The sequence below is a fragment of the Podarcis tiliguerta genome (genome assembly GCF_965153285.1).
Source record: "Podarcis tiliguerta genome assembly, chromosome: 8".
Taxonomy (NCBI): domain Eukaryota; kingdom Metazoa; phylum Chordata; class Lepidosauria; order Squamata; family Lacertidae; genus Podarcis; species Podarcis tiliguerta.
In genome coordinates, this window is record NC_139541.1 from 69,227,518 (window position 1) to 69,514,540 (window position 287,023).

The 287,023-nt window shown below is 45.5% G+C and overlaps 8 protein-coding genes and 2 long non-coding RNA genes across 18 annotated transcripts; 3 read left to right on the forward strand and 7 right to left on the reverse strand.

Moving 5' to 3' along the window:
• Window positions 1-2,767: 2,767 nt before the first annotated feature.
• Window positions 2,768-39,971, forward strand: LOC310683543 (IgGFc-binding protein-like; the record flags this gene model as incomplete). Its single annotated transcript, XM_083453475.1, has 22 exons — window positions 2,768-2,779; window positions 7,584-7,632; window positions 8,744-8,797; window positions 11,330-12,556; window positions 13,859-14,208; window positions 14,788-15,361; window positions 15,787-16,388; window positions 16,671-17,232; window positions 18,217-18,815; window positions 20,713-21,292; window positions 21,381-21,580; window positions 23,511-23,652; window positions 25,206-25,534; window positions 26,434-27,007; window positions 29,787-30,382; window positions 31,417-31,981; window positions 32,828-33,420; window positions 34,971-35,541; window positions 36,427-36,626; window positions 37,458-37,838; window positions 37,984-38,270; window positions 39,766-39,971. The coding sequence occupies 22 exons, from the start codon at window positions 2,768-2,770 to the stop codon at window positions 39,773-39,775; spliced, it is 9,057 nt and encodes a 3,018-aa protein (XP_083309601.1). The 3' UTR covers window positions 39,776-39,971.
• Window positions 39,972-40,816: 845 nt separating this feature from the next.
• Window positions 40,817-156,218, reverse strand: LOC310684163 (IgGFc-binding protein-like). Of its 2 annotated transcripts, none has more exons than XM_083454665.1 (21): window positions 154,445-154,495; window positions 152,426-153,652; window positions 151,264-151,607; window positions 149,471-150,044; window positions 148,352-148,953; window positions 146,451-147,018; window positions 144,872-145,461; window positions 143,085-143,664; window positions 142,281-142,480; window positions 139,983-140,124; window positions 139,010-139,338; window positions 137,536-138,109; window positions 136,164-136,762; window positions 135,030-135,594; window positions 133,267-133,844; window positions 88,283-88,853; window positions 87,789-87,988; window positions 45,523-45,903; window positions 43,869-44,155; window positions 41,956-41,991; window positions 40,817-41,325 (listed from the first exon to the last, which is right to left on the reverse strand). In XM_083454665.1, exons 1-20 carry the CDS (start codon window positions 154,491-154,493, stop codon window positions 41,985-41,987), a joined length of 8,967 nt encoding a protein of 2,988 aa, XP_083310791.1. In that variant the 5' UTR covers window positions 154,494-154,495; the 3' UTR covers window positions 40,817-41,325; window positions 41,956-41,984. The 2 variants fall into 2 exon arrangements, with proteins under 2 accessions (XP_083310791.1, XP_083310790.1); XM_083454664.1 differs by lacking the exons at window positions 40,817-41,325; window positions 41,956-41,991; window positions 43,869-44,155; ... (1 more) ...; window positions 87,789-87,988; window positions 88,283-88,853 and adding exons at window positions 125,276-125,477; window positions 126,898-127,184; window positions 129,072-129,452; ... (1 more) ...; window positions 131,567-132,137; window positions 156,184-156,218.
• Window positions 61,447-68,808, reverse strand: LOC310684583 (IgGFc-binding protein-like). 4 transcript variants are annotated; one of them, XR_014514757.1, is made up of 4 exons: window positions 68,669-68,808; window positions 67,679-67,729; window positions 63,242-64,904; window positions 62,935-63,053 (listed from the first exon to the last, which is right to left on the reverse strand). XR_014514757.1 is itself a non-coding variant. In XM_083455936.1 (3 exons), the coding sequence occupies exons 1-3, from the start codon at window positions 68,679-68,681 to the stop codon at window positions 64,084-64,086; spliced, it is 885 nt and encodes a 294-aa protein (XP_083312062.1). In that variant the 5' UTR covers window positions 68,682-68,808; the 3' UTR covers window positions 62,941-64,083. The 4 variants fall into 4 exon arrangements, 2 of the variants coding, with proteins under 2 accessions (XP_083312062.1, XP_083312063.1); XR_014514756.1 differs by lacking the exons at window positions 62,935-63,053; window positions 67,679-67,729 and adding an exon at window positions 61,447-62,926; XM_083455936.1 differs by having other exon boundaries at window positions 62,941-64,904.
• Window positions 103,821-111,154, reverse strand: LOC310684420 (IgGFc-binding protein-like). The gene is made up of 3 exons (XM_083455548.1): window positions 111,079-111,154; window positions 108,898-108,948; window positions 103,821-106,067 (listed from the first exon to the last, which is right to left on the reverse strand). The coding sequence occupies exons 1-3, from the start codon at window positions 111,086-111,088 to the stop codon at window positions 104,680-104,682; spliced, it is 1,449 nt and encodes a 482-aa protein (XP_083311674.1). The 5' UTR covers window positions 111,089-111,154; the 3' UTR covers window positions 103,821-104,679.
• A 9,757-nt stretch (window positions 156,219-165,975) lies between the features above and the next one.
• On the reverse strand, window positions 165,976-227,254 carry LOC310683544 (IgGFc-binding protein-like). The gene is made up of 19 exons (XM_083453476.1): window positions 226,979-227,254; window positions 224,869-224,922; window positions 220,706-221,944; window positions 218,598-219,211; window positions 217,348-217,909; window positions 215,519-216,114; window positions 214,252-214,839; window positions 196,663-196,753; window positions 194,708-194,758; window positions 192,937-194,163; window positions 191,686-191,898; window positions 190,777-190,977; window positions 188,521-189,134; window positions 178,879-179,440; window positions 176,867-177,474; window positions 172,357-172,927; window positions 171,327-171,529; window positions 169,830-170,216; window positions 165,976-166,585 (listed from the first exon to the last, which is right to left on the reverse strand). The coding sequence occupies exons 2-19, from the start codon at window positions 224,918-224,920 to the stop codon at window positions 166,304-166,306; spliced, it is 8,661 nt and encodes a 2,886-aa protein (XP_083309602.1). The 5' UTR covers window positions 224,921-224,922; window positions 226,979-227,254; the 3' UTR covers window positions 165,976-166,303.
• On the reverse strand, window positions 207,811-213,557 carry LOC310684819. The gene is made up of 3 exons (XR_014514824.1): window positions 213,151-213,557; window positions 211,892-212,178; window positions 207,811-209,811 (listed from the first exon to the last, which is right to left on the reverse strand). It is a non-coding gene; the product is annotated as an uncharacterized lncRNA (long non-coding RNA).
• A 16,994-nt stretch (window positions 227,255-244,248) lies between the features above and the next one.
• Window positions 244,249-253,817, forward strand: LOC310684618 (sushi, nidogen and EGF-like domain-containing protein 1). Its single transcript, XM_083456020.1, has 7 exons — window positions 244,249-244,401; window positions 246,399-246,434; window positions 246,979-247,109; window positions 247,656-247,937; window positions 248,526-248,663; window positions 252,441-252,610; window positions 253,664-253,817. The coding sequence occupies exons 1-7, from the start codon at window positions 244,365-244,367 to the stop codon at window positions 253,665-253,667; spliced, it is 798 nt and encodes a 265-aa protein (XP_083312146.1). The 5' UTR covers window positions 244,249-244,364; the 3' UTR covers window positions 253,668-253,817.
• A 4,099-nt stretch (window positions 253,818-257,916) lies between these two features.
• On the reverse strand, window positions 257,917-267,893 carry LOC310684732 (membrane-spanning 4-domains subfamily A member 4A-like). 5 transcript variants are annotated; one of them, XM_083456225.1, is made up of 8 exons: window positions 267,508-267,893; window positions 264,921-265,013; window positions 264,465-264,616; window positions 261,528-261,647; window positions 260,279-260,335; window positions 259,615-259,716; window positions 258,417-258,536; window positions 257,917-258,162 (listed from the first exon to the last, which is right to left on the reverse strand). In XM_083456225.1, the coding sequence occupies exons 3-8, from the start codon at window positions 264,579-264,581 to the stop codon at window positions 258,082-258,084; spliced, it is 597 nt and encodes a 198-aa protein (XP_083312351.1). In that variant the 5' UTR covers window positions 264,582-264,616; window positions 264,921-265,013; window positions 267,508-267,893; the 3' UTR covers window positions 257,917-258,081. The 5 variants fall into 5 exon arrangements, with proteins under 5 accessions (XP_083312351.1, XP_083312350.1, XP_083312353.1 ...); XM_083456224.1 differs by having other exon boundaries at window positions 264,465-264,636; window positions 267,508-267,883; XM_083456227.1 differs by having other exon boundaries at window positions 264,465-264,636; window positions 266,635-267,883.
• Window positions 264,918-266,699, forward strand: LOC310684900. The gene is made up of 3 exons (XR_014514946.1): window positions 264,918-265,032; window positions 266,180-266,262; window positions 266,570-266,699. It is a non-coding gene; the product is annotated as an uncharacterized lncRNA (long non-coding RNA).
• A 4,044-nt stretch (window positions 267,894-271,937) lies between the features above and the next one.
• LOC310684680 (membrane-spanning 4-domains subfamily A member 4A-like) lies at window positions 271,938-286,881 on the reverse strand. Its single transcript, XM_083456143.1, has 8 exons — window positions 286,377-286,881; window positions 282,433-282,545; window positions 281,166-281,321; window positions 277,544-277,660; window positions 276,600-276,656; window positions 274,864-275,043; window positions 273,399-273,518; window positions 271,938-272,493 (listed from the first exon to the last, which is right to left on the reverse strand). Exons 3-8 carry the CDS (start codon window positions 281,274-281,276, stop codon window positions 272,413-272,415), a joined length of 666 nt encoding a protein of 221 aa, XP_083312269.1. The 5' UTR covers window positions 281,277-281,321; window positions 282,433-282,545; window positions 286,377-286,881; the 3' UTR covers window positions 271,938-272,412.
• Window positions 286,882-287,023: the final 142 nt, after the last annotated feature.

Genomic DNA, 287,023 nt, shown 5'->3' on the forward strand with positions numbered 1-287,023 from the left:
TAAAATGCAATGATATAAAGGTTGATTTTGAAAGCCATAAGGCAGGAGGGAAGGAAGTCGATGGGCTCTAAAGAGCCAGAGAGGTAAAGTGGATAACAATGATATGATTGTATATTATTAATTGGACAACTAATAAAATTATATACAAAAAAAGAATAACACTTGTAGTTTAATGGTAAATTTTGGACACAATGGAGATGTAAAAGATTTGGATTATCATAAAAGATGCAGGAGGAAATGATTAACAATAGGACCCACAAAGGGGAGGAGGGAAGTCCAGGAGATTCTTTGGAATCTTGTTTTATGTTTGTCAGGGAACTGCCATCGGAGCGGGAGGCAGAGACGAGGTTCCAGGACGATGGTGGAGAGGGTCCCAGTAGGGGGAGAGGTAGCCCATCTGCTGGGGAAGGAAATCAGTGGAGAAGGGGGGCAGATGGGGGAATCGGAGAGTTGGCTCCAGGACTCTTCGCAGGAGACCAGCGGAGAGGGCACGAGTACTCCGCTGCCCACACCCACTTTGCGCAGAAAACTTCCGCGCAGGCAAAGGGGGAGGAGACTGGGTGTCAAACAGCTTTTATGCTGGAAGAGGTTTAAGAAACGCCCACTGACGGATTCTGCCAGCGACTGAGGCAGCCACGGAACTTGAGGCTGTCCAGACAGCAAGGGTTCAACCTAGCCAGGAGTAACGGCAACTTATGCACGAGCAACCCCTAGAACCATTACAATGTTGTATGTTGGATATGTGTTTGTAAAATTTTAATCTGAAAAACCAAATAAATTAATTTTAAAAAAATGAACTGGAGTATTGTGAAGGAAGGTGTGCCTGAATGACTAGTGAACAGGGCTTTGTTTTTAGATGGAGATGCAATTATTTAAATCAGATTTTTTTTTGCAGTACGCCCACATGAAAATTGCAACCAATATCCTCTTGGGTTCCAAGAGGGGAGAAAGGGATGGTTTGCTTTGGTCCTTGGGTCTGGGCGGCTTGAGGTGTACGTCTTCAGGCTTCAGTGGGAATCTCATATACGTGAGTAGAATGTCAGGTGTTTTATTTGTCTAACACCTTCAGCTAACACAGGAGAGGTTTCTGTTTAACTCCATCCTCTGGCAATGTAAACTTACACAGTGATTTACAAGCAATGCATATTCCCCAGGGAGAGCTTTGGCTGAGAGCCACAAACCACAGAATAATAGGCTCTCTGAGACTTCGTAGTGAGCGGTTAAATTCCAGTCAAAAACTGATCTTCCGGGACAAGTCCCTAGGTCAGGAAATTAAATATATTTCCTTCATCATTCTGCACATTCAGGAGGTGTTGTTTATTTGTTTGTTGCATGGGCATGGAACAAAATTGGGCATTTATGCTATGAACCACCAATGTGCAAGCAAAGGTTCTTTGTGCTTGTAGAGCAAGTGATCTGCTCCCAGGAACCGGGGGAACTGCAGAATCAGACCATCTGGCCCATCTAGTGCAGCATTGTTTACACCAGGGGTGGGGAAGCTGTGGCTCACCATTTGCCAGATTTGGCCCAGCAGGAGTCCTAATTTGGCCCATGAGGCTGTTTTTCACAAACCACACCCACCTGCCCCACACCTGAAGCCATCTAGGATGTCAAGTGTGGGGAACGTACTGACTTGGCTACAAAGGGACAATCTGGAACTTAAAGTTAGCTCCTGGTTGTTCCTTTTTTCTTATGCTTTAGCAGTGATTTCAATGCAACCCACTTCATGCTAGCGATTCCTGCAGCTGGCAGACTTGACTTTGGCGCCCATCACCTGATGGTCACTGAGCTGATGAGCAGCTTTGCAAATGCCAAGTGCAGGGCTGAGAAAGCCCCTTGTGCTGTGGTTCCCAAGCACTCGACAACCAGCAGGGGTGGAGATACATACCTTGTCTACACTGACTAGCAGTGGTTCTCCAGAGTTTCAGATGAGGGTCTCGCCGAGCGTTATTAAGAGTTTCTGGGGATCGAACCTGAGACCTTCTGCATGCAAGGCAGATGATCCACCACAGACATTGGATTTCAAGTACTATGCTTTTCCTTTGTGGGTTCTTTATAAGGATGGGGGAGAAATCCGATTCAGTTCACATTGAAAGGCAAATCTCATGTGAACTTTCTGAAACAATATGTCAACCGAAACACAGTCATCCTACAAAATTCACACTTCTCCAAATTTTGTAATGTGGTTCTCAGAGTCCCTGTCGGGTTGGGGGGAGCAGAAAGTGAGGTCCCAGGGAAGGCATGGGTGGTGGGCTCTTGCAGGACTCAGGCATTTCCCCGGGGATAAACAACAAAGATCCCCTGTGTTGCAAACAGAACAATCTAACGATCCCAAAGCAACACGGTAGGCTAATAATATGATGACAGTGGTACCTCGGGTTAAGAACTTAATTTGTTCTGGAGGTCCATTTTTAACCTGAAACTGTTCTTAACCTGAAGCACCACTTTAGCTAATGGGGCCTCCCACTGCCGCTGTGCCGTGGCTCAATTTCTGTTCTCATCCTGAAGCAAAGTTCTTAACCTGAGGTACTATTTCTGGGTTAGTGTAGTCTGTAACCTGAAGCATCTGTAACCTGAAGTGTATGTAACCTAAGGTACCACTGTACAACACTTCTATATCACTACTGAATTGTATCTTAATTTACAATCAGATAGCCTACAATATATGCATGGTGACACCAACTAATATAAGTTAAGAAAATGTCCCAAAGTAAAGGATTGTTTGGCTAGTATAACATCACAAAGAATCACTCAAGCTTGAGGCAACATGCCTTCCAAGGTAAGTGTAAAGTCAGCCAAAGCACAACTTATGCAGTGTTTTGCAGGGAATAAGTTGAAGGGTGTTGGTGCTCCAAAAACAGCAGCAGGACAATCCTTCCAGGATAACCAACTGTTTCAAATGTTCTTCCTCAGCTGATAATAATACCAAATAAAACCAATTACATTCATATACAATAAATGAGATGATATACCTGAACTTTCTACAAATGGTCATTACATAATAAGAGATACATTACAAAGTAAAATGTCCAAAAGGGTACACAGGATACAAATGATTCAGCTTTCACTAATCAGTGTAATTGGCTGACACTGTTAGCTAAAACATGGTTGCATCCCCAGGGATGTCAGGTGCTCATGCCAGACTCTTAATCTCTGGGTCGTGGGCTTGAGCTCCATGTTGAGCAAAAGATTACTACATTGGAGGGGCTTGGGCAAAATGACCCTTGTGATTCCTTCCAACTCTATGATTCTCTGTCTCTATGTCATGCGCTTGAGGGTTAGGGAAGGGGAACATGTAGCATGAGAGGCAGCAGAAGCAGGCAGTTGATGTGAGTGTCTCTGGGTCTTCATGAGAGCTCAGTTATCTGAGGTTTGGACAAGGGGAGTCCGGTTCCTAAAGAGAGCCGTGAGTCAACAGGGGACATTTTTGCTATACCCCCCACCATGAGATGTTTCCTGCAGCAACGGAGCTTTGTGGCGACCATATGAATCAGGAAAGAACAGGAAGCAGTTTGTGCTGATTGTGCGGCTGCAATTGCTTTGGATCAAATTCATCTTCAGGATCAAATTTCAGGGTTAAAGGGCTCCAGGGGGAGTGTTATGTCCTGAAGCCATAGAAACACCTCAAATGGTGACCTGGCGGGTTTCACCTCATTATGACTTGTGTTGTGAGGGGCTTCCTTATCAGTAGGATCAACTATGATGGATTATCATCCAGAAGGCTCATTGGCTAATTCAGGATACATAGCCAATGCCTGCTTACATCTGTAATCAATAAAGTTGTGGCCATGTTCAATTCAAAAATGCTGCTGGGCCATTCTTGCTGTTCTTACACATCCACAATCCTTACAACACCGTGGGGCAACCCCTGGCCTGCTGTGCTGTGGTTCACAATAGCACCAGATCATAAATGTGCTAAGTGGGACCCCTAAGGCAAATTGCTTTTCATATTACCCAGCTGTAAGCAGGAAACACCAAGCATAAAATGAATTCCCCTCCAATTTGAGTCATTTCAGATATATTGCAGCAGCAGTTTCCTGAATACACAGGGGTGAGAAGCAAGCTTGGCTTCCACATTCATTCTCTTGTATTGCTCAATCCAGCAAAATCTGCAACTCATGCTGGGTATGTGGGACCATGAACTAATCTGTTTGTCTCAGTTTCTCATTTTTTTCCAGTCTGAGATTCAGCTTGCTACATTCCTGCACCAGTAGTTCTTTTTAAAAGTCTAATATACATGATCCCCCCCCCAACATTCCCCCAAGTGCACATACTTTTGTATGCAGTTTTGCTTATCTTACAATATCCTATGCTTCAGCCAGAAAGTATGGATTAAACAAAAGAAAACAAAATAAAAACTCCACTTACTGGAAAGGAGTAGTTTTGGATGAACTAGGGCTGTTGAGCTTTTTTGGCATAATCGCAAAAAAGACGTTTTTGAGCTATGTTTTTTTTTAATCGCCAAAAACGACACTGTTGACATGGGTTACCAGTACAGTGGTGCCTCGCAAGATGAAAAGAATCCGTTCCGCGAGTCTCTTCATCTAGCGGTTTTTTCGTCTTGCGAAGCAACCCTATTAGCGGATTAGCGCTATTAGCGGTTTAGCAGCTATTAGCAGCTATTAAAGGCTTAAGGGATTAGCGGATTAGCTGCTAAAAGGCTATTAGCAGCTTAGTGGCTTAGAAAAAGGGGGTGGGGAGCGAAAAAAATCGCAAGAATCGCAAGACATTTTCGTCTTGCGAAGCAAGCCCATACAGAAATTTGTTTTGCGAAGCACCTCCAAAACGGAAAACCCTTTCGTCTAGCGGGTTTTCCGTCTTGCGAGGCATTCGTCTTGCGGGGCACCACTGTATTCTGGCTATGTCCGGGAAATTCCAAATGTATGGCAACCTTAGGATGAGCCTGTCAATTACACATTTTAAAAATACTAAAGTCAGTTTGTGCATTCCCACATTAGCTCCCTTTTTAAAAAAATAAAATAAAATAGTCCTTTTGAAAGTTGTCAGCATCTACGTGTACATTTCTCCCAGTGTAGATGTTTTTGCAAACAGTTTCCTTTGACATCATGTCATCTTTTTCATCTGTGGTATCTGACTTCACTGGAGAAAAAGTTGATGCAGAGATAAGGTTTCATTCAGCAGCTCTGTTTTTGTACCGGGTGCATAATCCAGGATCTTGAGTTTGTTGTTTGCTCACAAGTAAAGAGTGATGCCTGTCATCCTGAGCATTTCGTGATGTCACAGCCCACAATAGTCACTTTAAACCCTCAAGTTTGTGCTCTGCACAGATGGTCACAGCAAAGTTCTGGTGGATTCTTGCATCTACTGCAGCAAAACGGTCACATTCTGTGTGCTCCATTTGTCCTCAAGCGCTATGTGAAACTAATGGAATCTCATGGGAAATGGCCCAGTAGTCTGTAAGTGCTAGGTTGGCTCGCAGAATTATGAAGGTGGCCTCTATGTCCCCACAAATGCCATTGGTTGGAAGGCTGAGTTGGCCACCCCTGGCCAAGGCCTTCATTGTAACATGCAACACAAGGCATCAAATAACAGAAAACATTTGTAGTGGGCGAGTTCCAGTGGGTGGCATGAGCTCTTAATCCTCTTGACTGACATGATTTAAGTCAACAGAAGGTTAAGCAGCCATGACTGCCGAGATCCATTCCCATCCCCTCCCATGTGAAAGGAGGCAACAAATATTGACCAAAGGGCTCAGCAAACTCTTTTAAGGAGGGGGTTCCAAGAAATGTTAGAGTAAGAGGTGCGGTAGCGTTGAGTAGTGAAGACAGGGGTGCTAGAGGAGGAATGGGGCTTGCGGTGTGAGAGCAAGATACAAAGGCTGGAGACGTTAATAAAGGAAGATCCTTTAAGCTAAGCTAAGAGGTAGGCATGCTGGGCAAATCCTCACCTTGATCAACCTATGTCCCCACTGCAGAAGGATGTGCGGATCCAGAATTGTCCTCCATAGTCACCTACAGTCACGCTTGTTAAAAAAAATAAAATTTTATCAAACATTTCTTAATTTACAAAAATACATGCATTATCTCTTTTTCCAAGCTGTGTTTTCTATAGATCAGTTTCATTTGATGTGAGACATTAGTGTTATATACAATGTTAGGTTAGGAAGAAGAGGGGGAGGGGGAATGGTGAGTGGGGTGGGGTCGGGTGGCAATGCTTCAGTTCTTCTACTTAGTGTATGTGTGGAGTTTTGTGTCAGCGTCAGTTGAGTGGGTTCTCTTACTATTCGCTTGTTGTATTTCTTTGGGGGTGGCCTCGGGTTTGGTTGGTTGTCTTTGGTTGGTTGTAGTGAGGTGTGTGTGTGTGTGTGTGTGTGTGTGTGTGTGTGTGTGTATTTGCCAGATTGATTCATCTGCTGTTGGCGGGTTCTTGTTGTTGTCTTGTTGGGATGTGTATGTGATAAAGGGTAATCATACCAGGGTAAAAGCATCTTCTTCTATTTGTCCCCTGTCAGTTTCAGTTTGTTGGTACCTACAGACACACTGTCAAGACCATATTCATGGAAGACAATCTAACTCAGCTACAAGTGATAGTAGAAGAAGAAGAAGAAGAAGAAGAAGAAGAAGAAGAAGAAGAAGAAGAAGAAGAAATAGTAGTGGTGGAAACAGGAAGTTTTACCCCTTAGACTGGTAGCATGTAAGGCAGGCAGGAGGGGGCTGGCTAAGGACACACTGTGGTGGTCATTATCATTAAATCCATTTATTATCTACCCTTCACCAGCAGCTCCCAGGGCAGGTAACAACAATTTAAAGGTGGAACTACCAAGAGGGGCTCCTCTGTTGATCTTAATAGACCCAGAGAGGATCTGTAGGAAAGGAGGTGGTCTTTCAGATTTTTGGGGCCAAAATAATGTAGGGCTTTGAAGAGTAGCAATAGCACCTTGAATTGGGCTTGGAAGCAAAGCGCCAGCTAGTTCTTAGTACAGTGGTACCTCAGGTTAAAGATGCTTCAGGTTAAAGACGCTTCAGGTTACAGACTCTGCTAACCCAGAGATAGTACTTTGGTTTAAGAACTTTGCTTCAGGATGAGAACAGAAATTGTACGGTGGTGGCGCAGCGGCAGCAGCGGGAGGCCCCATTGGCTAAAGTGGTGCTTCAGGTTAAGAACAGTTTCAGGTTAAGAACGAACCTCTGGTACGAATTAAGTTCTTAACCTGAGGTACCACTGTATAAGAGGTTGGTTGGGCAGTGGTGAGGCATTTGTCCTAATCAATCAGCTTCCACTGGTGGGGATTACTTCTGAGTAAACCTCTACAGGATGCATCTGCAAAAGAGGATGCACTACATGCCCTTTTAGTACTGTTGGGCTGACATTCGAGATTTTCTCCAGAAAGCCTCTCTTGGGCCCTAAGCACACTGCGCTGAGTAAACCACACTGCCCCAAGCACTCCAACTCATGGTCCTTTAAGTAATCCAAACTTAAACACGTAAACACTTTCGTGGTAAGGAGAATTGCATGTGCATTGACCCAAATCTGTGCTTACTGTCCCTCCTCCAGGAAGCAATGACTCAACCTATCACACACCTCCGTATATGCTACCTTAATGTGCTGGGGACTCCCTCCAGTATAAATGTGGCAAACTTGTCACCGAGAGAATTAGGAGCTTCCCAGCAGGTAAGTGGGCTTTTCTCTTTAGACACCTGTGAAATGAACCTGGGAGGAGTGTGAGGAAATGGATAAGTCCACTGAGCTTTCTTTGATTATGTGCTATCCAGTTTCAGAAGTCCGTATGCAGGCTATATTCAAAATTATATCTTAATAGATTTGCAAATGAAGTAAATGGGGGAAACATACTTTGTTTTTAGAGGAAAAATATAATTCATAGCAAGCATCATCTTAGAAGAAGCACTCTGTGCTTTGCAAGAGTGAATTGGGAATGCCTGCTTAATACCATTCTTGTTATTTTTAATGATATAGTAATTTTTAAAATAAAATAAAGTGATTCATCCATCAAAGACTTTTTATTCCATTTGTTCCTAACCGTTTAATCCTATAAAATGAGACAGCCTTAATAGATAGATGCAGTATTTCTTAAAGGAGGGTTTGACATATTTATTCATTCAGAAAGATTTGCAGACCACTTAATCACAAAACTCTCAAAGCAAAAATTATCAGTAAAATTGTCAACAGAGCACAGCTAAGATTCACAAAACCTAAAAAAAAAACCCCCACCTGAGTATACACAAAAAAGAGAAAACACAGATGAAATCAGTCAACAAAAGCAAAAATTGGTACAGAAATAAGCTTTTCGTAGGCATCTAAAACAGTACAGTGGTACCTCGAGTTAAGAACTTAATTCGTTCTGGAGGTCCATTTTTAACCTGAAACTGTTCTTAACCTGAGGTACCACTTTAGCTAATGGGGCCTCCCGCTGCCACCATGCGATTTCTGTTCTCATCCTGAAGCAAAGTTCTCAACCCGAGGTACTATTTCTGGGTTAGCGGAGTCTGTAACCTGAAGCGTCTATAAACCGAGGTACCACTGTATAGCAAAGGTACCTGCATAATGTTAATAGGGAGCTCCAAAGCAGAAATGATGCCATGTTGAAAGGCTGACTCCTTGCAGATGCAGAATGAATATCATACTGTATGCCAGTAAAGAAAAAGAAATAATACATTCACATATTTACCATTGGCTCTAGTTGGGTCCTTACTCTTTGATGCACTTGCTTCATAAGGTTGATCACCAAAGTGCCATTCCTCTTTCTTCTCTTCTTGTTTTGCAGCCATGGGGATGAGGATGCTGCTGCCAATCGCTGTGGGGCTCACCCTCCTCGGTGGTGAGTAGAGACTTGGGTGGTGTGACTAGGAAATTGTCCAAGGACAAAGGTCTGCAAATAGGAGGACTGAATGGGCAACCTGCAATTCAGCCATGTGACCAGATAACAATTGGTAGCAGATAAGAGTCACATAGTTGGGGAGATCTATAGGCAATGTATCCATGCCTCTGATGAGGTTTGCCACAAATTAAGTGAATTGTCAGGAGTACAGGCTTTAGATATGGGATGGTTGTGGGCTTAGTGATTGCAAAAATCTAGGCAGATCCTCAAATCATGTACTAGGATGAACATCCTTCAGGTGATAGCCAGTGAATTCTACTTGTTTTGTGAGCCCACCTGGAGTAGGAATCACCACTTAAACGGATCACAGGGCTAAGAGTGTCTTAACCCCTACCCTGCCTGAGACATTTGTGGGCTTCTGCAAGAAAGAGTAGATGATAAGTCTAGACGGGCCAAGACACTTCAGTGTGTAGCGATGTGTGTACCTGTGTGCAGGGCCAGATTTAGGTTTGATGAAGCCCTAAGCTACTGGAGGTAATGAGGCCCTTTATATGTTCAGCTGTCCTTTGTCACCAACAAATGGTCACTGTTTTTTGTGTTGAATATATGCTACATGGTAATTTATGGACCTAGTAAAGTCATTTGCACATGTTGCCATGCAACCAGTCCATGCAGAATGTAGGCACCCTATATATAGAAATGAGCAAACCAGTGATATTTTAGGGAGCAGGCTAGCAGGCGGGCCCCATTACTTACATCATAGGAGCCTACACAACACAAAAGACTGTTGCTGTATTTAGGTTTTATTTTATTTGTTTTGTATCTTATATTTTGGAAATGTACATCCAGTTTTTCCCCTTTAAATTTTTTGGGGGTCCCCAAGAGAGTGAGGCCCCAAGCTACAGCTTGTTTAGCTTATATGTAAATCCAGCACCGCCTGTGTGCATGCAAGGACGCTGAATATGAGGGTGTGAACAAACAGAGTCAGAATCGAATGTACTATTTCTTCATCCTGAGCAAAATCTGGGATCCTGAGAATTTGATTATTCCTCCCTGCTACTCTTTCCTTTTTAAAAAAGAGCAAGTTCCTAGCCAGTGGAAAGTATGAGATATTATTACAGAAGATAGTATCAGTTTGAAGCTTCAGAAAGCAGAGGATATGTCTACACAGGATTCCAGGTAGGCCCTCCTTGACAGAGACCGGTCCCTTTACTGAAGGAACGGCCTAGAGGGAAGCCCTCCCTTTGAAAGAGTCCCCTATTTGAAGGGATGACTAGTGTGATAGGACTCAGCTACACAGCTGCAAATAAAACGTTTTAAGTGTGTTGTAAAGCGCATTATACAATGGTGGCACTAGATGGCAATGGTGAGTTATGGCAAATTCAATATATTTTTCAAAACATTTTTAAAGCATTTTCACATTATTTATATGTGTGTAGATTCTACCTCAGCCTCATTTAAAGTTAAAGAAATGCCTGAAGTAGCAGTAGCAGCAGTAGATAATACATGAAATCCAGCAAGCAGGTTGTTAGGGGGCAGCGAAGCAAGTCTGGATTCAGTCTCCCTTTCCCCTGCAAAACAGCTGATGGCCAGAATGAAGCCTTTTGAAAAAGAGCTAACTGCACATGTATGAGAAGCCCAGATATTCTGCATGAGCCAGGGGATCATGGGTCTGCCAGTATCTTCTCCGGCACACATAACCTCTGTCTATGCCACCTCAAATATCCACAATGCATGAGAGAAGTGTTTGCTTTTCTCAATCAGTTCCTGTTTGCTCTGGCTTAGCCTCTCCTGCTTTGAACACAACCCCTTAGGCATGCCCACATTTTGTTGGGTGTGAGGATTGGACACTCGCCATCTTTTCCCTGCTGAACAGAGGGAAGCGGCAAAGAATGTCTCTCTGTGGGGCTGATGTCACTGCCTCCCCCTCCAATCTTTTGTGGTCCTGTCTCTTTTTCTGCTCTTCTAGATTCATTTTCTGCTATGCCACCCTTTTGACATCCATTTTGTGAGGGACGCCCATGGCACTTTCTCAAATTTCCAAAAATGCCTATTGCACTGGGAAGTTGGAAACGTCTGACATGGGGGTACTCTGTTAGATAATGTAATAAGTATTATTTCTGGGGTGTGTAAAGAAATGTTTTGATGGGCTAACCCTTTGGTAGGGCACATTGTCAAGACTTGCAGGCATTACTTGGGTATTTGGATTCTTTTACTGCCTTCCCATAAAGTCCTTGTTCAATTAAAGGAAAAACAAAATATTTATTTCCCACTGTCAGATATTTTGGTGAGGGGATTTTATAGACCCTGTCATAATACCCAGACATCATATTGTCCAACCTTTGGAGATCCAAACCCAGAGGTATGTCTTCTGGGATGTGCTCTTGGGCAAGTCAGGTGACCCACTCCTAGCTCCCCAAATCTCATGAGGTGCCTAAAAACACACGAGATTGCAGCCCCCCCCCCCAAGTGCTTTCTGGGTTGCAGAAGGACAGTGGAAGAGCATGCTTACTTTTCTTTCTTTTCTTCCAGGCTTCCATGCTGTAATGCCCACTGGCCGGGAGTTCATCACAGCCTTCCTGCAAAACCATAAGCTGGACTACTCTGAAGCTCAGTTCCAGCTCTACATTTCCGGCTACTCACCTTCTACCACCGTCACCATCTCAGTCTACAAATCTAAGTTCCGCAGCCAATTCCCCCTTGCCCGGGGTCAGACCGCAAAGGTGAAGATACCAGCTTATGCGGAGATGGCCGGCACAGCTAAATTCTGCTACACCGTCGTGGTGAAAGCTAACCAAGACATCTCTGTGTTGGCTCTCAACTCCAAGAAGAATACAGCCGACACCACTGTGATCTACCCAGTCCACAGCCTGGGCACTGAATACTACATCCTCACACCTCCTGGAGAGCTGTCCAATTCATACAAGGAGTTCTCCATCATTGCATGGCAGGACCTCACTGCAGTGGAGCTCTATCTCAAGGGCAGCGTGAGATTCCAGGGGCGCATCTACCCAGCAGGCAGCAAGCTGAATGTCGTCCTTTCTCCCTACGAAGCCATCCAGCTCCAGAGCCGCCAAGACCTCTCTGGCACCCTTGTAAGATCAGCACGGCCAGTGGCAGTGCTGAGTGGGCACACCTGCGCCAATATGAACACCAATTGCAACCATGTGGTGGAGCAGCTTCTGCCAGTGTCTAGCTGGGGCCGGGCCTTCTTTCTCCTCCCACTCTCTTTCCAGACAAAGTACGACCTTGCGTACATAGTGGCGTCCCAGCCCACCACAGTCACCTGTGTCTCTGGGGGGATCCATACGAACTACAACCTTGTGGCCGGGCAGGTGCTTCAGCTGAAAGTCTCACGTTCGGGTCCCATTTACATCACAGCCAACGTGGGCATCCAGGTCTTCTTCTTTTGCACCGGTGGTACCCATTCTGGCCTGACCTTCGACCCCTTCCTCCTTAGTATCCCTGACATGTTCAGCTACTGCACATCTTACACCCTCGGGGGCCTGGAGAACTTTGACAATTCTGCGTTCATCGTTGCTAAGACCGCTGCTGCTTCTGGGATCACCATGGATGGTCGTGCATTGAGTGGCACCTCTTGGAGACAGATTCCAGGAACAGAATACTCCTGGAGCGAGTACAGTCTGGGGAAGAAAGAAAGCACCCATTCCATGACACATCCCAGCATCCCCTTTGCCCTGCTAAGTTTTGGCATTGCCAGCAGGAATGCCTATGGTGCATTGGCACTCTGCCATCGTGGTGAGTTGTGGGGCTTGTTAAGGTGGGAGATCAAGGTGCTGAATTTCCATTGAGCAAAGGATGATCAGCATTGCAGGGTCCGAATCCCTGCTCAGCAATGGAACTCAATGCATGATCTTGGGCCAATCTCTCTCTTTCCGTGTAACCAACCTCATAGGGCTCTTGAGGAAATAAATTGGGCTTCCCTCCTTGTGCATAGTTTCTTGGAGAAAGGGTTGGATACAAAGATAGTCTCCAGTTCATGGGAACATAGGAATATAGGACCTGCCTTAGAATCATAGATTTGTAGAGCTGGAAGTATCACCTAGTCCAACCCCCTGCAATGCAGGAATCTCAACTATGGCATGCGTGACAGATGGCCATACAACCTCTGTTTGAAAACCTTGCATGTAGGAGAGGTCACCACCTTCCAAAGCAGTCTGTTCCTTATACTGAGTCAGACCACTGGTCTACCTAGCTCAGTACTGTCAACACTGATGGTCAGTGGATCATCTGCCATAGCAGTTTCTCCTTCCCCTCCCCCCACCCCAGTCTTAAGTAGTCTTCCTGGATTGCCCACATGACAAGAAGAGAGAGTGTGCAATCAGGACTGAGTAGCTGACAGTCTTAGTAATATACAACTCTCTCATGGCTTTTCTGCCTGGAAACACATGGGAGGGACCTCTTGCCATAGCAACACATTTGGACTGCAGAGCACTGGCCAGATAAGAGAAGATGGACAGAAATGTCACCAGGAGCGTCTCTAAATTCAAATGTTAGTAGAAAATGTGTGCAAGGCAAGAAAGCGTGTGTAGCTTTGAGATTTTTTTTTTGGGGGGGGGGAATCTTTTTTTTTCAAATTCCTTGAAATTCTCCTTGGGAGGTCTTTGCCCTATAGCCCCAAGTGCAAGAGCCTTTGCTGTGTGCAGTGCCTATATAGCTGTGCATGCCTAGGTAGGCAGCCCCTTGCAGATGTTGCCTTGAGCATGTGCACATCTAGAGGATTTAGCTAGCAGCATGCATGATGTTGAGGGCCTGAAACATTGGCATGGACCCACCAACCTTCATCTCCAAGTGTGTGTATATGGAGAAGGTCAGACAATGGGAGGACAGCTTAAGTATTGCTATCAGAACTTTATCATTTAACTTGTTGGATGTGTTGGGCTATACAGGGGAAAACGTTGGCTTCCTCCATCCCTCAATCTATTGCTCTGATTGTGTCAAAGGCCACCCATTCGACCTCTCCCCTCTCTCTCTCTCCTTGTGCCCATTCTCTTTCTCTCTTCCCCACTGTTATACTAACCCCTCCTCTTTTCTTCCCAGCCTCTCAGCCTGTCCCCCAACCATCCTGCAGTTCCACCAAGTGCCGGAAGAAGGAGACTTGCCAGATCAGGAATGGACAGCCTGCATGTGTGGCGCAGTCTACTGCCACCTGCTGGTCTCTGGGTGACCCCCATTACCGTACTTTTGACAAGCAGAAATACAACTTCATGGGCACCTGCACCTACACGCTGGCCAAGACCTGCGGATCAGACACAACACTCCCTGCTTTCCACATCACAGCCAAAAATGAGAACCAAGGCAGACGGAGCGTGTCCTTCATAGGGTTTGTGACGGTCCAGGTCCATGGATACCACATAAGCATGGCCAGAAAGGAGTATGGCATAGTCAGGGTAAGAACAATAGCATTCCACTGTCTTAACTGTATGAACCAGGGCCCATATCAGGCTAGGGATGAATGGGTCACTCAACTTCCATTCTGTGTCACTTTTGCATGTGCTAATAGAAAGAAGATTCCACCTAAACATTAGGAAGAACTTCCTGACAGTAAGAGCTGTTTGACAGTGGAATTTGCTGCCAAGGAGTGTGGTGGAGTCTCCTTCTTTGGAGGTCTTTAAGGAGAGGCTAGATAATCATATGTCAGGAGTGCTCTGATGGTGTTTCCTGCTTGGCAGGGGGCTGGACTCGATGGCCCTTGTGGTCTCTTCCAACTCTATGATTCTATGAATTACACTGAGGGCTGATCATCCTATTAGGACTATCCCTCCTGATATTTCTGAATGGGCATGTGTAGTTCTATTTTAAATAGCTTATTGTGGCACACCTTGACTTGGATTGCATAGGTTGGGTGCCACACTGGGTATGGCTAGTCCTGTTTCACAGGAGGTAGTTGGAACAACTCCCAACACTATCCTTACCCTACACTAGGGGCTTCCGTAATGCATATCTAACAGTAACATATTCTGTGCCAGGTGAATAACCAACGCTCCCGGCTGCCCATCTCCCTGCAAGAGGGGAAGCTGCGTCTATACCAGAGCGGGACCTCTGTCTCCATCGAGACCGACTTCTCACTGAAGGTTTCCTATGACTGGAACAACCGCCTCTGGGTGAAGATTCCCAGCAGCTTCTTTGAGAACGTTTGCGGCTTGTGCGGTAACTACAATGGTGACCCTACTGATGACTTCAAGACCTCGGCTGGGTCCTTGGCCCCCAACCCTGCGGAGTTTGGGAAGAGCTGGAAAGTGGAAGATGGCAACAAGCTCTGCTGGGATGACTGCCATGGAGAATGCAAGAAGGTCACCTTGGAGGTGCTCATCAAATACAAAGTGGAGACTTTCTGTGGCTGGATCAGCAAACGGGAGGGTGGCCCATTCAGCCAGTGCCACTCTGTCGTTGACCCTGAAATCTTTGTGGAAAACTGTGCCTATGACCTCTATATCTACGAAGGCCACCGAGAGACTTTGTGCCAAGCACTGCAGAGCTATGCCGATGCCTGCCAGAGGGAAGGCGTAACCCTGTTGGACTGGAGAAGACTCACGGGCTGCTGTGAGTAGAATTAATTGCTTATGACCGGGGTCCCCAAGCTCCTTTGGGCCCAGGATCACATTTGGAAATATAAGAAACTGTTGTGGGCACTGCAAATTGCCTGTTTCCCAGAAGAAAAAATGGTGATTCTCATAATGCTTTCCTTCCCAAAAATTCAAAACACTTATACATTGCTCAAAACAAATAAAACACAGGAGGCAACTGAATTAAATAACACTGTAAATTAAATAACAAACAATTTGCCTCTATTTCACAACACCCAGCCTCAGCAGCTTAGGGCATCCATCTCAATCTACCTAAAGGCTGTCTTACCATTGGTGCTGGCAGTAATGGGTGTGCAATCTCTCTGATAATAAATCCCAATGAAAAAGAAAGGGATTGTGGATAATTGTGCCCTTATTCTTCTCTGTCTCTCTCTTTTGCAGTGCTCTCCTGCCCTGAGAACAGCCAGTACAAGCTCTGCGGCTCAGCCTGCCCGGCCACTTGCAATGACCAAGCTCTTCCTTCCAACTGCTCTTCATCACGCTGCGTGGAAGCTTGTCAGTGCAACGAGGGTTTTGTGCTGGAAGCTGGGAAGTGTATCCCCAAGGCAGCTTGCGGTTGTGCCTTCGAAGGGAAGCTCTTTTCCCCCGGCGAGCAGTTCTGGGGAGACAGCACATGCACAAAGCGCTGCGTCTGTGACCCGCAGAGCAAGCAGATGAAATGCCATCCTGCCAGCTGCAAGGCTGGGGAGCAGTGCAGGGTGGAGAATGGCCTCCAGAACTGCTACCCAACTGGCTATGCCACCTGCTCTGCAGCCGGTTACTCTCATTACCATGGTTTTGACGGTCAGAGTTTTAACTTCCAGGGCACCTGCCTCTACACATTTGCAGGACTCAGCCAGAAGCGCAACGACTTGGTGGATTTCCAAGTCTTAGTCCAGAACTCGGGCCAGGGCAGCTGGTCTGCATCCCTCAACAAACTGGTCAAGGTTCAAGTCTATGGCCTGGAGATAACAGTCAGCTGGGCTCATCGTGGAAGAGTTCTGGTGAGTCTAAATGAGGCCTCCTTTGGTGAGCGAGTCTGTTAAAAGCCTGCACACATCTATGGAGCACATATGCGTGTGCCCCGTCCCCATTCCACCCTCCATTCCACCCTCGTTCTGCCTTCTTCTGGGTCCAAAAGAACCCACATGTCGGCAATCGCACGTAAATTTTACGCACCAAAAATGTCTTTGCTAAGCCATCGTTTGGCATAGCTCAAAGCCATAGCACCAGATTTTGAGCATGATCTTCCCCACTCACCCTTCCCACTTTATCTCTCCTCCCAGGTGAATGGTTTGCTGACCAACCTGCCCTACAGGATGGGCCTGGACCAAGTCCTCATCTATCAGAAGGGCTGGGATGTTATGATCCAAACAGATTTCGGCCTCACCGTCAACTCTGACTGGCAAAGCCGCCTCGTGGTCACTGTGCCAAAGTCCTACGAAGGGGCCCTCGGCGGTCTCTGTGGCAACTTCAACAGCAACAAACAAGATGACTTGCCATCCAGTGATGCAGCCTCAGGTTTGACAGCCTTGGGACAGCGCTGGAAGGTGGCTGAGTCCCTGGGATGCAGAGAAGTGAGCCCCAGGGTGTGTCCGGACTTGGAAAACATTGCCCAGCGCCAGCGAGGCGTCAGTGCAGAATGTGGGCTCCTAGTGGACAAGAGTGGCCCGTTTAGGGAGTGCCATGGCAGAATTGACCCTGAGGTGTTTTTCCTGGACTGTGTTTATGACTACTGCACCTTTAATGGTCAGAAGGCTGTGCTGGGCCATGTCATTGCTGCTTACACTGCAGCCTGCCAAGCCATACAGGTGACCATATATATCTGGAGGATCCACATATTCTGGAGTAAGTATGATCCAGTTTGCTCCAGTTGTGAAGAGGGTGGAGCTCCCTAGGGCAGTTTTTTTAAAAAAGCTTGGGCCCCTCAATATTGCTGGATTGTGTAGAATAGGGTTAGTTTAGAAGGTGCAAGGCAAGTTATATGGCATAAGGATAGGAGTTATATGGCATAAGGATAGGAGCGATAAAGATTTGATCCAGTTCTCGCCTGAAGGCGAAATTACACAATTCACGCTTTCCAAAGCAATGGGTGAACCAAAAGGCAGCCACCCCTCAAAATCTACACTTTTCCAAATTCCACAATGCATTTCTCCAGCCAAGTAATGTGATCCAAAAATGCATATATTAGGTAGGGTAAAGGATAACAAATGAATATATCAATGACAATAACACAGTGGGAAAAGACGCTATAAAAGGGGAAGTTGTGTTAACATACATAAGGAGAAAGTTGTTCAAAAATGCTGAAGAATGTTTGTGGGAACATTTGGGCATTGTTTTTTAATGGGGGGAGGGGGGTGCAAACTGATGTGGAAATATGGAGAACTGGGTTTAACACTGCAATAATGAGAAACCAGAACTAGCAGATTTCCTTGTCCCTACACATTGCTCTTTCCTCCCGTGTCTCGTTCCTCTCCACCTCCCAGCTTCTGCCTGCTGAGGTAGCCCTCAGCCATGGCTCCAACCCTTTCATTCCCTCTTTACTATCCCACAGTTTTCCACATCCACAACAGGCAGCCAATAATCTGTGGCCCCCTGAGTTTGCTCTGTTTCTATTGGTTCTCCTGAGCCTGTTGACATCTCCCTTTCCTTTATGGGTGGATGATGCAGCTTTGGCTACATAAGCAACAGCACACGCATCCCGAACATTGGAAACAGGGGAAACAACGCTGCCACAACAACCTGGGTTTATGTTAGTCTCCGGTGTAGTAATGGAAATAGAAGAGTTCGTGATATTGATGGGAAATGCATTTCCTAACCCTCCCATTCCAGAACCGGTCTGTCCCCGAAACAGCCACTATGAGCTCTGTGCCAAGAGCTGCCAACAGACCTGCAGCAGCCTCTACTCTCCTCTGCCTTGCTCAGCACACTGTGCAGAAGGATGTGTCTGTGATGAAGGCTTTGTGCTCAGCGGCGACCGTTGCGTCCCCATGTCTCAGTGTGGCTGCGTCTACCAGGAACGGTACTATACAGCTGGGCAAACCTTCTACCCAACCAGCAAGTGCAACGTGGAGTGTGTGTGCCAGGCTGGTGGAGCGGTTGCCTGCAAGGAAACCTCTTGTGGCCCTGGCGAGGAGTGTAGGGCAGTGGACGGCGTCCATAAATGCCACCCCATTGGCTCAGCCACTTGCTCAGTCTCTGGCGATCCCCATTACATCTCCTTCGATGGAGTACGCTTCAACTTCCAGGGCACCTGCACCTATGTCCTTGCTAAGGCTGCCATCACAGACAAGAAGAACTTGAAGGCTTTCACCATCACTGAAGAAAATGAGGCCTGGGGGAGCAGAAAAACCTCGGTCACCAAGATGGTTTCTGTGGAAGTCTATGGCACAACACTTACTTTGATCCAGAACAAGAAGGGACAGATCAAGGTAGGGGTCTGCATGCTGCCCATGATCTTATCCAAGGAGCTCCAGGCAGTGCACATACTTCTCCATTTTAACTCCAAGGGTCTTCTTCTTTTTTATTCTTTGGTGATCATTCGTAACTGAGTAAGGTTGTCTTCCATAAACACGGTATTAACAATGAGTCTATAAGTGGCTGTGGAGGCCAATTCTGGTTCCACACATCCTTCCACAGTTGGGACATAGGTTTCCGGGCAGGAGGTGATCCCAGCGAGGGTTTGCCAACTGTGCCTTCCTCTTAGCACATTTCTCCCTTTCATCCTGAGTTCGAGCGTCTTCAAAGTCCATGACACCTTTGGTAAAGGCTGTTCTCCAATTGGAGCACTTGCAGGCCAGTGTTTCCCAGGTGTTGGTGTTTATACTACATTTGTTTAGATTTGCCAAACTCCAAGGGTGGGGATGCCTAATTAGGCAGACCAGGCTGTTTCGGCCAAGTCACATCCATCTGCTCGTTACATTCACCCAGGGCTTTATTCCTGCCAGAACTCACTGGAACTCAGTTCTGGCACCTCTCAGGTGGGCACCATTGCTATTATAAGAGAACAAGGGAGATATTCATAGCGAGTTCCGGCACCTCTTTCTCTAGAAAAATAGCACTGCCTACACCTGATGTTGTATATGCATTTGGGGTATTTCTGAGCCAAGAATTGCATCGCCAAATTCAGAGATGTGTGAGAGCTGACAGATAACTGTTCTGATCCAGGTATTTGTCCAGACAGTGCACATTGGATGGAGTTTGCCATCTACAGTTCATTTTATACAGCTAATTATAAGGAATTATATCTAACACTCACTCACACACATGTGTATGTTTAAAATTAGGGTCACAACTATCCTCTCTGAATTTTTAATTGTGTCATTTTCGGTTTCACTTGGCAATTTTATCTCCTCGGTGGTGCTAACATATATTTGCACTTTTGTACACAAAGTACAATGGCCAGGAGCTCATGCAAACATAGCTAGCTGTATATATTATCTCCTGAACATCTTAAGTCAATTAAACATTAATAAAGCTATTGCTTAAACCAATGAAAAGTTACAGCCCTATCATTTCAATGAAAAATTCAGCTGCTACGTTTGAACATGAGATCTACTTCACTGAATAAATCCAGACTTGGGAGAGAAAGACCAGTGCTTTAATCATGGCTCTAGTTCTACATTAGTATATCCCAAGAAGACCACAGATGCATTTGACCTTGGTTAGGGCAAAGGAAGTTGCCTTATACTGTGTAAAACTTTTGGTCCATCCAGTTCAGTATTATTTGCTCTGCAATGACATGGAACAGCTATCCAGCATTTCAGACAGGTAGTTTCTTCCTGCTCTACCTGGAGATGCTGGGGAATGAACCTGGGACCTTTTGCATGCAAATCATGGACACTACCACTAAGCTGTGGTCCTGTAGTTTTTGTGCTGAAGGGGTCGCACTACTCAAAAATAACCAGTGATGAGTGTCTTAAGCACAAGAGCAACCAATTCAGCAACTTTGAGATGGGGCTGCTATAATACAATATGTCTTCCTTAGCGTCCAGGAAGTATGACCTTCTGCCAAGTTCCAATAATACAATTTGCACACTAGATTTGCATGTGAATGGATCCTTGTGAGTGGATATGTTTACATATGTCTATACACAAGAATCTGCTTTCCAACAGATCTTAAAGATAACTTTGCTCATGAGCTTGTTACACGTTGTACCATTCACAAGGTGCCCCTGTGCATGCAAATCCTCTGAAAATGTCAACTTGGGTGGAGTTCAACAATACTTGTGAGAGAAGGGCCTATTGCTGGAGGGTCAAAGATCCCTGAGACCAGTTTTGTGTCCTTTGAACATCTGCCCTTAGAGACAACATGTCCCCTTCTTCCAGGTGAACGGAGTGTTTCATTCCCTACCCGTTGAATTTCCTGGTGGCCGTCTCAGAGCTTATCAGCATGGCACTAAAGTCCTGATAGAAACCGACTTTGGTCTCATTGTGAGCTATGACCTGGTTTACCGTGTGACAATCACCGTCCCAGGAAGCTACCGGAACCAAATGCAAGGCCTGTGTGGGAACTACAACGGGAAGAAGGAAGACGACTTCCTGCTCCCTGATGGCAAGACAACCTCTGATGTAGCTAAATTTGGTGCTGCCTGGAAGGTTCCAGTCCCTGGGGCAGTTGGACCTTGCTCAGATGGATGCTCTGGGAGCAGCTGCCCAGTCTGCGAGGAAAAGAAGGAGGAGGTTTTCAAGCAGCGCCATTACTGTGGGATCCTCACTGCATCGGATGGCCCCTTCAGTGCTTGCCATGCAAAGGTGGACCCCAGTGTGTACTTCAGCGACTGCATTTACGATGTGTGCCTGGGCAATGGGGACAGCGAGGCCTTGTGTCAGAATATCCAGAGCTACACGTCTGCCTGCCAAGAAGCCGGGATCCCCGTCCAGACCTGGAGGAGTCCATCCTTTTGTCGTGAGTACTGAAAACTACAGGTAGTATTATAATAATAATACATGAAATATGTCATGTACCTTTTTCTTCAAACCTCTCTCTGTTGCAGCTCTCAGCTGCCCTCCAAACAGCCAGTATTCACTCTGTGCTGATCTCTGCTCCACTCACTGTGCTGGGATCACCGACTCCAGAATATGCCCTGGGACGTGCGCAGAGGGCTGCCAGTGTGATGACGGGTTCTTCTTTGACGGCCTCGGCTGCGTCACAGTGGAGACCTGTGGGTGCAATGACAATGGAACATATTATAAGGTGCTTTCCCCTAAAGGAGATAGTGTTGCATTGCTTTGAACAAGTGCAAGGTCGGAAGTTCCCTCTTCAGCTATTTAAAGGGCTATTAAACCAGGAGTGGGGAACCTTAGCACTAGGGGCTAAGTGTGGCCCTCCAGGCTTCTCTATCTGCCCCTCAGGACACTCCCCTCTCCCCAGGCCACACCCCTTCACTGGCCCTGCATCACACCTTCGTTGAGTGTTTTTACCTGGCTAGAATGTGTCCTTGAACTCATAATGCCTCTTGCTTGTCTGGATGGAGGATAGAGAGGAATGTGTGAGCGTGTGTGGGAACTAGACTACTGTAGGAAGGTGAAATTAGTTTATATTTAAATTCCACCCACTTTTACCCTGGCCCTGCCCACCTCTGGCATCTGACCCTCAGAACATTGCCCAGAAGGGAATGTGGCCCTGATGAGCCACATTTATTTTCTGTTGCTCCGGAGGGCTGAACACAAACCAATAGGCTCAAATTCCGAGGAAATAATTATGTAACCTAAACATTTGGAAGAACATGATGATGGCACGAGGGTGGTGGTTGCTCCTTCATTAGAGGTTTTTAAGCAGAGTCTGGATGGCCACCTATCAGGGATGCTGTAGCAATGAATTTCCTGCCTTGGCAGTGAGTTGAAGTAGGTGACCTGTGAGGTACCTTCCAGTTGTATGACTGAGCCTATTCCAGTTTTGTATTCTTCATGCAGTGGCTATCCAAGGTCTTAGAATCATAGAATCATAGAGTTGGAAGAGACCACAAGGGCCATCGAGTCCAACCCCCTGCCAAGCAGGAAACACCATCAGAGCACTCCTGACATATGGTTGTCAAGCCTCTGCTTAAAGACCTCCAAAGAAGGAGACTCCACCACACTCCTTGGCAGCAAATTCCACTGTCGAACAGCTCTTACTCTCAGGAAGTTCTTCCTAATGTTTAGGTGTTTAGATCTTGCATCACACAAGCACCAGGCATTAGCAAACAGTAAACAGAACTCAGTAGTAGTAGTAGTAGTAGTAGTAGTAGTAGTAGTAATAATAATAATAATAATAATAATAATAATAATAATAGTTTGTTTATACCCCACCCATCTGGCTGGGTTTCTCCAGCCACTCTGGGCGGCTCATAACAGAATATTAAAAATACGACAAAACATTAAAACATTAAACATCAAACATTAAAAACTTCCCAATACAAGGCTGCCTTCAGATGTGTTCTAAAAGCTAGATAGTTGTTTATTTCCTTGACATCTGATGGGAGGGTGTTCCACAGGGCAGGTGCCACTACCAAGGAGGCCCTCTGCCTGGTTCCCTGTAACATCACTTCTTGCAGTGAGGGAACCACCAGAAGGCCCTTGGAGCTGGACCTCGGTGTCTGAGCTGAATGATGAGGATGGAGATGCTCCTTCAGGTATACTGGGCCGTGGCCATTTAGTAGTTGGCCAGATATTCTCTTATCTTCCAGAAGAAGGCAGACTCTAAGCTGCAAATGGCTACATTGGCACTGAGATTGGGGAAATAGCACTCCTTTAGGACTGCTACTATTTTCTTGCAGGTTCCACTCATGGGTGGTTCATTTCTCCTCCACCACCATTGAATCTCTATGGCCCAAAGTCACCCAGTGAGCTTATGACCAAGTGGAGGTTTGAACCCTGGTCTCCCAGGTCCTGGTCAAACACTCTAACCACTACACCACACTAGCAGATTTTACCCATGATATAAATATATGGGAGCCTAGATTCTTGAGTTCACTTTCTAGAATGATCTGGAAGAGGGGGAAGTGATATCGCAGGTAGAGCACATATGGTTTGGGAACCTGTTCCTCAGTCTGGCCTTCACATAACTGAAATATGTGCTTACCAGTAAATGCTATGGTGGTTGGTCATTTAATGGTTTGCTTTCCCTTTGGCAAATGCCTCGGCAGCCCCATGAGAAGGTCCTGCTGAATGAATGCCAACAAATCTGCAGCTGCATCCCAGGCCGGGGAGTCACCTGCGAGTCACACAGCTGCACCAGCGATGAGGCCTGCGAGGTCCAGGATGGGGTCATGAGCTGTGTCAATAAAGGTGAGAGGCTGGATGCATTTTCAGAAGGACAATTTGAGGACCTGGCTGACCTAGGTCTCAACTAGGGATGGGGTGGGGAGTGTCAATTTACTTTGCATTCCAAGATGAAACTACTTAATCCACACATCCTGAAACAATATGCAAACTGAAACAACGCCATCCTTTCGTGTCCAGTCTTCTCTGAATTTTGCAATGCAGTCCTCCAGGGAAGCCATTGTCAGCTTAGAAGTATGCCGCTTTTCCACAATTGTGCCCAAAGTGGTCCAAAATGAACAACACTAAATATAACCATTAAAAATAAGCATATCAAGAAGCACAGAGAATGAGTGAATAATAATATAAATTATGTGCAATGGAAAGAAGTTATCCTAGATTTACAGCTTGAATCTAGAAATGTGTACGGAATGCATACAAATAGGTAAAAAGTATGTAAAATGCATGTATAGTAGTGCAGAAATATTACACGGCATGCAAAAATAGTAGGGGAAATGATTTGCAAAATTGTGCATATTAAGCAAACTTGCATAAATAGGTATATACTGGGGAAAATATACACTAGCATGCTGGTTTCATGAGGGCTTCTTAAGAAAAATCATAAACTGTTGTGGAAAACAATTTAAGATTGGAAATATGAGAAACTGAGAAAAACTGAAATAGATAGATCTGCCCCTCCCTAACCTCAGCTCCCACCAGGACTGCTGCATGCAGAGTAATAAATGTAGAACTTGGCATGATGAAGGCTGTGGTGATGCACACACTGAGCATCCATTGGGGAGTTGCCATTGAATGCATACCTTAATGTGTTATGGGATCGTGTGTCTGTCTTTCACATGTTTATGCCCATAGGGCACTCTTGTACATGGGTTGCCTTTCAGAACATCTGGCTCTGATCATAGAAATTCTGGTTAACTTCTGGAGCAGTCCCAAAACACAACCATCTGTACACATAGACTCACAAGTCATTGAAATGGACCTGGGCTGTCACCATAGGGCTGTTGGCTTTTGGCCCCCTCGGGAAAGGCTGACTCCTCTTCCCAGGCGCTGGGGCCTGATGATCTGCCCCTGGCTGGTCTTCAGTCAGTCCAGGGAGATCGGTAATTAGCGACACCTCCCTTTTGAGAGATGCACACTCCCTTTCCCCTTGCATCTCAGCAGAAGAAAGTAACACAGTCCGAAAGTAGTCTAATTCATTCTACTTTTATTCCTGGACTGTACACTGTACACGAGCTTGCACAAAGCATGTCTGCTCTCTCAGAACTCTCCGTACAACTGACTCACTCCCCCTTTACAGCAACAACAGGAAGGTCTCAAGTTACACTGAGAACACAACTTTGAGAAGAACGTTGAACATCCTGTCTCACGCTCAGTCACATCATAAGAATCACATGATATAAACAATGAGCTGCTAGTTCGCAGCTGCTGAGCACTCATATTACAAGGGCGTCATATGTTCAATGACCATGCGGTGATGTACACCTCTTTTGCCAAAGGCTTCCCATGTGGGACCTCTGCTTCTGCATCGAGCCCACAACGGTCCTTTTCTTTCATTTTAGATCCTTGCAAAGCCTTAAAGTGCCGGAACAAGGAGACGTGCAAGCTGGAGGATGGCAAAGCAACATGCGTCCCAAATTACAACGAGACCTGCTGGGGCTGGGGAGACCCGCACTACCACACTTTTGACGGGAAGGACTTTGACTTCCAGGGCACCTGCACCTACACAATTGCCAAGTATTGCAGCAATGACACCACCTTGGTGCCGTTCACGGTGGAGGCAAAGAATGATCACCGGGGGAGCCAGACCATGTCCTACGTGAGACAGGCCAATATCTATGTGTACGGGCACAGCATCTCCATCCGCAGGAAGGAAGCGGGCAGAATCCGGGTGAGTCTTTGCAGTGGTGTCTTCGAATTACAGAACTGTGGAGTTGAGAAGGATCCCAAGGGGAATCTACATACATCAGGACATGCTACAGAGGAGAAAAGCCCTCTGGGGTGTTCCTGTTGGTGAACCTGAGAGACAGATGTGATCCTGCAAGCCTATCCATGGGCAATCGGGACTCTCCCCAGAACATACACTTTCCTGGCAACACTTCCTTTTGCTTAGGCACACACACTCGTGTGGAAATTTGGGGGAATAAAATTATGCTGGGAAAATGAGATTCGGAGAGAAACAAAAACCAACATATTTGCCCAACCCTAGCGTGGAAAAATAAATGCTATATTCACTGAATTTTATATGGATGTATGAACGAATAAATTTTAATTCTTAAAGTCATAGGACATCATAATTTAGATACAGCAAACAATCATTTTGACATATTAAATAAACAAATATAAATGCAAAAAAACCTCTGATTATTATTCAGTGCTTTGTTTTCTGGGCTACTCAAGGGTATGCAGTACCGGCAGCTTTTTCTCCTCCCAAATGTTAAAATGTACTTACTGTAACAACTATATGGTAAGTACCGACAACTTAAAAACAAACAAACAAACAAACCGTTGTTGTTGGTGGTGGTGGTGTTGTTGTTACCTTTATTTAGTTATTGCATTTATTTCCCTGGTCTCCCAGGTGACTGTATTTTGCCTACACATGGTACATATCTGGTCCAGGAGGGGTGTTTTTGGCAGGGACTGGAGTACAGTTAAGGGATGTGTGCCAAGGATGCTCATGTAACGGGCGGTTTTGCAGGCAGCGGGAGACAGTGTCAAGGTCCTAAGCTGGCAATCGAGGGCGCTATTTGAGAAACTAGTGTACTGACGACTTTCTCTCCCCTGCAACAGTTGAATGGTATAATCACAAGCCTGCCTGTAACTTTGGAAGACGGGAAGCTGTGGCTCTTCCAGAGTGGCTTAAACGCTGTGCTGCAAACCAACTTTGGCCTGGTGGTGACTTTCGACTGGAGCATGATCCTGGAGGTCACTTTGCCCAGCAGCTACTACGGCACCATCTGCGGCCTCTGCGGGAATTTCAACCAAAACCCAGATGATGAGATGGTGACGCCCGCAGGCCACAAGCCTGCTTCTGAGGTGGAGTGGGCTAAGAGCTGGAAGGTGAACGACCGCGACCCTTTCTGCTGGGACGTCTGCGATGGGAACTGCCCAACATGTGAAGAGAGCCAACGGCAGCTCTTTGGAAGCGAGGAGTTCTGCGGGCTTCTCACCCAGCTGGGAGAGGGACCCTTCCGCGAATGCCATGACAAGTTGAGCCCCAACAACTTCTTTGACAACTGCCTCTATGACGTCTGCCTCAACCACGGGGCCAAAAACATCCTGTGCAAAGCTCTGGAAGCTTATGCTACTGACTGTCGCAAGGAAGGCGTGGTCATCCACGAATGGAGAGCACGGAGCGGCTGTGGTGAGGATGAGTCAGGGAGGGAAGCAGCTCCCCTGCATTGTGCTCCCAGTCCTCAAATGCTGATCCCCAACAAAGTTTCATTGGTCCGGTTTGCAAAGCTAAACCATGGCTAAGCATGAAAGAACAAAAGTGCAGGCTTGCAGAGTGTGTGTTGGGGGGGGGGGGATCATGGCTGCTATGTTCCCCGCACAGCCCTGCAGCTGCTGCCATGCTACCCAAGGCTCAGCCATGGTTTGGTTTAGTGCTAAGTCTGAATAATAATAATAATAATAATAATAATAATAATAATAATAATAATAATATATTATTATTATTTATACCCCACCCATCTGGCTGGGTTTCCCCAGCCACTCTGGGTGGGTTCCAACAGACTATTAAAATACAATAGTCTATTAAACATTAAAAGCTTCCCTGAACAGGGCTGCCTTCAGATGTCTTCTAAAAGTCTGGTAGTTGTTTTTCTCTTTGACATCTGGTGGGAGGACGTTCCACAGGGCAGGTGCCTCTACTGAGAAGGCCCTCTGCCTGGTTCCCTGTAACTTGGCTTCTCGCAGCGAGGGAACCGCCAGAAGGCCTTTGGCTCTGGACCTCAGTGTCCAGGCAGAACGATGGGGTGGAGATGCTCCTTCAGGTATACTGAATCTCTGCTCATGCTTTGTCTCATGCGACTCACAGTTTCCTCGAGTGAGAGGTAGGGGCTGTACAAATTTCATATTGAAATACATTTTTAAACATATGTTTCATTACAAAATACATATTGAAATGCATATATTCTCAACATATGCATTCTAATTGTATTCTAATATATCTGTATTTTAAAACAAATTATGTTAATTTTTTTGAGCCGAAAACTAACTCAAAATTTGAAGATTGAAATCTGAAGGGTCGTTTTGTTCTGCTCTGCATGTAGTTATGGCAGGAGTGGACCAGGTCAGTTTCCAAAGAAGTCGCAGAAATTGAATCTCTGGAGCATCACTGCTTGCCCCATGATGTAACTTATATGTGTTAATTACAATGTGATTAATTACAATCATTCATATACTGCCTTTCTAAAGGCAAATCCTTCTAAGATGGCTTACAGGCAACATTAACTTTAAAAAGGTATATATTCAGAAACGCAAACAATATCAACATATTAAAAAGTCACCAGGATCCTTTCCAAAGGATAGTGGCTGGCAGATGGCCCTACAGTGGGTGGCAGAAAGGGCAGTCTAGCCAGAAGTCATATGTACCTTCCCTTTTCTTGCTCCTGAAATTCTTCCCACAGGACCTAGAGTGAATGCCATGGTGGGGCAGTGGCACTTCCTTGACCTCCGGTTGGTTGCATCAATGCTGCTTACTAGGAGGATGAGGGCAAGAATGGAGGTGGTGAGGTCAGTGCAGTGCAAAACTAAAATATAATTGCACCACGGTGATTTCACTCCCCAGCCTCAACATCCCAGGAAACAGCAGTGATGAAACTGACCAGAGGTCAGGCGTGAACCACAGCCACCATACCATCCACTACTGCAGAAGACAGCTTGCCCTCTGGAGTGGAAGAGGTAGAGCAAGAGCTGAGGTAGCCTTTGCTTGCTTCCCTCTCCTCCAGTCCTTCCAACAGAGCAGTTTATGACAGGTGGCTTTGTGGAAGTGTGTGGGGGGGGCGGAGGGGATAGTCTACCTGGAGCAGGCCCTGGGGTGGTCTTTGCCTGCCTCCTTGTCTCATGTAATCCTTCCCACTTGATTGTGGATGACAGATCCTGTGCAGGTAGGGAGAGGATAGACTTGCTATAGACCCTGAGGTGGTCTTTCTCCTCTCTCTCCTGTGATCCTATCCCTAGTGTCAGGCTTCGGAGAAACGGCTTCCTCCCCGCCACCCTTTGGCTGTGCATCGGCAGAAGAAAGCAATTAGAGTCCCTTACCAGTTTAAGGGGATGTGGGTGGTGCTGTGGTCTAAACCACAGAGCCTAGGGCTTGCCAATCAGAAGGTCGGCTGTTCAAATCCCTCCGACGGGTTGAGCTCCCGTTGCTCGGTCCCTGCTCCTGCCAACCTATCAGTTCAAAAGCACGTCAAAGTGCAAGTAGATAAATAGGTACCACTCTGGCAGGAAGGTAAACGGCGTTTTGGTGCGCTGCTCTGGTTCGCCAGAAGCGGCTTAGTCATGTTGGCCACATGACCTGGAAGCTGTACGCCGGCTCCCTCGGCCAATAAAGCAAGATGAGCGTAGCAAACCCAAAGTCGGCCATGACTGGACCTAATGGTCAGGGGTCCCTTTACCTTTACCAGTTTAAAATTGTTTTAATGGTCACAGCAAAAGAACAACGCAGCCATTCTCAGAGTAAAGGTGCTCCCAATTAAGCTTCCCTCCTACTTCCCCCCCAAGTTATCTTCATCGCTTCCCCTTCTGGCAACCTGATCTCGCAACCACTGAGCCTTCTGCATAGCAACCTTATCAGCTCTCCTTGCCCTTGGAGATAAAAGCTGGACACTTTCTAGCGAAGGGAAGTCAGTTATCCCACTCTCCTAGCTGTGCCCCACTCAGCTCTGCCCAGCTGTTGTTCTCCGAACTATGTCCCTCTGCAAACCAATTCTCTAAATCTATACTGCTCCACTGTTCCTGGAGAGCTTCTGTCAGGAGCAGCAAGAGGGGGAGGTTCCCACCATTCTTCATCAGAGCTGTAATCCTCAGTCTGGTCTCTGACACCTAGATTAGTCAGTGGTAGATGGCCATGAGGTGGCAGTGCTGGTACTTGATCTCTCCTTTTGTTGCAAAGTCTTTGTTGCTTTGCCCTCTTTCAGCTTTGTCATGCCCTGAGAATAGCCACTATGAGGCCTGTGGAAATGCCTGCCCAGCCAGCTGCTCTGACCGATCTGCTCCTTCGACGTGCGATAAGCCCTGCGTGGAAACCTGCCAGTGTGACCAAGGCTACGTGCTCAGCACTGACAAGTGCGTCCCCGTGAAGAGCTGTGGCTGCACTCACAATGGCCTCTACTACAAGCCGGAGGAGGAGTTCTGGGCCGATGAAACCTGTGGCTCTCGCTGCAGGTGTGATCCCAGCCTGGGCATGGTGGTGTGCAGTCCAGCCAGCTGCAAGGCTAGCGAAAGGTGCATGACGGTGGATGGCATCCGGGGCTGCCACCCCATCAGCTATGCCACTTGCACAGCAACTGGGGACCATCACTACACCACCTTCGATGGGAAGAGATATGACTTTTCGGGCACTTGTGTCTATCAACTGGTTGGGCTCTGCTCCAAGGACCCAACTCTCACTCCGTTCACCATCTCGATCCAGAACAGCCAAGGCAGTAAGACGATGCCTTACTCTTCTGTGGTTACCTTGGACATTTACAACAGAACTGTTACGATCAGCCAGGAGCATCCTCACACAATCAAGGTATTGGGGACATAGGGAGAAGAAATGGTATGGGATAGTGCAGGCATGGGGACCCTGTGGCCCTCCAGATGCCACTGGGCTGCAATTCCTTTAGGAATTGATTTAGGCACTAGGAGAAGATATATTGTTTAGCTACTATCTTTCCCTGCTCACGAGAGTGTGAGATCAGCAGTGCACTATCCTTTGCAGTTTAAACTTGGAAGCAAAGACAAGGTTGGTTTAACCTCCTCGAAACAATGATCCAGGATGCTTTAAGGCAGACTGGATTTTCCCTGGTATTACCCCTTTTCTCCCCCTAGCTGCACATAGACATTGTTTTTGTGAAAAAGCAAAAGTAGTATTTACTTACATACGTAATCCAGGTCTTAAAGCAGCAGCTACAGTAGCAAAGTAAAGGCAGCAATAAACAAACGAAATTGCCTCAAATTAAGTCAGATCAATTGATCCATCTAGCTCAGTACTGTTGATACTGACTGGCATGAGTGGCCTAGGTTTTCAGAAAAGTTTTCACACTCACCCTGCAAGTTACATGGAGGTGGCAGGGATTGAACCTAGGATCATCTGCACGCAAGACAGATGTTCCACAAAACAACTAAGGCCCTTCCCCCAAAGCATAGGCTCTGACATATTTGGTTCATTTAGAAGCACAAAATTGTAAAGCAGGAAGAGACCTCAAGGATCATGTAGTCCAAACATCTTGCAATGCAGGAATCTTTTACCCAATGTGGGGCTCAAACCCACAACCCTGAGATTAAGAGTCACATTATCTACTGACTGAGCTATCCCTCGTGGACAATATTCCTGTATCTAAACCTTAACAACCCTCACAACTCCACACAATTATTCTCCAGTCAACATAAGCAATGGTTGTGGTAGTGAGAAGTGAAGCTCAACAACATCTGAAGTGCCATAGGTTCCTCCTTCCCAGCAATAGATCTTTTGGTCAAGTTCTTAATCCACCCTCCTCTATTGCCTTCTTTGGGTTGGCAAGCTATGTTTTGGCACCTTGACAACATTTTCTCTGTCTCCTCTAGGTGGATGGAGTATTTGTGGATTTGCCCTTCTACCATGAAGATAAGGTGAAGGCCTACATCAGCGGAGCCCATGTCCTTGTAATAACCAACTTTGATCTGACTCTGACCTTCGGCTGGAACAGATTGGTCCACGTCACTGTTCCCAAGAGTTACCGCAACGCGCTTTGTGGCCTCTGTGGCAATGACAACCAGGACTCCAGTGATGATCTGATTATGAAGGGCGGAAGCCCAGCTGCCAATGTCAACCAGTTTGCAGAGAGCTGGAAGATAGGCGAGATCCCTGGTTGTGGGAATGGATGCACCAGCAACTGCCCTGTGTGTGAAGAAGCACAGAAACAAACCTACAAGGAGGACCGGTACTGCGGGATCCTCATCAGAAAGGACGGGCCATTCAAGCAGTGCCACAAAGCTATAGATGCAACAGCCTACTTCGAGGATTGTGTTGTTGATGTCTGCCGATACAAAGGCCACCACGAGACTCTCTGCAGTGCCATCAGTGCTTACGTGACAGCCTGCCAAGCTCAAGGCATCCAGATCGGTCAATGGCGATCAGCCTCCTTCTGCAGTAAGTATTGGATCTGCTTCAACAGGGTAGCACTTGTCTAAATTGGGCTACAGTGATTTTTAAAATTGCTGCTAGCATGCAGAGTTTGCGCTGTGGTGCTTTGATTGTTCTCAAGCTAACTTTTTAGACTATCATGGAGTGTGGTTGTATTTAATGGGGAATTGTGCTTGGAGTAGACCCATTGAAATCAATGGGCTTGTCATATTCAGAGTAGACCCATTAGAATTGATGGGCTTATATAACTAGTTGAGTGGGTTGTATCTAACATACTCAGAGTAAATCCATTGTAAATAATGGATCTGACTTAGTCAGGTTTGGGTTTATTCAAAGTAGAACTGGCATTGGGTACAACCCATTGATATTATTGAGTTTATTCTGAGTATGACTTAGTTCGAGAGCACCTATTATTCTGAAATAGCCTTTAGATGGGTTATTTACATTATTCTAAAGAACGTTTTCTAAAAATGCAGTTTATACATTTACTAAACTTAAATTTGTGGGTGAAACAACCAGCCAAACCATGGTTCCCAACAACACAAGGGGTCAGTAATAGATGGGGCGAACATAGAATCATAGAATTCTGTGAAGGAACCCCAAGGTTCATCTATTCCAAGCCCCTGCAATGCAGGAATAATACACTGCACATATATTTTAGCCTAAAATCAGGCTGGCAAAGTTGGGAAGGGGATTATTAAAATTAAACTAATTCAGATGATTTTGTGTGTGTGCATGACAGAACAGAAAGTCCTGGCTGATTCCACCTGGTTAAGATAACACCTAGCATTGATATCCCCCACCCCATCTTTTCCTCCTCAGCTATTCATGGTCTCTGATGTTTCCTTCCAGGTCCTTCCTGCCCCCGTAACTCCCGCTATGATCTCTGTGGCAATGGCTGCCCTGTCACCTGCCATGGCCTCTCGGCTCCAGATGGGTGTCAAATGTCCTGCAAAGAGGGATGCTATTGCGATGCTGGGTTTGTCCTGAGCGGAGACCAGTGTGTCCCTGTCGGGGACTGTGGCTGTGTGTACCAAGGCAGGTACTACAAGAAGGGAGACAGTTTTGTCCCCAGCGCCTCCTGCCACGAAAGATGCCGCTGCGGAGACAACGGAGCTGTGGAGTGTCAGAAGGTCTCCTGTGGGGCCCAAGAGGAGTGCAGGGTGGAGAACGGCATCCAAGGTTGCCACTCCATCAGCTGCGGCAAATGCAGCATGGCTGGAGGAACCCAGTACCTTACCTTTGATGGACAGACCTTCAACTTCTTCGGCTCCTGCACCTACACCTTGGCCAAAGTTTGCAGCAAGAATCCAGAGCTTGCACACTTTTCAGTGGTGGTGGAGAACGAGGAGTCAGGCGACAGTGAAGTTGTGCCAAAGACGGTTGTTGTCACTGTGCATGGTTACGCCATCAGTCTTGTGAAAGGAATGACCTGGAAGGTTCTGGTAGGTATCTTGTTCTGTTCATCTGCTAGAAGTTGTCTCCTTCCTGTCCACATATGAACATCACATAGAGACACTAGGTGAAAGTCTCCCACTTCCTTGCGGCGCTGTTACCTTTCCACTGGCCACTGCTAATCTTCTATCATTAATTTCTCCCAGGTCTGAAAGGTCTGTAGCCAAGTCCAAGAAATAGTGGACATAGGGAGCTGTTTTACACTGAGTCAGACCATTGGTCTATTTAGTTCATTATTGTCTACACCAGGCATAGGCAAACTTGGTCCTCCAGATGTTTTGGGACTACAACTCCCATCATCCCTAGCTAACAGGACCCCTAGTGGTCAGGCATGATGGGAACTGTAGTCTCAAAACATCTGGAGGTCCAAGTTTGCCTATGCCTGGTCTACACTGATGGCCGGCAGGTCTCAGTCCTACCTCGAGATTGAACCTGGGACCTTTTGCATGCAAAGTAGATGCTCTGCCACTGAACTAATATGGAGAACTTGTATGGAATATCCACCAGGCTGGGCTGTCTCCAGGTTTGAAGGGGGCCTTGAACAAAGTTCCTTCTGGTTGGTCCCCTCCCCTATAGGAAGGAGAAGCAACAGACAGTAACATCCCAAGCACCATCTGGTGTCTGGTTTTAGCTGCCATTTAGATTTCCCACAATGCTTCGAAGTGACGCTAAGATGGCAGTTCACACACGCAACTGCTCAGCACTGACTGGTGCACAGGAATGCTTTAAAAAGGTGTCCCAAGGCATGCACCAGTAGATCTCATGACCCCAACATCTGCCCGATATCTCAGAGTGCTGATGCTGGTCCTGTCACCAATGTGAAAGTTCAGCGTATGGTTCTTAACTATTTCTCCATCCAGCATTGCAGGTTACAGCAGGATAAGAGGAAGTGTGAGTGAATCAGGCTTCCCATTTCTGTATTTGTGGTGTATTTTATTTATTTATTTAACAATATACCACTTAATCAACTAAAACTTCTAAGCGGCTTACGTAACGCAATATAAAATACCGATTCAAATCAAACATTAGAGACAAATGGGCATAAAATGTGTCAACCTATAAATAAAATCAGCAATTTGAAAACAGATGTACATTTTAAAAAATGCATGTTTTAAAAATTCCATTTTTAAGCTGTTTGGCTAAGCTGTTGATTTATTTAACATGATTTGTGTACTGCTCAGTTATCAGAGCAGTCTACATCAAACAATGCAAAGCATTCATTGAGACAAAATCAAATGAAATCTAATGTCGATATCAAATTTATCAAGGTATAAATAGAACCAGCAATTTAAAAACAATTACACATTTACAAAACGACAAGCTGCGATGTACAAAGTGGTAGCTACTGCTCATGCATCTCCTTATTAGATGTTCCAATTTGTACAAGGGGCAGGAAGTTCCCATACTTCGACTGACTCGCTTGTGCTTCCCTCCGTGCTGTATCCTAGACACACATGAACTTGCACCATTGTCTGTCTTCATTCTAATACAACGGCCCATGTACTTTTCTTTTCTTTTCTCTTCTGTCTGATCTGCATAGGTGGATGGAGAGATGCACGCCCTGCCGCTGGTGATAGGCAGGAGAGACGTTTGGGTAAATCAGGAGGGGAAGAATATTGTCCTGCAGACAGATTTTGGCCTAAAGGTCCTCTTTGATTCCTCCCGCTACGTTCTGGTATCTGTTCCCAGCGTGTACCAAGGTCAGATGTGTGGCCTTTGTGGCAACTTCAACAGTGACAGGAGCGACGAATTCCAACTGCCCGATGATAAGAGCACTGGGAACGTGACAGAGTTTGGGGCATCCTGGAAAGTAGAGCTCAATAATGCCGGCTGCTCAGATGGCTGCGGGAAGAAATGTCCCTTGTGCGGTGCTGCAGAGACAAAGGCGTACCAAGTCGAGAGCTCTTGTGGGCTGATCCAAGCCACGTCAGGCCCCTTCAGCGAATGCCACTCCTTGGTAAAGCCGACTGAGTACTATAACCGTTGCCTCCATGGCATGTGTGCTGCCCATGGGGCAAAGGACATCCTCTGCCAGAGCCTCCAGGCCTACGTTGCTGTGTGCCAAGCAGCTGGAGCAAACATCAAGGCGTGGAGGACAGCCTCCTTCTGCCGTAAGTTTATATGTGGATCTTCTTCTCCGTTGGTGGTCAGTATATACTACAAGCCTGCAGCGTTTTATGGTTCCTCAGCTTTTTCTGCAGTTCTGGACCCAAATGCAGGTCCCCTCTCTGTTCACGCTCTCTGGGTTTTCCACCTCCCTCCTTCCTGACAGGCAGTGCGGTGCAGTGGTTAGAGCATAGAACTAGGGCTGGAGAGGCGCAGGCTCATATCCTAATTCAGCAAAACAAACAAACAAAACTCATTGAACAGCATTGGGCTAATCACTTTATTTAACCCTCCAGCCCCACACACTGCCCTTAGGCTTGTTTCCTGCCCTGTCTCTCTCTAGTGGAGGAGACATTCAATTCAGTTTGCATTTAAAGGCAAACCTAACTACTTCAGACTTTCCATTAACAGTGCACAAACTGAAACAAACTTTGCTCTCCTCTGAATTTTGCTATGCAGTTCTCCAGCCAAGTAATGCGGACAAAAATACACATACTGTGGTTGGGCATGCATTTAAAACTGAATAAATGCATATGTTGGTGAAAAAAGCATCTTTAAATGCACAGTACTACAGTGGTACCTCGAGTTACAAATGCCTCAGGTTACAAACTCTGCTAACCTAGAAGAGTTACCTCAAGTTGAGAACTTTGCCCCAGGATGAGAATGGAAATCGTGTGCCAGCTGCGCAGTGGCAGCAAGAGGCCCCATTAGCGAAAGCACGCTTCTAGTTAAGAACAGTTCAGGTTAAGAACGGACCTCCGGAACGAATTAAGTTCGTAACTAGAGGTACCACTGTACAAACGCAATTCATTCCGGAGGTTCTTAACTTGAAACTCTTGGCAATCATATCACTTGGCAATCGTATCACTGTGTTTCCCTTCTCTCTCCAGCCCTTGCTTGCCCTGCCAACAGCCAATATGAGCTGTGCACCAGGTCTTGTGACCTTACATGTGCAGGCCTTTCTGCTCCCACACTGTGTACCAAGAAATGCTTTGAAGGCTGCCAGTGCATTGCTGGCTTCGTGTCTGATGGGGAAACCTGCGTGCCAATGGAAAGGTGTGGATGTGTGCATGATGGATACTACATCAAGGTGTGTCCAATATATTCCTCTTTCCTTTTTATTTAATAAATTTATTTATTTGGTTTTTCAGATTAAAACTTTACAGTCAGATGTCTCCAATGGGCTGGCTCTTCCCCGGACTCCAACTCTCGGGCCCCGGACTCTTGGCCTGGTGCCCCTGAGAGCCTGGCGCCCGGGTGCCCCGCACCCCTGGCATCTATGGTTAAGATGGCCCTGTGTCCAACATGAAAACAAGATTCCAAGGAATCTCTTGGCCTCCCCTCTTCCCCTTTCTGGGTCCTCTCGTTAATCATTTCCTCCTGCATCTTTTATAATAATCAAAAAGTTTATCTCTCCATTGTATCCAAAAACTCACCATTGAACTACAAGTGATATTCCAATCCTAGTAATGATTTTAACTGTTTAGAATCTACATGACAAAAGCTAGAGCTGTTCAGAAAATCTCTCTCTCTTATCCAACTTTCGCAAAACCATTTCCCCCTGTGAAAATATTCAGGGAAGGAGGATTTTCATCTGTTTTGGAGGGAGAGGAAGAAATATCAGGGCATGTCAGAGGGTTGGCTTACCTTTGCTTGTTTTTAGACAAGTGGACCAAAGGGATACCCTCCAAAACTTTGAAGCCCAAATCTGGGATGCCATCTTCCCAGACACTGTCTTCCCAATTTTTATCTTGACAGCATGGTGGCCATTTTGGTTCTTTTCACTTTGAGCCATTACCAAATAGAGCTAGGCCAAAAATATCAGCCCAGCTCTACCTTATCTTTTCCTAACAGTTCAAAAGCTGCTATTGATCAGACCAGTGCAAATAATCAACTTGCATGTCTGGGGATTCCCCTGTAGGCTGAAGAAAGCATCGTCTCCAAGGATTGCTCTGAAAAATGCACCTGCCATGCCTCAGGCCGGCTCACCTGTGAAGAATTCACCTGCAAGAAAGGAGAGGCATGTGCCCTCAGGAACGGCGTGCGGGCCTGTGTGAAGCAGGAAGGCCAGTGTACCCTCACCTCAGGAGCCCAGCTCACCACCTTTGATGGTGCCTCGGGGGAAATACTCTACAGCGGTGCCTATGAAGTGGCTTCTCTCTGCGACATCCATGCCCATGCCTGGTTCCGAGTGGTGGTGGATGTCAAGGAGTGCAGTGATGGGGAGGTGATGGCTGGGGCTGCAGTCTATGTCTTTTTCCGAGATGCCTTCATTGCCATCAACAAGAACAAGGAGGCTTGGGTAAGAAGCCCTGACTTCATCCTTCTGGTCATGTGGGTTGGTGCCTCTGCCCACAATCCGGTTTGGAGTTCTGACTCCCAACTCAAAGACTCATGAGCTAAATGACCTTGATATGTGCCATGTTCTCTTCCTCTGTGTGCTCCAGGTGAATGGACAGCCAGTGAAACTCCCAGTGACTGTCTCTGAAGTTGTGTCTGTGAGCTTCTCCCAGGATGTGGTTGCAATCAGCCATGGGGCTGGTCTTCAGGTTCTCTATGGACTCAGAGGGGAAGTGACAGTGAAGGTCAAAGACAGCCTGGCAGGCAAGCTTTGTGCATCCTGCGGAAACTTCAATGGTGACAGCTCTGATGACCTGATACTACCCAATGGGAAGGTTGTGATGAACATCGCTGAGGTTATTGATTCTTGGAAAGCCAGAGACTTTATTGGCTGGTGAGTCACTTCACAGTTGTTCCAGTGCTCTGTTTCCTAACCTAGACATTTGCTTGGAAATGGCAGACCTGTCATCTAATTGAGAAAGAATTTTGAAGGCACAGCTCTTTCCTTCCAACCCCTAACCCCCTTTTCGGGCACAACAGTAACCATGAAAACTAATATTAACATCCAGTTTAAATGCCATGTCTTCTTGTCCCAAATCATCCTTGGGAATGGTAATTTTGTGAGGGAGCTCAGTACTCTTTGTTAGATTTCTGGAAGTGGGACTCGCACTGGGTAATTGGCTAATTAATGATGGCTGAATAGAACTCAAAGTGCCTTTAATGCATGGAGTAGGCTTGCGCTTAGGACAGCCTTCCCTAACCTGGTGCGTCCCAGACATTTTAAACTACAACTCCCATCAGCCCTAGCTAGCATCGCCAATAGTCAGAGAATTTGAAAGTTGTAGTCCAACCATCTCTAGAGGTTGGAGAAGGGCTGCCTTGGGAGCTTGAGAGGCAGGTTCCAAACACTGTCTTTGGCTGACCCACTCCTTGGAATAGCCAACAATGACTAGCCAAATTATGTTTGAAATGGCTAAAACTAGAACAAAAATGCTCTCTCAACCTGCAGTTTTCCAGGCACTGCCATGTGAGCTTAACTGCACCTGGAAACATTCACCCAGGTGTGTTCCTGGTTTTAGACTTGACTGTCAGATCTTGGCTACTAAAGGCTAAACCACGTATGACATGGGAGATCTACAAATGGGTCTCCCACCATTTTTTAAATTTGCTTTTTTTTACTTTAAAAAAGCCTCTGGTTTTTTTGACACACCCATTTATTTCCTAGTTGGGGCAATCACCTATGCTGCTATTCCTATTCCTAGTTGGGGCAATCATCTATGCTGCTTTTAGGCCTGTGGTGAAAAATATATAGGTGCTTTCATGATGTCTGCAGTGTGGGGCAGGCGTAGTGATTTAGATTTGGATTAAACAGTTTAGGAATAAAGAGCTCCCCATCCTCCCCAGTAGCATTGCCCTAGTCAGAAAATAAATAAAAATTCAACCTTTTTTTAATTTAAAAAAATGTCTAGACAAAGGTCTTTCATACCACCTGCTATCTGATCCTTATAACTGAGGTTGCCAAGGATTGAACCTGAGACCTTCTTGTATGCAAAGCTAGTGCTCTGTCACTAAGCCATGGGTGGGGAATAGATGACTATCCAAATGTTATTGAACTCCAACTCCCATCAGCCCCAAACAGCATGGCTAATGGCCAAGGATAATGGAAGCTGATGTCCCGTAACAACTGAAGATCCGCAGTTTCCAAACTCATCCACTAAACCATGGTCCTTCTGTATTGCCTGCTGAGTACCTCTGATTTTTGGATCACAAAGACCAGCTAATAGTACAATCCTAGTCATGTCTGCTCAGACGCAAGTCTCAATGGGGCTTAATTTCGGGTAAGTGGTTAAAGGACTACAGCCTAATTTTTTTTTGTCTCTCTGTTGCAGTGAGCAATAGTTGGAAGTGACCATCAAGACTGGCACCTGCCTGCTGCACCAGTGATAGTTGCCTGCAGCTGCTTTTTACAATGTTGCTTTGGAGCATGGCTACATGTCAAGCCTGAGTAAGCTGCAAAAAGACATGAAGGATGTTACGAAATAAAAGTGCATGGTGAATGTCAATAAAGATATCTGCAGATTTGTCTCTAGAAAAATAATTCTGACCATATGTAACAAGCCTTTGTAGATTCTCAATTGGGAGGCTGGGCTGATGGGGGAGAGATGATTGGGGGAGAGATGATTGATAGGTGCAGTAGACTCAGTGGTTTACCAGATCCTTTAAGACGACCTCAGGGAAACAGCATTTCCTTTAGATTCCCTTCCAGCCAGTGCTTCTTACATCACACAGCCCAGTAATAATAACAGCTGATTGGAGCAGATCATGTGTGTAATGATGGCATGAAAATGACCTTCTACATGTCTTTGGCTAACACGTGGGGGAAACTTGATTGGAATGAACTTTTACACTTTTCTGAATTTTCCAATATGCTTTTTTTGGCTCCAAAACTTGCTAAAATATGTAAGCACATTTATTTTAAGGTCAAATGCATTTGGAAATGCATGCATTGAGGGAAAACATCTGTATTTCGTTGTAAAAGACATATTTATATATAGCTACAAATGTTCACACACTTTTTAATTTTTTTGAAAAATCACACATTTCTGTGGGAATGTGATGGATGGGATTGACTCATGAATAAACAGAAGACAATGCTAGTCCAACTCAGAGTAGACCCTTAAATGCTCACACATGACTAAGCTATGGCCATTAATTTCAATGGGTCTACTCCAAGTATAACTTAGTTGGAGACCCATGAACTGTAAATAGACTCATCCATATTTTCCTGCTTCTAATCATCTCAGATTGTGCAGATGACATTTCATAGCAGGCCCACCTTAATGGTCCAAGCTAAATCAGACCGGAGAGGCATTTCATAGCATATGCATCCATCCTGGGTGTGCAAGAAAATGAGTTTGTACAAACAACAGAAGGTTGTCAAAGGGTTTACGTCTTTATAGATAAGGACATGAATTTATAGCGCTTGGTTAGAGTGCAATAAGTTTACACATTTTCATCTCTGAACATCTTGCGATTCACAAGCCACCAAAGGATCAGATGCTGAACTCTCATCAAACGTCCGGAAACATTTGGACAGGCTGAAGATAAAGGACTTCATATTTCTAGAACAGGTCAAAGGTCCATCTACTTGAGCACATTTGAGTCCCACAGTTGCCAGGCAGATCTTCATGGAAAGCTGACAAGCAGAACAAGAAGCTGAGAGCTACTCTCCCTAATAGTTTGTCTTCAGAATGTGGTACACAGAGCTACTGCCTCTGTACATGAAGGCTCCATTCTCAGTTATTGTAGATAATCACATTCCGTTTATTAACTGGTTGCTCCACTCGTGCAGGATCTTTTGGATGTTTCTTTTTTTTAACCAAATACAGCATTGTTCTAAGGTGCTTGTGCATCCAGTGCATGCTTCCAGATTGGGATTTTAGATATATCTAGAGAGGAAAAGGCATAAGAAGAGTTGTGTTATGCAGAGGCCATGGGCTGAGCCTGTTTTCGTAGATGCTCTAGTTGTACAGTAACACAGGCGCCGAGTTGCACTTAGCATTGAGGGGACCCAATGCATGCAGAGGAGGCTGACCATCAGGAAGGTATGCTGGCAATCCATCTGAGATTGTCAAAGGGACATGCAGGGCTAAGGTGTCCCTTTGATGATCTGGAAGTTGTGCCGGCTATCTCAAATCGGCACTGGTCATTTGGTTTTCTGCCAGCTATGCTTCCCAGAAAGCTTTGGGAACAACACGACGTGGCATTGCTCTCAAAGGCAAGTGGGATGTGTCTAGTAGTGGGATGCTAGTGGGACACATTAAAGAAAGAAAGAAATTGGGGTTAGGATCAGAAAAAAGGTTGGCCTTCTCATAAGTTGAAGGAATGGAAATAGCAACTTCCCCTCCCAAAGATGGTTGCTTTGCTTCTCCCCTCCCAACTCCTGGTACTGTGCTTCTGCAAGCCAAGCGATGGTTTGGCTTAGTGTGATGTGCAGACTTCCACTCTTCATTTATCTTACTCTAAACAAACCATGGAGTGGGCCCTTAGAAACAACAGCAGTCTGGAGAGTCACTTACCTGTCTAAGGAGTTTCCCATGTGCAGGTGTCAGTAACTGTGGAAGCAAGCAGAGGAGAGAGAATTGTGAGACTGGCCCTCAAGGTGTGCCATCTGGCAACCCAATGTTTCTTCTTGTTACATTGCTTCTAACACTGAATGTATGTATCCCTCTGCATAGCATGTGCGTGTTTTGGTTGGGGGCTGAGGAGTGGGGAATAAAAAGTCCTTGTACAGTGGTACCTCAGGTTACAGACGCTTCAGGTTACAGATGCTTCAGGTTACAGACTCCGCTAACCCAGAAACAGTACCTCAGGTTAAGAACTTTGCTTCAGGATGAGAACAGAAATTGTGTGGTGGGAAGCCCTATTAGCTAAAGTGGTACCTCAGGTTAAGAACAGTTTCAGGCTAAGAACGGACCTCTGGAACAAATTAAGTTCTTAACCTGAGGTACCACTGTAGCTGCTTAACACTTGCAGGAAGTGCTTGCAACCCAGTTCAACCCAACAAGGACGAAACCCCATCTGTACTACACATTTGCAGCAGTATCATACCACTTTAAGCAGTCTTGGCTCCCCCCTCAAAATCCTGGGAGCTGTGGTTGGTTAAGGATGCTGAGAGTTGCCAGGAGACCCAAATTTATCTTAGAGAGCTACAGTTCCCAGATAACAACTGATCTTTCTCAGTGAACCCTAGAAATTGTAGCTTTGTGAAAGGAAAAGGGGTGGCCCAAAAACTTTCAGCATCTTTAACAAATTACAGTTCCTAGGATCCTTTTTTAGGGACGCATGACTGTTTAAAGTGGCATGATGTTGCTTGCTATGCATAGTGCAGATGGGGCCTCAGAAAGGGAAGGGGGGCAGCAGTGTTAGGAAGTGGGGAGTTAGACCTGGTGTGAAATATATGGGGGTGAAAATTTGAAGAGAAGCCAATGGTTGGGGAGGCAGAGAGCCGCCTTTATGCAGGGATGATGATGATGATGATGTTGATTGATTATTATTTATACCCCGTCCATCTGGCTGGGTTTCCCCAGCCACTCTGGGTGGCTCCCAACAGAATTAATGATAATAATAATAATAATAATAATAATAATAATAATGAAGCGATAAAACATCAGACATTAAAAACATCCCTGAACAGGGCTGCCTTCAGATGTCTTCTAAAAGTCAGATAGTTGTTTATTTCCTTGACATCTGATGGGAGGGCATTCCACAGGGCCGGCGCCACTACCGAGAAGGCCCTCTGCCTGGTTCCCTGTAACCTCAACTTCTCACAGTGAGGGAACTGCCAGAAGGCCCTGGGAGCTGGACTTCAATGTCTGGGCTGAATGATGGGAGTGGAGACCCTCCTTCATGTATACTGGGCCAAGGCCGTTTAGGGCTTTAAAGGTCAGCACCAACACTTTGAATTGTGCTCGGAAATGTACTGGGAGCCAATGTAGGTCTTTCAGGACCGATGTTATATGGTCTCGGCAGCCACTCCCAGTCACCAGTCTAGCTGCTACATTCTGGATTAGTTGTAGCACCACGGATGGCCCTGGAGAGAAGTGCAAGGTAGAGCATATTCTTCACATGCAGAAGGTCCCAGGTTGAATCCTGGGACCTGCATTTAAAAATCTACCTCCCTGCCTGAGAACCTGGGAAGCTGCTGCCAGTCTGAGTAGGCAGTGCTGTGCTAGATGAACCCTCTGACCTGAGAGACGGCAACTTCCCCTATGTTCCTATGAGTGTAGGCTAGTTCTGTAGCCTAAAGCTACTCCTGGCTTCCCCAACCTCGTGCCCTCCAGACGATTTGGACTACAACTCCCATCATCCCTAGCCATGGGAAGCAACTGTTGAGAGTTGGAGCCTGATACGTCTAGAGGGCACGGAGGTGGGGGAGGAGGCTGTTTTACCTTATCACAAAGAGTCAAAAGCCACAGTTGGACCTACTCACCACTCTAAGAAGTCCCTAGCCTTCCAGGCATCAACAACCTCAGCAATGTCTCCTGCAATCTGACCACTGGGCAGCCGCAGGTCATCTGAGACTTGATTGTTGAAGTTCCCGCAAGGGGCACACAACTTCCCTGCCAGGCTCTCCGTGACTCTCACGGTCACTTTGCCGTTGGAACCGAAGAGAACTTGCATCTGGGAGCTTTGGTCAATGACAGTGGCGTCCTGAGATTCAGTGATAGACACGGCGTTGGAGACATTCAGTGGAGGTTGCACCAAGAGTCCGTTGACCTGAAAGGCAAAGAGGACAGGCTGAGGCAGAGTCATGCTGAGAGTCATTGGGGGTGAATGGGGTTTGTTTCCCAATTCCAGAAGGAGAAGAAAAAGAGGGGCAGATCAAAGCAGAAACAGGACATACATAACAAACTTTTGAATTATTATTATTATTATTATTATTATTATTATTATACTTTGCCTTTCTTCCTGGCTCAAGACAACTTACAGATAAAAATAAGAACTGCTAAAAACATAGAAAATACAATCATTAAAACATTGATGGAATTAAAATTATATGCTTATATGAATTCTATTAAAACCATATCAATAATTACATTAAAAACAGCATGGCACCAGCCCTTTCATTAAACGATTGGTACAAACTAGAGATAAGGGACGCGGGTGGCGTTGTGGGCTAAAGCCTCAGTGCCTAGGGCTTGCCAATCGAAAGGTCGGCGGTTCGAATCCCCGCAGCGGGGTGCGCTCCCGCTGCTCGGTCCCAGCGCCTGCCAACCTAGCAGTTCGAAAGCACTCTTGGGTGCAAGTAGATAAATAGGGACTGCTTACTAGCGGGAAGGTAAACGGTGTTTCCGTATGCGGCTCTGGCTCTCCAGAGCAGCGATGTCACGCTGGCCACGTGACCCGGAAGTGTCTTCGGACAGCACTGGCCCTCAGCCTCTTTGAGTGAGATGGGCGCACAACCCTAGAGTCTGTCAAGACTGGCCCGTACGGGCAGGGGTACCTTTACCTTTACCTTTACAAACTAGAGATAGGTCCATCCCTAACCCAGCATCCTGCTTTACAAAGTGTCCAGCTAATTGCTTCCAGGAAGCCCAGAAGCAAGGCTCTTCTATGCTTTATCTCCCAGCAACTGATATTTAGAGTAGGGATGGGTGAATCCGTCAATTTTGGGTTCACCCAGTTTCTCATTTTTCCAGTCTATAGTTGAGTTCTCCACATTTTTGGATCATTTTGCAACTCTCTTTAAGTCCTTGTGAAAATTCACCAGCATTTTCGTATGAATTTCTCATCATATACATGTGTTTCTATGCAGATTTGCCTCATATACACATATTTGCAGAGCCATTTCCCCTAATACAATGCATTTTTATGCTCTTTCAACTTATATGCATTTTATGCACTCTTTACATGCATTTGTGCACACATTTCTTTGTACTGCATTTGTACATTGTACATTGCATTTGTACTGCAAAATTCAGAGAGCTGCAGGTGTCAAAGGATGGCTGTACTTAAGTTCTTACATTATTATTATTATTATTATTATTAGTGAAGTAGGTGGGTTTTGCCTTTGGATGTGAACTGACACTCATAACATTTGGGCTGCAGGTTCCACGGAACTATTGTAGCCGACAGTGGCTTACCCAAGTCTCCTTGTAGTTGGTCACTGAGATGAACGCTTCTCGGAAGAAGACATAGACGGCTGTCCCAGCTGGCACAGTGTCTTCATTGCATTCACTGACATCCACCAGCACCTTGAACCAGGATGGTGACTGCTCATCACAGTAGGAGGCAATCTTGTAGATGCCACTAGCGAGCAGTTTCCCTTTGGCTCCATCAAAGGAGGTGAACAAGGCTCCTGGGCTGATTGTGCAGTGCCCTTCCTGCCTTACACAGCTGCGGACCTTGTCTGTGAGCACACAGGTCTCCCCTGCAGCACAGCTGGTTTCCGCACAGGTGAGCTGACCTGAGGGACGACAGGTGCATTTTTCTGAGCAGTTATTGGAGATGATGGTCTCTCCTGCCTGGAAAGAAATTCCGGAAAGATGATAAGACTTCCTGTTGAAAATCAACTTTTAGATATCAAAACCAATACCGTAAATCCAGGAGGGAAGGATGGGTTGAAGGAAAGGATAGGAAGCGGAATCAAAATTATTTTATTTGTTTTTTAAATTTCTTTCCCACTCTTCTAAACAAAGAAAAAAAATGTACTTGAAACATTTTAAAAAATTAAGAAGATTGAAGAACATTATTAAAAATTAAGAACTTCTCATCTTGCTTTTCAGGCCGAGGGAGACAGTGTTTTTCCACAGACAGCTTTCCGGGTCATGTGCCCAGCATGACTAAACTGCTTCTGGCACACCGTGACAGAAACCAGAGTGCATGGAAACTCCATTTACCTTCCAGCCACAGTGGCACCTATTTATCTACTCACACTGGCATGCTTTCAAACTGCTAGGTTGGCAGAAGCTGGGATAAAGCAATGGGATCTCACCTCATCATGGGGATACGAACGGCTGACCTTCTGATTAGCAAGCCCAAGAGCCTCAGTGGATTAGACCACAGTGCCACCTGCTCCCCTACTTAAGAACATTTAAAAACCAACCACATATCCCTGCAGCTGATTATTTCCATGTTGCTGAGAACAGTATCTTTCAGCCATGAAATGAGCATAAACATGGTGGGTTTTTTTGCTTTGTGTTTTAAAAAAGGCAGATGACATCTCCAGGGAAGGCATTTCACAGGCAAGGAACTCCCACCAAGAAGGCCCTGCCATGTGTCCAATGATGGTTATATAAATCCATGGTGATCAAACTTTGATACAAAATAGGCAGCTGCTGCAATGGAAGCAAAGACTGAGAAACAAGAGGCCCTCTCCTCTTTTATACAACAGCCACCATAACATCAGCACATACACCATAATCTGGCCATTGGAGCAAGACAGACAGACAGACAGACAGACAGACAGACAGACACATAGATATACGTGTGTGTGTGTGTGTGTGAGAGAGAGAGAGAGAGAGAGAGAGAGAGAGAGAGAGAGACATGCGAAAGGTTCCTCTAAACTGTATCACAATCACTGCATTGCTGAGGAACCTTCTGCTTCATAAACCATCACCAACCTTGATGTAGCGCCCATCATAAGCACAGCCACACTTGTCCATGGACACACAATCTTCCCCATCAAACACGTAGCCGGTGTCACACTGGCAGCCTTCAAAGCAATCTCCAGTGCACTGAGATGGAGCAGATAAGGCAGCACATGTGAAATCACAGGATCGGGTGCACAACTCATAATGGCTGTTAGCTGGGCAAGGCAGAGCTGAAAGGAAGAAAGGAAGGTGTACAGAATGAGATGATCTGTACTCAAGGGTTACCTACAGCTATCCTTCACCTATGCTAGAGCTGTGTTATCTATCAGCTCTTCGTAGCTCTCTGACTGTATTTGCCTTGGAGGGCTGATGGGAGTTTGAATCCAACAACATCTGTAGACTTGGCTCCCATGATGTATGCCAGTGTTCTTCAATGTAGTGTTCTCAAATGTTATTGGACTACAACTCACCATTCCTGATCATTGACTTTGCTGATGGGAGTTGAGTCCAACAATAGCTTGAGAGCCAAGGCTGATGAGCACTGATGCATGCCATGCTGAACTTCTTGGAGGAAAGGAGGAATGGAAATGAAATTCAGCAAATAGAATTATGCCCAGAACAGTTGTTTCTTCTTCTTCTCTCTCTAGTACTCTAAAAATATGTCAAGAGCTAAATATGTAAAGCAACACGATGTATCTGATAAGAGAGACCCATGTTAGGCTCCCCTATCTCCCCTCAGACACAAAATATACTGTGTGGACTTGGGAAAATTAAGTAATGGTCTTTCAGATCTTCCTAATGTGATTTCCCCCCAGCTACTTGTGCCCTTAGATGTACAGTATAAGGGAGATCAAATCACTATAAGATGTGTCTTCATAGAGTTGGAACCATCAAGCAAAGGTCTGCAGCACATACTTTTGTGACCCAGCTTCACTGAGATTTACAAATTATCTCTCACCATTTGGACATTAGACATGTTCTCAGTCAATGGTGCCAACAGGAGACCTTTCTCTCATGCAAAACAAGAGCAAAACAGCTTTAGAGGAGTGATATTCCTCAGGGATAGAACGTGTGAGGAAAGGGTTAAAATTTGCTGACTCACAACAGAAGGAGTTCGTTCTCCATGCTCCAATCTTGACTCCAGCCAGTTGGCATGCAGCTGCATAGGCCTGAAGGCTTCGGCAGAGAGTCTCTGCAGCTCCACCGGCCACACACATGTCATGCAGGCACTGCCTCAAGTACTCAGCAGGGTTCACCAAAGAGTGACAGTCTTTGAATGGACCTGTCTTGGACTGGATCATTCCACAGGAGCTCTTGGCCTCGTATGGTGCTGTCTGCTCTGTAGCACAGGTGGGACATTCCACACCACAGCCATCAGAGCAAATGGCACCATCCACAGGGACCTTCCAGGAGGCTCCAAACTCATCCACACTTTGGGTGACTTGTCCATTAGGTAACATGAAATCATCACTCGTGTCACCATTGAAATTGCCCCCAAGTCCACACATATGTCCCTGGTAGGTACTAGGAAGAGACACATGGACGAACGAGGAGGTATCATAAAGGACTGTGAGGCCAAAGGATGAATGGACAATGATATTGTTCCCCTCCTGGGTGATCCAGAGTTTCCCATCCACTGTATTCATTGGCAAAGTGTAGAGCTCTCCATCCACCTGTGCAAACAAGAAATCATATTAGCTGGGTGGAGGTCTGGTTTTAAATTCAAACACAAGTGGTCATCACTAGGAAGTACATACCATAGCTTTCCACTTCATCCCCCTTTCAAGGACAATAGAGTGTCCGTGAACAGAGATCGCAACTGTCCTTGTAATAGGAGAACGTCCATAGTCAAGCATGCCGTTCTCCACCAACACGGAGAACTTCACTAGGTTAGGGTCCTGGCTGCAGACTTGGGCTAAGGTGTAAGTACAGGAGCCATGGAAATCAAAACTTAGTCCATCAAAGGAAATATAATGGGGGTCACCAGATGCTATGGTTGTGCCGTACCCCACAGGGTGGCAGCCTTGGATGCCATTCTCCACCCTGCACTCCTCATGTGCTCCACAGGAGAACTGCCTACATGTGGTGGCTCCATTGTCCAGACAGCGGCACTTCTCCTGGCAGGAGCTACCAGGATAAAACTCCTCTCCCTTCTTGTAGTATCTGCCCTGGAACAAGCAGCCACACTCTTCTGGAGGGACACACTGATCTCCACTAAGGATGAAGCCAGTATCACAAAAGCACCCTTCTGTGCATGGAGCATCACACACTTCCGGAGCTGAGAGGCTGTTGCAGGTGGCAGGGCAGCCACTTCCACAGAGCTCATAGTGGGAATGGCGTGGACAGGGAGTGCCTGGAAAGAGAAGAAAGGAAACCATTGCAGATTAACAGTGAGGATGCATCCAACCTACATTTCAAACAAAGGTTATTTTAATGGAAATTCTAGTGGTCTTGAATAGTGGGGAGGGAACACTCATCCAGGAAGAGAGATGTGTTCATTGGGATTCCTAATGTTTTCTGGAAGGATAACAGGACTGAGTGACTGGAACAGAACAAATGGCCTACATGAGGACTGTATTGTGTAAGTATCATTTCGAGCTATAGTGCAATAGGACTTCCCAGAGTACACTGTAATTAGAGGCAAGCTGTTCTGGGACGCATTTCCAGTAAAGAGAAAAGGGAAGGATGATACTGCCGAAGGGTCGCTTATGGGAATATCCCAGGAGGAGACTATTAAGCTAGTAGACAGCTGTTTTTCAACAGAAGATTTTGTGTTCTGTTGTCATAGCCCAACTGAACAACAAATGATTAATGTAATGCATAGCCAATAGGGCTATGCATCCTGGGCCTAATCCAGCATTTTGGATTGCATACCCTCCAATGTTTCTCCAATGAAAATAGGGATGTCCCATTCCATAATGATAATTTTACTATTTATACCCCACACATTTTACAGGGTTGCTCCAGGCACTCTGGGCAGCTTCCAACATATTTAAAAAAACCCATAATAAAACATTAAGCATTTCTTAAAACTTCCCTATACAGGGTTGCCTTCAGACGGCTTGGAGGTTAGATACTCCATACCCTCCAACATTTATCCAATGAAAATAGGGACATCCTAAGAAAAAGTGAGACATTCTGGGATCAAATCAGAAACTGCTTATCTAAATCAGTTTCTGGAAAAGAGGGACACTTGGAGTGTCTGGGATTGGGCTAAGGCTGGCCCAGATCTGGGTCCTAAATTGATTAAGAAGCCAGCATTCATGTTTAATTAGAGCTTCACACCTTATGGTGGCCTCCAAATGATGTTGGACTCCCATGAGTCCTGGCCAGTATGAACAATGGTCAGTGATGAGGGGGCAGCAAATTCTAGAGGGCAACATGTCAGCTACCCCAATGTACTACATGAGTTCCCACCCAAACATTGCTTGCTAAGTGTTATTGCTAATTGCAGATGTTGACTTTTCTTGGGGCATTTCAGTCCCAATGAGGTTCAGAAGTCTGCAATCTGCTTCCAAAAGATGTCGTCATGAACTGGTCATTGAACTGATCAATATTGTCACCAACCTTTCCTTCTCGCCTTAAAACAGAAACAGAAGGAATCCCAAACAAGGTTTCTCAGATCAATTCTGAGGCTAAATTGGCGTTGAGGGTGAATTTTGATGGCCTGTGTGCAATTGTTTAGATTATCAAAAGTCAAATACAGTATTTATTTCAACTCAAAAAGTATAGGAAATATTGGGGCGGGGACATGCCACTCTACGTAGTCTAATGCAATTTTTATTCCTGAGAATCTTTAATTAGTATTATTTTTAAATAGCATAAATTTGGAAGGTCACAGAAGTGATGCCCTCTCTTCAAACCACGTTTTCAATGAGGGGCAAGACATCTGCCCTCCACTTACGGGGTGGGGAGCATGATACCCTTCGGGGGGGCTGGCTTGAAACACTTTGGCACCTGAAACAAACCACAGAATGGCACCATCCCTCCCTGCCAGGGAAGAAGAAGTGAGTGAAGATCTATATCAGGAACAAGGTGGAGAATAAAGATCTACATAAGGAGCAGCTGGCCCTGTGGATCCTGCTGCCTGAGGCGGTTGTCTCACCTTGGCTCATGGCTGGACCAGCCATGTCTTCAACAGTCACTTAACTAAAACTCCCATTATCGCTGACTGACTGGGGCTGATGGGAGGTGGAGTCCAGGAACATTTGGAGACCCTCAGATTCCCCACTCCTGATACATGAGGCAAAATCATGATTTTGTACCTTGGACTGGTGCATATATTTTTATCATTCAGTGGATATTTGACACATGCTCATGCAAAGACACATGAGCACATGATGCGCAGATGCAGGAGAGCCCAAACTTACTGCAGAAAGAGGCTGATCTCCATTTCCCAACCTTGACGTCCAGTGCTTGGCAGGCTGTCACATAGGCACTGATGGCACTGCAGAGAGTGTCATGATGACCCTTGTATTGACATGTGTCAAAAACGCAGTCCTCAAAGTAGGATGTTGGGTCAACGGCCTCATGGCACTGTCTGAGCGGTCCATCCTTCCTCTTGAGGATCCCACAGAACTGGTCCCCCTTGTAGGTCTGCTTCTCTGCCTCACTGCATATTGGGCAGTCACTGCATCCTGCAGAGCATCCTGGGACCTCCTTCAACTTCCAGCTGTCTGCAAATTGGATTTCATCTGTCGTCTGAGTTCCATCCTTCATGACAAAATCATCACTGGGATCCTGATTGGCATTGCCACACAGACCACACACAGCATTGGCGTAAGTGTTGGGAATAATGACCCTGGCATAACTGTACCAGTCAAAGCTGACTCTCAGATCAAAGTCTGTTTTGATGAAGCCATGGACTCCACTGATGTAGACCTTCAGTTTATTTTCGTAGGAGAAAGGCAGGTCCACAAAGACTCCATTCACCTGGAAAACATTGAAGTGACCACCCATAGGGTTTCAGTGAGACATCTTCAGGTAGGGCTCCCTGTCTGAAACTCTGGAGAGATGCTACTACTCACTATTGACAATACTAAGCTGGTTGGACCAAAGGTCAGTATCAGTATAAGGTAGCTTCTTATCCTCTTATGCTCAGAAGGCATTCTATTGAGAACACTTCTGAGATTTTTCTTTCCCACACTACTAGAACGCTGTAGAATTTTCTCTGAATATTCTCCATCATCTGTGTGTCAGCCAGCCACTATTTCTCCTGATGCCTACAATGCCTTAGAATGACACTAGATCTGGGGTATTGCAAAAGTTGAAAAATAATGTCCAAGTTGTTACCACAGATGCTGCTATTGTCATTTTAAGCAGCAGCAATAAACAAACAAACAAACAAACAGAAAACCCTTGGGAGGGGGAAAATGTGCTAATGGTAAGTCCAACCCCCTGAGGTTCCCTAATTTAAAGCTTCCTCACACTTTCCCATCCTCCAGCATTCTTTTTCCCTTTGGTACCTTAATCTTGCGTGGATGCTCTTGGCTCAGACTGATGGTCATGCCATAGACCTCCAGAGTCACCACTTTGGTAAAGGACACTGCCTTACTCCCTCGGTTGTTGTTCTCCACTGTGACCAAAAATGGGGTGAGGGTGGGGTCCCCGGAGCAGACCGCTGCCATCTGATAAACGCAGGTGCCTTGGAAGTCATACTTCCTCCCATCAAAGGTGGTATAGTGAGGGTCGCCAGTTCCTATGCAGGTGGAATATGTCGTCCCCTTGCAGCGGCGCACGCCATTCACCAGGGCACATTTCTCGTTGCCTTTGCAAGCGGCCTTCCGGCATCTCACTTGGCCCAGGCTTGGATCACACTTGCAGCGTGACTGGCAGTTCTCATCGGCCCAGAACTCCTCCCCAGCCTTGTAGCGGAGGCTGTTATGCATGCAACTGCAGTTCTCAACAGGGACACACTTGCCACCATTGAGGACGTACCCATCATTGCACTGGCAGGTTTTCACACAAGGATCTTTGCAAGCAGAGGGGGCTGAGGGTTCAGAACAGGTTGCCGGGCAGGCATTTCCGCAGGCCTCATAGTGACTGTTTTCAGGGCAGGCATCAGCTGCTGGGTGGCGGGGAAGAATGGATTAGATTTGATAAAATATTACTTTTACATATCAATTAGACAAGTAGCATGTGGGTCTCACAGTCAGTTTTAGGAACTATAAAATAGTCTACAGTGCCCTCCCTGGACCACACACTCTCTTCATATGGCCATCAATGGCCCTGCTTTGCACTCTGGGCATTTCTGCCTGACTGTAATGTATACTTTGATCATTCTTCTTGCTAGTCTGGTTGGAGGGTACAGAGGGGTGTGCTGCTGTGCTGCTTCACCCACTTTTGCCTCTGGCCCTGCCCACCAGTTTCATGTGGCCCTTTGAAGCTTGCCTAGAAAGGAATATGGCCCTCAGGATGAAGAAGGTTCCTCACTCCTGGCATAAAGATAACCTGCTGATGGACCAAATCCTACTTGGACCAAATCTGTTGATAGAATTGTAGAGTTGGAAGAGACCATGAGGGTCATCTAATCCAACCTCCTGCAATGCAGGGATCTTTCACCTAACGTGGGGTTCAAATCCACAACCTTGAGATTAAGAGTCTCATGCTCTACCAACTGAGGTATCCCAGCAGTTCAATAATTATTGTCTAGATCCATAATGGGGGGAGCAGTTGCAGGTAATCATTGCACACCCTGGGACATGAGCCTAAAGAACTGTTGCTGGCCCCTCTCCATTTTCCCAGTGGCCCTGGTTGTTTCAAGAGCATCCACAGAGACTGTACATTTTCATGGGGCGGAGCAATGAAGGAAGAGAAAGCCACAGGATTAGCTGAGGGTTGCTTTACTCTGTAGAGCAGGCATGGGGAACCCCTGGCCCTCCATATATTGCTTGAACTGCAGCTCCCCTCACCCCTCAACATTGGCCATGGTGGTTGAGGCTGTTGAGAGTTGGATCCCAAAATCTGGAGAGCCACAGGGTCCCTTAAGTCCTGCTCTAAGGGAGCTCTTCCTGTAACTCCTTGCCTCTGCTCCCTTGAACCCCAGCCCTAAGCTAGTTTTGCAACCACCTCTCATTTCGTACATGCAGTGCTGCTGTGGATGGGTTCACCAGCTGAATGATGGACATTTTCTTGGGGAGTGATTTCTTCAGCATACGTCTCATTTGTCTGTTGGTCAGGCTGGGCTCGTCCGCAACCAGATGTCACCTTCCATTCATCAATGGCAATGCCCTCTTCTTTGCAGGCGGTGGCATATGTCTCCACTATTTGGCACAACACATCTTTGTCCCCTCCTTTTAAGCACATCCCACTGACACAATCATTAAAGTAGCTGGTGGGGCTGACGGTGGGGTGGCATGCTCCAAACGGGCCTCCTGAAACTTGGCTGATGACCCCACAATACCTTTTGCTGCCAAACAGTTCCTCCTGTCTATCACTGCAGGTCAAGCAATCTCCTTGGCAGGAATCTGAACAGGCAGGGTCCTGATCATCGCTCTTCCAGCTCCTGGCCCAGTCCACCACGGAGGAGGTAAAGGTACCATTCAGATAAGTCGTGTCATCATGGGGTTCGGTGTTGAAGTTCCCACAAAGCCCACAGGTGGCTCCATAGTAGCTGCTGGGGAGAGTTACCACTACAACCCCATCAGTGTCATACATCACACGGAGGCCAAAATCTGTTTCAATGATGGGCAATCCATTGCTCTCAAAGACCTTTAGTTTTCCACCCTCCAGAGTCGCAGGGATGCTGGCTGCCACACCGTTCACCTAAGAAGAAAAAAGAAGGGGTTGCAGGGTAAGGGAGAGACACACTTTATAGTCCTCTCCAGCAAACTTTGTCCCCTGGACTGTGTGCCATTGGTTAATATCCTTAAAAATAGGTTCCAAGGCTGTCTGGGACGTATGCCCTCCATGTAACAAAACAACCCTTTCCTCTTTTGGTGCCTGGGTCACCACGGGGCACTGAGAAGTAGGCTTCTTCCGGATGAGGAGGCTCAATTTTTCCAATTGACCCCTTCTCCCTCTAGGTACTCCATGAATGTGTCAATATTTTTTCATGAACACAGCTAGGCTTGTGGCTATCTCCTCAGCCTGTAGCTTCCAACCTTACTATGGATACATTTGCACCATACATTTAAAGCACTTTTACATCATTTTAAACATGCATGGCTTTCCCCCAAAGAATCCTGGGAACTGTAGTTTGTTGAGAGTTGTTAGGAGACCACTATTCCCCTCACAGAGCTACAGTTTCCGTAGTTCTTCAGTAAGCAAGGTTTATTGTTAAACCACTCTGAGAGTTAACACATTTTGAGGTGCCCTTGAGGTTGTCCTGATTCCTATTAGTGCTGGTACTGAAAAGAGTCACTGGGACAAAACACTTGTGGTCTCTGACTCTCCTTAAGCCCCACTTTTAGCACTTAAAAGATCACAAGATCTTTGGAGCTATTTGCTGGCTCATTTAACAGATTATATGGGGGTTGTGGCAGGGATGATTACCGATTCACTGAGATCCCTCGAGTTTTTTCACTATCGTTACGGCAGCTCATTATGCACTTCTGACACCATGTAACAATTCTGGGTCTGCAGAGAGATATGAGGAATTCCTTGGAAGCACCTGGGTCATGGGACTCAGGTACCCAAATTACCAGCTTCTTAATAATAAGGGAATATATGCAAATTACAAACTCTAACATGGTCTCTCTCACCACCCCCAATATAGTTATGAATGGAAATGACCCAACCAAAGAACCTGGATTCTTACCATGAGTTGGACACTTTCTCCCTTGTGAATGGTGACCGTGTGACCATACACTTTGAGATGGCTCTGCTGCATCTTGGCAGCGTCCTGACTGTTCACGTTGCTGCTCTTCTCCTCCAATGAGAAAAAGACCAGTGTGGAGTCACTGCCACAGTACTTTGCAATGGTGTAGGTGCAGGAGTCTTGAATGTCCACCAACAGACCATCAAACGTCTGGAAATCCTGGGCAGCGGAGCCCTGGCAGGTCCCCATGTACTCATGGACACATCTCGCTTGACCATTCTGCATCACACATGTTTCCTTTGTCCTGCACTGGAGATTTTTGCAGGGATCTGTGAGAGGAAAAAGTAACCAAGTCATTTTAAGTAGGTTCAGGTAGATAATGGCTTGAACATTAAGATAAAGTAATAAGACAAATTCACTTAGACCATGGAAGTCTAACATGAAAAGTTATGAGTAGGAGTAGAAACCATTTGGAAGTTTGGGGAATGCAAAATAAAGAGCATGGGGAGGAGTGTTATTCCTCTCCTTTCCTATAATCTTTAATATGATCAAAGTATTTCAAAGTATAATACTTTTAAATTTAGGTGCTCAGAAAAAAATTGCATAGAAATTGATCAATAAGAGTAATTTAAATGATGTACTGGATAAGTTATAGTGTTTGTAAAATTTTATAAGAGAAAATGAGGAAATATGTGCTATCTTTCCTAGTTTTGAAAAGTTCTTATGTCTATTTATTATAATTTATGATATATGAGAATAGTGCTTTTTAAAGCATGTGGGGGCCCAGTTTTCAACACTGCGTTGCTATATTTTCTATAAAAGTGTCGTGTGTGTGTGTGTCTGACCGTAATAGAGCTGAGCATCATTGAATCACATGGCAGTTGTTTCAGTTTGCATATTGGTTTTAGAAGTGCAAAGTAGGTCATTTCTCATTAGCATGCAAGCAAGACTGAATTTCTCTTCCAACCCTAGCCCCAGACAACATGGTCAATGGTTTGGGATGATGAGAAGATCTAGAGGGCACTAACATTGCCTATCCCTGAGTTGAAGGATGAAAGGAGACGAGAGGGAAGAAGAGGTGGGGAGAAGGAGGGGAAAGGAATCCCATTTTACCATTTGCACAAATAGCTGGAGAGCCATAAGCCTTCTCATTTCCAATTCCAACACTCAGCAGCCCAAAGGGGGAAGAGGCATGTTCTATTGTGTGGACTGTATATCCCTGGCCCAAGCTGTGTGATGCCCAGGAGTATTCAGTGCCAGACACCAGCTTCCACTGAAGACCACTCAGTGGTCTCTTATCCAAGGTGATCCCAGAAGTCTCCGAAGATTTTGCAACGATAAGGGCATAGTTTTCAAAATGGTCGTGCCCATAGATGTGATAGGCCTGACAATAGCTGGAGATGTCAGGGATTGCCATGAAGAAAGGGTCATATTGGAGGTTCCCATAGCTTCCGCCATCACTGAAGAACATCACCTGGACGCCAGAACTAGCTGTGAGGGACATGGCAGTTGTCCCTTGAATGCCATACATTGTCGCCCGGGCAGCAGGCAAATTCCGGCTTCTCTTGCTCTGTCCCATCTGAGTATTGGCATGAGTCTTTTGGGAAGTGGAAACAAACACCATGTCATACTCCATGTTAAAGGGCAAAGAGGGAATGATGAAGTTGGTGCCCCAGCTGGAAACAGGCAAAAGCTGCTCAAAAACATGGTCACAAGAATGGACCTGCCTGGAGACGCATGTGTGTCCGCTGTAGACGGCTACCGGCTTCTGGGAGACTATTCTAGTGCCTGAGAGGTCCACTTGGCTTTGTAGCTGAGCAGCTTGATAAGGTTGGAGTGAGATGGGGAGCATGGTCCCCCGGGGATAGACTCTTCCTTGGAATGTAATAGCCCCTTTCAGGTAGACCTCAACTGCTGTAGGTTCTTCCCAAGCTATGATGGCTACCTCTCTGTAGCGATCTGTGCCCACGTTTGGGGTAACGACGTAGTACTCAGTACCTAAGCTCGCTACGGGATAGACAATGGCGGTGTCGGCTGTCTGGGGTTTGTAGTTCAGAGAGAGAATGGATATGTCCTTGTCAGCCCGGACAATGAGTGTGTTTTCAAAGACACTGCTTCCAACCATCTCTGCCTCTGGTGGGATTTTCACTGACAGTGTTTGGCCAGCATTCACCTCGGTCTGTACTCTTAAGGCAGGCCTCTTCATGGAGATAGTAATGGATGTGGCAGGAGCATACCCTGTGATGAGCAGCTTAAAATCTCCCTGGAACATCCGTGGCAAGCCGTTCTGCAGGAAAGCTGTGATGAACTCTCTTCCTAAGGGGCTAGAGGAGACTGTGACAGGGAGCATGTTGAACATCATCCAGGAAGGGCCACTTGAAATACCTAAATGGGGGGGGGGCGAAGTTTGAGAAAGTCAGTGAAACTTTTCATTGGGGCCTAAAAACTATTAAAGTAGGGCTCCTTGAGGAATTCATTAACTGCAAATTGCTAAATGAATTCAGAAGAGCCCTGTTGAATGTCTAGTTCAGTATCCTGTTCTCACAGTGGCCAATCAGATGTCTGTGGCAAACCCCAAAGCAGGAGTTGGGTGTGACACTCCAATCCTGATTGCAAAACCCCAGTAAATGGCATTTAGAGGCAAAATGCAAGAAAAAGGCAGCATGCATTGCACTTCAGTTGCAAAACCGGGAGCTTCACATCTCAGTTAAAGAGTATGCTGTGAGTTCTGCTTTTGCATAACAGTCTTCACCAAGCTGACTTGAGGCAGAACTCTGGACCAAAGGATGCTTGCTCTGGCACAAGTCAGGTGGCTCGTGCTAGAGCGTTTGAGACAAAAAAAAGAGAGCGTCCCAATTTTGGTCCCAAAAGTTTTGGAGGGTATGACACTGAATGGGAAGTGAAAGAGAGCTGCATGAACTGGGAAGAGTTGGAAGGATGTTTGATGTCAGCACGGTAGATAAGTCGTTGGTAAACAGGTCAGGGAATCCAATCTCATTCACAAAGGAGAAGATTTGGGAAAGGGGGAGGCAGAAGAAAGCACAGCAAGTGTTTCATTCTCTGGATTAGAGCCAATAATATTGAACAGACTCCAAAGTTTTGCTGATTTGTGCTGCGTTCATGTGGAAAGATTCCTATATGTCTACAGCCAGGATTTTGGGGGTTTGCTGCCAGCTTTGGGAGAAACGAAAGGATCTTGCTTGTATTCACAAGGGGCAGAGGTGTTAAGACTTTTGTCTAGTTACCCTCCCTCTTTGACACCCTACAAGGAGACCAATGAGCATCAGTTATGCAACAGAGTACTCACCCCATAGTAAACAGAACCTGGTCCAGAGATTGATCATCCCCATGCTTGACAACGCACTAACAGCAGCTGCAAAATACATTTTGAGATTAGACTGGAACACTTGGTCCTTCCAAGACAATAGCCACCCACCCAACATTTGCCAGATGAAAATAGCTGGAGGTTTTCGCAACGCAAGTTGTCAGCACAAACTGTGTTTGTGAGAAAGTGAGTCAAGTTCAACTGGGGTCTGCGTGATGCAGAAGCTGCAGCTCTTCATATACTGGTGAGTAAATCCCAGTAAGACCAATGGGCTTTCCCCACACAGGTATGTGGATGAATGTAGCCATACTTCCCTGAAATCTGGAGAGGTGGTTTGTTTGTTTGTTTGTTTGTTTGTTTGTTTGGCACATTGCAAATCTACAGAACTTACGTTACACATAGTCTCACTCCAAAGAGCCTCTCCTCTCCTCTTTTAGTTAGCACATTTTAATATTTTTTTGTACATAGTCATGGCTACTAGCCAGAATGGCCATGTTCCACTGCCACTATAAGAGGCAGCCTGTCTCTGAATATCATCTGGTGGCAACTGCAGGTGGGCAGAGCGCTGTTGGGTTCAGGTCCTGTTTGCGGGTTTCCCACAGGCATCTGGTTGGCCACTGTGAAAACAGAATGCTGGACTAGATGGGATATTGGCCTGATGCAGCAGGCTCCTCTTATGTTCTTACACATGCTTCAAGTTTATCAGAGGGGGGGGTAAGGATATCATACCAGTGGTGGACATTGGGGCCTCAAATTTCATTGGCACCCTGTGTGATGCAAAATTAGCCCCCCACCCTGACTTTTAAGGTTCCACTCCAAATCATAGTTGCATCGTCCTCTGCGGCACCTCCAAGGTTCTGTGCTGTAGCTCAGTAGGAGAACATTAGGGTTTCATGCAAAAAGTTCCAGGTTCAAGTCCTAGCATCTTCAGGTAAGGACTGGAGAGACCCTTGTCTGAAACCCTGGAGAGACATATACAGCCCTGCACTAGATGCATCAATGTCTGACTCAGTATAAGGTAGCTTCCTATGTTCCTAGGTGTTTTCAAGTATGGCCAATACTGAAAGCAGGATTCTGAATTAAGTGGACCCTATTGGTTTGATGAAACAGGTCTTCTCTGGGCTGCAACTCAGAGCACTGTCCTAGTCTGCATCATACATCTGCAAAACACCCTCCTCCTTCAGTTTTGTTAGGCTGGTGGGGAGATAGCAACCCAGAATTACAGGAAGTATTTTGACCTTGCCCTCTTATGTCAAAACAGAACATAGGCATGGTTCAGAATTAAATGGACTGTCTTGTAGGAGTGGGGAAATTGTGATCCTCCAGATACTCTTGGACTACAGCACCTCTCTTACATTTTTTTATCAGTTTCCAATTGCAGTCCAATAGTAGCCTCATTATAACAATACCAATTTATAATACAATTATTAATATCAATCATTCAAATACTACATTATGTAATTTAGATAAAGTGCCCCCCCCTCCATGCTAGATTTGATGGTTTGATTATTTTCTTTATTTCTGTGTTACAAAATCTTATTAATTTCAATTGCATTCCGGTCATAATAACAATCCCTTATACAACAACTGCAATATTAATAACTTCTACTTGACACATTAAATGATTTCTGAAACTATAAGGGAGGAACTCAGACTGTACCCTTGTTCTTCCTGTGTGTGGCTGTCTACATGAGTCAAGGAGAAGAGTGTGACCAGGGGTGGTGAGAGAGGCGGGAGGCTGAACGCGGGGAACCCCCCCTCCACAAAGCAGGGAAGGATTTGGTGTCATGAGAGAGAGTGTATTCCCAACACACACACCCCAACCTGTCCTTTATTTTGCCCTACCAAAGGTGGCAACCTTAGTGGCCTGCTATCAAATCTGCTGTTTCTATATGGGAACGGGAATTTCCCCTCTCACCAGATTTAAGAACAGTTTTTGCTGGAGTTATTCATATGGAGTTATTCATAAAGGAAACCCACTGTTTCTTACCTTCAGTTTGCTTGTGTTTCTGATGCACTCGAATCGAGAACAGAGGGAGTTGCTGCTGCTGGATACCTTCCTCTGTTTTCTCCCTCTTCCATAGTTTCCCTTTATATAGGGAACAAATGCCAGTTCTGGGAACTCCCCAATGGGACTTGAGGGTTGATGGATTCTTTTTTCTTTTTTTACCAGAATAGATTTAAATTAAAATGGGCTGTGAAGATAACAACCAACTTGGGACCTGAGATTCCTGGACTAGCCCTTTTCCTGATGAGACTGCAGCAGTCATGTCTTTGGTTGTGAAATGTTTTGGCCATGGGAAAGCCACTGGTGATTAATAGGAAGAAATGATAACATATTCTGGCATCCCCCAAACCAACCTGCTCATAATTGACCATGTCTAAGCCAACGACAGAAGATAAATTATTTATTAGGTGTCAGGGCAGTGACATAGTTAGCAAATCTGGTGCAATGAGCAAGACCCCAAAGGGTTACCAGAAACCGCAGGACATAGGTCTGAAGTCTGAACATTCCACTCCAAACCAGCAGATTCCAGTGAGCTGGTTGCCAAGTTAAACAAACAAATGGGGAAGCCAAATTTCATGTGTTTGTGTAAAAGGAGGTTCAGGATCGCCCTGGACTGTGCCCAGATTAGGAGTCTGAAGCCTGCGTGGACCATTAGAGCCTGAAAAGCCAACATTCGCTCATCATTGTTTGCAAGAAGGGGAGTGGAAGCAGATGGTGCCCTGAGGGAACAGGATAGCTGGCAAATAATGATCTCCTTTTATCGTAACAAAACAAGTTGTGAGGAAATTAAAGGAAACTATGAGCACAGGGGAAGAAATGGATGAAGGCGACGAAGGGTATTCGGGGGATTTACAGATGGATCCTCTGTTTTATTAATACACAAGCATTTTGATATAGCAATACGTATTGTTGTATGTCTCTGCATATGTGCTGGTTACTTTGGGAAAGCCAGAGTGTATATACCTATATGTATATTTTTATGCTGCTTTTTTATATTCTTTATTGCTTTATGCAATAAAGCATTGTTTGGTGGGGCCCACCTCTCTTGCTAACTTTACACTGTCCTCTTCCATTTGGAACAGCTTTACTCATTTAATAATTGCAATGGTTCTATCTATTTTTACAGCTCTATATTCTATTTTTGTAACCCGACCCGGGACCTTATGGTGGACGCCGGCAAAGAAATCTTATAAACAAGCAAACAATATGCTTACAAGTTTTTTTGTCAGGGAAGTGGTATGCAAATCTCATCAAATAACAAGGAAATTATTGATTTGTTTGTTTGCTTTTTTGTTTAGAACAATGTTTCTGCACCACCAACTCACACACACAAAAATCATGGTGGCATGCAATAAAACAATCAGAACACCATACATTTATAGAATCATAAAATTCGCAACAAATGTTCAGCTCTGAATCCTAGATCAACAGAGCTAAGATAATGACCAAAGAGAATTGTACATTTCATAGCCTAGGGTGCATAGTGAGGGTCCCCGGCTGCTGAGCAAGTAGCGGTGCTTACAGGTTGACAGCCCCGGACCCCACTGACCACAGTACATCGTTCACTGACTGCAGTTAGCTTGTTTGCAAACCACTCTGCCCAGGGTGGAATCGCATGTGCAGCAGGAACCACAGGTCTCATCAGCCCAGAATTCTTCTCCAGGTTTGTAGTAGAGCCCATTGAAGGTGCAACCACAGCTCCCAACAGGCACACACTTGTCGACTCTGAGGACGTAGCCATCATTGCACTGGCAGGTTTCCACACATGGCTGTTTGCAGGCAGAGGGAGCCTTGTGGTCGGTGCAGCTGGCAGGGCAGGCATTGCCACAGAACTCATAGTGGCTATTCTGAGGGCACAGCAAGGCTGTAAGGAGGAGAAGAATAGCAAGAATTTAACAACAGATAAAATGGCCTTCAGTTACTGCCCAGAAGCGGCCACTTTGTTTGACAATGGGCGATGCTACAGTAATGTTAAAAGCTGGCGTGCAGTGCTGGAAGGCAAAAAGGTGGAAATATTGGGAGTGGGAGAAGCCACAGGATATAGGGATATTTAAATAAGATGTAGCTTACTTTAACCATACTTTAACCTTTAGTAGCACAGAAGACTAATAATAATAATAAATTTTATTTATACGCCGCCCTCCCTGGCCATATATTATGCACAGATTGGGATACTTACCACAGGAGCAAAGGGCTGTGGAACCAATGCCAATGAAAGGTGAGACTCCAAAGACCAAGAGTCCAAAAGGAGTACTGGGATGCTCTACAGAGACAGCAGTAGCATTTCTGCCCAAAGTAAGCTGAGCAAAAGAATATTCTGTTCCAGGAATTGGCCTCCACTCAGTGTTTGTAAAGACTTTCTTCTCTAATCTGATCCCACTGGAAACCGAGGTTTTGGCTATGACCACAGCAAAATTTGCAAACCGTCTTATCCCACCAGTGCGATATGATGTGGAATAGCTGGTGGAATATTGATGAGGAATGATTCATGCATGACGTTTTGGTTTTTGGCACCAGTGTAGAAGAAAAGGACCTGGATTCCTGCATTGGCAGAGAGGTGAAGTGGCTGAGAGGGTTGCATTTTGAACTGGACGACTTGCCCAGCCTTTGCCTGACGGGAACCCTGAGTGGTTCCAGAATGGTATTTGTGTTGAGAAATTAGCCCCCTCGGGAGAGGCTGGCCCCTCTCCCAGGCTCCCGGGGCTTGTTTGCCGGTGATCTACCCTGGCTGGCATCCCAGCAGTTCAGGAAGGTCTTGATATAGGCGACACCTCCCTGCATGAAAGCTGCACACCCCCTTCTTCCTTGCATACCAGCAGGAGAAAGAAGATAGTCAGAAAGTCTATTTCATCTATCGTTTATTTCTGACTGTACAACTGTACAAAAACATGTCTGCTCGCTCAGTCTTCTCCGAGCAACTCACTGAAACTTCCTTCACAAAAGCAACAGGAAGGTCTCATATTACACAAAGAACAAATTCCTGAGAAATCCCTGAAACTTCCTGTCCCACGGTCAGGGCCATCATGTGATGTATACATCGAACTGCTTGTTCTCAGCTGCGTAGTAGTCATATCCCAACAATTTGATCAAGGTATTTTGGGAAGCAATGACATACACAATGTCAATTTTGGTTTGGAAGGCGAGGGGGGTGGGAACTAGGAAGTTGGTACCCCAGCTGGAAACAGGCAAGAGCTGCTCAACAACATGGTCGCAAGTTGTGAATTGCATGGCGCAGCCGTGCCCACTCAAAACAGCCACGGACGCAACTGATTCAACCTTGGTGCCTGATAAATCAACTGAGCTTTGCAGCTGGATTGCTTGGAAGGCTTTGAGGTCAACAACAAGCTTGCTTCCTGCAGGATAACCCTTCCCTTTGAATGCCACAGCCCCTTTCAGGTGAATAGTAACTCGAGTGGGAGATTTATGGGCTACAACTGCAAATTCTTTGAAATTGTGTGGCGTGTGATTGCCCGCTGGGGTTACCACATAATACAATGTGCCCAGCTGTTGGACTGGGTGCACAACTGTGGCAGCACTTGTGACAGCCTTGTAATTGATGGAAATGACAGAGACGTCTTTGTCAGCTTGAATCCACACAGTCTGATCAAAAACGTTGCTCCCCCTCATCTCTGAGGAGGCCGGGACCACAACGGACACGGTCTCTTTCTCATTGACAGAAACCATTTTCTGGAATGTAGACTTGTTCACTGTGACTGTGACGGTGGTGGCAGGTTGATATCCAGTGATAAGCAGCTCAAATGAAACATTGTGCTGGCTTGGCAAGTAGCTCTTCAGGAAGGCTGTGACAAATTCTTTCCCACAGGTACTTGCTCCACAATATCCTGAAAGGCAGATTGAAAGGGATAATCAGTCAAGTGCAAACATCTTAAAGCTGTGCTCTAAGAAGTTTTGTTTGTGGTCTTGAGAGGCCTGAAGAGAAACTTCACTTCCTAGTCCCTCTTGTTCTAAGCACGCTGAATTGAAAGAGCATCTGGTAAACGTGTTCCTTCCTTTCACTATAAACCTCTGCCATTTTCCCTTATCATGTGTAAACCTAAAAGTAAACAGAAGAGCATCTGACAATTCCTAGAAATAATCCACCAAGATATGATTATCTATATGCCACTCCTTTCTATACCACCCAATCCCCATAATTACCCTCAATATATCTTATAGCTCTACAATTCTATGATTCTAAGTTTCAATTGGGGACGTGGGTGGCGCTGTGGGTTAAACTACAGAGCCTAGGACTTGCCGATCAGAAGGTCGGCGGTTCGAATCCCCACACGGGGTGAGCTCCCGTTGCTCGGTCCCTGCTCCTGCCAACCTAGCAGTTCGAAAGCACGTCAAAGTGCAAGTAGATAAATAGGTACCGCTCCGGCGGGAAGGTAAACGGTGTTTCCGTGCACTGCTCTGGTTCGCCAGAAGCGGCTTAGTCATGCTGGCCACATGACCCGGAAGCTGTACGCCGGCTCCCTCAGCCAATAAAGCAAGATGAGCGCCGCAACCCCAGAGTCGGCCACGACTGGACCTAATGGTCAGGGGTCCCTTTACCTTTACCTAAGTTTCAATTGTCTGACACTCGTGCCAGCAGAATTCAAAATAATCTCTTTCCCCCATTGCACTTGGACAACAGAAAGACTTGGACTTCCGGAAGCTATTTCACAGAAGAAGAAAATGACAAACTTTTTGTGGCTGGCACCATTTAAAAACTTTGAACACTCATTCACTGTCAGGAAGGCAGTATTTATAGTTTTTGTTTCTATGTTAATTTTAAAGCCAAACTTAGCCATAAGATATGATGCTCTCTCCTTCCTAGTTAGGCATCTTTTGGATACCAAACAAGCCTCATCTTTCACATCTAGACATTTTATAATAAACAGCAGTTCATATAACTTTATGTCATACATTGGAAATAACGAGAGTGACATGAATTGGAAACATGGCTGATTAATATTTGACAAAGAGACTATTGTTTTATTGAAAAAATGAGGTTATAAAATATGTTGTTGTTTAGTCATTTAGTCATGTCGAACTCTTTGTGACCCCATGGATCAGAGCACGCCAGGCACTCCTGTCTTCCACTGCCTCCCGCAGTTTGGTCAAACTCATGCTGGTAGCTTCGAGAACACTGTCCAACCATCTCATCCTCTGCCGTCCCCTTCTCCTTGTGCCCTCCATCTTTCCCAGCATCAAGGTCTTTTCCAGGGAGTCTTCTCTTCTCATGAGGTAGCCAAAGTATTGGAGCCTCAGCTTCACAAATGCAGAGGTTGGATCTTCTTGCAGTCCATGGGACTCTCAAGAGTCTCCTCCATCACCATAATTCAAAAGCATCAATTTTTCAGTGATCAGCCTTCTTTATGGTCCAACTCTCACTTCCATACATCACTACTGGGAAAACCATAGCTTTAACTATATGGACCTTTGTCGGCAAGGCAATGTCTCTGCTTTTTAAGATGCTGTCTAGGTTTGTCATTGCTTTTCTCCCAAGAAGCAGGCGTCTTTTAATTTGGTGACTGCTGTCACCAAAGCATTCTGGGGCAGAGGGTGTACTTAATTTGCTGGGAACTTCTTAACTTTAACTAGCAAGCCTGTGTTTAAAGAGCAGGTTGATATTTACTAAATAACAAAATGTAAGGAAGTTGTCATGCTGCTGTTTGTGCAGCTACCCACAGGTGGTGCTACAAACTGCAGCATGATGATGGGACAGCAGTGTTGGAGGAGGAGGGAGACAGGGCAAGGAGGCAGGCAGGAGCTCAGTGAGTGAACAAGTGCCCCAGACAGGCAGGTGAGCAAGGTGCCCCAGGTAAGCTGCAGAGCAACAGCCAGACCAGGGCAGCTCCCCAGGAACTGAAGCTGCTGCTGTTCACCTCATACCTGTTTCAGAGGCCAGGGAAAATTCAGAGGCCAGGGAAAACAGAAACAGATGTGACAATTTGCCCGAGATGAGCCACAGGCTGTGCAATGTCAGCACATGCGGCATGTGCATATGACATCAGCACGCCCCATGGCAGATGTGCATGACATCAGCATGCCCTGCCGCATGCTTGTCCTGTGTCACATGCCATAGTGCATGCTGATGTTACGGAGCATGCTGATGTTTGGTGCGGATACATGGAACTTTGAGGGGTCTCAGGCCCTTCGCTGAATTTGGGGGGGGGCACTCCTCTTGGCCCCCTTTACTTGGCACTGTTGTCCCTGACCATTGGCAGTGCTGGCTGGAAGTGATGGGAGTTGGAGTCCAACAACATTGGACATAGGTTCCCCACCATGGTAGGGACTGGGCATGTGTTAACACGGCCAACAGTCTAAGGTTACCAGACGTCCCCATTTCCCAGGGACTGTCCCCAGATTTACAAATCAGTCCCCATATAAAATCCATTGAAGTTGAAAAGTGTCCCCGGATTCATTGAAAAAAAAAACTGGTAACCTTCCACTAGGCTCTGTGCCAGATAGCCACAGTCATGGAGTAGATTTTCAGTCAATGAAAAATGTACCAGGCTGTGAGTAAGTCCCTGTTCTGTCAGCATCTGCAACTGCCCCACAGAGACAAGAGTACAAGAAAAATCTCCCTTGTAGGGTCAACTTGCCAGTTGCTGGTTTGTACCAAACTCACCATATAGGAGCACTAGCCAGTTCCAAAGCAGCAGCAGCCTCTTTGCCATGACTACAAAACAGCAGAAAAAAGTGGTTCAGGTAATCTGCAGATTCAATATAAGTTCCTCCTTCACCCAGCACTCTGATCATTTGCTCCTTGAACATCTACAACATACCTTCTAGAGCCTGCAAGACGACATACGAATTCTGGCTCCCACAGCTCCTTTTACCTAGCTCAACAAATTGTAATCATTCTAACTCCATTTCTTTCAAACAGCTACAACTACGGCTATACAAAAAGCTCTTTTGGCTAGTTCAAGATGTTTGACAAGGAATTAATTCCACTTTTTGCTCATCGCTTTACAAAACAAAGTTGATCAGTTCCCATTGAGTTGACAGTTCAGCTCAGGTTCCTTCAAATGATTGTCGTCAAAAAGATATCAGCATTCAGAATGCTAGAAGCTGCTCTGCTAAATTATAAGATATGCTTAAGAAGACTAGTAAAACATCAACATACACAGTGGAAGGTGAACTGATTAATTTATTTTGCTCAACAATTCTGTTTTTTAAACTTAAAGGCCAAAAAAAGCCTAAAGCTAAAAGAAAAGAAATAGCAGATGTAAGAGAATGAAGGTGCAGACATTTGCCCTTAATTTGTCATGTTGTGCTATAGAACTCCAAAAGTTGATCACACCTTAACTCATTCTTTGCCAACATGGTGTCCTCTAGATGCTTTGAACTACAGCTGCCATCAGTCCCAGCTGTGGTTGTAGTCCAAAACATCTGGAGGGCACCTGGTTGGCAAAGCTCTCCAGTCACTTCCACCGGCTGTATAGTTCTGAGGTTTGAACTTTTATCTTCCTACCAAGTGGCATGTAAATCTTACAAAATAAATCCCATTCCAAATGGCTCTTCTGCGGGCCAAGGAGCACCAGGCATGAAGGTTGTTTACCTCTCCCAACATCAAAGCAACACTAACTCAGCAAAGAAAGGAAGTGATCTCACTCACCTACTGAACGCATCTGACTAGTTCAGCATTCACAGGAGCTGGGCTTCTATAGTAGCTTGTCCTTTAATGGCTCAGCCAGTGTCCTAAGACGTTATACCTGATAGTTCTAAACAGGAAATCCTGCTAACTGACAGCTCTAGTATGACACTGTGCAAAATCTATAATCCAGCCAATGTAAATAATGTAATGTAATGCAATGTAAATACTATCTGCTTTCTCCTAGAACTTAGTAAATAAGGAACTACTTTCTTTCTCCAGAACTTCACAAGCGTTCAAATTGCCACATAGAACTTTTCAGCTTGCATAGCTATGACGTACAAAATTTGTTTTTTATTAGGCAATTTTGAAAAAGGCAAAATTATTAGTAGCAATGGAAAGAGAGCATTTTGTGGTGTAGGTATGACTCCAAGTAAGAGTTAGTGATAAGCATAATCCTGCAGTAGCAGGAGAGGTTTATTGGCCAATCTCACATAAGCCCTGTTTGAAAACAGCTGGGCTGGTTGGCTGTTCATTTCCAGGCCCAATTCAAGGTGCTCACATTCGTGTTTAAGGCTTTAGAAGACTCAGGGCCCAAATACCTAAAAGGCCACCTCATTCCCTACAGGTGGAGCACACAGGTGCTAAGGTGAGCAGATGGGGCCCTCTGGATTGTCCCACTGCCCTCAGAAGCTTAGGGTATGGTGACCCAGGAGAGGGCCTTCTCTGGGGCAGCTGCTAAGTTGTGGAACTCCCTTCCCTCAGAAGTGCATCAGGCACCTTCATTATACAGCTCCTGGCAAATACTAAAGACATACCTCCTTACCTCTTTACCCCAACTTTTGATACTTGAGTCTGCAAGGACCGCCTCTTTCCATATGAGCCTACCTGCAGGGGCGTAGGAAGGGAGACAGGGGGGTGGTCCTCCCTGGTTGTCATCCCAGAGAGGGGTGACAAAATCCACCCTGGGTGGATCGCCATGCACCAATCACACCCTGGGCAGATTGCCCCGCCCCCTGGTTGAATCGTACCGCCCCTGAGTGCCGCTCTGGGTGCCTGAGCAGCTAGCTCCACCACTGCCTTCCCGGACCCTGAGATCATCTTCTGAGACCTTCTTTGTATGCCTCCTCCTCGAGAGGTCTGGAGAACACAAGAACAGGCCTTCTCTGCAGTGGCTCCCCATTTGTGGAATGCTCTCCCCAGGGAAGTTCACCTGGCGCCTTCATTATACACCTTTAGGTGCCAGGTAAAATTTTTCATTTTTAACCAGGCCTTTGGTTTATCTGATTTACATCCTATTCCCTTTTTTTAAAAAAATGGGGGGGCGGGGGGCTATTGAGTTGTTTTTGTTTTTATTATGTATTTTGTGGTTTTATATCTTGATTTTATTCTGTGAACTGCCCTGAGACCCCCAGGTATAGGGCCTGTATATAAATTCAATAAATAGTAATAATAATATTTTAAGAATCCACCTTATTTCTGTAATTCAAAGTTGTTTAAAACTGTTTTTGATGTTGTGCTTTAATTGTTGTAAACCACCCTGGGTGTTTTGAACCCATGGGTGAAGTCAGAGCTGTAATAGATAAGTGAGCCATTTTGTGTTATGCCATGAACCACAGAGCAGCCATATTGTGACTTCCATCAAGAGCACTAAGGACAGATTCCAGTCAAAACACTCAAGAAGAACATACCCTCTGACATGGAAAGGTGTGAATCAATGCTGGGGAGGGGTGTGGCTTGGGGAGAGCCCCCATGCCAGATAGAGAGGCCTGCAGGGTGACACCCCCGTAATGCTTGAAGATCCCAACTCTGGTTTAGAGAAACTGTGAAAGTACAAGAGGTAGTGAAATATTCTGCATGCCCCTTGTGGCCACTGCAGTTCCCCATTGTCTGTGGCATTATCCCATGTGAAGGTGTTTAAAGCTCTGGCCTTAAGTTCCAATCGTATAACCATTGATTTTCCATGGAATGCCAAGCCTTGGGGCAGAGCATTTTGGCATCGCCATAAGGCAGATCGAGAAAGTGTTAGGAAGAGGGCTTACAAGATGTCAGTCATTTAGGCTGACCCGTTTCTTGGACCTTGCTCACCTGAGCCCTGGGATTGCAGAGCTTCTTGTCAAATCTCAGGGGCTTGACCAGATTTCCTTGCAGATCCCCAAAGCCTTAAAAATTACCTGTCCAAGTCTTGGGGGTAAGGATGTGGAGGCTGGTTGAAAATCATGGGGTGATATGGGGTGGTGTGGGGGGAGATACCTGGCCTGTTTCTGAGCATTCTGCAGGGAAGCATGCAATTGGCTAATCAGATTCCAAATTGAATCAAAAGCTAGCTTGCCCATCAAGTGTCAACTCCAGTGCATTGTGTTCTTTTCGGAGCAGTTACTCATTTCACAGCCTAACTATTGCAATACTATATGAGGAAGGCCCATGGCAGAATGCAGGTGGTCTCAGGTTCCATCTTCAGCAACTCCAGGTGAGATTGGGAGCATCCACTGACTGAAACTGTGGAGAACTGTTGCTAGTCAGTGCAGACAATAGCGAGCCAGATGGAACAACAGTTTTATTTGGTATAAGGCACCTTCCTATGTCCTCATGCCCCAGGGGCCTGGTGCAGTTTTAGGGACTGTACATTTCTTTGGAATGAGATGTTGAAACTTGAGACATTGTGGTCCAATTTGCAGAAATTGTGGTATTCATTGGAAGGGCCTGCTGAAATGCATTATTAGACCAGACACCCACAGCCAAGAGTTGGATGTTTTGTTCAAATCAGCAAGTGAAATTCAAATGATTTCCCCTCTCCCTCCCCTTTCATTGGAGAGATGCTGGAGGTTATGGAGTTATCCGACCCCCGAGCCAACTGTAGGCAATCCTGTATAGGGAAGGGGTTTTTTTTGTTTGTTTTTTAAAGTTTAATGTTTTGTTATGCTTTTATATGTGTTGGAAGCAGCCCAGAGTGTCTGGGGCAACCCAGTCAGATGAACAGGGTATAAACAGTAAAAATTATCATTGTGGAATGGGACGTCCCTGTTTTCATCACAGAAATGTTGGAGGGTATGGCATAGGCCTCTGCCCACTGAGGAGATGACTGGTGCCCAGTCCGATTCTAAGCCAGCATGGCCACCCCCTCCATTGCCTGGGGCATGGAAATGCCAGTCTCAGCATGAACTCAACCCCAACCCCCATGTGGGTTTTCATTTGCTTGCTCAATCCAAAGCTGCCTCCCTGCTAAAGCCCCATTTGCCCCACTCATTTCTAACAGGAATGCAGGGGGCATGTCAGCTGGGGGATCAGTGCCTCTACTCTCATAGCCATGTTCTGCACCTGCTGCACCAGTGCTCCTTGCTTGGTCTGTGCATCCCATGGATATGAGGGATATTACTGGCTAGCAGAGGGTTGGACTAGATGACCCTTGGTGTCTCTTCCAACTCTACAGCTCTACAATTCTGTAAGGTTTTTATTAGAAAATGAGATCCGGATCCGAGTCCTTTGTCCATCAAGAGCCAGGAAAATTGAAATGAACTAATAGGGATTTCTGCAGTCGAATAGGTTTTCCAATACCCGGGTTAACCCTAGGTCATTGCGCTTAAAATAGCATTTCCATTTTAATGAGAAACTACTTATTTCAGCACAGAGCCTCTGCAATTGTTGTTTCTTTTTTTTCTCTTTTAAATGTTTGATACCATTTTAGGGAATAGCCAAAGCAGATGAGGCAGGTTTAAAAAGAATTCATCCAGGATGTGGTAATGATTTCAGAAAACTGCTGTTAGATTAAGAAACTGCAATTTATCATGAAGAGATTAAAGACCAGCAGCCAGGGATTTGGGCGGTTCCTTTAAATTCAGACAAACCTCAGGTGGGGTGGGGGGTGGGGCAGAAGAACAGATGCCAGTGATTTTTGCTTCCCCCCCACCTCTGCCCAGCCAGGTGATACCAGAAAGGGATGGAGCTCAGAGTCTGAGAATGGGAAGCAGGTCCAACTCATCTCAGTCATACTTCTAGTTGTCTTGAGCGAGGATCCCCCACGTTGCTGCCCCTGAAGGCCCAAGCTGTGGTTTAGACTTCCATCAAGCTGATACCCTCAAGATGTTGCAGAATTACAAGCCCTTTACAAGCTTGTAGTTGGAAGCAGTACGAAAAAAGCTCAACAACTTTTGTGTCCGGAATTTCACTTTTTGAACTTGTTTCACCCTTGCCATTGGTCATGCTTTGCTAGGGCTGATGGCTGTAGGAACTGAGCTCTTGAAATTTTAGAATTCGTTGGCTTTCGAAATCACCTTGTGCAAAATGGGCTTGCTAAATCGTTCAGTTTGCCAAATACCTTACAACCAAACCCCAACTAGTTTATTGTGAAATTACTGCAATGGACCTTGACCTTTATGCATCCCCAAAATTCCTTTCATGATTGAAAGTGCAACTTAATTTTGACTAATGTTATTCATTCATTCTTGGCTGCCAACTCCATAGGTGGTATTTCTCTGCACCCAGTGTCTTGCGTTGTCATTGTTCTCAGAAAAACAACGTTCTCACCTTACACTTCCCCTGGGATTCACACCTTCCTGCCATCTTTCTCCTCCTCCTCTAAAGACTGATTGCTCCACTCAACTTGAAAGGACCACACATTCTTGGTGTCTTTTGATAGCTACAATGTTCTGGGATATTCTTTTCTGTTATTGTTACTGTTATTTTTTTAAAAAAAAGAATTGGGATGTGTCTGTTGTGTTGTTCACATTGTTAAATGATCTTTTATACTTTTGTCCTACCTATTGTCTTCCTTAGTTATGTTGTTTTGCCTTCCCATTTGTTTATTACTTTCATGTCTCATTTTACTCACCAACCATATCATCACTGACCCCAGCTCACCCTACCAGTCCCTGCCTGCCGTCCCCAAAATTTTACGCTGAGGCCACAGACTACCTCGCATCATTCTTACGGCTTGGTTTCTCCCACAAACGCAAGGCGACTCTGGCTGTTAATTATTTCAGATTTATTGCTAAAACAACAAACTAAGACGGAGCTCCTCTACTCATCGTCCTCCCCAGAAGATGGAGTTGCCCAGACTGAGCTCCTCCCCCTTCCCCAGAACGGAAGCCCCCACCTTCTCTTCCAGTATCTTTCACACATCTCTGCCACTTTTGAAATCCTGTGAGATTTGGCATTTCCTGCATTCCAACATCTTGCCCACTATTGTAGTAGTTCTAACACATCTGTCTGTCCCTTTGGTCAGAGCTCAGATTACAGCTGCTCTCCCCCTCCTCTCTGCTTTCTGCTGTTAATTGTCCTCTCCCTGTGCCTGCTTCTTCTCCTCCTGTCAGCACCTGAGCTTTGCTGATACTGTCCCATTGTTCCCAACCAGCATGCTCAGTAGGCAGAGATGTTTGCAATTGTAACTGAGCAGTTCAGAGTGTTAAACTGGCTGGTCTAGGCCAATATTCCATCATTAACAATGGACCACTCCGTAGCTAGTTGCAAAACATCTGCAAATCATTTGGAGGAGGAAATCGCTCAGATTAATGCTGATTTTGATGCCACAGTTGAATCAGGCTGGGTGGAGCTTCCTGAAGCAATATTGGCATCAGTTTCAGCATACCCTCCAACACTTTGAAGCCAAAATCCTGGCTGCCACCTTCCTGTTTTTTATTGTGAGAGCTCAACAAACATTTTGGTGGCCGCAATTTTGTGCCACAGGACCCCCCCCCCTCCTTTTTGGGCACGGTGCCTAAAAATGTGTTTGGGTGTGCCGGAATTTCATGGTATTAGATAGATGGTAATGTTCATAACTGCACATGCATAGATCAACACAGGAAGACCAACCTGGAACCATTTTGATTCCTAAACTGACCAAATCCTTTCTCTGTGGAAAAGCCTCCCCATTGTCTTTCCTCACAAATCTTGTCTCAAGGATATGTCTGTTTGAATAAGGTGTGACCTGGCCCAGGAAATAAGTATTTTTAACACCACAAAAGAATGGCCAAGCACCCCAGGCAATCTAATCAAGTAACTTGCTAGACTGGAGATAAACTGTGACAAGGAGAAAAACAACATTTAAATTTGTGATGTAGGTGGGATCTGAGGGGTGGTCTTAGGTTACACCCCTTCTGTGATGCATGCATAATGTTTCTGGGGGTGGTCCTGATCTACAGAATGGGATTTTCAAAAGTCTTTATAAGCTCTGGCACAGCAATTCTGGGGGGTCCTCTTCCTCTCCTGCGTGTGAGGGGAGTACCCTGTTGCAACAGATCAATAAAGATCAAGCTTACTAGCTGCTTTGCTTCTCAATATTCTCTGGTTGGCCTCTGTTATTTTCTCCTACCAATAGGGAACCTATGTAAGGACTCTATATGGGCTCTTGGATACCCCATAAGGGAAAAGGGCATATTTTTATTTACAACAGATGGCGACCACGAAGGGACTTTTGGTTACCCGGATTCTGGAAGCGAGGAAGGAATGGTTATCCAGCGCGCACCAGGCAGTTTGCCAGGAGGAATAACCAGTCCTCCATCGATCCCAGGGTCTGGAAATAACTGGAGGTTCAGCAGAGCTAACCAGAGGAAGCAACGCTTGATCAGGCCGGCCTTAAACAACCAGTCAAGAGATCCCAGAATCACCAGGACAGCGCCTGCGAAGTGAGTATGAGTAGGAAAAATGGGTAGTAGGGTGGGATTCTGCAAACCACAGCAAACCTATACTTCTCAAATCCTTATTCTTTCCTCACTTTAACTCTTGAAAAAAATTGCCTTCTCCTTTCTGTCCTCTCAATCTCAACACCAGCCCTAGCCCTTCGGAGTTTGCCCAGGCACAAGGTTGTGTGTGATTTCTTCCACTTAATTCTATATGCCAACCTATTCCTTCGGAGTTTTGCCCAGAAAGGTTGTGCAATTTCTTCTGCACTGAAAAACTATAATTCCCAGCGCAGCCGCACCTCTGCTATGGCGATCTTTGTTAGAAATGACCTGTGAACAGAGAACGCAAGGGCACTGAATTCCTTTCCATCTTTTCATATTCCAGAGTCTCAATCTGGCATTGCAAGTGTGCAAGCGTTCAGTAGGGACTCTGAGTTAGATTGTAAGAGGCAAGGAGGTTGCTGTGGGTTGTAGAATAGAGATTAAGTGAGGTATCCCCAGGTTTTATCCCCAGGTTTTTTCCCCTCGGAGATTGTCCAGGTATCCCCAGGTTTTATCCCCAGGTTTTTTTCCCTCGGAGATTGTCCAGGTATCCCCAGGTTTTTATCCCCAGGTTTTTTTCCCTCGGAGATTGTCCAGGTATCCCCAGGTTTTTATCCCCAGGTTTTTTCCCTCGGAGAATTGTCCATGTATCCCCAGGTTTTTAGGTATCCCCAGGATCCCCAGGTTTTTCCCCCTCGGAGCTTTGTCCAGTTTTCGGAGTTTTGCCCAGGTCCAAACCCCTTTAAAATTGAAAATGGGTGCACCTCAATCAAAAGAAAAATAGTCCCCAGACCCCTGGCATGAAAGAAGCCCAATTGGTGCTTACTTCCTGCCTGGACTCTGACAGTCCCCTTCAATTTGTGTTTAAGAAACGTTTTTCCTGTGTTTAAATTGTACTTAGGTAACATCCAGCAGCTGCTTATCCTAATTGTGCCATCTAAAATAAAAATGCAAGCTTGCTCCAAAATTTTAAATCTAAGAAAGCCATGTTGGGCTTTATCAATCTTAAAGAAGACAAAAATGAGAATGAAGTGTGCAAATGTTTGTTATTTGAGAGAGGCTCTAAAAGAGAGTTTTCCTCCCAAGTGGTAAAATCCTGTATATGTGCTACTTGTGTTCTGAAAGGAGGATTACCCCACCTCCTTCCTCTAGTTTAAGTGAGGAGGGTGATTTTAAGTCTAATGGTAAATGGTGTTTTGTTGTAACTTTTGAGTTTGTGAGTACACCTGTGTTCCAGTCTATTTTGGAATGTGAAGTTAACCTAATGTTTCTGCTGCAAAAGCCTAGTTGAGCACAATTGCTCTCTCAAGCTAAAATGCAGTGTATTTCATTAAGCATATTCCTATGAAAGTATGGTGTTCCTTCTAAGAAAAATATCTGAGTCCAGTTTTAACTTTGATTTGGTTGGACAGAAGAATTATTGTAAGGCTCCTGATATCAGTCTCTATAAGACTTCCTGGTCTCTCTTCTTAGAAAATGCCCCCCCTTGTCTCATTCTGTCTCTTTCAGTTTTTTCCCCCTTTCCTTCTTACTTCTGTGCCAGGTAAATTTACTCCCAAGTAAGCTTCCTTTAAAGGAAACTGCAAAGGGGGGGGGGCATAGATTAGGCTTACTATTCCTCTGCAAGTTCAGGAAGAATTGTTAACTTTTGTATTCCTTTTAAATCAAATCTATGGCTGTTTTAACTATGCTTTATAAGAGATCCCTATCTTAGGGAAAATGTTCACTTCAATCTTTCTTTAAAGATCATTTTTCTAGGAACTTGCACTCTTTAGTCTAAGGAATTAAACTCTCACTCAAACTAGCTTCAAGATCTGCTAAAAGGGTTCTGTATAAAGTTGGGTACTTTTATTTTCCTCTTCCTTAGTACATGGTAGGAGCATAGATGTTTCCTTTCCCAGTTGTAAATCTGTACTTAAAATGTGTGTGTCTCTTTGGTAGTACAAATCTTGCTGTGAAATCTTGCTATGAACCCTGTATTTTGGGGTTGGGCTAGATGACCGCAGGGTCCCTTTCAAGTTTCCCAATTTGTGGCTGTGTGGAGGGCCATGTGTCTGCAAGCATGTGATGAGTTGAAAATCAGCCCAACTTTGCTCTTTGTTTTTTTTAAAAAATGTGAGAGGTGAAAGCCATGATGTTTTGAAGCAGAACTGGTGAGGTCAGGCATTTAAGTGATTACAGTGTTAATCATTTTGTCTATTATTTAAAAAAATCAGACTTAAAAGTTTATTCAAAGTTTAAGCACATAAAAAGTTCATATAGTATAAAGTTGAGTAGCCTTCACCATCCTGTAAATAAAGGGCAGGAAAAATTTTGTCTGCAAATGGTAAGGCTGAAAATGACTGAGAATGTTAAAAATCTTATGAATTCTGACTCTCTGGCCATTTTTTCCCATATATAAGGGCGTGGCATTGTTCTGCGAATGGCCAGAGGGGTATTAGCCCTTTCCTGTACATAAAGGAAGCAGTCGTTTTGCTTGGGCTGAAATTGCTAGCTTTGGTGAATACTTGAATTGCTGAGTTTCTCTTTTTTGTTTTTAAAATCTAACCTTATTTATAAAATCTACTCCTTACCCTTCCCTTCCCTTATTCAAATGGAAATTTAGCCAAAAGATGCAACAATTTCAATAGTAGAAAAGGTTTGCTGAGACATGAACTCTGCACATGCACAGAGGCTAGATCAGCTTAAAAAAGAGAGAGAGAAAGGAGGGGGGAGAGGAGGTTTGGAGAGCTGTGCTGCAAGGAGAAACCTATCCAAATTCCCTTATGTAAAACTTGGAACCATTGAGGGAAATCACCCTTAATGTGTCTTTTGCTCCAAGGGCTACTTAAGACAAAAGGGCTAAGTACTGGACCATCAAAAGTCAAGAGGTTGCCAAGTTTCAAAATCTTAACATGCCAAATTCTTTTCACAGGTAAATATCAAAGCACTCCTACTGTGAGTTCCTCTCTTGAGTAGTTTATAACAGTTTTTTGTTGTTGTTTTTTGGTATGTGTGTGTATATGCCTATACATTTTAGGAACAGCATTTCCTGACAGACCTCTCACATGAAATAATTTTCCCTTTTAACAGGATATGTGAACCCCACTAACAAAGTGTTTGTCCCTTCCTTTCTCCCACAGCACAAATGATAATGAGGGGATGCAAACAGTGATTTAAATACTGTATAAAAAGTAATTGCATTTGTATTTCTTATGTCTTTCTTCCCTTAAAGCCAAACAGTCACTTTCTTTCTGTTCAGCAAAACAAGTCTGAATCCCTGCTAGTTGATTTCCCTCTATCTCTTTGTGGCTTTGACACTTTTTTTTTAGGTTACAAATAATCTGTTTTTCATTTATTAATCAGTTTTTCATTGGGTTGTTAGAATGCTAAAACAGGTTACTTCAGGTTGTTTTTTTTTTAAAAAATTGTGTGTCTTAACATTTATTTATTTTTGGTTCCTCATAGGTAATTTTGTGTGTGTGTATTACTTTTGGGACATGTCCATCACATGTTGAAAGTCATTTTCATCAAGTTCTACTTATCAGATAGCACATGCTGAATTTTAAGCCTTTTTCCATTGTTTTGCCATTTTTTAGTCCATTAGTAATCTGTGTGGTTTTGATAATCTCTTTGTATTATTTAAAAATAATTCTTTTCTAAATCTGATGTCTTTGTGTCAAGTCTGTTTAGATCTGACTGGTAATCTAATTCTTTGCTTTTTTATTTTTTAACCTTTGTTGTATTTTTTTCAGTTCTCTTTCTATGCATGTGGAGTAATTTTTTATTAAATGATATGGAAAAAAACAAACAAAAACTAAGTGAAGGGAAGCAAACAAACTTAGCAGATAATAACAGTAATTATATGAAAATGTGATAATAATATTAAAATGAGTAAAAGGCTTAACGTGCTAAGATAACTCAAGGAGATTGGGGGGGGGCTTTTGCCCCTTCTTTTTCTAACTCTGTCTTTTAAGTTCCCCAAAACCCCTGCCCCCTTACAGGACAGATGTGCAATGATGAAAAAGCAGCAACAACCCCTCAACTCAGTTCTTCACCATCACAAGACCTGCAACAACAGACACCAGTTTTCAAAATGCCCACAGCTATCTCTTTCAAAGGATATAGACTGAGGGGGGAGGGGAGCTGACAAAGGGGGGAGGAGTTGAATTCTAAGGACATTGTCTCACTTTTGAACCTTAAGACTGTGCTCCAGGATTGAGAAGATCACAATTGTCTCAAGATATGCAACTGATATTTAATTAGTTTGTTTTGTATTAGGTGTTATTATATAGGAATGTTGAAATGTGCCTTGACAGTGTGATTTCCACAAAGGGGGGGGGGCAATTTTTGTGTGTAATTGTTTTTATGTTTAATGTCTTATTCCTTACAAACCAATAGAGAACTATCATACATTTTATGCGTTCTAATAGACCAGGCTATTGTGTAGTCCAATGTTTAGATCAATTTATAACCACATTTCATAGTTCCACCTAACACTCTGCCAGCTTTCCCTATCCATTTTAAAATGTGCTAAAACTCGCTTTACCAAGGAGAAGCTTCTAAGATACATGAAGGTGGATATGCTTTGGTTTAGCAGGAATGATCCCTTATAGAGTTAAATTGACTTATTTGGACAAGTGCCCTTTTAAGAATGGTTTTCTTTTAACAGATTGGTTTGAAAAGTTGAGAACCATGGGGCAAGATAAATTCAAATTGGACTCAGTTTGAATTGGGCAAGTGTATCCAGGCTGCAACCAGCTTTTTGGTCCTTTAAGTGCAAGTGAGCAACTTCCCATGAGTGCAAGACCAGAGCCTGCTATAATAAAATCCCATAGGAAGGCAAGGCAAAGACAGCTCTCTCATGAGATGTCCAAGTTGTGCCGGCTATGGTGAATGCCAGGCGACAAGGTTAAATGAAAGCCCCAAGGGGATTCAACAGGATGTGTTGCTGTAGCACTATGCCAGTGTGAGACCACAGAAGAGCTAGCTTGACACCTGAGAAACACACAAAAATGGCGAAGGACAAAACACCAGCTGCATTTTTCAGTCAGTAGTGGACCTTCCTGCTAAATGTAAAGCATAGCCACTATTGAGAAAATGTTTCTCACAAGAGCTAGAATGCCACAAGTACTTTAGTAACAAAATGCAACATATGTTATTTTTATATGATATATTTACAGAAAAGGCATCCATTTACAATATATGATGTTATTATTTGTGGGGCAAAAATTTTTAAGAAAAATTCTAGCCCCAGAGGGGGGAAATAATGTGATAGGAATTTCATGGTATTAGATAGATGGTAATGTTCATAACTGCACATGCATAGATCAACACAGGAAGACCAACCTGGAACCATTTTGATTCCTAAACTGACCAAATCCTTTCTCTGTGGAAAAGCCTCCCCATTGTCTTTCCTCACAAATCTTGTCTCAAGGATATGTCTGTTTGAATAAGGTGTGACTTGGCCCAGGAAATAAGTATTTTTAACACCACAAAAGAATGGCCAAGCACCCCAGGCAATCCAATCAAGTAACTTGCTAGACTGGAGATAAACTGTGACAAGGAGAAAAACAACATTTAAATTTGTGATGTAGGTGGGATCTGAGGGGTGGTCTTAGGTTACACCCCTTCTGTGATGCATGCATAATGTTTCTGGGGGTGGTCCTGATCTACAGAATGGGATTTTCAAAAGTCTTTATAAGCTCTGGCACAGCAATTCTGGGGGGTTCTCTTCCTCTCCTGCGTGGGAGGGGAGTACCCTGTTGCAACAGATCAATAAAGATCAAGCTTACTAGCTGCTTTGCTTCTCAATATTCTCTGGTTGGCCTCTGTTATTTTCTCCTACCAATAGGGAACCTATGTAAGGACTCTATATGGGCTCTTGGATACCCCATAAGGGAAAAGGGCATATTTTTATTTACAACAGTGTGCCATGCAAGATCGCGGCTCCAAAAAACCCTGCATTTTTTAAATGACCTTTTTTAATGATTAATGACCTTGATCAAGATTAATGATCCTTATCACTGCTGCTGGGTAAGCCCACCGGTGCCCACCCATGGAGGATGGAAACCCACTAGAGTGTGGTTGGGCCAGATTGTTGCTTTATAGCCAGGCCAGTACATGCCACACACCTGACAACCCATATGTCATCAAGTGTGGGGCAGGTGAGCATGGTTTGTGAGAAAGGGACTCATGGGCCAAACTGGGACTCCTGCTAGGCCAAATTTGGTGCATTGGCCAGAGGTTACCCATCCCTGGAGTAGACAATACTGATTTAGATGGACCAGATGGTCCGATTCAGTATAATGCAGCTTTGCTGCAGGACAAACAAAGTAAAGGAAATATATTTAATTTACTCAGAGGAGGATGGATTGACATAGGAACTCATCTTGGACTATCAGTCTAACTGGAACCTAATCTTGGCACCCGGCTCCGGAATTTACACTGCTGTTAAGACACTAGGTAAGTTTACATTGCAATTATTTACATTACATTAAGCAGGAACTTATCCTGTGTTAGGTGATTGTGTTAGACAAAATATTTGTCTGTCTACACATATATTTATTTTTTTTAATAAGAGAAAATAAACATTTAACAAATCCATCATTTGCTGTATACCCTAGGGACTTTTCTTTTGTTGTCTGATATCGTTGTATGTCTTCCTTCCTCCCATTTCTGATGCTGATCTACATGCCCCTCATTTCCATATTTCCCAAGTGAAGATCAGCATCAGGAAGAAGGGAGGAGTGAGGATCAGCATCTGGGTTGGGGGCACGTGATGAGCCTCAACAGTATGCCTATAAGCACCCTTAACAAACTACAATTGGGGTGGTGTGCCATAATGTCTGGAGCCGGCCCTGAGGACCTCTAATATCAGATGGCAGCCCAGCCAACCCAGGACGATGACAAAGTGTCTCCTAATGCCAGTTGTCTTGCTCCTGTTCGCTACTTCTGTGGAATAAATCAAAGAAGAGCGCTTTGAAATCTGGCTGTGTTACACATAATATGAACCTTGATTTATATAATCCTCACAAATCTATGATGTAAACGTGCTTCTGAATACCAGAAGAACTAGTAGAAGAAAGCTACTGCCCTCACGATCATCTACTTAGCAATTGTAAGAACAGAATGCAGACTAGAGGACTTTGGTCTGATCCAACAGAGCTCTTCTTAGGTGAGGATGAGTACCAAGTCCATACCTTTAGTACTCTGATGCACAATTTGGAGTCTAGAAGGAAATTCAGCATTCTTTGCCCCCTGATAGTCTTGAGTAGCAACACCCGCCATCCTCAGTTAGCTTAACTAATGGTCAGGGATGATGCAAACTGTGATCCAACAACATCTGGGGACCCATCATCTGGATACCACTCTAGACCATATTGTTTCCTTGACTTCTTGCTTGAATATAACCATTATTAGAGCTTCCCGCACCCCACAGGTTTTTGTTGTTGTTTGGTTTTGCATATCCACAGAGCTAAAACCATGCTGAACAAAGTAATGTCAGTCCTGACAAGTTCCCACACCCAAAGGATTTATTGATTCTTAGGGGAAAGTGTCATCATCTTTTTTGTAATCAGAGTCATATTGATAGAGGTTTGAGCAATATGAAAATGTTTTGCAGGTGGGATGTTATGCACAGAAGAATGTTGCTCAAGAACATGCATGTGAATAGTTGCCACTGATGGTTGAGCAGAAAAGGGAGGGTTCCACTTTGGCTCAGACAGCTTTTAGACATCCCTGTAAAATAAGATTGTGAAGAATGTAGTGTGAGCTTGTTTATGACTCTGTGAGAATCTTCACAAGACTTCCCGCCCCACTGTAGATATTTTTTTAACACTAGCAGAAAGTGCCTGGCATTGCTCAGGAATCCTAAGAAACCAAAAAAATACAGAGCTATAGAAATGGATAGTGTAATTTGTTCATTTTGAGGGCTGTGCCTGCCCTCCTTCCCCAACTCAACCCTGAACGACTCATGGAATGCCCACCCATGAACAATTTGAGGGATGGGGCTAATGCAATTTATAGTTTTTTGAACCCTATATGATTGGGAAAGGGGCAGGGAAAGAAAGTGCTGTGTCGTTGTCCCGCAACCACACTGCAGAAAACAGAAAATCTCAGTCCTGCTGTATGTTGCAAGAATGTTCTCTACACAGAGCATGACGGTAAAGCAGATTCTTGCAGCCAGCAGTGTTGCACCATTGGTGGGCTGCTCCTGCACTGCCATAGCATGTGCTTGACCGCCATGACATGCCTGCTAACCATACCCTCTTTCCCCTTCCTCCTCCTGCATCATTGCCCCCAACGTATCTCAGCTCATTGGAGTACAGGGTCCAGCCACCCTTGCCACTGACAACAATGTCCCACTCCAGGCTGATCTCACTTGCTGCAACCACTGCCACCTGTATTTATGGAGAGAAGTTGCCTGAGCCAGCCCTACCTCACTCACTATCACCTCCCAAATTGACTCCTCCATCAGCCATCAGCATCACTGTGGAAACCATAACTGCTGGCAGTGAGAAACCATCCAACCACCAGTGCTGGCACACCACAGGGGCAGTAGCCAGTATCTCTCTCCTCCTCTCTACCCCACTAGTCACAGGGCTAACTCTCTTCTTCCTACCTTGGGACCTCTGCAGTGCTGGCAACCCCTCTTTCAATACTACTGGGGTAAGCTTCCCCAGTGTAGTGCCTGCGGGTAACATGTTTGTGAAGCAGTCCTGGGCAGCCAACAGGATTTCATCCTCTGCTCACCAGCCGGTAAGTGGAGAATTCAGTCCTGTATAATTTGACTGTGTGATTGTGTTCCCCTGCTAGGAATAGGTATGTGCAGCCCAAGTGCAATGCAGGGCTGTTTGAAAGCCCTTTTGCAAACAGCCCTATTTTGCTCTTTGCAGAGGCTGCCTGGCTGTCCTTTTTCCTTCCCAGTGCCCCAGCCTAATTTGGTCAAGGCCGTGTTCTGATCTGGAAAATTGTTTGCTGGTTCCCTGATTCCAACACCAAGAGGAGTATGCTGTAATGTGCCTGTTTTACCCCATGTCGTCTTTAGGCAAAGACCTTTCCCAGAATTGCTCACCTGCCAGAGAAGTCCTCAGCTTTCCAGGCATCAATGACCTCAGCCATATTTCCTGCTATCTTCCCATTGGGCAACTTCAGATCATCAGCACCATTTCCATTGAAGTTCCCGCATGAGGCACAGACCTTTCCTTCCAGGCTTTTGCTGATTTGCACTTTCATTTCCCCATTGGGTTCAAGGAGAACTTTTACTACAGAGGCTAATTTAATCACAATCACATCCTGAGAGAGGCTTATAGAGACATCTTCAGAAAACTTCACCGGGAGTGTCCTTTGGCGCCCATTTACCTGAAATGCAGAAAAGAGGGTGAAAGGTGCTGAGCTAGAATAGGCGTCCCCCTACTCAGGGGTTACCTTCTAGGGCTCAGTGCACATAAGTGAAATCACACAAAATGAGGAGCAACCTTAAACTGATCAGGACTGCAATACTTCAAGGGCCACCTCTCTCCATATGATCATCCTCTGAGCCCCTTCTTCATGTGCCTCCTCTACAAGAGGTCCAGGGGGTGGCGACATGAGAATGGGCCTTTTCTGCAGTGGCTCCCCATTTGTGGAATGCTCTCTCCAGCGAGGCTCACCTGGTGCCTTCCTTACACACCTTTAGACACCAAGAGAAAACGTTCCTCTTAAACCAAGACTTCGGCTGATTGACATCCGATGCCCTTTTAAATGTGTTGTGGAATGGAGAGGGGGTTATTACTGGTTTGTTTCTGTTCTTATTTCTATTGTGTGTTTTGCCTTTTTTATATTGCAATTTTATGTTGTGAAGCACCCTGAAATCTACGGAAGTAGGACAGTGTATAGAAATTTAATAAATAAATAAAATAAAAATAAATAAACACCCTTTCAATGCCCTCTCTGCCGTTCTCTCTCCAATCCAAACCAAAATAGCTGTATCCAGAAATATGCACAACTAGTGTTGAAGCTCTGGGGCCAGCAGGAGGCTGGAGGACATGTGGGAAAGTGCGCTGCCTCACATGTCAGATGTTAGGCAGGGAGGCTGAACAGCCTAAACAAAGCCCTGTTATGCCTTCGGTCTCTTTGGGGCTTCCTTAGCCCTCACTGAAGTCCTCTTTGGGCTCCGGGGATGGTCTCCTCACAAGTTGCAAGGACTCTCCAACTCTCTCCGGCATTTCCGGGTTTGAACTGAGTCACAAAAGTCAGGCTTCTAAACACATAGGACTCTCATCCATCCAGGCAACCAGGAGGTATTTTCACACCTCAAGGGGTATGGCCTGGGAAGGGGGAGGTCCAGGGGAGAGTCCTGAGAGTCAGACAGAAAGGCTCAGAGGACCACATTGGCTCTTGGGCTCAGGTTCCCTACCTGTAGATCAGGGGTAGCCAACCTGGTAATCTCTGAATGTACCTGAGCAACAATTCCCAACAGCACTGACTATTGGCCTGGATAGCTAGTTGCTTTTTAAAAATGGGGAAGCCCTTTTGCCCTGTGGGTGAGAGCTTGGCAAGCTATTGCATTGGTCCAGCATACAAATGCGGAAAATAAACAAACAGATAAATAAGAGGTTGTGTCCAACTCATGTCTACACAGAGCAGACGTCTTGAAATTAACGGAGATAGTTTAATCATTATGCAAATATGCCATTGGATGAAATCTGAGAACCTGCCCGAGGATCTTACCCGTGTCTCCTTGTTCATTTTTACAGTGATAAAATACATCCCTTTGAAAAATGCATGTATTGTTGTTGCAGCTGGCAAATTTGAACCGTCGTGTTCCTGGACAACTGCTACGATCCTAAACCAAAAGGGGTCGTTGTCGTTGCAGAGGGATGTAACCTCATAGGCTCCTAGGTTGGGAATCTCCCCTGAGGCTCCATCAAAGGAGGTCAGCTGTGCTCCAGGGGTGAGGATGCACTCGCCATTTTCCCTTATGCAGCCACGCACACCGTTGTGGAGGGCACAAATCTCTCCTTCCTGACAACTGTTTTCTGCACAAACCAGTCGGCCGGATGGGCTACAGGTACATTTTTTCAAGCAGTCTTCTAAGACAATATTCTCTCCAGCCTGGTTGATTTACAGCCCACAAAGGGAGGGAGGGAGAGAGAGAGAAGAGTAGAAAAAGTTAAAATTTAAATGCAAACTTTAATTCTTTTTAATAAGGTAAAAAAGAAATCATATAGAAACAGACATTCAACATATACAACTGTGTACTTAGAAATTCCTCTATACAACTATATTCTAGTCCACCAGTGCTACATAGCTGATAAATCAATAGTAAAATAGGTCACATTTTATACTTTAATATATTCATTCATACTATATTAGTATGACATTTATTCCAAGCTCTTTTTTTATATATATATTGCACCACTGGCTTCCACCTGTGTCATTTTTCTTTATAATTTCCATATTTCTATAACACTGTCAGGTTGATAAATGCCACCTTTTCCCATAATCTCCTAGCTAATTCATTCTTATTCAGTTTATAGCTATCCTTCCAAGCCTTTGAAAATGTTTCTTAATTGTCAGCGAGGTTTATAGCTTCCATGAACATACCCTGCTATGTCTAAAGCATGGATAGCCAACATGGAGCCCTCAAGATGTAGTTGGACCCTCCCCCCAAACGCCCATCACCACCAGCCAGCATGGTCAACAGTCAGAAATGATGGGAATTGTAGTCCAACGATATCTGGAGAGCATCATATTGCTACTCCTAAACTAAAGGAATAAAAGGAAGGGGGATTGAATATGCCAGTACATGTATCAACATATGAAGGTTTGTTTTGTTTTGTTAAACTATTAATTCACAAAGATATAAAATGAGAGCAAGATCCTGAATGTAATTATATGATAGTATAGAAGCAATGGCCTTTCTGTCATCCATGAATTTTGTGTGGGCAAAACAGTAAAATGTGCATGAAGGACATATTTAAATATTTTGTGCCAATACAAATAAACAAAATTGGGGGTTAATGCAGTAAGGGCACGGGATAGAATTATGAATTATGAATCGATGCATGTGAAACAGAGCCAAAAATAGACTAATATAACCAACCCTGATACCAACACTAACATCAGCAGCAGTATACCACTTCCAATAAACTTTTCAGATCTTTCTGGCTTTCAGAGTCCAAAACAGAGTAAAAAAACCCACTAACCCCACCTCTACAAATGTTGTTTGCAGGTCTGGACTCAGTCTAAAACCATCCTATTGCTAATTCACTTGTTCCCAAAGGGAAACTCTGTTCATTGGTGGACAAGTGACTTTCATGAGTCATCATCCAGTAGAGGATGGCAATATGAGAAGGGTATTTTTCTGTGATGGCTCTTTCCTTGTGGAATCTTTTTTTCTCTTGATGATGCATTGCTTCCTCTGGGGTCCATTCATGAAAAACATGAGGCCTTGCAGGCTGACTTACAAGAGGCACAAGTGAATGTGCAAACATCGCTGTTTTCACAGCTGTTGCAGTTACCTTGATGTAGCGTCCGTCATGCACGCAGCCACAGTTCCCCATTGCCACACATCTGTCACCGTCAAACAGGTAGCCGCCGTCACACTGGCAGCCTTCGAAGCAATTCTGGGTGCACCGGGGCAGAGTGGATAAGCTGGTGCAGGTGGAATCACAGGTCCTTGTACACAACTTGTAATGGCTATTGGGTGGGCAAGTGAGAGCTGAAAATGAGAGTGAAGATCAGTGATTGAAGGAGTCAAAAGCAGTCCAGGCAGGGATGGTGTATTGGCTAACTATTTTTAATTATAGAAGGGGTTAGGAAAGCATTTCATCCATATTCATTTGGATGCACAGTACGGGGGGAAATTATAATAAAAGTTAATTAAAGGCCTATTCCATGTTTTTAACTGGCATAAACTATTAATATTATTATTAATGATTCTATTGATTAGGTCCTGGAAGGAGCAGCAGAAGATTAGAAGACGTAACTGTGGGTTCCTGCTGTGCAAACTTACGGCAGAAGCTGTTTGTTCTCCAGGCTCCAATTGTAACTCCTGCAGCCTGACATGCAGCTACGTAGGCCTGGATGCTCCTACAGAGAGTTTCTCCTGCACCATTGGCTGCACACATGTCATACAGACAGTGGTTGAAGTATTCAGCAGGGTCCACCAAGGAGTGACAGCTCCTGAAGGGGCCGGATTGGGCTTGGATCATTCCGCAGGAACTCTCTGGTCGGTACGGCGCTGTCTTGGCTGCATCACAGACAGGGCATTTATCTCCACAACCATCAGAGCATCTGGCACCATCAATGGGAACCTTCCAAGAGGCCCCAAACTCGATTACATTCTGGGTGCTTTTTCTGGTAGGCAGAATAAAGTCATCAGTCTTGTCCTTATTGAAATTGCCACATAGGCCATTGACAAGTCCTTGGTAGTTACTGGGGACAGACACCAGGACATAAGAGGAGGTGTCAAAAAGGACTTGGAGACCAAAGTCAGACTGGACAATGATATTGTTTCCTTCCTGGTTGGCCCAGAGTTTCCCATCCTTTGTCTTCATGGGCAGCGTATAGAGCTCTCCATCCACCTGCATTAACCACAGAGAAGGTGACAGGTTTAAATGATAATAATTATTAATGTTTCTTTAATGGTGTTTTGGACTCCATTTCAGGTGGAAATTCATCCCAAAGCAGGTTACAGATGAAAGATGCCTCTAAATTGCTCCTGTTTTGTGGGAGGAATTCATGCACATACCAGAAATGCAGGTTTATGCAATCGAACAGGATTAAACCACCCTGTCTCCCCAGGGTGACACATCTACTTAAAAACAACCAAAATTCTAACTTCTCCAAAACTGCATTGCAGTTTTCCAACCCCCAAAGTGGACAAAAATGCATATATTTATAGATGTACATTGAAATCCACATGTTGGTGAAAATGACAAATAAAAATGCATTATATTAGAGAAAATTGCTTTCAAAAATATTTGTTTGTTTGTTTGTTTATAGCTTTTATAAACTGCTTAATGTTTTAGCAAATCTTTAAGCGGTAAAAAAGGGGGAGGGTTGTTAGGAGAAAATTGCACTTAAAAGCAGGAGGGTTAAGGAAAAAAACAATTGCGAATTGCCACAGAAATCTGGAGAGCTGAATTCAGTACTGGAAAAATGTGAAATTGAGAGAAACAAAAATTGTCAGATTCGTCCATTCCCAGTGATGGAGCACAAGGGACAGTGGGAGATGAAATACTCCCAAGGACTCCTGCAGTTTTAGGAATTGTGGGTGAACTATGGTGGCATTTCTGCTTCAGAGAGACATACCTTGAGCTTCCAGTTTGTTGCCTTCTCAATGACAGCGGTGTATCCATGAAAAGAGACTACAATCATCTTAGTCAGTGACCTTTCATTTTCCACTGACACGGCAAAGTTTGCCAGCTGAGCATCCTCTCCTTGGACTTTAGCTAAAGTATAAGTGCAGGTTCCTTGGAAGTCGTAGGCCCGTCCATCAAAAGTTAAGTAGTGGGAGCCTGCGGACAAACTGCAAGTACCAGACCCTACAGGATGACAGCCTTGGAGACCGTCCTTCACCCTGCATTCCTCATGGGGCCCACAAGAGATTTCCTGGCATTTGACAACTCCATTGTCTGTACATTGGCATTGTTCCTGGCAGGATGAACCAGGGTAGAACAACTCTCCCTTCTTGTAGTAGTTGCCCCCGTGCTCACAGCCACAATTCCCAATAGGGACACACTGGTCCCCACTGAAGACGAACCCTGGATTGCAATAGCATCCTTCTTTGCAGGTCATTTCACACCCATCAGGAGCCGAGAGACCACGGCAAGTGGCAGGGCAGCCATTTCCACAGAGCTCGTAGTGAGAGTTGAGTGGGCAGGCAGGGCCTGGAAGAAAGGACAAAATCAGAAAGTGGTGAATTTCAAGCTAGTATAGAAGTTCTTTCAGAGGACGGCTGGTTCTTTGGTCACCTGGTGTAGAATAGGTCTGCTGTGCTCTGTTATAAAGTATGTCTATGGAGTGACATCTGCTGGTTACAGCAGATGTTAGCAAAGGTTACCATTAGATTAAATTGTATTTCCATATACCATAAGCCCGCAACATATGGCATGCATATCCTTGGGGCAGAACATTGTAAGGGAAGAGGATTGGCTCACTGGTAAACAGCACGTTTTTCGTACAAAAGGTCCCAGGCTTAATCCCTGGCATCTCCAAGTATGTCTTGGATAATGTCGATAACTGAGAGTCTGGAGAGCCAATGTCAATGTCAGTGTCAATGTCAATGTCAACAGTAGATGATCTGAACAGGTGTCAAGTTACTGCTTATGTTCCTCTGCTAACACAGCTTCAAGAGGCAATACTTACTGCAGAAAGACTCTGATCTCCATTCTTCAAGCTCAATGTCCAGATCCTGACAGGCTGCCCCGTAAAAGCCGATGGCATTGCACAGAATGTTGTGCAGGCCATGATACTGGCAGACATCAAAGATGCAATCATTGAAGTAGGGCGTTGGGTCGATGATCTCATGGCAGTGCCTGAAAGGCCCATCCCTCTTGATGAGGATGCCACAGTATTGGTTGCTCTTATAAGCTTGTTTCTGTGCCTCTCCACATGGCGGGCAATCGGTGGTGCAACCCTGTGAACAACCTGGGACTTCTGCCACCTTCCAGCTCTCTGCAAAATGGAATATGCTAGGTGCTTGTCTCCCATCCTTCATGGTCAAGTCATCACTGGGGTTCAAGTTGTTGTTGCCACAGAGGCCACAAACAGCATTGGCATATGTACTGGGTACAATGACTTTGACATAGCTGTTCCAGTCAAAGGTTACTGTCAGGTCAAAGTCAGTCTTGATGAAGACCTCACTCCCACTAATATAAGCCTTTATCTTGTCTTCGTGGTAGAAAGGCAGGTTCACATAGACTTCATTAACCTAGAATGTAATGCAGTAGGAATTGTTACCACTGCTCTTGCCAAGTGGTTGTGTCCAATATTAGTTTTAGAGAGATAGACCCATTGAAATTAATGAACAAGAAGCATATAACACAAAAACTATAAGGTTTCTCCTGATTCACATGTTCTGGGAAAATAGTGCATAGTATCATCAACAAACAGATGACACCTTGCCCCCAAACTCCTAATGATCTCTCTCAGTGGCTTTAGATAAATATTAAATAGCACTGGAGATAAAATAGTGCCCTGCAGCATCCCATAACATAGTTACTGGAGGGCCAAAAAGCACTGTCCCAATTTAGTCCTGGAGGTAAAATTGGCACCACTGTAACACAGAACCCCCCCATTCCCATTCCTTGGAGGCCATGTACTTTTGAGTTGGCCCAACAGCAGCCTCCACATGGATATTGAAATCACCTAGGATTATTCTCCTGGGGTCCTCCACAGAAATGACCCTGGCCAGCCTGATCGGTGGTATTGCTGGGCAACAGGGTTGTTGGTAGACAGTACTATCCCCAATCTGGGAAGACCAGCTCATTCCCTACAGACCCTCTCAGATGTTAAGATTGGCAAAGAGGGCCCCTCTTGGTAGTTTGTGGGTGGATGGGATCTGGGAGCTGGAATTCTCTGTGGTAGCCCTTAAGCTGTGAAATTCCCTCCCTGCTGAGCTTCATTTGACACATTCGTAAGTTCGATTTTGTCATGTGCTGAAAACACATATCTTAACCATATATATACAGAGAGAGAGAAAGCGCGCGATGGATGTGTATTTTAAAGATTCGATTTTTTCATCGGACTATAAATTGTTTTAACTCTTTTTAATATTGTAGTTTATGTTGTTGTAACCCAACTTATGAGAAAAGGGCCAGTGAAAAATCTAATCATTGTCCTATGCTCCCATAATAGTTTCTGGATTAGATAAACTCATTGTTCTAGGCAGCTGGGGGCTCTGCCCTCACTGCTCACAAACCATACTTGTCCCATACTTAGGAGCTGGATCTGACAACTCTTGTTGCCGTCAACAGCACATATCTAAGGCCGAATTTTGCAGCACATCGAGCTTACCTCATCTATACTTTGCATGTCAACAGACCCTGTAGTTCAAATTACAATGTCCAATGGGGTATAGTGCCATTTGTCACAGATAAACCATCCCCTATGTCTAATGCAGGAACTGCTTCAATGCTTACTTAGAAAACTAGCAAGGTAGCCTGCCCAAGAGCCACCCTCTGAAACAGCCCTGTAATGGCACAAAGGGGAAAAACAACCATACATTCACCAATTGTCTATACCTGGATCCTGCGTGGATACTCCTGGCTAAGTGTGATTACGACATTATAGACCTCCAATGTCACCACCTTGGTGTAGGACACATTTTCGTTGCCTCGGTTGTTGTTCTCCACATTGACAGTGAAAGGCCTGAGAGTCGGGTCCTTAGAGCACAGCCCAGCCAGCTGGTAGACACAGGTGCCCATGAAGTCATATTTCTTCCCATCAAAAGTGGTATAGTGAGGGTCCCCGGATGCTGAGCAAGTAGCAGTGCTTATGGGATGACAACCTCGGACCCCATTGACCACAATGCACTGCTCACTGGCTTTGCAGCCAGCTGGTTTGCACACTGCGATCCCCAGGGTGGCATCACATGTGCAGCGGGAACCACAGGTCTCATCAGCCCAGAATTCTTCTCTGGGTTTGTAGTAGAGCCCATTGTAGGTGCAGCCACAGCTCCCGACAGGCACACACTTGTCGACGCTGAGGACGTAGCCATCGTTGCACTGGCAGGTTTCCACACATGGCTGTTTGCAGGCAGAGGGAGCCTTGCGGTCGGCGCAGCTGGCGGGGCAGGCATTGCCACAGAACTCATAGTGGCTATTCTGAGGGCACGGCAAGGCTGTAAGGAGGAAAAGAACAGCGGGAGTCTGATAGAATGTGCTAAAGCTTAAGTTGGCAAGAGCTGATGCTGCTAATATTGTACATGTCATATACAGTGTGTGTGTGTGTGTGTGTGTGTGTGTGTGTGTGTGTGTGTGTGTGTTTAAGAATGAATTCTTGGGTCACAAGATCTAAGTTGGGAGCAAGTATTCTTTGGTGAGAGAACCCTAGCAGAGATTTAAAATCACAAAACATGCAGCAACGCCAAATGTGAAAATATAGGCTATAAACACTTTTAAATGTGCTCCTCCAAGTGAGTTCCAACCCCCACCCCCAAGTTTATTTCCCTCTTCCACCAGCATAGGAAAAAGACCCCACATTTGAGAAGTTTTAAAAAGAGTTTACTTGCAAAGCTCAGAGTCATGTGAAAGTTGCACAGGCAGTAAAACTTGGCTTAGTTCCAAAATGGGGAAGAGCACTCACCACAGCCAGAGGCTGTCCTCCAATCATATATGGTGGCACCCTCTTTCCTACAGGTCTTAGCATAGGCCTCCAAGGCCTGGCAAAGCATGTTCTTGGCTCCTCCATTGAGACACACGTCATAAATGCAGCTGTCAAAGAAGTCATCTGGATTCACTGTGGAATGGCATTCTCTGAAGGGGCCCCCCGAGGTTTTGCTGATCAGCCCACAGTAGTCTTCCTTTCCATACAGTGCCCTCTTGCCCTCATCACATGTTGGGCATTTCCCTCGGCAGTAATCCCAGCAAAAGGGGTCCCGGTCCTTGACTTTCCAGCTGCTGGCCCAGCTTATGATGGAGGCAGCCTTGGTGCCATTGAGAAAGACCATGTCGTCTGCAGGGTTTTGATTGAAGTTTCCACACAGCCCGCATGTGGCTCCATAGTAGCTACTGGGGAGAGTGATCACCAAGTGCCATTGCCAGTCGTACGTCACTTGGAGGCCGAAATCTGTTTGTAGGACAGCATTGGTGCCGCTCTGGTACAGCTTGATCTTGCCATCTTCAAGAGTCAGTGGCAGGCTGGTAATAGCATCATTTAGCTAGAGACAGAATGTCAACACACATATAGGAATTATTGTTTTATTTTTCCTTTGTTTCCATGCAGCCATGTGTCTAAGAAACAGGCTGAAATTCTAACCCCACTTACAAGGGAGTAAGCTTCAATGAATTCTTTAGACAAAGGCTGGGGAATCAGCAGGGATTTTAGCCATGACCACAAACCCAGTGACAGGGAATCTTTGGGCCATCCATTTATTGTTGGACTACAATCCCCATTAGTGCTAGCCAGCATGGTCAATGGTCAAGGGTGACAGAAGTTGTAAACCATTCCCAGCCCCTTCCCTAAACTATTACTGCAGGTGTTCTCAAGGAATTTACACTTTCACCACCTACCTCTGTCCATGGTACTGTTTCACATGAGCAAGCATCACTTTAGATAGGTTAAGTTTTTTAGTGGTCCTGGGGAATATTAGTTGGCAGCATAGACAAATCTGTTGGGCTTAGGTGGCCCAAGTGATCACTTCTGTTTGGGCAGTGCAGTCACATAGGAGGGTCAAAGTCAGCTATAAGGTGTAACCAAGCCAAATCCAGTTGCACTAGCAGCTGCTCATACTCTGGTTTCAAACCATGAGCCCAAGAAAGGGACCCAGATTGTGTTTAGCTGTACACCATTCGGTTGCCAACTTGCAGTATTTACAGAATCTTTTTTAAACGCAAACATCACAAAACAAGCTCCTCATTGGATCCTTATTGGGTAGATCTAGAGCATACATTTGCCATGCTGAAGAATCAAGATCATTAGATCCTGCTACGGTTTCTTGTGAACAGATTTGAAAATCAATATTATGCCAAATAGGATTGCAGCTTCATCACATCACATTCCCCAGTTCCCTATATTCTGCCAGCCACAAAGGAGAAAGAGATCGGATGTCTGAATAATGAGGGTCTTTTAATCATGCGAAGTGGCATGAAGGTCAATAACCTCCATCATTCGGAGTGGTATAGAGGTTCAATAATTTCTTGAGAGTGACCTGCAAGCACTAGTATTTCTTCCTCCTCCTGATATAGCTATTTCTTTCATGCTACCTTAGACTAATACTGTATTGGACTCTCAAAGTGGCTATATATTGGAATGAATTCCAGTACATTCATGGAGGTTATCCCATCCCCTGGCAATCTAACATACCCGGATTCTTCCAGCTTCCTGTTTGTGGATGGAGATCTTGTACCCATAGACGTAGATGTTGGTCAGACGCACATAGGACACAGCCTGGTTGCCCCTGTTGTCATTCTTCTCATCGATAGTGAAAGGCACCAGCGTAGCATCGTTCCCACAGTACTTGGCAATAGTGTAAGAGCAGGTGCCCATGAAATCAAACTTCAAGGTGTCAAAGGTGTGATAGTGTGGGTCCCCCCAGGCCCAGCAGGTTCCTGTGAACTGTGGTTTGCATATGGCTTGGCCATTCTCCATCTTGCATGTCTCCTTTTCTCGGCACTTCAGGGCTTTGCATGGATCTAAAATGAAAGGCAGGAAACGTGAGCAAGAGCTAGAAGTCATTCAGTAAAAAACTAAAGGTGCAGAGGTGGAGGGAAGTTTTCTGCATTAGCAAAAGGTAGGGAACATGGTGCCCTCTAGAAGTTGTTGGAGTCCAATTCGCATCAGCTTCGGCCTGCATGGTCAAAAGTGATAGGAGCAAGAAGATCTGGAGGGTAACATAATTGAAATACTTTATTGTCACTTGTACAACTTGTATACAGTGAGATTACACGAGCACCCCCCCACTCAGCTCTCTTAGTCTTAATTCCCCTCATTTACTGACACACATACACCAAACCCGAAAGTCAGTTGCCCTGTTGTTATCTTTTCATTCAGCAGCCTAACAGCCCACCGATAGAAGCTGTTCTTTACCCTGTTGGTGCAACTAATCGTGCTTCTATATCTTGTGCCTGAGGGCAGGAGATCAAGAAAGTGCCAGCCAGGGTGTGAATCATCCCTGAGAATTTTCCTTACTCTCCTGAGGCAACGTTCTTCCGCTATTTCATCCAGCGGATTCACAAGACAGGCCATAATATCTTGTGCTGTATTTACCACCCTCTGCAGGCACTTCCTATCAGATGATGTCAAACCAGCATACCACACCGTGATGCAGTATGAAAGGACACTTTCTATTGTTGGCCGGTCGAAGGAGATAATCAAATGTTGATTGACATCGTTCTTCTGCAATATTCTGAGGAGATGGAGTCTCTGTTAGGCTTTCTTAACCACCTGGGTTGTATTTATTTTCCAAGTAAGGTCTTCACTGAGATAAACTCCTAGGAATTTAAAGGAAGAGACTCTCTCCACACAGCCCTCCCCGATGTACAGTGGGGGAAGCAACACACAGCCCTGTCTCATATTTATTAGGTTGGAATGTGCCCCTGATCTTTGATATTGCTTCTTGCTTGTTGGAATGGAAGACAGAGAAGTGCAGGTAAGTTTGTGCAAAATCTGCCTGCTGTACAAAGGAAAAATGTACAATTGTAGCTCTGGCTACTTCTGCCTCTTGAACCACCCAGAGGTGGCATGTGGCTCCAGAAGTTTGCCCAGAAGAGAATGCTGCCCTAGAGCTTTAAAAAACATACCTTGCCCATTATTTATAGACTCACATACTACATTCCTCACAGAAGGTGCTATAATTTCCCAGCATATCTGTGCCAAGACCAAGAATTGTAGACCAGCAACATTTGAAGGGCCACAGGGTCCCCACCCTTCACTTGATTGACTCTCTTCTTACCCTTATTAATGCAGCTCATGATTCCATCTTGGACTTTGCAGTTCTCATCGGCAGCACATTTGTGGGCCTCACAAATTACTCCCTGGCCTGGGATGCAAAGGCAGCTCTCCTGGCACACGTTCAGCAGAACCTTCTCATTGGGCTGTTGGGAGATTTGTGAAACAATAAAATAGAGCAGCAACAGTAATCCCTTCAGTGCTTTTCTGAGGTATTGAGCTTGAATGGGAAGGGACTGAGCATTGGAGGAGGAGTGAGATTCCTTTTAACAGAAAGGGCTGTTAAGCAAAAATGGGGAAATGGGTGCATGAATGAATCGCCACCAGCTGCACACCACAGGGTCCCCCCCCCCCATCTCAGCTCCCAATGCCACAACTCCTCAAGCCTTTCAGTTGAGATAATTTGCCCATTCCTCAGCAAGCAGTCAGGTCAAACGATTTGCATGCATGTACAGATGACTCTCAGCTTATGTTGGGTTTATGTTCCTTGAGGTTGCATGTAAAGGCAAAATCACACACAATCAAGATGACCCCTGGAATTGCCCCCACGGTCCAAGATCTCACAGGTTTTTGGATGGCCAGTGATATCTTGTGGGAACCTCCCAGAGGCCTTGTACATCTTTCTCAGAGCCTGGTAAACAAAGCAGAGGATTAAAAGCTCTTCTTTGAAGAGTTTTCCTGCCCTGCACCTTGCTTACTGGGTTCTGAGATGGTCACATGAGTCTTCTTGAGGCTCCTGCATGATCTCATGATAGCCTCCAGTGCCCAGTAAGCCAGGTTATCCCACCCCTTTCTATTTATTTTTCGGTGATCTGTGCAAAGGAGTAAGTAAAATCAGATTAAGTCGACTGCATAAACAAGCTGTTAGTAGATCTGTCCTATCATTACACTTAAGTTGCACAATTCTGCCATCTGATGCACCTCCTCCTACCAATGACAGTTCATTTTATTTATTCCATATTTCAAAAGAAAGCCATTAAAACATTTCATGACCTGAGAAATTCTGGAGATGATCACAACAGCTTGTAATCTGGGGTTCAAAGAATGTGAAACTGGGAAAGCATGCTTTGGGGAAAAAAAGGTTCAGAAGATCAGCTACCTTGTAGTAGCGTCCATTCTTTAAGCACCCACAGTCTTTTGCAGCGACACAGCCAAGGCCGTCGAAGAAGAAGCCATCATTACATTGGCAACCCTCAGCACAGGTCTCTGGACAGGCCACAGAGTCAGTGATCTTGGTACAGGAGGTGGAGCAGAGGTTGCTGCAAATCTCATAGTGACTGTTGGCTGGGCAGCGCAGAGCTAAATGAGGAAAGAAAGAAAAAAACATCCATGTTAGGTGAAAGGCTCCCTGGTACTATTTGGGATGGCTGGGAAGCTGGCAAGTGAAATGCAGAGAGAGTGACTGGTAAAGAGCAGAAAATGTCTTTGACAGCTGTTTTTGCAAAAACAAAACAAAACAGAAAGCTGATGCTAGAATGAATTTATGTTCCTTAACCCCACTGTTTTGATCATTTTTTCACTTATCTCATATATTGTTGCTCCAGCCATTGAAAACTTGCCCATTCAAGACAATGGAGGGGGGCTTTTTATATAAAAAATGCTTAGGTTTCCAAAGGGAGAGGAAGCAATGAGGGTAGTAAAATGCTTCTGAGATCTTGTAAAAGCAATTTGAGCAGTGGGACAAACCCAATCTCCGAGCAATGTGAGATTCCAGGGGTGCCAGGAGTTTACCCAGGGTTTGATTTCCCTGGAATGAGGGTCAGCAGTGACTGTGATGTGTTTATGATATATGGTTTATTTGCACATACAGTTGTACCTTGGTTCTCAAAAAGAATGTGTTCCAGGAGTCCATTTGACTTCTGGAACTGTTCATAAACCAAGACATGGCTCCCAATTGGCTGCAGGAACAGCTGCGAAAGCCACGTCAGATGTTCAGCTTCCGAAAATTGTTTGAAAACTGGAACACTCACTTCCAGTTTTTGATCGTTCAGGAGCCAAAACGTATGAGTTCCAAGGCATTCAGAAACCAAGGCACGACTGTACCCTAGCCTATGATGGGGCTCGCAGCATTAACATCCCAAAATTCTTACTTATTCCAGAGCCACAGTCCTGGATTCAAGCAGAAATCAAGAGTGCCTCTCTTTCTCCAGCTTCTGCCTGCAGCTTGCTTTCTCTCTCTCTTACACCTCTGGCCCTTGTCCGTCTCACCAACAGCCTGGGGAGAGGCAGGGACCACCTATGTGCCTTCTGGCACAAAGCAACTTCCTTTGTTTGTTTGCTGTGTATTCTGAGAAGTGTCTTGGTCTACAAGGCTGCTGACTCTGCTCAGGCTCCTTTGACTGCATTTCATCACTCAGAAACAGACTGAGCTCTCAGAGTAACTGTCCTTGCATATCTGCTTGATTTCCTGCTTTCCAGCAGACCTTGGTTCAAGGATGGTGAACCTCGGGACCAGGTCCAAATATGGCCCTGTCTATGGCCCCAGAAGGTTGCCAAGAAGGGATCACAACCCTTGTGCTGAACAAGGTCCCCACCCTACCAACTTACACTGCTGGTTCTGGCAGGAACTCATTGAAAACAATTGTCTATATACCTCTGTGATTTGAGCTCATCAGTAGGTTGCGGAGCATATAGTCAAGAGGGTGGTGACACCCAATTGGAAAGGTCATAGAGCATCTAAGTGTGAGCTCAGTCTCTGCACAGCTTGAGACAGTTAGAGCCTTTCAAATAAACACACACCTCTAGATGTGTGCCAAAGTGACAGGGGGTCAGTTCAGTTTCTACTCCCATTTCTCTTCTCCCCCTGAATTTTTGGTCCCCAGTACTTACGACAGAAGGAAGGGCTCCTCCAGGGCTTGACAGAGATCCCAGCCTCTTGGCAGACAGAAACGTAGCTCTGGATGCTGTTGCACAAGACCTGGCTGTCCCCGTTGCCCAGGCATACATCGTAGATGCAGTTGCTGAAGTACACACCGGGATCCACCTTTCCGTGGCAAGCACTGAGGGGGCCATCAGGCGCAGTGAGGATCCCACAGTAGTTGCGCTGTTTGAAAACGTCCTTCTTCCTTTCCTCGCAGACCGGGCAGCTGTTCCCAGAGCATCCATCTGAGCAAGATCTATCTGCCCCAGAGACCCGGACCTTCCAGGAAGCACCAAATTTAGCTATGTCAGAGGTTATTATGCCATTGGGTAGCAGGAAGTCATCATCCTTCTTCCCATTGTAGTTCCCACAGAGGCCTTGCATCTGGCCCCGGTAAGTGCTTGGGACGGTGACCGTCACGTGGTAAACCAGGTCGTAACTCACAATGAGACCAAAGTCAGTTTCTATCAGGACTTTTGTGCCATGTTGATAGGCTCTGATCCGCCCAGCAGAAAAGGATATAGGGACGGTGTAGATCAAGCCATTCACCTGGAAGAAGAAAACAGAACATTCACTGGTTGAGTAGGATTGGCCTAAGGGTTGTTTCTTATGTTGCAAACTTATACTCCAAGGATTGGCAGCTGGGGGACAAAAAAAAACACCTATATTAGGAGACATTTGCAATAAAATGCTAACAAGTTTTCATCATAATTCTTGGGAGAAATGCCAGCTGATACAGAAATGTGGAGAACTGGACTTAGGACAGGAAATATGAGAGAAAGAAGCTGATGGACTTGTTCATCCTTAATTGAATGAATGAGCCAAGACAATGTCTTAATGTAAAAAAAAGAAGATGAATGGCTAAAGATCTAATGATTTGCCTCTTCTTTCCGCATGGACTCACCTTCACTTGACCTTGCTTGCTCTGCAGTAATGTGAGTGTAATGCCATAGACAGTGACTGAGACCATCTTGGTGACAGCAACTTTCCTATTTCCCCAGGGCTCGTTTTCCACGTTGACAGTAAAGGCTCTCAAGACCCGGTTGTTTGTCCTGACCTTAGCCAAGGTATAAGTGCAGGTGCCTTGGAAATCAAAGGCCAGTCCATCGAATGAAAGATAGTGAGGGTCACCTGAAGCAGAGCAGGTGGCACGGCTGGTGGGGTAGCAGTTCTGGATGCCCTTCTCTACCTTGCACTGCTCCCCATTCTTGCAGCTGGCGGACTGGCATTTTATTTGCTTGCTCTGTGCATCACAGATGCAGCGTCTCGTGCACGTCTTGTCTCCCCAGAACTGCTCACCGGGTGAGAAGGACCTCCCCTCAAACACGCACCCACAGGCAGCCTTGGAGATGCATTTCCCAGCATCCAACACAAAGCCCTCATTACATTGGCACGTCTCTACGCAGGGCATTGAGGAACAGTCTTGGGGCTCAGCTTGGTTGTTGCAGGTTGCAGGGCAAGGAGATCCACAGGCCTCATAATGGCTGTTCTCGGGACAGGATTTGGCTGTCAAAAGAGACAAGATGATTGTCAACAAGGCACGATTAGAAGACACAGGGAATCTGAGAGTTAAGCTATATTTTGCTAATGTGGGACGAGGGAAAGTGTACTGAACCATGTTTTTATTTTGATTATGTATTTTGTGGTTTTTATATTTTGATTTTATCCTGAGACCTATGGGTATAGGGTGGTAAATAAATTTAATTAACAACAACAGCAATGACCAAGATGCCCTTAGCCTAGCCTGCCTCTCAGAGTATTGTGCGAATCAAATGGATGCACCATCCTAAGCTGCCAGGAAGATGTAATCAGTACAGATGTAACATTAAGCTAAGGTTTGCAGAGCGGGCCCTCTTGGTAGTTCTGCTACCCTTGGAAGTTTGGGGTTGTGGTGGCCTGGAGTGGCCATTCTCTGTGGCAGCTGCCAAACTCTGGCATTCCCTTCCCATAGAGGAACATCTGGCAATTTCATTGTACAGTGGTACCTCGGGTTACAGACTTTTCAGGTTACAGACGCTTCAGGTTACAGACTCCGCTAACCCAGAAATAGTACCTCGGGTTAAGAACTTTGCTTCAGGATGAGAACAGAAATCACGTGGCAGCGGGAGGCCCCATTAGCTAAAGTGGTGCTTCAGGTTAAGAACAGTTTCAGGTTAAGAACGGACCTCCAGAACAAATTAAGTTATTAACCCGAGGTACCACTGTATAGCTTTCATCATATGCTAGAGACTCCTTTCTTTACCCTGGCCTTTGAGACCCAGTCTATTCTGGGTCTGGAAACCAAGCTTTATGAGGAACGGTTGAAGGAGCTGGGTATGTTCAACCTGGAAAAGAGGAGCCTGAAAGAAGGTATCATAGACATCTTCAAATATCTCAAGAGCTGTCACATGGAAGATAGAGCAAGCTTGTTTTCTCCTGCTCAAGAAGATAGGACTCGAAGCAGTGGCTTCAAATTACAAGAAGGGAGATTCTGACACTCACAGCAACCGATGGGGGTTCTCCAGTCCAATACAGCAACTTGCTTTTCCCGACAAGCTACTGCATAGTTATTCAGTGCCTCACAAAGAAGCTCCTTCAGCCCATCATTCATGCAGAGGTCATAGACACAGTTTTCCAGAAAAGGGTTGGGGTCAATGACAGCATGACATTTGCTGAATGGGCCATCCTTTCCGTTGCTGAGCCAGCCACAGAATGGCTCGCCTTCATACTTCTTGACCATCTCTGGGGAGCAGCTTTTGCATTCCCCATGGCAGTCATCCCAGCAGAACCTGTCGCCATCGTCCACCTTCCAGCTCTTTCCAAACTCAATGGGGTTGGGAGCCAAGGCCCCATCGGGGGTGCTGAAGTCATCAGCGGGGTCTCCATTGTAGTTGCCACAAAGACCGCATACATTTTCAGAAAAGCTGCTGGAGATCTTCACCACCAGGTAAAAGTTCCAGTCGTAGGAAACCCTCAGAGAGAAATCTGTCTCAATGATGACAGAGCCCCCACTCTGGTAGAGACGGAGTTTCCCTTCATTCAGGGAGATGGGCAGGCGGAAACGCTGGTCATTCACCTGAAGAGAGAAATCAGATTCAACCAACAGTGGAACAACACAGTGGATTGTATTCAATGTCAGTCAAACTCAGAGTAGACCTGTTGAAATTAATGCGCATACATTGGGTCTACTCAGACTAAAACTTCGATACAACCGACTCTTTTTGTTATTTATTCTACTCAACAAGATGGGCATAAAATGATGATGATTGTAAAAAGACCAACACACACATGCAATAATAAAGGTAGATTGATTCAACAGGAATGTGCAGAATTTGCAGAGTCCATACTTCAATGGTGGACCATATGTTTTGCAGCACATGGAGTGCATCTCAGTAGCAGAGCACACGCTTTGCAAAAGGTTCCAGGTTTAATCTCTGGCAGCTCCAGTAAGGGCTGTGAAAGCTTCCTGCCTGAAATCTTTGAGACCCACAGCCAGTCTGTAAAGACAATATTGAGCTGGAATGGACCAATGGTCTAAGCATAAAGCATCTTTCTATGTTCTTATCTTCCTGAAGAGTTTTGATAAATCTCACCAAAACTTCTCTTGCTTTCTTTTAAAATACCTTTGAAGTTTTTCACAAACAGTAATACCGAAACTCCTTAAAAAATAAAAATTCTCACTGCCAGTCGTATTTAGGGAGAACTCGTTTAAATTAAAAATGGTGAGAAGCACCCAAAGCCTCAGCTATTTGGGCAGTGCTATCGCTCCCAGTGCCCAATGGCAGGCGGATACAGCCAACTCCAAAGTCGGTATGGCATAAAATGAAAACAGCTCCTCCTCAAACATTAAATAAGTGGGGCACAGGCTGGCAGGGGGAAGGGCAGGAGGAGGGAGCAGGGGTGGTGGCCAGAGATCAGTCCACGTTAGCAAGCGGGGGGCAGGGAAACTTTGCCAGATCTTCTGTTTCACATGCCTACATTACAGCATGCAAGCAAGACAAGAAGCAAGCAGAGTAGATTGTGATGTACTCTTGGGGAAAAATAGGTTGCTTTTTTTAAGCCAGAGAGAAATAGAAATATGGTCATCTTTCGTTCTCACCCTCACAAAGCCTTGCTCATTTCTGACCACCTTGATGATGGTGTTATAGACTGTGACTGTCACAGAGCCAACATACGAAACACGAGTATTTCCTCCCCTGTTCTCATTCTTGGCTTCAACACTGAAGGAAGGAAGAGTGGCATCTGAGCCGCAAGTCTTGGCAATAGTGTAGGTACAGGTGCCCATGAAGTCAAAATTCTTCCCATCGAAGGTGTGATAATGAGGATCTCCCTGGGCCCAACAGCTGGATTCAGACTCTGGCACACACACTGGATCACCTCCTATGATTTCACACTTCTCCTTCTTTCTGCACTGGATCAAGCTGCATGGAGACACTGGTTTGTCTGGAATGGAACAATGGTAGTGTCATTGCAAAAGCAAGCATTGATAGTAACTTGTGGGTGATGTGGCAGATAGACAAAACAAGGCAAGGAAAACAAACAGGCTTCTGAATAGCCACTTAATCTGGTTGCCTCATGGACATTCCGATTGCTCAGGGAATAAGGCAATCAAGATGGTGGGAAGCTGAATTTCACATACTGATTTGAACCAGTCAGGCTGTTACTGCAGTCTAGAACTTTGTAGGTCTCATGTCATGTCCCCTTCCCTCTGGAAAATGGGAAACTTGGGTCTCAATAAGATTTTCGGAACTTGGTACAAAAAGTAAAAATTCATCAAATCAGACCATTTTACAGTTCTTTAACCTATATCATGATAAGTATTCCAGGCAGAATGGAATAGTGAAAACTAGGAGATGATTTTAGACCCTAAAATAGTGGCAGCTAAAGTTCCATTCCCATGTCCATTTTGACTGTGGTCCTCCAGTTATCACTCATAAGGGGTCACTTTCTTTGACATTCTACAAATGAGCACACAGTAATGATAAACACAGCATCCAGTGCTGGAAAGCAAAAAGATGAAAAAACCACTGGGTACTCAATAGGATGTAGCCAACTTTAATTATATATTCAAAACCCTCATTTGTAGCATAAAAACCTAAGTATATGCACAGATTCAGATACTTACTGCAAGAGCAAAGGGCCACAGAGCCATAGCCATCAGCATTTACAACTCCAAGGATGAAGAGCCCAAAAGGAGTGCTGGGATGCTCTAAAGAGAGGGCACTGGCTTCTTTGCCCAAGCTAAGTTGACTGAAAGAATACTCTGTTCCAGGGATGCGTGTCCACTTGGCATCTGTAATAGCTCTCTTCTCTAATGTGATCCCATTTGAACCTAAGGTTTTTGCTACAATGACAGCAAAATTATCAAACGCCTTAATCCCATCAATGTGATATGATGTGCAATAGCTTTTTAAAGCAGGAACATTGATGAGGAAAGGGTCGTAGTTCTTGCTGTTACCAGCAAAGAAGAAAAGGACCTGGATTCCTGCATTGGCAGAGAAGAAATAGGACTGAGATGGCTGCATTTGAAACTGGATGACTTCCCCAGCCACCGCGCGGCGGGAGCTTGGAGTGGCCCCAGACTGGTATTGGATCAAAGTGTTATCTTGGGAAGCGACAACATACACAATGTCAGTCTGAGTTTGGAAGGGCACTGGGGGAACTATGAAGGTGGTGCCCCAGCTGGAAACAGGCAAGAGCTGCTCAGCAACATGGTCACAAGATGAGAACTGCTTGGCACAGCTGTGCCCACTCAAAACAGCCACGGGCGCAACTGATTCAACCTTGGTGCCAGACAAATCAGCTGAGCTTTGCAGCTGGATTGCTTGGAAAGATTTCAGGTCAACAACAAGCCTGCTCCCTGCAGCATAAACCTTCCCTTGGAATGTCACGGCCCCTTTCAGGTGAATAGTGACTTGAGTGGGAAACTGATAGGCTACAACTGCAAATTCCTTGAAAGTGCTTGCCATATCCCCCACTGGTGTTACCACATAATATGATGTGCCCAGCTGCTGAACTGGGTACACAACTGTGGCAGCACTTGTGGAAAGCTTGTCGTTGTAAGAAAACACCGATATATCTTTGTCAGCTTGGATCCGCACAGTCTGATCAAAAATGTCGGTCCCCTTCATCTCTGAAGAGGCTGGGACCACAACTGACACGGTCTCCTTCTCATTGACAGAAACCGTTTTCCGAAATGTAGATTTGTTCACTGTGACTGTGATGGTGGTTGCAGGATGATATCCAGTGATAAGCAGATCAAGTTTAGGAGTGCCCTGACTTTTGAATGAGTTCTCCAGGAAGGCTGTGATAAATTCCGTCCCTCGGGAACTTGCTCCACAATACCCTGCAAGGCAGAAGGAATGGATAATTAGTCAACTGCAAGTATCTCAGTGCTGGGCTTTAATCTCTTGATGTGGCAACGGTTAGAGTTTTTGTATAATGATCTGATCAGTTTATCTTACAGCAGTAAGAAAATGATTACTCAAAGGAACCTATTAATATTCCTGTTTGGTTGTATTAAGGAAGTGGTCTCTGAGGAACAAATGATTATTCATCTGTTAATACATTATGAACCCTCCCTTAAAAATATCCAGCTTTTCCTATGATAGCCTGCATCCCAGAAGGAAGTTTTGATTGTAGCCTGGAGAGGCTTCTAGTGAGACTCTGTTACCCAGGCTGTCATATTCCAAGCAGTTAAGAGGTTGGTAGCTGTGTTGGTCTGCCATAAAAGGTAAAGGTAAAGGTACCCCTGCCCGTACGGGCCAGTCTTGACAGACTCTAGGGTTGTGCGCCCATCTCACTCAAGAGGCCGGGGGCCAGCGCTGTCCGGAGACACTTCCGGGTCAAGTGGCCAGCGTGACATCGCTGTTCTGGTGAGCCAGAGCCGCACACGGAAACACCGTTTACCTTCCCGCTAGTAAGCGGTCCCTATTTATCTACTTGCACTTTAGGGGTGCTTTCGAACTGCTAGGTTGGCAGGCGCTGGGACCGAACAACGGGAGCGCACCCCGCCGCAGGGATTCGAACCGCCGACCTTTCGATTGGCAAGCCCTAGGTGCTGAGGCTTTTACCCACAGCGCCACCCGCATCCCTGCCATAGTCTGCCATAGTCGAAACAAAATAAAAAAATTCCTTCCAGTAGCACCTTAGAGACCAACTAAGTTTGTTATTGGTATTAGCTAAGTTTGTTATTGGTATTAGCTTTCGTGTGCATGCTCCAAGTAAACACTGTTGAAAGAGCACCTGGTAATTTTTCTCTCTCTTTGTTCAACTCCTCCTAGAAGTATTGAACCAAGATATGGTCATCTACATGCCACACCTTCCTTTCCCATTGCCTCACAGTTACTGATCAGCATTTTGCAGCTTGATAACAGAACCACTGGCAGAGGAACAGGGGTGTGAGGGAAGCGCACCGCTCCTGGCGGCACAATCCTGGTAGGGTGCCATCGCAGCTGGGGGGCCCCCCACACTGGGCATCATGACCCTGGGATGTGCACCACACCCCCGGGATGCATGCCAGCCATGCCCCCACCTGCTCTCAGACCCTCCCCCTCCCTGCCAGAGCTTGAAGCTCCACCACTGAACAGAACAAGAGTGTTGGAGTGCAGATGCAGGAATGCAGGTGGTCCAAGTGAATGAGTGGGTGGCCTAGGAAGATGGTTGCGTGTGTGCATGGCTGAAGCTGACAGTGGGGAGCCCAAGCAAACAGAAATGGAGGCAGAGCAGGCAGTCCAGGCAAAACTGCAGAGGAACAATGAGGACAGACTGAGACAGCTCCTTGTGACTGTCTTGCCCACTTCAGCCTCAGCAGCTTCAGAAGCCAAGGAGGAGGGAAATGGATGTGGGAATGAGGAACAGGCAGGGCTGGGCTGGCAGCTCACCAGCAACAGTCCTGCTCTTCCACTGCTGCCCATGGCTTCCCTCGTCCTCACCCTCTGCAGTTAAGTATGAAATGGCCCTGGCAGCTGGGTGGGATGTCGAATGGGAGGGGACATAGTTCAGGTGAGCTCTGAGTGGAAGAAGGCACTGTGTTTGGGCAAGCTATAAGGGGCAGTAGCAAGGTCAGTGAGAGTGCAGAGTTAGAAAGGTGGTGGAGTTGTAAAAGCAGGAGGAGAAGGGCTTGATAAGGTGTATAGGGAGGAGGAAAGGGAATGGCTGGGTGTAAAGGAAAGGGAGTTTGACCAGGTGTTAAGGAATGGAATTGGTGAGGGGGTGGGGGATCTGTTAGGGTGAATGAGCAACAGGACAGCCCCTACCCCTACCCTAGCTATATCGGCAAATTTGACTTATGTACTATATGAACAGATCTCTCTTTTTTTCAAAAAAAGAAAAGAATAAATAAAAGTTTGAATTAATGAATCAAAGGTATTTTTCAGCTACCCCGTAACAAAAGTTCTCTAGGTACCTTACCAAATAATAGTTTAAAATACGATGATTAAATACACAACAACATAAGGTGCAACACAGCAAACAGGGTATGTAAGCAATAGGGTTAAATACAAACATGCCATCAAAACTTTTCAAGCCCCAAAGTCATTAAAAGCCAGATGGAATTTTAGAAAGATGAAGGTGCTGCTGGCTCTGGAAAGAATACAAGGCAGGGGCCAGGCAGGACTCTCTGGGGAAGGTGCTACCGTAGACTGGGGTGCAGTCACAGAGAACAGCAGCTGAATCTATGAATAAAGGCGTCAGTGTTTGAGGTCTGAACAGTGTGGAGAGAATGGAGAGAAAGAAGAACTGCTCCTTTGTTCATATATTAAGATTTTAGGTTGTTAGCAGAGTGTTAGCTGAGCTGAGACAGGCTCGCCTTTTGTAAGTTGCATTTTGTAAATCTTTGACTTTAGACATTCAGAATCAGTGCCCTCCAGATCCCATCATCGCTGACCATGATCTTTGATAGCTGGGGATGATGGGAGATGGAGTCCGACAACATCGGCCATAGGTTCCACACAATGGTAGGGACTGGGCATGTGTTAACTCAGCCAACGATACATTGGGCTGGGTGCCAGATAGCCATAGATGCAAACTGGAATTCTGGGTCAAGGAAAGTTTTGCCAGGCTGTGAGCAAGTGCCTGTTCTGTCAGCATCTGCATTTGCCCCACAGTGACAAATGTGCAAGTAGTGTCTCGCTTGTAGGGCCAACCTGCAGGTTACCAATTAGGACCAAACTCACCGAATAGGAGCGCCAGCCAGATCCAAGGCAGCAGCAGTCTCGTTGCCATGGCTAAAAAAAAAAAAAAATACAGCAGAAGAAAGTAGTTCAAGTAATCTGCAGATTCAAGGTAAATTCCCATCCTCCAATCTGATCATTTGTCTCTTGAACATCTACAACATGCCTTCTAGAACCTGCATGGCACCATATATGAATTCTGGCTCCCACAGCCCCTTTTACCTGGCTCAGCAAATTGTAACCATCTCTCTCCATTTCTTTCAAACAGCTACAACTATGGTTGCATGAGAAGTCTGAGAAATTTTGCATTTGTCTCATAACTTTTCCCTGAGAAAACCCATTGTTTAACGCTAAATTGGAACATATGTCAATCTGCAAAATACCGGATTGCTGTTGGCTCTGATTCAGTGCTAAACCACAGGTTTTCCCTCAGGGAAAGTGGATGGGTGGCTGAGCCTACAGATGATAATCAGAAATGACTGAAATCCTTTTTTTTTATTAAAAATAATAATGGATAAAGTCTTGCTGGCATAAAAGGATATTCAAGACACATCTGAAAACTAACACCAAGGATCCCAGACAAATGTCTGCTGCAAGAGAATTCCACAGCATGGGAATAAATGTCCAACTTCTAACTGAAGCCAGTCGGGCTTCTGATACATGGGGGCATCTAACAGTACTTGACAGTACTTACTGGAACATGTCCAGAGGAGGGCAACCAAAATGGTCAAAGGCCTGGAAACTATGCCTTATGAGGAACGGCTAAGGGAGCTGGGCATGTTTAGCCTGGAGAAGAAGAGGTTAAGGGGTGATATGATAGCCATGTTCAAATATATAAAAGGATGTCACATAGAGGAGGGAGAAAGGTTGTTTTCTGCTGCTCTAGAGAAGCGGACACGGAGCAATGGATCCAAACTACAAGAAAGAAGATTCCACCTAAACATTAGGAAGAACTTCCTGACAGTAGGAGCTGTTCGACAGTGGAATTTGCCGCCAAGGAGTGTGGTAGAGTCTCCTTCTTTGGAGGTCTTTAAGCAGAGGCTTGACAACCATATGTCAGGAGTGCTCTGATGGTGTTTCCTGCTTGGCCGGGGGTTGGACTCGATGGCCCTTGTGGTCTCTTCCAACTCTATGATTCTATTCTATGATTCTATGACAGACCAACATGATACCGATATCAATAAGGAATAGAAATGTTCTGTTACAGATCTTTAACTCATAGTCTGTAAATTCTAACAATTCTGTTTCTAGATCCTGATTTTTTTATTTATTTATTTTCATTTGGTGCATATATCCCTACTAGAATTATTTTTTTCTCCTTCAACTTTAATTTGTACCATTAATTTTCTCCCTTTCTCATCCTTTTGAATTAGTTGTGGTTCAAGTGCAGGTTTAATGTACAAAACAATTCCACGTTTTTTGGAAACATCTGAAGCAATGAAATGGCTCCCTAACCTCTTATTACTTAAAATTTTCTCATGTTTTCTTGCAACATGGGTCTCCTGTAAGCAAATTACATTCAAATTCCGTTTTAAAACTTCATGCCACACCCTGTTCCTTTTTATATTGTTGTTAAGGCCATTAACATTCCAGGTTAATAATTTAAGATTTGCCATTATCTGATTCATTTAAAAAATATTTGCTTTTTTGCCCTGCTCTTTCACTCTTTTCCAATTCATCTCTTTGCATTTCATAAGGGGTTCTAGAAGCTCTCCCCGAGCTTTGAAACTCTGGGTATATACCAAGTTTTCCCAAAAATTCCTGTACCTGACTCTGAGACTAATCTAAATCTCTTTCTCCTGTAAGTGAAGGAAACTCCCTACTCGTCATTTGCCCACCTGGTGTCCTCCAGGTGCTTTGTTCTACAGCTTCCCCCAGGTGTGCTTACAGTCCAGAACATCTGAAAGGCATCCACAAGCTGTATAGTTGGACTGCTTATATTCCAAATGGCTTTTCTGCAGACCATAGGAAGCTGCCTTATACAGAGTCAGACCACTGGTTCGTCTTGCTCAGTATTGTCTTCACTGACTGACAGCAGTTCTCCAGGGTTCCAGGAAGGAGTCTCTCCCAACCCTACCTGGAGATGCTGGGGATTGAAGCTGTGGCCTTCTACTTGCAAGGTAAAAGGCTCCATCACTGAGCTACGGCCCTCACGAAGGAGATCCCAGCATGCAGGTTACTTACCTGTCCACATATCAAAGCATCACCAACTCAACAAAGGCAGGCAATGACCATGCGTACTTTCTGAAGGCATCTGGTTAGTTCAGCACTCAAAGTAGCTGTGGTTATATAGGAGCTTACTCTTTAGTAGTCCAGCCAATGCTTTAAGGGGGCAGGGAAAAGGGCAACATTACTCTCTAAGCAGGAAATACTGATAACACAGTCACATAATCATCAGACCTAGTATGTGAATATGCAAAATCTATATTCTATAGCCCTCATTGTGGTTATAAGCAGGAAATTTGGAGGAAATTTGGCCCTTTGTCTGATCCAGCTGGTGCTTATCTTCAGCAGGCTCTTATCTAAGTTATGCTGTCTGGTCAATATTTGGTTTCTCCTAGAACTTAATATTCAAATTGCCACACAAAACTTAGTAGCTTACATAGCTAGGATATGCAAAATAGGTTTTATTGTTTGGCATTTTCTGAAAGGTCAAAAATGATTGGTAGCAATATTAGAATCATAGAACCATAGAGTTGGAATAGACCACAAGGGCCATCGAGTCCAACCCCTTGCCAAGCAGGAAACACCATCAGAGCACTCCTGACATATGGTTGTCAAGCCTCTGCTTAAAGACCTCCAAAGAAGGAGACTCCACCACAAAGATTCCCTTTGAGGGACCAAATTTGCAGTATAAGTGTGACCCTGAGCTCAGAGTTAGAGACAATCATAATCCTAAGGGCTATACTTGTGGTGGTGTTTCAGTGTATGTGAAACTAGGTGAAATAGTTGCAGGAATAAACAGGGAGATTAGCAGGCTTTTAATCTCTGATTAATCTGCTCTTACTGTATTTAGTATTTGGTGTGAATTACTCTGAATATTATTTATTTGTATGTATAGCCAAAGTCATTACAAAAGATAAAATACATAATAATAAAAACAGGATAAAATACATTACACAGGTAAAATAATGATTAAAACCAGATGATCTATCAGGTAAGAGTTTGCTCCTCTGAAGAATTTGTCTTATCATGCTCACCGGGGCTCGCTCTTTCTTTCTTTCTTTCTTTCTTTCTTTCTTTCTTTCTTTCTTTCTTTTTTTAAGATTTTATATTATTTATTGAATTTTGAAGATACAAAAAATAGAAAAGAAGAAATAAATAGACAAACAAAAAATAAACTGCTATTTACACAAAGATCATACCCGCCCCCATGACTACCCACCACCACACCCATGACTTCCCTCTACCCCATCTCGACTTCCGTATAAATTCAATACAAAACACTGCAATCAATGTTTTTATTCTCTTTATAATATAATTTGTTAGTGAGTTCTATTTCACTTTACTCCTTTAATCTAAGCATATCAGCATGTTCTTTTTGGAGCAGTGTTTATCCATATATTCTCCGAAACATTGCCATTCCTGTCTAAGTTTTTGATTTGACTGCATTCTTATAAATGCAGTTAGCTTTGCCATTTTCATAAATTTGCTTAATTTATATAGCCAGTCAGCTTTTGTAGGTAATATCTGGAAGGTGCCATTTTTGGTTCACTTTAGGTGCCAAATGTCTTGGGCCAGTGCTGGGGAGAAGACAGCCTTTCGAGAATTTCCCCACCAACTCCCAGGCCTAGCAGCTCTCTGTTCCATGGGTAGGCAAACTAAGGCCCAGGGACTGGATCTGGCCCAATCGCCTTCTCAATCCGGCCTGTGGACAGTCCAGGAATCAGCGTGTTTTTACATGAGTAGAATGTGCCCTTTTATTTAAAATGCATCTCTGGGTTATTTGTGGGGCATAGGAATTCGTTCATTTCCCTCCAAAAAATATAGTCCGGCCCCCCACAAGGTCTGAGGGACAGTGAACCGGCCCTCTGCTGAAAAACTGTGCTGACCCCTGCTCTATTCCCAGCCCCTTTCAGCAAATACCATTTTAGCTGATCTGGCACAGACTCAAATACATAGTCAAAAACAGAAATCTTTGTTTGGATTGCTGGGTGCGGGGAAAGGGAAAGTAAGGTTTATCAGCCTCACAAAAGGCAGCAATGCTTTCCCAGGAACCAGCAATCAACCAGCTGTTAAACGCTTAACGGCACATCCTTCACTGACTCTGAAATAAAAGGTCACACAATGATTTCATTGGAAGGAATTCATTTTAAGGAAATGGGCTTCTGCAGAATTACATGTGGACAGTGTGCATATGCAGGATGCTTTATGGGTGGTCACAAGTTACGGAGCTCTCCTGTCAAGGGACTGAGCTATAGCCTTGGGGTGGATGGCGAAAATCAATAAAAGGCATTCTGCACCTTCATCAGAGGGAGCAAGTGGGAGAGATACAGAGAGCTGCTATTACCAGAGACCAGGGAGGAAGCAGGGAAGGGGGAGGGAAGGAGGAGGTGTGGAATGGGCTTTTGGGCACTATTATCGTAAAAGAGTAGGGAGTAGGCTCTCAAACCCTATAGTTGATAGGAGAGGTCTTCTTGATAATGCCACCACTAGGGTCTGCCTGATTGGCATTGACTTGTGACGGGGCCTTTTCTGTGGTGGTTCCCCATCTGCTCTCTGATGAGCTGATCCTTTATCCGTCATTACTGAGTTTCAGGAGGAATTTCACCCCATTCTCCTCACCACCATACTGCTCCTCCTTTTGAAGTCCACCCCCCCCCCATTTTGACCTAGATGGACTTGTGTACCTCAACCCAATTTGACAGAATACCAAATCAACTCAAATCAGTCCCAATTAGTGAGATAACATTTTCTCTGAGTGGCTGTGTAGCCCTGAGGGAACTTTCATGTGAGTATTAAGTTGAATCTACCTTGGCTGTGTACAAGACCTGTCCTAAAAGAGAAATCCTTTCTGTTCCTTTCTCCTCGAATTATATATTTTGTCCAGTTTGTTCAGTAAGGTGTTACCAGGGTTTATCTCTGGACTCTGTCTGCTTTATGTAAGTGGCTGAGCCAACATATGGAACAAAATACTGAGAAGATCCCTAAGGGCTTCCTCTGGGTCTGTTTCCCACCCCTTGTCAAGTGGAACAAAAGGCACAGCACTTTTATCCTTTTGACATGTATGGAAGAGAGCTGGACCGTAAAGAAGGCTGATCACTGAAGAATTGATGCTTTTGAATTATGGTGCTGGAGGAGACTCTTGAGAGTCCCATGGACTGCAAAAAGATCCAAACTATCCATTCTGAAGGAAGTCAGCCCTGAGTGCTCACTGGAAGGACAGATCCTGAAGCTGAGACTCCAATACTTTGGCCACCTCATGAGAAGAGAAGACTCCCTGGAAAAGACCCTAATGTTGGGAAATATTGAAGGCACAAGGAGAAGGGGACAACAGAAAACGAGATGGTTGGACAGTGTTCTTGAAGCTACCAGCATGAGTTTGACCAAACTGTGGGAGGCAGTGGAAGACAGGAGTGCCTAGCGTGCTCTGGTTCATGGGGTCACAAAGAGTCGGACACGACTAAACAACTAAACAACAACAACAAGGTACAGACAAAATATCTAGGATGATAGTGGTCAGTCCTGCTCCCCTGTAGGAGAAGAATAGACTCTGAAGGTTAAATCATAGTCTGAGAGCTAGTAGTTCCTTGTATTTTTCTCTCAGAGAGCCAGTGTGGTGTAGTGGTTAAGAGTGGTAGACTCCTAATCTGGTGAACCGGGTTCACGTCTCCGCTCCTCCAGGTGCAGCTGCTGGGTGACCTTGAGCTAGTCACACTTCTTTGAAATCTCTCAGCCCCACTCACTTCACAGAGTGTTTGTTGTGGGGGAGGAAGGGAAAGGGGAATGTTAGCCGCTTTGAGACTCCTTCGGGTAGTGATAAAGCAGGACATCAAATCCAAACTCTTCTTCTTCTTCAGTTAAACGGCAATAACAAGGGAATAAGAGTTATTACCAACTTGATTACTGAAACAGATATTTTGAGACTCCACCCCTACGCCCAGCCCAGGATTCATTCTTCAACCATCATGCAAATATTTATACAAGTATTTGTGCAAATAAATTATGTCTATATGGAAGGCACTTTGTTTTATGGTGGGTTTTTTTTTTTTTTTTTTTTTTTTTTTTTTTTGGTTTTAAATACTTTATTTTTTTCATTGCAAAATCATGACAAAAATTACGAACTTTGAATCCAAAAAAATACTATACAAACAAACAAAACGGAACATACAAAAAAAAACCAGAAAAAAGGGGAACAAAACAAAACCAAACAAAAACGAAAAAGCACACATTTACAAGAAAAAAACAAAAACATATCATTACATACATTTACACATATTGACTTCCTTTCTTTGTTCTAAAACCTCAGTAAATTTACTCTTACTGTATTGTTGTGTCTGGTTAAATTACTGTCATCTTTATACTATACATATACATATACATATATATATATATATATGTATGCAGGTTTTGGTGTCCTCGGGTGTCTTCCCGTGTAAAAGTTGGGGTGTCTAGGCGACGTTTCGACGAGGTCTCACTCGTCATCTTCAGGCTGGTGCTTTCGGCTTCTTGTTACTGGAACCAGTAACAAGAAGCCGAAAGCACCAGCCTGAAGATGACGAGTGAGACCTCGTCGAAACGTCGCCTAGACACCCCAACTTTTACACGGGAAGACACCCGAGGACACCAAAACCTGCATTCCTGTACCCGTGAAAATCTACGAAAGCATATATATGTATATATATACACCATTTTTTTTTCCCTTTAACCCTGTAAAGCATCATTCATTACATACCAATACACTTACTCCAGAACAATGTTTTTTCATATACTCTTTTGCACAACCCCATTCTTTTAATAATTTCTGGTCCGATTGTCCCCTTATAAATGCTGTGAGTCTTGCCAGATTTATGTATTCACAAAATTTAATTTGCCAATCTTTCACTGATGGAATTTTCCTCCCTTTCCAGTTTTTTGCTATAAGCATCCTGGCAGCTGTTGTTGCATAAAGGAATACTTTCCTTTGATTTTCGGGAATATCGTTTGTAATTAATCCTAAAAGGAATGCCTCTGGTTTTTTACTGAAAGATATTTTAAACATCTTTTTGAGTTCTTCGTAAATTTCGTTCCAGAATTGTTTAATAGGTCGGCATTCCCACCACATGTGAAACATTGTTCCTGTTTCGTTTTTGCATCTCCAACAGGTATTCGAATTTAGTTTATAAATTTTAGCCAGTTTTACCGGAGTTAAGTACCATTGGTACACCATTTTCATAAAGTTTTCTCTTATTGTGTAACATGCTGTGAACTTAATATCATATTTCCATAATTTCTCCCACTGTTCTAGCCGAATCGCATATCCTATATCACATGCCCATTTGATCATAACTTCTTTTACTTCTTCATCCTTTAATTCCCATTCTAATAAAAAATTATACATTTTGGATATATTTTTTTGGAGTTTTGTAATAATACTTTTTGTAAATTTGATTCATCTTTCTCAAATCCTATTATTTTATCCTGATTGAATATTTGTGCAATTTGGTGATATTGAAACCATGTAGTACAGTATTGGGTCACCTCTTCATATGGTCTTAATTTTATTTGACCCTGTTCTTCCTTTAGGAGTTGCTGGTATGTCGCCATTTTCCCTATAGTATTTTTCTTTTTAACAGATGTTACTTCTAATGGTGAGACCCACCATGGGGTTTTCGGTTCTAACAACCTTTTATATCTCACCCAGACCTTGTACAATGCATTTCTAATTACGTGGTTTAGGAAATCTTTATGTACTGCCACTTTGTTATAAATTAGATATGCATGCCAACCATATCTATTGTTCCATCCCTCCAAATCCAAAATGTCACTGTTATCCAATTTGATCCAATCCTTGATCCAAGTAAAGCATGCCGCATCGTGATATAGTCTCAGGTCTGGGAGTCCAAAACCTCCCCTATCTTTTATGTCGGTTAGTAATTTGTATTTGATCCGTGGCTTTTTGCCTTGCCATATAAACTTTGTTAGGTCCGTTTTCCATTTTTTGAAACAATCATCTTTACCTATTATGGGAATCATTTGAAAAAGGAACAAGAACTTTGGTAAAATATTCATTTTAATAGCCGAAATTCTACCCCAGAGTGTTAAATTCAATCTTGTCCAAGTTTCCATTTCTCTTTTTGTTTCTTCCCAGTTTTTTTTATAATTATCTTCAAACAAATTTATATTTTTCATTGTTATTTGTATCCCTAGATATTTCACTTTTTTTACAATTTGTAATCCAAATTTTTCTACCAGTTCCTTTTTCTCTTGATCTCCCATGTTTTTTACCATTAGTTTCGTTTTTTCTTTATTCAAAGCAAAACCTGAGACCCTTCCAAAGTTTCCCATTTTTTCTAGAGCCTTTGCTATGCTTTCCTTTGGGTTTTCCACCATTAAGACTAAATCATCTGCAAATGCCCTTATTTTGTATATTTTCTCTCCTAGGGATATTCCATTTATTTCTTGATCCAGTCTGATTTCTTGATTTAATATTTCCAAAACCAAAATGAATAATAACGGTGAGAGTGGGCACCCTTGTCTGGTGCCCTTCTGTATTTTAAAATAATCAGTTGTGTCATTATTTATTATTATATTTGCTTCTTGTTGTTCATAAATTGCTTTTAGCCCTCTTGTAATTTGGTCCCCCATGTCCATCTGGTCTAATAATATTTTTAGAAATTTCCATGATACTTTATCAAACGCCTTTTCCGCGTCCACAAAGACAAAGGCTACCTTCTTACTCGGTTTCATGTCTAAATACTCGATCATATCAATCACTGTTCTTATATTATCACTCATTTTCCTGCCTGGCAAGAACCCTGCCTGCTCTTTATTTATGCAATCCTGCAAAACTGTCTTTAATCTTGTTGCCAATATTTGTGCATAGATCTTATAATCATTATTTAGTAATGATATTGGTCTATAATTGGTTATAAACTCTTTATTTCGTCCTTGTTTTGGGATTACTACTATGTGAGCCTGTTTCCAGGTGTTGGGAATCTTCCCGTCTTCTAGTATTCTATTTAAGAGTGTCTTCATAGGTGATAATAATGGTTCCTCTAGTTTTTTGTAATGTATTGCGGTAAGACCATCTGGACCTGGGGATTTTCCCAGTTTCATCTTAATTATCGCTTGATGAAGCTCTGTCGTGGTTATTGGGGAGTTTAGATCTTGAATCTTTTCTTTCTTAATTTTAGGTATATCCTTTCCATATAAATACTCTTTTATTTCATCCTCTGTCTCATTTCCTGCTTTATATAGCTTGTTATAATATTTTATAAAGCACTTTTTGACTTCTTCAGGATTATCTAAAGTTCTCCCTTCTTCCACTATTTTATCAATCAGTTTTTCCTTTTGTCTTTTTTTCAATTGCCAGGCTAGCATCTTTCCGGGTTTATTTGCAAATTCGAACGACCTTTGTTTCATCCAATTAATATTATCCTCAATTTCACTATTTAATATTGCTGAAGCCTGGGTTTGTAATATTTTTAGTTTTTGGTTTATTAGTTCATTTTTTGGTTGTTTTGTTAATAATTTTTCATTTATTCCTATTTCTTTCCTTATTTGTTCTAGTTTTTGCTCTCTGATTCTTTTCCTTATTGCACTTTGTTGTATGTAAAAGCCTCTTATGAAAGCTTTACTTGCATCCCATATTGTCCTGATGTCTGTATCCTGTTCTTTATTTAATTCAAAAAATTCTTTCATTAGTTCTTGCGCTTTTTTCACAATCTTTTCATCATTTAATATTCTTTCATTAAGTCTCCATCTTTTATTAGTTTTCTTGTATTCCTTTAATTCTAATGTGACTGGGTTGTGGTCTGTAATAATTTTGGTCTGTATTTCTGCTTTTTTAATTTTAGTTGTTAAATTATTTGATACCCATATGCTGTCAATTCTGCCGGCTGATTTTTTAACTTCCGAGAAATGTGTATACTGTCTTTCTCCTGGGTTTTTATATCTCCATGTGTCAATCAAATTTAAGTTTTCTACCATCTGAAAGAAGGTATCTGGGAGTCTGCCTTTTTTTGATTTTCTTTCCCTCTCTGTCCTATCTAATTCTATTGATGTGACACCATTTAGGTCTCCCATCAGAATAATTTCCTCTTCTATAAATTCCAGTAAATTAGCTTCTACTTTCCTGAAGAATTCTGTTTTGTTACCATTCGGTGCATAAACTCCTACTATAATTAAATGTTCTTTACCTTTTGTTATTTTTACCCCTAATAATCTACCTTCATCATCCTTAAAGATTTTTTTTGCGTCTAGTTTAGGGTTCACATAGATCACAATTCCCCTTTTCTTTTTCACATCTGAGGATATAAATTCTTGACCCAATCTCTTGTTTTCTAAAACCCTTCTGTGATTTCTAGTCACATGGGTCTCCTGCAAGCATATGATATCCCATTGTTCTTTCCTCAATACATGTCCTATTTTATTTCTCTTCCTCTTATCATTTAAACCGTTAACATTCCAAGATATAATTTTTAGGTTCATTAATCTTTATTATCTACAAAGGTTTCATTGAGTAAATAAAAGAAAAGAAAAGAAAAAGAAAAAGACTCACAAATTTTTAGAATTTTGATATTATGTTTCTTCCAATCTCTCTCCCCCCCCCCCCCGATATCCGCTTGACTCTCTATGCTTCTTATGGTGTCTGCGTTGCCTCCTCTCGGTCCAATGTCGGATCTCCAGTTAGTTCTTTTTTATACTTCCTCCAGAATTTTCCCAGCTCGTCTACTGATCTAAAAGTTTTTCTTCTGTCCTTGTATGTGAAGGTGATGCCCTCAGGGAATTCCCACCGGAATCTAATCGAATTCTTCTTGAGTGCTTCTGTTACTGTCTTATAATTCTGCCTTTTCTTCAAAATTCTTTTTGGAATTTCTTTGAATATTTTGATAGGCCTATCTTCTATTATTAACTTTGCTTGTCCTTTTTGATGTAATATTTTGTCCTTTAAAAGTCTTGAGTTGAAAAAGATTAAGCAATCTCCTGGCCCTTTATAAGTGTCCGATCTTTCTGATTTGATCCTGAAAATTTTATCAATATCCAATAGCATCTCTTCTACTTCTACTCCCAACCAGTTTGCAATCTCCTGTGATAGTTTCTCTTGAATTTGTTCATCGTAAGTTTGTGGTACGCCTCGGAAGCGGAGGACCATCTCCTTCTGGCGCATCTCCATCAATGATAAATCATCTAACAGCTCTTCATGAGCTCTCTTTAAGTCGTTAATTTCTTCCTTCGTTGATTCTTGTGACTTTTTAATGTCCTTATTTTCAATTTGCAATTTCTTCGTCATTTCCTCTTGTTTGGTGGATTTACTCTTAAGTTCTTGTACAGATTTATCCAGTTCTTTATTTTTAAGTGAGAGGTCACTTATTTGTGTTGTTAAGTCTATTATTAGCTTTGAGTTTTGTTGGATGTTACCAGCTAATATGTCCAGCTTATCATTCAGGCTTTTTTCCATCCCCATTATAAGATCTTTTATGTCAGCATTGGGGTCTGTTTCAGCTGTTGATTGTCTTCTCACTTGTAGACCCGACCCAGATGTCAGTATAGTTTGGTATTTTTTAGAAGCCATAATTGTCTTCTTCCTTTTGGCTCTGGTCTAGATGTCTTTATTTCAGTCAAGAATATATATATTCCTAAAACTTTGAAAATGCTCTGTTTATAGTCTATGATTTGGTCCTTTTATTCCATCTGTTGGGATTGAAAGTCAGTTAAGATTCCAGTGGTTTCCACTATATCATTGCCAGTTCATCTCAAATATTTAAAAAAAAATCAAAAAAAAAAATATCAAAGTTTTAATATAAATTTAGTTAAATATTTTGTTTTATTTTAATTATTTTGGCAGTTGTCAGAGAAAAATTCCTTCACAGTACTTAACATCCGTCTTAGGCACTTATTTTCTAGAAGCTGAACTTGGTATTTCAGGTATCCTTTCATGTATAGCTAATTTTCTTTATGGTTATGCTTCAAGCCTGTGTCTTAGCAGCGTTTTTTTAAATTGTGGGAGTAATTTTATTTTCCGCCACTAGGTGGCGCGATTTTCCAATTTACTTGTGAGGTGGTCCTTCTTGTTTTGTTTCTCTGTCCTCTCTTTGTTGCAGTGACTGTTTCCGCCACTATTCTTCTTCCGGCTTTTTCCCTTCTGAGGGCAATGACTCACTCTTCCCCCCCCAGCGCCATTTTTGCCAACTGCTTTCTTCCTTATTACCGTCTTTCCCCTTCTTTTTCCTCCTTCTTTCTCTCCCTTCCTATATCTCTTCTTCTTCCCTTTCACTTCCTTATCTTAATCCTTATCTTCCCACCTCTGCCTGGTCTTCAAATCTTTTCCATTCCTTCTCTTTTCCACTGTCTCCTCCACGTTCCTCCCCCTCCTTTTTCTTTTCCACTCACCCTTTGTTTAACGCTGATCACCTCTTAATGGCCACTGCTTTGTTGTCACTGCTGCTGCTGCTTGTTATTTCAGCTCCTTGTACCTTTCAACAGAACGTCCCCCTGCAGAAGCAGGTACTCAGTATGTCTCAGTTTATATTTTCTGCCTCTTTGCAGGGCTTATTTTCCACAACTTGGTAAGTCTCAGAACGCTGAAGCTCCTCTCTCCATTAGCTTTGCTGTCCTTTATAGTATAAAGTTAGTCTGTGCTCCTTTTATTTTAATTTAAGCCAGCGTTTTTGCCTTCCTGCTTCAGGAGTACTCTTAATTTTACAGTTTTTAGTTTGGAGCAGCCTGGTGCCTTCTCAATCGGGTCTAAAGGGCGTTTCACGGTCGGGCGTGCGATCTTTGTGCGCTGAGTTCTTCCGCCTTCCTCCACTTTTTGTGCCGGAACGGCAGAAAACCCCTTTATGCGCTGCTTGGATCTGTTTTCTTCAGTCTGGAACCTCCTCTCAGACCTCTTCAGGGTTTGCGTCGCCCTCGCTTCCCCGTCTTTTTAGCCCCGTAACCGTGATTGGGAGCGCTCTTACTGCAGCAAAGCGCTTTCCCTGACCCGACGCTGAGTGCACCACACCAGGAAGTCGTTTTATGGTGGGTTTTTAAGGGATGTTGACAGTAGCCTTGTAAAATAGGGCAGAACTCGTTTTGCAGAAACGGAAATCGATTCAGATATGAAAAATTACAAATCCAGAGCAACTTGGGTGATGTTGTTCAGAAGGCAGAGCCTAAAGCAGACTTCCTCAGACTCAACACTCCAGATGTTTTTGGCCTGCAACTCCCATGATATCTAGCTAGCAGGGCCAGTGGTCAGGGATGATAGGAATCGTAGTCTCTAAACATCTGGAGGGCCGAGTCCGAAGAAGCCTGGCCTAAAGGCTATCCCAAACTTGCATTTGCCACCAAGTCTGCCCATGAAGCTCTGCAAATCCTACATATCAGAGAGAAGAAGAAGAAGAAGAAGAAGAAGAAGAAGAAGAAGAAGAAGAAGAAGAAGAGTTTGGACTTGATATCCCGCCTTCCACCTGCCTTGCCCCACCCCCTGGTCCTGGGATTCTTCATAAGGAAGCTGTGCCTGGAGGAAGAACTGTGAGGGGGGAGACTCCATCAGGCAAGGCCTCCTTCCACCTGCCTCGCCCCACCCCCTGGTCCTGGGTCTTCTCATAAGGAAGCTGTACCTGGAGGAAGAACTGTGAGGGGGGAGACTCCATCAGGCAAGGCCTCCTTCCACCTGCCTTGCCCCACCCCCTGGTCCTGGGTCTTCTCATAAGGAAGCTGTGCCTGGAGGAAGAACTGTGAGGGGGAGACTCCATCAGGCAAGGCCTCCTTCCACCTGCCTTGCCCCACCCTCCAGTCTCTGCTTCTTATTTTGTATTGTATTATGTTGTGCACTGTGGTTTGCTGTTGTTTTATTGATTGGAGTTTAGAAATTACTTATTGTAATTGTTGAGTGGATTTCTGTTTAATTTTGAAATGCTGATATTTAATATTATTTAATATTACCGTATTTTTCGCTCTATAAGACGCACCAGACCATAAGACGCAACTCGTTTTTGGAGGAGGAAAACAAGAAAAAAAAATATTCTGAAACTCAGAAGCCAGAACAGCAAGAGGGATCACTGCGCAGTGAAAGCAGCAATCCCTCTTGCTGTTCTGGCTTCTGGGATAGCTGCGCAGCCTGCATTCGCTCCATAAGACGCACACACATTTCCCCTTACTTTTTAGGAGGGAAAAAGTGAGTCTTATAGAGCAAAAAATACGGTATTTTACTGAATGTTGAATGTTATTTTATTTGCATATTGTATATTGTATTATGCATATTGTCTTATTTATATGATGTTAGCCGCTCTGAGCCTGGCTTTGGCTGGGGAGAGCGGGATGCAAATAAATTTTATTATTATTATTATTATTATTATTATTATTATTATTATTGGAGTCTCAAAGCGGCTAACATTCTCCTTTCCCTTCCTCCCCCACAACAGACACCCTGTGAGGTGAGTGGGGCTGAGAAACTTCAAAGAAGTGTGACTGGCCCAAGGTCACCCAGCAGCTGCATGTGGAGGAGAGGAGACGCGAACCCGGTTCCCCAGGATACGAGACTACCACTCTTAACCACTACACCACACTGGCTCTCAGAGAGGGATGAGTGACTCTCCCTTTCTATTTCTCCCCCTTTCTCATGTTTGCGAACTATCTTCAGCTCTCTGCATTCCATCGTTAGTTTGCATTTTTTTTTATCATGAAAGTCCATCGCCATTTCAGTGTGAATTTCTCCTAATATACACATTTTATAAGCAATATATGCTTTTTGGCAAGCATATGCATTTTAATGCACACTGATATGCCATTTTGTACATTTTACTTGTTTTGAGAACTGCCCTGCAAAATTTGGAGAAGTGGAAATTTTAGGATGTTTTAGCTTGCATTTTGATTCAGGATGATTGAGTTAGGTAGATTCACCTTTAAATGTGAACTGAATTTAACACACACACACACACACACACACACACACTGCCCTTTGTCCCCCACCCCACTGGAGGTATAGGGTTGGGAGGGGTTTCCCCTCCAGCAGATATCATGCACATGCAGCCCACTACCAAAATCACCACAATCACTTTTGTGACTTTTGTGATTTGTCCCCACAAAACACTTCATCACACTTTCTTCCCATCAATTCAAAGGGCCTCTGCTGCACAATATCAAATGTAACAATTCACTGATAAATGTATCTATGTACTGGCTCACTGGGAAAAGTTCAGAAATTCATATAGACATGTGAGCTCAGCTACTCAGCAGCCCTTCTGCCTGAGTGATAATTCCTGGCATCCTGATACCTGAGTGCCAGACAGGTAGCCATTCCAGAAATAACAAACCCAGATGGAGACAAAAGGGTGTGATTAACTTGGCCGGGAAACAGGGAAATGTAAATATCTCCTTTGTTACACTTGATGGGTGTTTGGTGGAGGGCAAGGAGAACCATGGGGCAGGGTCCAGGATGCTCAGATTACTGCCACCAGACCTCCGCTTTCATGATGTAACCATGATGTACAGTGGTACCTCTGGTTACGTACTTAATTCGTTCCGGAGGTCCATTCTTAACCTGAAACTCTTCTTAACCTGAAGCACTACTTTAGCTAATGGGGCCTCCCACTGCCGCCACACGATTTCTGTTCTCATCCTGAAGCAAAGCTCTTAACCCGAGGTACTATTTCTGGGTTAGTGGAGTCTGTAACCTGAAACGTATGTAACCTGAAGTGTATGTAACCCGAGGTACCACTGTATTAGTGATGTAGTTGGGGGGTGTAACATGGGGATTACCAGCTAATAAAAGTTTGGGTTCTCCTTTGTTTGGGGCTTCCATCTTGTTCCACCTTGTGGCAGGTGGGAGTCCTGTCGCGACAGTCTTCAATAAAGACCAAGCCTACTGGCTGCTGTTTTGCTCTGGTATTCCTGGCTGGTGTCCTTGTTTTTTGTCCAAAGGAGCCCTCGGATTTCTCCGTTAACACCTAGCCACTCCCATAGGATTACGAGGGACTGAGCACTGACTGGAGTCTAGTTTAAAATTCAACACTCTTTGCCTCTTGAACATTGTTTGTCTAGGTTCCCAGATGTTGTTGGACTATAACTCCCATCGTCCGCAGCCCTCTTAGCCATTGGTCAGGGATGATGAGAATTGTTGTCAAACATCTGGAGGCTGAAGAAGATGGCTTCCTTGCCTCCTTGCTTGAACATAGCCATCAGAGTTTCCCACCACCCATCCTATTTATTTGCACATCTACAGAAATAAAATCATGCTGACAAAGTGAAGTCAGTGTAGAAAAGCTTTCCAAAAAAAATGATTTATTGATTCTCAGGAAAAAGTGTCATCATTTTGTTTGGCAATCAGATAGCAGGTTGAAATGTGAAGCCATGGAACACTCTATGCAGAACAGTTTTGCTCCAAGCTCAGGTGCAAATAGTTGACGCCAACAGTTAAGCAGCAGAGGGAGTCGCTCGCTTTGGATCAGACATCACTGGAATAGAAAATTTTGAAGAAGTCAATATGATCTTGTTTATGTATCAGGGAGAAACTGCCCAATACTTCCCAATGCAACTGTAGAATTTTATTGAATAGTAATGGCTCAGTTTATGGGTATTTTGCTCTCTGAATGTAACTCGACCTTCTGGTTTTACAAGCTGCTGAATGCTGCCAGATGCTAGCTGCTGTCTATAGGGAACAACTGACTGCCAGCCAGCCAGCTGTCTGAAGGAAGAACTCTGTGGCATGAACTGCCTTGTCCTCCTGGCCTGGGCATTGTTTTACATTTTTTTCCCCTTTAAAAATAATAATCCTAGTAGCTTGAAACACCTAGCAAGCACAGTAACTAATGTGTGTCTGTGAATAGGGTAGGGCAACTTCCCCTTGGGAAGTGCATCATGACCGACCAATGACATCCTGCCCCAAGGGACTTCGTATTGGTTGTGGTGGTGGTGAGATGGCTTCCCCCATGTGCTGATGGAGCACACAGATCCCTCCCCCATATCATGCGCAGATTTCCCCACAGCTCTGACGCTGCTGACTTTTCATCAGTCGGTGAAGATGCAACTCTTCAGCCTGGCCTCTGGGAGGGAGCTGAGAACTCAAAACTGTCACAAGCCACTCAGATAGAAGTTGTTTCTCTGTTGCTAGTTGATCTTAAATTTTAAGGGTGTTTTCATATATATGAGTATTGCTTAAACAGTTTGCTGTTGTTTTATTGCTGTATTTCTGCCCTGGGACCCGTTAGTGAAACATTGGGTTGTAGCCAACTAAATTCTAGCCAGAGTAGAATTATTAGAATTAATGGCCGTAAGATAATAATAATAATTAATAATAATAATAATAATAATAATAATAATAATAATAATAATAATAATAATATATTATTTATACCCCACCCATCTGGCTGGGTTTCCCCAGCAACTCTGGGTGGCTCCCAAGAGAATATTTAAAACACAATAAAACATCAAACATTAAAAACTTCCCAAAACAGGGCTGCCTTCAGATGTCTTCTAAAAGTCAGGTAGTTGTTTATTTCCTTGACACAGGGTGGGCGCCACTACTGAGAAGGCCCTCTGCCTGGTTCTCTCACAGTGAAGGAACTGCCAGAAGGCCCTCAAAGCTGGATGGAGTAATGTCCGTTAATTTCAGTGAGTCTGCTTTGGAAATGTTTAATGTTAGATGCAACTCGGAACAAAGAGACAAGTAGCAGACCACTTCAGGAGATTTGTGTGGGAGACAGGTTCCAGGGCAGGCCATGTTCCAACCTGCAATATGGGTTGGGGGCTTCAGAGCAGACTATGTTTAGTCCATGATGTGGACTCCTTGAACCACTCCTCAGTCCCTAAGAGGATCAAACAACAAAGTACTTCTTTTATCCTCTTTAGGCAAAAACCTCCCCCAGAGCCACTCACCAGCTAGTGAAGTCCTTGGCCTTCCAGGAATCAATGACCTCAGCAATATTTCCTGCTATGTTCCCATTGGGCAGCTTCAGGTCATCAATACCATTTCCATTGAAGTTGCCACAGGAGGCACAGACTTTTCCTTTCAAGCTTTCGCTGATTTCCACTGTCATTTCCCCGCAGGCTCTGAGGAGAACTTTTACATCGGAGGCCAAATTAATCACGACGCCATCCTGAGAGAGGCTTATGGAGACACCTGCAGATACCATTGCTGGGAGTGTCACTTGGTGCCCATTGACCTGAAATTCAGAAAAGGAGGGTGAAAGGTGTTGTGTTAATGGTTAGAGTAAGGAAGGAACCCTTTTTCAGTTCGAGGGCTGCATTCCCTGATGGACAACTTTCTTGGGTCCGCATATCACTGGTGGGTGAGACCAGAAGCCAAAGTGGATGGAGTAATGGGTGGACTGTTACTGTTGTACGGTAGGCGACCTTCCAGCCTCACAAAACCCAAAGGTTTCTGCACAGGCATGGACAAACAGCATTCCACCCTCCCTCCATCCAGGCAAGCAAAAACATTATCACAGTTCAATAAAACATCCCAGTCAGGCAAAAGCATGTGACGAGATATGGAGCAGGACTGGTAAGAGGTGTGCCCTAGGGAAAGTCCCAAGGGCCAAAGGGAGAGGCCTGGAGGACTGCATTTGGCTCCTGGACTTGAGGTTCCCCACCCTTGGTCAAGAGGAATGAGTATGCAGAGACAGTTTGCATATTACTACTGATTCATCATCTCCAAAATTACTCCAAATTCAGTAGCTGTGTAACTGATTATCACACACTGAGCACAAACAACATGAAAGGCAAGCCTGTGTGTGCTGTGTGTGTGTGTGTGTGGCGAACTAGAGCACCAATCCAAGAGCACAGCCTATTTTCTTATCTGGTCATTTTTCTTTCCTGCAACAGATTAAAGTCTGACCAATTTGGGAATTTGGTGTGAGCCTCCATACTTGAACCCCCCGGGACAATTTTCCTCCACAGAACACAGTACAGTGGTAGCTCGGGTTACATACACTTCAGGTTATAGATGCTTCAGGTTAAAGACTCCGCTAACCCAGGAATAGTTAAGAACTTTGCTTCAGGATAAGAACAAAAATCGTGCAGCAGCAGCGCAGCGACAGCGGGAGGCCCCATTAGCTAAAGTGGTGCTTCAGGTTAAGAGCAGTTTCAGGTTAAGAACAGACCTCCAGAACGAATTAAGTACTTAACCCGAGGTATCACTGTACCCTATTCAGTCTTTGCTTTTACTGCTGTACAACTTTGGTTTGTTCTGCCACCGTCTACTTCTCAATAGCTGGGCCGTGAACCACCACCCCCTCTTTCTGTCCTCATATATTGTCCATTATTCATAATCCTTTAGAGCGAGGAATGCTTTTCTAGCGCCATTTTCTTTCATGGCAGCATTCTGGGAGCTACATGGCAGCCAGTGCCATAGGAATGAAGTGGGCAGATCAATGCATGCAATTCTTACCTTTGGATGGTAGGATACATAGCAGCCACACAAAAGTAAGTATTTTAAACATGCAAACATTTCTACCATTCGCCCAGGTGAGCAAGAGGTAGAATCACAGCTCAGAGGCACATTCCAACCAAGCAAAAGCACTAATGGGAATGGAATGGAGCAGACCAGTGAGGGGTGTAGTCTGGCTATGGGAGTAGCCTGGAGAGAGTACTAAGGGCCATACCACGAGGCCTGGATGACATCTTGTCTCCGGGCCCCAAATTTTCCACTTCCGTTTTAGACCAGAGCCAGAGGCATACCTATTGTAGGCTCCCTTGCACTCTTGAAAAGGAGCTGTATTGCCACCTCCAAAGCCAGGAGAGACCATGGGTGAGATAATTACAATGGAAGGTGATTTAAGCTTACTTTTGGTTTTTTGCTATCTTACGTAGTTATTGGTGTTATGTTTTCTTTTTTACTTTTAATTGCTTTCTTTACCTCTATATTGTAAGCTACCTAGATAATTTTCACTACATAAATGCAGAAAACGCACAAACAATTAAATAATGGATTGTCTCCAACTAGCATCTTCTCTGAGCAGACCCACTGAAATCAATGGGCCGAAGTCAGTAATGTTTATTATGTATGACCTACACAGGAGATGACCCCAGATCCTGCCTTCGAAACTTACCCATGCCTCCTTGTTTGTTTTTACAGTGATAAGCATCCTTTGGAAAAATACGTGTATTATCGACACTGATGGCAAATCCATTTCGTTGCATTTCTTGACCACTGCTATGATCCTGAACCAAAAGAGGTCATTTTCATTGCAAAGGGAAGCCACCTCGTAAGCTCCTTCATAAAGGATTCCCCCAGAGACGCCATCAAAGGAGGTCAACCGTGCTCCAGGGACGATGATGCACTCGCCTTCCTGCCCCCTGCAACCACGCACACCATTGTGGAGGCGACAAATCTCTCCTAACTGGCAGCTAGTTCCCTCACAGACCAGTTGGCCTGTTGGGCGACAAGTGCAGCTGGTTGAACAACCTTCAAAAACAATAGTCTCGCCAGCCTGGAAGATTTATAACGCACAAAAGGGAGAGGGAGATAAGAAAAGTGTAGTTAAATTAAAAATTTAAATGCACAATTATATATGATTGATACTAGAATTCCATTTGCAAGCAAACATTCAAAATGTATATTTACAGAACCAAAGTATTTAAAACATGCAGCTATACAACTAATCCACCTTGCTGACAAAGATCTGTATAGTTAAAGCTATGGTTTTCCCAGTAGTGAGGTATGGAAGTGAGAGCTGGACCATAAAGAAGGCTGATCACCAAAGAATGGATGCTTTTGAATTATGGTGCTGGAGGAGACTCTTGAGAGCCCCATGGACTGCAAGAAGATCAAGCCTATCCATTCTGAAGGAAATCAGCCCTGAGTGCTCACTGGAAGGACAGATCCTGAAGCTGAGGCTCCAATACTTTGGCCACCTCATGAGAAGAGAAGACTCCCTGGAAAAGACCCTGATGTTGGGAAAGATGGAGGGCACAAGGAGAAGGGGACGACAGAAGACAAGATGGTTGGACAGTGTTCTCGAAGCTACCAGCATGAGTTTGACCAAACTGCGGGAGGCAGTGGAAGACAGGACTGCCTGGTGTGCTCTGGTCCATGGGGTCACGAAGAGTTGGACACAACCAAACGACTAAACAACAACATACAACTATATAACTATATCCATAAGGGTATGCCAATGCTACACAAATTATAAACTGATAATAAAATAGACACTAAAAGAGGTCACATTTACTTGCATTAGCATTAAATCAATTTCAACCCCGACTGTGCTATGTTCTCTCTTCATATATTGCACTTGCTTCCCTATGTCCCTTCCTCCTCTGCTCCATCAGCTTTGCTGGTCCAGAGGTTCTCCCCAACTTGTCTCACTCTCTCTCCGTCACTCTGCAGCCTTGGCCTTTCTCAGCAACCCTTTCTCCTCGTCTACTCTATGTGACCCTAGGGTGAGCATGAGAAGGTGCCACAGACATGTCTTCTTTTTCTGGTGGCCAATGCATGAGCGGCCGTCCTAAGGAGGTTAGACAGACTAGCTCTTTGGGTTTGCTTAGAGTGTTATTCATGGACACCGCCACTTTCACTGTACTTACCTTTATGTAGCGCCCATCATGCGAACAGCCACAGTTCCCCACTGCCACACACCTGTCGCCGTCAAACAGGTAGCCATAATCACACTGGCAACCTTCAAAGCATTGTTTTGTGCATTGGCCTGGAGTGGATAAGCTGGTGCAAGTGAAATCACAGGTCTTTGTACACAACTCGTAGTGGCTGTTGGATGGGCAAGTGAGAGCTGAAAAGGAAGGGAGAGGAGACAAGTAATGAAAGGAGACAGTGATGGTCCAGACCACATACGGAGCATTAGCTGAGCATTCTTAAGTTAGGGGGCAGGGGAGAGATCGCCTATATTCATTAGGGTGTATGATAAAGGCAAAGGAAAATAGAAATTCAATAAAACACCTACTCCATTTTTAAAATTTGTGGAAACCTGCCCACCCATCCCTGCGGAAGCCCCACCTATGCCTGCCCCACACCTGATTTTGTATATCAAGGGTAGGCAAAGGTGGCTTGACCAAAATGGCCTCACGGGCCAAATGGGAAGGGTGTTGTGGACCTAATTTGACCTGCAGGCTGGAGGTTCTCCACCCTGATCTAAATGCTGAAGGTGAAACCATTTTCTATAGGCAATGCATCTTCACAAACAGAGGCTGAAGAAGTTCGCTTTTTATTTATTTAATTTTAAAGAAATAGCTTATTTTCTATGGGATCCAAATACAGATACCATTGAAGTATCTGTTGGCCAATATAACAGGATGGATGGATGAGAGAGAGAGAGAGAGAGATCAAGTCATTATAACCTGGAGCATTAACATAAGGAGTGCTTGGTGGGCAAAGAAGATTAGAAAATGTAGGCCTTTGACTAATTAAATAAACAGTGGCCTTTTAAACTGTGGGGGCAGTATTGTCATTATTGGTTACTATGTTACATATTCTTGTGTTTTTATATTGTAAACCACCCTGTGATTTACATAGAAATTTAATAAATAACATAGAAATTTAATAAATAATAATAAATAACAATAACGGCAGGTTGCTGTTTTGCAAACTTACGGCAGAAGTTGTTTGTTCTCCAGGCTCCAATTGTAGCTCCTGCAGCCTGACATGCAGCTACGTAGGCCTGGATGCTCCTACAGAGAGTTTCTCCTGCACCATTGGCTGCACACATGTCATACAGACAGTGGTTGAAGTATTCAGCAGGGTCCACCAAGGAGTGACAGTGCCTGAAGGGGCCAGATTGGGCTTGGATCATTCCGCAGGAACTCTCCGGTCGGTACGGTGCTGTCTTGGCTGCATCACAGACGGGGCATTTATCTCCACAACCATCAAAGCATCTGATACCATCAATGGGAACCTTCCAAGAGGCCCCAAACTCGATCACATTCTGGGTTCTTTCCCCCGTGGGTAGAGTAAAGTCATCAGTCTTGTCCTTATTGAAATTGCCACATAGGCCATTGACAAGTCCCTGATAGTTACTGGGGACAGACACCAGGACATACGAGGAGGTGTCAAAAAGGACTTGGAGACCCAGGTTGGACTGGAGAATTATATTGTTTCCTTCCTGGTTGGCCCAGAGTTTCCCATCATTTGTCTTCATAGGCAGTGTATAGAGCTCTCCATTCACCTGCATTAACCACAGAGAAGGTGACCATGGACACAGTTTAAAATTGTCAGAATTTAATGGATTTATATACCACTTTTCAGGCAAAGAATGTATTTTGTAGTTTTATATTATGATTTTATTCTGTGAACAGCCCTGAGACCTGTGCGTATAGGGTGGTATATTGATAATAATAATAATAATAATAATAATAATAATAATAATAGAATGCCTCCAGAAGCAGTTTACAAATTAAGGGTTCCTCTAGACTCCCACTATTCTGGAAGGATTCAAACACACAGCAGAAATTTAGGTTTGTGCCATTCAAGTGGATTCAATCACCCTGTCTCCCTAGGGCAACAAATCCACAGGCTTTTTTTGCAGAGTAGATAGAAATGTATTAGGATATACACTGTAAGATATAATATTAAAACCATTTTAAATATAAATTTCCTTCAAAAAGACAAAAGCAAGCATAAAATGTACAATAAATACCAGCACAACTAATACCTCAGAGCCAGACCACACAATACCATTACTACAGGGCAAATCATAATTTGTTAGTCACTAAAGACCTAAAGACCACAGTCAAAAGGGATCAAGGGTTTGCAACAGAACAGCCCTGCAGTGTTGCCAGTGGCTCTTACTCTCTGGTAGTTGCTGTGCAGTTGGGAAGGGACATGGGATGCCCCAAAATGAATGCTTCAAAAGGATTCTAAGCCGGTACCTAGCACTCATCAGTTCAACCTAAACACGAGTGGGTGGAGAAATCAAGGCTAGCTTCCTAGTCTAAGATCCAAGCAGCTTGCTTGTTTCTCTAGTAGACCTCCCTAAACTCCGTAAAACCCTAAAAAATGAAATCAACACACCCTACATTTCCTATACAGTTCCCTTATCACTTGCATGTTTTTATTTCAAAATCATGTTTTATTGTTTAAAGAATTTATATAACAGGCTGCTGCAGGAAAAAAATGGAGAATTGAATTTAATATTGGAAAAAATGAGAAACTGAGACAAACCCAGATTGTAAGATAGGATGCAGTGGACATTGGGAGACAACGTTCTCCCAGGGACCTCCTGCAATTGTAGAAATTGCTAGTGAACTTTGCTGGCATTTCTACTTCAAAGAGGCTAAACCCAGAACAGAACTTACCTTGACTTTCCACTTTATTGCCCTCTCTATGACAACGGTATATCCATGACAAGAGACCACAATCATCTTGGTAAAAGACTTTTCATTCTCCACCACCACTGAGAAGTTTGCCAGCTGAGAACCCACACCGACAACTTTAGCTAACGTATAAGTGCAGGTTCCTTGGAAGTCATAGGCCCGTCCATCAAAAGTTAGGTAGTGGGAGCCTGCGGCCAAACTGCATGTACCAGAGCCTACAGGATGACAGCCGTGGACACCATCCTTTACCCTACATTCCTCATGGGGCCCACAGGAGAAGTCCAGGCATTGGACGACTCCATTGTCTGCACATTGGCATCGTTTCTGGCAAGAGGAACCGGGGTAGAAAACTTCTCCCTTCTTGTAGTAGTTGCCCTGGTGCTCACAGCCACAATCGCCAATGGAGACACATTGGTCCCCACTCAAGATAAACCCTGGATTGCAATAGCATCCTTCTTTGCAGGACATCTCACAGCAATCAGGAGCCGAGAGACCATGACAAGTGGCAGGGCAGCCGTTTCCGCAGAGCTCGTAGTAAGAGTTGTGTGGGCAGGCAGGGCCTGGAAGAAAGGACAAAATCAGAAAGTGGTAAATTTCAAGCTAGTATAGAAGTTCTTTCGGAGACATGGTCAGGAAGAGGTCTGCCGGACTGTTTTGCCTATTCTGTTTATGCAGTGCCATCTACTGGTTAGTTTTTAGTGAAGGCTGTCATCTGAATTCATATTTAAATCCATTAATGGAATAGTTTGAGAATATAGAAGTATCTCATTGATCATCATCATATCGCTTTGCCCTGCAGCACTTGAAATTGCTGAAGAAATTCAAAACGAAGCCTGTTAAGAGATGTTACAGCATTTTAAATGCCTGGGTGGTTCAGGCTAAGAATGATACTGCTTCCTTGGCCCTCTCCAGGATCAACATTTAAAATTGGATAGATGTGAAACCCCGCTACTTGAATTATCAAGGTTGAAATGAATTTGACACTTAAATGTTCAATCTGAATGTGGAGATCAGTAAATGCAAAATGCTTCACATCTAATGTCAAAATTGCTATATGCAGATTGGATTCCGACTGAATTTTTCAGGGGAATCTTAGCTCTGATGTGACCTGTATGTATCAAGTCATGGATGTTGCTGACAAGTCAAGAGGCTTAAACAAAAAGATTCCAACTGGTCTTTCAAAATCCAAGGGTATTTAAAAAAATAATAATCTTATGCATTATGGGCTGTATCCAATTAAGTTTTACTCATTATAGAGCCATTGAAATTAATAAAGCTAAGGTAGTCATGTTCATTCATTTCAACTGGTGTACTCTGAACATGACTAACATTGAATAACAGACCATAAGAGTTAAGACCTTGTCTCTGCTGAGGAAGAGAGAGGATCCTGTTACTATTTGCCTTTATACAATGATCTGGTACCTATTCAAATACTCTGATGAATGCTGAAATACATTTAGGGAGAAAAGAATCTAATTGCAAGCCTCACATTTCAAAATTTGATGAATGTCAAGTTTATGCAGCACTTCTCTTCAACTCATGCACATCCCTAAAGTTGAACTAGGGGAGGGAGTGCAGCTCAGTGGTGGATCATGTGCTTTTCATGCAAATAACAGCTGGTTCAACCCCCAGCAGCCCCAGGTATGACTGGGGAAAATCCCTGGCTGAGATCCTGGAGAACCAATGCCAGTCAGTGTCAACCATAGATGACGTGAGTTATGGAAGCTTCGAGAGGCAACACTTACTGCAGAAGGAGTTTGATCTCCATTCTTCAATCTCGACATCCAGAGCCTGACATGCTGCCACGTAGACGCTGATGGCATCACACATAATTTTATGCTGACCATGATACTGGCAGGTGTCAAAGACACAATCTGTGAAGTAGGGTGTTGGGTCAAGGACATCATGGCATCGCCAGAATGGCCCATCCTTTTTGATGAGGATGCCACAGTACTGGTCGCCTTTGTAGGTTTCTTTCTGAGCATCTCCACATGGCGGGCAATCGGTGGTGCAACCCGGTGTGCACCCAGGGGCCTCTCCGACTTTCCAGCTTTCTGCAAATTGGGAGATGCTGGATGCATGACTCCCATCCTTCATGGTCAAGTCATCATTGGGGTTCAAGTTGTTGTTGCCACAGAGGCCACAAACAGCATTGGCGTACGTACTGGGTACAGTGACTTTGGCATTGGTGTTCCAGTCAAAGGCTACTGTCAGGCCAAAATCAGTCTTGATGATGCCCTCATTCCCACTGATGTAAGCTTTTATCTTGTCTTCATGGTAGAAAGGCAGGTTCACAAAGATGCCATTGACCTGGAATGTAATGCAACAGAAAATGTTACCGTAAAGACATATCTAATGGAAGGCTACATTCACACCATGCATTTCAAGCAGTACGATAGCACATTAAACAATTGTGGCTTCTCCAATAGGATCCTGGAAGCCAGAGTTTGCAAAGTGTGCTGAAAGTTATCAGGGAACCCCTATACTCAGAGTTCTCTGTGAATAGGGGTGGACTGTTAAAGCACTCTTTCAGAGTAAAAGCAGGTTAACTCACTGTTGCTAAGCAGCTGGGGATCCTGCTCTCACTGACTACAAACCACCTTTGCCTAGTTCCATCTTCAGGAGCTGCAATTGACAGCCCTCAGTGGGCCATCAGTAATCCACAATGAATTATGATTGTAACTGTGCAACATCTCTATGTGACGTAGCCTATACTCTGCATAAGAAGAGCCCAGGTAGTTAAAGCTACAATGTCCAAAGATACAGAAACTATTCCAAGAGCCTCACCCACCCTCCCTAGGGGTCCTGAAAGGACGCAAAGAACCTCCACATACATACATACATAAATACATACATACATCAATTTCCTGTGTCAATACCTGGATCCTGCGTGGATGCTCCTGGCTCATAATCACGGTTACATCATAGACCTTCAATGTCACCACTTTGGTGTAAGACACCTTTGGGTTGCCTCGGTTGTTGTTCTCCACATTGACAGTGAAAGGCCTGAGAGTCGGGTCCTTAGAGCAGAGCCCAACCAGCTGGTAGACACAGGTGCCCATGAAGTCATATTTCTTCCCATCAAAGGTTGTGTAGTGAGGGTCCCCAGTTGCTGAGCAAGTAGCAGTGCTTACGGGATAACAGCCCCGGACTCCATTGACCACAGTGCACTGCTCACTAGCTTTGCAGCCAGCTGGTTTGCACACTGCAAAGCCCAGGGTGGGATCACATGTGCAGCGGAAACCACAGGTCTCATCAGCCCAGAACTCCTCTCCGGGTTTGTAGTAGAGCCCATTGTAGGTGCAGCCACAGCTCCCGACAGGCACACACTTGTCGACGCTGAGGACGTAGCCATCATTGCACTGGCATGCTTCCACGCATGGCTGCGTGCAGAAAGAGGGAGCATTGCGGTCGGAGCAGCTGGCGGGGCAGGCATTGCCACAGAACTCATAGTGGCTATTCTGAGGGCACGGCAAGGCTGTAAGAAGAACATCAGGAATTTAAGAACTGATAAAACGTGCTGAAGTCTCAACTTCGCAAGAGCTCTTATCGATGATATTGTATGTGGAAGCAGGAACACTGGGAGTTTAAAAGTGCACTTACATGAAATATACTATCCTTTTCCCAGGATAACATAAGGTCCAGCAGCCACATGGTCAGATGGATTAAACAATAATAGAATTAAACAAATTCATGGTGAATAGGTTGCTATGTTCTACCTTCACTGTGGGAATGCCTCTGAATACCCTTTGCTGGGACTCTGAAGTAGGGAGAGTGCTGTTGCACTCATGGGTTGCTCGTGAATTTTCTATGGGCATCTGATTGGCTGCGGCGAAAGCAGGATGCTAGACCTTGTGTTCTTATGACTCAGGTAGCAAAATGTCTTGGTCCAGCCATGCTTCTATTCATTCCAATAGCCAAAGAGATTCACGAAGCTCTGCTGCTAGAGGAGTGATGTAATTCATGGATTTGTTTGCTTCAGATACAGCTATTCTCAACCACAAACTGATTTACAAAGCAAACAGGGTATCTCATTTGAGGTTTTCCTCTTGTTTATGCTTTTAGCAATGAAAAAGCATGCGCCTAGTGGGCTATCTTGTGCACTGTGGCTTTCTTTACCTGCCTCTTTGTGTGGCGTCAGATATTTGTGGAGGGTTGGAAGTTGAAGCCCTATGGACTATTAATGATCACTGCTGCTCTAAGCCATAGGTGTCATTACATACATTGTTTGTATAAAGGAAAAGTACTCACCACAGCCAGAGGCTGTCCTCCAATCATATATGGTGGCACCCTCTTTCCTACAGGTCTTAGCATAGGCCTCCAAGGCCTGGCAAAGGATGTTCTTGGCTCCTCCATTGAGACACACGTCATAAATGCAGCTGTCAAAGAAGTCATCTGGATTCACTATGGAATGGCATTCTCTGAAGGGGCCCCCCGAGGTTTTGCTGATCAGCCCACAATACTCTTCCTTTCCATACAGCGCCCTCTTGCTCTCATCACATGTTGGGCAATTCCCTCGGCAGTAATCCCAGCAAAAGGGGTCCCGGTCCTTGACTTTCCAGCTGCTGGCCCAGCTTATGATGGAGGCAGCCTTGGTGCCATTGGGAAAGACCATGTCATCTGCAGGGTTTTGGTTGAAGTTTCCACACAGCCCACAGATGGTCCCATAGTAGCTGCTGGGGAGAGTGATCACCAGGTGCCATTTCCAATCGTACGTCACTTGGAGGCCGAAATCTGTTTGCAGGACAGCATTGGTGCCACTTTGGTACAGCTTGATCTTGCCATATTCAAGAGTCAGTGGCAGGCTGACAATGTTGTCATTCAGCTAGAGGCAGAAATGCAAGACAACACACATACAGGAATGATTCCTTTGGTTTTCTTTGACTTTTTGGAGATTGTGCCACACAATCCCATGTAGTCACAACTTCAGGAAACAGTTACAGCCAAGTTTATCCTAGCCTTATAACCTCACTTACTTGGCAGCAAGTCCCACTGGATTCAATCGTACTTGTATCTCAGCAGACATGGTTAGGAATTGTGTTGTTACCACCTAAGGAGTCTTGGCTCCCATCACCATCATTGTTATGGCTTTTCAAAAGGGGGAGAGGCAAGGCAGCAGTGAGGATGTAGCGAGGCAAACACACCAGCAGAGCCAATTCTGCAGATGCATTTGCACTGAACCAACCCTGCCACTGTCTCGCCCCTCGCCACAGTGACACAAGCTCAGGAAAATGAGATAGGACATCCTGGCAGCATCAAGATAAATTCAACTGTGTAAATAGGTTTTGTTGGATGCAATAATGGAATACTGAATGGTATAGTTTTTTGTAAAGTATGCAGGGATTTATGATATGTAAAATGAACCGTGGAAAGAGAAGAAGGGAAGTCAGTGATATCTTAAGGATGTAAAATGAGTATTTTAATTTGTAAAACAGAAAATATAACAAAAATTATATACAAAAAAAAAAGTAAAATGAGATAGGACTCCTTGATAATGAGGGCCTTTTAGTTATGTAATAGCATGATGGTCATTACCTCAGTTATTGAGAGTGGTATAGCAATCTGATCTGCAATCATTTGTTTCTCTTCTCCATCCTGACATTAGTATATACTCTTTCCCCCCCTTACTCTCTAATGCTACTTTAAACTTTTGGGCTCTGGCTATATATCAGAATGAATTCCATTACACTCAGTGGGGTCATCCCACCCTGACTATTTGACATACCCGGATTCTTCCAGTTTCCTGTTTGTGGATGGAGATCTTGTACCCATAGACGTAGATGTTGGTCAGACGCACGTAGGACACAGCCTGGTTGCCCCTGTTGTCGTTCTTCTCATCGATAGTGAAAGGCACCAGCGTAGCATCATTTCCACAGTACTTGGCAATAGTGTAAGAGCAGGTGCCCTGGAAATCAAACTTCTTTTTGTCAAAGGTTTGGTAGTGTGGGTCCCCCCAGGCCCAGCAAATTCCTGAGAAGTTAGGGATGCATTTGGCCTGGCCGTTCACAATCCTGCATGTTTCTTTTTCTCGGCACTTCAGGGATTTACACTGATCTGGAATGAAAGGGGCGAAATGTGAGTGATTGCTAGATGCAATTCAGGGTGAATATCTAATTGCGTGTAGCCAGTACGGTGCCTTCCAGATGCTGTTGCCCTCCAGTTCCCATCAGCCTCTGCCAATATGGCAGATGGTCAGGACTGATGGGAGCTGTAGTCCAAGAACACTTGGATAGTACCATGATGGCCTCACGGCAATAGGGGGAAGCAAAAAAGGCAAGAGTAACACATAACCCTCACTTCCTGTCCTAGTTTTATTGGGCTAGAATATGTCCCTGAACTCTGAAAATGCTTCTTGAGAGTATGGGTAGAGGATAGCGATGTGTGTGTGGATAAGTCATAGAATCATAGAGTTGGAAGAGACCGTAATGATCATCTAGTCCAACCCCCTGCAATGCAGGAATATGCAGCTGCCCCATACGGGGATAGAACCTGCAACTTTGGCATCATAAACACCATGCTCTAACCAACTGAGCTATCCATGTCTTTCAAAAGCCACTACCTGGGCAGCAGGACCATATTAAAGACAAAGGGAATCATATTACAAGCACCTCCGTGCCCTAGTCAATGGTCAGAGACAATGACGTCACCTTGAAGGGTCACAGTTTCCTCATCTCATCCTTTAATTAATCTCTCCTTACCCTTATTAATGCAACCCATGACTCCATCTTGGATCTTGCACATCTCATCGGCAGCACAGCTGTGGGCCTCACAAATCACTCCCAGGCCTGGGATGCAGTGGCAGATCTCCTGGCATGCATTCAGCACAACCTTCTCATTGGGCTGGTGGGAAATTTGGAAAACAATATAATATAGCAACAACAGAATTAGGGCAGAATCAGATCTGCTCTAGAGGTGTAGGTGAAGGTGGCAAATAGCACCCAGCCAAGAGTTCTGAATATGGTTCTCTGTTGCAACTGGACCTGAAGTCAATAACATTATTTACGAATACATGTCAGCTTCTAAATGCTCTGAAGCAACAAATGATGGCATGAAAACATTAACAGGTATCACATTTCAAGGAGAAAGCCATTAATTGGTCGGGTCACCAGGGCTGGTAGAAGATATTATCCCATCACTGGTGTTGAATTACAATTGACACACAAGTCCGGTTGCCTTCTGTATGTGGAATGGGAAGGGGTGCCATATTGACCTTTCCCTCCAGTAGCAAAATATTCTGGGTCAGTTGTGCAGGTGACAGCACACATACAAATAACAAGGTGAGATGTAGCCAGTTCCTTCAAAGCTTTGCATCCTACTGAATCAGGTAACTGGTCCACCTAGTTCAGTATTGTGTACACTGACTAGCAAAGACTCTCCAGGGTTTTAGACAAAGAGTCTCTCCCTACCTAGAGATGCCAGCCAGGATTAGACCCAAGCCCTTCTTCACGCAAGGCAGATGCTGTGCCACTGAGCTGCAGCCCATTTCTAATTGCGAATGGAATGAACATCAGAGGAGCTGGACTCCATTTTAGAGAAAAGGCTTAGTGTTTTTCACACAGAAAGCTTCTTATTCTCATTTGCTTGTTTTTATGGATTTCTTTTTTTTTTCTTAAAAGGAAATAATAATAATAATCATTTATTTATACCCCGCCCTCCCCAGCCAAGGCGGGCTCAGAGCGGCTTACAAGCAATAATAAAAACAAGATGAATGATTACAACTTAAAAACAAAAATAAAATACAACATTAAAATAATGGAACATTAAAATATTAAAATGTAGCCTCATCGCAGGAGGAGAAGGAAAAGAAAAAAGAAAGAGAGGGAGGGAGGGAATCAAATTGGCTCCAAGCCCAAGGCCAGGTGGAACAACTCTGTCTTACAGGCCCTGCGGAAAGAAATCAGATCCTGCAAGGCCCTGGACAGTGATGGCTAGAAACTACTGACAGCTTTATCCTTCATGAACAGAATGACATTGGCCTTTGCAGAGTTGAGTGCTGAGATAAACAAGGTCCTGTAACTTACTGAATTAATAATAATAATAATACAGTGGAACCTCGGTTTAAGAACAGTCCGATTTAAGAACGATTTGGTTTACAAACTCTGCAAAATTGGAAATAGTGTCTTGGTTTGAGAACTTTACCTCAGTCTAAGAATGGAAGCTGAACAGTGGAAGGGCATCGGCGGCGGGGAGGCTGAATTAGGGAAAGCGAGCTTCAGTTTAAGAACGGTATTGGTTTAAGAATGGATTTCCAGAACAGATTAAGTTCGTAAACCAAGGTACTACAATAATAATAATAATAATAATAATAATAATAATAATAATAATAATAATAATATGTTATTATTTATACCCTGCCCATCTGACTGGGTTTCCTCAGCCACTCTGCAATAAGGAAGAGGGCTATTGAACTCATGCCCTGATTTCAGGCACCCCATAAACTATGTGTGTTGGAAGCTGCTCAGAGTGGCTAGGGCAATCCAGCCAGATGGGTGGGGTATAAATAATAACATTATTATTATTGTTGTTGTTGTTGTTGTTGTTATTATTATTATTATTATTAGCCTTTGTACTGAGAACAGAATGCTGGATTAGATAGGCTTTAGGTCTGGGCTCTTCTGTTTCATATATAAACTTGGCGTTAGTAATTCTGTCATATCCTTACATTTAAAAATTCATTATTCTGCCATTTGCTGCACCTCCTCATAACAAGGACAGTTCATTTGTTAGGACTTTGTTACTTCCAGATTACAAAAGAAAACCACACCTCAAGACACACAACTTGACTCAATTATTCAAAGGCTGTGAAATTCCCTAAGTCCTAGAAATTATCACAACAGCTTGTGACTTGTGATTCGAAAGAATGTGAAACTGAGCAAGCACAGAGGTAAAAGCAGATAAGAACAACTTGATCCATAATGATTGGGGACAGTAAAAATAAAAAATGTAGTTTAATTTTAAAAGGAAGAGAGGAAAATCAGGTTCAGAAGACCATCTACCTTGTAGTAGCGTCCATTCTTTATGCATCCACAGTCTTTTGCGGGGACACAGCCAACACCATCAAAGAAGAAACCATCATTACACTGGCAGCCCTCAGCACAAGTCTTTGGACAGGGTGCAGTGTCTGTGATCTTGGCACAGGAGGTGGGGCAGAGCTGGGCACAGATCTCATAGTGACTGTTGGCAGGGCAGCGCATAGCTAAATTGGAAAAGAAAAAAAAGATATTAGACCAAAAGAACCCCGGTGCTTCTTAAAATGGTTGTGAAAGACAGCATGTGAAATCCAAAAGAGGGAGTAGTTCTTTTTCCTGGCTAGAATGTATCTTTGAACTCTGATCATGCTTCTTAATTTCCTGGATAGAGGATAGAGAGGGGTATAAAAGATTGGGGGTAGATACTGGCCCACTGTACAAAGATAACAAATAACATCAATTGCTCCACCCATTTTTGCTCTGGCTATGCTCACTATTGGCATATGGACCCAAAAAGGTTACCAAGAAGGAAACATGGTCCCAGGACTGAAAAATGTTCCCCCACCTCTACCTTAGACTTCTGGCTCTGGCAGGAACTCATTGGAAACAATTTCGTAGCTGGTGTGTCAGAAATAGTCAAGAGGGTGATCGCATGTGATTGGAAAAGTCAAATGAATCCGGCCTTTGCAGAGCCTGAGACATTTTAGGGTTTTACAAATGAGCACACCCCTCTAGTTTAGCCCGAAAGTGACATGGAACCAGTTCAGATTCTGCTCCCATTTCTCTTCTCCCATTTCACGTCTCCATGAATGTTCAATCCCCAGTACTTACGACAGAAGCAAGGGCTCCTCCAAGGCTCGACAGAGACCCCAGTCGCTTGGCAGGCAGATACGTAGCTCTGGATGCTGTTGCACAAGACCTGGCTGTCTCCATTGCCCATGCACAGGTCATAGATGCAGTCGCTGAAGTATACGTTGGCATCGACCTTTCCATGGCAAGCACGGAAGGGGCCATCAGACGCAGTGAGGATCCCACAGTAGTGGCGCTGTTTGAAGATCTCCTTCTTCCTTTCATCGCAGACTGGGCAGCTGTTTCCAGAACATCCATCTGAGCAAGATCCAGCTGCCCCATGGACTGGAACCTTCCAGGAAGCACCAAAGTCACCTGCATTGGAAGTTGTGCTCCCATCGGGTAGCAGGAAGTCGTCATCCTTCTGCCCGTTGTAGTTCCCACAGAGGCCTCGCATCTCACTCTGGTAAGTACTTGGGACTGTGACTGTCACACGGTAAACCAGGTCGTAGCTCACAATGAGACCAAAGTCAGTTTCTATCAGGATTTTTGTGCCGTGTTGATAGGCTCTGATCCGCCCAGCAGACAAGGATATAGGGACGGTATAGATCAAGCCATTCACCTGCAAGAAGGATTTCCTGTTTGAGAAGGGTTGGTTTTTTGAGGTCGCAGTGGAAAGATAACAATAAAGCTCCTAGGAGGAACATATTTTATCCTAGCCCTCTCAGTGATGATAACCTGAAACAGGTGTGCTGAAAAGGGCATGTGAGGAAGAGTGTGTGTGCTGGAGGATGCTAGCTCTGCCCTCACCCCACCCTCATTGCTGTCACCCTTCTCAACCTCCAGATAGGAATGGGGGAGAAATTTGATTTGGTTTGCATTTAAAAGGGAATTTACATTTTCTGAAACCACATGAGAACCAAAACACCACTATCCTTGGAATTTTCTGAATTTTGCAATACAGTTCTCTGGCCATGTAACATGTACGAAAATTGCATATACAGTAGCAAAGTAATGTTTGTATAAAAATGCATATATTAGTGAAAATGACATATAGCAGGGGTAGGCAACCTGAGGCCCATGGGCCACAAGCGACCCACAGGGGTCATTTAACCGGCCCACAAGCCGCCCCCAAACCGAGCTGCCTGCTTGCGAGTCCCCGCGTGTTGCACTAAACCAGTGCAGCGCGGTGACTCACTTCCGAGGCACCGGAAATCACGTCTGTGCATGCTCAGATGGTGGAAATCGCATCTGCACAGACGCAGACACCCGAAATCATGTCTCCACAGAAGCAGATGCTGGAAATCGTGGCCATGCACGCTCATGGGCGCATGCTCCATCCCACAGAGGGATCTCTGCTGGAGTGAACCGGCCCAGGCAAGGTAAAGCTTGCCGCGCCGACATATAAGAATGCACTGATGTAGGAAATATTACTTGCCACAGTGTGTATATTAGGCAGAACTGCATGCAAAACTCAGTAGATTAGGATAAATTTGCAATAACAATTGCACTAAAATGTAGACAAATTTTCAGGACTCTCTTTTTTTATAAAAAAAAAAATGTGGAAATATGGGAAAACTAAAATTAGGGCTGGAAGAAAGAGAAACCAAACAAAAATTATCAGATTCATTTAGGACAAATTGAATGACTGAGCAAAGACAATGTCTTGATGAGAGAGAGAAAAGATGAATGGCTAAAAATCATAGAATCACAGAATTTTAGAGTTGCAAGGGGTCATCTAGTCCAACCCCCTGCAATGCAGGAATCTTAACTAAAGCATCCATGACAGATGGCCATCTAATTGCCCTTTCCTTATAGCTTGGACTCACCATCACTTGACCTTGCTTGTTCTGCAGTAATGTAAGTGTAATGCCGTAAACTGAGACAGAAACCATCTTGGTAACGGACACCTTCCCATTCCCCCAGGCCTCGTTTTCCACGTTGACAGTAAAGGATCTCAAAAGCCGATTGCCTGTGTTAACTGTAGCCAAGGTATAGGTGCAGGTGCCTTGGAAGTCAAAGGCCCGTCCATCGAAGGAGAGATAGTGAGGGTCGCCTGAACCAGAACAGGTAGCATTGCCCACAGGGTAGCATTTCCGGACACCATCTGACAACCGGCATTCCTGATTGGGGCCACAGGAGAATGAGACACAGCCAATACTCCCCCCAGCATGGCACACGCAACGCTCCTGACAGGTTGGATAGAAAGTCTCTCCTGCCGGGTAGTAGTGGCCTTGGTAGTGACAGCCACACCGGGACGTGGGCACGCATTGATCGCCGCTCAGCAAAAAGCCCTCGTCGCACACACAGTCTTCGTGGCACGTAGCTGAACAAGGGACTGTAGCGTAAAAGCTGCCGCAGGTCTGAGCACAACCTCTTGCACAGAGCTCGTAGTGGCTATTCGGAGCGCAGGAGAGACCTGTCAATCGGAACCAGTACAAAGAAACATTGAGAGGGAGGAAAGGGCCAGGATGTTCTAGGATGGCAGGCTGAAAGGGGTTGTTATAAGCATAAGGAAAGTTCTACTGGATCGCATGAAAGGCCTATCTAGCCCAGCATTCTGCTCTCAACCAGATACCTACATAAAGTCCACAAGCAGGACATGAACACAACAGCACTCTTCCACTCCTGATTCCCAAATATGACATGGACAGCTTTCCAACCGAGAGCTGGTCTTTGACCTATTCCTACACCTGTTTGGAATCCCCACTTTTCAATGGTAGCCTGGTGTCTGTCTGTGTGTGTGTGTGTGTTTACACTGCATGCACACACACACCACCTGATTTACAGAAGTCCCATCTTTCTTTGCCTCTGATCATACAAGAACTGAATGCCTAGACTGGGAGAAAATAGGGATGTGGGAGAAATACAATTTGGCTCTCATTTAAAGGTGAAACTGCTTAATTCATAATTTCCAAAATCGCAATGCAATTCTAGTATTTCCAAAAAGAATGACTATATTTGGTGGGAAACGGCCATTAAAAGGAACATTTTAGTGAAAATAGCATACCAAAGCTAAGGGGAAATTACTTGCAAAAATGTGTTTGTTTGTAGAAATTGGTACTAAAATGCTGACCAGTTTTAATGGGGATTTTTCCCCCTATCGAAAATTGCAGATTGCTGCTGAAATGTGGACAGCTGAATTTCAAATTTGAAAAACTAAGAAATTGAGAGAGTGGGCAGGTCTGTCCTTCAGTTGGGTGAGGGGACAATGAGACTTTCTCAGCTGGGAAAAGTTTTACATGAAGTTTTACCTGAAATGGTACAGAGACAAAATTTGAATATATATTTTAAGAAGAAAAATAAGCATTGATATATTTGCATGTCATTTTAGATTGATTACCGTGTACTCTGTAACTCTGAAAATCTGAGGAATTTCAGAAAACAGCTCAGGGCATTAGCACTTACTACAGAAGTTGTCCGATCTCCAAGGATAGATGGTCACCCCAGCTTCCTGGCACGCTGCAGCATAGCTGGCAATGACCTGGCAGATCACAGCTTGTTGGCCATCAAAGAAGCAATAATCATACACACAATCTTGGAAGTATCCTTCTGGATCCACTTTGCTGTGACATTCTCTGAAGGGGCCGCTCTTGGCTAGGATGAGTCCACACTCCTTGTTGAGGTTCCGTTGATTCTTCTCAATGGCTGACAGAGCAGGGCATTCTTCCGTGCCCCCTTTGCTGCAGCCTGGCACCTCCCGCACTTTCCAGCTCTGACCAAAGTCCGACGGGTGTGGAGCCACTGTGCCATCTTTCATGGTCAGATCGTCCTGCTTGTTGCCATTGAAATTCCCACAGAGACCACACAAGGCACCACGGTAGCTGCTGGGCACAGACACAGTGACCCGGCTGATCCCATCAAAGATGACAGTCAGTTGGAAGTCTGTCTGGACCACTGCCCCTTGCCCTCTCCTGAATACGGAGATTCTGTTGATGTCGATGCTGTAGGGCAGGTTGGTCAGCAAGCCGTTCACCTAGAGACCATTAAAAAAGGGGGGCATTTCAGAAGTGCCTTTGTAATCCATGATGTTTATCCAACCTGATGCTCTCCAGGTACTTAGGACTACTACTCCCATCATCCCTGTCCCTTGGCTGGGCTGGCCAGGACTGATGGGAGTTGGGAGACCAGTAACCCTTGGGATGCATAAGACTAAGCAAGGCTGTTCCAGAGCAGGGATCAGCAGCAAAACTTACCATTTGCAGGGAGGAGGGGAAGTTTAACTCTTTTAAAATTCTCTGTTAGGTATCAAGTACCACAAAGAATTCACTTGCTGATCTTAGCTTTCTGTTAGGGGTGAAACTTCTGGTAACACACAATCTGGGAAATTTGCCCCTGCCTGTTTTGTTCCTCTCACCTCTACATCCAAAAAAATGATAACCCTCTGTACTAGATTAGTGAAGTAAAGTTTCCCTAATAATAATAATAATAATAATAATAATAATAATAATAATGGAAAATAGATTTCATATGATCACAGAATGGTCTCTTTTCAAAAACTATGGAAAATGGGCAAAAGGCTGCCCACTTCATCTTTCTTCTGGCCACTAGCCATGGAGAGGAAAGGAACCATGCCAGGTACCTTCATTATCAGAATAATCCCCTCCCCAATTCTCATTAGTTTCCAACTGTGATGTTCCAGATGAGGAGTGGGGAACTTTTTTCAGGCTGAGAGCCACATTCCCTTCCGGGCAACTTTCTAGGGGCCACATGCCACAGGTGAGAGGGGTCAGAAGCAAAAGTGGGCAGAGCAATGAATGCTAATTTTACCTATGTACAGTAGGCTAGTTTCACACGTACTCGTATATGCCTCTCTATCTATCTTCCAGGCAAGCATGATCAGGGTTCAAAGGACACGTTCAAGTCATGCAAAAGTGCTCAAGGAGGCCAGTGTAGCAAGGAGATGCCTTGGGTAGAAGTATAGCAGGGCAGGGGGTGCAGTGTTGGGAGAGTCCTGAGGGCCAGGAAGATTTGGAGGGCTGCATTTGGTCAGCGGTGGGGAAGCCACTTGGGTGCCTGGGACAGCATGTCCAGGGGCAGGGCGAGCTGCCCATAGGGGTGGCGTGCACCACGGGGCCTCTGGAGTCTGCCTGCCTCCTCCCACTCAGCCACCCTACAGCTGGGGGGGAGGCAGCGGGCAGTCCGTTCCCAGGAGAGAAACATGGCTCAGGTACGCTGCAGGCCCCATGATGAGTGCCGCCCAGCATTTTGTCACCCCTCTCAGTGGTGACACCTGGGGTGGTCTGCACCCACCGCACCCCCCTTCTTCCATCCCTGCATTTGGTTCCCCACCTCCATGATAAACTCACCATGACTTTTGCAGGGTTCCCTCTGCTCATCACAATGGATGCCCCATAAACTTTCACCTCTACAGTCCGGGTATAGGACACAGACTGGCCGCCTCGCTGGTCATTTTCGACGAGGACCTGGAAATCGACCAGGTCTTCCCTCTTCTCACACAGCCCAGTGAACTGATACACACAGGTGCCCTGGAAATCAAACTTCCGGCCATCAAAGCTAATGTAGTGCGGGTCGCCAGAGGCAGAGCAGTTGCCAAAATCGGTTGGGTAGCAGTTCTGGATGCCACCCTCGACCCTACACTCCGTTCCCTTTCCGCAGCTCACTGCCTGACAGCTCACTTGTCTTGTTTGTGGGTCACAGGAACACCTTCTTGTACATGTCTTGTCTCCCCAGAAGTGCTCACCAGGAAGCAAGTGCTTCCCCTCAAACACGCACCCACAGGCAGACTTGGGGATGCATTTCCCAGCATCCAACACAAAGCCCTCATTACATTGGCAGCCTTCCACGCAACACATCGAGGAGCAATTCTTGGGCCCAGCTTGGTCATTGCAGGTGGCAGGACATGGAGACCCACAGAGCTCATAATGGCTGTTCTCGGGGCAGGATACACCTGTCAAAAGAGACAAGATCCTTATCAAGAGCACAAGATATAAAGCTTAGAAGACAGTGTGGGCCAGAAGCAAGGTGTTCTAGATTCTGCTAGCCTAAAATCCCTGCTAGAGCACTGCAGAAATAAAACAGGATAACCTCATATGCAATTCTCGCCTTGAAGTGTTCAATACAGGTGAAATAATACATCCACTATTTGCCTTCCTAGCCCATCCCTATTCAGCTGTTACATGGAACTGATTTTTAAATAAAAAAAACCTATAGAGATTCTGCCTCTGCTGTCATACTCTATTCCTAGAGTCCCTTCAAATCATCTCTCTCTGTCACACTGAGGACAAGAATCTTCCTTAATAGTGAATGCTAGGCTCAGTGAAAAAGTCTTCGTGCAGAGATGTGCAGATCATGAAATGCCCTGGCTTGACATTATGTACCTCATGACAAAAGGGAGAACATACTTTTTAAGCCAAATAATGAAAATAAAATCTGCTGTGCTCTCCTAAGCACCCAGAGACACTTACCGCAACCAGTGCGGGTCCTCCATTCAGATATAGCAACTCCCTTTTCCTGGCAAGCAACTGCGTAGGTATTCAGCGCATCACAAAGAAGCTCCTTCAGCCCATCATTCAAGCAGAGATCATAGACGCAGTTCCCCAGATAGGGGTTGGGATCGATCACAGAATGACACTTGCTGAATGGGCCATCCTCTCCTTTGATGAGCCAGCCACAGAATGGTTCACCTTCATACTTCTTGGCCATTTCTGGGGAGCAGGTTTTGCATTCCCCATGGCAGTCATCCCAACACAACCTGTCGCCATCGTCTACTTTCCAGCTCTTTCCAAACTCATTGGGGTTGGGAGCCAAGGCCCCATCAGGGGTTCTGAAGTCATCAGCGGGGTCTCCATTGTAGTTGCCACAAAGTCCGCAGACATTTTCATAAAAGCTGCTGGAGAGCTTTACCACCAGGTAGGTGTTCCAGTCATAGGAGACCTTCAGGGAGAAATCTGTCTCAATGAAGACAGAGCTCCCACTCTGGTAGAGACGGAGTTTTCCTTCATGGAGGGAGATGGGCAGGCGGAGCCGCAGGTTGTCCACCTACAAGAGAAAACTCAGATGCAACCAACAGCAGAACAAGACTGTAGATTGTATCCAATGTCAGTCAAACTCAGAGGAGCCTGTTGAAATCAATGCACTAACTTGTGTCCATTAAGTTCAGTGGGTGTGCCCAGAGTAGAACTTGGTTGGATACAACCTATTGGGTTTGTTACATTATATAGCCTGCTGAATGAGATGGATGTAAAATAGGAACATATGTGAAAAAGACCAACACACACACTTTCCTTGGGGAAACCCACATTTTAATACCGAATCAGAGCAAATGAAAAGCAAGTTTTCTGTCAATTGCTGTTTGATTCAGTGGTAAAACACAGGTTTTCACAGGGGAAGTTCCATGGCAAAAAAGAAAAGAAAAAATAACACTTGGACACAGAGCTTTTAACTGCAGACCTGTGCCTGGAAAGTACAGTGCAAGAAGGAATAATTGAAAATGCAGTGCTAAGGATACCATTACAGCAGAGTTGGGGGACCTCTGTGGTCCTACAGATGTCGTTGGACTCTTCATTGGCCATGCTGGTTGGGCCTGATAAGGGCTGGGGTTTAGCAACATCTGGAGGGCCACAGGTTTTCCATCAGTGCTGTCACTAGAGTGGATTGCCAGGCAAATATCTGGAACCCTGTAGTCCAGATCCCTCCCCCCTCCCCTGCAAAAAAAGATCTCATGGGCTAAGTGACAGAACAGGACCAAGCAGAGGTAGATGCTGCTCCTGGGCACTCACTGGATCATTGATCCCAAAGATGGCATCTCACCAAATCAGATTACTGAGCCATCTAGGCTTGTAGCTAATTCTGTCTCACTACTGCTCTTATTTTGGGAGACTTGTTTAAATTAAAAATGATGAGAAGCCCCCGAAGCCTCAGCTATTTGGGCAGTGCTGTCGTTCCCAGTGCCCAATGGCAGGCGGATACAGCCAACCGCAAAGTAGGTATGGCATAAAATGAAAACAGCTGCCCCTCAAACACTAAAAAAGTGGGGCACTGGCTGGTGGGGGGAGGGGAAGAAGGAGGGAGCGGAGGGGTGGCCAGAGAACAGTCCAGGTTAGCAAACAGGGGCAGGGAAACTTTGCCAGATCCTCTGTTCCACATGCCTGCATTACAAGACAAGACAAGAAGCAAGCAGAGTAGATTCTGATGGACTCTTGGGGAAAATAGGTTGCTTTTTTAAAGAAATAGAAATATGGTCATCTTTCGTTCTCACCCTCACAAAGCCTTTCTCATTTCTGACCACCTTGATGATGGTGTTATAGACTGTGACTGTCACAGAGCCAATGTACGAAACACGAGTATTTCCTCCCCTGTTCTCATTCTTGGCTTCAACACTGAAGGAAGGAAGAGTCGCATCTGAGCCACAAGTCTTGGCAATGGTGTAGGTACAGGTGCCCATGAAGTCAAATTTCTTCCCGTCGAAGGTGTGATAATGAGGATCTCCTTGGGCCCAGCAGTTGGATTCGGACTCTGGCACACACACTGGATTACCTCCTATGATCTCACATTTCTCCTTCTTTCTGCACTGGATCAAGCTGCATGGAGACACTGGTTTGTCTGGAACGGAACAATGGTAGTGTCATTGCAAAAGCAAGCATTGATAGTAACTAGTGGAGGATGTGGCAGATAGACAAAATAAGGCAAGGAAAACAGGCTTCTGAATAGCCACTTATCTGGTTGCCTCATGGACATTCCGATTGCTCAGGCAATAAGGCAATCAATATGGTTTAAATTTGTCTTCTCAGGGAGAAAGGAAAGCTGTGAGTTCACTGGAATTAAGATCCAAGTGGAGAGTAGGCTTCTCAGAGAGCCTGAAGGGCAGAAGGAGACCCTGGGAGACAGTGAAACATGAGGAGCAGGGAAATACAAGATGGTTGCAGGGATGGTACAGATTAGGTAATGGAGTTAGAAAGAGGAGACAAATGAGGAAGAAGCTGGAGGACACAGGCAAGGAGATGGAACCTGAGACAAAAGGGGGCAGATTTGAGAGTGGGAGGCAGAAAATCAAAATTCATCAAATTAGACCATTTTACAGTCTTTTATTCTATATATGGAAAGTATAGTAGAAAGTAGGACACTAAAATAGTGGCAGCTAAAGGTCCATTCCCAGGTCCATTGAGATCTACTGTGGTCCTCCAGTTACCGCCCATAAGGGGGCACTTTCTTTGACAATCTACAAATGAGCAGGCAGTAATGTTAAAACACAGCATCCAATGCTGGAAGGCAAAAAGATGAAAATATTGGAAGTGGAAGAAACCACAAACAAGGACGGGGATATTCAGTAAGATGTAGCAAACTTTAATTATATAGTCAAACTTCTCATTTGTAGCAGAAAAAACAAACCTTAAACCATATGCACAGATCTGGATACTTACCACAAGAGCAAATGGCCACGGAGCCATAACCATTGCTTTTGGCACCTCCAAGAATGAAGAGCCCAAAAGGAGTGGTGGGATGTTCTACAGAGATGGCACTGGCTTCTTTGCCCAAGCTGAGTAGAGCAAAAGAATATTCTGTTCCAGGGACTGGTGCCCATTCAACACTGGTAATGGCTTTTTTCTCCAATGTGATCCCACCAGAAACTGAGGTTTTAGCCATGATGACAGCAAAATTATCAAAGTCCCTAATCCCATCAATGTGATATGATGTGCAATAGCTTGTTAAGGCTGGAACATTGATGAGGAATGGATCGTACTGGCAATTTCCATTATTGGTACCAGTGTAGAAAAAAAGGACCTGGATTCCTACATCAGCAGAGATGGAAAGGACCTGAGAGGGCTGCTTCTCAAACCGCATGATTTCTCCAGCCACCGCACGACGGGAGCCTTGGTTGACCCCAGACTGGTATTGGATCAAAGTATTTTGGGAAGCGATGACATACACAATGTCTATTCTAGGTTGAAAAGACAGTGGAGGAACTATGAAGGTGGTGCCCCAGCTGGAAACAGGCAAGAGCTGCTCAACGACATGGTCACATTCTGAGAACTGTATGGCGCAGCTGTGCCCACTCAAAACAGCCACAGGCGAATCTGATTCAACCTTGCTGCCAGACAAATCAACTGAGCTTTGCAGCTGAATTGCTTGGAAGGCTTTGAGGTCCACAACAAGCCTGCTCCCTGCAGCATAAACTTTCCCTTGGAATGTCACGGCCCCTTTCAGGTGAATAGTGACTTGAGTGGGAAACTGATAGGCTACAACGGCAAATTCCTTGAAAGTGTTTGAGAGATGCCCTTCTGGGGTTACCACATAATATTGTGTGCCCAGCTGATGAACTGGGTACACGACTGTGGCAGCACTTGACGTAAGCTTGTAGTTGTAGGAAAAGACTAAGATATCTTTGTCAGCTTGGATCCTGACAACCCCATCAAATATATTGTTCCCCGTCAACTCCGAAGAGGCCGGGACCACAACAGACACTGTCTCTTTCTCATAGACTAGAACCGTTTTCTGAAATGAAGATTTGTTCACTGTGACTTTGACGGTGGTTGCGGGATGATATCCGGTGATAAGCAGCTCAAGCCTAGGACTTTGTTGGCTTGCCAAGTAGTTCTGCAGGTAGCATGTTACAAATTCCTTCCCACGGTAATCTGCTCCACAGAACCCTGAAAGGCAGAAGGAACAGATAATTAATAAAGTGCAAGTATCTCGATGCTGTGCCCTAATCACATGATGTGGCAGCAATTAGAGTTTTGTGTACTTTATTATCCTATCTTGCAACAGAGAGAAAATTAAAGGAAGCCATTCTATTTGGTTATATCAAGGAGATGGCATCTGAGAAAGCTCAATAAATGATTATTCATCTATTGACATGCTATTAAGCATCCCTAAGAATATCCAGCTTTTCCTGTGATAGCCTGCACCCCAGAAGGAAGTTTTTCAATGCAGGCATCTCAATGCTGTGCTATAATCGCTTGGTGTGATAGCTTTTGGAACACTCTATACTGATCTGACTTTTGCAACTTTCAAAAAAAATAATCTATCTCAATAATTGACAGAAAATTATCAGAGGGACTTTTTAAGAACTCTATTTGGTTATATCAAGGAAAATGTATCTCAGGAAGATCAGGAATATTCATCTGTGCGAGAGGCTCACATGAGTTTGCCAAATACAGGGGAAAATGAGAACCACCTAAATCAGAAATCTGACTGATTAAAGTTTAGGATATAGTACAGGTGGTGATGACCTGTGGCCTGTGTTAGCGCAGACTCAGCCAACAATGCATTGGGCTGTGTGTCTGATAGCCACAGTGTGGGATTTTTGGTCAAAGAGAAATTTGCCAGGCTCTGAGTGAGTCCCTGTTCTGTCAGCATCTTTAGTTGCTCCATAGAGACAAAATTCAAGAAGTGTCTCCCTTGTGGTACCAACCTGCAGGTTAAGTAAGTACCAAACTCACCAGATAGGAGCGCCAGCCCGGTCAAAAGCAGCAGCAGCCTCTTGGCCATGGCTACAAAACAGTAAAAGAAAGAAGTTCAGGTCATCTGCACTCATCTGTGTGAGTGTGTGCATGAGTTTTCTTTTCTTTTCTTTAACTTTTCTGCTCTGATCATTTGTCTCACCTGGGTAGGGATGGGGAGAAAATTGATTTTGTTTGCATTTCCACAAGGAACTGTGGAAGTCACACAATTCGAACCAATACAGTTATTCTTCAAAATTCACACTTCTCCAGATCTTGCAAGGTAGCAACCCAACAATGCGTTCATTAGGTGAAAGTGTGTGAAACAATGGGAAAATTTGTGAAAACAACACACCAAAAACATTGTGTTTGCAAAAATGTGCAAATTATTGAAAACATGGCTTTTTTTTCAGCCGGAACTCACTGGAATTGAGTTCTGGCACCTCTTTGGTGCATTCCTGCTGCTCAACGGAGTCAGAAGGGGTGCTCTCCCTAAAAAAAAGTCAACAAGCTCTGACACCTCTTTTTCTAGAAAAAAGATATATACTGTCAGGATACTGCCATCAGAACAGGGTAGGGAAGCAGAAGGGCTGTTGAGTTACAGGGAACCTACAAAAAGCTTGCGAAGCAGTTCCTCTTCCTGTGGTGGGGAAAGCCACACCTCCAGTGGGGAAGAGGGGAAGGGACCAGAGGATGCTCCTGGGAGCCTCAGCACTGCTCCTGGCCAAGCCGGCCAGGAGGGAAGCACAGCTCTTCCATTGCCCACCCTGTGCAGAGGTGTAAAACAAAAAGAAGGAAGGAAAAGGCCGGGGGTGACCAAGCTCTTATGTTGGGGGAGGACCTGGAAATGACCACTCCCGGATTGAGGCAGACATGAACTTGTGGCTCTGCACTGTAAATAGTTTTGCACCAAAATAAAACCTGTAAAAGAAAGGTTGGAGTCTTGACTGGTTACTCACGAGCAACCACCATTGCCATCTGACATATACTATTGCAGGAAGCTGGTGGAAGCAACCCAGTGCAAGTTAAGCCAAGATAAAGTTGCACCAGATCCAAACCCTGTCCAAACCACAAAAACAACAGTTTTAAGGGGGGTGTAGGTGTGTAAAAGCAATAAAAATATTCATTAAAAAATGGCAGGCTCACCTTAAGACAATTTGAACTGAATAGAGGGTCCTGTTGGCAAGAAAAGGTCTTCAAGAAATATATGAAAACTAACAGCAAGGAAGCTTGCCGAATCTCTGCTGAAAGAGTTCTGCATTCTATAGCATGGAACTAGTGCCACTAAATGCCTGATTTCTGGCTGAAAGCAGCTGGACTTCTGAAACACAAAGGCTACCTAACAGCATTTGATAAGACCAGCATTGGATCAGGAACAGAATTTTCATGCTAAAAAAACTCTAAAAGGTGCACAAGCCTTTCTGCAGCCATTACATACCCTCCAACATTTCTCTGATGAAAATAAGGAAAAGTGGGACATCCCAGGATCAAATTAGAAATGGGGACGCCTTCTATAAATCCAGGACTGTCCCTGGAAAATAGGGACTTACTGGAGTGTCTGCCATTGCTAACCAGGTGTGCTTCCCAGCCACACACAAGGGCTATATGGTTAAGCTTGCTTTCATTCCCAATGGCTTTTCTGCAAGCCTGGGCATTTCTGCTGACATACAGGTTACTTATATCTCCCCATATAAAAGCATTGCTCACTTGACAAAGAATAGAAAAAGCATCTTGCTTACCTGCTGAAGGCACCTGACTAGTTCAGCTCACCAAATAGCTGGGCTTATATAAGCAGCTTACTCTCTAGTGGCCCAGCCTGTGCCCTAAAAGTGGGCAGGGGAAAGGACAGCATTTTGCCTGATCTTTCTTGGCAGCAGGCACTGATAACAATATTTATCAAAGAACTGACAGCCCTGGTATGATGATAACTAAAAGCTATAATATATAACCCACATTGTGGAAGTGGAATGAGGGCAGAGGTCAGGGAGGAGGGAGGAGGGAAGCTTTAAGAAACCAGGCAAGTCTGAGGTTTTGGTGGGTTTTTGGTGAAAATGTGTCAATTTCTACTTCTCTCTTAAATCTTAAATGCAGTTAGTCCCATTTTGAAATTTTAGGGTTTTTCTTTTCAAGAACAAACAAACCACCTGCATGGTAATTCTTATTCATTGTCATGCACACCTCTCATAACATATGCAATTTTCAAAACAGAATTTTGCCTAATATATGCATTTCTGCAAGTTCCTTTCTCTAACGTGTTGCGTTTTTGTGCGTTGTTTTCCTGAATATATGCACATGTGTGTGTTTGGGTAGTGAATTACATCTCAAATCCTGGTAAAACTTTTGATACTATCCTCCTGCTTTGCTTTGGGAGAGGAGAGATGCTGGACCACCCCTGAAGGACCCTGGACCCACCCACCACTGATTTGCCATCTAGTGGAAAGATAAATTCCCAGGCAGGTATGCCTCTGCTCTGCACCCCCACCAGCTGCAGGAGAGGAGCAGTAATAATAATAATAATAATAATAATAATAATAATAATAATAATAATAATAATAATTTATACCCCACCCATCTGGCTGGGTTTCCCCAGCCACTCTGGGCAGCTTCCAACAGAATATTAAAATACAGTAATGCATCAAACATTAAAAGCTTCCCTAAACAGGGCTGCCTTCAGATGTCTTCTAAAAGTCTGGTAGTTGTTTTTCTCTTTGACATCTGGTGAGAGGGCGTTCTACAGGTCGGGTGCCACTACTGAGAAGGCCCTCTGCCTTTTTTTCTTTTTTTTTTACTGTAAGTCACTTGGAGACCTTCGAGTGACAAGCGGCAGATAAGTCTAATAAATGAAATGAAAACCAAGAGAAAGGTAAATGTCTAAGCTGTGTTTCACTTTGAGTATTTGGTTTGCGTTTTGCGTAGGTGGGCAGCAAACATACAAGTTATCCAACCATTAAATGCAGAGTGCATTTGCTGACTGGGAATATAAGGGGTGAGTCTATCTTTTAGGTAGGCCTCCTAATTAAGCTAGATGTGTTGTTAATTGCATTATGCAGTTGAGGTTTTTTTTTATATAAATGCCTGGTAGAGCCAGGCCTTGAGCAGCCTTGAAACTATGAGGAGGTTTTTTCTTTTTTCTTTTTTGTCTCCCTGCCATTTTTCTGACAAAAACCACTTTTTTGAAGCTGTTATCTGCATTTCAACGGAAGCCTCCACTGGGACTGCCTCCTGAAATCATCATAATTTAAATTGCTATAGCTATCAGCCAACAAACTGGGCAGTTTGAGAGCTAAGAGTTCCTTGTGTTATCTCAGATACAATTAAAAGGTGAATCAGAGGTAATCAGAGGTTTATTACCTACTTGATTAGTATCTGGTCAAACATTTAGAGGCTCCACCCCTCACCCCAACTCAGGGAATGCCCATTTAAATCATTGTGCAAATATTTGTGCAAATAAACAATCTCCATATGGAAGGCACTTGGACTCGTAAGGGATATTGACAGAAGCCTTGTAAAACAGGGCAGAACTTGTTGTACAGAGATAGAAATAGGCTCAGCTGTGCAAAAGTGCAAATCCAGAGAAACTAATATGTTCAACGGGCAGAACTTAGAAGGTTATCCAAAATCTGTGTTTGTCAAGGTAAAGGAAATGCAGGTGTAGGGGCAAGGCCCAGGGAAGAATTGATGCAACAACCTCCAATTCTACCAGGCAAATCCTTCCTCTCATATGATCCCCCCCCCCATACATGTGCTTGTCTCTGGCTTGGCCACATGTAGAGACACGCACATGTAGAAACCTTTGACCTTTGCTGCTGTGCAAAGATAAGAACAGCATTCATTCAGTGGTAGCTGATGCTCACTAGAACTTATGGAACAGAAGGCAAGAAACCCAGTAATGGGGGAACCAGAGCCCATGTCCGGAAAAGCCAACTAATTCTCATTTCGTCCTCTTCTTCTCAGCAGTGTTCTACAAGGGGCAACACTGAGACTAAGGGGGAGGAAGCTGACAGGCAAGGACACCCCCTGGATTGGTTGTAGGTAGGCCCCAACCCCATAGTCGCCTTTGATTGGACTTAACCGTCCAGGGGTCCTTTACCTTTTTTTTTTTTAGATAAGCGGGACTGGCTGAAGGGAGACTAAGTGTCTTGGGGTAGGGCCCCATTTCGTAGAAACATGGAACTGTAGAGTTGGAAGGCACCTTCAAAGTTATGTAGTCCACCACCACCCCACAATGCAGGAATCTCAACTAAAGGATCCATGACAGGTGGCCATCCAACCTCTGCTCAAAAACCTCCAAGGAAAGAGAGTCAAATGGACTCTCCTTCAAATGCCCTAATGGACTGGCCTCCATGGATAACAGAATGAGGTCTTTATACTGATAAATGTATACTCTGCCCTTGGTTGGCTTCGTTCGGCAGATGTGGCTGACAATGAAGAACCCCAGAGAAGTCTCTTACCTTCAGCGCTTGAGTCGATCTGTCACGGCACAAGAGAGGAGAGCAAAGGTGGGTTCTGCCCACCCACCTCACTGCTTCTCTGCTGTCCTTTCCCTTTTTATAGGGTCAATGAGTCTTATGCAAATCTAGTTTCACCAAACCATCCAGGAAATGTCCACTCTTTAGAAATGGCAGTTGGGCACGGTGGAAGTCAGATAGCACAAGATTAGAGAGCGTGAACACAGAGTGACATGTTTCTCAACCGAATTGCAAAATATAGGTGATCCTTGTCACCCCCCCCCCAAATGTTCTCTTCTTCTTCTTTCCACTACCACCCCCAGCTTCTAATTTCGGTAGCTTGCTTTGGTTCTTTTGCACAACTTGCTATTTTTTATATATTGTTTATGGTAGGCTTTTGCTTCTTAGCTGCCTTGGCAGGACCTGGGACACAAAGCTTCGAATCTCCACTCAGAAGTAAAGTAACAATTGCTAGAGCAGAGAATGACTAATATGTAATGGGGGGAGGCGGGATTCCAAAGAATGCATACCCAGTTCCTATATGGTATGCACTTTGTCAAAGGGAAACTCCCCACCAGAGTAGAAATCATATATCAAACAAATGGAAAGCTCTTTAATCTGAGCAGGCTGAAAGCAAAGATTAAGGTTACCATAACTTCCGTCATAGAGCTTCAGTATGCTGATGACAGCGTAGTGTGTGCACACGCAGAGAATGACCTCCAAACAATTCTAAATATCTTCGCAGAAGCTTACGAAAAGTTTGGCCTATCGCTCAACATCCAAAAAACCAAAGTGCTGCACCAGCAAGTACAAAATAACCCCTCTGCAGCACCACCAATCCAACTCAATGGTGTAACGTTGGACAATGTCAATCACGTCTCCTACCTGGGCAGTTCTCTTTCCACAAGGTCCAACATTGATGCCGAAATCCAGCATCGCCTGAGCTCTGCGAGTGCGGCTTTCTCCCAATTGAAGTGCAGAGTGTTTGAGGACCGGGACATTGGCAGGGAAACCAAAATGCTTATTTACAAAGCTATTGTACTACCAATTTTACTGTATGCTTGTGAAACATGGACCATTTATAAACGCCATCTCCAACTCCTCGAAAGATTCCATCAACGGTGTCTCCGAAATTTTTTACACATCACTTGGGAAGACAGGCGAACTAATACCAGTGTGCTGGAAGAAGCAGAAATCACCAGTGTTGAACCAATGATTCTTCAACATCAACTTTGTTGGACTGGTCATGTTGTGTGGATGTCTGATTATTGTCTTACAAAGCAACTACTCTATTCCGAACTTAAAAATGGAAAGCATCATGCTGGTGGTCAGCAAAAGAGGTTTAAAGACTATCTCAAGGCAAATCTAAAAAAAATGTAGTATAAACACCAACAATTGGGAAACACTGTCCTGTGAGCACTCCAATGGGAGAACAGCCTTTACCAAAGGTGTCATGGGCTTTGAAGAGCCTCAGCTTTGGGATCTGTCCTTCCAGTGAGCCTTCAGGGCTGATTTCCTTCAGAATAGGTTGGATAGGTTGGATCTTCTTACAGTCCATAGGACTCTCAAGAATCTCCTCCAGCACCATAATTCAAAAGCATCAATTCTTTGGTAATCAGCCTTCTTTATAGTCCAGCTCTCACTTCCATACATCACCACTGGGAAAACCATAGCTTTAAGTATGTGGACCTTTGTCGGCAAGGTGATGTCTCTGCTTTTTAAGATGCTGTCTAGGTTTGTCATCGCCTTTCTCCCAAGAAGCAGGCATCTTTTAATTTTGTGACTGCTGTCACCATCTGCAGTGATCATGGAGCCCAAGAAAGCAAAATCTCTCTCTGCCTCCATTTCTTCCTTCTATTTGCCAGGAGGTGATGGGACAAGTGGCCATGATCTTAGGTTTTTTTTTATGTTGAGCTTCAGACCATATTTTGCACTCTCCTCTTTCACCCTCATTAAAGGGTTATTTAATTCCTCCTCACTTTCTGCCATCAAAGCTGTGTCATCTGCATATCTGAGGTTGTTGATATTGTAGGCATCATTGCCCTTTAATGAGGAGCTTTAGGCCTTGTGGTATTATTATTATTATTATTATTATTATTATTATTATTATTATTGTATATTCCAAGTGTTGTCTGATGAGGGCAGAATAGTGTGGTACTATTACTTCCCTTGATCTGGACACTATACTTCTGTTGATGCAGCCTAGAATAGCATTAGCTTTTTTTGCTGCTGCATCACACTGTTGACTCATGTGATGCTTGTGGTCCGCCAAGACCCCTAGATCCTTTTCACATGAAGCCAGGTATCCCCCATCCAATATTTGTGCATCTGGTTCTTCCTGCCTAAGTGAAAAACCTTAAATTTGTCCCTATTGAAATTCATCTTGTTAGCTTGCACCCAGTTCTCCAATCTGTTAAGATCATTTTGAATTCTTATTCTCTCTTCTGTGGCATTAGTTACCCCTCCCAGTTGAGTACCATTCTTTATAACATCTGGAACATCAGAAGTATGCAGCTTGGAAATGTTTACACACCTTTGCTCCTCCCTAGCAACTATTGTCTATTTGGTTGCATTTTAACTTTGTTGAGTAGGTAAGGAACTAATATTCCAAATAAATGATAATATGTGGTTTAGTTTGCAATCAAGAGTCATTGCATTTTTGTTTCATTCATTGTCATAATTTAAGAGGGATTTCTTCAGTTTAGAGTAACATGCCCAATTCCATGGCTCTGTTGCAGCACTGCAGTTTGTACTTTTTCCTCTTTCCTTTCAAAAGGCAATGTGGCACTTTGGGGGAAGGTTGGAGATGACTCAACTTTAAGTGCAATTCATTTAGGATGTGGCCATCATTTCAGGTATTTGCTGTCGTAACAGGAGACTGCAATTGATCACGAGGAAATGAGAGGCGTGCAGTTCGAGATTTGGATGGCTATTAATTCTAAATAATGTGCATCCCACCCCTCCTGGTGCCTGGTTAAGTGGTGGTGCTGAGGAAATAATAAACGCTATTGATTTTTATCCTCCCTGTCCCCAGTCAGCTGACACCACTAAGGTCTGGAGTTCTTCTTTTTTCTTTTCTTTTTTGCCAGCAGTACAGTGGTACCTCAGGTTGCAAACACCTCGGGTTACAAACACTTCGAGTTACAAACTCCGCTAACCCAGAAGTAGTACCTTGGGTCACAAAATTTGCCTCAGGATGAGAATGGAAATTGCGCACCGGTGGCGCAGTGTCAATGGGAGGCCCCATTAGTGAAAGCACGCCTCAGGTTAAGAATGGTTTGGGGTTAAGTATGGACCTCTGGAATGAATTAAGTTCGTAACCCGAGGTACCACTGTTGTCAGTTCTGTGGCAGCACCTTGGCCATGTTCATCTGCTGCCATCTTTGCTTCACTGCAGGTGTGGCTGCAATTGGCTCAGCAAACACTTTGCTGAGTATGGGAGGTGGAGGCAAAATTTGATTTTGTTTTTGTTTCAATGAGAAGCTAGCTAATTTTCACTTCTTGAACCATTACGCAAGCTGAAACACAGCTGTATTTCAAAATTGGCACTTCTCCAAACAGTGCAATGCAGTTCTGCAGTCAACTGATGTGTAGAAAGATTCATATATTAGAATATATATGAATCCAGATATTTGAAGAAACAACGTACAAATAAGCATTACGGGAAACTGCTTGCAAAATGTGTCTATTAGTCAAAACTGCCTGCACATAAGGATAAATTAGCACGAGTATTCTTAAAAGGACAGTTCTCAAGCCATTGTAGAAATGTGGAGAACTGAATTTCAGACTGGGAAAATGAGAAACCAGAATTGACAGATTCATCCACCACTAGTAGAAAGCACCACTTACCTCTGAAGAAAACTGATCTCCACGGACCAACCTGCATGCCCTGAACTTGACAAGTGACCACATAGGCTCTGATGGACCTGCACAGAATGTCATGGTGACCTTTGTAGTGACAAATGTCAACAACACAAGCATCCAAGTAGAAAGTTGGGTCCATGGCCTCATGACACCGCCTGCATGGCCCATCTTTTCTGATGAAGATGCCACAGTACTGGTCCCCTCTGTTTCTCTGTCTCACTGCATCCTGGGACCTCCTCCAATTTCCAGCTGCCTGCAAATGGGATTTATTCCTTGCCTGAGTTCCATCCTTCATAGCGAAGCCATCACTGTTATTCTGATTGGCATTGCCGCAAGGTCAACAGACAGCATTGGCATAAGTGTTGAGAATAATGACCCTGGCATAGCTGCACCAGTCAAAGCAAACTCTCAGATCAAAATCTGTTTTGAGGAAGCTGTGGAGGCCCCTGATGTAAACCTTCAGTTTATTTTCAATAGGAGAGTGGCAGATCCACGAAGATTCTGTTGACATGGAAAGCATGTGGAAGGGACTACCAAGGGTTTTCAGTGAATTCAGTAAAGGATGTGTGTTGATTAGAATAAACTGGTGAACTAGTTATGTCGTATGAAATGCACTTCCAAAAATCATCCGCTTCGTTATGCTCTTCCTTATGAAATTGTGTGGATTTATAAATGCAGCTCCTGTCATTAATACAATAAACTTATCAGGGTTGAACTTTTTTGCCTGCTCTTTGCATAAGGTGAAAGCACTGCATTCAAAGCAGCAGCCCTCTGGTGGACGTTTTTTAAAACCTGACTTTCACATGCTATGTTGCAGTCATCAAACACATGCAAAACATTGCCTTGTAAATCAGGCTGAAATTACCGGTAAGTGTACTGTTTTTACAGGAATCCAGAGGAGCAGGGAAGGTTCTTAGAACACAGCCAAATACTTCTGAAAATTAGGTGAACAGTCAATCTAACTGGGTTGAAAACAGAACTTTATTTAAATTTTTAAAAATAATAGAACAGAATAAAGAGGTTTGATACATATTTTTAAACATCATTATTTATGACTATATCATAAACATCAATGCTTCTAACAAAGATTAACTTACTAGGGACTCAGCTACACAGCTGCAAATAAAACATTTTAAATGTGCTGTAATATACAAATGAGACACTAGATGGTGATAGCGAGCTATGCAAAATTCAATGTATTTTTCAAAACTTTTGTGTGTGTGTTGATTCCAACTAGGCTCCCAGATACTCAGGTTAACCCACTGCTTCTGTTTATTAGGGATGCCAGCTTACTAAAACCATGTTCAAAGATACAAAATGCATTTTAATTGTGACACCATCTCCCACTATCTTTTCCCCTTAATATGAGCAGGGCTGGCATGTGACAAGGGCCAAATGGCAATACTGAGAACTAGACTTTAAAGAATTAATGAAATGGAGAAGGATAGTGGCTCTGAAGTGTCCTCCTCTTAGCAAGGCATTTTGGAAACAGACTGGTAAAGGCTGAATCTGTCTATTATCATTTCTCTAATTTTCCAGTTGCTAGTTCAGTTCTCCACATTTCCAAATCAGTTTGTGATTTTCTTAAAAATCAAAGTCTCGTGGAAGTTCATTGGCCTCTTAGTGCGATTTTTCTCCTAATATACACGTTGGCGTGCAGTTATGCCCAATATGCACATTTTTGAAAAGCAGTTATATTTGCAGTTAGTTTCACAACTTGTTTTTGTTCCAGGTAATAATTTTGTTTGTCTCATTTTGTCAGCATCTGTCTGTCTCAGGAGAAGACAAACTGTTGGAAGGTGGCAGCACCTGCTGTGGCTCTAGAGACCAATGCGAGAGAGACATGTTTCCTTGAAGATGCAGCAGATGAAGGCGTCTGGTTGTGCAGATGCAAGGGCATCATGGTGTTTCTTCTCTCTGTACTCCTCCCAGTGGACATTCCTCCTCTGGTCACTGCTATGGATACCCAACCTCACTGCCTGTCTCCAGGCACTCATCTCATTTTTTACTTTTCCATTTATGTACAATAGTACATAATAGTACGCACCTTTATCTGCCACATACTACAGTGAAACCTCAGTTGTCAAACACAATCCATTCCAGAAGACTGTTCGACTTCTGAAACGTTCAACAACCAAGGCACAATTGCCAGTTGGCAAAATTCATTGAAGAAATTGAGAAACATGCCTCAGAATCCATTTGGCTTTCGAGGCGTGTTCAAAAACGAAAGCATTCACTTCTGGGTTGTCGGTGTTCAGGTTCCGAATTGTTCGGCTTCCAAAGCGTTCGACCACTGAGGTTCCACTGTGCTGACCTTCATTTTACAGTCATACCTCGGGTTACAGATGTTTCAAGTTGCGCGTTTTCGGGTTGCACACCTCGCTGAACCCAGAAGTACCGGAATGGGTTACTTCCAAGTTTCGGCGCTTGAGCATGTGCAGAAGCACCAAATCGCAACCGGCGCATGCGCAGACACAGCGCTGTGGGTTGCGAATGCTGCAGATTGCAAACGTGCCTCCCGCATGGATTACATTCGCAACCTGACCGTCCACTGCTTTTATATATTGTTTTTATTCTTACATTTCAGTTACTTCTGAGTTGATATGATTTTATTATTTTCCGCAGTGATTTAAATACATTTTTATGACATATCATTCTTACTTTTGTTCTGATTCAGGTCCTTTCTTGTTACCACTGCTAACTCACCCAAGGCCGAGGCAGAAATTTGATTCAGTCACATTTAAAGCTGAATTTATCAAATCCACACTTTCTGATACAATATGAGAACCAAAAAACAACTGTCCTTCAAAAGTCACACTTAACCAAATTTGGCAATGCAGTTCACACACACACCAATGTTAATAAAAATGCCTATATTAGGGCAAATTGTGCATAAAAATGAATATATTTGTGAAAATAACATACAAAATGCATTATATTATTGGAAAATGCTTGCAAAAATGTGCACACCAGTCAAAAGTGTATATTAAAATCTGTTTTAGGAGAAATTCACACTAAAATGCTGAAGCAAGCTCAATAGAGCTAAATATAGGGTTTCTAAAAAATAAATAAACATTTGAATGGTTTAAAATGGGGGTGCTCCTTTGTAGACAAAAGTGTCACACAGAAAAACATGATCTTTGTGACCCATGTGTGCAATAACATACTGTGTATATACAGCTTTAGTCTTTAAGGTACCACAAAACTGTTTCCCCACACTGCCACGGATAACAATTTTATATCTGATGTTCATTGCTTCACTATTTTTCAGTTGATAATATTACAGTGTTCATCACAAACAATGCAATTAATTATTAATGTAACTAATGGGTCACTGAAGAGTCAGCCTTGTTATTGTCCGCTCGGGATTGCGTCTACACAATATAATTCGACAAAATCCATTTATTTATTTATTTTTGTTGTTTTCCAAAGGAGAAACTATGGTGTAATTGCCTACATCTCTGCTCAGAAATAAGTTGAAAATAAGCAGATCTGCAGTCCTTGTGTATTAAGAAAGACCAGCCACCCATAGAGAAATATGCTCCTTTTAGAAGTCCCTGGCCTTCCAGGCATGTAGGACCTCAGCAACGTTTGTTTCCACCTTTCCGCTGGGCATCTTCAGTTCATCAGAGCTGTCATCATTGAAGTTTCCACATGGGGCACACAGCTTCCCTGCGAGGGACTTCCTGACTTTCACTCTCACCTCTCCACTGGGATGAAGGAGAACCTGCACTTGAGAGGCCTGGTCAATCTGCATCCCATCGTGAACTTTGCTCACAGACACCTCTTTAGAGACCTTGTATGGCAGGCTTACTGGACGTCCATTTACCTGGAACACGTAAAGATTAGGGCATGAGATCTTGTTTTGATGAAGGCCAAGAAGCCAACAAGAACCTCAGAATTCACACCAGTTAATACAGGCAAAAGCCAATTAACATGTAGAAAACATCATAGGCTAACTTTAAGCATCTAAAGTCAAGAAAACATTGGAACCAACTCTAAGCTACATCTACTAAATAACACCAAGTCAACTTCACCATTCACATTTTAGTAACTCCCTAGGTATTCACAGCCAGAGTTAAATAATGGTAAAGGGCTCCATGATCACTACAGATGGTGACAGCAGTCATGAAATTAAAAGACGCCTGCTTCTTGGGAGGAAAGCAATGACAAACCTAGACAGCATCTTAAAAAGCAGAGACATCACCTTGCCAACAAAGGTCCGTATAGTTAAACCTATGGTTTTCCCAGTAGTGATGTATGGAAGTGAGAGCTGGACCATCAAGAAGGCTGATAGCCGAAGAATTGATGCTTTTGAATTATGGTGCTGGAGGAGACTCTTGAGAGTCCCATGAACTGCAAGAAGATCATACGCATCCATTCTGAAGGAAATTAGCCCTGAGTGCGCACTGGAAGGACAGATCCTGAAGCTGAGGCTCCAATACTTTGGCCACCTCATGAGAAGTGAAGACTCCCTGGAAAAGACCCTGATGTTGGGAAAGATGGAGGGCACAAGGAGAAGGGGACGACAGAGGACGAGATGGTTGGACAGTGTTCTCGAAGCTACGAACATGAGTTTGACCAAACTGCGGGAGGCAGTGGAAGACAGGAGTGCCTGGCGTGCTCTGGTCCATGGGGTCACGAAGAGTCGGACACGACTAAATGACTAAACAACAAAAGGATAGATTGCCCCAACTCTTTGACTGGCAGGAGTGCAGGTATTCTTATAGTGAATGAGAGCACAGAACTGGGGACAAGTAGGTATTCTGCAGTCATCCATGAATCTTGATTAAAAGAGCGCAAAGGTATATGTGGAAAAGCCGAATTTCATCCACCGTTGAAGAACATAGGGATCAGCGGAGAAATCATCATAACCCTATGGCCTTTCAGATGCTGGCCTTCAACTTCCATCAGCCCAAGCCAGCATGGCCAATGAATCATGAGAGCTGCATTATAACAACATCTGGAAGCTATCTCTGCTTTAGCCTTCCACTGTTGAATGAGATGGAAGATTTCTTGAGAAATACTCCCTTTTGGTTGAATTAGGCCCTGTGCCTTAACAGCTGCTAAGTGGGCAAAAATTGATGAAAAATGTAATTCTCCATCAAGGAGGTGCAGTGATGGAAAACCTCTGGCTATCCAAAAATGATGGTTTCCTGTCATAAACCATGAGATTGCCCCCATTACTCTTCAGCATCATATTATTAAAAATGAGCAGGCACTGGGCAATTTCATTTTTCGCGTTGGCAGGGGACTCTGTCTTGTGAGTGCCTCTAAAAACAGTCTTGGAAAGATCAGAGGAAAACTATTTAAGAGAACCTACCTTAATCTTCCAGCTAGTCGGACTGTGCAACTTTTAATTATTTCCATGGATTAATTACCGTATACTTCCCCAACCAAGCAAATGCCAATTAGTATATAAAAAGGGGTTGTGTAATAGTCCAGAGAATCTCTTTTATGATGGGAAGCAGCCAATCCACTTGGCAACATAGGAAGGTGACTTAGACCAAGTCAGGCCATTGGGTACATCTAGTTCATTATTGTCCACAATGACTAGCAGAAGCTCTCCAGGGTTTCAGGCAGGGAATATTCCCAGTTCGGACTGGACCTGGGACATTTTGCAACCAAGGCAAATGCTCTCCCACTGTCAGGGATTGTACTGAAGAGGAGGGGGAATGGTGGAGCTCTCCCCCCCCCCCATCTCCTGTAGCTTCCAGGGAAGAGGAAGGCAGTCTTGAATTACAGCAGGGCTTTGAGGAAGATAGCAGCTCAGAGACAGGCAAACAGCAGAGTTACGTTGTGTTAGGAGAAGGAGGGATGGAGGCAGAGAAACTAGCTGACACGTCACTGGACAGCATACCCAAAGCCCACTTCTCCCAAAATGCAGCTTTTGTTAAGAGCGCTAGAACAAAGAGCACATAGACAATTGTCCACAGACAGACGTCGTAGAAGCAGGTGTTGTGGCTAGAGATGGAAGAGGGAGGAGCTCAGTGCGAACAGCTCCATTATGACCAAAATTCTTTGTCTTTTATCGTGATGACTGAATAAATCATACGTAAGAACTTTCTTGTTTCCTCCCTGCCTCTTGGTGTCATCGGGGGGAAGGAGAGGATTCCTCAAGCCTCACAGCCACTGAGCTATGGTTCTGCACCTTATTGTGAAGGAAGCCTCAAGTAGGATTATTGTAAACAAGGACTACTTTGAATAATCTATGGCTATTTCAGGGGTTGTGGTTTCAGAGTTATCCCACATCACCATTGGCTCAGGTCACTTTGAAAATACCGTGAATTTGCTGTAAGTTCTAAACTCCCCAATATAGTCAAACTATTGTGGATATGTCCCAGGGGTGGGGACCCTGTGAACATCCCATCAACCCCAACTAACAAAGCCAATGGTCAGGGATGATGCAAGTTGTCATCCAGTAACAGCTGGAGGGCCACAGATCTGCCATCCCTGATGTATACTTTCAGACTTCACAAACAATCAAAGTTGAACAACTGACCTTTAAAAACTAAGACATTTAGGGGGGTCCAAGTTATTTGGGGGCTTCTTCCTCTCTGTTCATTTACAAGCCCTGGGACACAGGTGGTGCTGTGGGTTAAACCACAGAGTCTAGGACTTGCTGATCAGAAGGTCGGTGGTTCAAATCCCCGCAACGAGGTGAGCTCCCGTTGCTCTGTCCCTGCTCCTGCCAACCTAGCAGTTCAAAAGCACGTCAAAGTGCAAGTAGATAAATAGGTACCACTCCGGCGGGAAGGTAAACGGCGTTTCTGTGCATTGCTCTGGTTTGCCAGAAGCGGCTTAGTCATGCTGGCCACATGACCTGGAAGCTGTACGCCGGCTCCCTCGGCCAATAAAGCGAGATGAGTGCTGCAACCCCAGAGTCGTCTGCGACTGGACCTAATGGTCAGGGGTCCCTTTACCTTTTATGATAAGCCCACACATCACGTAAGCAAATAATAAGCTGCAGTGACTAGTGATGAACACATAGACAAGTCATAAGAAGAAATATATATTATTAGGAACTAGATATATTTTTCCCCATGGCATACGCCATCCTGAACTCTACTTACCCATGTCCTGTTGTTCTTTTTGACAGTGATGGATGCGTCAGGGAAGAAAACATAGACTGCCCTCCCAGCTACCAAGCCATCCTCATTGTCCTTTCCAATGCTCACGGACACCCTGAACCAGAAGGGGGCACTTTCGTCACAAACAGAGGTCAAGTCATAAACTCCATCGCAGAAGTACTTCCCTGAGGCACCATCAAATGAACTGAGCTGGGCTCCAGGGGTGAGTCTGCACTCGCCCTCCAGACGTTCCATGCTCTCACAGGCACGACGACCATCCTTAAGTGCGCAGGTGTCTATTTGGCAGCTGCTATTAACGCAGGTAAGTTTGCCCAAGTCACCGCAGGTGCATTTCTCCATGCAATTGTTTGAGAAGGTGCTCTCTCCAGCCTGTTGGGAAATTCCCAGTTAAAGAAATAAAGTTAGGGGAGTTGGAAAATAATGCAAACATTCCAACAGCAATTTTTTTTAATTTAATGGTGTTAGCTTATTTAGAATGTTCACGTGCTGATTCCCCATGTAAAAGATGCACAAGTTTATTTCTGACCTAAGGAAAACTAACCCAGTGTACGTTACCCCTATTCCAAACTCCAATCAGTAGCAAGGCTACTGCTGGCTGAGCTGGCCTGGGATTGACAGAGAGAAAACAAGACTTTGAAGCAGAGTTTCATTTACACCACCCTTTTTGTCAACGTAAGTTGCACAGGGTTACACTAGTCATGTGACTGACCAGGTGGCGCTGGGAAGTTTTATCTCAAGCAGCAAAATGTCCTAGCCAGTCCTGGGCTTAGCCGAGGCTCAGCTGGAGATCTGCCTATTCCGAATTCACTCATCCAAATGGATCCTGGGTTTAGAGTAGATTGTGTCTTGAAGAGGGTTTTCAGCATTGGATCCACAGCTACCTCCTTCAGAGCAGTAACAACTACTTCATCTTATAAAACTGTGTTTTATTTATTTAAGAATGTAAAATCACTACTAGATTAAAGGACTATCTAGTCCAGCATTCTGTTCTCACAGTGGCCAACCAAATGCCCATAGGAAGGCCATAAGCATGACATGAGCGCAGTCATATTGTCCCTTCCATTAGAGGTATGTGTGTTATTTGTAAAATCATATCCTTCATTATTGATCAATCTGTTTTGGTTTCTCTCCATTTCCCAATCAGTTCTCCACACTTCCACATCACTTTGTGAAAATTTCTCCTTATAAATTTTTATCGCAGTTTTGCCTAATATATGCAACTTTGCAAAGCATGCATCTTGCATGTTGTTTTTACAAATATGTGCATTTCTATACACGCATTACTTGGCTGGAGAACTACATTGCAAAATTCAGCGAAGTGCGAATTTCAAAAGATGGCAATGTTTCAGTTCTCGCATTGTCTTGGAAAGTAGGTTCACCTTTATATGCAAACTGAATCAAATTTCTCTCTCATCCTTATAAACTACTTGCCCTGGCCCTCTATATGGGAACCCCAATAACTGGGATACAAAGACTTACTTTGAGGTAGAGACCATCATGCACGCAGCCACATTTGTCTGTAGGCACACATGTATCCCCATCAAACAAGTAGCCATCATCACATTGACAGCCTTCAAAGCATTTTCTGGTGCACTGAAGTGGAGTGGACAAGCTGGCACAGCTGAAATCACAAACTGGTTTTGTGCATGTCTCATAGTGACTATTGGCTGGGCAGGTGAGGGCTACAGAGAGAGAGAGAGCAGAAAAAGTGATGTTTGACAAACATGGAATAGGGAGGCTTTCCAAAATGAAAACAATTATTTTCAACCATTTTGCTTCATCAGTATTATGGCACAGAAGCTTCTGACATGATAGCTTCTTTTGAATTATGGTGCTGGAGGAGACTCTTGAAAGTCCCATGGACTGCAAGAAGAACAAACCTATCCATTCTTAAGGAAATCAGCCCTGAGTGCTCACTGGAAGGACAGATCGTGAAGCTGAGGCTCCAATACTTTGGCCACCTCATGAGAAGAGAAGACTCCCTGGAAAAGACCCTGATGTTGAGAAAGATGGAGGGCACAAGGAGAAGGGGACGACAGAGGATGAGATGGTTGGATAGTGTTCTCGAAGCTACCATCATGAGTTTGACCAAACTGCAGGAGGCAGTGGAAGACAGAAGTGCCTGGCGTGCTCTGGTCCAGGGGGTCACGAATAGTCGGACATGACTGAACGACTAAACAACAACAACATGTTGGATTGAGATATCCCATGCCGGGCAGAGTGGCAATGTGCATTACTTAACAATGTAAACCAGACCTGATGCATTTATAGGCCCTCTCACAAGGAACTCAGAGTCAAGAAAGTTTGCAAAATAAGGCAGCGGGTTGAAAAACAGGAACCCCGTAGAAAGATAAGAGGGAGAAAAAGGTTGGGGGGGAAAGGTGAGAGAACAAGTGATTGCATAGCACTGAAACTTACATAACTCAACCAATAGCTCAGATTACTCTGGGTTTGGGAGAGACTCACTACCGAAAAGGAAGAGATGAAGAAACCTTTTCATCCAACTTACGACAGAAGGACTTTGTTCTCCAGGCTCCAATCTTGACTCCAGCAGACTGGCACGCAGCTGCATAGGCTTGAAGGTTTCGGCAGAGATACTCCTGCTCCCCTTTGGCCGCAGTCAAGTCATACAGGCATTGCTCAAGGTAATCTGAGGGGCTTACTAATGAGGAGCAGTCTTTGAATGGTCCTGTCTCCGATGTGATCATTCCACAGGAGTCATCATTCTCATACGGTGCTGTCTGGACTGTATCAAAAGTGGGGCATTCCTCACCACAGCCATTGGAGCAGATGGCACCATCCAGAGGGACCTGCCAGGAGGCCCCAAACTCATCCACCGTTTGTGCGGATTCCCCACTAGGCAGCATGAAATCATCCCTCTCGTCGCCATTGAAATTGCCACCCAGACCACACATGTGTCCCTGGTAGGTGCTGGGGACAGTCACACGGACATAGGAAGAGGTATCATAAAGGACTGTGAGGCCAAAGGACGCCTGAAGAATTATATTGATCCCCTCCTGAGTGATCCAGAGTTTCCTCTCATCTCTATTCACTGGCAAAGTGCAGAATTCTTCATCCACCTGCATCAACAAAGAAGAAAGAAGCAAATTCATGGGGGTCAGCTCTGAGCACACGCAAATTCTCAAGAACACACAAATACAAAAGACACACACATATCCTTTTGCACATGCTGTTTCTCATTCCAGTGCTCTAAAGAAATGTCATCTTTTTTCTTTTAAAAAAAAAAGAATTTAATTACTATAACAAATGGTTTTCCTGTGATTTTATGACTGCAAGCTGCCCTGGACTCTCTTTGCATCTCATCTGTCCTCCCAGTTGAACGACGTGGCCCAGGGAGAGAGAGGAAAATAGTGGAAGTAAACAGCTGGCTTCGCAAATGGTGTAAACAGGAACGGTTTGGATTCTTAGATCACGGACTGCAGTTTCTTGAGGATGGACTTCTAGCAAGCGATGGGCTGCACCTCACAACGGTTGGGAGGAATGTTTTTGCCAAAAAACTAAGAAACCTCATCAGGAGGGCTTTAAACTGACTAATGTGGGGGAGGGAGACAGTGCTCCTGAAGGTAGGAGTCTATTAATTGATGAAGATGATCATCCAAATGTCATAGACCAAATGGAGCAAACAGCAAGCAGACCTAGTGGTGGGAGGAAAAAATCCTTAAATAAGAGACACGGGGGAATGACTAATGGACTTCAATGTCTGTACACTAATGCACAAAGCATGGGAAATAAACAAGATGAGCTTGAGCTCTTGGTACAGCAAACTAAATATGACATAATAGGCATCACTGAAACCTGGTGGGATAAGTCCCACGATTGGAATGTAAAAATGGAGGGATACAATCTATTTCAGAGAAACAGACCAGACAAGAAAGGAGGAGGAGTGGCGTTATATGTCAGGGATGTGTATACCTGTGAAGAGATCCAAGATTTAGAACCTCAAAGCCAAAGTGAGAGCATTTGGGTCAAAATTAAGGGAGAGAAGAATGATAGTGACCTCATTGTGGGAGTTTACTATAGATCCCCAAGCCAAACGGAGGACATAGATGATGCCTTCCTGGAACAGATGGCCAAGCATGCAAAAGGAAGGGAGATAGTAGTAATGGGGGACTTCAATTACCCAGATATTTGTTGGATGTCAAACTCAGCCAAGAGCATAAGGTCAAACAGATTCCTCACTGGCCTTGCAGACAACTTCATTGTCCAGAAAGTGGGAGAAGCAACAAGAGGAACAGCCATTTTAGATCTGGTCCTAACCAATGTCGATGACCTGGTTAATGGGGTAGAAGTGGAAGGATCATTAGGTGCAAGTGATCATGCTCTTCTGAAGTTTACTATACAACGGAAAGGAGCAGCCAAGCATACTAGGACTCAATTTCTTGACTTTAAGAAAGCCGACTTCATAAAACTTAGGGAAGTGCTGGGTGAGATCCCATGGACAGTAATACTAAAAGGAAAGGGAGTTCATGATGGCTGGGAGTTTGTTAAGAGGGAGATAGTAAAAGCACAACTTCAGGCAATACCAATGAGACGGAAACATGGAAGGTGCCTAAAGAAGCCAGGGTGGCTATCTAAAGAACTTTTAACTGAGTTAAGATTAAAAAAGGATGTGTACAAAAAATGGAAAAGGGGGGGAACCACCAAAGAGGAATTCAAACAAATAGCCAGCACGTGTAGACACAAAGTCAGAAAAGCTAAAGCACAGAATGAACTCAGGCTTGCTAGAGAGGTTAAAAGCAACAAAAAAGGCTTCTATGGGTATGTTCGTAGCAAAAGGAAGAACAAAGAAACAGTGGGGTCACTCAGAGGAGAAGATGGTGAAATGCAAACAGGGGACACAGAAAGGGCTGAACTCCTCAATGCCTTCTTTGCCTCAGTCTTCTCCGATAAAGAAAACAATGCCCGACCTGAAGAATTTGGAGGAAATGATTCAGCAGAGGAAACACAGCCCAGAATAACTAAGGAGATAGTACAAGAATACTTGGCTAGTTTAGATGTATTCAAGTCTCCAGGGCCAGATGAACTGCATCCAAGAGTATTAAAAGAACTGGCAGATGTGATCTCAGAACCACTGGCAGTCATCTTTGAGAATTCCTGGAGAACAGGCGAAGTCCCGGCAGACTGGAGGAGGGCAAATGTTGTCCCTATTTTCAAAAAGGGGAAAAGAGAGGACCCAAATAATTACCGCCCAGTCAGTCTAACATCAATACCAGGGAAGATTCTGGAGCAGATCATTAAGCAAACAATCTGTGAGCACCTAGAAAGGAATGCTGTGATCACCAATAGTCAGCATGGATTTCTGAAAAATAAGTCATGTCAGACTAACCTGATCTCATTTTTTGACAGAATTACAAGCCTGGTAGATGAAGGGAACGCAGTGGATGTAGCCTACCTTGATTTCAGCAAGGCATTTGACAAGGTGCCCCATGATCTTCTTGTAAAGAAGCTGGTAAAATGCGGTCTTGACTATGCTACCACTCAGTGGATTTGTAACTGGCTGACTGACCGGACCCAAAGGGTGCTCATCAATGGTTCCTCTTCATCCTGGAGAAGAGTGACTAGTGGGGTGCCACAGGGTTCTGTCTTGGGCCCGGTCTTATTCAACATCTTTATCAACGACTTGGATGATGGACTCAAGGGCATCCTGATCAAATTTGCAGATGACACCAAACTGGGAGGGGTGGCTAACACCCCAGAAGACAGGATCACACTTCAAAACGACCTTGACAGATTAGAGAACTGGGCCAAAACAAACAAGATGAATTTTAACAGGGAGAAATGTAAAGTATTGCACTTGGGCAAAAAAAATGAGAGGCACAAATACAAGATGGGTGACACCTGGCTTGAGAGCAGTACATGTGAAAAGGATCTAGGAGTCTTGGTTGACCACAAACTTAACATGAGCCAACAGTGTGACGCGGCAGCTAAAAAAGCCAATGCAATTCTGGGCTGCATCAATAGGAGTATAGCATCTAGATCAAGGGAAGTTATAGTGCCACTGTATTCTGCTCTGGTCAGACCTCACCTGGAGTACTGTGTCCAGTTCTGGGCACCACAGTTCAAGAAGGACACTGACAAACTAGAACGTGTACAGAGGAGGGCAACCAAAATGGTCAAAGGCCTGGAAACAATGCCTTATGAGGATCGGCTAAGGGAGCTGGGCATGTTTAGCCTGGAGAAGAGGAGGTTAAGGGGTGATATGATAGCCATGTTCAAATATATAAAAGGATGTCACATAGAGGAGGGAGAAAGGTTGTTTTCTGCTGCTCCAGAGAAGCGGACACGGAGCAATGGATCCAAACTACAAGAAAGAAGATTCCACCTAAACATTAGGAAGAACTTCCTGACAGTAAGAGCTGTTCGACAGTGGAATTTGCTGCCAAGGAGTGTGGTGGAGTCTCCTTCTTTGGAGGTCTTTAAGCAGAGGCTTGACAACCATATGTCAGGAGTGCTCTGATGGTGTTTCCTGCTTGGCAGGGGGTTGGACTCGATGACCCTTGTGGTCTCTTCCAACTCTATGATTCTATGATTCTATTCTATGCATAAGAAGGGCATGTTATTCATTTGAAATCATAGGTAAAGGTAAAGGACCCTTGGACAGTTGAGTGCAGTCAAAGGTGACTATGGGGTTGCGGCGCTCATCTCGCTTTTAGGCCGAGGAAGCTGGCGTTTGTCCACAGACAGCTTTCCGGGTCATGTGGCCAGCATGACTAAACTGCTTCTGGCACAACAGGACACCGTGACGGAAGCACATGGAAATGCTGTTCACCTTCCTGCCAGAGCGGTGCCTATTTATCTACTTGCACTGGTGTGCTTTCGATCTGCTAGGTTGGCAGGAGCTGGGACAGAGCAATGGGAGCTCACACCATCATGGGGATTCAAACCACCGACCTTCCAATCAGCAAGCCAAGAGGCTCAGTGGTTTAGACCTCAGCACCATCCAAGTCCCTTTTATTTCAAATAGTAATAATAATATGATATGAGTGGTCCATACATACCATAGCTATCCATTTCCTTCCCCTTTCAAGGACAATAGTGTGCTGATGAACAGAGACCACAACCTTCCTTATCTGAGCAAGGTGTCCATTTCCAAGCTTCTCGTTCTCCACCAAAATGGAGAAATTCTGTAGCCGAGGGTCTGTACTGCAGACTTTGGCTAAGGTGTAAGTGCAGGAGCCATGGAAGCGAAAGCTTTGTCCATCAAAGGGAATATAAAGGGGGTCACCAAGAGCTATAGCTGTACCATATCCCGCAGGGTGGCAGCCTTGGATGCCGTTCTCCACCCTGCACTCCTCATGCGCTCCACAGGAGAACGGCTGGCACTTGGTGGCTCCATTGTCCAGGCAGCGGCACTTCTCCTGGCAGGAGCTACTGGGATAAAACTCCTCTCCCTTTTTGTAGTATCTGCCCTGGTGCACACAGCCACACTCTGCAAGACGCACACACTGATCCCCACTGAGCACGAATCCAGGATCACAAAAGCATCCTTCAGTACATGGCGCATCGCATGGTCCACCACGCTTTATGGTGGAGGAACGGTTCTGGCATGTGCTGGGACAACCGCTTCCACAGAGCTCATAGTGGGAATTGGGTTGACAGGGAAGTCCTGGAAGTAAAGAATAAAGACAATTATACCAGCCTTTGGAATATAACTAAGACTCAGCAAAAGCACCACCAAAGTGTTATTATGTGAAGACTTTTGGGCACCATGTGGCTCCAAATGTCCTCTTAACACACACACCACAAAAAAATACCTGTGGTTTGCTTATTCTAGTGCTTATTCTGTTGCATCTGAGTCAGGAGGGGCTGTGACTGTTATGAACTGGTGCCTAGATTCAGTGGTGGGACAAAAAACAAGTATCTCTGGGTGGGGCCCCTCAGGAAGGTGGTAACAATTAGTTCCCAAAGTGGGAGTATTTGAAGGTGCTGGCTTCTTGCCAGCATTCCCCAACCCCTATAAATCTTCGAGCTAACCTTCCGGCTAAGGGAGAGAACATACCATGTTTTCAACTTGCTGTTTGATGTTCTGTGGCTGGTGCCAGAGAAGAAGTCAATAAAGCTTGGCAACCTGTTCAGTGCCTGTGTGTGATTGATTAGTAGCTTGGAGGGAGGGTTTGGGAAAGTGACCCCCTCCTTGACACTCATTTCTGGAGATGAGTGAAAATGAAGCACCCCTATGTATTTGGGAGAATGGTAACTGCTAATTTAACAATGCAATGCCTTCTTTGTGTTCACGCAGCAGTTCAAGAAATCTTTCATTTTTTAAAAAAACATACGACCATTCAATTTGGCGTTGGAGAATAATTTGCACAAATTGGGCATCTAGGGATGTGCAGAACTAAATCAATGTGCTAGTGCAATACCTGCTAGGACAATGGGACTTTTCTCCATTCTCCTCCCCCTGCATGCCACCACACTCCCCCCAAATCTTTTCTAGGGAGTTGGGAGAACCCTGGGGCAAAGAAGGGAGATCATTCCATCAGGCTGACAGGATGGTCTCCTTAATGCTATGTGAAATACAGTGGTATCTCGGGTTACAGACGCTTCAGGTTACAGATGCTTCAGGTTACAGACTCCACTAACCCAGAAATAGTACCTCAGGTTAAGAACTTTGCCTCAGGATGAGAACAGAAATCGTGCTCCGGCGACACGGAAGCAGGAGGAGGCCCCATTAGCTAAAGTGGTGCTTCAAGTTAAGAACAGTTTCAGTTTAAGAACTGACCTCCGGAACAAATTAAGTTCTTAACCCGAGGTACCACTGTACAGCCACAGGTCTGTGAGGCACTACAGGAAAAAACCAAAGCACAGTCATTCCACCTAGTATTCCTTTAGAGTTGTAACTCTCTAAACAATCCTTGATACAATGTTGTCTTTTACACAGTACCCTGAAATCATTATCAAATGATTCATGGGTTTGTTTTTTTCCAAATTCTAAGACTGCATTGCGGCCATCAACACCCAATATTTAATTGAACTCAGATCCAGATTCAGAACGTAATACAGTACTTACTGCAGAAAGAGTCTGATCTCCATTTCCCAACCTCAATGTTCAAAGATTGGCAGGCTGTCACGTAGGCACTGATGGCACTGCAGAGAGTGTCGTGATGACCCTTGTATTGGCAGGTGTCGAAAACGCAATCATCGAAGTAAGGTGTTGGGTCAATGGTCTCATGGCACTGCCTGAACGGCCCATCCCTTCTCTTGAGGATCCCACAGAACTGGTCCCCCTTGTAGGTCTCCTTCTCTGCCTCACTGCATACTGGGCAGTCAATGCATTCTGCAGAGCATCCTGGGACCTCCTTCAACTTCCAGCTGTCTGCAAACTGGATTTCATCTGTTGTCTGAGCTCCATCCTTCATAGCAAAGTCATCACTGGGGTCCTGGTTGGCATTGCCACACAGTCCACACACAGCATTGGCGTAAGTGCTAGGAATAATGACCCTGGCATAACTGTACCAGTCAAAGCTGACTCTCAGATCAAACTCTGTTTTGATGAAGCCATGGACTCCACTGATGTAGACCTTCAGTTTATTTTCATAGGAGAAAGGCAGGTCCACAAAGACTCCATTCACCTGGAAAATATATGGAAGTGTCTGTCACACTGAGAGTTAAGCAAATTCGGGGGGGGGGGGCGAACTTGGACATGTTTTCACTAGTGAGAGGCACAATCTGCGCTGTATGCCAGGGGTGGAGAGCATGGGGCCTCAGCCAGCATTGCCAGTGGTTAGGAATGATGGGGTATGCAGTTCAGCAACACTTGGCAGGCCACTTATTTTCCACCCTTGCTATATCCATGGGTTTTATTCACTTTTGCTAACCCTAGAATGAGAAGGAAATGACTTGCCCCCACATGACATCATCAGAACCCTGAGGCTAAGAAAGAAAACTGCTTCTACTATTGAATGTTCAAACAGGAATTTGTCATTTAGAGATACAGTGGTACCTCGGGTTAAGAACTTAATTCATTCTGGAGGTCCATTTTTAACCTGAGGTACCACTTTAGCTAATGGGGCCTCCCGCTGCCACCGCACGATTTCTGTTCTCATCCTGAGGTAAAGTTCTTAACCCGAGGTACTATTTCTGGGTTTGCAGAGTCTGTAACCTGAAGCGTCTATGACCTGAAGCGTCTGTAACCCGAGGTACCACTGTAAACCCTCTGTGTTCTGTTGCACTGTGCTGGTTCCAGGCTCTACAGACTCTTAGGCAAAATGGCCTCCTCATACCCCTCTCCCTCAGTGTGTCCTCCTTCAATGAGTCTTTGACCTGATCTCCATTGTTGCCAACTGCTGCTCCTCTCCCTTGCTTGTCTGATGGAGAGTCAGTGAGCAAGCAGGCAGTGGTGTCTACTGCTCCTCTTAATCATCACCACTATTGTCTCGGCCAGATACACAGTGAGATGCGTGTACAAGCAGGTAGCCATGGTGAAGAGGTGGAGCAGGTCCAGGAGGCTGCTGTCAGCGGACCCAGGCTGGGTTGTGGGTCATCAGCAGACTCCAGGCCCTTGTTGCTGGTATCACTTTGCCACTGACTTTTAGAAAGCTTGAACTGCCCCAACCCAAGATTATCTACTGCTCTTCTCTAGTACCTCTCGGCTCTTGGAAAAACCGTCCCACTTAAGACAGATTTACAGGGCGAAATTTGTCATATGACAAGTTCAAGAAGCCATGGAATGGCCTTGCCTATTAAGAACATGCACCGAAAACAGATTTTATGTATAATGCCTTTTCAGCTTGTGAAAGTAGCATGCATGCTTGAGGCAGAAAGCTGATATGTCTCTCACATTATAATCACCTGTCAGGGGTTCAGGAGCAGAGGCACAGGGAAGGGAGGAAATGGAGAGCGAGGGGGAGGAGTCCGAAGGAAATGTCAGTGATGACAGCGGTCCGAGGTCTCTGAGTCTTTCCAGTGAATCGGATGATTCACAGAAAGGGGCTCCCATGGTCAGGGGAAGGGGGGTGCCCAGGGGGACACCCCAGGAAGAAGGGGCCAGAGGGGACTCAGAGAGCAGCAGTTGGAAATCCGGACCAGCGTCCACACCAGAGTGCAGTAGGGGGGAGGAGTCCCAGGCATCGGGATCAGGCGGCGCGCTGCCAGCGGGAGAACATGAGGGAGGATTGACCACGCCTCCGTCGGGGAGCGAGGAAACGGTCAAGAGGAAGGTTGAAGGCTACGCGTGCGCGCCAAGTTCAAATGTACAGGAGGGCGGCACAGTTGGCAGCCCTGATAGGGAGCCAGGTCCTAAAGCCCGCCGAAGAGAGAGGGAGGAGTCAGGGGGGTCAACGTCTGCGTCGGAAGAGTCCAGGAAGGAAGGAACCCCGGGGGGTAGCAGGACCCAGAGGAGAAAGGAGAGACGGAAGAGGTGGAGTAAGGCTAGAGTCTTAAACTGGTGTACAGGGGGCGGAGATTCAGATGGAGCTTCGCCGGTCTAAACCCTAGACGTAGAGCTGGGGCGCTGCGGCTTGGAAATGGAAATTGTACTTCAATAAAGACTTTTGTACATTACCACCGGCTAGCGTTGGTCCTCTGTGAGCTGGGACCAGGAGCCAGCTCTGACAGTAAGCTCCATCTCCACAAAAAATTTTGCACCAAGAACCTCGTAGCGTGAGGGACGCAGCGAGGGAAGAGGAGTGGTGCTTCGCGAGCTCACAAGAGTCAGGCAAGATGACGACAGAACAGCATCTAATAGAACTGCAAAATGCAGTGACACAACTCAACGCGGAGGTACGTGCATCCAGGAAAAGGGAGGAGGAAACAGCTGCCGCCTACAAGGATCTCCAAGCCAGGTTGGAAGTGCTTTCTAAACAGGGGCAACCGGGACCCAAATCAGAGGGCATTGGGCTGGGGAGAAGAGGAGGCAGCCTTGTATCTCATTTCGATGGGAGTTTACAGCAGTACCCTAACTTCCGAGCAGACCTGCTGTTTGCGCTGGATCTGCTGGAAAAAGACTTTAGAGATGAGAGAGAGAAAGTGGGGTTTATCTTGTCCCATTTGCATGGGGAAGCCAAAGCGTGGCTGAGGAATTTGTGGAGAGATAAAGATCCGGCGCTCCAAGATGCGAATGCTTTCATTAAAGCGATGGATTCGTGTTTTTTTATCAAAGATAGACATCGATATTGCCAGAAAAGACATACATGGGCTCAAACAAGGCAGAGCCAGTGTGAGGCAGTACCATTCCCGCTTTTTTGGATTAGTGCATGCGCTGGGATGGGAGAAAGATTCTGCTCCAGTCAGAGACCTTTTTTGGGAAGGATTGAATGCAAATGTGAAAGATGAGATTGCAAGGGGGGAGAGACCAAAGAGCACTCAGCAAGTGGTCCAGCGGGCGCTGGAGATTGGGGTGCGTCTGGAAGAACGTCCATGGAACAGAGAAGAAGGACGTTGGGGACGTACGCCAGCGAGAGCTCCTCCCCTCTTTCCCAAGGATGCAGCGCGGGCACAATCCACACCTTCGCAGGGAGGGGGAGAAGAACCGATGGAGATTGGAGGCGCCAGGGCTCAGTCAGCTACCAGAGCCCTAACACCGGGAGCAGTCAAAGCGAAGCCTCCTAGAGGGAACAGGAAGTGCTACATCTGCGACAGTGCTCAGCACATGGCGAAAGAGTGTCCCCAGAGGCTCCATAAGCACACTGCAGCCTCTGCAACAGTCACAGACGCAACTCAGCAGAGAGAACCACAGCAGGGAAACGACGGAGTCTGGCTGGAGGAAGAGGCACTGGGGTCCAGCCAGACAAGTCAGTGAAGCAATCCCCAGAAATTTTGCAACCCACAGACCCCCTCCCACCCAAACCAGTGGTGCAGCTTACAGCATCGCTCCAACTGCCCAATGGACTCACTATGGAAGTGCCGATTACCATTGACTCTGGTAGTAACGCAGACTTCATAGGACTGGATTTTATTCAACAGCACAACATAGCACTACTGCCAGCCACGCTGCCTCTGAAGGTTGTCACGGTGGATGGCAGGGAATTGCTGGGGGGGCAGGTGGTGCAGCAAACGCCTCCGATGGTCATGCAAATTGGGAATCACCAAGAAGTCATCAGCTTCAATGTCACCCACCTGTCAGACACGCCTGTAGTATTGGGCATGAGTTGGCTGCACAGGCACAGCCCAGCATTGGCGTGGTACCAGCGCCAACTGACCTTCGGCTCCTCCTACTGTGCGGAACATTGCATTCTGCCTAGCCCGGAAGGGGAAGAGGATGACCCGCAGCTACAATTAGGCACGCTGCAAGCAGTGCCACTCAAGTATGCAGCGTTTTTGGAGGTTTTCTGCGAGAAAGAAGCGGACAAGCTGCCTCCCCACAGGCCCTATGACTGCAAGATTGACCTCCTGCCAGGGGCGACGCTGCCAACCGGGAAACTGTATTCCATGTCTGAAGACGAGATGCAGGAACTCAGGGAGTTCATAGACCTCAACTTGAAGCGCGGTTTCATCCGGGAGTCGAAGGCAGTGGGGGGCAGTCCTGTATTCTTTGTGAAGAAGAAGGACACGCCCCAAAAAAGACTTGTGGTAGACTTCAGAATTTTAAATTCCAAAACCAAGCCCACGGCCTTTCCCATGCCCAAAATAGACGACCTGCTCGCAACGGTGAGGAAAGGACGCGTTTTCACTAAGTTGGATCTGCGAGGGGCGTACAACCTGATTCGCATACGGGAGGGCGACGAGTGGAAGACTGCCATGTTCATGCCCCTGGGCACCTATGAATACAGAGTTATGCCCTTTGGATTACAAAATGGCTCTCACTGTTTTCAAGCCTTCATGCATCACGTACTGGCGGGTCTCCTCTACAAGAAATGCGTCTGCTTCCTGGACGACATCCTGATATTCTCCGAATCAGAGGAGACCCACGAGGGAGACGTCAAGGAAGTTCTGCAGAGACTGCAGGAGCATAGGTTGTACGCCAAGCTGGAGAAGTGCCAGTTCGACGTGAAGGAGGTAGATTTCCTGGGCTACAAGTTGTCGGACAGGGGGCTCGCCATGGACAGCGCCAAGGTTCGCGCAGTGTTGGACTGGAAGAGCCCGCGCAATCGGAAGGAGGTCCAGCGGTTTGTTGGTTTCGCCAACTTTTACCGCAAGTTCATCAAGGGGTTCGCGATGCAGACAGCGGCCATTACCAACACGCTCAGCTCCAAGAAGAAGAAGTTCATCTGGACGGAGCAAGCGGAGCAGTCCTTTCAGAAACTCAAGCGTCTCTTCTCGTCCGAAGAGCAGCTACTGCATGTGAATCCCAACAGACCGATGAGAGTTGAAACGGACGCCTCAGACAGAGCCGTGGGAGCAGTACTGTTGCAGCAAGACCCGCACGGGGACTGGAGACCGTGTGCCTTCTACTCCAGGAAGCTCAGCAAGTCAGAGCAGAACTACACCATCTGGGACAGGGAGTTGCTGGCCATTCATGCAGCATTCAAGGCGTGGCGGCACTTCCTCATCGGAGCCAAGCACACAGTGCAGGTCCGCACGGACCATAAGAACCTGGAGTACTGGCGCACGGCAAGGTTCCTGAACCAGAGGCACATACGGTGGGCGGAGTTCTTTGCGGATTTCGACTTCAGGATAGAGTACATCCCAGGCGACAACAACATCATGGCGGATGCACTGTCCAGAAAGCCGCAATACCTCGAAGAGGCGGCACCAGCAGCGGCCAAGCACATTTTCGCACCGAAAGCGTGGGCGTGCGCTTCAGCAACCGTGGACCTGGATGCTGTCCGTCGAGCGCTGCAGGAAGACCCCTTCGCACAAGCCAAGATGGAGGAGGTGCACAAGGGCACGGCGACGGACGATGAGTTCCAGATACGCGACGGATTGCTCATCCGCAGAGGGGCCCTCTACGTACCGGGAGACGACCTCCGCGCGAAAGTACTGCAGCAGTTGCACGACGCACCCACCGCCGGGCACTTTGGCAAAGAGAAGACGGCAGAATTAGTAGCCAGAGATTTTTGGTGGCCCAAGATGCGGGGGGAAGTCGCAGATTACGTCTCGAGGTGCGACACCTGCCAAAGGGCCAAGTCAGTGCACAAACCACCGGCGGGACTGCTCGAACCGCTGCAGACACCGAGCGAACCGTGGGAGAGGGTGGCCCTGGACTTTGTCACGGATTTACCCAGCTCGAGAGGCAAGACGGCTGTGCTAGTGGTGGTGGACATGTTCACCAAAATGGCCCACTTCATTCCGTGCGCGAAGGTGGCCACGGCGGAACAGACAGCCAAACTGTTCATAGACCACGTGTTCAGGGTTCACGGTCTGCCACGGTCTATCTTGTCCGACCGCGGGCGACAGTTCATCTCGAACTTCTGGCAGAAGCTGATGGGTTTCCTGAACGTCAAGATCAACCTAGCGTCGGCAAGACACCCGCAGACCAACGGACAAGCGGAGCGAGTCAACGCCATCATGCAGCAGTACCTGAGATGCTATGCAAATCAGCAGCCGGCGACATGGGTGGACTACCTGCCGCTAGCTGAGTTCGCCTACAACAACACGAAGCACGTGTCCACGGGGGTGACACCGTTCTTCGCCAACAACGGGAGGCATCCCAGAACCTTCCCGGGATTAGAGAGACTGGGGGAGGGGGAGCCACAGGCAGCGGAAGCCTTAGCGTCAGAGTTGCAGGAGGTTCACGAACAGCTTCGAAGGCAGTTAGAACTAGCAAAGCACGCATACAAACTGCAGGCTGACAAGCACAGAAGGGTTGGGGAAGACATACAGGTGGGAGACTGGGTTTGGTTGGCAGCCCAGGCAGTGCCGACCAGATCGTTAGCGAAGAAGAAGCTCGGACATAAGCAGCTAGGACCTTACAAAGTCGAGGCACAGATCAACCCAGTGGCCTTCCGGTTGACACTTCCGGAGGGATCCAGAATGCACCCAGTGTTCCATAGATCAGTACTCACGCCCTACAAAGCACCTCACAGGTTTCAGGAGCCGGGCACGGCACCAGACCCGCTCAGGGAGCAGCCCACAAGGAGGGGGTCGCCAAGAGGGGAACCCATCAACGAGGTCACAGAGATTTTAGACTCGAGATGGGGGGAAGAGGGAGTAGAATATTTTCTCGCCAGCGAAGGTACCCCGGCCAGCGCCAACCGTTGGGTGCCGGACTATGCCTTGGACGACCCTCTTCTCAAGGAAGAGTTTCACGCCTTGTTCCCACACAGGCCCATGCCAGCCGCGTATTTCGACGACTGGCTTTTCACACCCACACTTTCAGCCAGCACGTTCCAGGGGTTCACCTCGGACGAAGAACCGGCATTAGAAACACGTTCCCCGGAGGGATCGCCCTCGGGGGCTGCCTCAGACCGCTCTTATTGGTGGGACGATCGACCAGAGGAGCAGTGGAGCAGGAAGTTCCTGGGGGGTCCTTGGAAGGCAACGGCACCAGAGGTGACCGGGGGAGAGACGGACATGGACGTGCTGGGGGAGGACCTCGGGTTCGAGCACGGCGGCACAGAGATGGAAGCAGAGGAAATCGAGGTCGACGAGAGCACGGAGGACGAGCCGGACTTATCCGGCTGGAGGCACGCCAAGGGGGACGAACTGTATCCGCCATTCACCCCCACAACGACGGAGCACCCAGCACCCACACCTGAAGGAGGGGAGGGGGGAAGGGGGGCTTCGAGGGGGGGATGGATGTCAGGGGTTCAGGAGCAGAGGCACAGGGAAGGGAGGAAATGGAGAGCGAGGGGGAGGAGTCCGAAGGAAATGTCAGCAATGACAGCGGTCCGAGGTCTCTGAGTCTTTCCAGTGAATCGGATGATTCACAGAAAGGGGCTCCCATGGTCAGGGGAAGGGGGGTGCCCAGGGGGACACCCCAGGAAGAAGGGGCCAGAGGGGACTCAGAGAGCAGCAGTTGGAAATCCGGACCAGCGTCCACACCAGAGTGCAGTAGGGGGGAGGAGTCCCAGGCATTGGGATCAGGCGGCGCGCTGCCAGCGGGAGAACATGAGGGAGGATTGACCACGCCTCCGTCGGGGAGCGAGGAAACGGTCAAGAGGAAGGTTGAAGGCTGCGCGCGCACGCCAAGTTCAAATGTACAGGAGGGCGGCACAGTTGGCAGCCCTGATAGGGAGCCAGGTCCTAAAGCCCGCCGAAGAGAGAGGGAGGAGTCAGGGGGGTCAACGTCTGCGTCGGAAGAGTCCAGGAAGGAAGGAACCCCGGGGGGTAGCAGGACCCAGAGGAGAAAGGAGAGACGGAAGAGGTGGAGTAAGGCTAGAGTCTTAAACTGGTGTACAGGGGGCGGAGATTCAAATGGAGCTTCGCCGGTCTAAACCCTAGACGTAGAGCTGGGGCGCTGCGGCTTGGAAATGGAAATTGTACTTCAATAAAGACTTTTGTACATTACCACCGGCTAGCGTTGGTCCTCTGTGAGCTGGGACCAGGAGCCAGCTCTGACATCACCATATGAAGGAGTCGTTTAAAATCAGCAATTTCTACAAGAGATGGGACAGCAACCAGAGGTGCCGATTTGCATGTCTGAGCTGAACTTGAGACCAGCAGCTTATAAATTTCTTTGTTAGATCTGGGGTAGTTCAGTCGGTTCAAGCTGCACATTTGGCAAAAGATTCCAGCATTGCATGGGGGTTAGGCCAGATGACCTTGGTGGTTCCTTCCAACTATATCATTCTATGAATCTATGAATCTATGAATCACATCAGTGAAATGATATTAATCATAGTTCCCTCCTCACACAACTTTTTGGCCCTCATTACATCTGCAGGGTTGGCATGCCAAGTTTACATTTCTGCAGCAATTTGTAATCTTTTTTAAAAAGCTAATTTTAGTGCCAACTTCTCCCAATAAACACATTTTTGTTTGCAATTTTGAATATTGTACACAGTTTAAAGTGATTTTCCCTAATATGTGTTTCCATATGTTATTTTCAATACTACAGTATCTGCATTTACATTGCCCTAGTAAATGCATTTTTAAAGACATTATATGGTTGGAGAAGTGTGAATTCTGAAGGATGGCTGTGCTTCAGTTTGCATATTGTTTAGGAAACTGCTGATTTGGTAGGTAAAGGACCCCTGATCATTAGGTCCACTCGTGACCGACTCTGGGGTTGCGGCGCTCATCTTGCTTTATTCGCCGAGGGAGCTGGCGTACAGCTTCCGGGTCATGTGGCCAGCATGACTAAGCCGCTTCTGGTGAACCAGAGCAGCTCACGGAAATGGCGTTTACCTTCCCGCTGGAGTGGTACCTGTTTATCTACTTGCACTTTGACGTGCTTTCAAACTGCTAGGTTGGCAGGAGCAGGGACCGAGCAACGGGAGCTCACTCCGTCGCGGGGGTTCGAACCACTGACCTTCTGATCGACAAGTCCTAGGCTCTGTGGTTTAACCCACAGCACCACCCCTTTAAATGTGAACTAATTCCATTTCTGCATCCCTCAGTGCTACTGCCTTGTATCTTTCTTCCTTGTTGCTGGTATCCAGTATAACACAATACTGAACACAATTTCCTCATTCAGCACATTTTCCTGTCCTAGCCTCACATCCTTTAGCCTTGTAAACCACAACAGAAAGACTGTTGGCATTCTAACATTAAGAATCAGATGCAATGGCTCTGCCTGAGGACCTCATTGCACGTTGAGGTGCTGGTTGAACCAAAAATCAAGTGCTGAAGTTAAATCTGCCCCAATCTTCTTATCACCCGGCATATGTACCTTAATCTTCTGTGGATGTTCTTGGCTCAGACTGATGGTCATGCCATAGACCTCTAGTGTCACCACTTTGGTGAAGGACACCGCCTTGCTGCCTCGGTTGTTGTTCTCCACCGTGACCAAAAACGGGGTGAGAGTGGGGTCCTTGGAGCAGACTCCGGCCATTTGATAAATGCAGGTTCCCATGAAGTCAAATCTCTTTCCATCAAAGGTGGTGTAGTGAGGGTCTCCAGTTCCTATGCAGGTGGAATAGCTGATGGGATGACAGCCCCAAATGCCATTCACTAGGGCACATTTCTTGTTGGCCTTACAGGAGGACTTGGTGCACGTAACCTTTCCTAATTTGGAGTCACATGTGCAGCGAGTACGACAGCCTTCATCAGCCCAGAACTCCTCTCCTGCGCTGTAGCTCACCCCTTTGTAAATGCAAGGGCACTTCTCCACTGGGATGCAGGCTTCAGCACTAAGGACGTAGCCCTCGTCACACTGACAGGCCGCCACACAGGTATCATTGCACGTTTCGGGAGCAGTTTTGTCGGAACAGGTAGCTGGGCATGGAGTTCCACAGGACACAAAGTGGCTGTTTTCAGGGCAGGGTACTGGGGCTGAGGTGGGAACTGGAGGAATAAGAATGATCGAAGCTGGTCAGGTGTGATTAAAAAAAGTTAAGGAAAAACAAAGCTTATTCAAGGCTGCAGCCAGGAATGAAATGGTTCTGGGGCACACACTCTCTGCAGCAAATTTCCAAGTCAAACGTTTTACTATACAGTTGTACCTTTGATCCCAAACGCCTTGCGAGTCGAACTTTTTGGCTCCTGAATGCTGAAAACCCAGAATTGAGTGTTCCGGTTTTCAAATGTTATTTGGAACCTGAACGTCTGACACGGCTTCTGATTGTGTGCAGAAAGTTTCTGCAGCCAATCGGAAGCTGCTCCTCGGTTGTCGAACATTTTCAGAAGTCGAACAGACTTCTGGAATGGATTCTGTTCCACAACCAAGGTACAACTGTACTGCAATCATCTAGGGCCTTCTTCCAAGTCCCTTAAAGCTCCATTAGTAGGGTCTTTTTTGTTGTGGCACCTAACTTATTAAATGGCTTGTCAAGGAAGCTCCGTTAGGTCCCATCGCTCTACTGTGTCAGGCAAGAGGTAAACCTGGCTTTTATATTAGGCCATTGAAAATATTACGTAAAATTTCCTAGCACCATTCTACATTGTTTTGGGGTTATTGAGATTTGTTAAAAGGGTTGCTAATTTATTAACTGGAATGAATATTAGGAATTTTGTTCTGCTCTGTTTCTTGTATTGTTGCTTAGGCTTCTTGGGTCTCTTTGGAGAAATTGGTGGGATAGATTTTTAATGCATAATAGTGTTCTAGTTGCCGTGTCTCAAAAGGGCCACCTGGAGCAAGGAAAAGGACAAAAAGCAGCAGCTGAAATAGTTGAAGTGTCAGAAGCACCTTGCATAGGAGGACATGATATATTTGGTATTTTTAAAATGCAGGGAAAGTGGGGAGAAAAAAATATCTCCCATGTTGGTGAAACTAGGCCTTCTCAATGAAATTGATTTGAATGTGGCTCAGGACTGTAAAAAACAAACAATTAGATTTAGGCAGGGATGGTGGAATGGCTATTGCTTTATTCCCCTGTGGTCACAGAACACCACAATCTCCAGGCATCAGACAAATGTTCATACCTTACTCATGGAGGTTGGGGACAGGGGAAGCCATGTGACCTCAGGGACAGGGGCATGAGTTGACATCTTCCCAAAATGAAGCCTGTTGACCTTGGAAGGAGATGGGATTTGCAAGAAAAGGTTGCATCTTCACCCACAGGATGACCTCAAAGTTGATTCCTTTTTGCCACCCACAAAACCCTTGCATGCAGTTGCTGCTCTAATTAAGGATGGCAGGGTGAAAAAGTCTTTTGTGTCTTGGTTCGCGAGGCAGCAACTGAGTTGAAAACGTGAGAACCACTGGTATCAAGCTAAATTGCAGGCGAGGCTTGACACCCGCAAGGGCTCAAATTGGCCTCACTTGATTCTCTGAACACATCAATCCACGCCTCTCCTAACCCAGCTTTGGCAGCAGAGCTACTTCTGAATGCTCACAGCCTCCATCCCCTACAGTGCCTGAGGCTTTTCTTCTTGGCCTCACAAAAAGTCTTTCTGCACACAACCGTCCCTAATTTGGGGTAGCAATTGCAAATAATGTGACAGTCTTCATCAGCCCAGAACTCTTGCCCTGCATTGCAGTCCATACCTGTCGAAGTGCTGGGGCAGCTCTCGACTGGGACGCATTTCTCATCATTAAGGATGTATCCTTCATCGCACTGGCATATTTCCACACAGGCATCTGTGCATTCATTGGGAGCAGTTCTGTCTGAACATGTGGCTGGGCAGGGATTCCCACAGGTCTCGAAGTGGCTGTTCTCAGGACAGTCTATTGGGGGGTCAGTGGGACCTGAAGGAACGCAATGTTCAAAAGTAGTCAGGTGTGATTACATATTTTAAAAATCAAGAAAAGCAAAGTAAATCAAGGCTCCAGTAAGGATGTAAAAGTTTGAGGGAGTAAAAGTCCCTCTTTCCTTCGAGTCAATAATTGTTGTTGTTGTTGTTGTTGTTGTTGTTGTTGTTGTTTATACACCCCACCCATCTGAGTGGGTTGCCCCAGCCACTCTGGGCAGCTTCCAGCATATATAAAACCATAGTTAAACATTAAACCTTAAAAAGCTTCCCTATACAGGGCTGCCTTCAGATGTTTCCTAAATGTTATGTAATTACTCATCTCCTTAACATTAAATGGGAGGGCATTCCACAGGGCGGGCGCCACCACCAATAAGGCCCTCTACTTGGTTCCCTGTAAGCTTCTTTTCTTGCAGGGAGGGAACTGCCAGAAGGCCCTCGGAGCTGGACCTCAGTGTCTGGGCTGAACTATGGGGGAGAAGACACTCCTTCAGGTATACAAGGCTGAGGCTGTTTAGGGCTTTAAAAGTCAGCACCAACACTTTGAATTGTGCTAGGAAATGTACTGGGAGCCAATGTAGGTCTTTCAAAGACTGGTGTTATATGGTCTCAGCAGTCAAATGTTATACTCCCTATGTAATTTGGCGTAAGAGAGTCTGGCCGTCTTCATGAGCCCAGGACTCCCGCCCTGCATTGCAGTTCATACCCATAGAAGTGTTGGTGCAGCTCTCCACTGGGATGCACTTCTCATCACTGAGGACATAGCCTCTATTGCACTGGCAGATTTCCACACAGGTCTCTGTGCACTCAGAGGGAGCAGTTCTGTGAGAGCAGGTGGCTGGGCAGGGACTTCCACAGGCCTCAAAATGGCTGTTCTCAGGGCAGGATAATGGAGCCACGGTTGTGTCTGGATCAAACACTGATAAAAAAATGGTCAGGTGAGTTCTCAGTATAATAATAATAATAATAATAATAATAATAATAATAATAATATATTATTTATTTATTTATTTATACCGCGCCCATCTGACTGGGTTTTCCCAGCCACTCTGGGCGGCTTACAACAATTAGTCATTCATAATTCCTTCACTTCTGAGGAACATTTTTCTATTGACATATTAGCTTGTAGTTTTGTGTCCCAGCACTTTAATTCATTGTAGCTCAGTGACACAGGAAATAAACTGGGTACAAACAGGAACTGCCAGATGGGTTCCAATCAGCAGTCTTCAAATTGTGACATTAGCCTTATTTTTATGTCATTTGTGCTTTTGTGGCATGGGAATATTTGTGGCAACTGTTGGGACAGCTCACTGCGCTTTTTTCACCCTTAGTATTATTATGTAAAATTGGTCACATTTTCCACAGAACCTAGCTACAAATGAAGGTTTTGGGAATGATATTGTGTCACCAAAAGCATGTGTACAGTTCTGTGCACACTTTACCCTATGCATTTTTGTAAACATGTGTGGATTTCAATGGGCGGTTGTGTTTTGGTTTGTGTATTGTTCTGGAAAGTGTAAATTGCGTAGGTTCATCTTTGAATGTGATCAAATTGAATTTCTCCCCCCATCCCTAGTTCAAATGTGGCAATAATTTCATCTGTGGGATTCCAAAGTGAAGGAGCCACATACAGATTACAGTCAAGACTGGGGCACAAAAAGAAAAGAGTTGCAGTAGAAGGGAGAAGCAGTGGCTGTGGGGGGCATTTCTGAGGCAGAAAAACAACACAGAATTTTTTGTAAGTCCACCTATCCAAGAGTCAAGACCAGGCTTCCTCAACCTCAGCCCTCCAGATGTTTTGAGACTACAATTCCCATCGTCCCTGACCACTGGTCCTGCTAGCTAGGGATCATGGGAGTTGTAGGCCAAAGACATCTGGAGGGCTGAGGTTAAGGAAGCCTGGTCAAGACTATTGTCAACTATTAGTTCACTCCCCAGCACCCTATTCGATACTTACCAGATGAGCAAAGGGCTATGGAGCCATAGCCATCGCGGAATGAGCCTCCAAAAATGAAGAGTCCAAAAGGAGTGCTGGGGTGCTCCAGGGAGAGGGAACTAGCTTTTCTGCCCAAGCTGAGCTGAGCGGAGGAGTATTCAGTGGCCAGGATTGGTCTCCACTGGATGTTTTCAACAGCCCTCTTCTCTAATGTGATCTCACTGGTTTCTGAGGTTTTGGCTATAATAACTGCATAATTATCAAACCCGGCCATTCCCTCAATGCGGTATGACCTACAGTAGCTTGTCAGTGGAGGAACATTGATGAGGAACGGGTCATAGATCGTTCTTCCTCTTGATGCACCAGCAAAGAAGAGAAGGACTTGGATTCCTCTGTCAGCTGAGATGTAAAGTGCCCGAGAGGGCTGGATGCTCAACTGAATAGCTTCTCCAGCTCTCATATTATAGTTTCCTGCTGTGGGTCCAGATTGATATGTGACTGAAGTGTTTTGGGATGCAACAATATACGCCATATCGTATCTGCTCTGGAAGGACACTGGGGGCACAAGGAAGGCGGCACCCCAGCGTGAAACGGGCAGGAGCTGCTCGACAACATGGTCACAGTGTGTGTGGTTCTTGGCACAGCTGTGCCCACTCAAGACAGCCACAGGTCCACTTGATTCAACCTTGGTGCCAGATAGATCCTGCAAGCTTTGCAGCTGGATTGCTTGGAAGGCCTTGAGGTTAACAACCAGAATGCTCCCGGCCGGATAAACACGTCCTTTGAATGTCACAGACCCTGTCAAATGGATGTTGACCCTAGTGGCTGCTTGATAGGCCACAACCGCAAACTCCTTGAAGGTGTCTGCCATTTCACCCACTGGGGTTACCACATAATACAACGTACCCAGTTGCTCGACTGGGTACACTACCATGGCACCAGTTGAATAGTCCTTGTGGCTGCGGGAAAAGACAGAGATGTCATGGTTTGCTCGGATCGTCACAGCCCTGTCAAAGGTGTCCGTCCCCACCATCTCTGTGGAAGCTGGAAGCTCAATGGACACAGTTTCCCCTTCATTGACAGGAACGGTGTTCTGGAATGTAGCTTTGTTTGATGTGACCGTGACGGTGGTTGCAGGATAGTACCCAGTGATGAGCAACTCAAGCTTAGTATTGCGTCGATTCTGTTTGATGTTGAGCATGAAGGCTGTGACAAATTCCTTTCCTTGGGAACTTGCTGTACACGGCCCTGAGAGGAGGAAAATAGAAACGGATTGAAAATAGTATTGCAAGTCTTGTTCACAAATATATATGGAATGGTGTGGCCACATTTGGAATAATATATACTGGGGAAGAACCCCATACAGCTATGAGCATCTGAATAATCACATGGAGTAAGTGGATAGTGAAATTTACTTCCCTCTCTCATGAAACTAGGACCCAGACTTGTCGTGAGAGATAGCTCAGTTGGTAGAGTGTGAAACTCTTACTCTCAGGCCCATGAGTTTGAGCCCCATGTTGGCAGCCAGTATGCAACAAATTAGTATAAACAATAAGAGGGGACGGTTAATGCAAATGTATTTCATTGATGACTGTGTAGCTCTATATAAGAATTTTTTTTTAAAAAAAAAAATAACTATTAAGGAAGTGGCTCATAATAAACGAATACCAGCATCCCCTTTTCACATCCATTTGTGTAGTAAATTTTCACCGTGCCAGGCCGTATGAAAGTGCATGCTCCCTTACTGGCCATCCCCAAAATGAGGAGGTGGCCTTTGGTCCAGTTTACTTACCACTCAATAGTGCCAGACCAGTCAAGAGGAACAATAACCTCATTGCCATAGCTGCAAAAGAATATAGGAAAGAAGTAAGACAGATTGTTTTATGCAACTCTAAATACAAATCCGACCACGTTGCCTTTCCTACAACACGAAACACAGGGCAGTTTCCAAAGCACTTGCTCTGTTGCCACAAGGATTTATCCTTGTGCAACCAGACTCTCCCCTCCTCCCCACAAATCTGCCCTAGAGGTTTGGATGAATGCATAGAACAGATTTGTGAGAGATGGGGCAGGGGCAGGAGAGGGGGAAAATGTTCCCTTGCACAAGCAGAAATCCTTGCACTGATAGGCTATTCATGTAGCACTGCTTTGAATTCTGCTGGGAACTTCCAACTATGCAGTCACAACAATAACTTTTCAGAAACTTGACAAGAGTGTGAAATGTCCTTTAACAGTCCTTTTTTTCAGAACACTATCCGTCAGGCGTTCATTCAGTGGCAAACTCTGGGCTCTCAAATTTCAGCGGCGCCCTTTGTAGTGCTAAGATTCGATGCCCCCCACCTCTCATGCTCCCCCCCATGGCACCTGCAACCCAGTGAGTCCAAACCGGTAGTACTGCCCTAAAACTGCCTCTGATTCATTAAGCTACTGCAATGTGTTGCATGAAGGGTTGCCTTCAGACACTGGATGGGAACTGGAGTTGGTTCAAAATTAGCCACCATGCTCAGCAGATGGCAACGAATTGTGGCTGTGTGTAAACAATCACAGTGGCTCCCGGTCTGGTTTGTGGCACAATTCCAGTAGTGCAGCTTGCCTTTAAAGCACCAAACAGTTTGGAACCTAGAGGCATTCCTGAAGGACTGCTTTGCCCAACTTTGTTCTGCCTCTTCTCAGATAAAGTCTTGTAAGCCCTCACTATCTGTGCTAAAGCAAATGGTGACTAGAGAAAAGTTTTCTTGGTGGCTCACCCCAGAGAGGCTTGCACCCAGACGTCATTTAAAATAGCAAAGCAGAAGATACAGCAATCAGAGCTGGCAGATCTTATTTCCCCTAAAGCAGCTTTTTGAAGGCCTGCCCACCCACTGCAACCCCTCTTCAGTTAAATGTCTTCTGGACTAGTACCAGTGCAGGAATGGGGGAGAAGTTCGATTCAGTTTGCATTTATGGGTGACTAAATTGTCACTCTCCAAAACAATACATGAACCAAAGCACAACCATTCTTTGAATTTTGCACTTCTCTAGCTAAGGGGCATGTACAAAAAAATGCATATACTTGGATAGAGTGTACATAAGAATAGCATATATTAGTGAAAATAAGATACAAAAGTGCACTGCATTAAGGAAAATGTATATGAGGCAGGGACGCGGGTGGCGCTGTGGGTAAAAGCCTCAGCGCCTAGGGCTTGCCGATTGAAAGGTCGGCGGTTCGAATTCCCGCGGCGGGGTGCGCTCCCGTTGTTCGGTCCGAGCGCCTGCCAACCTAGCAGTTCGAAAGCACTCCTGGGTGCAAGTAGATAAATAGGGACCGCTTACTAGCGGGAAGGTAAACGGCGTTTCCGTGTGCAGCTCTGGCTCGCCAGAGCAGCGATGTCACGCTGGCCACGTGACCCGGAAGTGTCTCCGGACAACGCTGGCCCCCGGCCTCTTAAGTGAGATGGGTGCACAACCCTAGAGTCTGTCAAGACTGGCCCGTACGGGCAGGGGTACCTTTACCTTTACCTTATATGAGGCAGAACTGCATTCAAGCATATGTATATTCGAGGGAAATTGCATTAAAATAAAACCTTTCATGAAGATTTTTTAAAAAAGAAAGGAAAGAGAAACAAAAATTGAGAAATTCATCCAACACTATACTAGCGGCACCAAAAGCACAAAAGGCAAGAAGGATCCTTGTTTATCTCAGACAGATCCTTCCCTTGATCAGCAGCTGATTAGAATCACACGGCACTGTTCAAAACAATATCTTACCTTGTGCCCCTAAGTAAGCTTGTCTTGGCTGGATGAAGAAGAATTTGGTCCTCTCTCCTTTTCTCTCAGCTGCTCTTTCCCTTTTTATAGGCTGAAGGAGTCAAAGCCCATCTCCTGATTAACTATTAGGAAAGCAGCAACAGTCCATAAGAGCTGGGCTTTGGGAAAATGCAAGAGTCAAATAAAAAAACAACGAACCTTTGCCTATCCTCTCAGCCCCAGAAAAAAAATGCAACTGACTGGATTGGGCAATGTGCCTTATAGGTTAGCATTTAACAAATGTTTCTAAAATGCATTTGAATATTGAAATAGGTGAAGCCACACTTTTCCTCCTGTTTGCTGTTGTAGTTCTTAATAATTAGCAGGACATCAATGAAAGAGGCAGCTTTATCTAGACATTATTCTGTAAGAATTATGGTACTTGCTATCAACAAAACCTGGCAAGCTAGATAGCAAGCTTTTTTCTGTTTGTGCAGTTCTGCTGCTCAGGGGTAGAAGACCGAAGTGTCCTTGACCTGACTTGTTGTTTGGATAGGAAACTAACTTGTTGTGGATCTTACTGCCAGGCAGATGTACTAGCAAGTTCCAGAGAAGTAGTTTGACCTCTGGGAATTTTCTTCATAATCAGAAAAAAGAAAGTGAAACTGACCTTGGAATGCTCTTCTCGGCCAAAATCCAGAGGGCTAGTTCAGGGAACAGTTCAATGGGACATTTTAGTTTCCCGCTTTGAACAGCTTATCACCATATCTGAGACTGCTTTCGAAACTTCTCTGAGTTGGGAACTGGAGACTGCTGTTTGCAAAAGAGGAAGGCCAATGCACCACTGGGCATGTGGAGCTAACTGCATGTTCTCTGGGTCATGCCCAGTTCAGTTTAAGGCTGTCCAGGAAGCCTGGGTTAAAATCAGTGCTATTTACTAGCAGGGATGTTTTGCATGACGCAGAATGAAGCATGCTGCTTCAGTGGCAGATCTAGACCCCCTGCGAGTGGCGGCAGATCCACCCATTGCTGCCTCTGCCATAGCTGCTTCTTCCTCTGTCTGTGAGCTCTCCTGTGCACATCCTTTACTTCTTGCCTACTCCCTGCCTGTCAGCTGCCTCTGTTGTTGCTCAGGGGAAAGAAGCAGCTCATGGAGAGGGTGCCTTCGCTTGCACATTCCCCCCCCCCTCGCAATAACCATGTGCTCTAGGTTAGACAGAGATTGCAATTGGCTCAAGGCGACCATGTGAGCTTTACAAGCTGGGATTTGAACCTGATATCTGAGCGTGTTATTGGGTGCATTGGGTAGGTGGGGTGGGTCTGAAAATTGGAATGCTAAAAGCAGGTGACTTCTTGAAAGTTCCTGAGGGCACGAAACACGACAGCTTGACTTTTGTGTGCTTCATTGTGTGCTGGCTACAGAGTGGTGTGCACCAGAGTTGTGCTCAGAAGTCTGGCTTTGTACTTTTTTCAGATAAAGCAAATTTCTTCCACACCATCACCTGCATCTCACCCTAACATACTTGTCAGGGGTTCAGGAGCAGAGGCACAGGGAAGGGAGGAAATGGAGAGCGAGGGGGAGGAGTCCGAAGGGAATGTCAGCAATGACAACGGTCCGAGGTCTCTGAGTCTTTCCAGTGAATCGGATGATTCACAGAAAGGGGCTCCCATGGTCAGGGGAAGGGGGGTGCCCAGGGGGACACCCCAGGAAGAAGGGGCCAGAGGGGACTCAGAGAGCAGCAGTTGGAAATCCGGACCAGCGTCCAGATCAGAGTGCAGTAGGGGGGAGGAGTCCCAGGCATCGGGGTCAGGCGGCGCGCTGCCAGCGGGAGAACATGAGGGAGGATTGACCATGCCTCCGTCGGGGAGCGAGGAAACGGTCGAGAGGAAGGTTGAAGGCTGCGCGCGCGCGCCAAGTTCAAATGTAAAGGAGGGCGGCACAGTTGGCAGCCCGGATAGGGAGCCAGGTCCTAAAGCCCGCCGAAGAGAGAGGGAGGAGTCAGGGGGGTCAACGTCTGTGTCGGAAGAGTCCAGGAAGGAAGGAACCCCGGGGGGTAGCAGGACCCAGAGGAGAAAGGAGAGACGGAAGAGGTGGAGTAAGGCTAGAGTCTTAAACTGGTGTACAGGGGGCGGAGATTCAGATGGAGCTTCGCCGGTCTAGACCCTAGACGTAGAGCTGGGGCGCTGAGGCTTGGAAATGGAAACTATACTTCAATAAAGACTTTGATACATCACTACCGGCTAGCGTTGGTCCTCTGTGAGCTGGGACCAGGAGCCAGCTCTGACAGTAAGCTCCATCTCCCTAAAAGTTTTGGCACCAAGAACCTCGCAACGTGAGTAGACGCAGCGAGGGCAGAGGAGCGGTGCTTTGAGAGCTCACACAAATCAGGCAAGATGACTGCAGAACAGCAACTGACAGAACTGCGAAATGCAGTGACTCAACTCAGCGCGGAGGTACTGGCCTCTAAGAAAAGGGAAGAGGAAATGGATGCCGCCTGCAGAGATCTCCGAGCCAGGTTGGAAGTGCTTTCTTCACTGGGGCAACCGGGACCCAAGTCAGAGGGCATTGGACTGGGGAGAAGGGGAAGCAATCTGGTATCTCATTTCGACGGGAGTTTACAGCAGTACCCCAACTTCCGCGCAGACCTGCTGTTTGCGCTGGATCTGCTACAGAAAGACTTTAGAGATGAGCGAGAGAAAGTGGGGTTTATCTTGTCCCATTTGCATGGGGAGGCCAAAACGTGGCTGAGGAATTTATGGAGAGATAATGATCCGGCGCTCCAAGATGCGAAGGCTTTCATTAAAGCGATGGATTCGTGTTTTTTATCAAAGATAGACATCGATATTGCCAGAAGAGACATACACGGGCTTAAACAAGGCAGAGCCAGTGTGAGGCAGTACCATGCACGCTTTTTTGGCTTAGTCCATGCGCTGGGATGGGAGAAAGATTCTGCTCCAGTGAGAGACCTCTTTTGGGAAGGCTTGAATGCAGAGGTGAAAGCTGAGATTGCAAGGGGGGAGAGACCAAAGAACACTCAGCAAGTGGTCCAGAGGGCGCTGGAAATTGGGGTGCGTCTGGAAGAACGTCCTTGGTACAGAGAAGAAGGACGTTGGGGACGGGCGCCAGCCAGAGCACCTCCCCTCTCTCCCAAAGATGCAGCGCGTGCGCAATCCACACCCTCGCAGGGAGGGGGAGAAGAACCGATGGAGATTGGAGGTGCTAGGGCTCAGTCAGCTACCAGAGCCCTAACACCGGGAGCAGTCAAAACGAAGCCTCCTAGAGGGAACAGGAAGTGTTACATCTGCGACAGTGCTCAGCACATGGCGAAAGAGTGTCCCCAGAGGCTCCATAAGCACACTGCAGCCTCTGCAACAGTCACAGACGCAACTCAGCAGGGAAACGACAGAGTCTGGCTGGAGGAAGAGGCACTGGGGTCCAGCCAGACAAGTCAATGAAGCAATCCCCAGCAATTTTGCAGCCCACAGACCCCCTCCCACCCAAACCAGTGGTGCAACTTACAGCGTCGCTCCAACTGCCCAATGGACTCACTATGGAAGTCCCAATTACCATTGACTCTGGTAGTAACGCAGACTTTATAGGACTGGATTTCATTCAGCTGCACAACGTAGCACTACTCCCACCCACGCTGCCTCTGCAGGTTGTCACGGTGGATGGCAGGGAATTGCTGGGGGGGCAAGTGGTGCACCAAACGCCTCCCATGGTGATGCAAATTGGGAATCACCGAGAAGTCATCAGCTTCAATGTCACCCACCTGTCGGACCCGCCTGTAGTATTGGGCATGAGTTGGCTGCACAGGCACAGCCCAGCCTTGGCGTGGTACCAGCGTCAACTGACCTTCGGCTCCTCCTACTGTGCGGAACATTGCATTCTGCCTAACCCAGAAGGGGAAGAGGATGACCCGCAGCTGCAATTAGGCACGCTGCAAGCAGTGCCTCGCAAGTATGCAGCGTTTTTGGAGGTTTTCTGCGAGAAAGAAGCGGACAAGCTGCCTCCCCACAGGCCCTATGACTGCAAGATTGACCTCCTGCCAGGGGCGACGCTGCCAACCGGGAAACTCTATTCCATGTCTGAAGACGAGCTGCAGGAACTCAGGGAGTTCATAGACCTCAACTTGAAACGCGGTTTCATCCGGGAGTCGAAGGCAGTGGGGGGCAGTCCTGTATTCTTTGTGAAGAAGAAGGACACGCCCCAAAAGAGGCTTGTAGTGGACTTCAGGATCTTAAATTCCAAGACCAAGCCCACGGCCTTTCCTATGCCCAAAATAGACGACCTGCTCGCAACGGTGAGGAAAGGACGCGTTTTCACTAAGTTGGATCTGCGAGGGGCGTACAACCTGATTCGCATACGAGAGGGCGACGAATGGAAGACTGCCATGTTCACGCCCCTGGGCACCTATGAGTACAGAGTTATGCCCTTCGGTTTACAAAATGGCTCCCACTGTTTTCAAGCCTTCATGCATCACGTACTGGCGGGTCTCCTCTACAAGAAATGCGTCTGCTTCTTGGACGACATCCTGATATTCTCAGAATCGGAGGAGACCCACGAGGCAGACATCAAGGAAGTTCTGCAGAGACTGCAGGAGCATAGGCTGTACGCCAAGCTGGAAAAGTGCCAGTTCGACAAGAAGGAGGTAGATTTCCTGGGCTACAAGTTGTCGGACAAGGGGCTCGCCATGGACAGCGCCAAGGTTCGCGCAGTGTTGGACTGGAAGAGCCCGCGCAATCGGAAGGAGGTCCAGCGGTTTGTGGGTTTCGCCAACTTCTACCGCAAGTTCATCAAGGGGTTCGCGATGCAGACAGCGGCCATTACAGACACGCTCAGCTCCAAGAAGAAGAAGTTCATCTGGATGGAGCAAGCGGAGCACTCCTTTCAGAACCTCAAGCGTCTCTTCTCGTCCGAAGAGCAACTACTGCACGTGAATCCCAGCAGACCAATGAGAGTTGAAACGGACGCCTCAGACAGAGCCGTGGGTGCAGTTCTGTTGCAGCAGGACCCGCATGGGGACTGGAGACCGTGTGCCTTCTACTCCAGAAAGCTCAGCAAGTCAGAGCAGAACTACACCATCTGGGACAGGGAGTTGCTCGCCATTCATGCCGCATTCAAGGCATGGCGGCACTTCCTCATCGGAGCCAAACACACAGTGCAGGTTCGCACGGACCATAAGAACCTGGAGTACTGGCGCACGGCAAGGTTCTTGAACCAGCGGCACATACGATGGGTGGAGTTCTTTGCGGATTTCGACTTCAGGATAGAGTACATCCCAGGCGACAACAACGTCATGGCAGATGCACTGTCCAGAAAGCCGCAATACCTCGAAGAGGCGGCACCAGCAGCGGCCAAGCACATTTTCGCACCGGAAGCGTGGGCGTGCGCCTCAGCAACCGTGGACCTGGAAGCTGTCCGTCGAGCGCTACAGGAAGACCCCTTTGCACAGGCCAAGATGGAGGAGGTGCATAAGGGCACGGCGAAGGACGACGAGTTCCAGATACGCGACGGATTGCTCATCCGCAGAGGGGCCCTCTACGTACCGGGAGACGACCTCCGCGCGAAAGTACTGCAGCAGTTGCACGACGCACCCACCGCCGGGCACTTTGGCAAAGAGAAGACGGCAGAATTAGTAGCCAGAGATTTTTGGTGGCCCAAGATGCGGGGGGGAGTCGCGGATTACGTCGCGAGGTGTGACACCTGCCAAAGGGCCAAGTCAGTGCACAAACCTCCGGCGGGACTGCTCGAACCGCTGCAGACCCCGAGCGAACCGTGGGAGAGGGTGGCTCTGGACTTTGTCACGGATTTACCCAGCTCGAGAGGCAAGACGGCAGTGCTAGTGGTGGTGGACATGTTCACCAAAATGGCCCACTTCATTCCGTGCGCGAAGGTGGCCACGGCAGAACAGACCGCCAAACTGTTCATAGACCACGTCTTCAGGGTGCACGGTCTGCCACGGTCTATCTTGTCCGACAGGGGGCGACAGTTCATCTCGAACTTCTGGCAGAAGCTGATGGGTTTCCTGAACGTCAAGATCAACTTAGCGTCGGCGAGACACCCGCAGACCAACGGACAAGCGGAACGCGTCAACGCCATCATGCAGCAGTACCTGAGATGCTATGCAAATCAGCAGCCGGCAACATGGGTGGACTACCTGCCGCTCGCTGAGTTTGCTTACAACAACACGAAGCACGTGTCCACGGGGGTGACACCGTTCTTCGCCAACAACGGGAGGCATCCCAGAACCTTCCCGGGATTAGAGAGACTGGGGGAGGGGGAGCCACAGGCAGCGGAAGCCTTAGCGTCAGAGTTGCAGGAGGTTCACGAACAGCTTCGAAGGCAGTTAGAACTAGCAAAGCACGCATACAAACTGCAGGCTGACAAGCACAGAAGGGTTGGGGAAGATATACAGGTGGGAGACTGGGTTTGGTTGGCAGCCCAGGCAGTGCCGACCAGATCGTTAGCGAAGAAGAAGCTCGGACATAAGCAGCTAGGACCTTACAAAGTCGAGGCACAGATCAACCCAGTGGCCTTCAGGTTAACACTTCCGGAGGGATCCAGAATGCACCCAGTGTTCCATAGATCAGTACTCACGCCCTACAAAGCACCTCACAGGTTTCAGGAGCCGGGCACGGCACCAGACCCGCTCAGGGAGCAGCCCACAAGGAGGGGGTCGCCAAGAGGGGAACCCATCAACCAGGTCACAGAGATTTTAGACTCAAGATGGGGGGAAGAGGGAGTAGAATATTTTCTCGCCAGCGAAGGTACCCCGGCCAGCGCCAACCGTTGGGTGCCGGACTATGCCTTGAACGAGCCTCTTCTCAAGGAGGAGTTTCATGCCTTGTTCCCGCACAGGCCCATGCCAGCAGCGTACTTCGACGACTGGCTTTTCACACCCACGCTTTCAACCAGCACGTTCCAGGGGTTCACCTCGGACGAAGAACCGGCACTAGACACACGTTCCCCGGAGGGATCGCCCTCGGGGTCTGCCTCAGACCGCTCTTATTGGTGGGACAATCGACCAGAAGAGCGGTGGAGCAGGAAGTGGCTGGGGGGTCCTTGGCAGGCAACGGACCCAGAGGTGACCGGGGGAGAGACGGACATGGACGTGTTGGGGGAGGACCTTGGGTTCGAGCATGGCGGCACAGAGATGGAAGCAGAGGAAATCGAGGTTGACGAGAGCACGGAGGACGAGCCGGACTTATCCGGCTGGAGGCACGCCAAGGGGGACGAACTGTATCCGCCATTCACCCCCACAACGACGGAGCACCCAGCACCCACACCGGAAGGAGGGGAGGGGGGAAGGGGGGGCTTCGAGGGGGGGATGGATGTCAGGGGTTCAGGAGCAGAGGCACAGGGAAGGGAGGAAATGGAGAGCGAGGGGGAGGAGTCCGAAGGGAATGTCAGCAATGACAACGGTCCGAGGTCTCTGAGTCTTTCCAGTGAATCGGATGATTCACAGAAAGGGGCTCCCATGGTCAGGGGAAGGGGGGTGCCCAGGGGGACACCCCAGGAAGAAGGGGCCAGAGGGGACTCAGAGAGCAGCAGTTGGAAATCCGGACCAGCGTCCAGATCAGAGTGCAGTAGGGGGGAGGAGTCCCAGGCATCGGGGTCAGGCGGCGCGCTGCCAGCGGGAGAACATGAGGGAGGATTGACCATGCCTCCGTCGGGGAGCGAGGAAACGGTCGAGAGGAAGGTTGAAGGCTGCGCGCGCGCGCCAAGTTCAAATGTAAAGGAGGGCGGCACAGTTGGCAGCCCAGATAGGGAGCCAGGTCCTAAAGCCCGCCGAAGAGAGAGGGAGGAGTCAGGGGGGTCAACGTCTGCGTCGGAAGAGTCCAGGAAGGAAGGAACCCCGGGGGGTAGCAGGACCCAGAGGAGAAAGGAGAGACGGAAGAGGTGGAGTAAGGCTAGAGTCTTAAACTGGTGTACAGGGGGCGGAGATTCAGATGGAGCTTCGCCGGTCTAGACCCTAGACGTAGAGCTGGGGCGCTGAGGCTTGGAAATGGAAACTATACTTCAATAAAGACTTTGATACATCACTACCGGCTAGCGTTGGTCCTCTGTGAGCTGGGACCAGGAGCCAGCTCTGACAATACTTGTCAACACTTCCCTTTTTTAAAGGGAAGTTCCCTCATTCTAAATAGAATTCCTCACAAGAAAAAGGAAAGGCGTGGGAGAGGCGTGATTCTGTAGTTCGCCTCAGGTGCCAAAATGTATTGGGCCTGCCTGTTGGAGAAATCTGACAAAAATTGAAATGGCAGTTGAAATTGCTAATTTTATTCATCCTATATCCATCAACCATCCTAGCTGCGAGTCCTGGAAGATTTGTTCCCTGCCTTGCTAGCTTTTTCCCACCTGGTCTGGGAGGGAAGGGCATTGACTGACTGCAGCTACTCAAGCTGATGTTGCTCAAAGGACTCTTGGGCTGGGGTATTACTGAGGGAGTTATTGATATATTATTGTTATTTATATATATTCTTTTATTTTTAAGTGTTGTTATGATTTATATGGAAATGGTTCAATTTTGCTGTGTACTTTTTGATGTGTCTTATTTATTTTATGGCTACTTTTGTAATTATATAAATCTTTTTCTGCTGTAAGCCACCTTCAACATGGCTTTAGCGATGGAAAATCAGCTTATAAAGAAAACGTTGGTGATAACTGGAAGAGAAAGCAATCCAGCAAACATGACTGGTGTTTGCTGCTGCTGTTGCTTTGAGCCTGAAAGTGATATATGATTGATTATGTATTTTTCCCCATTTGCATTGCCATTCCTTTTCATTGAATGGACTTTGATAAGGTAATTACAAATTTCCATAATTATGTAAGACAAATAACAGGGCTTTTGTGCAGGGCTTTTTTTCAGCCTGAACTCAAGTTCTGGCACCTCTCGGGTGGGCACCATTGCCATTATAAGAGAACAAGGGAGGGCTTCTGGCGCAGCCGCCATGGCAAACTGCCAATCCCATGGTAGCGGATGCCAGCCATGCAGTTAATTAAGGATAATTTGGGAGTAATTATCCTTGCAAGCCCCCCCTCCCAATTTGGGGGAGGAGGGCTTTCTCTCGCAGATCATCCAATAACTGCCTCTCACTCCGATGGAATGTGGGGGCAGGGATGCAGAGTGAATGCACATATTGGAAGCTCCCCAATGTGGTCGCCATGAGCAGCCGTATCTGTTTCTTCTAAGATATATCTGAATTTGGACTTCAGAAACAGACCTGTTTTGGAAGAAAGAGAAAGAGAACCTGCAAAATGAATCAGCCACTGAGTGCCAAGGTTTTGATCTGGAGAGCACTCTTGTCATCGTAATTGGAATGCTATGTAGGTGCTATGTTGTTCTGTCTTTACATTATTTTTTGCTGTGCTATGAACCGGCAAGCCTTCACTGAAAAAGAATCAATTAATGGAGTGAAATTACTAATGGATTACAGCTATGTATGGAATGCAGAGGGATTTAACAAGAACTTGTGGTTTTCTTGACGGAATGCTTGAGAGAACAGACTGTGATGACTTGAAATTCTGTGATGACTTGTAACATTGCCAACTAAAGAGAGCACTAAAAGGTAAAGGGACCCCTGACCGCTAGGTCCAGTCGTGGATGACTCTGGGTTGCGGCACTCATCTCACTTTACTGGCTGAGGGAGCTGCCATACAGCTTCCAGGTAATGTGGCCAGCATGACTAAGCCGTTTCTGGCGAACCAGAGCAGTGCATGGAAACGCCGTTTACCTTCCCGCCAGAGCGGTACCTATTTATCTACTTGCACTTTGATGTGGACAGTTAAGTCCGGTCAAAGGCAACTATGGGGCTGCTGCACTCATCTCGCTTCAGGCCGAGGGAGCCGGCGTCTGTCCACAGCCGGGTTTCTGGGTCATGAGGCCAGCATGACTAAACTGCTTCTGGCAGAATGGAGCACAGTGACGGAAATCAGAGGAACATCGTTTACCTTCCCACCACAGCTGAACCTATTTATCTACTTGCACTGGCGTACTTTCGAACTGCTAGGTTGGCAGGATCAGGGACCGAGCAGCAGGAGCTCACCCCATCGCAGGGATTCGAACCACTGACCTTCTGATCGGCAAGCCCTAGGCTCTGTGGTTTAGATCACAGTGCCACCCAAAGAGAGCTCTAGTTCGGATTTATTACAGTTTTGGTGAGATGCCAGCTTGTTAGAAGATACAAGGAGATAAACACTGGAAGTGGTCCAGAAGTCTCGGCTGGGCCCTGGATTGCTTTCGGTTTCAAAGCAAAATGGAGAAGTTATGGCGTACTTATAAATGAATTCTCAAAGGAGGGGCAATGTTGAAGAAAGTTGACTGGTTGCAACATGAAGCAAAGAAGAAGGTGAAGAAATATTTCACAAAGCTACAGGATATAAATTTCCTCTGCAAGTTAATGGATATGCATTTATAAAAATACAGTCAATAGTCATTACATCAGTGGATGCTAGAACAAAGGAGTAAGATCAGAATTGTGGAACTTGGACTAATTAAGAGAATTGGCACAGGATCAAGGAATAACATCAACTCCTGATAGCCGGAACACGGGAAGTCATCCAAAAATGTGTCATTCGGAACTGTTTAATTGGCACTTTTGGTTGTATTGTGATTTGGCATTGTATTCATGTGGCCTCCACTGGATTGTTATTAATTAAAAAAATTTTAAAAAATTATTTTTTAAAAAAATTAAAGAGAGAGAGAGAGAGAACAAGGGAGGCTTTCTTCGTGAGTTCCGGCACCCCTTTTTCTAGAAAAATAGCACTGCTTTTGTGGAAGATGCACAGTAGCAGTGCTGCAAGTGATGACTACAGAGTGGAAAGGAAATTATGTCTATCAACATCCTCACTTGCTAGAAGGACAGGGGTCTCATCCAGAAAAGCAGAGTCACATTCAGTAGGGCTGAGTTGAGTCACCCTAAGTAGGATCACAACAGGCAAGGAAAGCATAGTTGGACAAAACACTGGACCAATACAGGGGATATATTCTTTATTGCAGCTGGGACAGAATAAGGTGTCTGGTTTTGCTATTAGAAATTGGAGTAGACCCACTGGAATTAAAGGATCTAAAATTTAGTCATGTCCATTAACTTCAATGGGCATGTACTGAGTAGGACTGGCATTCGAAACAACCATTTGGGATCTACACAACACTTCACAACATATTTGTTTGTTTGTTTTTAATATATTTTTATTAAAGATTTCTTAGTTTACAAAAGTACGTGCATTTGTCTCTTTTTTCAAGTTGCATTTTCTACAGATCAGTTTCATTTGCTGAGACATTAGTGTTACATTAGGAAGAAAAGGGGGAAAGAGGTGGAGGGGGAATGAGAGTTGGGTGGGGTCGGTGGCAATGTTTCTATTCTACTTAATGTGTGTGTGGTGTTTTGTGTCAGCGTCACTTGTGTGGATTCTCTTTACTATTCGCTTGTTGTATTTCTTTGGTGATGAGAGAGATTGAGGGTGGCCTAGGCCTAGAGTGTGGTTGGTTGTCTTTGATTGGCTGTAGTGAAATTTGTTTTTGTGTGTGTGTGTGTGTGTGTTTGGATCAGTTTAGCCAGATTGATTTGTATGCTGTTGGCGGTTTCTTGTTGTTGTCTTGCTGTCTATTTGTCCCTGTGGCAGTTTCAGTTTGTTGGTTAGTTTTTCTAATAAGGCTGTTTCCCATACTATGTGATACCATTGATCCATGCTTACTCCTGACAGGTCTCTCCAGTGTCTGCATATGATGCTTCTGGGTGCTGAGAGTGGGTGGGTTATGAGCTCTTTGTGATGTGAGTGGGATGTTTAGTAGGGCCAGTTCTGGGGTGATTTCTAATACTTGCTTAGTTATTTTGCATATTCCTTGTATGATTGATGGCCGGAAGAGTTGGATTTTGGGGCACTCCCACCACATGTGGAGGTATTCACAACACATTTGTTGAATAAAGAATGTGCCTCCAATTAATCATGCCATTAAAAAAAGAGTTTAAAATGTTAATTATTTTTAATCTAAGTCCAATAAATCTATGGGTGGCAGGCATCGCCTCAGCAGATGTCTGCCTGCTTCTCCCAGATGGAAGGGAATACCTCTTTTGAGGTCCATGCATCTTCTGAAACTAAAACACCTTTTGTTTTTTGTATGCAAATACAGTTAATAAAAATGATTAAGTTTTTAGCAATGATTTTTTAAAAATGGAATTACAGCCTGTTTGCAAACAGTGGTAATTATTTAGCAGGCAATTTGCTGTCATGGGTTATTTTTGTGGAAAATCAGAACAAAGCAGCTGAAGGCCTTGGGGCCCCAAGATAACCCAAAACATTAAAAGTTGAAAAGACGACAAGGTCCCTACAGAGTGGATTGGCAGACTAAACTACTGGACTATGCAGAGATGGCGAGAATGACTGGGAAAATCAGAAACCAGGAGGATCTAAACTTCAACAAAGAATGGGAGAACATTATATTTGACAGACTACTGTAAATATCTGAACTCTTTGGAAGGTCTTAAATAACTCTTGTAATGTAACATAAACTTTGGATACAATGGAGGCCTGAAAATCAGGAGGATTTATGGTATGGAGTTGAAAAAGTTAACCAAAGAACCCATGGAGGGGCGGGGGGAAGTCCTGAGATTCAGAAGAATCTTGTGTAATTTTCATTATTTTTGATTTTGGATGTGAATGAATTTGTAAAATCAAATAACAATTATTTTTTTAAAAAACACAAAACATTAAAAGTCTTTGCAGTTTTCTGCACTGCTACTAATAGGTCCATACTATTTTACTTCTGTTGTTTGGAGGCTAACTTTTCTCCTTTATTGCATTCAGATATTTGCTATTTCCCTTGAAATGCCCTAATGTTCCAGAAATGATGTTCTTGGGACAACATTATCCATTGCAGTGGATGGCTGGTAAGTTCACAGTTTGAGAACTTTATGGCTTCTGATAATTTCTTCTTCGGTTTGCAGGAGCATTAATAATCTTCTTTTCCATACAGCAGCATCCAGGGGGCTGAGGCGAGCAAGAATGTGATGATTACTGGTTTAGAATAATTTCACTGCTCCTGTGATTACACTGAACAAAATGGCGCCCCTTCACTCTGCTTCATGTGTTGGACTCAGGAGATAGGTCCAGGTCAGAGAAGAGGGTGGGAAATGAGCATGGAATCATTCCAGGATGCAGCGGTTCTGGAGTTCACAAAGAAAGGAGATTTTAAAAGGCTTACAGCTTGATCCTATACACTGGCTTACACTGCTTATACTGTTTTGGCTTATACTGCCCAAAAGCAAAGGTTGTCTTCATGCTGACATGTCTGCACACCTTTGAAGGTGGGCAGTATTGGGACCAGACCACGGGTCATGCTAGTGATCTGGCAGCTGGGTGGGCTACAATGGGGCTTCCAACCAATAACCTGTGGACATTCGCTGGGGGTCAGGCCCAACTGGCCAATGAGCACTGGCTGGGCCCACTCCCAGGGGAATACATTGTGGCTGTAGAGACCAATGCAGGAGAGACATGTTCACACCATAGTATATTGTGAGCAAGTGGTGTTCTGGTGCCCAATTGCTCCAACTTTACTCTCTGCTGGCTTGAGCAGGATAAATAAACCAGGAAGCTTTGGCTTCCTATAACATCCAATTCAGCTTTCATCGTTTGTTGTTCTCCAGTAAGCCACAACCACTAGCCAAACACAAACCATGACTTGTCGTTCTCTTACTAAGCGTGGGAGCAACAAACCACAATCCCTGATTTGAATGTTAATAGGAAGCCCAGACTTTCTGGCTGGTTTACCCCATTCCCACCAGTGGGAAAGCAAAGCAGGAGTGACTGGGCCATGGGCACCCACATCCTCTTTTTGATATAAACCACAACAAGCCAGAAATTCAGGCGTATTGTGATGTGCAAGCTCTGCCGCCCTAAACATACATATGTGAAAGCAACTCCAGCTGAAATCATTCTGAATAAACATGACTAGGTTTGGGCTTTGAAACAGTCTCCTCCAGTAGATGATGGATGGGTGAAAGCAGGAAAGGCTCTGGGGCAAGAGAGAGAGAGAGAGTGCTCATACTTGGAGCTTTAAAGCACAGAGCTGTACCTGGAAAGCACAAAGCAAAAGGTAAGGGTGGCTCAGTCCTTCCCCCCTGTTGCCCGGTAAGGGAATTAAGATCAACAAATGGAACTTGTCTAGCCCAATAATTCTCAGCTTGTGATGACTAGGAGGTGGGCTTCACTGGCTGCATTGGCATTGTGGAATGAACTCCCTGCTTAAATACGACAGAACCAATTGTACTGGCACTCTGCCAGCTTTTCAAAATACACCAGATCTCTTTGCCTGGGCCTCCTGCTTTAATTGCTGCATTGTTTTAATGTGCTTGCCTCACTGCATATGCATACTGTTCATTTTTTTCATTTCCAAAACCGGGACACGCATCTTCCGGGACACGCTCCCAGGTGAGTCACTTGACCCTTGCCACAACCTCACCCTGGAAAAAGCGCTTTTTCAGAGCGCATTTTGGGACACTGCATGAGAGCACAACATGAAAGCGTGGGAGATCACAGCACCCAAAATGGCTTTTGCGATCTCCCACAAAAAATGGGATGTCCTGTTTTTTCCTGGACACTTAGCGGGTATCCATATGCTAATCATGCATCATTAAAATAAAGAATAATTAAAAATATACCATAATTAAAACCAAAAAGAAAGAAAAATCCCGTTAATTATAAATGTCCATGATTAGCCCGTTTATCTGAAGATTGTAGATGTGCTAATCATGGACATTTATATTTAATGGGATTTTTTTTTCTTTTTGGTTTTAATTACAGTGTATTTTTAATTATTCTTTATTTTAATGATGCAGTACAATGTAGTTTCTTATGGGCAGATCTACACTCGTGGTTTTTCACATTAAGGAAGGGTTTTGATGATGTATATGGACATATGATGTCCTACTTTTAATGTTCATAATGTGCTATTAAAATGCGACACCGGAAGGCACTGCAGAGCAACCAGCAACCAGCAGTAGGGAGAAAGTGTTTTGACCAAAAAAAGGGTTTAAAAAATGCTTTAATTTACAGGTATGCCCTGTGATGTTTTAGAACGACATATCTAAAATCATTCTAATAACATTAAACAGGTCAGTGTAGATCCAGCCTAAGTTTGGCAAATCTCTTTGAAGCCATCTTTGCATTAAGTGGCATATTAATTAAAATATAATAATATTAATATTAGTAATAATAATTTTAAAAAAACAGTCACAGCAATCTTACTAATATTAGAAGTCTTTGGCCTCCCAGGCATGTAGGAGCTCAGCAATGTTTGTCTCGACCATCCCATTGGGCAGCTTCAAGTCATCAGAGCTGTTCCCGTTGAAGTTTCCGCATGGGGCACACAGCTTTCCTGCGAGGGTCTTCTTGACTCCCACTGTCACCTCCCCATCAGAATGAAGGTGAACCTGCACCTGAGAGGCCTGGTTAATTAGGATCCCGTCCTGAGTTTCGCTCACAGATATGGCTTGGGAAATCCTGTATGGCAGCCTTACCAGGCGCCCATTTACCTGGAACACATAAAGAATGGGACGTGAGATCTGGCGCCGAGGAAGGCCAAGAAGCCAGCAGCAGCCTGAGAACCAAAATCCACGCCAGCCCCGCATGCTATCAGATGGAACACCCCAGAGGCTGTCAAACTTTGCAACTGGAAGTCAAAAAACACTGGAGCCTATTATGAATAAACGGAAGTTGCATGCTCTAGCTCAGGTAATATTAAATGGATACAATGAAGAGAAACTGCCAATGGATGCTGCCTTTGAATTCCCACAGAAGGTGGTCTTGGAGAGATGAGATGAAAAGTCCCGAGAACAAGTCTTATTTGATTATGAATTCTCCCCATTGATTCGCTTTAACACTGCTGCAGAGCAAAAGAGCAAATGTCAACGATGCAGAGATCCTTCCACAGAATCATAGGGCAACTCTGAGGCACAGAATCTGCTGGTGCCCCATCAGTCCATGCATTGGATGAGGAAGCAAGCACAACACTTGATTACAGTAAAGAAGAAATGTGTCTTTAAAAAACGTGGGTTTCTCAGCAGTTCTGGATCTACAGCCCTGGCATAAACGATCAGGAGATCCCTCCCACACTGGACCAGTTCCCATGTAATGCTAAACTGTGCCCAGATCTTTTAAGCCTCATGTTGAAGTGTTACCCTCTTCTCCCCGCATTCATTCAGGAGAAGGAATAAATTCACCTGCAATTTTCACCAGGAATTGAGATTCATTAAACAAGCCAGCTTCATCATCCATTGTTTGAAATTGGCATGTTTTGCAATTGCCAAGAATCTTTTTCTTAAACAAAAATATATTGATCCCCAATTGGTACATAATGAGAGGCCAGGCACAGCAGGACATACAACTGAATCAAGGTTTATTCCTCTTCCTGGCTGTGCAGGAACGGGAGGGGACGGCAATTGAGCCCAATACTTTACTAATGGCTCTCAGATCTTAACACACTGTTCCTCCTGACTTTCTCTTACCCATGTCCTGTGGTCCCTTTTAAGAGTAATGGATGCATTCTGGAAGAAAACATGGACCGCTCTCCCAACTACCAAGACATCGTCACTGTCCTTTCCGATGCTCACTGACACCCTGAACCAGTAGGGGACACTTTCATCACAAACGGTGGCAATGTCATAAACCCCACTGCAGAGGTACTTGCGCGAAGCACCATCGAAGGTAGAGAGTCGGGCTCCTGGAGTGAGTTTGCACTGGTATTCCTTGCTTTCACAGCTGCGCACTCCATTTCTAAGCGTGCATATCTCTTCAGCCTGGCATCTGGTTTTCTCATAAACAAGTTGACCTGTGGCATTGCAAGTTATTTTTTCCGTGCAGTTGCTTGAGAAGATGTCCTCTCCAACCTGTAGGGAAATCCCAGACAAAGGGACATAACTGTGAGAGCTGGAAAAGAGTCTGAACGTTCAAATACACTGCTTTTTTGTTGTTGTTTATTTTATTTTGTTGTTTATTTTATTTTGTATTGTGTTGTTATACATGCACACACCACTTCACCAAGTTATGAGAAGTTCCAGGAACAGCAGGTTTCCTTTGGAGGAGAGGTCACCAAAGACTTATGGCTTTTAAATAATAGTTGGGTTTCTTTACAAATACGCACGTCAAGCATAGGTGAAGTCAGAGACAGCAAAGTCTTTGTAAAAAGCTGGAAATCCACTGCCCTCATCAGATACCCAGTGAGGTACGCATTCCCTTCAAGATGTCTCTAGACTTCCAAAACTCAAAGCTCTGTCTCTCACTTTTCCTTTCTCCTTTGTTGCTTCTTATCAGGGATGGGGAACCTTCTCCAGATGTCGCTCCACTACAATGCCCATCGGACACAGAGAGGATGGCCAATGCTTGGGGATGGTGGGAGGTGTAGTGCAGCAACATCTTGAGAACTGAACATTCCTCACATCGGGTTTTAATATACTCATCTATTTTGTGTCCTCTCCATGGATAGAAAGATACGTGGGAGAGAAAGACAAGTAAACTCATAGCACTGAAACCAACATAGCTCAATCAAAGGCTCATACTACTTTGGGTATTGGAGAGACTCACTACCGAAAAGGCAGAGATGAAGAAACCTTTTCATCCAACTTACGACAGAAGGAGTTTGTTCTCCAGGCTCCAATCTTGACTCCAGCAGACTGGCACGCAGCTGCATAGGCTTGAAGGCTCCGGCAGAGATACTCCTGCTCCCCTTTGGCCGCAGTCAAGTCATACAGGCATTGCTCAAGGTAACCTGAGGGGCTTACTAATGGGGAGCAGTCTCTGAATGGCCCTGTCTCCGACGTGATCATTCCACAGGAGTCGTCATTCTCATACGGTGCTGTCTGGACTGTATCAAAAGTGGGGCATTCCTCACCACAGCCATTGGAGCAGATGGCACCATCCAGAGGGACCTGCCAGGAGGCCCCAAACTCATCCACCGTTTGTGCAGATTCCCCACTAGGCAGCATGAAATCGTCCCTCTCGTCGCCATTGAAATTGCCACCCAGACCACACATGTGTCCCTGGTAGGTGCTGGGGACAGACACACGGACATAGGAAGAGGTATCATAAAGGACAGTGAGGCCAAAGGATGCCTGGACAATTATATTGATCCCCTCCTGAGTGATCCAGAGTTTCCTCTCGTCTCTATTCACTGGCAAAGTGCAGAATTCTTCATCCACCTGCGTCAGCAAAGAAGAGAGAAGCATATTAATGGGGGTCAGCTCTGAGCACACGCAAATTCTCAAGCACACACAAATACAAAAGACACACACATATCCTTTTGCACATGCTGTTTTTCATTCTAGTGATCTAAAGAAATGTCATCATTATTTAAAAGCAATTTAATTATTATACCAAATGGTTTTCCTGTAATTTTATTACTGCAAGCTGCCCTGGACTCTCTTTGCATAAGAAGGACATGTTATTCATTTGAAATAATAGGTAAAAGGTAAAGGACCCCTCGGCGGTTGAGTGCAGCCAAAGGCGACAATGGGGTGTGACGCTCATCTCGCTTTCAGGCTGCGGGAGCTGGCATTTGTCCACAGACTGCTTTCTGGGTCATGTGGCCAGCATGACTAAACCATCTCTGGCACAACGGGACACCATGACGGAAACCAGAGCACACAGAAACACCATTTACCTTCCTGCCTATTTATCTACTTGCACTGGTGCGCTTTCGAACTGCTAGCTTGGCAGGAGCTGGGACAGAGCAACGGGAGCGCACCCTATTGCAGGGATTTGAACAGCCAATCTTCTGATCAGCAAGCCAAGAGGCTCAGTGGTTTAGACCTCAGCACCATCCGCATCCCTTTTATTTCAAATAGTAATAATAATCTGATATGAGTGGCCCATACATACCATAGCTATCCATTTCCTTCCCCTTTCAAGGACAATAGTGTGCTGATGAACAGAGACCACAACCTTCTTTATCTGAGCAAGGTGTCCATTTCCAAGCTTCTCATTCTCCACCAAAATGGAGAAATTCTGTAGCCGAGGGTCTGTGCTGCAGACTTTGGCTAAAGTGTAAGTGCAGGAGCCATGGAAGCGAAAGCTTTGTCCATCAAAGGAAATATAAAGAGGGTCACCAAGTGCTATAGCTGTACCATATCCCGCAGGGTGGCAGCCTTGGATGCCGTTCTCCACCCTGCACTCCTCATGCGCTCCACAGGAGAACTGCTGGCATTTGGTGGCTCCATTGTCCAGGCAGCGGCACTTCTCCTGGCAGGAGCTACTGGGATAAAACTCCTCTCCCTTTTTGTAGTATCTGCCCTGGTGCATACAGCCACAATCTGCAAGATGGACGCACTGATTTCCACTGAGCACGAATCCAGGATCACAGGCACACCCTTCGGTACATGCAGCATCACACATTATTGGGGAGGAGACACTCCCACATGTATCAGAGCAGGCATTTCCACAGAGTTCATAGTGGGAATTGTGTGGACAGGAAAAGCCTGGAAGGAGAGAATGAATAGAGAGGTGTGTTATTTTCTTTCCCCCTGACCATTGTAATATACACTGGTACCTCTGGATGAGAACAGGATCCTTTCCGAAGCCCTGTTCGCATCCTGAAGCAAACGCAACCCGTGTATGCGCGTGATGTCATTTTGAGCGTCTGCGCATGCACGAGCAACGAAACCCAGAAGTAACGCGCTCCATTACTTCGGGGTCACCGCAGACCGCAACCCAGAAATGCTCAACCCAAAGCTACTTCAACCCAAGGTATGACTGTAATACAAACTGCCTCGTATCTGCCAAGCCATGGCTACTAAGCACTGTGGCTCTATTGTACCTCTACTGTTAGAGTGTCGGGATACTGTCAGCGGCTCCCAGCAGGCTGCTCAGGAAGGTATAAAGGAAAGGAAAGGTATCTTACCGTCCTTTTTTATTTCACTATTACACAGAGCTGCTATAAAGCCCAGCTGTTTGGATAATGCTGTTGTCCTGAGTGAATCTCCCCCCTCCCCCCCACCTCTCCCACTTCCTTATTTGTCACTTCTATGGGTGCTGCTACATGCCCTCTGTCTTTGAGCTCTTTGCTCTCCTACTTTTAAGGCTTGCTGGGAGATTGGGGGGGTGGTAGTCTCCACCATTTCTCCTCTGCCAAGTCCCTGACACAGAGACAGTGTACATTGCTGGGAATCACAAGTGGGGAGATGCTATTGCATTCAAGTCCAACTTTAGAGTGTCCCATAGGTACATGACCGCAAAAACAGGAAGCTGGATTGGATGGGCCATTGGCCGGCTCCATCATGCTCTTCTTACATTCCTATGAGCCAATCCACTGATCCATCTAGCTCTGCAGTGTCTACCCGGACTGGCAAAAATACTCTAGGTTTTCAAGCACGGTCCTCCCCCAGTGGTACCTGGAGATGCTGGGAAGTGAACCTGGGATCTTCTCTATACAAAGGACAAGCTCTACTGTGGAGCTACGGTCCTTTTCCAAGAGCTTAGGGAGCTAGACAAGCCATTAATAATACCCCGCTCTCACAGTAGCCACTTGAAGAAAGCTCCCCATGTAGAAGGAGCAACAGGATGATTCTGCTTGACCAATTTCTGGTGTCGTCTGGGTCCCTTGAAATGCCCTGAAATCCATGCATTCTGTCTGTGCAGAATATCTGCACAGAGGATGCCCACACTCATTTCTGGAGCAAAAATGAAACTGAGATTCAGGAAGTAATACTTACTGCAGAAAGAGTCTGATCTCCATTTCTCAACCTCGATGCCCAGAGCTTGGCAGGCTGTCACATAGGCACTGATGGCACTGCAGAGAGTGTCATGATGACCCTTGTATTGACATGTGTCAAAAACGCAATCATCGAAGTAAGGTGTTGGGTCAATGGTCTCATGGCACTGCCTGAACGGCCCATCCCTTCTCTTGAGGATCCCACAAAACTGGTCCCCCTTGTAGGTCTGCTTCTCTGCCTCACTGCATACTGGGCAGTCAATGCATCCTGCAGAGCATCCTGGGACCTCCTTCAACTTCCAGCTGTCTGCAAACTGGATTTCATCTGTTGTCTGAGCTCCATCCTTCATAGCAAAGTCATCACTGGGGTCCTGGTTGGCATTGCCACACAGTCCGCACACAGCATTGGCGTAAGTGCTGGGAATAATGACCCTGGCATAACTGTACCAGTCAAAGCTGACTCTCAGATCAAACTCTGTTTTGATGAAGCCATGGACTCCACTGATGTAGACCTTCAGTTTATTTTCATAGGAGAAAGGCAGGTCTACAAAGACTCCATTCACCTGGAAAACATGGAAGTGACCATCCAGGGATTTTCGGTTAAATCAGAAAAGGATGGTGATTAACTGATGAACATATGTAGAAATGTGTTATACAGGGTTTTGAAGCTGGTTAGAAATTAGTTGCCAGATGAGAGGGCTAAAATTATGGGGACAAGGGGACACATTTCTCCTATGGACAGTTAAAACAGAAATCTATTGTATGAAGGTAGAGCCTCCATGTTCCACTGGCTTTTAGGCAGACTTGGCCATCTCTTCCTAAATCCTCTACTGTGCTCCCCTCGGGTCAGGCTCTGCACCAGATGCCAGGGGTGGTAGCTATCCTGCCTACAGCCCAGACAGCATTGCCATTTCAGCCACTCAGCTGCATTGCAGCTGCAAAGTCCTGCTCACTCATCCTCTTCCCCTCTTGACCCTGTGTGGTTGGCTGCAGAGACACTTTTAGATAGGAGCTGAGTGACATCCAACATTGCATGTGTATGAGATATAACATAGCAGCCACTCAGCACAGAGTAATTCTTCAGCTCCCATCCCTAAACTATTGCCATGGAAATGAGTCTGCAAGGGTGGAGGGAGGAGAATGATTGGTAATGAATGAATGACTCCCTACCCTTGTACCAGCTGGTCCTCTCACAGCAAAGTATGTAATTAACAGTTCCCCCAATATCCTCTTGTCGCCTAGCATATATACCTTAATCTTCTGTGGATGTTCTTGGCTCAGGCTGATGGTCATGCCATAGACCTCTAGTGTCACCACTTTGGTGAAGGACACCGCCTTGCTGCCTCGGTTGTTGTTCTCCACCGTGACCAAAAACGGGGTGAGAGTGGGGTCCTTGGAGCAGACTCCGGCCATTTGATAAATGCAGGTTCCCATGAAGTCAAATCTCTTTCCATCAAAGGTGGTGTAGTGAGGGTCTCCAGTTCCTATGCAGGTGGAATAGCTGATGGTATGACAGCCCCAGTTCCCATTAACTAGGGCACATCTCTCTCTGGCCTTACAGGAATCCTGCAGGCACACAGCCCTCCCTAATCTGGGGTTACATTTGCAGCGACTATGGCAGCTTTCATCAGTCCAAAATTCCTCCCCCGGACCATAGATCTTGCCATTATGAGTACAGTTGCAATTCTCCACTGGGATGCACGTTTCATCACTGAGGATATAGCCCTCGTCGCACTGGCAGATCGGCACACAGGTGTCATCACACGTTTCAGGAGCGGTTCGGTCAGAACAGGTGGCTGGGCAGGCATTTCCACAGGACTCGTAGTGGCTGTTCTCAGGGCAGGATATTGGGGCCAGTTCAGAATCTGAATGAAACAAGGATTAAAACCCATTCAATTCATTTCTCGGGCCTGTAGGTCTATCAAGATGTCTTTGCTAACTGAGATAAAGGGAATAGGTAAGCGACCCCTGGATGGTTAAGTCCAGTCAAAGGCTACTATGGAGTTCCGGCGCTCATCTAGCTTTCAGGCCAAGGGAGCCAGAGTTTGTCCAGGTCATGTGGCCAGCATGACTGAACCGCATCTGGTGCAACGAGACACTGTGACGGAAACCAGAGCGCACGGAAATGCCATTTACCTTTCCACTGGTGCGGTACCTATTTATCTACTTGCACTTTTTTGGCGTGCTTTCAAACTACTAGGTTGGCAGGAGCTGGGACAGAGCAACAGGAGCTCGTCCCATTGTGGGGATTTGAACCGCCAACCTTCTGATCGGCAAACCCAAGAGGCTCAGTGGTTTAGACCCCAGAGGCACCTGCTTCCTGAGATAAATGCACTTAAGGAGGGAATGAGTTGTTTTATTGTCAACTGACCTGGAATTAAGTGATTGGACCACCAAATGGGACGTCAGGCCAACATGGCTACCCACAGGCCCTTCTGATAATTTGCTATTCTTTTATGGTTTCGTTTTATGTATGGTTGCTGTTACGTATACTGCTTTGAAATACCAAGAATTAAGTGGAATATAAATGCATCAAATAAATAAAATCACGGAAAAGCAATCTTATTGTAAACACTCCCATCCCAAGAACTTTGGAGAGTCACGTATGCTTTGATACATCTGTATCAGAGGACTCATTTGTGTGCCCACCTGTGACAGAAATAAAATTGCTAGGCATATGTGGCAGGGTTTTCTTGGTGGTGGCCACACATCAGTGGAATTTGCTTCTAAGTGAGATCCCTGTCATTTTTTCAGGGATTTTTTCAGTGGGCCCTAGAGGTACATATCACTTTTATGGAGTGATTTTAAGCAGGTTATTGGCTTGCAGTTGCTACTGCTTTTATTCTGTTGATAATTGTGATTTTATGACAGATCATTGTTTCTAATTCTAATGTATTTAGGGGTGTTTTTTTAAGTGTGATGTTTTAAATTACCTTATGCTACATTTGCTATGTGATGAGTTTTTCCTAAAAAGTAAAATTTTAGAAAAACTATTCTAAATATACAAACAAATTTGCAATGTTACAGTTAGGCAATCAAGAAGAAAGAAGTGGGGGGGAGGGATAGCAAAACTGCCAGATTATGATGAGCTTTTCTGGAGGAGACGCAAATATACACATTCACCCCTGCATGGAGATAGATGTGGGAGGGACCTGTCTATAGTGATGCTTTATGATTGGCTGTGTTGTGCAAAAAGATGATTGGCCATAGCACAGGAGATCTCTGTAAAAGGAACTTATACTGGATGGGTGGCAAATACAGCTTAAGTATCTCCTGGAGAAATTATCCTTGCAAACTGGTTCCCCACCAACCCCAATACATCTACATGGGATGTAAACCCAACATGAAACTTAAATTACCTGATAAGACAAAAGGTGGTGGAGCAAAGCCATAGCCTTCATAGTTTCGGCCACCAAAGACCAAGACGCCAAAAGGAGTTTGAGGATGTGCTACAGAGATGGACTGATGCCTGGGGCCCAAGTTGTATACAGCCCATGAATAAGGTGAGCTGGGAATCATTCTCCATTGAACGCCTGTGATAGCGGTCTCATCTCGGGTAATCCTCTGAGTTTCAGAGCTTTTTGCTATGATAACGACATAGTTCTCAAAATTCTTTATCCCATCAACGTGGTAGGATAGGCCATAAGTTGTTGTGGCTGGGATGTTGATGAGGAATGGGTCATAGCCTGTGTTTCCCGACTTGAGGCCAGTGAAGAAGAAGAGGACCTGGATCCCAGCATTAGCAGAGATGTAAAAGGCATTAGGGAACTGGATCTCAAACTGCCTAACTTCGCCAGCCACCATGTCTTGAGAGCCTTTCTGTGCTCCCAGCTGATAGTCAACATGAGTGTCCTGGGAAGCCACCACATACACAATGTCATTATTGGTCTGGAAAAACACTGGGGGGACGACAAAGGTGCTGCCCCAGCTGGAGACCGGCAGCAGCTGCTCGACAACATGGTCACATTGGCAATTTTGCACCACACAGACATGCCCAGTCAAGACAGCCACGGGTGTTGACGACTCGATCTTGGTGCCCGACAAATCATTTGAGCTTTGCAGCTGGGCAACCTGGAATGCCCGGAGATAAACTGTGATTCTTGTCCCTGCGGCGTATGATGTCCCACCAAAGATCACATTCCCTTTTAGGTAAATATGAACTGTGGCAGGAGACTGTGAAGCGATGACTGCAAATTCTTTTAAGTAGAAGGGCGGTTTGGTACTTGACGGGGTTACGACATAATAGGTTGTGCCAAGCTCATGGGATGGATACAGAGCTGTGGTTGCCACGGAATACAACTTCCGGTACAGTAAGACAGCAGAAATGTCCTTGTCAGCCTGAATCAGAACAGACTGATCGAATCTGGTGCTGCCTTTCATCTCTGCAGTCGCTGGGATCTGAACAGGCACCATTTCACCTTCTGCAACGGAATAACTTTTCCGGAAGGCTGATCGACTCACTGACACAGTTACTTCAGTCAGGTTGTGGTGGCCAGTGAGGAGCAGCTGAAAGTTTGATTCGGAGGCTCGGCTCGTCTCAAAATTTTGCATGAAGGCCGTGACAAATTGTTTCCCATAGTACCTTGCGCTGGCGTGACCTGAAGAGGTTAGGACATAAAATTCACAAAGAGATTTTGGGAAACGATAGCAATGAAATATCGGCGTAAACATCAGCGTGTGAGGACATACTGCAAATAACAGACTTACCAGCTGCAAAAAAAAAAGGAGTGTCATACAAAGTTCACACAGAAGTATATTATCGTTCACTTCAACTCACCTGTGGAAATAACTCAGAGGCCATGAAAGAAGGAGGATAACAACAGGAGGATTTAAACAAAGGACTATTGGAAACTCAAGGCAGTAAAAAGATAAGATGACTGGACCTCACTGAACTTGAAGCATGGGAAGCCCCAACAAAAAAATTATAATTTGGCAAAATATTTGGACTTTATGACATGTATTTGTATAATTTGGAATATTTAATGTGATCTAATTGGATTGTTAAAATGGAAAATTTAATAAAAAATATTATACAAAAAACAACAGCAATGAAATATCAAAGCAAAAAAGAAATCAGATGAAAAGAAAACTTATTATATATCAAGGATGCTGTTGGACTGCAGTTCCCATCGCCCCTGACCATTAGACATGCTGGCTGGGTTTGGATGGGAATTTGAGTCCAACAGCATTTGAAAAGAAACAGGCTCCTCACCTCTGGTTTAAGCCCAAAACATTTGACCTACAATCTGCTCCACGGCACCACATTCTGCTTTGCAGCAAAACCTCCCTGGTTCTGCTTGGTTTTCTTTCAGTCTATTCTTTGGATTAGGAGAAAACCCACATGCCAATCATATGACATCATTATGACATCACCACTGGCAGGTGAGTTGTCCTGCCCATCTGTCAAAATCCCTTGCGCAGGGTTCTGAAGTGCCCATGCGCAGGGGGAGTGCAGTGAAAGGGGCATTGCCAACCCTATGCTCAGTGCTTTGGAAAATGCCCAGCATGGGACTGGAAAAGTGATTCTTTCTCACCTCACCATCAATTGATGTGGGCAGAGGGTAGGGGGAGGGAAAAGAAACCTGCTATTTGGGAGAAATCATTCTTGCAGCCACTGCATGTGGAAAAACATCTCTGTTTCCTTTGGTTGCACTCGCCTGTTCCTGGTTTGTTTTAATGTTGAATTTTAGATTCTTGCAACCTGCCCTGGGACCTGCTGGTGAAAGGCAGGCTATAAATTGCATTGTTGTTGTTGCTTGTCTTTTAAAAAAATAGGGTGCAGATTCAGAAATAAATGCATCCCCAGTCTGGATATGAATGTTCTGTATGTGCATCATCAGCACATGAGAAAGAAGAAGGAGCAATATGGGTGCTCTATGTGCAGTTTCCTAAGCTATAGAAAAGAGAGAGCGAGAAAACTCTCAGCAGCTGAAGTGAGAAATGCATATGCATCTTAATTGCTTTTGTACTAATGTCGGTCACCCCTTTTGCAAAAAAGGGGGGGGCTGGGCATTGACTGACTAGATTCTGTCCTTGTGATTTCTTCCTCTAAAAAAAAGTGCATGATGCGGAATTGAAAGTCCAGCATGCTTCAGCTATGCCTCTGCTCTGCTCTGGACACATAGCAGAGTGTTGCAATCAGCGGTGTGTGCTCTGTGTGGCGGAATCTCAGGCGTGCAGAAAAACACTCCGTACACAGCTTCTTTCTAATCTAAGAAGCTTTATTTATAGCGGATAAAATAAATCAGCAGTCTGGGAGAGCGAGCGGACATGCTGTCTCTCCCCTCATAGCAAAAATGAAAGTAATCTCAGCTCACATAACAAAGCGTCAAAACCCCATATGTGCACACCCCCATGGACAGGACATCACTCCATGAGCTATTAACCCTGTAAGCTTTGGTTCTTCTCACACACGATTGTGCATGCACTACTGCTGGGTACAATGGAAGGTTCTCCCTCTCCCCCCCCTCCCAACCTCACCTAAATTTGTTAGGGGCTCCCTAAACCCTCCTAAGCAGATTTGGGGAGGGCACAGGTTCAGAGCAAGGAGAGAGGGGGTGTTCCATTGCACAAGGGTAAATCCTTGCGCTAATGGAACAAGTGAATTGGATACCACCCAGGGGCTGTAAGTGGGCTAAACCAGTGTACTCTCACACTTCTATACCCAGCCCATCATTGTGGTCTGTGAGAGGGGGCCTCTTGCAGAGAAGATCTCACCAGAAGCTCTGCACCACATAATATAGGAAGTGGGCACCAACCGTCTTGAACTCACTCCTGTTACCTATCAGACAAACATCTCTATTGTCTCATTAGGGCCTATTGGAGAGCTTCTTGTTCCAGCAAGTTTTTCCAGTGCGGTCTCTCTCTCCACCCCATTGCAATCAGTCTCTGTACTGGACTTGAAATTGTTGCTGCTTATTATTGTTAAATCACCGTGGAGTGTTTATGGGAAGTGAAGTAAATAAAACAGGCCACTGCTGTATGTGCTTAAGTTGTGGCCAGATTCAGGTACATCCAGTGGCTACAGCGGATTACTCAGTGCCGGGAAACTGTTCAAAGGTTTTCAATGGAAGAATAGATTTCCCAATATTTGCAGAATTCTGGTAGTGATTAAACAAATGCATTCAGCAGAGATAAGGGTGATGTAGGGAGGGAGGCATCTTGATAAAACTGCTTCTTTCTACAAAATATTTTGATTCTCATTGTGGTGCATCTGTTTTTACTAATTGCAGTGAAGGCCATAGCTTGCTTTTTTCTGAGTTAATGTGTAATACTGTATTTAATGTGGGATGTAATTTGGCCATTAGGTCTAGGCAACCTGTGACCCCCTCTAGACGTTACTGGACTCCTATTGCCATCAGCCTCAGCCAGCATGGCAAATGGTGAGAGATGATGGGAGTTGTAGTCTAGTAAATATATGGAGCGTGATCAGGTTCCTCATTGCTGTGCTGCCTAACAATGCATACTGATAACTGCATGTGTAACCTGAAGGGGAAAAGGGACCTGATCCCAGGTTACTCACCGCTCAGGAGCATCAAACCAGCCAGAAGGGTGAGGAGCCTCAGCATCGCCATGGCTGCAAAACAAGGAATTTTGGAATAAATATTAAACATGATTTCAGGACCGGGGTTTTCTCGATTCAGAAAGCTATGGCAGCAATGATGGAGATTTTTGAAGAAACATAACCTTTGAGCTGAAGTAGGCACTACACCTATAACAAAAATCAACAGCAGCAGCTTTTCCCAGTATGGAGGTGCAGTGATGGAAAAGGACTTTGTTTCTTGCAAGAACTCCAAAGGCCCATATAGCAGCAGTGGACCAAAAAAGGTAGATCTCTGCCAGATATGCAGTGGAAGGGCAAGGGGCTCCTCTCTTCTGATTGCTTAACTGCAATAACAAAATAATTTCCCACCCATCCCTAAATGGGCTGCTGAAATGAAGAAAGATAGCCAGGAGGGGACTTCCGCCAGAAAGGACTGTGAGCTCAGCTCAGTTCAGGTACTGAAAACAAATCCCTAGGTTCATAATATGCTTATACAGTAAGCACCCTGTTCTTTTAATTCTGACTGTATGTCTTTTGCAGCTGGCTGTGGTTGGTGTAGCTTGAGGTTCTATTAAAAACTGGGTGGTGGTCAGGCAAGGGTACTTAAGTCTAAGTGTAGGAGTGGCCAATTGTTGCTCCAACACTCCAGCTCAGAGCATAAGCCCAGGGAGGTGCAACAGCTACTTAGGTACCAGAAGTGTTTGTGGTTCATTATGCACGCGTGTGTGTGTATGTGCACTTAGTGCACCTCAGGAGCTACTGTAAGAATTCTATGTGTGTATGTGCACTTAGTGCACCTCAGGAGCTACTGGGGAATTCTATGTACATAATGTACATTCTATGTACATTCTATGTACATAATGACCCGGGTGGCGTTGTGGACCCGGGTGGCGTTGTGACCCGGGTGGCGTTGTGGGTAAAAGCCTCAGCACCTAGGGCTTGCCGATCGAAAGGTCGGCGGTTCGAATTCCCGCGGCGGGGTGCGCTCCCGTCGCTCGGTCCCAGCGCCTGCCAACCTAGCAGTTCGAAAGCACCCCCGGGTGCAAGTAGATAAATAGGGACCGCTTACTAGCGGGAAGGTAAACGGCGTTCCGTGTGCTGCGCTGGCTCACCAAATGCAGCTTGTCACGCTGGCCACGTGACCCGGAAGTGTCTCCGGACAGCGCTGGCCCCCGGCCTCTTAAGTGAGTTAGCGCACAACCCTAGAGTCTGTCAAGACTGGCCCGTACGGGCAGGGGTACCTTTACCTTTACCTTTAATGACCCCTTACAACATGCAGAGGCTCTATTATGTTGACATACTAAAGGCAGATGCAAATTTATTAGTCAAAACAGCTGGTGCAGAATTCAGTGGTGAAGTTGCTCACTGGGGCAAGACTGCTCATTTTGACTGAACAGGCATGCACAGCCAAACTTCCTTCTTCCTGCCCAATGCCTTGACCCTTGACAGCCTCAAATCACTCTGGGAGGCTCAGCGAAGGGGGCTGTTTGATGTGCCCAAAGAACAGATCTCACCAAATTGGCCTGATTCAGTTCAAGCGTCAGACTTCAGACTTCTGCCAAATCCAGTGTACAGCCCTATTTTTGATGTGAACCTGCCTAATTTGCAGTTCTCCTAAAAATTCAAATCACAGCTCCCTGTTGAAATTTGTACCTCTGAATTTTGCATTGAAGTTCTCCAACCAAACAAAGTGTAATAAAAAAATGCATATGTTAGGGGAATTGCATATATTAGTGAAAATAACATGCAAAAATGTATTATATATGGGGAAACTGCATGCAAAACGGTGTATAAAAAATTGCACTGAAATGCTGCCGAATTTTCATGGGAACTTACAAAAAATAAACTAAAATTGCACACTGATGCAGAAATGTGGAGAACAGAAGACCAGAAAACTAAGAGAAACCAGAATTGACAGATTCATCCACCCCTAGAAAGACTCACTCTGCCAAACCCACAGGATTGTAGTGAGGGTAAAATGGGACGATGGAGAAGAATAAGGTACCTGAGCTCCTTAGAGGAATAACAGGGGAGAAATGGAAGAAAATGATCACAATAAAAATACTCTGAATCCAAAGCAGCCTCTTACCTTCCACTTTTCAGCAATTCTAACTTGGCTTGCGGTAGGAGAGAGGAAAACTCTTTCACTGCTGCTGTTCCCCTTTATATAGAGAGAAGGGCTCAAAAAGTGAAATTCCACAGAACTGGTCTGAAAGCTCTGTCTGTGCCAGGAAGGCAGCTGCAGTTATTTTATCTGTTTGTTTTGTTCGATTTTCTCCCCCACTCTCCCTCCCAAAGGAGCCAAGCGAGAGACGGTGAGCTACAACTATATAAATCTGTATTTCTGGCTCCTCTGATTGATTTATGCAACTCTCAAGAACAGCTTGAGAGTTTTGAAAGACTGAAGTCCTCCAGATTCCACCTGACTGTAAGTTCTTGAAGAACTGCCTCCCTGCTCCTCCATCCACCTCATCCATCTGACCTAAACACATGCAGGCCCTGCGTGATTCCAGCTTCAAGAAGTCACTTCTTCTCCAGAAGAAGGGTACCAGGAGCCAGCAGCCTGTCAAGAGATAAGCTGCTCAGTTTTAATTTAAACAGCCAACCTCTTGGAAAGCTTATCCCAATACAATACAGTGGTACCTCGACTTACATACGCTTCAGGTTACAGACACTGCTAACCCAGAAATAGTACCTCGGGTTAAGAACTTTACTTCAGGATGAGAACAGAAATCACGCAGCGGCAACGCGGTGGCAGCAGGAGGCCCCATTAGCTAAAGTGGTATCTCAGGTTCAGAACAGTTTCCGGAACAAATTAAGTTCTTAACCAGGGGTACCATTGCATGTTGTTGTTGTTGTTTAGTCATTTAGTCATGTCCGACTCTTTGTGACCCCATGGACCAGAGCACGCCAGGCACTTCTGTCTTCCACTGTCTCCCGCAGTTTGGTCAGACTCATGTTTGTAGCTTCGAGAACACTGTCCAACCATCTCATCCTCTGTCATCCCCTTCTCCTTGTGCCCTCCATCTTTCCCAGCATCAGGGTCTTTTCCAGGGAGTCTTCTCTTCTCATGAGGTGGCCAAAGTATTGGAGCCTCAGCTTCACGATCTGTCCTTCCAGTGAGCACTCAGGGCTGACCACTGCATATCATAGTGTATATATTTGATGACAACAACAACAACAAGGTCTTCTGTGGTTGCAGATTCTAAACCATTCACCATGATGGCCAACCTCTCACAAAACACATCTTCAGGGGCCGTAACTGATCTTGTGTATGTTTAGCCCAAGGTAAATACCTGCAGATCACTATTCAGATGTTATCAGAAGCCTTCTGATTTGCAGGTTTTTATACATCTTAGAGATCTAATTTATGCATTTATAAAACAGTAACTCTCTTGTAAGGTTTTTTTTTAAAAAAAGATAAAAGACCCCTGGGCAGTTGTCCAGTCAAAGGTGACTATGGTGTTGTGGCGCTCATCTCGCTTTCAGGTCAAGGGGGCCGGTGTTTGTCCACAGACAGCCTTCTGGGTTATGTAGCCAGCATGACTAAAACATTTCTGGTGCAACATTTCTGGTGTGACGGAAACCAGAGCACATGGAAACACCGTTTACCTTCCTGCACTGGCACCTATTTATCTACTTGCACTGGTGTGCTTTTGAACTGCTAGGTTGGCAGGAACTGGGACAGAGCAACAGGAGCTCACCCCGTCATGGGGATTCAAACCACCGACCTTCTGATCGACAAGCCCAAGAAGCTCAATGGTTTAGACCTCAGCACCACCTGCATCTCTCTCTTGTAAGGGCCAACTGTGTGTGTGTGTGTGTGTGTGTGTGTGTGGTCAACCTGCACACTTCCATCTGCAAAACAGGAAACTAAACAATGCCACCTGAAAGAAGAGAGATCATAGCAACACTGGTAAATGCTCCAGGCTAGATTCATACTAAGTTCATTGAGCTTTGTTCCCGTTGCAACATATGGGGCTCATGTCATGACTCACTTACCATATCAATTACAGTGGGAACTGAGTTCAACTTTTGGTGAACCAGGAAGCTGCCTTACACCACGACAGGCCTACCTGAAGCTGCTGGGGACTTAACCTGGGTTCTTTGTCATGGAAATCAGCTGCTCTACCTCTAAATGATTACCCTTCCTCTTAATCTGGATCCAACCCTCCTACAGCACCCATAGCAAGTCTGTCATAAGGCACTAGCCATTGTTTTGCACCCTCACACTATGCATGCATGGGAGTCACTGAAAGGCCCACTGGTGGCTAAACAATCCTGATGTCACCTTTCACTGGCTTTCTCCAACTCCAGATGTTTGCAACTATAACTCACATAATCTCTGGCCATGGGCTGTGTCCTGTCCTATACAGTGGTACCTAGGGTTAAGAACTTAACTCGTTCTGGAGGTCCGTTCTTAACCTGAAACTGTTCTTAACCTGAAGCACCACTTTAGCTAATGGGGCCTCCTGCTGCTGCTGTGCCGCCGGAGCACGATTTCTGTTCTCATCCTGAAGCAAAGTTCTTAACCCGAGGTACTATTTGTGGGTTAGCAGAGTCTGTAACCTGAAACCTATGTAACCTGAAGCGTATGTAACCCGAGGTACCACTGAATTGTACACTTAACACGTGATCTCATCTATGCAAAATTTTGGGGCAAAATTCAGATTTCCTGGACAGCAAATGAGCAACAAGGCACCAGGTTAGAATTTCAAGTACCTGAATGCATGTCATATTGCCAATATAGGCAATAAAAGACATGTTGAGCATTCAGAAGCAACGCAAAGCTACAATATCAAGCACACTTGGCAAACTACAATTCCTAAGATTCTCTGGGGAAAATAAGTGCTTTAAAGGTGCACTGGGCATGCTTTAAATGGATCGTGCAGATGATGTAAAAAAAACCCCAAAAAACAGTGGGGAAATAATAAAGACAGAAGAGGGAGAGGGAGAGGAGCTTAATGGAAACCAAGAAAAAACATTTTTTTACCAGCCTCCTTCAGGTTTGATCCAGAGTCCGTAGAAAGGAGCTATTGCTCAAGAGGTGTGAAGTGGACCTCAACCGAGATCTCTCGAACATAGGAATGTGGGGATTGGACTGGGAGGGTGGGAAATGGAAGAGGGGCTCTTATGAAGGGCAAGCAGGAACTTTGGAGGTGAAAAATAACAAAGGGGAATTCTTGTGCAACAAAGCAGTTGTTGAGATTAGAGTACAAATCTTTAAGTGGTCCTTGGTGGGGGATTTCCCCAGCTGCTTAATAGGAAAGCTTTTGTTTTCCCCTTGGCAAATAGAAGGAGCAGGAGTTTCTCAGGAATTGTAGTGTTTCCCTTTCCCCACCTTGGGTGTTGAGTACAAATGTGTGTGGGGTCAGGCGTGGAAAAACGGGGTTATGGTGTATCCTTTTTCGGGGGGCATGACCTTAATATAGGGGTACAGAACTCTTTTTCATCCTGAGTGCCACATTCCATCACAGGCAGATGGGAATGCGCTGGCAAAGCAGCACCCAGGAGGGCTGAACCTCCTGCTCTCCACAGTACATTTGATGGGCTGGGGGACCATACGTCTGACAAACTGTTAGAGCTGTGCACCGGAATTGCCCGAGGCCCAAACCAAATCAGGCAGGTTTGGGGTGATCTGGGTGTTGACCAACTCAGACTGAGACAGCCCTGGAGCACTGTAGGTCAGGCTGGGTACCCAGAGTGATCTGGGACTCTCATAAGGCAGGAAGGAGAAGTTAGGAAGAAAGGAGAAACCACAAGAGGTCAGCTGTGTCTTCTCTGGAGGTAGGTTCAGGCGGGTGGCGGTGGATGCTTTAGATATGGGAGGCAGGGTCCGCCTGACCTCTCCTTTTTCCTGCCTGATGCCACTAGAGACTCCTTCCTCCGCAATGACCCCCCCCCCTGAAGCAGCACCTATTGGCCTTGATGCCTCTGCACAACAGCTGCTGGACAGGGGAGAAGAAGAAGAAGAAGAAGAAGAAGAAGAAGAAGAAGAAGAAGAAGAAGAAAAGGAGGAGTTTGGACTTGATATCCCGCTTTATCACTACCCTAAGGAGTCTCAAAGCGGCTAACATTCTCCTTTTCCCTTCCTCCCCCACAACAAACATTCTGTGAGGTGAGTGAGGCTGAGAGACTTCAGAGAAGTGTGACTAGCCCAAGGTCACCCAGCAGCTGCATATGAAGGAGCGGGGAATCGAACCCGGTTCACCAGATTACAAGTCCACTGCTCTTAACCACTACACCACACTGGCACACAGGGTATTCAACACTGCAGGAATGAACTTTCCCACCCTGCTCTCAAGTTGATGGGAGACTGGCCCACCCTCACCGGCAGAGGAAGGGGGTGAAGTGGGTGTGGCCTGCCCCGAGTGTCATTAGCCCCTCCCCCACAGATGGCTAGCCCCACCCCCGGGTGCACAGCATGTGCAGCACTCCAGGTGCCGGAGCAGTTAGCTTCTCTTCTGCTCACCCTCTGTTAGCTATGCATGGGGTCACCCATTTGTCAATGCCATGCATATAGTGTCAGGTGTCAAGGGATGGACTTAGGAGGAATGGTGGGAACTGCCCCCCCCCCTTCCTGCACCTTCCCAAGAAGAGGAGGACAGTATAGATTTAGAACAGTGGTCTGCAGAAGGGCATAGTTCAGAGGCTGCAGAGGGGAGGAGCTGGGAAATATTGGGAGAGCAGCAGGAAGAAGAAGCACCAGAGGAGAGACAGCTAACAGACTCAGTGTCTCTTGAAAGCATTCCTGATGCCCCCCCCCCCAGAACAAGGCGTGACTTGAGAGTAACAGAACAGAAAACTCAGAGGCAGAAAGCACAGATCAGCCAGTGCAGGGGTGATGTAGAATAGGAGGGATGTAGGGGGTAGGACTTTACTTGGAGGAACGCCATTATCTAAGAGAGACAGCATTCCTTCATCTCTCTCTCTCTCTGTGAATATTGAATAAACTACATGGTAAGAACTCTTCTTGTTATTCTGCTTCTTGGCATCCCACTGTGAGAGGGATAGGGTCCCCTGAAGCCTTGATATCAGGTGAGTCGACTTCAAAGGAAGCATCAGGTGCAGACTCCAGCTGCACTCCAAATTCTGCCTTTGCAGTCCTGGCTTGAAGTCAGGCTGTGGCAGCATAGATTCCTGATGAAAGCAGGGCATCAGCTACACTGTGCATCAATGGGCTCCACTTGGAAGTTCCAGTGGGGGATTTCTAGCTCCCCTTGGTATCTGTTGAACTACAACGCTCCCTGGCCCCAGCCAGCATGGCCAATTGTAAGGCACGACAGGCCTTGTCATCCACAAGATCTGGAGGACAATATATTCATGCCCCCCCCCCCCCCGATTTGTGCACATGTCAATAAAAGAGTCGTGCCATTTTACTGCAGATTGCGAGGTAGGATTTGCATAGGCACAAGTCCCTAGGACACAGTGTGCATTGGAAAATACCTCTGATTTCAGTTCTTTGCAACATCGGGGATTGCTCAATCCATTGCTTGAAAAGGACTGGCATGGTTTTAGGGAACTGTACATTATGGAGATGAAGCAACTTTAGGCAGCTGTGGTTCATTTCGACCTATGGTTCAATTTTGGGGAACTGTGGTGTCCGTTTCAGGAGTGTGTTGCAATGGATTGCGGTTGTGCTTCTCCACGGCACACCACATGCTTAGCATGCAGAAAGTCCCAGGTTCCGTTCATGATATCACCATGTAGGGTGGAAAGAGACACCCCGCCTGGCACGAGCTGCTCCCGATCTGTGTAAGCAATACTGAGCCAGATGGACTAATGGCCTGACTGGGTACAAGGCAGCTTCCTATGTTACTAAACTATTTTCTGGTACCTGCTTTGATTGTGGTCCCTACTTTGTCTTTGCCTGTGCATATGGACCTAGCAGTGTTTCATTTGCTGGAGATGTGAGGAGGAGGGAGACAGACTGAAAGACTGAGATGGCCATCAATCCTCTTTCACTGTTGCTTCAGAGCTCTGCTGTGCAACTAAATATTATGTTAATCATCCTTAATTTTTCAAAATTGGAGGCTGACCTTCTCATTAGCATCCACAATGCAGGACAGTGCAGGACCGGAGGTTGCAGATGAAAGCAATACAGAATGTGAATTTGCACGTTTTCATATGGTGCTTAACAACAGGGTGAACCATAGGGCATTGTGTAGTTCAAGTAAATGATTCAGATTCCGTTGGCCTCTTGCAAAATCAGAGTTTGTGCAAGTCTCTGGAGCAGTCTTAGGGGACCATGTCTCTCATGCAAAAGGGCTGATTCAGTTTTTGGCATTGTGCAACACCTTCAGAAGTGTGGTGTGGTTTGGGGGACGTGCTATATCCAGTTCAGAGGACTACTGCGTTATCGGGAACCTTTGCCATTTCTTAGGAAGAGACCAGGGACCTGAAGCCAAAGATTTGGACGGTTAGTTCAAATCAAGATTAATTCTTGCATGATTATTTAAATTTGTATCCCAGCCTGATTCTCCCCAAGGCACATAACAATAATTAAACTACATAAAAGCAAGTAGTGTGGTTTTGAATGCGTTAAACTTGCATCCTGGTCAGTGCATTCCAGTTTATTTATTTATTTCTTGCATTTCCATCTCACCTTTTTCTCCAAGGAGCTCAATATGGCCTACATAGTTCTTCCCCTCTTCATTTGATCCCCATAGCAACCCTGTGAGGTAGGTTAGGCTGAGAGGCAGAGACTGGCCCAGGGTCACCCAGGGAGCTTCATGGCTGAGTGGGGATTTGAACCCTGGGCTCCCAGGTTCTAACCCAACACTCTAACCACACTGCCACACTGGCCAATGCAAGGGTGAGAAGCCTCAGGCTTTGGGTACCTATGCAGCCTTCTAGGCCTCTCATTCTGGTTCTCGAGACTCTCTCCAAGTCACTTCCCTTACTTATTGTGCTTTATCTGCCTCCATTTCTTTCGCTTGGCTGGAACGTGTCCGTTGTAATAGTGCCTCTTACCTACATGGATGGCTGCGCATATTGACGCCTCCAACTCTTGCGTGGCTGGTCTTCTGCATTAAAAGTTGCATCCATTGCCCACACACACCCAGAACGTTGCCCATGAGAAAACACAGCCCTCAGGCTGAGGATGTTCCCTTGTCCTTGCTGTGCGCCATACTGCAAAGAGCAGTTCATAGTGCAAAACCTTCATCAAAGTATCTTCCAGAAGCCTGGACAAATACAAAAATATATTGGCAGCTCTCCTGGGTGCAGTTAAAGAGGAGGACTGCCACGTTTCCATAGGTAAAGGTAAAGGGACCCCTGACCATTAGGTCCAGTTGTGACCGACTCTGGGGTTGCGGCGCTCATCTCGCTTTATTGGCCAAAGGAGCCAGCGTACAGCTTCCGGGTCATGTGGCCAGCATGTTCTGGCGAACAAGAGCAGTGCACGGAAACACCATTTACCTTCCTGCCGGAGCAGTACCTATTTATCTACTTGCACTTTGACGTGCTTTCGAACTGCTAGGTTGGCAGGAGCAGGGACCGAGCAATGGGAGCTCACCCTGTCATGGGGATTCAAACCGCCAACCATCTGATTGGCAAGTCCTAGGCTCTGTGCTTTAACCCACAGTGCCACCCCTGTCCCTGGTGGCCACGTTTCCATAAGGAGTTCCATAATACGTTTCCCAAAGCATCATCAAGACATCATAGATATGTCACAGAACAGCTGTGGTCTCAGGTGGAACCTGAGATCCAGGCATACCCCTGTCACTCAAATATTCTTTCACATGTACTCCATCACAGTACAGTTGTACCTTGGATCTCAAACGCCTTATGAGTCGAACATTTTGGCTCCCGAACGTCACAAACCCAGAAGTGACTGTTCCGGTTTGCGGACGTTATTTGGAACCTGAACGTCCGAAGCAGCTTCTGTGGCTTCAGGAGCATTGGTTTCCAAATGTTTTGGAAGTCAAAAGGACTTCCGGAACGGATTCCGTTCAACTTCCAAGGTACCACTGCACAAAGGAAATAATTTACAGTTCCCTGGTCCCTGAGTCAAGTCAAATACACCCCTTTATCTTGCCCTGGCTTCATCCCACTATGGGGTGGGTAGGCATTGTGATTGAGATGGTTGTCTGTCTGACACTCTTGGGGCAGGATATCACCAGACATGACTCCTTAGGAAGGCCCTGCCAAAGTGACTGTACATCTCAGGGATTATGGTGGGATCACTCACCCCTCCCCTTATACCTCACTTCCCTGGGTCCTAAATGCCATTGGAACTGAGATTATTGACACAATGATGTGATTTCTTATTAAAAGAAAATAAAAAAAATTGTCCAGTAGCACCTTGGAGACCAACTAAGTTTGTTCTGGGTATAAGCTTTCGTGTGCATGCACACTTCTTCAGATAACTTCAGATTTCTTATGAATTTTTAAAGTTTTAGCATTGAGCCAATACATAGACACATTTATCAGTGAATTGCTACATTTGGTAATGTGCAGCAGAGGCTCTTTGCCTTTGCCTCATAGTGTGGAGAGGCAAGCCTCATTGGGAGGAAGGTCTCTCAACCCCCTTCCAATTTCATGGTAACAGTTTCCGTTTTTTCGTTTCTTTTTAGGAAGACTTCTGTAATAACCACTATCCGTACTTTTCAGCAGTTCATCTCCTTCTGACCATCCCATGCAGACTCTGTATATGTGCGCTTGTTTTGCAATTCAGGATCGTGCTTCATGCAACTGATTAAATGCACTGCACTCATTGAAAGCTTACACCATGATAACTTTGTCAGTATTTAAGGTGCCATTAGGGGTAGTGGAATAGGTCAGTTTTTGTTTTTCTTATTTCTCAGTCTAAGTCCTCACCGAAATTTGTCAGCATTTTTTGACAAATTTGGTTTTTTTTATAAAAAAAAAATCTGTCCCCTCCCTTTTTTTTCTTTTTTGAAATCTGACCTAAGTTCCCCTAATATAATAGGGATATAGGCATTTTTATGTGCACTTTCCCCTAATATACTGTTATAAGTTTGCAGGGGTGCCCTAAACCCTAGAAATTAATAAATGGTAGGATTTTGATTATTTGGGATGTGAAGGGAGAAATGAAAGCAGGAATTCCTGGGCTAGCCTATGCAAAAAAAAAAAAATGACCTGGCCAAGCTAGACCCATTAAGAAACAATATAGGGCCATTGAGGGCCATTGGCAATACAAAAGAACTGTCCTTGCGGGGGGGGGGCCTTGCCCTGAGGTGTGAACAGAGATAGGGGGTTTAGAAGGTTGTCAGAGTAACTGGGCATGAGGTGGCAGGAAAAAGAAGGTCATTCGGAAGGTGTGCTGGGAAGAAAAAGAGTTGAGAGCAACAACTGAGATCCATTTTGGGCAGGTTGGCTGAAGATTGTCTGGTAGAGATGCCTTGGACTCCAGTGCTGCACTGCTGTGGGGAACAAACCCCTCTTGAGACAACCATGCTGTAAGATCTGGACTCCCCTCCATCTAAACTCAGGTGTAACTACGTGACTAAATCCTATTTCTTAAAGGTACGACAGCCTCCACCACATCTTCATTTCTCTAAAGGAGCACAGTCCCTGGTTGAGGGCCAAGACCCCTGGAATCCCATGCATGGCTTGGCAGGGATAGGGGTCACCAGTCAAAATACTTATTTGCATATGCTTTCTTTGTTTAGAGAACTGCACCCCCCCAAAAAAAATGTTTCCCTGTTCATATCTCGAAAGATAGCTGTGTTTAAGTTTGTATTGTTTCCAGACGTGCAGATTAGGTAGGTTTGCATAAAAATGCGAACCAAACCAACTCTCTTTCCCCTGCCCCACATCCCGCAAATGCTGTAGGACTCTCTGTTGGTTTTGCTGCAAGAGGCAGGCATGACAACCCGACTGAACGAAGGCTTGCAAGTTAACACAGAAATCACAGGAGGAAAAGGAAGCAGGTGGGAAAGATAGAGAGATAAGCTAGACAAAGTGGTGACGTTATAAGGAGTCGTTTATATCCCCTTATGGCCACTAGGCTCATCTTCTCATACTGGAGGTCTTGCTTGCCTTCTGGCTATGGGCAGAGACTAGAGCATTGGGAGGGGGGACTTTTTCATCCCATGATCCAAATGAAAAACTGAGGGGGGGGGACACTTGCCAGTGGTCCCAGGGGTGTGGCTAGAGGCAAAGTGGGTGAAGCAATGAATGGGACTTTTTTTTCCCTTCGAGGAGTGGGCTATGTTCCATCCAGGAACAAGCCAGAGCTTTCTCTCCCCTGTCACACACTTAACTTCACTCCATCCTCTGCCAGGGCAAGCAAGAGGCTTTATCATAATTCGAGGATACATTCCATGAAGGCCAAAGAACTCAAGGATGGGCAGAGCATGTCTGGGGAAGGGAAGGGTCAGGACAGAGTTCAAAATGACTAGATAGAGAGGTCAGGAGTTCCCATCCCTGGACTAGCATGCACTTTCTTTTCTTCCGTCAAGTTTTGTTTTCTGGTAGCGAGAGCAAAACGGGGGGGGGGGGGGGCGGAGAAACAGAGAGAGGGAGAGGGAGAGGGAGAGGGAGAGAGAGAGAGAGAGAGAGAGAGATGACCGGCAGAATCCAAAACCAGGGAGAAGAGTTGGTGGAGGAAGATTGGAAGAAATTTAAAGATTATTTACAGAAATACTATAAAATTAATGAATGTTAGAATGATGTTGGATCGAGGTTAAAGGGTTTTTAGTAACAATGGGATGAAGGAATATGGAAAAACGGAAGGTTAATAGACGAAAAGCTAACGGTATAACATACTAAGATCAGGATAAGGATAAGGGAGAGGGAAGGGATTTGCTGAATAAATAATTGAACTGGAATACAGAGAGGGGAGGTGTGGGGAGGTCCGGGAAATAAGCAAATGCAAGATATATTATGAAAACTGAATTGTCTTTATTTGTTTTTATTTTTGTGTTTTTTCTTTTTTCTTATGTGAAAATCTTAATAAAATATTATTAAAAAAAGAGAGAGAGAAGGTCCCTGCAGCTGATCCTTTTAAAAAGACATTTTAAATTTATATCCCACCTTTCTTGCACATGGTTTCTCATAACTCCCAGCCAACTATGGATTGGGACTGGTTAGTCTCTCCTTTGGCATGTTCTCCCTGGGAGCCAAGGTGTATTGACTCCAGTAGCACCAACCTGAGTAAAATATTGGGGGGGGGGGGAGGCTGCCATCCCACCACCCCAGCCAGAAGGTCACTGGAAGGGAGGGCCCCCAGCCCAGCGGAGGCTGCATCACTTTCCTCCCTCGTCTGGTGCTTCTGAGGCCCAAGCAGTTGGGGTCTGGGCACAGGAGGTGATGTTTCCTGGGCTGGGTTCAGTGCTGAGGGGCTGAGATGTGCAGTGCAGGGGGCTCAGATGATGGCAGGCCAGCCCACACAATGCCCCTCCTCTTCCTGCCCAGATGCCAGCAGGTCCCTCCTTGGTGGGGGGCTTGCAGGGTTTCAGATCCTGGCAAAGGCCACTTGAGGGGAGGAGAAGAGTGGGGGCACCCCAAGAGAGAGGGAGGCGGGCGGCTGATCAGCAGTCTTACCTGCGCTCCCATGCAGCAGCAGCAGAGGAGGAGGCGGGGGGGTTGGCACAGTCAATTTGGGGCAAAGAGCACTGAGCCCTTGGAGTTGACTCCTAGCACTGACTCCCCGGTGGAATCTAGTCACATATAAAAAACGTTGTGAAAATGTTTTTTAAAAAAAGTTTTGAAAAATACAGTGGTACCTCGGGTTACAAACTCCACTAACCCAAAAATATTACCTTGGGTTAAGAACTTTGCCTCAGGAGAAGAACAGAAATCGTGCTCCGGCGGCGCGGCAGCAGCAGGAGGCCCCATTAGCTAAAGTGGTGCTTCAGGTTAAGAACAGTTTCAGGTTAAGAACGGACCTCCGGAACGAATTAAGTACTTAACCCGAGGTACCACTGTATATTGAATTTGCAATAGCTCACCATCACCATCTAGTGTCACATTTGTATAATGCACTTTACAAACACGTTTAAAATGTTTGATTTGCAGCTGTATTGCTGGGTCTCCAGTGGCCCCTGCTGCCCTGGTCACTTGCAGAGGGCAGAGTGTGTCTCCCTTTGGTTCTGCAGTCCAAAGGCAGTTGGCCTTTCTGCAGAATTCTTCTGATTTGTGCTACTTTTCATTTTTATTTTGTCTGTTTCTGAACAGAGTGCCTGCAAAAATTTGTTGTTTGCAATTAACGTTCCTGTAGGCTCGAAGTCCCTTGGTACATGGGGGGAAAATGGACTTGGAGCAGCCGGGAGAGAGGATAGACTTGCTGGAATAGTGCCATAAGGTGTATAAAAATGCAAATTTGGTAGATGCACCTTTAAATGCAAACTGAAACAAATTCCTTCCCCTTCACTGGTTATAAAAGTAAAGGGTAAAGGGATCCTGACCATTAGGTCCAGTTGTAACCGACTCTGGGGTTGCAGCGCTCATCTCGCTTTATTGGCCGTGGGAGCTGGCGTACAGCTTCCGGGTCATGTGGCCAGCATGACTAAGCCGCTTCTGGCGAACCAGAGCAGAGCACAGAAACGCTGTTTACCTTTCCGCCGGAGCGGTACCTATTTATCTACTTGCACTTTGACATGCTTTTGGCAGGAGCAGGGACCGAGCAACGGGAGCTCACCCCGTCGCAAGGATTTGAACCGCCAACCTTCTGATTGGCAAGTCCTAGGCTCTGTGGCTTAACCCACAGCGCCACCCGCATCCCTTCACTGGTTATAGATAGGGACAATTTTGAGATTTTGCTCAAAACAGGACCTATAAGATCAACTTTTCTGGAACTCTACTGCACAAATATAAGAGGAGGGGACACCTGACTTGCTGGCAGTTCATGTGAAAGGATCTAGGGGTCTTAGTGGACCACAAGCTTGACATGAGTCAACAGTGTGATGAAGCAGCAAAAAAAAAAACCCCTAATGCTATTCTAGGCTGCATCAACAGATGTATAGTGTCCAGATCAAGGAAAGTAATAGTTCCACTCTCTTCTGCCTTAGTCAGACCACACCTGGAAGACTGTGTCCAGTTCTGGGCACCACAATTTAAGAAGGATGTTGACAAGCTGGAACATGTACAGAGGAGGGCAACCAAGGTGGCCAGGGGTCTGGAAACCAAGCCTTATGAGGAACATTTGAAGGAGCTGGGTATGTTTGGCCTGGAAAAGAGGAGAGTGAGAGGAGATATGATAGCCATCTTCAAATATCAAATATCTCAAAGACTGTCACATGGAAGAGGGAACAAGCTTGTTTTCTCCTTCTCTTGAGGGATTGGACTTGAACCAATGGCTTCAAGTTACAAGAAGCTGTTTGGCAGTGGAACCATTTCCCTTGGGATGTTTTGGACTCTCCTTCCTTGGAGGTTTTTAAGCAGAGGTTGGATGGCCATCTGTCATGAATGATTCATTTTAGGTTCCTGCATTGCAAAGGGTTGGACTAGATGACCCTTGGGATCCCTTCCAACTCTACAATTCTATGATTCTGTAAAATGGGCCCATTCATCCTTCCCAGTTTCGGATATGTAGCAGTGCATATGGTGCAAGCACGTCTATGAAGTACACCTACAATTTGAAGGATGTGGTTTTCAAATTGCAAATATTGTAAAATGCAACATAAGAAATAAAAGAAGAAAGAGAAACACCATTAAAGATCATATAGCATCAAGCAGCGTGTGCCACAATTGCTACAACAGGGAGGTCTGTCAAAACACTCTGCAATTTTTAAGTGGTCCGTGGAGAAATTACAGGTTTTACTACTGACTGGTGCAACGGCACCTTTTCCCCTGGCACCCTTGGACCAGCCCTCACTTAAATATAGTGCACCCATCTCACAGAACACCAATTCCACGAATTACCACAAGGTACCCCAGATTATCTTGTGGGGGACTTGTGTGAGGGGAAACTTAATAATTTGGAGTCTCAGGCAGGATTTGATCAAATAAATAATAAATATTTTATTTAACAAAGGAAGTTTTTATGACACAAGTGGATAAAACATAGGCTACTTCAGATTATAATGTTATTTCACTTCAGTGATTTCTCGGTTGTTGCACAGCTGTTGCCACTTAATACTTTGGTTCATAAACAAGGTGCTACTTCCTGTCAGTTACACACCCCTTAGACAACCCTACTCCTGAGGTACTCCAAGTAACAGGCCCAAGGGATCACTGGTTTGGGAGTCTTCTTTTTTTGTAGGAGAATCTCTCCCCTCTTGATTGTATCTTTCCAGCTTCTACTTCTCCTGGCTCAGGCTCAGCCTCCCAGTTAATTCCTGGCCTAATGCGCTGTTGGTTAAAACACAGAGCTTAGCACTTGCTGATCAGAAGGTCGGCGGTTCGAATCCCCGCAACAGGGTGAGCTCCCATTGCTCTGTCCCTGCTCCTGCCAACCTAGCAGTTCAAAAGCATGTCAAAGTGCAAGTAGATAAATAGGTACCACTCCGGTGGGAAGGTAAACGGTGTTTCCATGCGCTGCTCTGGTTCGCCAGAAGCGGCTTAGTCATGCTGGCCACATGACCCTCAGCCAGTAAAGTGAGATGAACGCCGCAACCACAGAGTCGGTCACGACTGGACCTAATGGTCAGGGGTCCCTTAACCTTTACCTTTAATTACTCTAACAGGACACCACACACTGTCCTTCACACTAAGCTCAGAGACTCCTTTCTCTAGCTTGTGATATATTCCTCAGAGTGGATGTTTCTACCCAGAACCAACTCTCTCTATTTCCCAACCTATTCGCCCAACCTACAAAACTGTCTCTCAAAATCTTCTCCTTTTCAACTCCCCCTCCTGGAACCCAGGTCAGTCATAAGCTGCCGTTCGTTAACCATTTGCTGGCAGGGGAAAAGAAAACACTTGGTGAACCAACCTGCCCAGCAAAAACAAACTTTTCCATCACATCTGGTAGCAGCTCTGTAGGGTTTTTGACAGGAACCTTCCAAAGCCCAACCTGGTGATGTCATTTACTGGACTCTCTGCATGCAAAACCTCCTATGACTCGGGCAAGGAGACATCATGGCATTTGGGGGTTAAAGGCACATCTATCACCCTGCAAGAATTAGGGAAATGTTGGTTAATATTAGCATAAAGGTTTTGAGGCTCAGCTGAGATAAGGTCCACTGATTTTCATGGTGTTCAATTGGATTTGCATTAAGGGCTAACCAAAGCTGGGGATTGAAGTCCAGGTGTCAGGTGAGACATGAGGACAAAAACTTCACTGATGACTAAGAATGTGTCAACACATGCGATGACATGATCAAACAAGCTTCATTTTACTTTCTTTTGAAAAGAAAGCAGGCAAATTTGCTTTCCTGGCAAACAGATCCAGATGATAGAAACGACTAGACAGGATCTTCAAATGTAAAGATCTAGGCTGATGATAAATAAAGATAAAACTCTTTGCATTACCAAACCTGCCAGCTGTTCTGCAAATTTGCATGGTTTTTTTTTTGGTTTGGGGGGTTTTTTATAGTAAATTTAGGGTCATTTTTCATTTGGATGTTGACTCCATTGCAGTGTTACAGTGGCGGTGCGGTATATAGAAGCAGAAGAACAAAGGTCCATGACTTTTTTTCCAAGCAGAAATGATGTTGTCATCTGCTTTTGCTCCAGTATTTGGGAGATGTTCTGGCATGTGAATTAGGTAACGTGTTTTTCACGTTTCACCAATACCCTTCCAAGTGTCCCTATTCTCCAGTGAAAGTCCCAGAATTACAGAAGCCGTCCTGGTTTCTGATTTCATCCCGGAATGTCTCGGTTTTTTTCCTTTTTCCTCCCCTCCACATTTTGGAGAACAATTAAAAGTGGAATGTGGAGGTGCAAAAGTGGAGTCCTGTTTCTACTGAAAATAAAATACTTGCAATGAATGAAGGAAATTAGTGAAGCTGGTGCAGAAAGCCCTTCCAATCATTTTGAATGAAAACGTCACCAATCCACTTTAAATTCTCTAATTGCAATTTTTCAGTGGCCAGCAATCTTTTAGGAAACACATGGAGTGTTGATTCCTTTATTGTAAATGGAGCCTTACACTGTCTACTCAGAAGGAAGCCCAACTGTATTCAATGGAGTTTACTGCCAGGTAACTGCCTAAAGACTAGGTAGCCTGCTTACATAGCAATCCTAAGCATTTTTACTCAGAACTAAGTCCCATTGAGTTCAATAGGATTTACTCTCTAGTTTGTTTCTGATCAAGCTTCCAGTTTCTATTATTATTATTATTATTATTATTATTATTATTATTATTATTACGCCTTTTTCCCTGACAGGGACTCGATAGCTTACAGCTAAAAAAATTATTTCATTCCATTTATCTGTCAAAGGTGTTGAGCATTATCCCTTTCCTTTCATATTTTTTTTCTTTACAACAATCCTGCGAGGTAAGGGAGGCAGAGAGGTTGTCATTGGCTCAAGGTGACATGTATATGACATGTATGTGTGCAGCGAGATCAAACTCAGGAGAAGCTTCCTGATGTGGAATAGGATATCCCTATCTTCATCAGAGAAATGTTGGAGAGTATGGTTTCACTATGGTTTATGTAAAAAAAGGTAAAGGTAAAGGACCCCTGGACAGTTAAGTCCAGTCAAAGGCAACTATGGGGCTGTGATGCTCATCTCGCTTCAGGCCGTGGGAGCCGGCGTTTGTCCACAGACAGCTTTCTGGGTCATGAGGCCAGCATGACTAAACTGCTTCTGGCACAATGGAACGGTGATGGAAATCAGAACACACAGAAACACCATTTACCTTCCCACCGCAGCTGAACCTATTTATCTACTTGCACTGGCATGCTTTCGAACTGCTAGGTTGGCAGGAGCTGGGACAGAGCAGCAGGAGCTCACCCCATCATGGGGATTTGAACCGTTGACCTTGTGTTTGGCAAGCCCAAGAGGCTCAGTGGTTTAGACCACAGCGCCACCCACTAAACCTGTGGTTTAGGGCAGATTAGTGTAGAGGAAGTCAGAGAATTGGGAAAACCCATTCAAATAAACCGTATGTTGAGCCTCCAAACTTAGCTGGGGTAGGATGTAAGTCTATATGGCATCCCTGTTCCAAACACTACCTCACCACCCATCATTATAGTAAACCGGATGTTCCAAATGCTCTGCATCATTTTGCCACGCTGAACAGCACCTAGAACATTCTTGGTGCTAGGTTTGTTTGCCTATCCACACAATTGTGGACGTATCCCACTCTCCCCACTCCGACTCCACCCAGGAGACTATTGTGCCTTTTGTGGTGTTGGCCCATTTCTCACCCCAAAAAAAAGCTGTGCAAAGAAATTCAGCAGGATTAGGCTGTTGAAACGGCCTGCTATTTGATTAAGGTCCCCTTTCCTTATGAGAACTGTTTGTTCTCTTTTTGTCAAGCTAGGTGTGGAAGGCAGGGTCAAGATAAATATCAGGTGTAGATCCACCCCACACATCCTTTCTTGGCTGGAGGAGGCATAGAAGGCACCTGAAATAAGCTTAAGACGCTGCAGTTCCAGGGCAAAGGAACAGCCAGGATGGAAACTATATCTGTTTTCCTTCTGCTGGCGGTGGGTAAGTAGGAGACTCAGAAGCCAGCTCTTTGCTTTGGGCTGTTTTCTCCGTTAATGGCAGATCAAGCCTCATCTTAACTTATTGTAAAAGTAGGTTCAATTTTGGGTTGACTTGACCTGGCAGAAGTCTCCTACAGCTACCTTCACAATGCATGGAGGAGTTTTAAAAGTTTGTTGTTTCATTCAACGTTTCTGCCGTACTTTTCAGTTAAAAATAGACAAGGTGACTTATAACTATCAATGTATTTTTAGAACAATTTTACAAAAAGGAAATGCAGCAATTGTGGAAGTGGCTGGGGGTGGGGGGGATATTGTACAAAATCAGGAGTACAGAAACCAAGTTGTGAAGGACTTTTTCAGCCCGGTGGGCCAATTTCTTAGCTCCCCCGCTCCCCACTTTGACAGGTGGAATGCATGACAGACACCTAAGGTCACCAAAATGTCCAGTGAGACATTTCTCCCTTTGCAGTGTGGTGGAGCAGTTGATCCCAGTGGGGCTCAACCACCCAGTGGGTCTAGAAGCTGGCAGGGATCATCTCCACTCCAGAGCTCTGATCAGAAGCTCCCGAGTGTGGAACCAATCCAAAGTTGGCCTTGCAATTGGAGCCAGACTTAAAAGGACTTGAATACAAGCCCTGCTTTTCATGGAACTATTGGGAACACATTTCAAGTCTCCTGGTTGTTCTTTCCTATCTGCCTCTTTACTTGCCCCACCCGCAGGGGTCCAAGGTGTCTTTAGCCTCCTTAAAATCTCTGAGCAAGTGGCTGGGCCTTCTCAATGTCTGTCAGCCTTCCTGACTGCTGACTTTCTCCACGACCCCAGAGCACCAGTGCCAGATGGAAAGGCATGTTGTGCTCATCAGCAGGATTGATCCAAGGTGCTGGACTTTCGGCACTCTGGCGTGATCCTGCTGACGAGCCCATCTAGTTTTGTGACTCAGATCAAATCATTTGATAAAGGTAGGTCTTCTGCAAACCCTGTCAAGGATGGGGCTCTTCTTATCATTTCATTTTATAGAATCATAGAATTGAACTATTGGAACAGACTGCAAGGGTCACCAGCTCCCTGCAACACAGGAGCTGTGTTTTTGCTCAATGTGGGGCTCAGATTTACAGTCCTGAGTTTAACAGTCTCATACTGTACGGACTGAGCTATCCCTTCCAATACAACATCCCCAAAAGGTTTAAGCACAAAAACATCATCAATAATAAATATATATATAAACACTATTTCAAAACCATGGTAAGAATTTACAGGTACATTCTTACCACAAAATTAAGACAGGGTAGAAATAGCCATTGAAAAATCTTGCTGGGAAAGGGTCGAAAAGACAATTAACAACAGCATCTGTCTGATGTGAGTTCCAATAGGTACTAGGAATTGGTACTAAAGACCAATTCCTAACTATTATGGAATGGGCTTCCTGGTGAGATAATATTTGCAAAGGCCTTCTCCTGCAAAGTACAGAGGCCAGTTTGGGTATATAAGGGGTGAGGCAATCTTTTAGGTATCTGAATCATATGTCCCACAGTTGCGAAGCACACTGAGAATGTTCTCTTGCCAGCCATGGTAGCTTGGGCTTCACTGATTTGTTACAGGTTATACGTGTGGCTAGATGGCTGTGTTGTCTCCTGGCAAGCCTTGGATAAGATAGCAAACTCAGTAGTAGGGGCATCAATCTTATTGCTACTGTTTACCAGCCGAGAGAGGAAGAGGAGGAACAGGGGGGCAGAAAGGTCAGGGTGGTGGAAATGCACCAGCAGACGCACAGTACAATCTAGATAGCATTGGGGCTCTCTCTCTCTCGCTCTCTCTTGCTGCCGCATCACCCTGTTGACTCATGTTAAGTTTGTGGTCAACTAAGACCCCCTAGATCAAATCTCCGTTTGAAACTCAATGGAACACTTCTGGCCTCTGCATAAAAAGTTCTTGTCTCTCCCTGTGTATGCCTGTAAACATGAAACAGATCTGATGGTTTCTCTCTTGCTGCTCTTTAGGGTCAACCCTGACCTCTCCAGCCGATGCCTCCACTGGTAAGATCCACTTGACTCATGAGCCTGAATGTGGGCTGAGGAATTGCCTTGAACAAATGAATGGCAGGGCACTTATAAAACATCCAGGCATTACTCCACCAAACATTGCAAGAATGTGTGGTGGAGGATTCCAGGCACCTTAAGACCTCCGCCCCCACTGATTCCACCCCCAATTCCCATGTTCAGTGGGAAGGTTTGAAGGAGAATTTTGCAGGCTTCCTGATCCTGGGGAAAATCCTAAGTGTTTTCTTATAAAGGACACATTCAGGCTGTATACATGCTGTATGTTAAAGCACATGGTCCCCCCCCCCCCAAGAATCCTGGGAACAGCAGTTCACTCCCTTGCAGAGCTAGTTCCCAGCACCCTTAACCAACCATAGTTCCCAAGATCCTTTGGGAGACGTTTGTGCGTTTTATGCAGCCTCAGACCCAGATAGAGGGAGGAGAGGCTGGCCAAACACATAGCCCTCCCTCCTCCCCAGGGGGCCTTCTGTAAAATGAGTTGCTGGCTTGGGCTCTAACAAGATGCTCCCTTCTCCTCTAGAATCATTGATGTACCCTTATGGGACTGCACAGGGTGACACAAAGAACCCCAAGTCAGATGATGGGACATCTACAAAGATCATCACTGCAGTGCCCTTCAGCTTCTATGGCAAAAAGTACAGCTCACTCTACGTACGTAATGCCTGGCCAAAGCCCCAGTCTACATGTTTCTTGACCAGAAGAGTGGGTGGTGCAGATCTATGCCCACCTGTCATTCAGATCTAGCAGGCTGCCTTGTACTGGCCCATCTTCAGTCTTGCTATCTAATCTAGTTGTCCATCTATGCATCCATCCATTGCTGGTTCCAGGTTTCAAGGAACCTTCAGCAAGGTTCTACCTCCTCAGCATCACTGTTGCCCCCTACTGATTCTCCTCATTTCTGAGGTCAGTGTTGGCAGGTGTTCAATCAACCAACCAGGGGTGCCAACTTGAATAAAATATTGGGGGGGGGGGGGAGTAAGCCCCATCCTGCATGATAAATCACATGATGTCAGATACACACACACCATTTGAATGGCAACGTCCATCAACTTTGGGGGAGTCCAAGCCCCTCAAATATTTTAATGGGGGGCTGATGGGACCTCAGATTCTAGGAGTTGGCTCCTATGACGCCAACCCTATATCTCTCAGTCTACCTACCTGCTGTCATTCACACCTGTATCTCTCTCCTTTCTTCAGGTCAACAACAACGGGGTGGTCTCCTTTGGTGTGAATGTCTCACAGTACACACCCGACCCTTTCCCTCTGGATTTGGGGTCGCCCTTTGTCGCCCCCTATTGGGGGGATGTTGACAATACTAGAGGCGGGGATGTCCTCTGGAGACAGACTCAGGACTCTGCAGTGCTTAGCCGCTGCACCGCAGATATCAACCAGTACTTCCCAGAGATGTCTTTCACGGCTGTCTGGGCCTTGGTTGCTACCTGGGACCGTGTCGCCTACTTTGGAAGTGCTTCAAAAAAGGTAGGCCTCTCCCTGACCTAGGGTAGCCAGCTGCAGGAGATGATAGGGCCCTGGGTGGAGCAGAAAAGGGACTTTCAGCAGATGAAACTTACAAGCAACACTTGCCAAAAATGCCTCTACTCTCCCTGACCACTCAGCATTGTCCCACCACCGTCCCTCTGACCCTCTTCAGGATGGGGGTTCCCCATCTGGTGCCTCATACCATTCCTCTGCATCCAGCCAGTCCATGACACATCCACACAAAAGTCAGAGGTTTGTAAAGTTCAGTCCCTGGGTCTGAGGTCCCCCCCCCCCACCGCCCTAACACTTAATATGCAATGTGAAAATGTGGTAACAAGAGGAACGTATAGGGAACCTGTTGTTGGGCTCCAGCCACCATCATCCACAGCCAGTGTGGTCAATGGGGTGGCAACATCTGGAAAACCGCAGGTTCCTCTGTCCCTAATCTACATGGTTTCCCTATCATTCTCAATGAAGAGCAGGACTCCCCCATGGTGCCCTCCTACTTTGTGTTCCCCAGAGACAGAGCTGCATCTCTTTGTGCTGTCGTAGCTCCACAGTCCCATGTCTCTTTCCTTTTTGCTGCAGACCAACACTTTCCAGGCTGTCCTGACCACCAATAACGAAATCGCTTTCATCATTTTGAATTATGCCGATATCCAGTGGACAACAGGGATAGCAAGCGGTGGGCATCCCAGGACAGGCCTTGGGGGAACCCCTGCACAGGTATTTGATCTGAATAGGAACACTGAGGGAATCTGACCTTTGCAGATTCTGATATGAAATTGACCTGGTCTCTGACCTCCCGGACCAACATGTGGGTTGGAAGATCCTTTGGGTTTCATGCTTCTCCAGAGCTTTTGGCCAAAACCAAAAGTATCAAAATATGTGTTTTAAACAAAACAAAACCACATTTGTTTTGTGACAAAAGGTGTTTGGGATACTCATTATGGGCTGTATCCAATGTTCTCTGTCTGCACAAGCAGGTGGGCGAGTTTTCATTCTGTGGAATGGAGGACTCCGCAACACAAGGGAGAACTCCAGTGCAACAGTTGCGTTAGTGAGAACTTGTTGCTCAACAAAATTACCAGCAACTTGCTTCTGTGTTCTCTTGTGCAACAATTTCTCGCTGCTGCAAAATATTTTGCCTGGGGAACAAGTATACAGCCAAGTGACTTTGACTTGGATACAACCCTTAAGTATGAATGGAGGGGGTCAGATTTTTCTTCTTCTTTTTCTTAATGGACAGATTAAGAGCTCGTCCGCATTCCTGCTTCTCCCATGCCTAGGAAGCATAGGTCTGAGCTGTTTTCTGCTTATCTCACATTTTCTAGGCATGCGTCGAAGTGGTTGTGCCTTTGCCCCAAACCTCCCCCCGCCCCCAAGAAAACCCTGTATTTAGCACTAAATATGAGCAAACAGCAATCCATGGAAAACCTGCCATTTGTTCCAATTCAGCAGTAGAGTAAACGGAGGTGTGGCTAAGCCCTTAGCATGTAACTTTAGAATCATAGAATTGTAGAGTTGGAAGGGACCCAACTCCCTGCAAAGGATGCTTCACCATGATATCCAGATATGCTTTGTATGCATCTGAGCCGATTCTGCTCTTAAGCAGGCCTGGCTTTGTAAGCGATCAGATGGGAGAAACCACCTGGGGATGATGGGTTTAAGCTGCCTTGCTGAAATCAGAAACAGCAGGCTATCCATGTACAGAGTTAAACTGCCACGTGAACAGTCCAACATATCAATATTTCCATCCCAAGTGATTTCATGAATGTCGAAATTGTACTGTAAAGTGCAATGCATAACCTACAGCAGCTTTCCGCCAACTTGGTGTCCTCTGCATGCCACTAGACTACAGCCCCCATCATCCCTGATCACTGGCCATGTGGCCTGGGGCTGATGGGAGTTGCAAGACAAAAGCAGCTGGAGGGCACCAGGTTAAGGAAGGCTGTCTTAAAATACATCTGAATGTCAGCCCATTAACTCACTAATTGGAAAGAAATTGGAGATGTTAATGTATTTTTCTTCCACTTATATCAGCAGTTATGGCAAAGATTGGCCCAGCACTAATTGCTGATATCTGGGGGGAGGGTCCTGGATTTTCATTGTGATGGGTTTTTTGGCAAGGGGGGGTCTCTACTGCCAGGGCTTTACTTTTCCTGTGCTAAGTCCAATAACTATTTTGCACCCCAAATGCTGTGGCAATGAACTTGGATTCCACAACCCAAATTTAATTACGCAGAATGAGGGAAATTGCATGCTCCTCTTATCCATGAATGGGACACGGGTGGCGCTGTGAGTTAAACCACAGAGCCTAGGACTTGCTGATCAGAAGGTTGGCGGTTCAAATCCCCGCGACAGGGTGAGCTCCTGTTGCTCGGTCCCTGCTCCTGCCAACCTAGCAGTTCAAAAGCATGTCAAAGTGCAAGTAGATAAATAGGTACCACTCCGGTGGGAAAGTAAACGGCGTTTCCATGCGCTGCTCTGGATCTCCAGAAGCAGCTTAGTCATGCTGGCCACATGACCCGGAAGCTGTACGCTCCCTTGGCCAATAAAGCGAGATGAGTGCCGCAACCCCAGAGTCGGTCACAACTGGACCTAATGGTCAGGGGTCCCTTTACCTTTACCTTATCCATGAATTTATTCTGAAGGTTTTGCTTTTTCATTTATTCTGCTTCTGCAACTCGAGGGAGGAACAAGGAACAAGGGCATGGCATTTCTGACCTCTGATCGCTGGAAATCTGATTCATTAATGCTTCTAGCTTTTGAAATGTGCAAAGCTTTGCTTGAACAATTTCAGGAAGCAGGCATCCAACAATAAGGGAAGTTGAGGGTTTGCTTGTGGTGTTTCTATGTTTTCTAAATGAAAGCTGAAATTCTCGGTAACCGAATTCTGCAGCTAGTTCCATATTCCTGTGGCTATAACGTGCTTTAGGGCTATTTCACAGCAACCACACCATCACATCTGGCTATTGCTAAATCAGCTTTCAGTTGCCAGTGCAAAAACAAACAAACCTAAAAACCCACTCTTGAAGATTCTGCTGCAGTTATTCCACCGTCACACAGATATTTGCCCTGATCTGGAGCCTGGGTGGTTCTTATTTACAGATATGTCCTGCCCTTCTTCCAAGCTGCTCAACATGACATCCCAGATTCTCTATCCCTGTTTGAGGCAGTGATGGCCACCAGCTTTGATGGCTTTCAAAGAGTGTCTAATCCTCACTCTTTTGAGGACCCCTTAATAATTGTTTAAAAAAATTCAGGGGGCGAGGGAGGCCAGTCGTGTCTCCTCCTCCTCCTTTTTTAAAAGAAATTTTATTTTTCAATTTCTGAAATTGTTAACAATCATACAAATTAAATAAGTTTCCCAATAAAAACACATCGTTTGACTTCCCTCCCCACTCCTTCTGTGGTTTCTTATGCTTTAATTTTCATTACTGCACCTCCCAATTAACTCTATTTATTAGTTACTCCCTGTGTTTTCCTTAACAAATATATCCACCCCCATCGTTCTGCCCGAACACTGAGGTCCAGTCCCAAGGGCCTTCTGGTAGTTCCCTCGCTATGAGAAGCCAAGTTGCAGGGAACCAGGCAGAGGGCCTTCTCGGTAGTGGCACCTGCCCTGTGGAACGCCCTCCCACCAGATGTCAAAGAGAAAAACAACTACCAAACTTTTTAAAGACATCTGAAGGCAGCCCTGTTTAGGGAAGCTTTTAATATTTAATAGGTTATTGTATTTTAATATTCTGTTGGAAGCCGTCCAGAGTAGCTGGGGAAACCCAGCCAGATGGGCGGGGTATAAATAATAAATTATTATTATATATTATTATTATTATTTAACAGCTTGTTTTAGATTAATCCTACTAATGAGCTTAGTTGTTTATCAGATAGTCCATGAATCTTCCCCATACTTTATTAAAAGTTGTTTCTCCGTGGATTTCTATTCTTCCAGTAAATTTTGTCATTTCAGCATAATCCATTAATTTAATCTGCCACTCCTCTTTGGTTGGAACTATTCTCCTCCTGCTGCTGCTGCTGAGGAGGAGGAGAAGGAGGGGGGAAGCAGCCCCCAGCCAGTGGCGGCAGTCGGAAGAGGAGGAGGAGGCTGAGCACCAGAGAGGAGGAGCCACTGGCCAATGAGGCCACACTGCTGCCACATTTCTGCTCCTTTGGGATTTCAGCACCTAGAATTCCTAAAAGGAAGGCTTCATGCTTTTTTAACAAAGGTTATTTTAAATATTTTTTTTCAACTCATTATATACCGTTTCCCAAAATCCTTTTGCTACCTTACAATTCCACCACATATGATAAAAGGTGCTTTCTTTTTCCTTACATTTCTAGCAATGTTTTATACATTTTTGCGAATTTACTAGGAGTTAAAGTCAACCAAATATTTCCACACATACATGAATATGCAGAAGGGGATCAAGACTGAGGAGAATGTTTCCTATGCTGTGGGGCTGGACACTACATTGCTTTTCTCTTTTCTTCACTCCCTAGGCTGGATTTGACAGTGGAGACAAGAAAAACTTTTACAACATCCCAGCATCACGCACCCCCAGTGTCCTCAATATCACACAAACCACCAACGTGCAGTTTACAGGGCGATGGGTGTTCCAAGTGGATGAGATTGTGATTGGAGACACAACGGAGAAGAGCAAATGCTTGGAGTAAGTGCCAGCAGACCCCTGTCCTTTGAGAGGGGTGGCCAGAGTGTCCTGTGAGAGGGGTGTTTTTGTGTGGATTGTTTTAATAACACTTATATTACATCAGGGCCTGATTTAGGTTTGATGAGGCCCTAAGCTACTGAAGGTAATGGGGCCCTTTATATGTCCATTTATCCTTTGTCAACAAATTGTCACTGTTTTTTTGTTGTTGAATATACACTATATGGTAATTTGTGGGCCTAATAGGTATCTAAAGCCATTTGCACATAACAAAATTTATCAAAGTAATGTTGAACTGAAATACAATTAAGAAGCATTTTAATAGTGAAATACAATTAAGAAGTATGTTAACAGTGAAACAATTATTAAGCTCTAACTTAAAATGATTTTTTTATTCATAACAAACTTAATAATGCAAACACACTGGCATTTGGCAATAACAAAAGTTCCTTTAGAAACTCAGTTTACAAAGACTCATAATCTAGTCTCTAGAAACTTGCTATAACATGAAATAAGAATAGGTGTAAATATATGATGCAAACTACTAATAATTATAAATAGCAGAATGTAGGCACCCTATATATAGAAATGAGAAAACCAGTGACATTTTAGGGAGCAGGCTAGCAGGCGGGGCCCATTACTTACATCATAGGAGCCTACACAACACAAAAGACTGTTGCTGTGTGTAGGTTTTATTTTATTCGTTTTTTTATCTTATATTTTGGAAATGTACATCCAAGTGTTTTTTTCTTTACTTTTGGGGGGGTCCCCAAGAGAGTGGGGCCCTAAGCTATAGCTTGTTTAGCTTATACGTAAATCTGGCACTGTATTACATTTTTTTAAAGATCCCTACACACGTGCACTGTTCTTTATGGACAAGGATACTGGAAGCTGCCTCTACTGGTGTTTTAATCTTTCAAGCTGTCACAATGTTCCCTTAATAATGTGTGGGTGGAGATGTGGCAGAGGCTGTTAAGAAAAAATTAGCAAGTTGCTAAAACGGGCAGGAGTAGGGATCTGCTGTTCAGTACAAATGCTTCTTTCTCTTTTCGCTAGATGAGACCACCTGCAACTCAAGAGAGCCCCCTCCTCATCCACCGGTGTCAAGACAGGATGTACTCAAATCTTTGCAAAGATACCTCTGCTGCCCCCTATAGGCTTGGAGCCATGGCTGATTATGGCGTACCAATAAAATGGCTGTGCTCTCGTAGCTACTCTCCTTTGTCTGTTCCCTGAGTGACTGGAGCTGAACGTGCTTTATGAAGTCAAGAAATGCAAGAATGATTGTGTGCATGAGTGTGTGCCTTTGATGAACAGAGGGTGCTGAGGCTTAATCTTACATGAAAGTCATGCCTTCTGAAACTCATTCACTGTCACAATGGAAAGCAAAGACTATTCTGGCGGTGCCCCGATGCCTCAAGCAGCAGCAGCCTCAGCAGCAGAAATCCAGACCATGGCACTTTCCTCTCGACATTGCTGCTTTTCCCTGTGATGGGGAAGCTGCAGCTGTTGAGCTTCTGCCTATCATGCAGAGCAGACAATGCCAGTCAGGGTGTGAAAGGCCAAGTTCCTTCCAGGTTATGAACTCTGGCTTCGAAAACTGGTTCCAGGTGCTGAGTCAGCCCCACCAGCATCTGCAAACTCAAATCATTGTGCTCCAGTTGAATTGGATGTGTGGCCTCTGTGTGTGTTTTAAAGTCACCAATGTGCTAACATTTACATTGCAGAGCATGTAAAGATTAAGCAGGATGTGCAACCGCTGTGCAAAGACCAGAGACGAGGTGCATGAGATACCGGTAAATAATGAGCCACACCTCACATGTTTAAAGCCAGTGGCGGATATTATGTTGTCAGCTGCTGTACTCTGCAAAGAGTCTGTTGTTGTTGTTGTCGTATAATAATAATAATAATAATAATAATAATAATAATAATAATAATAATGCATTTTTGCAAGTTATACAAACACAAAACAATATTCATCACTATCTCTTATCCTTAGACTTTCCAATCCATCTCTCCGTGGCATTCTGGGTAGTCTTTTGTCTGCTGCATAATCTATTATTCTACCCATTTTCATCTCAAATCCTCCTCTATTTAATGTTATCTGCTGCTCACATGTTCATTCCTACTTGTAGGCTAAAGGGACTATTATACCCTCTGAGATACTCTTCAAAACACTTCCACTCATCTCTTATCTGTGACTCATCCTTATTTCTTAGCAAAGAGAGTCTTTTGGGGAAAGCAGTTTGTTGCACAAGACCTCCCCTTCAACTCTAATTCTGTGGCCTGAATTTACATACATACATACATACATACATACCATATTTTTCTTCTATTTGTCATTATATAATAATAATAATAATAATAAATTTTATTTATATCCCGCCCTCTCCAGCCGAAGCCGGGCTCAGGGCGGCTAACAACAATAAAACAGCACAAACAACACTTTAAAATCATTCATTATAAAATTAATTAATTCAAGCCACTGGCAACCATTGGGCCAGAGCTTTGCGAAGATTGCCAATGGAGGGAGTCAGGCTGTGCCCTGGCCAAAGGCCTGGTGGAACAGTTCTGTCTTGCAGGCCCTGCGGAAAGATGTCAAGTCCCGCAGGGCCCTGGTCTCTTGTGACAGAGTGTTCCACCAGATCGGAGCCACGGCCGAAAAAGCCCTGGCTCTAGTTGAGGCCAGCCTAACTTCTCTGTGGCCTGGGACCTTCAAGATGTTTTTATTTGAAGACCGTAAGTTTCTCTGTGGGGCATACCAGGAGAGGCGGTCCCGTAGGTACGAGGGTCCTAGGCCGTATAGGGCTTTAAAGGTTAAAACCAGCACCTTAAACCTGATCCTGTACTCCACCGGGAGCCAGTGCAGCTGGTATAGCACCGGGTGAATGTGATCTCGCAGCAAAGACCCCGTAAGGAGTCTCGCTGCAGCATTCTGCACCCGCTGGAGTTTCTGGGTCAGTCTCAAGGGCAGCCCCACGTAGAGCGAGTTACAATAATCCAGTCTGGAGGTGACCGTCGCGTGGATCACAGTGGCTAGGTCAGGGCGAGAGAGGTAAGGAGCCAACTGCTTAGCTTGGCGGAGATGGAAAAATGCCGCCTTTGTTGTAGCTGCAATCTGCGCCTCCATTGAAAGGGAGGTGTCGAAGATTACACCCAAACTCTTAACGGACGGTGCTGGCACTAATTGCACCCCCGCAAGAGATGGGAGTTGCCCCCTCAATCCCATATCGTCCCGTCCCAGCCACAGGACCTCTGTCTTCGAAGGATTTAACTTCAACCGGCTCCCACGTAGCCATCCAGCCACAGCTTCCAGACATCTGGTCAGTGTGTCTGGGGCCGAGTCAGGATGGCCATCCATCAACAGATAGAGTTGGGTGTCATCAGCATACTGATGGCAACCCAGCCCAAAACTCCGGACAAGCTGGGCGAGGGGGCGCATAAAGATGTTGAAAAGCATCGGGGAGAGTATCGCACCCTGAGGTACTCCACACACCAAGGAGTGGCGCGATGACAATTCCCCCCTAAGCGCCACCCTCTGTCCCCGACCAGAGAGAAACGAGCGCAGCCATTGAAGGGCTGTGCCCTGAATCCCCACGTCGGCAAGGCGGTGGTCCAGAAGTTCGTGATCGACCATGTCAAAATGATTGAATCCCACCCCAAAATAGTGACAGTCTGAATGGAAGCACCTACAACAGGGGTCAGCAAGGCTTACCGGGCATGGGCCAGATCACTCCCGCAGAGATCCTCTGTGGGCTGGGCCGGCGCACTGGAAATCACATGCTCTGGTCCATGGGATCACAAAGAGTCGGACACGACTAAATGACTAAACAACAACAAGGTGCTGCTGGAAGGAACTTTTTAAAATTTGTTCCAGCTACAATCTATCTGTGATGCAACAGCGCCACTGCCTGGGTGCCGGTGAGAAATACACTGTGGGAAATGGGAGGCGTCATGTGATCTCGATTGGTTGCCACACAAGGCAATGATGGTAACGTTTTGCCCTGATCATCCCAGGCAGAAGTCCACACTTTAACACTCCATGTCCAAGCATTCAGACCCAGACCCAGGTCCCGCTTTTAACCCATACATAGATTTCCCATATTTCAAAAGGTAAAAATCCAGACCCCACCACAAATTTGTTGAGCTTTTCTTAGGAGGCCCGCCCCAAAAAGTTGTTCAGATTAACCCCTGCACCACTGCCAATTGCACCACCAACACAGCACCCAAACCCAGACATTAGCTACAGTTTTATTTTAAAAAAACTGCCCCCAAAAGGAACCAAATCCAGGGCTCCTCTGGGATTTCCCAGATACATGGCAACCCTACCCAAACATGCACTTAGGGACCCAATTCTTAATCTTTTACCCTATATTCACATGGTGGAAGTGCTCCGGTCGTGTTGCAAACCAACTTGGATAAGACTGTGATGTTCTAGTGGGTTGAAGACCAGTGCTTGAGGGGCAGCCGATTGTTTGAAGTGCTGTGGTACTGCTTTAAGTGCATAGCTCTGATGGGACCACACATTCCAGCCAGGCAAAAAGACCTTGCGAGGCAGGACTGGTGACTGGCATGATGCAGGAGGAGGGTAGTAGCCTGGGAAAACTCCTGAGGGCCAGTTTCAAAGCCCTGGGGGGCCACATTAGGCTACAGACCAGACGTTCCTCACCTCTGTTCTAGCATGTCAGAAACCCTGGAAACGCACTAAGCTATATGAAAAGAGAAGACCAGAAATTTTGAGTAATGTATCATATTGTTATATAATATTTCTTGTTTTGCATTCATATCTTGCTGAAAGATATCTAGTGCAATTAGGGGGATCTTTATTGGTCCAGTCAACCCACATCCTGTTTGCAGTTTTTCTTTTTCTTATTCTCATGTAAGGCCTAGTTCAGCAACATTATATTTGCTATACAGTCAAGTCATACCTCGGGTTACAGACGCTTCAGGTTGCGCTTTTTCGGATTGTACACCATGCCGAACCCGGAAATACCGGAACAGGTTACTTCCTGGTTTCGGCGCTTTGCACAGAAACGCCAAATTGTGACCCGCGCATGTGCAGACATGGTGCTGCGGGTTGCGAACGCTGCAGGTTATGAATGTGCCTCCTGCACGGATCATGTTCACAACCCGAGCATCCACTGTAGTTTCTTTTGGAAATCTTTTTCATTATTTTTGTTCAGAATGTTCCTATTCATTTTCAGGGCTTCCGTTGATTGGCTTCTTACAATTCCCCTGATCTACTTTTAAAATGTTGCTCTTAACTTAAAAGTTGCCAGTCTTCCCAACAAACAACAGGCCACGCCGCCTTATCAAAATCCCAGTGTTTTATTTGCATGGGTCATGATAGACATAGATTTCTTCAAAGATGATCTAGAATGAGCCAAGAAACCTGCTTGGTGCCTAAGTGCACATTTAGTATTTTTTACTCATAGCATTGGAAATGGCAGTCAAGGAGGATGGGAGGAAGCAAGTCAGAGAGATCTGGGATCCTTGCAAGCATCTGGAAGAGCAACAGAGTTGCCTGGGCTCACGTTCTGGTAAACCACCACAACCTGCAGGAAAAGAACACCCCAGGAGAAAAATCAGTCTTGCTGTGCATTTACAGTGCTGCTCAGCTCCTGAGCAACTAACTCTGCTTGCTATCAGTATTCAGGGATGAGCTCTAGACCATTGAACTTAGAGAGAGACTTCTAGGCCCAAGGTGAAATGCTGTTTTGACAACAAACACCTTATTTGGGGAGCAAGGAAGCAGGCCCCACCCTGGGATATCTTTGCCTACCAAACCCCACTCTCTTTTCAATGTTACCGTTTCGGTGTAGTTGTCCTGGCAAACTGTCTTGCACCCGAACGCAGCGGTGGAGATAGTGATGCAAAACTCAAAGACGTTGAATACCAGGAAGACAGCCAGGATTCCATACAACATGTTCTGTCGATGAAGCAGAGAGCCCGGCAAAGGGGATTACTCTCCATTTATAAATGTGTGTATATGTGAGAAGAACAGAGTTTGAATCAGACCAGTGGACCAGATAGTCCAGCCCCCTGTTCCCATTGCTGACAACCAGATGCCTCTTTGGGTTGTTGTGAGGATGCAAAACAACATAACACAGACACCGAGTGCCCCTTGGACACTGGGAGACCAGGCAGAGCTGCCTAACTTGGCTGCCCCCCTGAAGTGTTCAAGGGCTCCCCTTGCGTAAAAGACCCTCAGTCAAAGCCAGGGGTCAGCAAACTTACTGTGCCTTGGGCTGGTGTCTCCAGCACTGATTGCGCGGCGGGCCAGAGGGCAGGGGAACACTTGCCCATACACATGCGCACACGTTATTTCTGGTGTACTTCTGGGTTGGAGGAGCACCGGAAATAGCTTGTGCGCATATGCACGGGCCTCCTCCGACCCAGATGAGCACTGGAAATAACGTTTGCACATGCACAAATAACACTTGCTCATGTGCACAAGCTATTCCCAGTGCTCCTCCAACCCGGAAGTGGGCAGCCGCGCAGAGCAGCGCTGGTAAGAGCAGGCGACGGCAGTGGGCGATGGGGGTCACTGCAGGCAGGATAAATGAGTCCCTCAGGCCTTATCCGGCCTGCGGGCCTTAGTTTGGGGACCCCTGGTCAAAGCCAAACGCAGCAGACATAAGCAATTCAAGTAATCTGTTTATGTCAAAGCGCCGCTCTACTCACACCATGACTTGCTCTGTTCATCCTCCCATCCTGTCCTGCCGAGGTTGTCTAAACACACTTTCTGGTGCATTTTCCAGTCATTTTCCTTATCCAAAAAGGGTCTGTTTTCGGCAGGGGAGTGGTGTTTCTTGCACAAGAGCGTATTGAATCCACTTTAATCTCACAACCTGGATTTGCCAGGACACAATTGGAATCCCGCCCCAAAATAGCAACAGTCTGGAAGAGCCCTCCCTATGATGAGACCAGCACTCACCCAAGGGAACAATGGGGATTTATTACACCCGCTATACTTTTTCGGATGATGCTCATTGCAGCTCTCTCACCTGCCTACGCAAATGGTAGATATCCAGTGAAAAACAGAGGAAAATGATTCCAATGCCGGCTGCTACAGAACTCACGACGTTCATTCCCAGCATCCCTTTCACCTAACAGTGGGGACAAACAATCATATATCATGCCTTCATTGAGCAATCCTGAAGCAACTGCCTGGTATAAACCTCCCTGGGAGCTGTAATTCTGTGAGGGGAATAGAGGTCTCCTAACATCTCTCAGCACCCTGAATGACAGTTCTCATGTGTCTATGGAGAGAAGTCATAATTGTCTAAAGTGCTTTGATGCAGCTTTAAATGTATAGTGCAGAACGGGCTTCTGGGGACATCCAATAATGTCATAATACACAGAGGCAGAGCACCACCCCTTGAGTTTCACAAATTCAAGCTATATATAGAGTTAAATAACTATTGGATTCTAACCATCCATATCTGAATTGATGCATGATTTTGGACATGGTAGCTGCAATATGGTTCTTGAGTTGAGATGATAAACCCCATAAGAGATACACATAACTTCCTCTGGAAAATGCATGAAGTTGGACAAGGTAACTTCAGACCAGGAATTCTAGGAGGGACCCTTAAATGGCAAGCAGCAGGCGCCATGAATTCTGCGCTCCATCTTTCATTGCAATTTCCCAACAAGCAAATTAGTTACCAGTGGTATTTTGGGGTTCCTGGCAGCTGCCACAGAGAGGGACCCTGAAATGATGTACTGTAAGAGAAGGAAAAGGAAGTCAGAAGCTAGGGACAAGATTCCCAGGGATTTTTCTCACATCTTGCCTTCCAGCCCATTAGGTCATAACCAGAAAACAATATTAATGGAGCATTACTTGATGTTTCTCATGCAAAAGTACCGAAGCAAAGATACCCTTTCTGCTGGACAGCTCCATAACTCTCATAGGATTTGTCCATACAAATTCTGCCCAACAGACTCTCTGGTGGACTCTTTGAGGGAGGAGGTCCATGGCACAGGGGGCCTCCAAGGCTGGATCTGGCCCTGTTGCTGTGCCTTCCCTGCTCCCTAGAATGGTCACCCCATCACAACCACCTCCAAGGCCCCATGTCAGCACTGCATATACACTCTGAAATAGGATCCGAGGGTGTGCAAAGCTGCACAGACAGTTAGCTTCCACAAGCAATATGGAAGGGCAAAGGCCTATGCAGAACAATGAAGCCCCATCCCATAATGACTGGAACACCTCTTCAGCCATTCTCCAGCTTCTGACATTTTCACCAGCTATCCCACATACATGTCATCTTCATGTCTCCTGAGGACGAGAAACTGTCTACCCCGCCCCCCCCCAAAAAAAGTTGAACTTCTCAATAGTAGTGCCTGGGGGGAAGGGGCAGGACTGCACTCGATTTCCTGCCAAAGGAGTCTCTGCCTCTTACTGGGAGAGTGAGGTCAGGTGGTATGGAGATTGGCACTGTGCAGAGCCAATCCTGTGCTCCTGGCGTTGCACCCACATGCCACTAACACCCCAGAACACACGCCCAATTAAGCAGCACTGACTCTCTGCCCACAGGTCAGGTGTGTGGTTTCCCCCTCCCCAGTGGCTTCTATTTTCCACTTAATTCATGAGGCATAATTCTGAGTTCCCCCCTTTACACAGTAGCAGTTGTGGGATCTTTGAGTGATGCTCAGCCTTGGTCAGTGTTGCCTTCTGGTCTTCCACAGATGGTCTTCAGCTGTTGCAGAGCTGTGGGATCTTCAGCCCTAGAGATTTTGCTGAACTACAACTCCAATCACCCCTGAACTTTAGCCAGGCAGGCAGGAGCTGATTGGAGTTGCAGTCCAATCACCTGGGGACATTCCCAACCTCAACATCTCTCCCTTAGTCTAAGTTGAATCCCAAAGGAACTTTTCTTTTTCTTTTTTTACACAAAGATGTGTGTTGGATTACCAAGATTCCGCTCCAGATTGGTGCTTCAATTACAATGTAAGAGTAATAATAATAATTAGGCACAGTGTGAAGGGCAGCTCCGAGACCAACTTGCATAATTCCAATGAGTATCTGCGTGATCTGCAAAGACAGCATAAAACCACACATTCTTATTATCACCACAGATTCTAGCTGCAGACCAACTGAAAGTTACTTCAAACATGGTGGGGGTGGGGGTGGGCACATGTTTAGGTGAGCAGGGCTGAAGGCCTAAGTGGGTGGAGCCAATGCAATGCTATCCAATAGTAAACCATTGTTCATGGTGAGTTCTAGAAGTTCTTTTTCTAGAAAAACAGCACTTCTGGGCTGCATGTCCTCAGAACATGGCAGACATGCATCTTGCTGCAATTCTTGACGCTTGCTTATTTTTCAGAATATCACCAGAGAGAGAATAAGAGGCAGAGAATATAGTCTGCGGTCTGAACCTCAGATGAAGAAGAAGAGGAGGAGGAGGAGTTTGGAGTTGATTTCAACGATTAAGATGTGTGTACTCCCAAAGATGTTATTCTTATTTCAGATGATTCCAATACTTAAAGGCGCGAGGATATTTAAAGAGTGGCAAAGAGGGATTTCAAGGTACATCTGGCAGGGCAAAAAGCCGAGAATTCAATATAAATTATTAACGGACGCAAGAGAAAGGGGAGGCTTTGCCCTGCCAGACTTGAAATTATACTATGAGGCCTCGTGCCTTTGCTGGATAAAAGATTGGATAAAATTAAAGAATACAAAACTGTTAGACCTAGAGGGATTTGATAACAGATTTGGGTGGCACGCGTACTTATGGCGGGAGAAGAAGAAGGGCCACAAAACTTTTGAAAACTTTTGAAGACCACATCTTTCGGAAATCGCTAAAGGAAGTATGGGAGAGATATAAAAATCTGTTGGAACCAGGGGTTCCACATTGGTTGTCTCCACTAGAGGTTATGTGTGTTAAAAAAACTAATATGAGAGGTAGTTGGATTACCTATGGAGACCTAGTGGTTAAAGATGGAGAAAAATGGAGATTGAAGCCATATGAACAAGTAAAAGAACATGTATTTGATTGGTTTAATTATTATCAGATAAATGATATGTTTAAAAAAGATCTGAAAGAGAAGGGTTATATAGGAAAAGATTCAAGATTTCAAACGGAAATAGTAAACAATGACAGTAAAACAATCTCAAAAATGTACAAAATGTTATTGGAATGGTATACGATGGATGAGGAAGTCAAGTCGGTAATGATTAACTGGGCTAGGGACTTTGGGTACAATATATATTGGGAAGATTGGGTGAAAATATGGAACAACAACTTGAAGTTTACAGCATGCACCACATTAAAAGAAAACACGATGAAAATGGTATACAGATGGTATATTACACCAGTTAAATTAGCAAAAATGTTTAAAACTAACAATAAGTGCTGGAAATGTAAAGAGAAAGAGGGAACTTTTATTCATATGTGGTGGGAGTGTAAAAAAGTGAAAGGGTTCTGGGAGAGGATATACAATGAATTAAAGAAGATGTTAAAATACAGTTTTGTAAAAAGACCAGAAACTTTCCTTTTAGGAATAACGAGGAATGAAATCAATAAAAAGGACTGTAAACTTTTCCAGTACGCGATAACAGCAGCGAGAGTGTTGATGGCCCAGAGGTGGAAACAGGAAGAACTACCGACTTTGGAGGAGTGGAGAATGAAGTTAACGGATTACGCAGAACTGGATAAATTAACTGGGAAAATTAGATACCAACGAGCCCATAAGTTCATTGAGGACTGGGAAAAATTTTCGGAGTATTTGAAAAGTGTATGTGATGAGCAAACAACGCTAGTGGGTTTTAAAGAAGTTTTGTGAGTAAAATAAGGAATATTGCAAAAATGTAAACAAATTTGTTAAGATATTTATTTATTTACTTACATATTTATTTTAAAAGAAAGGAAAAAAAGGAAAAAGAAAAAAATGGTGATACGAAACTTGAGGAATGCGTAGACAAAATTTCTATTACGGATGATTGGCAGAGAAGTTGAGGGAAGTCCAAAAAAAATTGTAAATATGTTAATGGGAAATTTGTATGATTGTAAATATTTATGTAAAAATTGAATAAAAATGAAATGGAAAAAACAAACAAACAAACAAACAAACAAACAAACAAACACTCTGTGAGGTGAGTGAGGCTGAGAGACTTCAGAGAAGTGTGACTAGCCCAAGGTCACCCAGCAGCTGCATGTGAAGGAGCGGGGAAGCGAACCCGGTTCACCAGATTACGAGTCCACCGCTCTTAACCACTACACCACGCAAGGTATCATCCCGACTTCTTTAAAAATCTCTTTGGATAGGCATAGGAAAGGCAGGAAGTGTGTGGCTAGTCGTCTCCTCATAGCAGTGGTTCTGCCTTCCCTGGGGACCCTGACAAACTTAAATTATGTATGTGGGAGGGCAGGAGATAGGGACCTGTGTTGTGCAACTCTACGCACATCCACTCAAAAGCCACTCCCACTGAGTTCAGTGGGATTTACTCCTATGATTACAATCTGAATTTTCTTCCTACAGTATAGAACTTTTTAAAAAATGAATAGAATAGATCATGATGCAGTCAACATTTAAGCACTTCAAAAATCCAAAGGTTTCATTCAGAAAGATGAGTATGTATTTCGCTGAAACCAGTCAAGCATCAGAATGTAGGATGCTAAACTCCAGACATTGCTGAACTACAACTCCCATGTTAGCTGGGGCTACTCAAGGTGCAGAAGAGAAGACAGAATTGACTTCAGAAGCAGGGCTGGGGAGCTGAGAAGAGGGCTTTGCAGTTGCCTAAGGGTAGGCAGGTCTAAAATGTTATGGGGAAGGAAGTGGGAGGGCTCTCAAATAGAGCAGGCAGGGGAACACAGACCCTCTAGGTTCCCCTATATTCCATACTCACCCCCAGTGCCAATGGCTCACCCCGATAAAACTTCTTCATTGCTTTTGGCATGTTAGCATCCGACTCATCTCTCGAGAAGGATCGGGGGGTCAGAGGTGCGATGGGATTGGTATCCATTATGGCGTTTGGGGAGTGGTTTTGTAAAACAGCAACTGTATCAGGAAGAGGAGATCTAAGTGGGGCAAGGGAAAATAGTGTGAGGATGTGAATAAAAAATAGGAAAGGATATATTACCCTTCCTTACACTCACTTGTGAGTTTAGCAGAGCACACCCCTTTTGCGACAAAATTAGGAAGCTGCTGTTTCAGCTTGTTGCAGCCTTTTTGATGAAGCAATCCAGGATGCCTTGGTGTGTAGGCTGGGTTTTCCTCGTGTTTCCCCCCTTTATCCCCCTTACAACAACAGCAGCACACACACAAAAACCAGTCTTCTTTGAATAAAATACAGTTTACTCACAGTTCACATGCAGTAGCAATCTGGAGGCAGTCTTAGGCTGCAGTTACAGGTGCATTTGTATATACAAAAGGACCAGGGAGTCTGAGGCTGAATCTAGACACATCAAAGAAGCGTTTCAGTTAAAGGCCTTGTAAATTTAAACAAGGAAAACAGGTAGAGAAATAAACGGGAGTACACAGTGCCATCTGGTGGCACAATAAAAAGGGACAATATAAAAAGGGACCCCTGACCATTAGGTCCAGTCGTGACTGACTCTGGGGTTGCGGCGCTCATCTCACTTTATTGGCCGAGGGAGCTGGCATACAGCTTCCGGGTCATGTGGCCAGCATGACTAAGCCGCTACTGGTGAACGAGAGCAGCGCACGGAAATGCTGTTTACCTTCCCGCCGGAGCGGTGCCTATTAATCTATTTGCACTTTGACGTGCTTTCAAACTGCTAGGTTGGCAGGAGCAGGGACAGAGCAATGGGTCGCGGGGATTTGAACCGCTGACCTTCTGATCGGCAAGTCCTAGGCTCTGTGGTTTAACCCACAGCGCCACCAACGTTGTATCGCCTATACAACACATATAAATCGCTTTTTCTCTACCAGTCTAGCTGAGTCCTGAGACTTTGGACTTCAGACTCAACAACTTGCTAAATCTCTGTAGAGTAGAGATGCAGTGGTAGAAGATGCACGACAATGGCAATTGAGCAAGCTGGAGTAAGTGAGAGATGCAGATGTGATCAGTATCACAGTATATAGGTAAGTTATGCCCAGAAGTCCTCCCTGCTAGATCCACATTTCGCTGAGTGCCCATTCCAGCAAACAGAAAATGTTGAAGCTGACTTCTCTTTCTGGATTTCCCACACAGAGGGGAGGGAGATGGAGGAGTGTGAATTATTGCCCCCTTTTGGAAGGAAATGACATCCCAACTCTGTTGTCCACTTGCAGACTGTCCTTATTTTCTGGGTGGGCTTCCAGGACATACTTGCAAATTTCAGTAATGGAATTAAACTGGGTTTGGCAAGCTTGCCCAAGAAAACTGATTTCAGATCATAAGAATCTTACATTTCACAGTAAGGAAAGTGACAGAAAATGCATTGGAAAGTCCAGAACAACAATTGCAAAATTACTTGTGGGGAGCTCATACAAGAGAGTGGGAATGATTGCTAAACAGCAGGCATCTGACTCCTTTGAAAACCTGGTGCAATCAAATCAGGATGAAACCTGGAGAAATAGGTCAGCTGGGAATAAACTAATTAGGGAGTTGTCCTAGAGGATGTAGGATCCAGAGGATCCCTGGTTGTCCTGGCAACTTCCCAGCACACCTGGGCTATGCTCCCAAAGTAAGAGAAATGGAGGTGCCTTGAAACAGTTCATCAAGGACTGGGGGAAATTTGTTGAATATCTGAAAAGTATATGTGATGTGCAAACAACGCTAGTGGGGTTTCAAGAAGCACTGTGAAAGTTGAGATATATTGTTAAAAAGAAATAGAAGTGGGAGGGAAGTTTAACGGCAATATAAACAGAAGAAATGCGTAATTGAGAGGTAAATATGGATGATTGTCAGAGAAGCTGAAGGAAGTCCAAATAGAGTTAAATTTGTGGAAATTTCGATAAGACTGTATATTTGTGTTGAAAAAATAATAAAAAATATTTTTAAAAAAGAAAGAAAGAAACTGAACAGGAGACTCCAAACGCCACAATATAGCAATAACTTTGTTACTTTGTACCAAGCAGAATGTCCCAAAGCTTGTGAGCAAACCTTTGAGTTCCACAGAATTCTTTCTCGGGCTGAATGAGGTTGGTGTGGCAGGAACAATTAGGGCTTGCAGATTATTAAAAAAATAAAAATAAAAACTTTTCAGAGGTTGTCCAAAACAGTACAGCGAGGGCACCAATGGCTCGTGTTGCTTTTAACATCTCACGCAGGGGGGTTTGAAGTCGTGCTGAGCACTCGGCTTCAGATCCCAGTTGTGGGAGCGCCCTGCCAGCCGGGGCAGAGTGTGGTGTGTGCGCGCACAGCCATTGCCTAAGCTTCGCGCGCGAGCTTTGAGCAAACGCATCAGGATTTGCGCTCCATAAAACGACTCGTTCAGAAGTGACCCTTAACGGCTCGCGCTGAATTTACGACAGGCTGAAAACTTTGTGCCATCAAATCAGGATGATTTCTCAGTCAACAGGTCAGCCGGAAAGGACCTCAAGACACTTGGCACTGCTAGCATAAATCCTGGCTACGCCCATGACAGCTAGCCCGGGACCCCAAAATGCACGTCCTCCTCCTCAGCAACAGGTTCTTCCTTCTGCCTCGGATAAAAAGGAGTGGGAAAGAGCTGGGCAGGGAATTCGGTTCCCCTCTAGGCAAAGGCAACCACCCGTCAAGGCTGCCACGCAGAATACAGACCGTGGTGCGTGGATCCCTCGCCTCCTCTGGTCCCAAGAGCGCGAAAAGACGTCCCTGCGCCGCTGGGATCTGCGGGATGGTCGAGGAGTCCCGGCCAAACGGGATGATGGTTAACTATCGGGGCTGAACTTTGGGGAGAAGTTTGGGGAGGGGCGGGGCGGGGCGGGCGGGAAATGGGGGGAAGTGCGAACTTATCACGGACCTGCTCAGAAAGAGATCTCGCTTGCAATTCTTGCCTCGCAGCTACCGCTCCTTTCCTGACGGCGCAGTCCTGGGGTGTCTACTCGAAAGAAGTGTCAGCTGATCTCATTAGAGCTTGCAGAAATGGATGCGGACAGATATTGGGTAACAGTTTAGATTTTGCTGAATTCCAGTTTGATGAGAACTCGGGCTTTTAATTGGCTCTGTTTGTTCACGTCAACGTTTCCTCTCCGGACACTCCGACTCCGCCCCACTCTCTCCCAGTTGCACCACGCATCAAGATTCAAAGCACTTTGCATTTGTCCATTTAAGGGTTATAAGGGTCTCCCCTATTTTGCTCGATTTTGCCACCTACCCGCCCCATTTTGCATCGTTTAGTCCGGTTTTGTTAGCTGTGGGGAGGAAAGGGGTCTGCGGAACTCTGAGGTCCTCTTCCCCAACTACAGGAAAGTTAGAGGAGCCACCCTTCTGGTTTCTGAAGATTCCTCCTGTATTGGCTGCACTCCACCCAGTTTCTCTCTCTCTCTCTGCCAACAAAACAAGAAGCTTCCTTTTCATTTTCAAAAAGAAAGAAGGCAATATTCTTAAAGGTAAAGGTAAAGGTACCCCTGCCCGTACGGGCCAGTCGTGTCCGACTCTAGGGTTGCGCGCTCATCTCGCTCAAGAGGCCGGGAGCCAGCGCTGTCCGGAGACACTTCCAGGTCACGTGGCTAGCGTGACTAAGTGGCATCTGGCGAGCCAGCACCAGTGCAGCACACGGAAACGCCGTTTACCTTCCCGCTAGAAAGCGGTACCTATTTATCTACTTGCACTTTAGGGGTGCTTTCGAACTGCTAGGTGGGCAGGAGCTGGGACTGAACGACGGGAGCTCACCCCGCCGCAGGGATTCGAACCGCCGACCTTGCAATCAGCAAGTCCTAGGCACTGAGGTTTTACCCACAGCGCCACCCGAGGGTGTATTTCATGCACAAGACCACATTCAATGCCCTTATGCTATTTGGGAGCACATAGCACCCTCCTGCTTAAATCTAAAAATGTGGTCAGAACGCTGTTGTGTTGTAACCAATGGGGAAAGGTGGTATTAGATTTTATATGGGATGAGGGGATTAAAACTCCAAATATAATTCAGAACAAAGGAAGGAAGGTAGATTAACATTTCTTAGTAATAGCAGCTTATTCACCCTATTTAAGTGCATGTTGTTGCTGTTGTTGTTTAGTCGTTTAGTCGTGTCTGACTCTTCGTGACCCCATGGACCAGAGCACGCCAGGCATTCCTGTCTTCCACTGCCTCCCGCAGTTTGGTCAAACTCATGCTGGTAGCTTCGAGAACACTGTCCAACCATCTCATCCTCTGTCGTCCCCTTCTCCTTGTGCCCTCCATCTTTCCCAACATCAGGGTCTTTTCCAGGGAGTCTTCTCTTCTCATGAGGTGGCCAAAGTATTGGAGCCTCAGCTTCAGGATCTGTCCTGAATGCATGGATAAGTTAAATAGATTTCCTAAGCCAAAGCTGCCGCGTTATTTTAGAATCATGGAGAGAGAAGAAACAGCACGACTGTCATGTCAACATACCTACCAAGGACATGTTTAGAAAATATTTGCTAAGCTCCCGCACAGCCACCTCAGATTGGTTCTTAGGACTTAGCCCACAATGTTATTCAGCCTGAGGGCTGCATTTCATGGTGGGGAATCTTCCAGGGGCCTCCTGCCCACTGTGGGCGGGGCCAGACACAAAAATGGGCAGACTTCCTTGTGGCCCTGCAAATGCTGGAGCTTTCCATGTGCACATACACCTCCCTTTCTCCATCCTCCATCCAGTCAAGCTACCGAAATTATTACAATCAGATATGCTGTGAGCCAGGCAAAGGCACTCAAGGAGGGTGGGGAGCACAGCTCCTAACCACTGCTCTCTGGGATAGGGATTGAAATACACTCAGAGTCGCAAAGTGATTTCATGCTCTTTATTCAGCTCATAGTGGTGAGGAGGAATGAATAGCCATGTTCAAATATATAAAAGGATGTCACATAGAGGAGGGAGAAAGGTTGTTCTCTGCTGCTCCAGAGAAGCGGACACGGAGCAATGGATCCAAACTACAAGAAAGAAGATTCCACCTAAACATTAGGAAGAACTTCCTGACAGTAAGAGCTGTTCAACAGTGGAATTTGCTGCCAAGGAGTGTGGTGGAGTCTCCTTCTTTGGAGGTCTTTAAGCAGAGGCTTGACAACCATATGTCAGGAGTGCTCTGATGGTGTTTCCTGCTTGGCAGGGGGTTGGACTCGATGGCCCTTGTGGTCTCTTCCAACTCTATGATTCTATGATTCTATGAATGAATGTCCGCTCAAAGTATCTGCTTTATATACATTATTTACACAATGGACTGCACATGATTGGCTAATTCCGGAATTCTACTGTAAGCCAATCAGGTTGTGGATTCGCTTCTATCTGGAGAATGATTGGGTGGTTCCTGCCAACCAATCATACTGCTGCATTGTTCTAGGACCAATCAGACTGCTGCATTCTGAATCCTATTGTTCTAGGACCAATCAGACTGCTGCGTTTTGGATCCTAAGGTTCTAGGACCAATCAGACTGCTGCAGTTTGGATCCTATTCAACTCAGTACATAACAGGCATGGATGCTGAAACCCCTCTGGGAACTGTAGCTCAGACCCAAGCATGCATTTGGGGACCAATTTCTGGATCTTGTTTACCATATTGTTATAGATTTAGGGCAAGCCCTAGAAATTAATAAATGCTAGGTGTTTTGGCAGTTAACACTGCAGGTTCTTCAAAAGGATCTTTGGCAGAAAATATATGAGGGGAAAGGTATTTTTATCTGAACAACAACAAAACCCAAACAGTAAACCTTCTTAAACAGCAATAAAAAAACCCCTCTTATGCTGAGAAATAACCCCAAAGGAACAATTCCAAAGACACAATTCCCCCACTAGAACTTCACCCACATACAGCACCAGATCCAGCCATAGGGAGCCTCAGCAGCATTTGGGCCATCCTCCTTATCCCTTCTGACTGCTCTGTACCTGCCCCAAGCAGATGGGGCTGGATGTCTCCCTAGCCACCACCTGTGCAGATTAGGGCTCCTTATCTGGGCAATCAAGCCCCAACTGGGCCTCCCTCAAGGGCAGGGGTGCTCCAGCGAGGACTCACAGGAAGGGTTGACTGTGCAAGGCCAAATCTTCAATTTTTCTTGTGTGTTCACACTGTAATTTCGGTTATTTGTGATATGAAAGGAGAATGCAAGCTGCTAAGGAATTCCCGTGGCTGAGCTACGAATGATAGGGAGCAACTGAGGGACATTAACAATACAAGGAAATTCCTTCCCCTCTTGCTCCAGGTGTGAACAGAGATTGGGGATTTAGGAGGTGGCCTGGCTCTAGGGGAGGGGAGGGGGTTGGGGGAAGAAGAAGGGGTAGGGAGGGCAGAGGTTGATCACAGGAGAGGCAGACTGCAGTCAGCTTACACTGCTGCCTCTTGGAACGACTGTGCCATAAGATCTGGACTGGCTCCATGCACACTGAAGGTGTAAATAGGTGAATGAAGCAAATTTCTTAAAGCCACAACGGTCTCTGCTGTATCTTCCATTCTCCAAAGGGACATAGACCCTGTGTGGGTGCCTGGGCCCCATGGGCTTTTGCCACCGCTAGGCAGAGAGAGGGGCACCCAACTTCAGGAACAATATATTTGTATGGTGGTAGCAGGCTGCAAAATGCTACTATGCTCCATTAAATACATAGTGCAGACGGGATCACACAGAGGCAATAACAAAGCTCCAAGGCAGAGGTCGGCAACCTAAGGCCCATGGACCAGAAGCGGCCCATGAGGGTCGCTTAACTGGCCCATGAGCTGACCGCTCGGCAAGTCTCCACGCGCTGCACTAAACTGGTGCAGCGTGGCGTGGGGACTCTCTTCCACGGCTCCGGAAATTGCTTCTGCTCATGCCCAGACACCGGAAATCATGTCTGCACATGTCCATGGCACCGGAAATCGCTTCTGCCTATGCCCAGATGCCGAAAATCACTTCTGTGAAGGCACAGTTTTCAGTGTCTGGGCACGTGCAGAAGCAATTTCCGGTGCCACGCGATTTCTGGTGTCGTGCTACACCAGTCCGGCCCACAGAGGATCTCCATGAGAGTGATCTGGCCCATGCCCGGTAAGCCTTGCCGACCCCTGCTGTCACATTCAAGCCAGACAAAAACACTCTGCAAGGCCGGGCTGAAGCTGAGGGTGATGTAGGAAGAGAGGAGGGGAGGAGTAGCCTAGGGAAAGTACTGAGGGCCAGATTCAAAGCTCTGGTGGGCCACATCAGCCTACAGACCAGAGCTTCCACACCTCTGTTCTAGCATGCCAGAAACCTTGTGTTAGATGCTGGGAACACACAAAGCTAGCTGAAAACAGAAGACCAGAAACAGTGAACAAAGCATAATACGTTCATATAATATTTCCTTTTTACATTCATATCTTGCTGCAAGATATCTAGTGCAATTTCAATGATATTTATTCGTCCAATCAGCCCACATCTTATTTGCAATCTTTCTTCTTCTTCTTCCTCTCAGGCAATGCAACATTCGCTGTAGTTTGTTTTGAAAATCCTTACTACTGTATTTGTTAAAAATGACCCCATTTGTTTTAAGGGCTCCCATTGACTGGTTTCTTATAGTCCCCTAATCTACTTTTAAAAGGTCAGTTCAAAGTTATAAAGCTGCCCTTCTATCAAAAAAGAAATGTCCACGCCACATTATCAAAATAGTTCCATTGTATTCCTCTGGTTATGAAGACAGTGTTGTTCTAACCAGTAAAGCTGCTTGGCGCATAAGTACACATTCAGACTTTTTTGCTCTTGACTTTGCAGAAGGAGATGGCAGTCAAGGAGGGTGGAACAGGAAGCAAATCAGGGGCAATCGGGATCCTTGCAAGCAGCTGAAAGACCAAGAGCATCGCCTGGGGTCGCATTCTGGTAAACCACCACAACCTGCAGAAAAGAACACTCCAAGAGTAAAATCAGCCTTGCTGTGCATTTACTGTGATGCTCAGCTTCTGAATAACAACAACGAAGTTTGGCTCTTGATAAATAAGGGAAGGGCTGTGGGGGGTTGGACTTGGGACCTCCTAGATGCAAAGCAGATGCTGTATCACTGAGCCACAGCCCTTCCACCCACAATTAGCACCTAGGGAGGCTGTCAGGATGAGTCTGCTAGCTCAGCCCTCAGCTCCATCACTGTTTCAGCTGCCTTCAAGGTAACCATCTGCAGCAGGAAGCCTTTTGCATCCATGGAGGTTCCCCGAGTATTTCAGGATCTTGATGGTGCTGCTAGGTGGTTTTCTAGTCCATAGTGCTGACAGCAAACCAGTTCTTTCTAGCTAGATACATGTTTCACACTGCAATGGGAGCTTAGGAGCTGTTATGTAATAACCTTGGATCCTAGAACAATAGGCAAGTAGGATCCTAGAATGCAACAACTGATTGGCTTGCAGGAGACGACCAATCAGGCTCCAGGAAGAAGTTAATCAGCCGATTAGGCTGGTAGGATCATAGAATGCAACAACTGATTGGCCTGCAGGAAAAGACCAATCAGGCTCCAGGAGGGAAGCAGAATCAGCCAATCAGACGGGACTCATTGTGTAAATAATGTATATAAAAGCCTGAGGTTTGGGGGGGGGCAATTCAATCACTGTTTTACAAGCTGCAATAAAGAGCATGAAATCACTACAGGACTCCGAGTATATTTCAGGAACCATGAGTTAAGAGTCTTAGAGGCAGACTTCCAGCCCCAACGTGGAATATCGTTATTCTACAATACCCCTTATTTTAGGCCCCTGTCCCTGAATCTCTTTGCCTGCTCTGGTTACCAAGCCCCACTCTCTTTTCAATGTTACCGTTTCAGTGTAGTTGTCCTGGCAAACAGTCTTGCACCCGAACGCAGCAGTGGAGATAGCAATGCAAAACTCAAGGATGTTGAATACCAGGAAGACAGCCAGGATTCCATACAACATGTTCTGTCGATGAAGCAGAGAGCCCAGCAAAGGGAATTACCCTCCAGCAAGGTGTATGCTTGTCTATAGGTGTATGTCAAAGAGTCTCAGGCTAGGACCTGGCAGTCCAGGGTACAAATCCCCACTTGCCAGGTGCCTTTGGGCAAGTCATCTCTTTCAGCCCAGCCCTTCAACCCCACAGGGTTGTTGTGAAGATGTAGACCATCTCGAGCTCCTTGGAGACCTGAAGGAGCATCTCCACCTCCATCGTTCTGCCAAAACACTGAGGTCCAGCGCCGAGGGCCTTCTGGCGGTTCCCTCCCTGTGAGAAGCCAAGTTACAGGGAACCAGGCAGAAGGCCTTCTCGGTAGTGGCACCCACCCTGTGGAACGCCCTCCCACCAGATGTCAAAGAGAAAAATAACTACCAAACTTTTAGAAGACTTCTGAAGGTAGCCCTGTTTAGGGAAGCTTTTAATGTTTAATAGGTTGTTGTATTTTAGTGTTTTGTTGGAAGCCGCCCAGAGTGGCTGGGGAAACCCAGTCAGATGGGCGGGGTATAAATAATAATAATAATAATAATAATAATAATAATAATAATAATAAGTGATCAGGTGGGATACAAGAGCAAAAATAATAATGCACACAGATACCCAGTGCCCCCAGACACCGGGGGGCAGCAGACTAACTTGGCTGCCTAACTTGGCTGCCTACCTCAAGAACCCACAAGGCTTGCAATTGCTTAAGTGTCGCTGGGACAATGCAAAATGCACCAAACATACGTAATTCCAAGATAAAAGTAATCACTATTCCCCATCTGTTGTTCTGGTTATTTCAAAGCCAGTGCTGTAGCTACAGGGTGGTGAGCCAGGTTTTTTGAAGCCACCAGAGGCTCCCAGCCTGTGTGTGTAAACAAATGCATGTGGGGTCTGTGTGTGCCAAACTGGGTCTTTGACCCGGGTGAAAGAAAGCCTAGTTTCATCTCTGCTAATGATTACGAGGGATTATATTAGTGACACAAATTACTTCCTCTCTTCACGGACAGGACCCTCCAAGAGCTAAGGCACCCTGTTTCACTCTGTTCTGTGTCCCTCCTCCTCCCTTTGCATGGAGATTGGACAATGTTGGCCATTTATTCAGCATTCACTCAAACTTTGCCTCAAGCAAGTGTTTCCCCCCACTTCCCAGTATGTTTATCCATTGCTTTCCTTCTTGCAAAGTATCATCTTTGGAGGAAGTGGGTTTGTGGCCTGTGAACTCTAAATCCACTTTCATGGTACAACCTCAATTGGCCGGGGTGCTCCTGGAATATCGCCCCAAAATAACAACGGTTTGCTAGCACCCTCAGTATTGGTGAGACCTGCACTTACCCAAGGGAGTATGTGAGTTTTAATGCACTCTGACAGTGTAGTATTGCCTGAATACTCATAATGGCAAAAGTATTCTGCTTCCCATTCTGGTGGGTACAAATCCAGTTGGAAACAGAGCGACACAATTCCAATGCCGGCTGCCACAGAACTCACCACGTTCATTCCAAGCATGCCTTTCACCTAAAAATGGTGACATATAACATTATTTCATTAAGCAATGATATAACATTATTTCATTAAGCCAAGAGTCCCTCAGACCATGTGGTGGGCCGGACTATATTTTGTGAGGGAAAAGAGAACGAATTCCTATGCCCCACAAATAACCCAGAGGTGCATTGTAAATAAAAGCATACATTCTACTCATGTAAAAACACCAAGCAGGCCCCACAAATAACCCAGAGATGCATTTTAAATAAAAGGACACATTCTACTCATGTAACAGCACACTGATTCCCGGACCATCCGCGGGCCGGATTTAAAAGGCGATTGGGCCGCATTGGGCCCCTGGGCCTTAGGTTGCCTACTCCTGCATTAAGCAATTCTAGCTCTGTTGACCTCTACAATGGTGACAATAGCCCTGAGAGGCTCCAATACTTTGGCCACCTCATGAGAAGAGAAGACTCCCTGGAAAAGAGCCTGATGTTGGGAAAGATTGAGGGCACAAGGAGAAGGGGACGACAGAGGACGAGATGGTTGTTCAGTGTTCTTGAAGCTACCAGCATGAGTTTGACCAAACTGCAGGAGGCAGTGGAAGACAGGAATGCCTGGTGTGCTCTGCTCCATGGGGTCACGAAGAGTCGGACACGACTAAATGACTAAACAGCAATCTGCCTGGTATTATATCTCCTCTTATCCAGACTAAACACACCCAACTCCCTCAAAAGACTTGGTTTCCAGATCATCTTGGTTGCCCTCCTCTGCACATGTTCCATCTTGTCATTATTCTTCTTAAATTGTGGTACCCAGAACAGGACACAGATGGGGCTTCTGGGGACATCCTATGGTGTTGCAATACACTGACGCAGAGCCCCACCCCTTGAGTTTCACATGAGGTGGGGAGGGCAGGTTCCATTGTGGGACAATAGCACCCATTTAAGCTTTGGACTTATATGGGTAAATATCCTTTGCTTTGGAAATATCCCACAATATTTTTTTAAAAAATGTTAAAAACTATCAGATTCTAACCAGCTGCAGCTGACCAGCTATGTCTGAGATTGGGGCAGGGTTTCTTTTTTTAAGTGTGTAGTTGAACCCAAAATATGGAGTAGAGGGAAATCATTGTTTGTGATTGAAAAGCTGACAATGTCCTAATATCTTCATCTTTATGCACATTCTCCTAATAAATGCATTTTCGTAAACACTGGGTGGTTGGAGAAGCGCATTGCAAAATTCAACTAAGTGCAGATTTAAAAGGATATCTGTAGCTTTCAAATGCATATCATTTCAGAAAGTGCCGATTTTATACATTCAGCTTTTGGTGCATACTGAATCAAATTTCCCCTCCGTTTCTAACGTTGTGTCAATCCAATCTGACGCTTGGCCTGAGCCAAGATCCTAAACCTCATAAAGTAATCCACAGAACTTCCTCGGGGAAAACGCATGAGGTTGGGCTTGATAGCTTCAGACCAGGAATTCCAGGAGGGAGCCTTAAATGGCAAGCAGAAGACGTCACCAACTGTGTGCTTCACCTCCCGTCATGTCACACAGATGTGTGTGCCCGAAAACAAATTAGTTACCATTGGCACTTTGGGGTTCCTGGCAGCTGCCACAGACAGAGATCCTGAAATGATGTACTGTAAGAGATGGGAGAGGAAGACAGAAACAATGAAACAGAAACAAGGCATTTTCTCATATGTAGAAGGTAAGTTGAATGCAAACCACAGTTTCCCAGTCTTAGTGTAACACACTAATCACTGTGGCAGGGAGGCTCTTGTAGTTTGCAGTTCGCCATTGTGGGCCTTTTCCAGTCTCTCTCTGCCTCTAACTCAGCACACTTCCTTACACGGCAGGCATCAATAGTTGGTATCAAGGGTTGGCAAGTTCAGGCATCTTCCAAGAGCTCTTATCTTAGCAGGGGTCATGTCGGAACAAGGCCCCTGGACCTCCTCCTCCTCACCACTGCTGCATCCGGCTAGTTCCCCTACCTGTCACATTGGACCAAACAACAGGGAGTGGAAGAGGGTGGAGCACCAGGTGCCACTGCCTGCTTCTTCATTGGGTCCCTGCCTAGAAAGCAAGATGTAAGTAACCAAAGAAACCCCTGTGTTGCAAAGAGAACGTCAGCAATGTCTAGGCAACACGATGACAATGTACATACACAATAGTCAATCTTTTATAGAATTCCTTCAAACCATAACAAGTCCAAAATGAAATCTTTAATCTCAAAGTCTCTGAAAATCTTTAAATGAAGCGAAGAACAGTGATTCTGGATATTGACTACTGTTTCGTAGAATTCTTCGTCAGCATGGTGGGAAGATAGAGAATTGCTTCATAAACCCAACTTATTTCGAATGAATATGTAAATGAAAATATCAAATGCTGTGGAACAGTGCTCATGTAATAATGTAGTCACTGATATTTTCATCTCTGCCTTACTCTCGGGTGAATCCTGAAGGAACTGTTTTGTTTTTTTAGGTTGCTGGGGGTGTTTAACACACAGAGATATTATATGTAGAATTACCAAGATTCCAGTCCAGAGTGGTTGTTCTATAGCAATGTAAGATCCTCCGTGATCGCCCATTAGGTTAAGCACAACTCCAAATGCAATGTGTGTGATTCCGAGGAGGATCTGTGTGATCTGCAAAGAAAACATAAAACCAGGTTTTAGGATCACCACACTTTCTACCCACAGAGCAAATAAAGATCACTTCAGATCTTGATGTTTTTCTGGCATGAATGCCTTCTCCAAGGGGTGCAGAAGAGGTGTGAATCTTCTTCTTCTTCTTTGTGAATGTTACCTGCTTGTCTGCCCATAGGATAACTAACCTACAGGGTGCCTATAAACATCAATGGACTCCAGCAATATCCTTATAATCATCACATATCTACAACTGAGAGCTTCCAAGGGCCAAACCAGAGGCAGCCCACAGAGGATGCTGCAACAATAACAAGCCATGGAAGATGAGAGGCAGCAGGGAGCTGAATTTTAGCATTGAACAGGGCGACACTGAAATTTTAAAGGCCAAAGTTTGCCATTGGATAAACTTAACATAACGTGTAAGGTAGTCTTGAGTCTTTGGAACAAAACAGAAATGCTCAAAGGAGCCACCTACAGTTCATGGCCAGGGAAAGCAGGACCAAAGTCTGCAATCCTCAATGCACTTACTTGGGAGGAAGTCCCTCTAAACTCGGTCTGAGGAGACAGGCAGTAGATTTTTTGGACTTCCTGGTGGTTGCAGTTCAAACATCAGACAGGGGAAGGCAAATAAACAGGCTCACAGGGACAGCTCTGGGGTGCGGTGGTTGGTAGGTGGTTGGTAGGGCAGAAGGTGGAAAGGCCACAGCAGGTGAAGGCAGGATCACAGAATCGTAGAGTTGGAAGGGAGCCTGAAAGTCATCTATTCCAACCTTGCACAGAGCCAATGGCAGGCAGAGCCAACTCATTCCAGATTGGGTTTTTAGGGGGTATCCTAAACCCTTAAAATGGCACAAGTTTCTTTAGGCAGCCACTGGCTCTAGGCTTCAAATTACCCCCTGTACTGATGTTAGCCTTGAAGATGAGGGGAGTGGTGGAGATGCAAATTTCCAATCATGCAGGGTCACCCTTGGTAGCAGCTGCCCCAAAGCCAAAAAGGGAGGGAGGGAAGCGTTTGGTGGCTGTGTGAAGCAAAAGTCAGGAAGATAAGGAGGGAATTTCTGCTCAGAAACGGAAACAGAGGCACTGGTCTAATAGCCAGGGTGGCAGGGCTGAGCGCTCTTACAAGCTTTGCCAAATTAGGCACAGGACTGTCTCAGACATTGGCTGCATTGCTGGGGCAGTTACTCAGGTCACAGGTCCACTACAAACCCACCAGTGTTTGACCCCTGCCTGTCCTTCAGTATTTTTAAGCTTCATTAAGTCCTTTGTGCTTCATTATGCAGCAGTGGACAGTCGTCAGCTGTAACTGTGGTCATAGCATGGCCTTTTAACGAAATGTACCAGGGTCAGGGCAGAATTATTATTATTATTATTATTATTATTATTATTATTATTATTATTATTATAAGCAACATATACAGCAACTGCAGTGGAGCACCTTTCTAGCCCATTTCTCAGACTCAGGTTCTTGATTGACTCGTTACATGGAAGGATTATTCGTTCCGGCATAAAGAAGCACCATACATTTGAAGCCAAGTTGAAGAGTGCAGGGAATTATAGTTCTGTGACAGCGTTCAAAGCTCCCATTGTTCTAGGCGCATTCCGTGACATGGAATTTCATTAGCATGAGCAGTTTCTGAGCTCTGGGCACAGTATTGTGCCTAAAATATCAGATTAAAACTGCAAAGTGGAAGGAAAGGAGGAGCTTTTTCTGCCTCCCCACTTCCAGCTACTGTACTCTCTGAAGACTGGGGAAGAGACTCTCTTAAGAATATCAGGGTGGTGGACTAGACTATGTGAAAAATGAGCACAAAATTTTAGCTGCAGTTCATCTTTGGCTTTGAATTCTTGTTATAAAAAAGGCATCTAGGCATTTCATTCTTGAGTCCATAACCTAGGTTTCAGGTGCCATTTAGCGCCTAGCTTTCATATCTCAGTTTCTAATGCTGTTCTGTGAGAGGTAAAACACATTTCTCAGGATTTTTTTTTGGGGGGGGGGCAGAACAATGGCACTAGTGGAAGCCAGTGCAGGGACTCCCACGAATACAATGGAGTTTTCTCCTGACCACTCAGATGATGATGATAATAATAATACCCCCGCCCATCTGATTGGGCTTCCCCAGCCACTCTGGGCAGCTTCCAACAAAATATCAAAATGCAGTAATGCATCAGATTGGGAAGAGTGCAGTGCTGCATTGTCCCATAAATGCACGATGTGTATTTAACCACATAGACCAAATAGTGCCACATCTCTGCGTTTAAAGAAGGGGTGGGGCTATTCATGTATGCCTCAACTGCAGCAAGGATTTTAATAGCAAGAGAATGGAAAAGTGACATCATCCCCTCAAAGATCGAATGGCAAGCCAAATTGATAGAGTACTTACAATTAGCAAGGAGAACGGGCTCAGTAAGAAGAAACACAATACAAGAAGTAAATAAGGGTTGGTTTATAATTAAGGAATATCTCAAAGGGTACTGCAATAGTAAAAGTCTTCTGACAGATATTGAATGAGCCGTGTAATACATAGTACATGTTAGATAAAGTTAAATTAAGTTAACGACAAACAACGTTGCGTAACTGTGTAAATAATAGTTTATTTGAAAATTAGTACAATGGTTATAGTCGGAAATTTTTTTTCTTTGCTGACTGAAATATAAGATATTACTATGTTTTTTACTCTATTCATACTTTTATTCTTCTTTCTTTTTTTCTTTTCTTTTTCTTTCTCTCCCTCTTTCTTTTTTGCTTTATTTTTGTTCTTTTGTATGTATACTCTCAATAATTTCTATGTTTGTTTGCTGGTATTGCATGTATTTTTCAACTCTGCTTGTTCAATAATTTTTATTTATTTATTTATTTTTAAAAAGTAGGGGTGGGGAATCCTATAAACTTTTATGTCGCCTCAGGATTAATGTGCCTAAGGAAGGCTTATGTAAAAACAATATATTTCTTCTTCTTCTTAATGTTCATGTCGGTTGTAGTCCTATCTCCATTTACCCGTCAGCATGTCACATAGAACTCAGCAGACGTTAATTTTTCTTAATAATCTTTGTTAATAACCGCATTAAAAGTAGCATAAACACAGCTGTAGCTTAAGGTTATCACTATGTAAGAAAAGACAAGTATATGTTTTGTGTGTGCGCGCGCGCGTGTATATGATTGAAATCTCAACTCTATGAGATATACTATATATATGTACAGTCATACCTCGGGTTGCAGATGCTTCAGGTTGTGTTTTTTGGGGTTGCGGACCGCCGAAACCCGGAAGTACTGGAATAGGTTACTTCCGGGTTTCGGTAGTCGCACATGCGCAAAAGCGCTAAATCACGCTTTGCGCATATGCAGAAGCACCGAATCGCTAATAGCACTAATCCGCTAATGGGCTTGCTTCGCAAGACGAAAAAACCGCAAGACGAAAAGAGGCGCGGAACGGATTCTTTTCGTCTTGCGAGGCACCACTGTATATTCAAATATGATCCCCTCTCCCCTATATTCTGTACTCACCCCCAGTGCCAATGGCTCACCCCGATAAAACTTCTTCACTGATTTTGGCACAGAAGCATCAGACTCAGCCCTTGAGGAGGGCCATGGTGACGCAGTCAGAGTTGAATCCATGATGGTGTTTGGGGAGTGGGCTTCTGTAGACTTTCAAAACAGCAACTGTGTAGGGAAGAGGAGATCAAAAGGGAGAAGGAGAAAATGAGAGAGGGAGAGCGGGGAGTGAATTATTGCCCCCTTTTGGAATAATAATAATAATAATAATAATAATAATAATAATAATAATAACCTGCAGGGTGGCTTTCTTTCTTCCTATAATGCAGAGCAGTGATAATGAGAGCACCAACTGAACTTGGCACTCTCCTCCCAAGCATAGCTGTCAACTTACAGATTTGAAAATAAGGGACCAGCAGCCTCGAAAATAAGGGATCAGCAGTCAAAATAAGGGATTTTCTGGGCACAGGTATGTTTGACTTCTGAACCCCTCCGAGCCAAAGGCAGAAAGCCCAGCCAGCAGCCAAACAAAACCTCAAGCAGTGTTTCCCACAGCGCAGCAACCCGGCAAAGGGGATGCAGCAAGGAAAACCACCGTCACCTCTCCCCTGGGAAACACTGAGCAAAGGCGAGTCCCCGGGCAACACGGCCGATTTGATCAGCACAAGGCATGCAAGCTCCACCCCCCAGTCGTTCTTAGACTCCTTATTGGGTGAGCAACGCAGCCAAGCAACACAGTTGGAGCCTCCTTCCTCCCTGGCCGGCAGGGAGGGAGGAAGAGGAGCTGCTTCCTTTGAAACCCGGGAATTTTATGGGACATCATCAATAAGGGACAACAGCGGGACACAGCGCTGGGATAAGGGAGTTTCCCGCCAAATAAGGGACGGTTGACAGCTATGCTCCCAAGCAAACTTGGGAGTCCAAACTGCCCAACCTCCTTCTGCTCTTAATGCTCAAAAACAGGATATTCATTCTGCTTGGGGTGAGGGCAGGGGGTGCTGAATGATAAAGACTTTACGTTATTGTGGATTTCAAATTCTCTCATTCTGTTTCCAGGCACCTGCATTGCTCTGACTTGGATGCAATCCTACACACCAGAAGCTAGAGTAATCAAGCTGGTGTTTAAGTTCTCTCGGATCCAAAATGAAGAAGCAAACGGGGTGGGCAGAGACTCCTCTTTGCAAAACCACCCACCTGCCTCCCCTGCAGCCAAGGCACTATTTTGCCAACCCTGACAATGCTGACACACACACACACACCCCTCAAGCTGATCCCATACCTCTTTCTGGATTGCACTCAGGGGCACCAATATCATAGGACACCAGGAATGCTGTGATCAGTGTAAAAGGAGTCTTGGCCAAGTGGGCTGCTGGTTAGCTAGCAGGACTGGACCTGAAGAAGAAGAAGAAGAAGAAGAAGAAGAAGAAGAAGAAGAAGAAGAAGAAGAAGGGGGGAAAGGGAAGTGAAAGGGAGCCCAGAGTAACATTTCCCCTAGCACGAGACAAAAGAACTATACAGCAGCTCACATCCAGAAACTTGCAATTCTTGGAAATGAAAAGCTCCATCAAAGGCAGCAATTCTTAGAAATGAAAAGTGCCATCGAGGGCAACCAGTTTTGGCTCCTTATCTTCTGCCTGCCAGCCCCACAGCTTGACTGAAGCTGGTGGCACAGTCTTATGGGTGCCTACTCAAAAGGAAGTCCCAAGTGAGCCCCTCGGAGCTTACAGACCAGATCCAGACAGATGTTGAGCAATAGTGCAGATTTGGCTCAGTTCAGGTTTCATAGAATATAATCATGGAATCTTAGACCTGGAAGGTCTAGTCCAACCCTCTGCAATGAAGGAATCTCAGCTAAAGCAGCCAGGACAGATGGCTACCCAACCTCTGCTTAGAAACCTCCAAGGAAGGACAGTCCACCACCTCTTGTGGGAGTCTGTTCCACTGTCGAACAGCCCTTAATGTCCAAAAGTGCAAGGGGGGTGGTAGGTGGGTACACTTGCACTGGGCTTTGGAGGGCCAGGCCAGCTGGGAGGACCCTGCTAGGGACTAGCTGCTTTTTTGTTTGAGTTTATAACTTTATTCTAGCAAGATCCCCACCTCAGGCCTCACACAAGCTCTACACAGGCCTAGCACTGGATTGAAAATGGCTCTTGTTTATTGAAGCAAACATATCCTCATGGGACATGAGCAGACACTGGCTTTTTCTCCTGTTTAACTATCCCAGTTGCATCACATTAAGATGCAACACTCGCTGCTCCAGTTCATTGAAACCTTAACATCTCTAAGGGTCTCCCTTATTTTGCATGATTTGCCACCCACCCACAGCATTTTGCATCATTCATTCTGGTTTTTGTCAGTTGTGGGAAGGAGAAAGGGTCTTCGGGACTCCGAGGTCCTGTTCCACAGCTGCAGGAAATGTGAGAGAACCCACCCTTCTGGTTTCAGCTGTTATTGGCAGCACATAACCCAGTCTCTCTCTCTCTCTCTCTCTCTCTCTCTCTCTCTGTGTGTGTGTGTGTGTGTCTCAGCCAACAGAACTAGAAGCTTCTTCCTCTTTACCCGGAAAAGAACAATGTGTAAAATTATTGCGAAGGTTAATTTGTGCACAACACTATATTCGGGACTCTTGTGTAATCTGGGCTTACATAGCATCGTGCTTCAGTCCCAAAATGTGGCCAGATGTGTGTCATGTTGCAACCAACTTTCCATTAGAAATGCAGAACTGAAACCAGGGACATGGGGTCGGGGGAGAGAAGCTAGAGTTTGGGAGGCAAAGCAAAATTGGTCCGATTGTGGTAGAGCCATCTGCTTTGCATAGAATCATAGATCTATAGAGTTGGAAGGGACCCCAGGATCATCTAGTCCAACCCCCTGCAATATACGCAGAATGTCCTGGGTTCAATCCTTGACCGCTCAGTGTAAGGCCGAGAGATCCCTGTCGGAAACCCTTGAGAACCACTGGCAGTCTCTTCTGGTCTCTACTCTTCTAACTCAGTATAAGGCAGTTAACAGAACATAAGAAGAGGCTGTTGCATCAGGGCAATGGCCTGTCCAGTCCAGCATCCTGCTCTTGCAGTGGCCAACCAGGTGGGAGCAGGATTCAAGCACAAGAGCACTTCGCCCTCCTGTGGTTTCCAGCCACTGGTATTCAGAAGCTTTGCCACTACAGTGGTACCTCGGGTTACAGACGCTTCAGGTTACAAACTCCGCTAACCAGGGAGTGGTTGCTCCAGGTTAAGAACTTTGCCCCAGGATAAGAACGGAAATCGTAAGCCAGCAGTGCAGTGGCAGCAGGAGGCCCCATTAGGAAAAGCACGCTTCAGGTTAAGAACCATTTCAGGTTAAGAACGGACCTCTGGAATGAATTAAGTTCTTAACCCAAGGGTACCACTATATAGCCATTGTGGTTAGTACCAATTGATAGAGCTCTCCCTCCACGGATTTGGCCCCTGAAAGACTGTTACTTGCCCAAAAGTGGAAAGAAGCAGGTGTCCCAGTAAAGGAAGAATGGTTACAAAAACTTAGGGAATATGCAGAAAAGTAAAAAACTTACTGGAAGAATAAGAAATCAAGATAACAAATTGTTTATAAAAGAATGGAAATGGCTTATTGAATATTTACAGATAAACTGTAACTAGATAAAACATTAGCAGGGTTATTGTAATATCCTGTAGTTTTATAAGAGTATCTATTTACCGTAGATAATTAAATGAGCGCGTTAAATGAATTTGGATATGCAGAAGACATTAAAAAATAAATTTAAGGAACTGTAGAAAGAGGGGGAGGGAAGTCAAATTTTGAAATGTTAAATTGATTGTAAAATTAATGAAATGCATAAACTTGAAAAGCATAAATACTTTTTTAAAAAAGTATTCAGTCATCCCACTGGTCCTTATAGCTGAGGGGATGGGGCAACTGCTCCTGTCTGCCCCCGCCCCCCCCCCCCCCCCGGTGCTGCTGGACTAGAACCTCCATCCCACCTGACCAATGAGCATGTTGCCTGGGACTGGGGAGAGCTGGAGTCCAGCAACAGGTGAGCCTGACAAATGGGGCTAGTAAGAGCTGCCTTGGTGCTCACTGCAAATTACTTGCCAGGTAGAGTCTGCAGGCAGCTGGAGGAGGAGGAGAGGTCACTGGAGGAAGAAAGAGCTGTGAGTGGAAGGGGGCCCTCTTCCCATCCTTCTTACTCCCTGGAAAACTGAACAAACCTGCCACACCTAGAACAGGGTGCAGCTGAATGGGGCACAGCTGTGGGCCAGCTGAGGAAGTAGCATCCACCTTCAGACTGCCCATAAAAATGCAAGTCTAGGGTGAGAGCGAAAGGTGATGACAACTGTTTCCAGTAGCAGTTCTCATTGTGAGACTCGTGGGTGAGCTGAGAGTTTGTTTGGAGCCTGAGTGAGAACTCAGAAGCCAAGAGAGAGGATGTGTGTCAGAAGGAAAATGAATATATGTTAGTAACTTGCCGATCAGAAGGTCGGCGGTTCAAATCCCTGTGATGGGGTGAGCTCCCGTTGCTCCGTCCCAGCTCCTGCCAACCTAGCAGTTTGAAAGCACATCAAAATGCAAGTAGATAAATAGGTACCGCTCCGGCGGGAAGGTAAACGGCATTTCCGTGTGCTGCTCTGGTTCGCCAGAAGCGGCTAAGTCATGCTGGCCACATGACCCGGAAGCTGTACGCCGGCTCCCTCGGCCAATAAAGCGAGATGAGCGCCACAACCCCAGAGTCAGCCACGACTGGACCTAATGGTCAGGGGTCCCTTTACCTTTACCTTTATACATAACTGCATTTTTTGTAATATCTTGTCTGTTGCTGCTTCCGTTTTCTGTACATCGCTTATAGGTATATTTTTTACTAATTAAGTTGCATAGAAATGGATTGTTTGATGGCCTTCAGCCTTGAGAGCTCAGTTAGTAGAGCATGGTGCTGATGACATCAAGGTTCTAGGTTCAATCCCCATATGGGACAAATTGCATATTCCTGTATTTCAGGGGGTTGGACTAATTGATCCTCAGGGCCCCTTCCAACTCTACAATTCTATGATTATTGGTTCAATCAACTCCTGGAGGGCCACAGGTCAATCATCTCTGTTGGGGAGGGGGGAAGATGCCATCAAAGACAGCTGCATCTGCAGGACTAGCAAGGAGTGGGTGATTCCGGTCATCCCTGGCCATTCCTGTTGTCAGCATCTATCTGTCTCGGGAGACAATGGAAGGGTGTACCTTTGAGGATGAAGCTGGAGAGTTACAACGCCTGCTGTGGCTGTAGAGACCGAAACAGGAGAGACCTATTTCATTGCAGGTGAGGTAGACAAAGGTGTCCAATTCTGCTGCTGTAGGTGAACCATGGCCTTCTGCACTCCTCCCAGCCGTTGTTCCTCTGCTGTGGATACATGACCTGAATGTCTCCACTTCCAGTCCTACCTCTGGTCTAATGATTTATCACAGCGATGGGGCAAAAATGAAGAGGGGGCGGGGAGAAGCCAACGAAACGCAAACCAACAGAACTATGGTTAAGGTCAATGTCACAGGGGCTAGAACAAAAAGTTGGCAACTGCGTTGGTCGTCCTGGTAACTGGGAGGCCAGATTTCCCCCTGGCAAGGCTAAGTGTAGAAACGGGCAGGAGGAGAGATGCTGTCCTCGTTTTTTCCTCCGGCTGGTGGGAGGATTCAGACGGGAGAAGGGAAATCGGGGATGGGCTTACCCACCCGCAGCCCGGCCGCCAGCTGCAAAGCCGACTGACCGCTCCGCAAGCCCCCACCCGCTTTGCACGCACCTCCCAGCCCTCCTCTGAGCCTGACTCCACCGGAGAACGAAGGTGATTGACAGAAGAGAGGTCTGATCTGCTTCTCCGCCCGCGACGCCCATG

Coding starts and splice junctions, on each gene's coding strand:
- LOC310684618 (XM_083456020.1), top strand. CDS start 244,365: ATGGAAACTATATCTGTTTTCCTTCTGCTGGCGGTGG. Junction 244,402..246,398: donor TTTCCTTCTGCTGGCGGTGG/GTAAGTAGGAGA, acceptor GCTGCTCTTTAG/GGTCAACCCTGACCTCTCCA. Junction 247,938..248,525: donor TTGGAAGTGCTTCAAAAAAG/GTAGGCCTCTCC, acceptor TTTTTGCTGCAG/ACCAACACTTTCCAGGCTGT.
- LOC310684732 (XM_083456225.1), bottom strand. CDS start 264,581: ATGGATACCAATCCCATCGCACCTCTGACCCCCCGATCCTTCTCGAGA. Junction 258,537..259,614: donor TCTACCATTTGCGTAGGCAG/GTGAGAGAGCTG, acceptor CTTCATCGACAG/AACATGTTGTATGGAATCCT. Junction 258,163..258,416: donor AGGACAACTACACCGAAACG/GTAACATTGAAA, acceptor CTTTTCCTGCAG/GTTGTGGTGGTTTACCAGAA.
- LOC310684680 (XM_083456143.1), bottom strand. CDS start 281,276: ATGGATTCAACTCTGACTGCGTCACCATGGCCCTCCTCAAGGGCTGAG. Junction 277,661..281,165: donor GTGAGCCATTGGCACTGGGG/GTGAGTACAGAA, acceptor TTTTCTTTGCAG/ATCACACAGATCCTCCTCGG. Junction 276,657..277,543: donor CACTCTGGACTGGAATCTTG/GTAATTCTACAT, acceptor CATCTCTTACAG/TACATCATTTCAGGATCTCT.
- LOC310684420 (XM_083455548.1), bottom strand. Junction 106,068..108,897: donor CTGGCTGGCGCTCCTATTCG/GTGAGTTTGGTC, acceptor TCTGCCTTGCAG/GGTATTGTGGAGCAAGTTCC.
- LOC310684583 (XM_083455936.1), bottom strand. Junction 64,905..67,678: donor CTGGCTAGTGCTCCTATATG/GTGAGTTTGGTA, acceptor TCTGCCTTTCAG/GATATTGTGGAGCAAGTACC.
- LOC310684163 (XM_083454664.1), bottom strand. CDS start 154,493: ATGGCCAAGAGGCTGCTGCTGCTTTTGACCGGGCTGGCGCTCCTATCT. Junction 142,481..143,084: donor GAGGAGCCCTTGCTTCTGTC/GTAAGTACTGGG, acceptor TTTCCAATTTAG/CTATGCGCTGCCCTGCCAAC. Junction 138,110..139,009: donor AGGAAACTGGAAGAATCCGG/GTATGTCAAATA, acceptor TTCTGCCTCTAG/CTGAATGACAACATTGTCAG.
- LOC310683544 (XM_083453476.1), bottom strand. CDS start 224,920: ATGGCGATGCTGAGGCTCCTCACCCTTCTGGCTGGTTTGATGCTCCTG. Junction 194,759..196,662: donor AGCTTACTTAGGGGCACAAG/GTAAGATATTGT, acceptor ATTCTTTTGCAG/CTATGGCAATGAGGTTATTG. Junction 171,530..172,356: donor GAGAACAAAGTCCTTCTGTC/GTAAGTTGGATG, acceptor CTCTCTCTGTAG/CCCTCACCTGCCCAGCCAAT.